Source organism: Halichoerus grypus, chromosome 13, assembly GCF_964656455.1.
Source record: "Halichoerus grypus chromosome 13, mHalGry1.hap1.1, whole genome shotgun sequence".
NCBI classification, from domain to species: Eukaryota; Metazoa; Chordata; class Mammalia; order Carnivora; family Phocidae; genus Halichoerus; species Halichoerus grypus.
In genome coordinates, this window is record NC_135724.1 from 38,940,898 (window position 1) to 39,229,255 (window position 288,358).

At 40.0% G+C, this 288,358-nt stretch overlaps 1 protein-coding gene and 3 long non-coding RNA genes across 5 annotated transcripts; 1 reads left to right on the forward strand and 3 right to left on the reverse strand.

Annotated features, from left to right (window-relative positions):
* Positions 1-34,598: 34,598 nt before the first annotated feature.
* LOC144379778 (uncharacterized) lies at positions 34,599-47,630 on the reverse strand. The gene is made up of 3 exons (XR_013443156.1): positions 47,529-47,630; positions 36,555-36,633; positions 34,599-34,753 (listed from the first exon to the last, which is right to left on the reverse strand). It is a non-coding gene; the product is annotated as an uncharacterized LOC144379778 (long non-coding RNA).
* Positions 47,631-90,499: 42,869 nt separating this feature from the next.
* Positions 90,500-91,834, reverse strand: LOC118552124 (uncharacterized). Its single transcript, XR_004925371.2, has 2 exons — positions 91,675-91,834; positions 90,500-90,626 (listed from the first exon to the last, which is right to left on the reverse strand). It is a non-coding gene; the product is annotated as an uncharacterized LOC118552124 (long non-coding RNA).
* A 1,472-nt stretch (positions 91,835-93,306) lies between these two features.
* On the forward strand, positions 93,307-187,301 carry KLHL14 (kelch like family member 14). 2 transcript variants are annotated; one of them, XR_013443341.1, is made up of 9 exons: positions 93,307-94,288; positions 121,474-121,595; positions 166,355-166,444; positions 173,037-173,115; positions 179,650-179,840; positions 179,922-180,080; positions 182,626-182,783; positions 185,098-185,289; positions 186,899-187,301. XR_013443341.1 is itself a non-coding variant. In XM_078060461.1 (8 exons), exons 1-8 carry the CDS (start codon positions 93,339-93,341, stop codon positions 185,236-185,238), a joined length of 1,890 nt encoding a protein of 629 aa, XP_077916587.1. In that variant the 5' UTR covers positions 93,307-93,338; the 3' UTR covers positions 185,239-185,973. The 2 variants fall into 2 exon arrangements, 1 of the variants encoding a protein (XP_077916587.1); XM_078060461.1 differs by lacking the exon at positions 186,899-187,301 and having other exon boundaries at positions 185,098-185,973.
* On the reverse strand, positions 118,776-160,438 carry LOC144379856 (uncharacterized). The gene is made up of 3 exons (XR_013443342.1): positions 160,291-160,438; positions 122,678-122,784; positions 118,776-120,655 (listed from the first exon to the last, which is right to left on the reverse strand). It is a non-coding gene; the product is annotated as an uncharacterized LOC144379856 (long non-coding RNA).
* Positions 187,302-288,358: the final 101,057 nt, after the last annotated feature.

The window sequence follows — 288,358 nt, forward strand, 5'->3', positions numbered from 1 at the left end:
TCCTCTTTCTCGACTTAAACCTAGTTTCATGAAGGCTCTTTAGGGCTAAAGAGGAAGGCAAAAATTCAAGCCCTCATGTGCTTTAGAGTTTATATTTTCACAGCATTATTAGACAATAACTCACATAATAGGCCCTGACCATGATGAGTTTAAATCCAAATATACTGAGATTTCCATTTACTATCAGGTTTGAAGTCTTGCCTTGATTTCCTAAAACATCACAGTGGAGCAGGCGCTGAATTCTAAATGTCCTTACAATATTAATTCCCCTTTGTATTTGAGGCGGCTTAGCCAGCAGCTTTGGGCAGACCTGCAAGTAGGAAAAAGAAGCAAGAGAAAGGAGAAGGGGTAATCACTGGCGCATGAACTGAGGGAACTCAGCCATTCACAAAAGGATTCCATAGTCATCATATAAAGGGGGTTCTTTGTAAATTCCTCACTCATTTTTATTCTTTTCTTGCTGCAAAGATTTTTTGTTTTAAACAGAAGGGAAACTATGGGAAAGAATCATCAAAACCAAGGAGAAAGTAAATAAGGGGAAAACAATAAGTTTGGTCATTACCTAAAGAATTGGAAGTGAACCATGAGAGACGATGGACTCTGAAAAACAAACTGAGGGTTCTAGAGGGGAGGGGGGTGGGAGGATGGGTTAGCCTGGTGATGGGTATTGAGGAGGGCACGTTCTGCATGGAGCACTGGGTGTTATGCACAAACAATGAATCATGGAACACTACATCAAAAACTAATGATGTAATGTATGGGGATTAACATAACATAATAATAATAAAAAAAAAAGAATTGGAAGTAAGCTATTTGTAATCCCAGTATCCTCTGCTGGAAAATTCATTAATTCATTCATTGTTTTAGTCAACAAATATTTACTAAGCAGACACAAAGCCAGGAAGGGGAGATATAGTATAAACAAAAAAGATGGCATCGTTGGCTTTATGGAGTTCATATTCTACTGATAGAGAAAATCAGTGAACAACTACATGTTCAGATAAACTTATATTCATAAATATTATGAAAGTAACAGAAATACAAATAACAGAAATGGAAATGGTACTTTGGAACTATATTAAAGTGGATAGCTGGAACAGAAAACAGAACAAATGACATAAAAAAAAAATTCCTACTCAATTAAACACTTTTTTTTTCAACAAACATTCAGCACTGTGTTAGGCATGGGTACATTCTTGGTTTTGATTGCAACACAGTCTAAATGGGAAAATAGGAAGAAAGATGGACACATCATTACAATACCCTGAGACAGCTGCTCCAGTGGAGGTATCCATGGTATGGTATGGAAGAGAATGGAAGAGCTAAGTAGAATAATCAGAGAAGCCCCCAAAAAGGAGACTTAAGTTGGGCCTTCAAAGATGAGCAAGAACTCAAGAAACGGTAATGAATCTAGAAAGATACCCAAATGTTATTGGAATATATTATAATGAAGAGATGCATGTCTGCTAAGGAAATTGCACTTTATCCTATGGACAACAGGGAGCTAGAGACTTGTAAGCAAGGAGATTCCATCACATTAATGTTTGAGAAAAATCACCATGATGGAAGTGCAAGGAATAAGTTAGACCAGTCAGAGACAAAGCCAGAAAGACTAGCTAAAAGTAATTAGGTCATAGGAGAGAGGCCCTTCAGCCATGTTCTCTACTACTGGTGGCCCCAGTGAGGATTATGGAAGGACATAGTCTGGAGAAGAAGCCACAGCCCTTGCTCAGAGGTCATCTCTAGAGGCACGTAGACATGCCCTCCCAAGCTGGGAGCTGTGAAAACTGTGCAAAGGAAGGCTAGAGGTGGGGACAGTCCCTTCCCTGAAAGACTGAGCCTACAGCCACAAATCACGATGCATCTCCACCTTGTGCAAATGTAAGCCTAAAGAAGTGCCCTGTCTGTAGCTCTCTATGTGTTTCAGCATTTATTGGATGGAAAAAGAATACAACTTGTCATGTTTCAGAAAGACACCTGTGCCGTTAAGAATCAAATGCGCTAGAGTGTATTATGCTAAGTGAGATAAGTCCATCACAGAAAGACAAATACCATATGATTTCACTCATATGTGGAATTTAAGAAACAAAACAGATGAACGTAGAGGAAAGAAAAGAGAGGGAGGCAAACTATGAGAGTCTTAACTATAGAGAATAAACTGAGGGTGGATGGAGGGAGGTGGGCGGGGGAATAGGTTAAATGGGTGATGGGCATTAAGGAGGGCACTTGTGATGAGCACTGGGTGTTTAATGTAAGTGATGAGTCACTAAATTCTACTCCTGAAACTAATATTACACCATATGTTAACTAACTAGGATTTAAATAAAAAATTGAAACAAAAAAAGAATTAAATGCGGATGGATTCCTCTAGACCCACATCTATATAGACCTCCAAAAATTGATTTCATTGGGAATAAATAAATCTACACTAGTTATGTCTGAGTAGAAAGTAAAAATATCATCAGCATTATAGATTTCATTGATCATCTTCATAATTGTTCAGTAGCCATGGTCCCAATTATAGTATATTTATTTCAAATATATTTATCTTTTTTAAAACTGTATTTGGAAAGAGTGTCGTGTTTAAACTTGCAGCTGTCCTCCGTCTGGGTTTGTGTCATTTCCTATTTGAAAACTTCAGGTGTTGCTTTCAACTCTTGCTGCTCTTGTCCATCACCGATGATTTGTCACACTGACATATCAAACAGGACCTTGCAACTAGAAGCCACGTAGACCAGTAGCCAGGAAGTGCAAGCTACATTTTTAATATGTAAAGGTGACATGGAGAATAAAATAAGGATACCCCAATCCAATGATAAAACAAAATCCACTCCCTTTTTCTTATTCTAATTCTTGACATTTTCATCTTGTCTATAAAGGTATTTCCTACATAGCTCAAGTCCCGTCCCCCTTCATAATGCCCAAGACAAAAACTATCTTGCTTTCGTGATAAGAAGCTTGTTTTGTTATGCAGAGAACAACCAACGCAGTTATCACAGTTCCGGGGGACACAATTCTCCTTCTCTCTTAGGTTTACTCTGAGCTCCTTAAAAGTTTGGGAAATGTTCAGATCATATGAATTGGACGAAAGCTACCTCCTTGAAGAGCCAAAAGCCTGAAATACCTCCCTAGAGCATCCTGAGCTTTGAGACTTTCACACTTACCCTGAAACATGAATTATGATTTTTTTCTCTCATGTAATTATTTTTCTATAATAGTTTTTCTGCTTTCTAGTTCTACGCTTGTCTCCTTCCTCTACCTCAGAGAGGATGTTCCCAGATCGATCACACATGAATGAGAAAGAGTCACCCCAGCCTCCAGACTCCAGTCAGGGAGAGGATGGAGTAAGGGATATAAAATGAGTTTTGTTTCTTGGTTTTAATGGAGAGCTATTGGTGGCACCTGACATGGGATACAGTGACCCAATTCGCCCATCTCATGGAAGGCGCTCCAGTTTACCCATTCTCTGAGGTGATCAACCCAAGGGCAAGGAAGAACAAGTAATAAGGTGTTCTTGTCATGCAGCTCAAGATTTTTAAAACACATTAACTGTAATTTTTAGATAGTCAGAATTTAGTGAACCATTAAAAGTGACCCAGTTCACTGAACCAAACTGAACTGAACAGATGGAATTCCACCCTTACTATGCTTGAGTGAGTCCAAGAACAATGCCGAGTCCTCTTTTAAATCCCTCCTCTAGCTGCTTACCTCATTTATGCAAACATGTGGGGGATGCTTTGGTCATTTTTATATTTGTCTGTTCTCTTATTACAACTGGAAGCTGGAGGCTGGTGCTCAGGATGTGCCGAGTTGATGGCACTGAATATTGTGCTTTGCAGGCTGTTTATATATGGCCATTTTTTTCTGAATTGTGAGGCTTGACGATGTCCTGATTTTTTTCTGTTTCAGAACCTGTGTCAGATCCAGCCCTCTTAATTTTATGACTCTCTTCTTTACCTCATAGTCTCTCTTTCTTCCCACAAGCATAAAACACATGCTGGAGGTGATATCCTCCTGTGTCCTTCCTCTGCTGTTCACAGCCTTCCAGGCACAACTGTTATGGATACTTTGAAAATCAAACATCTATCCTTCAACCTCTCCTGTTAAAAAGTGGAGCTGATAGAAACTTTCTCCTGAATCAGAGAACAGGCATCCCTGTGTATCAGAACCCTTGGCAACAATGGCAATACATCTTCCGTAATTTAAAAAATCCCAAATATTCTGAAGAACAATGTGATACAACTGTTGGAAAATGAAAACGAAAGGCCTCTCAGAGCCTCTAGGCAGTGAGGAAACAGTGAGAATATCTCACAGAAAGAGATACATAAAAGGTTAAAATTGTGGCAAAATAAGAATAAAACCCAGAGACCAAAACAGAGCCATCTGTATCTACACAGACTTTAGAAAAATAGAGATTAGAGTGGTTTCATTATGCTGGCTCTCACGTGACTGGGGAAGCTGTAAAACAAACTGTGTTAACGGTCTCGGGATGAGGTCTTAGAAGTGGAACCAGAATGGGTGCGCATTTGTTTATTTTTGTCTGTATCAGCTTTAAGTGTTAATTAACATAGTGCACTGCATTATCTCTGTGTCTGTGGAGCAGAGAGAGGACCCACGCTGTCCCCACCCCAGTCCCCACAGAGCTTCTGTGGACCAGGTCCGTCTGGCCTTCTGGCCTTAGTGTAGGAGGCCAGAAGCTGGGCTCTGAATTTGGGAATGACCGGTCACTTAACCTCTGCATGTCAGCTCACTCCCCTGTAGGAAGGAAACGTTAGTACCACTCATTATGACCCTGAGGAAGCTCACTGCTCAATTCTGATTGGAAACTAGGTGAGCAGCTGCCAGAGCAAAGGTTTCCTTACCCCCGGTTTCCTATCCTTTGCAAACCTCAAGCTCCAGTCTCTCCACGCTTCTCCACCACCTGCCCTCACGCAGGCGGATAATAAAGGAAAGTGGCCACCTATGCCTGTGTGCAGTCTGACTCCATCTTCTTCTGTGTGGCCATTCTGGGGACATTCTGGGGCCTGGGGCAATATGACAACATTGTTCTCACTTATCAGTTAGATGTTATATGTATGCAACTAATCTTACTCTTAGTAGCATCCAAGTATTTCATTCATCTATTCATCATCTATCAAGCACCTACTATGTACAGATTCCATGGAGACAGAAAGATGAATAAGGCAATCATTGCCTTAAATGATGTCTAGGGGTGATCAGACACACATGAAAATGACAGTATAATAATGACACGGTGGCCATCTGCAATAGTTTGCAGTGTTTGGTATCAGTGCAATTCAAAACAAAGTAAAAAAAAGAAAGAAAGAAAGAAAGAAAAGAAAGAGGACACCCTACCAAACTACTGAAGTTAAATAATAAACATGTTTTGTGAATCCGTTACCTTTCAAAAAGTGTCATGGACACCCTCAGCAAAAACTTTCCTGAGAGAGAAGAGTGAGGGTGTTCTTTTTTCAATTATCTTTGTGTCCTTGCCTTAAAATGGTCACAACTGCAGCATCACTGATGTCATCTGGAATTTCTTCATCATTCTCAAGCTTCAAGATGAGAGCGAGGAGCCATAGTGTGCATTTTCCTCAGCCGATTTGAAGATTTCAGCAGGGATTCCATCAGCTCCAGATGCCTTGTTGTTTTTCATCTGCTTGATGGCTTTCCTCACCTCATAAAAAGTTGGAGGGATTTTGAGATTGCCACTGATTGGGAGTTGTGGAGTTGAAAACACTCCCACTGATAAAATAATTTCCACCCAAGACCTTGAAATGCTCTTTTCAATGTGTGTTGACATTTTCTCTCTCACTGAGCAGTTTTCAAGCACCCTTATCTTCCTGATAGCTCTTATAGAGCTTCAGTGGCATCAAACTTAATCCATGTGGATGTCGCATCGACTTTACCATGACATCTCACCATCTGCCCTGCATGTTGGAGGGCTCCTTCAATCTCTACCTTGACTTACAGACGTAGCAATGTCTTCTTTTAGGATCAACAGCAATGCCAAATGCCAAAAGATTAAGAGCAAGAGAGTTGTGGCAGACTTAGGTTCAAGATTGTTGTAAGATTTCCAATTTGCATCTACTAAATAATGTTTAGGAGAGTCAAGACCTAAAAAAAGAGAGAGAAAGAGAGAGAGTCAGGTGAGGGTCAGGGGAGGGTTGCTTAGGGAGAAACTAGCATATTGTAGCCCTTGGAATATTTATGTTAGGTCAGAAGTTGTGCATTGATTCACATGGGAATCCATTGTTTTGATTTAAAAGTCTGTTCTCAGTAGCAAATTGAGTTCAGAGTATTCTAATCTTACAAGAAATAGTTCTGAGAAATTGCTTTCCCTTGTTCTCTGAGTAGATGCCCCTGTCCTATTTACAGGAACTTATTTGGATTACAGATTCAATTTTTATCATGAGAGTGTAATTGCCCCAGTATTGCTTTAGGGTTCTTATATTTTACTCTCTAGGTTCAGAGGGCATCATTCAGCATAGTGACTTAATGCAGTTTTCTGCCCCTTTTTTTTTTTTAAAGATTTTATTTATTCATTTGAGACACAGAGATACAGAGAGAGAGAGCATGAGCACTGGGAGAGGCAGAGGGAGAGGAAGAAGCAGACTCCCTGCTGAGTCAGGAGCCCGATGTGGGGCTCGATCCCAGGACCCTGGGATCATGACCTGAGCCGAAGGCAGACGCTTAACCATCTGAGCCACCCAGGCGCCCCTGCCCCTTTTTTTAATACAGAACAAGCATTACATATATTGAGTTACAATTATCTTCATCATAAATTGTTAGAACTGGGAAGGGGCCAGTAATCTAATTTTATTAGTAAGGAAACAGAACAAGAGAAATGAAGCAATAGTTATCCCAAAGTTGCACTGGATGGCGGTAGGAACTGTTCTAGAACTCAGTGCTTCCAGGATAGAGTTCTTCCAACCATGATACCCTTTCTCTCTTGACAGTGTTACATCTAATAAAGAATAAAATCCAAATCCTTTATCCTTTCTAACTTTTCTTGTAAACAATGCCCAGGAAACAAGAGCTCACTATTATTAGTCTTCATATAATTTGTCAGAGCTCTCAATCTGTATCTATTAAACATAATCAAACCACGAATCTTCAGTATATTTAGTCACTCAACAGTGTGAAGCACTACAGTTGCTAAATATTGTAGCCCTGACATTAATAATACTCCTTGAAAATCTCAATGTGTAGGGTACCAGACGTGTGTGTGTGTGTGTGTGTGTGTGTGTGTGTGTGTGTATACAGAGACTATTTCATTTTAAAAGGAAGAGCAATCACAAAGACCATAAATGCTGTATGTGTTTCTAACAATGAGGAAAGGATTGCAGGAATTCTGTAAATATAGACCATAAGATGCATGACCTGCCAGACAATTCGAAGGTACAGAGTAATTTCACATGTAGCAGTCTCAGAGAAACATCAAGATTGAGAAGAGACTAGCAGCTGATGATCTTCCAGAGCACAGGAGTTGGTTTACGGGTCTCTACCAGGCCTTGAACACATCCGTCATGAACCATCATTGTACCTACCCAGTGAGCAAATCACAGTAATACTGCTGTAGACTTTCAAAGACAGCATAAAGCATAAATTCTTGTTCTTGAGTTACTTATTGGTTAAAAGGAAAATAGGACACAGGTGAATCGGAGGCATGCAAATGAGGTTCAAAGTATTACAATGAAGAGTAACCAAATCTTCAACCTTTGAAGGCAAAATCTCAACCTTTGTGCAAAGTATAGAAGAACTTCCTCTAGGAACTTGGTTAGTTCTGGCCTGCTTTCTTCTCACTCTAGTTAGTAAATTAGAGCCCTGTTTCTAACCTGCCATCATAGCTCCCTGCATTTCATAGCCTGGCCTACCTCCATCCATTCATTCATGCATTCATTCTGCAAATATTTAGTAAACATCCCTCATGTAATAGAGCTATGCTTGATACTCTGATGAGAAAGCCACTGTGCCTTTCCTCGGGAGTGTTTAAAGTCTAGTGAGAATGCCTAAAAATAAAAGATGATTAAAATACAGTGTAATGAATCCCTCTATAGAGATGGGCATATACTGCTAAAGAGTATACAAACCAAACTTGGTCATTAGAAAACATGATATCAAATCTGAAACTTTGCACATTTGATAGGTTTCTGAGAACGAAGAGAATACTTGAGAATAACAAGCCGGAGCCAGATAAAAAGGCTCTTGTTATGCTGATCTTACAAGGTTGAATTTTTTATTGGGGGGTGCAATGAAGCAAGCTTCTTCTTAATACTCTCTTAACATCATTAAAGGGAGACGAGATGGGACCTAAACAATCCATCGCCACAATACTTTACTGTTATCAATTGCATGCAGGTTATCAGAGAAATGTTCAAGAAAAAATTCATTTTAAGATCTACATACAGTTCACTTCAGCTTCGGTGTCTCTTTATCTTCCCCATCAGCTTCCCAATTATGCAGGAACTATCCTCCCAGTTAGGTACCTCCTGGTCCTACCCCTACGTGGATACCATTCGCAGGTTCCCTGGTGCTCTTAGGTTCCTTCATCCCTTTCTTCCACTTCACAGATGAAAGAGGGAAAGAAAAGAAAGCAATCCTTTTTTCTGGCCTCAAACATGGTAGAAAGGCCATAGCCTCTCCCTGCGAGTTATCCTGCTACAGAAGATCCTCTGCTCCTTTCTCTGCTGACAGCTGCTTTAGTACCGGCACCATTTTGTTATTGGTATAGGTTGGCCCTAAAAGGGAGTGGAGAGGTCATGCTTTAAGAATATGTTTATGGTATATTAACACATTCACACAAAGGAAACATCCTATGCTGCTGCATTTTGGAAGGTGGCTTGCCCCAGAGCAGGGGTGAAGAGGAGCTAAAAATAACTCAGACATTCCAGCACAGGGAGTCCTGGTGTTCAGAATGGCTGTGATCTGATTTGTGTTCGAGAATCCTTCCTCTGGCGACCTTGCGGGGAACAGCTAGAAGGCAGCATAACTGGAGGGAAGGAAAACACTTGAGGCCTGTGCTGGTTTTCTATCACTGCTGGAACAAATTACCAAAAATTCAGTGACTTAAAACAACACAAATGTATTCTCTTACAATTCTGAAATTCAGAAATCTAAAATGGGTCAGCAGGACTGTATTCCTTCTGGAGGTTCCAGGGAGAGAATCCATTTTTTTGCCTTTTCCAGCTTCTAGAGGCTTGCTGTGTACCGTGGTTCATGACCTCACATCACTCCTGCCTCTGCCTCTATCAGCACGTCTGCATCTCTCTCTGGTCCTTCTGCTTCCCTCTTACAAAGACTCGTGATTATATTGCGTCTACCGACATAACCCAAGATAACCTCTCTATCTCAGAATCCTTAAATACATCTGCAAAGCCCCTTTTGCCACATAAGGTAACACATACATAGATTCTGGAGGTTAGAATGCGGATGTCTTTATGAGTGGGCATTATTTGGCCTGCCATAAGGCCTTTGAAATGTCCAGGCAAAAGAGACTTGGGAGAAGGAGGTAGATTTGAGAGATATTCAAAGAGTAGAATTAGGATTTGGTGATTGTCTGGTTGTGGGCATGGGGTAATAGAGAGGAAAGCCCAACAAAACCCCACACTTCTTAACTTGATCAATTGGAAGGGACAGTGCCATTTTCTGAGATAGGATATGTAAGAAACAGATTTGGGGGAAGTAAGGAGAATAACGAGGTCAATTTTTGTCAGCTAACAAGTGAATATGCAGGTCTGCACCTCAGGAAAAGAACTATAAACTAAAAGATGTATATTTGGAAATCATGAGAGAAAAAAACAAGATAATTGAACAATTTAAAGAAGATGAAATCTGTCAGGAAGTGTATGTAAAATGAGAAGAGGTAAAGCCTAGAGACAGAGGAATACCAATTATTTTAAGTTCTGGCAAATCTTCAAACATTCCAGAGAGACAGAAAAAACATGGCAAACCTATTTCCTCCTACTAGTCCCCATTCTTTATCTCTATTTTCTGGCCTTGTCTCTGCCCAGTGCTTTGGACTTAGTAACTACTCAGTCTTTCTCCGATCTTTAAGGAAGCACCGATTCTATATTACCCCCAATAAATGCTCCCTCCAGCACTCCTGTTGAGAGAGTACCTGACATGGCTAAGGAGATAGAAAGAAGGGAGCAAAACAATAAATGTCCAGAATAATGTGTAACAGACAGGGTGAAGGCAGACTAGGTGGTTAAGAAGCCTTTCCTCCTTTTGCCTCTTACCCTTGCCTCAACACCTTCCTCTCTGGAGCCCCCATCAAAACAACCAAAAACAGAGGAGAGAGGTCAAGTGAAATGTTCTCAAGCTCCCATCAGCAAGAAGGTGAGCCCCTCCGGGAGCCATGCTGGGCCACCTTCTCCCTCCTGCAGGGCTCTGACAGATTAGGCATAGACAAGACATCCGTATGCAGGAGGGCGTTAATGTGACAGATAGAGGTGGCTTCTGCATGTCTGAAATATCAGTTCATCATCCTCTGTGTGGAGTTTCTGAGAGGTTAGCAATGTAAGCTGAAGGATCTTAGGTGTAGGTGATGGAAGGTGCCTGCAAGGACAACATCTCTGAGGCAGCCGGGAGGAAGCCAGAATCGCTCCCATGGTTTCAGTGGACTCTGAAAAAATCTGCAATCAGATTCAGATCTCGCCTTAGACTTACATCTAGTGTATTACTCTGCTGTCCTTATTTTATACCCAGTTACAAATCACATTTCCATCAATAGCAGGCCCCCCAAAGCATCACAGCATGAAAGGGGAAAACAGACTTCGAGGCTTTCCTCCATAGGTGTGTTCTCTCCAGACCCACAGGACTGCTGGGACGAGTGGGAAAGTGTGTGTAGCAGGGCCTGCTCTGTGTAAGCGAAGCTGGGCGCTGTCACAAGGGTTCATCAGCACTAAATTCTCCTCTGACAGTTCTCTTAATTCCCCTGCTAGGTCTCCAGCGTGGTGTCTCAGTGGTCCTCAACCCTGAATTCATATAAGAAACTAGGGAGCTCACAAAAAAAAAAAAAAGCAGGTGCCTGCATCCAGTGCAGATCAATTGTGTTAGGTGGGCTCCCCGGGATTCAGATCCAGGCATTGCTGTTTTTTCTAAAATGCCTCCCTGGTGATTTTAACGTGCAGCCAGTTTTGAGAACCACCGAGAACCTTAAGAACATATCCTGTGGTACAACTGCTGGTGAATGAGGTTCAGCTCAAGAACTGACTGATTACTATTTTGACAGCAACTAGAAATACCAGCTGCCACATCCCTGAGCTGATAGCAAACTGAACTAGCACAGCCAGTGACTCCTCTCAGAATGCCGATAGCTGCTACCTACGCCATCTCTTCCCCCGAAGGAAGCTAAGACAAGGCTTCTGGAGTGCAGAGATATTAAAAGAATGCTCTCACTCTGAAACAAAAGAATGAATGTACTCATGAGAATTCGCTCTGATTTTTTTTTCGTGGTTAAATCAGGAACCAATTACTTAATTCTTATCTGGCATGTTTCTCATCTAAGGAAGGGCTTTGTCATCAGTCAAAATTCAAATCTCTCCTCCACCACTTACCCTGTGCCACAGACAGGAGACAGTGCCTCAGAGTCCATTTCCTGGCTTCTATCTACAGGTATATACCAGGCTTGGCACAAACCTGGGCCCTTCCCCTTCTGCAGTAAGGAAATACAAGATACATAAGGCCAAGCCCTTGTCTCAGGAAAACTCCAGGGTGCCTGGGTGGCTCAGTTGGCTGAGCCGTGGGCTCTTGGTTTCAGCTCAGGTCACGATCTCATTGGTCGTGAGATTGAGCCCCATGTGGAGCCTCATGCGGAGGCCTGAGTCAGGCTCCGCGCTCAGTGGGGAGTCTACTTGAAGATTCTCTCCCTCTGCCCCTCCCCCACTCATGCTTGCACACACACTCTCTCTCTTTCTCTCTCAAAATAAATTAATTAATTAAAAAACCCTCCAATTTAAATAGAAAATGAAGACAAAAATGTATGAACTGTTCAAGCCTACTAAACAATTGTTGACTTTCAAGTCAAGGCAGAAGATGGGTAATTGCCAAAATGGCCACAAAGACAAAACTTGGCAAGTGAGTTCAGAGGAAAAAGAACACAGCATATCACTCATTTGGGTAATAAGTAACAATGAGGAAACTTTGACGAAGAAGAAGGCTGGATCTGCTCTGATTTTTAAAGGATGGACAGGATTGGGATTAGCTGAGAGGAGGGAGAAGGGCTTTACTGATAAAGGAATCCTGAGAATCAATGCAAAGGGCCATTATTGAGTAAAAGGCCTGTTTCTCTGTTAATTATTTTCTGATACATCCTTTGGAAACAGCCTCCTAGGAGCCACACGTGTTCCCCCCTCAACAAAATCAGAGAGGTTTTGCCATATTCTCTCTCACATCCCTGTTGTTGGGGTTTTTTTCCCACTTGGCCCACCTGGGTCACCTCTGAAGAGAGCCTGGCGGGCCTCCCGTCTGCGGCAGTGGCTTGTGAGGGGAGACCTCAGATCAGGGTGTCCTTTGACCCTGGCGTGTGGTGGAAGGTTCCTGTCTGGAGAGAAGACCCCCCACAGCGCTAGGGTACTCCAGCCCGGCGCCTCCGCGCAGAGCATCTCAGCCCTCGTCCCTCCCTCTGCCGTCTGTGCAGCAGCGTGCTCCCTCACAAAACGGTGATAGTGATCCATTGCTTGAATTTGTAATCCCTCTGTGTTTTGTCACTGATTGTGAAGAGCTTTGTGACGCAAAATACACAATATAAAGTGATTTGGGGATGAATACGGCTTCCGCACTCACCTGAGGGTGTCATTCCTTCCAGCCCTTTCCCCGTGTCCCCATTTGATATAAACGAGAAGTCGAAAAGCTGAGCGAGACCTTCCCTTTTTTGTACTCCATCATGGAAGAATTTGGCCAAGCAAATGAGACTCACCTCTTAGACCAAATGTAGAAACTCCCTTCCCAAGGTCTGGGGGGTAATGAAACCCAAGGTGTGGTTTGCAGAGCCAAGCACTTTTCTCCTTGAGCCGGCAACCCCTGTGCACAGCAAGGGAATTTTAGCCCATTATGTTTCTGATTCATTTGCACTTAACTCATCAAGATATTGTTTTGTATGAGCTGTTTGATGTCCGAAGCACCTTATGAGCCTTTTTACGACCCTTTTATCTGAGAAGCTGGGAATTATGCCTAGCCAAGAATAAACAGAACTCGAAGGTTTGAGCTCAGTTCAAAACGTGGAACCCCTATTTAGGCAAAGGCTAAACAGTCTGTCCTTTCTGAGTTTTGCTGGGTTTAATTAGAAAGAGACTGAGGGGCATATAAGACAAGGGAAAAAAGGGCCCTGATTCGAGACTGCTTTACTTCAGTCCTGGGGAGGGTTGGCATTAATTAGTATGGAAAAATATATCCTCTTTTATATCCAGCCTATTTTTGAAGTGAGGTATAGTGATAAGCAGATTTCATTTTGTTGTTGTTTCCTAAGCAGAGGTTCTTAATCAGATGAATGAACTTGTTTGTACTAGTTAACTTTGCTGGAGTTTAGGAGTTGTATTTAAAACAGATTTTATCCTACAGTGATATTAATTTGATAGGATCCATGATCTGTAAACCATTGGTTATCTTGGTCTCTCCTGATAAGGAAAAAAAGTGCCGAGGATTTCCAGTTGGTGAGCACATTTGGGCAGAATCTTTCACACGTCACAAATTGCAGATGGGAGGCAGTGATCTCGAACATGCAGTCACATTGCGTGACCATCTGACACCTTCCATTTAGAAAAATAATACTTTCCTCCCAGCATACGCTCCCTGCTGCAACCAGCACCAAAAATTATGCCTGGGAGAGCCGTTCCTCCTAGACCAGGGTCTTAAATATTTCTTAGGCGGCTTTTAAAAGATTCATACTGCAGCAGCACCTAGCTCACACCCTAGTCACCCTTAGAAAAATCCTGAAAAGGCGACTTCTGAAAGATGCAGCTGATAACAAAAACATCCACCAAGAACAAAAGGGGTGGGGGTGGGGAAACTAGAAGGAGGAGGAGAAAATGACACCAGACACATTTGTAAGGTGATTTATTCTTGTCTTCTGTGTGATTCAAGCATATTCACGTTAAAGTCAATGGACTTCTTTGTCGGCTCATTTCTAAGCCGCTTCACAGTGGCAGAGAATTCGCAGTCCCCAGGAGGGGGGACCGGAGTCTCTGGGATTGTATATAACTTGCTCATCCGCCAGTGTTCTGCACTAACCCTTGCTCATTTAAGACAAGGCAGAGCGTCTCTGCCTGGCCTCCTTCCCTGTACATTTAATGACCCCTGGCAACAGCAACAGCAGTGATTTCGGACAGACATGTTCAAGCAGAGAGATTTTAACCAGAAATTCAGAATTCTGATAGAATGTCCAAATGGGCACAGTTTATTTGCTGATAAACAAAGGCCATGGCAAATTCCGTATCCAATCTCTGTACACACACACACACATACCCCACAGAGGTTGCATGACTCTCTGCACACACACACATACACAGAGCATGCGTGACTGTCCCCTCTCCTTTCCCAGAGTGAAAGCAAACATGCTTTTACAGCCTGCTAGGTCGCCAATACCAATTTTGTAAGAACGAAGAGGGCCTGAGTAGCTGCCGGCCCATGAGAACTGGCCCTAACCTGTTTTCTTAGAATCCTGTGGGGAGATGGGGTGGTGAGAAGGGGTATTCTCTCCATGATCACAGAACAAAGGTGGCCAAAACAACCACCTGCTTTAAAAAAATACTACCTTCTTCCCATTTTCACACTGCCCTAGGTTTCGGGGGATTTCCCAGCAGCAGCAAATGAATGGTTTTAAGGTAGTACATCTCAGGATTTCGCCAAAACGTTTAAAAAGAGAGAAACTTTTTTTTATTATTATTAAAACCAAATGGTACTTGCAAGATGAATACCTTACTTTCTTTTCTTATAGAAAAGGGGAGCAGATAGCCCGATAATTCTGTGTAATTATAACACCATCTTTTACTTTTATAATGAGGGGAAAGTGCTTGAAAGTTTGCTTCATCAGAGAGGTAGACAGGTGGGTTTGTTCTCAGGAAGGCCTTCGTGTCAACTGCAGAGGATTTGACTTATTTTCCTGCTGCTCTTAAAAAACATAGAAGCAACACTCATTTGTAAAATCAGCTCCACTTCTGTATCCAAGGGACAAGAACAGCAAGTAGAAGACTTTAAAAAGAAAAAAATAATGAACAAGAGAATGCTGTTTTGATCAGGACTGCCTCTAAAAAATCCATCGTTCCATAGGTTCTGCACAAATATTTTAGCCTGCTGTAGTTCTTGCCAGATCTTTAACTTTTAGAGTCTGTAATCACAATACTCTTCGTCTTACAATCTACCTCTCATTATCTCTTTCCTTGTTTCTACTTGTCTGTGGATATTCAAACATACATGCATATTTGTGTACATGCAAGAAATCTAATCAGGTATACTGTGAAATACGAAATGAAATAAAACTCTCTCCTCAGACACTCTGTCCAAAGGATCTACACATGCCTAGCTTGGTAGTAGGGTTGAACGGTGTTTACTGCCTGATGGTTTCATTAGGTACCAGTTATAGACATAACCCCCATCCATTTGTCTACCAGATACCTATTAGTCCTTATACCATAACTTTAACCTCCTCACTAACTCAGTGACAAGGTATATTGTATTACTCAGATAAATTAAACAAACGAAATACCTAATTCCTAAAAGCTCCAGATAATCAAAGAAGTAATGATTTGGGCCTGAACTCTTGTCTATATTGTCTAGATAACAGCCATTTCTTGATTTGATGTTGAACTTGGGAGATCTATCATAACTGGGAGATAATAATGAGAGCTCCCATTCATTGAGCACTTACCATATGACACACAGTTTTAAACACTTCCCATGTATTTGAACAAGGTCCTCTTACCTTTCTTTATACAAATAAGGAAACTTTGACACAGACAAGTTAATTACTCAAGATAACATGGCTAATGAGTAGGTAGATCCAGGTCCAGTATTTGAACACTGGCAGCCTAAATCTACCACACATGCTCTCCACCTCTCTGTAAGCTGCCTCTTGGTGAATTCCGCTCTGGGGATGCTCACTTACTTGGAAGGGCTGCTTGTCCAGGTACAACTCTAATTAGGAGGAAACTACATGGGACAGAAGAAATTTCTTACACTAGTTCAAAGGAAGTGGTATTAGGATACTTTGCAGGTTTGAATCTATTATCTTAATGAGAAAAGCATTTTATGCTGAGAATGGTAGAGCAGAAAGATGGAAGAAATCTTGGTTCTGATGATATCACTGATCCAACCCCAAGGTTGGATCAAGATCGTCTCAATCTTTGGACTTCCAGATATGGAACGTAAGTGTCTTTATTTTTGTTATGTTGCATTATTGAACTATTGAATTTAAGGCTGTGTAGCCCATTGAGTATAGAAAAACTATATTAGCATCCTTGATTCAACAGTTGTTAATTCGAAAAGGGGTGTCACTATTTTTGTCTAATATTTATTTAACCATCATATATATTAACTGGTAAAAGAAATTACACATCAGAGATTAAAACCATAACCAGAAAAAATGAAACACTGAAAGAATGTTAATGGAGACATTTTTTTTTTTAATTAGAAAGGTTAGTGCTATGGTTACATTCAGTATTTTGTGTGTGTCTTAAAATATTGGTTTACATGTATCAGAATACATCTAAAATTATCAGCAATAAAGAAGAGTCACATTTGTATAATGATTACTGTTGGAAGCATTTGCCAAAACTGAACTAAAGTGTCCTACCCAGTTTGTAATGTCATTCTCAAAACTGAAAAAAGAAATGTGATGTAAACTAAAAAAGCAAAAACAAAAACAAAAAACATAATGTAGACTAATCACTTGTCAACTTTATTTTTAATTAAAGCCATTTTGTGGTAGCTTTTATAAGGATAGATTCATGCAACATTCTATATCTTTCCCTTCAATTTCTTCAGATGAGTAAACAGAAATTTCTTAATATTAAATTGAGTAGATGCCAAACAAACTTTGGGTGGATACTTTACTGTCTCTTCTTGATAAAAAGGGGGCAGGGGGACTCACCATCATTCATTCAACAAATATGTACAGAGTGCCTATTATGTAGCAGACACTATAGTAGGAACATAACACTAAATAAAACAGACAAATATGGCAAGTGCAAAGGCCCTGAGGCAGTAGCAGGCGTGGTGCTTTTGAGAATCAGCAAGGAGGTCACTGGAGCAGAGTAAGCAAGGGAGAGGGATTATAGCCGAATATAAGATCCTTGAGGTAACAGGGACAGCCTGGGGAGGGAAGCCCTTGAAAGTTTTTGAGATGATCTTGGCTTAAAATACTGTCATAGAACTAGGGCTTGAAAAAAACAACAACAACAACAACAAAAAAAAAAAAAAACCCTATGGCCATCCTTTGGTTATTATGGATCTTTTTCCTCTGTTTCTTATGTGGCCAGGGTCTGTTAAGTACAGCCAGGAAAATAAGACTGCTCACATATGTATCAGATTAAAAGGCCATGGTCAGCTTGAAAAGAAATTGGTCTGATCTGTTATCTTTTCTTCACCACAATTCTATGTAGCCTTGCAAATTAAATTTTTCTTCATGACTGTTTTTAGACTTTGTATGAGCTTTTATTTTTGTATTGTCCCAAAATCCTTAGGGATTATTATAAATTTTGATCCAATAATAATACTAAATGAGGTTTAATGAAGACTTGCTCCCCCCCCCCCACTTCTCCTTAAAACTAGTTATGTATTTTTTTCAAATGCTCAAACATAACTGAAACTCTAGCAATCCCTTTTTCACCTGCCCCACTTTTTTTTCTGGGAATTTTCTTCCTAGAAACTTCAGTTTTTCTTCTTCATGCCAAGACTGATTTCTCTTTAGGCCTATGACAAAGAAAGCATCCTGGGATTTCCCTTCCCAGCCTTCATTAAATGTACATTTTTTTATGTGTGTCCCTAGACCCTCATCTTCCCTTTCTTCGTTTCTTGATTCTGCCACAGCATATCCTCTAGTAATATGTGTTTCTTTAAAACTAATTAATTAATTAATTTTTAAACAAGGTACACAGGAGATGCACAAGAAACAGCTTTATTCCATGTTCAAGCTCTGGATTGATGATATGATTAAGTAGAGAATTCTTGATTGAAAATGATGCTATGCAAATAATTTGAAGTCTTTCTACCCCCAGGGGTCTGCCATTCCCAGTGCTTTGTCATTTCATTTCAGTTCATTGTGCTGAGTGCTTTGAATCTCGAATCTCATGCTCTTCAGGAGGGAGAAATTGTCTTTTCATTAATCAATTACTTCATTCTCTTTTGTCTGCCATCTTTTTTAGAAGTCCTATAGATAGGGTGTTTTAGATCTTTTGGATTGATCCTTTATATAGAGAGATGTTTTTCTCATCTTTTCCCATTCTTGATTTTTTTTTTTAAAGATTTTATTTATTTATTTATTTATTTATTTGAAAGAGAGAGCACACACAAGCAGGGGGGAGAAGCCGAGGGAGAGGGACAAGCAGACTGTGTGAGGAGCATGGAGCCCAACGTGGGGCTCCATCCTATGACCCTGAAATCATGACCTGAGCTGAAATAAAAAGTCAGACGCCTAACCAACTGAGCCACCCAGGCACTCCCCATTCTTGATCTTTTTATCCTGCCTTTGAAGATAATTTTATCTTTAACTCGTCTTCTGAATATGTTACCTCTTCTTATCCTCCTTTTTATGTCTGAGGATATTTATTGGATAGTTTTGTTTTTTATTTTTTTGGTGGTGATGGTGAGGGTGGTGGTGGTGGAGTTTAATTGGTTGGTTGGTTGATTTTTAGTATTTTCTTCTGTTCCCAGCATTATCTCTACTGCTTGTTTCAAGTTTACTTTTTTGTTTTATTTGTCAAATTTATCTTTTGGACTTTCACCAAAAATAGGGTTACACTTATCTCACTTTCTGTTTACACTTAAGATTCATGTTAGTAAAGTGTGTTTGAACATTCTGTGTCATTAGACAAAGTTGTTGATTGGCAAGCAAAGTTTTTGAATCCTGAAGCTTCCTGCCAGTTTATTCAAGGATTAGCTCAAAGTCTTCCACCTGGCCAAAGGGAAGATGAAGGAAGTTGACTCTACTGGGTAAGAAGGGACTCCTGGCATCTGACATTGTTAATGTATTTCATGCGTGTGTATTAATGTACTTCTTTTTTTTTTTTTTAAACTTTTTTTTTTTTTTTTTAAGATTTTTTATTTATTTGACAGAGAGAGCACAAGCAGAGGGAGAGAGAGGGAGAAGCAGGCTCCCTGCTGAGCAAGGAGCCCGATGTGGGACTCGATCCCAGAACCCTGGGATCATGACCTGGGCCGAAGGCAGCCGCTTAACCGACTGAGCCACCCAGGCGTCCCTATGTACTTCTAACCATCCCTGATTTTCAGTACTATCTTCAACCCTGCCCTGCATTAGACTGAGAACTCCAAATGCCAAGTAATTAGAGGTTCACAGGTGCAAACCAGCTCACTTTTTGTTACTATTCACCATTGCAAGACCTTTAGATTTTAGCTTTCTCCATACTTATGACCCCATCAAATGTCATTTTCCAAAATATATTAAAATCCCTCCCTCATCTGCTACTATCTTCTGTCCTTTTATCTTTGCTCTAACAAGTCTATTTTATCCTTTTATTCTTTTTAGAAGTGACCTAGAGGGAGAGGAAATGGTAGGATCACACAACCTTTTCTGATTTATACCTGTAATTTTTATTTTTAACCATTTTAAAATTTTTTTCTAAGACTTTCTTGCTGACAAATTACAAATCTGAGAATATCCTGTTTTGATTTGGTTTTTGGATTAAATAATGAATAACGGAGCAGTTACTTATAAACATTTATTTGCATGTAGTGAGTATAATGAAAGTATTCTTTAACAATGATTACGGTATAAGTTATTGATCCATCAATTACTGAATTAGAGCTAATTCGTAGTATCAGGGAGATAGTTTACCTGATCTATATGAAGAACTCTCCTCTTCGTTCTATAAAATAATAGAGCTTTTTTCTTGTGGGGTAGTGCTTTTAGTTAATGTTTTAGCCTCATTAGTATGAATCTCCTTAGTTCTAAAAAGGCATGTTAAAGTAAGTTAAATAAACATTCTGATAGGAAACTGCTTTGAGTTTTCTAGCTGAAAAACCCTGAATGGATTCAGGACTAGTTACCACCAGATTATACCATACTATATATAATATAGGGGCCCCCATGAATCCTATTTCCTGCTTTGGTCAGCCTAGCCTATGTTTCCTGAAGTTCAACGTACTGAGTGTCCATGCTAAGAACTTACCATCAAAAGAAAGATTTCCTCCTGGATTTTTTTTCTCTGACCACAGATTGTTTTAAAAAACAAAAACACTAATATGGTAAATCTCAGCATGCCCTTAGATCTGTGATTAAGCAGGATAAGCAATAACACTGACAGGTTGCCTTGATAAATTTCAGAAGCCAAATGAAACTGTTGGCTCTTGGGAATGAATTCACTGGAGGATGTTACACTACTCTTAAGGAGTAGTCACTGGAGATTTCCCCAGGATTCTGCAGGCTGAACAAAAACTCTTGGAAAAAATAAAATAGAAGGACAAAGGCAAAAAAAAAAAAGGAAAGCTTATGATCTTTCTTTAAATTTTATAACAGCTTATTGAGATATAATTCACATAAAATTGACCCTATTAAAGTATACAATTTAGGGGTTTTTAGTATATTCAGAGTCCTAATTTTAGGACATTTTTATCATCTCAAAAAGAAACCTCATACCCCATAGCAGTCACTCTCGTTTCTCCCTTCCCATGGCTGCTGGCAACCACTAATCTACTTCCTGTCTCTATGGATTTGCCTATTCCGGACATTTCATATAAATGGAATCACACAATATTTGGTCTTTTGTGTCTGACTTCTCTCACTTAGTATAATGTTTTCAAGGTTTATCCATGTTGTAGTGTGGATCAATATCTCATTCCTTTCTGTCACCAGCAATATTCCACTGTATGGCTATATTAAACAAATATATCTCTTTTTCTTTATTCATCAGTTGAAGAACATTTGGATTCCTTCTATTGTGGGCTATTATAAATGCTTTTATGAACATTCATGTACAGGTATTTTTGTAGATATAAGTTTTCATTTCTCTGGGGTATACTCCAAAGAGTGAAATAGCAAGTCAGAATTTTAAACTATTGAGAAAATGCCAAACAGTTTTTTGAAATGGCTGCACCATTTTACAATACCATCAGTGTATTGGGGCTCCAGTTTCTCCATATCCTCACCAACACTTTTTATTATCTTGTTTTTAAGCTATCCTAGTGGATGTGAAGTGGCATCTTATGATTTTTATTTGCATTTCCCTAATGAATAATTATGTTGAGCATCTCTTCATGTGCTTATTGGCCATTTGTGTATCTTTTTTGAAGAAATGTCTACACGGACCTTTTTATAAATCCAGGTATTTCTTGGATTCTGTTCCATTAATCTATATGTCTATCCTTTTTTTTTTTTTTTTTTTGAAGATTTTATTTATTTATTTATTTGACAGAGAGAGAGCTAGCAAGAGCAGGAACATAAGCAGGGGGAGTGGGAGAGGGAGAAGCAGGCTTCCCACCAAACAGGGAGCCCGATGTGGGACTCCACCCCAGGACCCTGGGATCATGACTTGAGCCAAAGGCAGATGCTTAATGACTGAGCCACCCAGGGGCCCTGTATGTCTATCCTTATGCCAGTACCACACTGTCTTCGTTACTGCAGCTTTGTATTAACTTTTGAAATGAGGAAGTGTGAGTCCTCTAACTTTGTTTTTGATTTTCAAGATTGCTTTTTTTCTATTTTGAATCCCTTGTGTTGTCACATGAATTTTAAGATCCACTTGTCAAATGCTGCCAAAAAAGGCAGCTTGGATTTTGATTTTGTTGAGTATGTAGATCAGCTTGGGGAGTATTGCCATTTTAACAATATTGTCTTCTAATCCATGAATATGGAATGTCTTTTCATTTATTTAGGTCTGCTCTTATTTATCTTAATAATATTTTTCAGTTTTCAGGGTACAAGTTTTGCACTTCTTTTTTAAAAATTTTCCTAAGTATTTTATTATTTATGATATCAGTATAAGTGGAATTATTTTCTTAACTTCACTTTCAGATAGTTATACAATTGATTTTTGCAGAGTGATCTTTTGTCCTGCAACTTTGCTGAACTCATTTATTCTAATATTTTTGATGTGGATTCCTTGGGATTTTCTCTATGAGATTATGTCATCTATGAACAAAAATAGTTTTACTTCTTTCTTTAAAACAAAAAACAAAAAATCTCTGTGCCTTTTAATTCTTGTTTTTGCCTAATTGCCCTATCTAGTACATCCAGGTACAATGTTGAAGTGGTAAGAGTAGATATTGTGGTCTTGTTCTGGATTTTAAGGGAAAGCATACTATCAGTCACCGGAAGTGTAACAATAGCAGTGGGTTTTTCCTAGGTTTTCCTAGGTTCCTTTTTATCAGGTTAAGGAAGGTTCTTTACACTGTTAGGTAGTTCAGTGTTTGTATCATGAAAGGGTGTTGGATTTTGTCAAATGCTTTTCCTGCATCTATTGAGATAATCATGTAGGTTTTGTTCTGTATTCTACCACTAAGATGTATTACACTGATCGGTTTTCAGGTGGTAAGCCAACCTTGCATTGCCGGGATAAACCTCATTTGGCCATAGCCTATAAACCTCTCTATATGTTGCTGGCTGCCAGTTTGGATTTTAGCTGTGATCAAATATTTTGCCCACTATTGTGAATGTGGTGACTTAATGTGAAACACTAAGTATAACAACAATAATATCATACCTGTCTGGCTCTGTGCTAGACATTTTTACATCCACTGGCTCATTTAGTCCTTATACTGACCCAATGAATTAGATCCTAATATTATCCTAATTCTACAAATTATAAACCTGATTCTCAGAGAAGTTATGTAACTTGTCCAAGGTTATAGTATTAGTGAATGGAGATGGCTGGTTTTCTAAACCAGACAGTCTGACTCCCTAACTGAGTTTTTAACTACCACATTCTAGGAGTATATATTGTGGTATGGATTCTCTTTTCTAAATAAGAACTGTATCTTCTCTTTATATTTTTGCTTCCATCTGTCTGTCATTTTCAGGGTTTGGGCCATAAAGATGAATAAATAGTGCTGACTGACAGAGTTGTTTTTTGGACAGAGGTGTATAAATTTATTCAGTTTAGATTTTTTTGGCACTCATACACCATAATCTATAAAAATAACAGCATTTAGGATGACTGAAAATAGATCACAAATACACCCTGGATTTAACTAGAAAATGTACAAATTCATTTCAGTAAAATGCAGACTTATGGTATCTAATTCACTGTCTTTAGCATTTGTAGGATTATTTGTTCCAGATATTTAGAAAGACTTCCCTAAGGTTGTCTTACCAGATCTGTTTGGGTCCCTCAAGTAATGGCTATATTAAGGATAAGGGGTTCATAGAGGAACAAAGTCTTAAAGAGAATATGCAAGACTTGAATAGTCTTAAAAAGAAATGGAAATAACATGTTGGATTCATGGAATATTGCTTCCTTTTTCCAAAAATACTCTTTAGTATGATCATATTGTTTTACAGTTCAAAGGGGGAGAAATATTAGGTGAGTAAATAAGACTATTTTGAAGAAAAAAGAGACTAAGATTATAACTTTATATTCTAATATCATTTTGAATCTTTTTTCCTATTTTTTCCTATTTTCTAATTTCTGTTTCCCATGCCCTTTAAATTTCTTGTAATTAATAATCTCCTGGGGTTTTTCCAGGAAGTACTCAGAAATCTCAGATCTACACCCCAAAATAATGTTCTACAGAAAATTACATTCAAATTAAATGTGAGCTAAAATGAATTAAAATTTGCCATTTTTTTTCCTGATGAAAAAGTCTCAGTCCTTACCAGGAGCTAATAGATCATGTCTCAGAGCATTTAGGCATTCAGAATCCACCGTCCCCAAAAGTACCTCCAACTCCAAATCTGAAGCTCAGGGGCTAATATTTAAGTAGCAATTCATCAATTCTACTCATACGAATAGAATTTCAGAGGAGCCCTTACTTTTATCGTTAAGAAAAGGTGGAGGAAGTGAGCCCAGCTCAACTACCCGTGCCCTAAATTCTTGTGATTCTGGGCTCTGCCTTTTCACAAAGCAACCCTGCATGAAGTGTCAGCTCTGCGCTCTCCCCCACTGCCCGTCTGCAGCACTGCATGGCTTTGCATTGCTTAAGGATAAACAGGTTGGAGTTGCATATGGTTAACATTTTTTGTTTGAGCTGGTGCAGGGAGAGATTGTTTAGCATCTGCAGGTCTCACATGGTGTCACGGGCAGTAAAGGAATGACTGAAGTAGTTGCAGACAGCATGGAGTCTACATTCCTCTCTTTGCCTAAGAAATCATGATAATTAAATTAACATGGATCGAATACAAAGCATGAGAGCAAAGACATTAGAACAGAAACCCCCGTCTCAATGTGTGATCACCATATTTACCTGTATTATATGAGGCAATAAAAACCAGAGGAGAAAAGTAATAAAAACAAAACAGTAATAAAAACTTATATTTACATAATTTCTTTCAAGCCCCAGGATTCCAAAGCATTTAATGAAAATCATATAGGAAAACCTGTCATGGGACATGGGACTTTTAACTGGCAGAAGAACTCATTAACAATTACAGGGTGGCCAAAGGAACTAAAGACAAGATGCATTTTTGAAAGAGAACCTTGTTTTAGGTCTTCTGATTCATCCTGTTACTTTTAGGACTATAAATCAGAGTAATCAATTTCAAACATACTCCCGTTTAACAATTTGAAAGTGGTGAGAATCATTAAAAGGGCAGAAATCTGCCAAATTATATCAACCCGGAATGGTGAAATTCATGCTTACTTAGGGAATTGTCAAGTGCACACTTTATTTCTTTTTAGGCTCTTTTCATCAGAGCTTCCCAACATGGAGTTAAACGACCAGGCCTTCGTCTTATGTGCTTGGCATTGTTGAGTTTCCCAGGCATCTTTCCTATATACGAGTTGAAATTCATACTGTGGTATGAAATCAGGCTGGTTTTGTTATGACTTTGAAAGATTTGTAAGGCACAGATGTTAGCTCCAGCTGTTTTTATCTGTGATCTGCAGGCTAAGGTAGTCCTTTGTAAGTTGTGCTCTTACGAATGCCATTAGAGTGTGTTCTACTAACACTCATATTGAGAATCCCCACATAAAAATAGATTCAAGGGATTAATTGTGCTTGAAGTCAAGAGGATTTTTTTTTTAAAGATTAGACAGTAATAAAATGGCTACTTTCACAGAACATGAGGACTTTCATGGCAAATCTATTGCTTTTCAACTCAACAAAATCTCTTGTATGTGTCAGGCAGATGCCAGTAATGATACTCATAATACTACTACTCATAATACTAATAGTGAATGCACATGTGTAAATTCTGTAATGCTTCAAACATGTTATCTCATGGAAGCTTCAACAACACAACATGGTAGGTCCTACACTTATCCCCATGTAAGGTTAGCAAAACCAAAGTTTGGAGGGGTTAAATTACCTGCTAATGTCACATAGCCATTTGCAAAGTGCCATTGATTCTCAAATGAAGTCACAATGAAATTATTCTTTAGTCTTACTTTTCTCTCAGATTCTTACCACTAGGTAGGTCCAAGAAATAGAAGAAAGTAAACACTCTGCTATAGGTTTAATTGAAAGAAAAGTAAGGAGTAAAATCTCATAAAGTCAGAGATGAAACAAATACAAAATCAATCTTATATCCTATATTGATATCATATCATTATTTTTTATCATTTACCTAACAAAGACTATCTATACTTTTCATTGTTATAGTCGAGATTGCAGCTAAACTGTTAAAATGCCAATTACATTAGAAAAATAAAGCATAGCACTATCTCTTGCAAAGGATTTTTATGTTCTACTTGATATGACTTCATGAGACAAGATGTAATAAATGCTATTATTCACTTATTCACTCTATACAATCCAAATCTCAGTTTCCCCTTTAAAATCCTTCCAGCTCTAAAATTCAATGATTCTACCATTCTAAATCCCACTGGTTTTTTCAAAGTATGCTTTCTTCTTTATTCGTTACTCTTTTGATGTCTTTCACGATGTAAGACAGTTAATATTAGCCAAGTATTCTCAAATAATCTCACACTTTGGATATTCATTATAGCAAATTGGACTCCAACAAACTTTCATGAATCAACCTTTTCTCAAACAGAGCATGCCAGTAAGGCAGATAAATACTATCACCTGCTACAACTTTCCAAAACGTTCTTCATAGATGATGTTTTATGCTATGTGATTAGAAAGCAGTGCCATCTTCCTTAAGATTAAACCTGTGATAACTAGGTAGGTAAGAAATAAAAACCTCTGCATAACATTGTACTCATATCATTTATGAAGCAGAAGTAAAGAATTACAGAATGAAACATTTTCATAAGAGCAAAGAATCATGGCTAATATCTCTGGAGCATTTGCTCTGTCCAACACTTTGTAGACATTACCTCATTTAAATTAAATGTATTCATAATAAATAACAATCGTGGCTAGGATTTCTTGAGCATTCCCTCATTTAACACTCCATGATAACCCTATGAAGTAACGAAATAAATAATTAAAATTCTACGAAACGTATTATTATTTAGAATCTTCATATTTTATTTGAATTGTGATTCTCAAATTTCTCCCCATTAATAGCAGAGATCGTTATTTGCCCATCCAATATCTAGTCTCCCCTTCTTCCTTTACTAAGACAGCCCTCATTGCGTGGAGGGTGCTCATGTGCCCACCTAAAAACTTACATTCCCAGCCTGTCCTGTAGTGAGAGGTGTTCCCTTACACACTCTTGGCCAGTAATATTTGAACAGAATTTTCTGGGTAGGGATTCTGGGTAAGCCTTTTTAAATAGGACAGTCTTAGCTGAATTGTTCCCTTTGCGATTTTTCCCTTTATCCTTCCCTTTCTTCCTGTCTCAAGCATTTGTGAACCAGCCGCTTTTTTTCAAGTATTGAAATAAAGACACCCCATGAGGATGGTATTTTTGGCCCCTGATGATATGTGGGGGCCCCCTCACCAGCACTGGACTGCCACCTCTGGAATTCTCATTATCTGAGGGAAAATAAACTCCATAACTTATTTAAACCACTCTTTACTGTTTTTTTTCCATTATATGAAGCAAAATTCAATCTCTAGCTAAAGTGTAGTATCAAACTTTAGACATCTTTGCAGAAATAAAGAAAGAGGGTACTTGTTCATTTAAAATCAGTCATGACAGTTTAGAACAATAATCTCCCTCCAACTTCCTAAGAGTAAACATGATGAGGGCTTCATTCAACTTCTGTCTGCTATTCAAATATCTAAAATCCCACAAGGGCCCTAAAGACCCAGCCTTCCCTTAAACATTTCCCCAAATTAAAGCCAACATTGACCTCATTTTTGCCTGATGGCCGAGAACATTTAATGTTGGTACAGTACCTTTTGCTTATCACATTACTAATTTTCCTGTACCATTCCATTGATTTGAGTTTGTTTGTTTGAATTTTTACTAAACAGTAACTGGCGCTCTTTGCAAGAAGAAACTCTGTGTGTGTGTGTGTGTGTGTGTGTGTGTGTGTTTTACGTGCTTGCCACAAATAGATTGTAAACTCCTATATACAATTTCTTGTTGATTATGGGAATAAACACTTGTCCTGCATTAACTTTTGATTATCAAATGATGGTATAGGACAATGGTTCTCTTTGAAATCATGGCATAAGTCCCTCTGTAGAGTGGCCTAATCGTGGCTCATGTTCACTACAAAGCACAGTTCTAGCCACATAGCAGATAATAAATACTTGAGTACAAAGTGTAATTGAATAGAATTATACCACTTACTTTGATTTCTATGTCCAGATGGCCTCCTATTACTTTTATAAAGCACAAATTCTGATTCACTCCCTTCTTTTATTTTATAATGCCTCTCTGAACTTTTTTTACTCCAATTTCCCTATCTGCAAACTGGTAGTTCTAATAGTGAACCAAAATAATAGTAGTAAAGAAAAATGACATATTAATCATAAAGCATATAAAATAATATTTGGTATAGTAAATATCCAATAATTATTTGATATTTTTATTACTATTATTTTCCTCTGGCCTTTTCCATTTGGTTTAAGGTAATATGCTCATCTTTGCTCATTATGAGGTTGAGCTGATGCACTGAAATTATATCACTGTCTCAATTATAATGTTATACTTATTTTTTTAAAAATAAGTAAATAGCATACTATTTTAATAGCCACTGATTTCCATCATGATTATCTAAGAGACATCAAAGATTAATTAATAACACATAGCTACAGGTATTAAAGCAACACAATTCCTTAATGCACCATTTTTTATATGTTTCATTGAAAACAGAGTGCCTACCACATTTCAGGCATTGAAGACACAATCAGGTTCTTGCCTGAGAAGATGTTTAAGGAGGACACACACTGCAAATAAATGGTCCAGGGTGGATTTTACCCTGACACAGAGACATCTTGTTTTTCTTTCCATACCACTCTGCACCTCTAGGTATGAGGCACCTTCCTCTTTTCCAAGAGGAAAAGAATGCCTTTGAAAAGTGTAGTCTTCACACTCAGTTTGGATGCAACTCAGCAAAATCTGGAGCATGTGAGATGATCCTAAAAGGAATGTTGTTGATGGACAACATACATGCACTGAACCTCAGTCAGGGAAACAGGCAAAGCAGTGCTCTCCCCACCCTAGCTTGGCACTTCCTCTCTGAGTGTTGATGACATTTCTCTCCATCTGACTCCACAAGGGGAGTCTCTAACCTTGACCTTCTCTAAAGCCATGTCTCTCCACCATCAAATCCTACCTACCAGCCTTGATCCTCTTATGAGATGGAGGGTGGTAAGGGGGATTCCTTTGTCTCTTCCTCTGTTACCTTCCTAATCTATTGTTAGTTCCTGCACTCTTTTAAGTAATGCAAATCTAAATTTTAAAAAAAATCAAAAAATACTAGAAACTGTACAATAGCTGAAGATGTATATGATATTAAGGTTGAAATGTGTTGACAACTGTGACATCAAAGACACTTCAAAAGACAATATGAACTCCACACACTTTTTGAACTGTTTAAAACAAAATAATTGAAAGACTTTTTTAGAAAAGGCTGGAAAAAGTATTTATAACATATAAGACATTAAATTTTTACTATCTTCAATATATAATGGGTTCTTACAAATTACTTTTTTAAAAAGAACATGTATTCCAATAAACAAATGAGCAAAAAACATGAACAGGCAATAAAATACATGCACACACACATGCACACACACAGAGACACACACACACATACAGCTAAAGATAGACAAGGAAAAATTTTTTGTTCTGTTTTTTCAGCTAGTGAAATAAATGTTGATTCAATCAATGAATCAATGAGTTTTTACTTAGCAAATTTATGGGTATGATGAAGCAATAGTAATACAGGAACCATCAACACTCTTAATGAGTATAAATTGGTACGACTATGCTGGACAAAACTTTGGAAAAATATACCCATTCTTGTAATCTTAAAACTGTGTACAAGCTATGACCCAATAATCCTTCCTTTAAGAAGTCACCCTAAGAAAATGATCATAGATATGGCAAAGATTTATTTACGAAGGTTGTTTATCATAGGCTTGTTTAAAATAGCCAAAAACATGGAAATATCCTCAAGCCCCACAAGAGGGAAATGGTTGAATAGACTATGTATATCCATATAATGGGAAATTATAAAACCATTACGAATGAGATTAAAAAATAATATCTAGGATGATAGAAATATATTCATGTTATATTGTGGGGAAAGGTTACAAAATAGTTTATACAGCATGATTCATTATTGTAATATTTGTAAATAAGAGTATCCATGGAAATAAAGAAAAACTACACACCACAACAGTGGTTATTTCTGGTTGGTGATATTGCAGTGTTTCTTATTTTCTGTTTTTCCCTTATCTAATCGTATAAATCTTCTACAACGAACACCAATTGTTGTCATAAGAGATTATTATTTCAAAATATTAAAGTTAATGGCAAATAATCAGGTAATCAAGTAGTCAAGTAATGAATTTTGATGCCATATGAAAGTTGTCTTGAAATATGTAAGAGAGGAGTATCAGAGCATTTAAATCCCAATGTGGGAATGAGGAAAGCGATTGTGTAATGGAAAGAATGAAATCAAATAAAACAAGTGTAGAAAGGAAGACAAGCTGAGATTTGAAACTGATAAAGAGGAAAAAATATGATATCTGACTATTAGGTCAGGTTAGAAAGTAAAGGAGCAAGCTTCTAGTGGATGTAAGTATTAAAAATGAACTTCCCAGCATACCAAATAATAATGTGTTTTTATTTGGTGCAAATGTGGTAATGGCCAAATTACTTACTCTAAAATGCAAACATCTTAAAGGGGAGCTAGTAGAGCACTAGAAGCCGTTAATTGATCTCCAGCATGACTGGGATTTTCAGGCTGGTGTTAAGTTTAACAATCTTGAAAGGTGTTTTGGAGTTCAAATGCAAAATAAGTCCCTCCCTTGGAGGGAATTCTGTGAATTAGTTGGAGACACAGGCATTCACAGCTCACAGCTTTCCTCATTTGCTGGAGGGTATCGTTATCTTTATAGTTCTATATATAAAATAGGCAAGTGTCCTAGGTCATGCCTCTTCCCATGAAAAATTGATCATGCTCTGTGGGGTGAAGGGAAGGCCGGAAGTGTCTGCCAATGGACAGAAATACAGAATACATGAATGAACAGAAAGGCACATCAGTTTAGAAAACGGATGTCTGTCCCCAACCATAAAATAAATTGTCTTCTTAGGGGGAAAATTATTCTTTCTGAGGACCACTCATGAACACTCCCAGAATTTTCCTATTCTCCAGAAAAACCACTACGTAGAAATTTCTACCACCCTAGTACTCACATTTCCTAGCACATAGATGTTTCTACATCTAGAACTAGGCTAGGTTACAGCAATAGGCTACAAACTGGATCAAAGGCTTTGTAGATAAAGAAACCCACCTGTCTTGAGAAGCAGGTAGACTTGGATTTACTACTGAGCTTGTTTTCCTTATATGCAAAAATGAGATAACAATACCTCAGTTGCAAGTTTTTAAGAAGACAAAAGTAAATAATACACATAAACTCCTGATCCATAATAAACAATAGCTATCCCTAAGACACGGATTTTTTTAGGGCAAAGTTGGGGAGGGCTTGTGTAACTATATAAGAAAAAAACGTATGGAACTTAAGCAGAAATACATCATTACAGTAGCAATGTTTTAACTGACAACTTATCTGAAATGCCGCAAAAATCAAAACCAAAATTCAAATGTTTGTATTTATGATAGAGTTTGAAATTTATTTCAAATTCATACATTCATGAGGGGTGACCAGCATTTTAACAATTATTTTGATTTTTTAGCTCCATTCACATTCTCAGTGGCAAGTACACACATATGTACCATTTTTAGGCAATTCTATAAATTTAGCATATGTGAGCAAATGTGCTTATATTAATATCAAAAGACTGGTGAGATTGTTTTCCTCCTCACAATAAAACATTTCTGTGGTTCTTAAAGAATAAGAAAGTTATTAAGACATTCTTAGGCTAATCTCCGTTTTTTCTTTTTTTTCTTCTTACCGCAAAAAAATAGGCTGTTTTGCCTTATTCATATAAGATAGGGAAAACCCTCTTCAGATATAATAGTTTTCAAAGGAAATATCTTATGCAAGCTTATTTTAGCTTGTTCTTAAAAAGCAAACTTTCTGAGCCATTGATTGCCTCCTATAACCATTACAATATGGTTACATAAATGACAATGACATGGTCAATCAATCAGCAATGCATTAATTTTAGTTTAACAAAATTTGAGTCAAGTGCATTAGATCTAGAAAAAGACTTCAGTCCCCTCCTTTCAGAGAGGGCAAGCTCGGGGGTATAGCTCAGTGGTAGAGCATTTGACTGCAGAGAGGGCAAGCTATTTGGCTAAGGATTCAAAGCCAGTCAACAACAAAACCTGGTTTAAACCTCATGAACAAACAAACAAAACAGAAACAGACTCATAAATACTGAGAACAAACTCCTGGTTGCCAGAGCAGGGAGGGAATGGGCGAAAGAGGGAAAGGGGATTAAGACCTACAAACTTCCATTAATAAGTCACAGGGATGACAAGTACCACATAGGGAATAGACTCAATAGTAACCGTAACCATATCCATGTTGTAGGGGGACTGGTGTGGACTACACTTACCATGGTGAGCATGGCAGAATATATGCAATTGTCGAATCACTGGGTTGTACACCTGAAACTAATATAACATTGTATGTTGATTATACTTCACTAGTAAAAATAAAAATAAAAAAGCTCAGGCATCCAGCTCCAAGGGTCAGGAACGGATTTAATAATAATTTAATAATCGGCTTTTCAACATAATATTGCAATGCACACCATATATGTGATGTTTCCTAATTGGATGGTTTTTCTTGTAATTTCCAAGGTTGTGAGTAGAATGGCATTTTAGAGTAGGACGATAACTGTTTGAATCTCTGCTCTGACATTTAATATGCCCATAACTCCTTAACATGAACTTCTCCAACTACGAAATGGGAATAATAGCACCTACCTCACAGGGTGTTAAGAAAACAGAATGAGAGAGATCACAAAAGTAAAATCAATTTGTAAACTATAAAAAAAATGTAAAAATGCAAGGGAGAGATATTATCATTATCAATCAGCTTACAAAAATCCTGGCTCCTTTATTGTGGATGAACTTGGTTGCAGGGCTCTCATGTTTCATTTTAGCAACATAGCTCTTGGATTTAAGATCTAGAGGGTTTTTTTACCAGTGGGATTTTTGCTATGCAATAAGAAAATATGAGTAATTATCTAAAATAAGGCCATCTAATTATATCAGGGGGTTCTGATAACAGCATAAACCATGAAAGTGGAACCTAAGTGCTTTATTATCAGAATCATAAAACAGAAATATAGTCTGTTATTGCGTTATTGCAAATTCTTTATTTTTATAATACAAATTTGAGAGTGCTTCCCAAATTATCATTTTTATACTCAATATGTTCCTGTTAATTTTTCATATTGTTATTAATATTATTTCATAATATCATGCCATTTTACTAATGGATTTTTTTTGTAAATATACTATAGTTTATACATAAAAACTATGATGGAGTTGAGGTCTCTGTTATTGTCATTAATTCTCCCATGTTATGCACCAATTAGACCTGTTTCTTATCTGCAAAAATATACATCGGGCCATTTGCGCATAATTCATGCCCATACCTAATGATAACCTCATAAACTATTTTCCCACCATTGAAGCACACATATGTTTAACTTTGAAATGCATTGCCAGAAGAATGCCTTTGAAAAAAATCCACTGCTGATGAAGTCTCATCAATTGCAGCTTTTTTTCTACTGTATACTTTATGAATTGCCTCATCATAATTAACTCCAACCACTGGAATTAATTACTCCAGATGATTTGGAATTGGTCTCGATCCTTCTAAATTTGTTGAGATCATCCCACAAAGCAGGGGAAGGGTTTTGAATACGGCAAACAAATGTCTAAAAAAACAAAGACGTTTTAGTGTTTTGCTTTTTAGAGAAGACATTGTGCAGGAGGATGAATTTAGGTGGATTTTATTCCTTTTAAATTGGTAAGTTCTAGGCATTAAGAGCTGAAAGTGGTCATAAGTGAGTTGTGGTTTCAGCCCCTCAATTCTATGCATATGGAAAGGGAGCCTCTAAAAAACATGAAAAGTTGACTTGGCCCAGGTCACAGATGGAGTTATGGCTGAACCAGAGTAAGAAACCAGGCTTTAGCCCCACAGTGCAGTGTTCTTCTTACTTGGCCTGTCTCCGTTGAAGTCATGGGCTCATGATCCAAAACCCACGGCAGGGTTCTGTTCAACAGTAAAATAAGAAAGAAAAATAATTGATCTTACAGGCTTTCCCATACAGAAATCATACAAGGCATTAAGGGGTTAAGGATGGTAAGGATGCCTTGAAAACAAGCTCTCTACTCAAAAAACCCTGGGATGCTCATTTGAGGTCAATCCATCCCAACTTTGTTTCAGTTGTTTTCACATTTGCCAGCACGGCCTTTCCTCCCTAAATCTGTTATAGTTAGAGAATAAGCATTTATATTTGATAGGAACGAATTCTGTGTCAGAGAACTCCAAAGAAGAGTGGAAAATAGTTGGTAACAGTTTACAATTGCTTAGTTGTCAGGGGAAAGTTTATCTTTTAAATAATGTACATTTTTTAATGTCTATTTTCCCATAATGTTAGTGTTCTTTCAAGAAATGCTAAATTCTCTCACAGAAAGAGTCCATGTGGCCTAACCAGAGCAGAAACTTGAAAACCAGGGATTGGAGGCAAGGAATGTCTCAGAGTATGTCAAATATTGGCATAAATGGGGAAAATATGAGTAAAGGCAAAGTTATAAAAGTAGGTTTATTTCTTGTTTTTCCATGTCTTCTCTGTGAGCTTCCCAGTACAACAAAGTGAAGGTTAATGCAGTGTGTCCATTGAGTCTTCCCAGAAGCAGATGCCCAGACAGAGCTAGGAATGCAAGATATCAACTGGGGATCATACCTGTGAAAGAGAAAAGAGAAAAGGAAGAAGAGCAGTTAGGGGAGGCTTTCAGACTCTGATATAGGGCTGACACTGTGAAAGTACTAAGGAAGGAAGGAATTAGGCAGGAAAGGCTCCGTCAGCCAATGAGGAGCTGGTGCATAGGGAGCTCCCACAGAGCAGTCTCCCACTGTCCAGAATTACAGGCCCTTGTACAGCAGCTTTGCTTAGTTGTCCACTGGGCAGATCCTCAAGCCACCTGCAGCCAGAAGCTGTTGGCTCCATGCACTCCTTGTAGCAAGTTTTCCCTTGAATGGATGGCGGAGTGGTGCACCATCATGGTTTCTTTCCACTTGTAGGCACTGATTCCCTTCCAGTGTGGCTGCATCGGCCGAAATTTATGACAGCCAACCAGGTCATTACAGCAATGCTGCCAAGTTAAGTTTGCACGAATACTCTTTCCAAATGACTGACCCAATTACTTTCATAAGGAAATTCCTTTGTGAAAAATGTCCACATCTTATCAAGTCAAAAACGTATCAGAAACACTTTTGGAACTCTCTCAGGTCGTGGACTGTTTATCCTTAGATATGCCCCATGCCCCAGACCCCGTTTAAAGCACTAAATGAAAGCGACTTTGTGTTTTAGGAAACAACTAATTCTGAAGAACTCCCTTCTTATTCTGGAAAACTTATCCTCTCCCCGGAGCATCCATAGGACATTTACTCAACCTTGATTCTTCTCACTAATTTTGTCTCCCCACAGAAAAGCAACTTCATTTTTTGTCCTGCTGATTTGTTTTAATCAAATTGCTCAGTGATATAAAACACAAAATAAAGGAAGATGAGTTTTGCTTGTTTACTCTGGGTGTGTTCTGGAACAGTTTGGATGTCTGCCTCCCTCTTCCCCGGTTGGGTTTCCAGGTGCAACACCCATTGTTGTTGGCTCACCAGGGCCCTCACTGGATGGCCCCACACAGGCCAACGCTCTGAGCTGGCCTTGCTCCTAGGCAGTGCAGGGTACGTGATGGTGGTTAAGGCAAACTGACTCAGAACAAAACTCATTTCTCTGGTCAAAACTAAAATCCATGTTATTACATAGTTCTGAGCTAGGAGTGCGATGTTTTCATCTAACAGTTGGAGGATACTGCATTTCCAAATTTAATCTTGAGCCCTAACCTCTTCTCTGAATTCCAAAATCATGTATTCAAACTATTTGCTTGACATTTCCCTTTGATGAATGACTTATAGGAAAAGCCATCTCAGACTTAACATGTCCCAAGCAGAACTCTTGATTTTCTCTCCCCAAATATGCTCTTCCTTCAGTCTTCCCCCACTTGGCAAATACCCCACCCTCTGGTTGCTCTGGCCAAAAACTCTGGACTCACCCTTAACTCCTCTTCTTCCCACCTTGACATCTTATCCAGGAATGGATTGGCTCTCCTCTCCCTAGAGCATTTCTAACCACTCCCCCTATTACAAGCCTAGCCTAGGCCACCATCAGGTCTCACCTGGATTATTTCAGTAGCCACCTAAGTGGTCTCCCTGCAACTTTTGTCTCTTAAGTCTATTTTGCTTTTTACTGTCAGAGTGGTTCTTATTAAGCATAAGAGATATCATCTCATCCCTTTACCAAAACTCTTCAAAGACGTGTCATCTCATTCAGGATAAAATCTAAGGTCCTTACCATGGCCTATGGGCTTTACATGATCTGTCCTCTGACTATTTCTCTGACCACACCTCCTGTCATGGTCTCTTTATCCCCTCTGCTCTGGCCCTAGGACCTCCTTGATCTTCTTTGATTCAGTCAAGCAGACTCTTACCTTGGGGTCTTTGCATGTACTATCCATTCTGTCTGGACTAATGTTCACGTGGCTGTTCTGAGAAGGACAATGGCAGCTTCTGGAAGAGAAGGAAAGGCACAAAGGAGAGTTAGGGGAAGCTTGGGGGGCTTAGAGACGGGAGTGACCTAGAGATTGCACAGACACCCCAGAAAGTGCATTTGGGGCTTGAGTTAATTTTCCCTAAACCTCAAAGCACAGGGGAGCTCTAGCTGGCTGCTGTGCTATCCTAAAAAAGTGGTGAACAAACCTCCCACTCTCTGCCCCTCAAAGGAAATATTTACTGGTAGCTATCATAAAGCAGGTGCTTTACATATGTTATTCCCGTAAATCCCCACAACAATACTATGGGATATATGTGATTATTAGCATCACTGTTGCACATTTAAATGAGGTTAATATGGCTCACATATGGTGAGGTTTCATGTCACACAGCCAGAGAATAAAGATCCAAGATTCAATCACAGGTCGAGCTGACTCTAAAGCTCGTATTTTTTTCTTTATGTCATGTAGGCTCTCGATGAAACAAGATAGATGCTTAATGTGCAACAGACCATTTGCTATAATCCCCACAACTCCCCACATTCCTGCTTCTGATATTCCTTTGGAATATCCTCTCACACTCCCAATTACGTTTTAAATTCTGATTTATATTTCCAGGACTAGCTCAAAGGATCACCTGGCTTTCCTTCACCACCCTTCTTCCCACCTCAAGTAAGAATCAGAGACTCTGTCCTTCTCTCACCCTCACGGTGTGTAGACGTGATTTGTGCCTCTGTCCTGGCATTTCTGTACCCTTATTGTTGTTAGGTGTCTGCAAGTCTAATGCCACCCCATCAATTCTAAGCATCTTCAGGGCAAAGCCATATTTTCATCTTATTTTTACTCTTCGACACATAAGATAGTGCTTTGCTCATGTTAGATGCTCAGATGTTAGTGCAGATGAAGAGAATTGAATGGAAATAATGCTACAAAGTCCTAGTTCGTTAGCCATCAGTAATAATAATGGCTTTCACTGATCACTTACCAGGTGCCAGGAGCTTGCTAATCCTTTACATGATATATCTCAATTCATTCCTCACAATAACCCTATGACCTGGGTAATGTTATTATTCACATTTAACATGGGACAAAATTGAATAACGGAGAAATTAACCAACTTTACTGGTGGCTTCAGAGCTAGGAAATGGCAAGATTTGAACCCGGGCATTGAGATACCCCATGACTAAACTGCAATGCTATCCAAACTTGAATTCTGTGACTTTAGCAACCACCGTGACGATTGCCTCTTTTATTCCAATCTTGTCCACAACCGGCCACATCATACTGTATTGCCTGTGCAGGTACCCATTTGAAGCTGTGTTCCCGGGCAGGATCCAGAAGCCAGAGATTCAGCCTTTTTTTTTTTTTTTAAAGATTTTATTTATCTATCTGACAGAGAGAGACACAGCGAGAGAGGGAACACAAGCAGGGGGAGTGGGAGAGGGAGAAGCAGGCTTCCCGCGGGGTAGGGAGCCCGATGCGGGGCTCGGTCCCAGGACCCTGGGATCATGACCTGAGCCGAAGGCAGACGCTTAACGACTGAGCCACCCAGGCGTCCCCCAGAGATTCATTCTTGTCAGGAGATGAATGTCGTCTGTGTGCAGAGTGGCTGGATGTGCTGCATCCCAAACACATCTCAGAATTTGGAATTCCTACTTGACGTCTTCCCTGCATCCAAGAAATAACTACTGCCAACTAGGAATCAGTCTACCCAAACTTACTCAGTTTGTAAAAGTAAAGAATCATATTTTTTTAATGCTGAAGATGGTAGAGACTCAGGAGACCAGTTAATGTCTTGTAGTGATCATGGCTTGGGCCTGCAATGACCATCAACCCTGACAAAACTGATGGACACAGTGATTAAACCACGGGCATGGAAGCAACCCCGAGGTATGCACTGGCCATGACCTCCCAGCCTTCAAATCACCTACCAGACAATGGACTTTACTGCTGAGACCATGGGGACCCTGACTGAGCTCTTTAAAACTCTGACTTGCAGAGAAAATGAAAATCTTAAAGATCTTCTAAGATAATTGCTAAGAAGTTGACTAAAATTTGAGACTGATTTGAACATTTAAAACTAGCTTTTTTCCACTTGAATATCTATTTTTCCTATGTCTTAAAAAGGAAGGTTACCTTTCTCTTAATAATAAATAATCAGATTTTTAAAACTGTGCAAGATGGATAACTGCTTAACTTGCAAGTGAACATTGATTTCTTCAACTGAATGGATTTCAGTATTGATTCCAGAACATCTTACAAAATTCCTCATAACTTCATCAGTGATGGAGGGGCTGGGGTATTTACTCTCACAATCTTCAAGTTGGTGACAGTGTTGAGCATTTGTCCTTAACAGAGGGAACTAAGTTCCCTCTACTTGGAAGGAATGGATTGGATTTACAAACAGTAGCCTCTACATACACACACTTAAAGGAGAAAATGGGAGGGGGGAAGCCAATGATTTGTTTGTCGTTTGAGATGAAGCAAAAGGGAGGATTGGTATTGTTTAATTTGAGCCAAGTAGCAGAAAGTCTGAATTTAAACGCAGCTCATTTGATTTTATTACCAAGTACACTTGGAAATTATTAGATCTGTCTCTTTTTGCCCAGGCCTGCTGCCCTCTTTTTGGTCATTAGATTATTTGATTTGATACCCACCGCACAAAAAGGTTGTTCCTTCTGCTCTATCAGGGCTGATATGAGGAATGGAGGAGGAAGAAAAAATTGCACAGCTGGTAGTACAGTGAACCCAAAAATATACAGAAATGTACCAGAGGGAATAGTCATCAGCACGAAGTGAACAAGCACCCAGACTATTGATTACATGCTGCTCACAGGACACCAGGCGTTTCTGCCAACTCCTTTCTACTCATACACTGAACTGCAGACAGCATGTTGTACCTTGCATCATCAGTTTTGATGAATAATGCACTGATAAGCACTGCAGCCAGTATTCTGGGGGAGCTGGGAAGCCAGATGTCATCTGGACTGCCAATAGTCTGAACCCCGGGTCTCTGACAGACACGGATAAAAATACGAGGCGCACACTGCAGAGTGGGCCAGGCCACCCTGCAAGACGCTGGTGAATATTACGGCGTTCTGGAAGACGACTGAGAACCAACTTTGTCAGCAGCAGGAGTGAGGGGCCGATGCTGAAATAGCCTTTGTCACTAAGCTGTAATGTTGGCCAGGTGAACTTTGATCTGAGATGGGAAATCTCACACAAGCACACACAAAGAAAGGGCTTTTGAGGGGAAATCATTTTTAAAAGGGGCTTACAGCCACAAGGCTGCAAATGGGCCATTGTGACAAACAGATGGAACGAACTCCCTCCATGATGGCATTCAGAGGGTGGTTATGACAGATTTGAGTGTCACCTTAGTGGGAGGGTGCACACGATCCGACTGGCCCCCCGCGCACTGTATGCTTGAAGCATTCCGGCAGGAGTGCTGCGCAGATCAGATTTTAATTCCATCATTGCAGGTAAATGTTCAAAAGGATCAATTAGACACAAGGTTTCCTCCACTCGGTAACTGCAGACCTACCCCACGTTGTTTTATGAGTGAAACCTGGAGTTGGAGCAACAATTGTCTTTGCTCTATTTAATTCTTCATCGAGACAACAGATTTTTCTGACCCTAAATTCAACAATGGTCTCTGGCTCCATCCTCCACTGCAATCGCCCTTCCTTCTCTGCTCCCATCCAGCCCTTGATCTCTGCCATGCGGGTCTCCTCACTGCAGGCTCCCCCTCTCCCTCTGTCACACTTATCTGGCAGGCTTGCCTCTTCCACGGGTATTCTCAGCCTCTCCAGCCCAAACTGTCAGTGTCAAACACTGATATCCGGCAAATCGACTCTCATAGCTGGAAGGAGGCAACATGAAATCCTCAACGTGGGAGATTTAAGCTAAGAGCACTGCAAAGCTCAAGCTACTATTTGAAACTGTCTCATTTGGGGAAAGATGACTCGTGATAAATAATCACACAACTTGGAGGTTGCCCTCATTCACACACTCTAACCCACAGCACCAGATGGAACCATTTGGGCCGAGAACCAGAGGGAACCCGGGGTTGCCCACTGTCTGGAATGTATAGACAAAAACATACCAGCTCCAGGTGCCATTCCTAAACACCCTTACTAAAACAGACACAACCGTCTCAGTTCTAACAACAGCACAGCAGGCAGAAGTCAGATGACGTCAAAGTCGTTTTTCCCAAAATACTAAAATAGCTGATGGAGTGTAATATAAACAATTTTGTCTATGCAAACATGTAATAGTTAATGAACAAGTATTCCCATATATATAGAACACCATTCTGTGATAGAGTTTCTCTCGATGTGGCACGAAGCTCACCCTATGGAAAGCCCACACTCTCACCTTCTCCTCATTCTTTGCCTGTGCTCTGAGTGGAGGTAGACTCACCTGCACTGGGTTGTTTTGTTTTTTCTTTTTTAACTTGTTATAAAAAAAATTCAAACACAGGGGCACCTGGGTGGCTCAGTTGGTTAAGCAACTGCCTTCGGCTCAGGTCATGATCCCGGAGTCCTGGGATCGAGTCCCACATCGGGCTCCCGGCTCAGCGGGGAGCCTGCTTCTCCCTCTGACCCTCTCCCCTCTCATGCTGTTTCTCTGTCTCTCTCCCTTTCTCTCAAATAAATAAATAAATAAAATCTTTAAAAAAAAAAAAAAAAAAATTCAAACACAGAAGGAGTACAAAGAATTGTGGACTGAACATTCATATACATTTACTAAGTTGTGAAAATGTTAACGTAGGCATATTTGTTTTACCTTTTGGGGGGAGGATTGAAATTATAAAATAAATAGACGTAGTATATCTCACCTGAAAAACTTAGATAAGTACCACTTTCAAAAGAAGACATTTTCTTTCATGGCCCAATAGCATGATCACCTAACAGAATTTGTAACTTCTTAATATCATCTAATGACCAGTCCACATTCAAATTTCCTGTAGTATTCTTCAAAATATCTTTTGTAGCTAGTTGAGTCAACTTGAATCCAATTAAGTAGCATGCACTGTGCTTTCCTTCCCTGCACTATTTAAATAGGTATTCTTTCTCTCTCTCATATTAACTGCATTTAAGTAAATAAACTTCATTAAGTTAAAATGTGCAGATGTAATTTGTTTTAATTAATGACAGTTTTTTAAAACATGATATATTTCTTAATAAAACATAGTCTAAAAAAACTTTGTAGGATAATAATGACTAAAACAAATAGACTTTTGGTGGTTCAGAAAATATGTACACAAATTCTTTGATTCATCTCCTTTCAGGAGGTGAAGGTTAATTCCCTGCCTCTTGAAGTGTGGGTTGGATTTAGTGACACATTTCTAATGAATAGAATCTGGCAAATGGGCTGGGGTGAGCTATTGACAGATCACAGCTTCTATCTTGAACACAGTCTCTCTCTCTCTTTCTCTTTCTCTCACTCCTTCTCTCTCTCTCCTGCCATTTCTTTTTCAGAAACCATGTCCTGTGAACAGCTCTATGGAAATCGCATCATGTATGCCTCAACTCCAGACTTAGACCCTTCTTTGCTGTCATATCATGACTTAGACTCGCCCAAATCCTACAAACTATTCTAACCAATAGAAAGAGAATACTTAGTTTCATAATTTCAAAGGTCAGCTACTGTTACTTCTCTGCTCTCATATCATGGTTCTAGTTGAGAAACAAAAAAGCAGCCCCTGATATTCAGGAACTGGTCTGACACAGCTAAGACTCAGTGTTGTTTGGAGCTGGCCTGGTGTGCACAGCTAGGCCATGTACATTCTTCTGTTACACGCACCAACATCAGACAAAATCACTTAGATGAAAAAAGGCCACTTCATAGTTTCATCTAAACAGACAAAAACAAGGTCACTCTGCCACCCACCAAAAACCAAACACCCCCCTCTATAGGCTAAAGTGAGTGAGTGCTACTTCTTTACCATTATGCTTTGTCCTGGTTTACCTTTCCTGTAGATAATATTAACTGAGATACCCAATTAAAATTATTCCTGCTTTCTGTCCAATCCAGAGGAAACCCCCACTTCCTTAGGCCCCTCCCCTAATCACTCAACCAAACCCCAAATCTTTTAACAGGTTCTTTCTAACACCCTCTGAGATGCTACATCTTTCCACATGGTATGCATTCTCCCTCCCAGCAATGAGTAAACCTAAAATCCAACCACAGGTGTGTTCCTGGCGGTCTCTGGCTGGAAAGCATTGGCACGGCAATAATTATGTTTTTTTCCTTTTCCAGTAGGGACATAGACCTAGGTTATAATTCGAGTTCTACATTAGTTGTATGACTTTGGCTAAGAAACAAATTCTCAGTGCCTCACTTTCTTCATCTTTAAGATGGGACAATATCATAACTAGTCAGGCAGTTATAGGAATTAAAAGGGATAATATCTAGCAATCACTGATTATACCGCCTTGCACATAGAAGATGCTCAATATATGGTTTTCCTTCTTACTTCAGTGAGGATAAAAAAAAATATTTTTACAAAAACCAGGAAATTATTTCAAGCTTTGCTTAAATTTAAAATATCCCAAAGTATCTTATATTTGACACTCATCTAAATAAGTGAAACTAATCTTGAATATAAACACTTATTTACCTTCCCAGGATGAGAAATTATTTCTGCTTGGTGAACTCTGATACCATTTTTTAAAGCTTTGACTTCTGCAAAGGATGGTATATTGGTTAAAATTATTTTAGACTTGAAAGCTTCTTGGGGTTGTTTTAAGGCTGACCTGTGACAACGGATTCATTAAATGAGTCTAATTTTACCAGTGTTTGGGTGTCAGATCAATGTTTTCTCTAGTTAGGCAGTGTCCACACTACGGAGGTTCAAATGAAAGCAGCCTCCCCAGGGAAGTGTATCTTTGCCTCTAAGACCCCCTTCAGGCGCATTTACTGGTGTGTTGACCACAGCCCAGGGGCTGCCACCAGCCTTGCCTACTCCAGAATTCCACCTCATATTTGTGCTGGAGACCATCTAACTTAGGAATGCTAAACTATGCTATCAACGCTTACAACAGACTTACTTGTAAATTCAGAATTTTAATTTTTATTTTATAAGGAGAAGTTTAACTGCTGTTTAAGAAAATAAGCATATATTTTCCTGAGAGACAAACTTCTAGAACATCAAATCATGAAAGGATCAGATTGAAATCAGAATAAGGAAGTTACATGATTCTGATGTTTAACAGCATTGGTTCTGATAGGGGGTTGCAGCTGGCTGTTCGATCGAGAGACAAAAGAACTACTTAGCTGAAGAGTACATCTCGCCTGGGGTGCCCTCGTTAAAGTCGCCCTTCTAACTATCCTCTCTCTGTCCTTCCGTTGCTGGAAAAGCATTACTTCTCTTTGCCACATTTCTTCCTTGTGTAATATAGAAATTTGGAAACAAATGACTAACCAAGAAATTTGGAAGTCTAGCAACATTACACTGTGTTACATTTGTCTTGTTGAATGGTGAGGCTAACCCACAAACCAATATGTCGGAACGAGGTTGCCACGTGAAAGGACTGGATGTCTCTTTTTTATTCATCCTAAGAGGAGTCCAATATGTCACCATAGAAATGAGCACTCAGAAGGAGAGCTCTTGAATGGAGGCTAGAGAATAACTGTGTAAAGCAGGGTTGCTTGGGCCCAGACTACAAGGCCTGGAAAGGCTTGGAGCAACTCTTAGGGGTGGTGGAGGGGACGGAATAAACTTCTTTCTGTGAATGGCTATGAGACAACAGGAAAAAATATATATTGGCCTCTGCCCCCAATAGAGCTCCTGAAACCCTTGTAATTTCCTAAGTGATAAGAACACTAGGAGCATCTTTTGTTCTAATGAGGTGACTCTGGTGGGCTCCTGGATGATGGCTGGTCACCAGAAAGACCAAGCCATGATCAGCACCCCCTCCATCCTCCAGGGAGGGGAGAGATGCTGGAATTGAGCTAATAATTGATCATGCCTTCATAACATACCAATATAGTATGAGGCCCAGAGAGCTTTCAGGTCAGTAAGCACAACCTCGTACTGGGAGGGTGGCATACGCCAACTTCACTGGGAAAGAAGCTTCTGTTCTTGGGACCCTCCCAAACCTTGCCTTATGTATGTCTTCATCTGGCTCTTCATCTATATTCTTTATCATACCCTCTTATAAACTGGTAAATATAAGAAGTGTTACCCTGAGTTCTGTGAGCTGCTCCAGCAAATTAACCAAACCCGAGGAGGCAATCTCTGATGTATAGTCAAGGACGGAAGTTGTGCGTGACCTGGGGACCTACGACTTGAGATTAGCACCTGAAGTCAGATGGGAGCAAAACTATGGGACTGAGCTCTTAACCTCTGGGATCTGACATTATCTCCGGTAGACAGTGTCAGAACTGAGTTAAATTGTAGGATGCCCAGCTGGTGTGGAAATTGCTTCGTGGGGGAAAAAACCCTACACATTTGGTGACCAGAAGTGAAGTATTCTCTGTGAGAGTAAAGGAGATGCACAGGAAGAAACACACAGCAGAGAAGAACTGGGTTTGCCCCTACACACTCAAGAGAAAGATCAGGAGGAAAAACAGGTTTTCTAACACAATGGCACATGCCGTCCAGAAGACGGGGTGGGAGTGAAGCACAGGGCAACCAGCCACAAGACACTAGGGTTGGTCTAAGTTTAGGAGACACAGCCTATTCTCCATGTTGATCTTCTGTTTGACTTATCTCTAAGACGTCGGTGAAGACTCGTTTTAAAAAGTATAGCCTGGGGGCGCCTGGGTGGCTGGCTCGTTGAGCGTCTGCCTTTGGCTCAGGTCATGATCCCAGGGTCCTGGGATCGAGCCCCGCATTGGGCTCCCTGCTCCACGGGAAGCCTGCTTCTCCCTCTCCCACTCCCCTTGCTTGTGTTCCCTCTCTCGCTGTGTCTCTCTCTGTCAAATAAATAAATAAAATCTTAAAAATATATATATATATAGCCTGGGGATATGGGGAAAAATGTTAGAGCAAAGGCACCCATCAAAAACCACTAAGTAATTCAAAGAGAGAAATTAATCTTCATTGAAACAAGGAAATAGTCACAGTGCCAAAACCCAAAATAGGAAATGTCCCTGCCACATACTGTGTCAAAATACAATTTCATTTAAGTAATTAATGACTTAATATAATCACATCCCCAAACGCTATTTGAAAAGAGAGCTATGATCTAGGAGAACCAGGGTACACCCCATAGATGTGTCATGGAACAACAGGAATACCATACTGAAGGAAGAATTATCTTAGCCATCATTTTTATTGTCTACAACCTGGACCCCCATCCACAGGATAGGGTGAGTTAAAACATCATGAGCCAATGTCATGAATGCTCAAAATCAGAGGAGAGACCCGCCACCAGGAAAAGGATATAACTGATTCCCTGAATGGTTATGTGTATGAGAAAATTCAGGCAGAAGTGGTGAATCTCACCTCTTGCTCCCCTGCCCCCTTACCTTTATCCCATCCCAAATCTCTGCCCTCTTTTGAATATTGTATAGCAAATATTAGGCTCCATTAAAATATAAGTCAATTATCAGACAGGAGACACAATGGAACATATGCATAGAAACTGCAAAAAAGAAGGAAGGAACAGAATATAAGCAAAAGGCACACACACACAAAATAACCTCAAACAACAAATCAATCAAGGAGAAGGAAGAGCTAAAATGCCACAGTCTAAATAAAATTAGAGATAGTATTATATCTCTTAATAAAAAAGAAAAAAATAGAGTCAAAGAAAAGCTGTAAGTGTTCAAATAAGAGATTATAAACTAAGAGGAAGAGGGGCGCCTGGGTAACTCAGTCAGTTAAGCGTCCGACCTTGATCTCAGATCAGGTCTTGATCTCAGGGTCGTGCGTGAGTTCAAGCCTGGTGTTGGGCTCCACGCTGAGCTTACTTTAGAAGTAAATAAACAAACTAACTAAGAGAAAGAGATAAACTAAAACTGAGCTGGCAGACAAATAAAAAATAGAAGTGAAAATTAAAAATATACAGAGATGAAAGCTCACTAAAGCAGCAAACATAAAATAAACAGGACTGGAAACTGACAGGAGCAAAATAGACACATTTGTGAAAATAGTGTTACAATGTATTGAAAATGCTACCCTGCAACCTTCCAGGAAGTATCTAGAAAGAAAGGTGTGTTTTTAAGCCCTGTCTTTTAAACTTGGAGTTTCTCAAAAATGCAGAAGAAACGATAGAGCTGGAAGTGTCCGAGTGTTGGATGTCAGGGTAGGTTTGAGATCAGGACACTGACTGAGCCAGCCAGTAGGGAGACTGGTCAGCCTAGAGTGGAAGTCATAAAGTTCCAGAAGGTGAGAGTGTTCTCTGGGAAATCTTTAGCACAAAAAGAAGAGGCATTTGAGCTCTGGCCAGGGAAATACCACGGGGAAGCTAAAGACCAGCAGCTCCACAAACAGAACAGGCCACCAGGTAATACAAACTCTTAGACAGCAAACGTTTTGTCATTTACATCCTCAACACCGATGATAATCATTTAGTTATAATGACAAACATCTGAGGCCCTTAAGAAACATTTTACTGAGTTCAAAATACAGCAGCTACCCAAGAAAAATATTTTTCCATAATTACACCACTAATCTAAACAAAAATTGTTTGCCCACATACATGAGCATGTTCAAACTGTATATATTTTCAAGAAAATTATGAGTAAAATTTTATATTTTCCATTCAGATTATACCATATGGAGTCCTCCACTTAACTATATGAACAATTTTATATCTCTCCTTCCACTGTGACTTTTCCACACTAAACTCTTGGTGTAGGCAAGGTTATTACCTGGCATTTAGACGTGGGGCATTTTGAAGTTGCCTCTAGAGATAAGAATTTCCAGAAACTTGAGACTCTGGAAGCCAGATAACTTACCATCTAGCAGAGAGCAGCAGGAGAAATGGTCTCAAGCCTGCCCTGGAATCTGGAAACCTGTTAAGGAAGGTAATAGAAAGAGGAGCCCACTAGGCAGAGGAAGGCCACTGCTACCCCACAGGGGACATTTCAGTCAAAGTTGCAGCTGCCACTTCAAAAATAACCTTCTAGGCTCTTTTAATTATTCTAATACAAAAAGGGGAACTGAGGAAGTCAGGGCTCAATCAGCAGAAGGAATCTAGAATATCTGAGATAACCACAGAGAGCAAAAGTCCAAAACATAAGAATGTAACACCAAATAATGGCCCTGAGTATTGGTGGAGAAAGGGGATTAAAAAGGGAATTTACCGGGGCCCCTGGGTGGCTCAGTCGTTAAGCGTCTGCCTTCAGCTCAGGTCATGGTCCCAGGGTCCTGGGATCGAGCCCCGCATCGGGCTCCCTGCTCCGCGGGAAGCCTGCTTCTCCCTCTCCCACTCCCCCTGCTTGTGTTGCCTCTCTCGCTGTCTCTCTCTGTCAAATAATAAATAAATAAAAATCTTCAAAAAAAAAAAAAAAGGACATTTACCCACCGAAGTAATATAGCTGATGTGAGGTGATGCATACATGCACACTCACGCTCACACTCACACACACCACATTACAGAGGGTTCACGTGAGCACAAAGACTGTTGCGAGAAGGAAGCCCATTGGTAACATTCCTGAGGTTAAAGCTGGACCAGGAGCTTACACTATCCTGAACACATAACCTCTAACCTTTGTTGCCTGAGGCTTGGCATGGCAATCCTAATGAAATGGATTGTACTCAGGGTCTGGGTGCAGGGTAAAAAGTGGCCTGAATTTTAAAGTTATTCTACAGTCGAAAACTAAGCCATTTGCCATTTTCTTAATAAGATTTTAATGAGCTACAGTTGTAATGTTTGGGTGCAGAAAACTACATTTATCTTAGAAAAGTGATTCTAAAGCGGGAATTTTCTTAAAGGCCGAAAAGGTTCAAGAGGAGATGGATATCGTGGTGGTTCCCTGGTGCCTGGCAGAGGGTAGGCATAAACTGGCTGGACTGATGGCGATAAACTCCAGTCTCTTTAGAAGAATTAGCTGGTGCTGCAGACATAATGTCCAGATGATCTTCCTCCCATGTCTTGCGTGTAGAAGTTTACCAGAAGATAGAGACAGGCAAGAAGCAGATGTTTCACTATATCCCCTTCTAGTCTCTTCGCTCAGATCTGAATAGAAGAGAAACATAAGAGGAAAACCCAAAGCAAGAGAACTTTCTCTTCCTTAAAACAAGAGAGGCAAGAACCATGACCCCTGGGAATGCTTCTCGAACTTTAATACGCATATGAATCTCCTGCAGAACCTATTAGAATGTAGGTTCTGATTCCGGAAGTTGTAGGTAGAGCCTGAGATTCTGCATTTCAAACTCCCTGGGATCAAAATTCACTCAACAGCTTACTTAATTAAGAAGACAGAAGTTTCAAGGCTGAATTTGGAGAATGTGTGTTATTAAATTCCTAATCCAAAAGAAGACAAAGAAATTATAGCTGTCATCTGATCTATAAATTATGTCAGTTGGACAGTATGTCCTCAAAGATCTTCGGGGGTCCCGCTAACTTAACAATGGGTTATCTGGAAATGCTAGCTAATTTGGATGATACAATCATACTTGTCCAGTCTCCACAGGACAGTAAACAATGGCTCAGTGTCCTTTTTTTTTTTAATTCACACAATATTTATTGAAAACCCTCTATGTCTTAAGCCAAAGATGCAACTGGAATCAAGACACATTTCTTTTCTTTTTTTTTTTTAAGATTTATTTATTTATTTGAGAGAGAGAGGGAGAGAGTGAGCACTCGCACGTGTGAATGCTGGGAGGAGGGGCAGAGAATCTCAAGCAGGCTCCACGCTCAGTACAGAGTCTGAGTCAGGGCTCAATCCCATGACCCTGAGATCATGACCCGAGCCGAAATCAAGAGTCGGATGCTTAACTGACTGACCCACCCAGGCCCTCCAAGACAGACACATTTCTTTATGCAGAGGGCCTTAGAAGGAATGGGAGAAAACAGCAGTCTCTCTCTGAAGCCAGAGACAGGCTCCGTGGCCTCAGGGGCATGGAGAAGTCTCAAAGTGAGGGTAGGTGGGCATGAGCCGTCCCTGGCCACCCGGCAGGAGCCTGGGAGAGAAAAAGGGGCCAGACCTAAACTTTCCCCGAGAGTCTGGGTTTAGGAACAGATTATGACTTCTCCATATTTCACACCCACTACTTTATCCCCAAACTGTAAGTAAAACCTTGTTAAATGTACAGCATGATATCTGTAAATGCTATACTGTGCATACGTGGGGTAGGGCCTGTGCAAACATGGTGGAGAAAAAACAGCGGTCCTCCCCTGAGGATGCGCTAAGGATGGCAAGTGTAGCTGCCACCAATAAATTGAAGAGTCGTTCATGTATCCACGGTCTCATGAAGGAACACCGAGTAAGAGGTACCTGCGTGGCAGTGCGGAGAAGGGTGGGGTACAAGCATCTGGAATCCGCTCTCAGAGAACATGTCAAGCAGCATCTAGGACACTCCTTTGCACCTGACAGCCGGTCTCGTTCAGATTACTGCATGCGCCTCATGCCCGGGGCATGGATTCTCCAGCTTGACCCTCACAGCTGATCCGATTTCCCTTATTCCCGAGCTCTTCCGTGGATTCAGAGTATATACTTAAATAATATCTTTTGAGTCCTTCAGCAATTAAAGTTCACACATCAGGAGATCTAGGATTTACCGAAAGGGTGCGTTGTCGTTTCCCTTTATTCGTCCGTCCGTCTCTGTCCTGTTGCCCCCGCAGCATTCCCATCTGCATCTGCAGTGCAGAGTGGGAGCACTATGTCATCCTCGGGGACAGTCCTTCTCGGCCATGTGCACCGGGGCAGCAATCACCCCGCCAGGACTTGTTGGAAACAGCAGGATGTCATGGCCTGGGTGGCTCAGTTGGTTAAGCCTTCGGCTCAGGTCATGATCCTGGAGTCCCAGGATCGAGTCCCGCATCGGGCTCCCTGCTCAGCAGGGAGTCTGCTTCTCCCTCTGACCCTCCCCCCTTTCATGTGCTCTCTCTCTCTCTGTCTCATTCTTGCTCTCTCAAATAAATAAATAAATAAATAAAACCTTTAAAAAAAAATAAAATAAATAAAAATTTTTTAAAAAAGGAGTTTTTCAAAAGGCTCTTTCAGGGCGTGAAGGCTCCTTCCATGCCCTCCTTTCTATTTTTCTCTCCAGAATTACTTCTATCAATAAACTATAGTGTCTCCAAAAGGTGCCATGCATTCCAGAAGTAGAATTTTCAAGTGAGAATACTGTTTATAGAATAGTTTTGAAAACTGAATTTGAGTCTATGGATAACTGCAATGGGCCCTATCGACTCCGAATTTTGCTGTCCAACAGTTTAGGAAAAGGCATGGAATTTAATGTGAGCGTATTATAGAGATCAGTTAGAAGCTTCGTTAATTTCGAAATATTAGATCCTCTTAAATAATGAGCTCCCTTAGTGAAGATGAAACATTATGCTTAAGCATATCTTGAAATAATATAACTATTGTATAGAAGAAGGAAACCAAATATAAAACAATTTTCAATGAACAGGTTACAGATTTCACAGCAAATGTACTTTGTGGAGGTCCCATACATGTGCATTGATTTTTAAAAAAATTATCAACATAACCAATCAGCAAAAACAGCATATATTAGAAATCATCTATTGTTAGGCTCTCTGAAGTTACTAACAGGTCCCAAATTGTACTCCTGAAAAATGGGGAAGTGACTTTCCCCGGCCACTCATGTGTGGAGTCCCCAAGAGCAGTGGCCCCTGCTTCACTAGCAGCTCTTTCAGGAGGAAAATATTGGTCAAGACAAGAGAGACCCCTCAAGACTATGTTTCAACAGCTATAGTTCAGCCCTGAGGGCAGCATGGAATAAGTTTGAGGGAGGGAAAGGAGAAAGTTTGTCTAATTCAGTCCTATACTACTAATAAAAAACAAACACAAAAGCAGAATTAGGGAGACAGCTAGCAGTTTGTGCCAACTTATTTTATAAGGGTATTTGAGAAAACTTGTTATATAATTCTCTAATATTTTGTACAGGATAGGATGTCATGGCCTGGGTGGCTCAGTTGGTTAAGCCTTCGGCTCAGGTCATGATCCTGGGACTCCACAGGACAGTAAACAATGGGACTCCAGGATCATGACCTGAGCCTATCTCTATCTTCTTCCCCAAAGGTAACATTCTCCTGACTTGTAATACCATAGATTAGTTGTGCCTAATTTTTAACTTTATGTAAATGAAATGATATAGTATGTAACTTTTTGTGTCTGACTTCTTTCATTCATTATTTATGAGATTTATTCATGGCATTGCATATAGCAATAGTTTATTAATTTTCATTGCTGTGAGGAATTCCATTCTGTGAAGATACTAGAATGTATCCATTCCACTGATGATAGACAATTGAGTTGTTACCGGTTTTGAATGGTTATGAACTGTTATGAATAAAACTGCTATGAACATTCATACATATATACTTATGTACATACACACACACACACATCTTTTGGTGAGTATATGTATGTATTTCTGATGGAGTGGAATTGCTAAGTCACAGAGGTATGTTCTAAAGATTTTTCCTGTAATTGTTTGGAAGAATTTACTGATAAAACCATCTTGTCCTTATATTTTTGTGTGTGTGTGAAAAAATGTTTTTTGTATTTTTTATAGCTTTAATAGGTATAGGACTTTTTGGCTTTTCTATTTCTTCTTATATAAAGTGTATTGAGTTGTATTTCTCAAAAGGATTTGTCCATATTACCTGAATCTTAAAATTCATAGGTTTAAATTGTTCTTAATATATTTTTATTATCTTTTTAATGTCTGAAGGATCTGGAGTAATATCTGCATTGTCAATGTGATATTCTGTGTTTATCCTCCTTTTTTTTTTCCTTTTGATTAGTCTTACTAATCAAACTCCCTAATTCAGGGCATGAAGTATGAATTTATTAGTCTTTCAAGCACCCAACTTTTTGCTTCTTTGATTTTCTCTGTATATTTGTTTTCTGTCTGTCACCTTTATCCTCTCTGTATTATTTTTTGTGCTTTATTTGCCAATCTTTTCTAAACTTCTTGAGATAAGTGCTCAGATCATTAATATGTAATCTTTTCTTCTTTCTATAACATGCATTTGAGACTAAAAATTTCTCTCATCTGTAGCTTTAGCTATAATCCACAGTTTTAAAATATCATATTTTTATTATCAAGTTAAAAATATTTTTAATTTCCACTTTAAGCACTTCCTTATGAATTATACAAGAGACTTTCTTAATTTCCAAACAATTGGAAATGTTATTGTTGAAGCAACTTTATTGAGTTATACTTGATATACAAAAGAAATGGTCATACTTAATGTAAACAATTTAATTTGTTGGATATATGCATCCACCTGTAACATCATCACCACAGTCAAGGTTATAAACACATCCATCACCTCCAGAAGTTTCCTCCTGCCCTTTGTTTTTTGTTTTTATGGTAGAACACTTAACATAAGATCTACGCTCTTACCGAGTATTTGTGTACAACACTGAATTGTTAACTCTGGAATTTATTCTGTATGTTTTCAAACCTTTCAACTGAATTGCAGTTTGCTTTATGGCCCAACATATGTTTCATTTTGGGATATGTCCTACATGCACTTAAAAGAATGTATATTCTGGGGTTGCTTTGAGCAATGTTCTATGTAAGTCAATCAGGTTAAAAGCATTATTGTGTTATGTTATGCAAACTCTCTACATCCTCACTAAGTTTTCTTTATGCTTACTCTCAGTTATTAAAAGAAATGTGTTTGAATCTATCGCTATGACTATGGACATGTCAGTTTCTCCATTTAATTCTGTCAGATGGGCTTTGCATAGTTTGAGGCTTTGCTATCTGGTGCATACAGATTTGCAACTCTCATTTCTTCATGGTGAATTAACCCTCTGAGCATGAAGTTGCCCTCGGACTTTTAGCTTAAAGTCCACTTTGTCTCATATGAGTAGAGCCACTCCGGCTTTTTATTCTTTGTGGTTAACACTGGCACATTGTTACAAGCCCAGTTATTTTAAAGTCCATGTCCTGTGTTTCCATTATCTGACTCACCTATCAGTCTCTACTTTGCTTGTTGTTTTGGCTTTCTGCAACTGGGTGTTTTCTCCTGGTATTTTCCTCCCTGGTAATTTGTTGTTGTTGTTGAATACCAGACACTGTGCATGAGAGTTTAGAGCTCTGAATGATGTTGTCCTCCTGGAGAGATAATTTATTTTTGCTTCTGGCAAGCAGTAAGAATAAGGGTCGTCTACACTAACCCAAGTTTGGATGGAATTGAATTGAAGCTGAATTTCCATTTTTGTGACAGCTGGTATTTGTCCATCTCTACTGATCGAGTGTAGACTTCAGGGGTCTCAACTGAAAAACAGGCATGTTTCCTAGGTCCTGCTTTCTTGATGGACCCTGAATTTTAATTTGTTTCTCCAGGACCACAAGACCATTCAGAATTAACTGGGCTTCCCCATCCTCTTAGAAGACGGCTTCTTCTTGCCTTTTCTACCTCTTAGTGGATGCTTATAAATTAGCAAATTTATAGGACTTTGACTCCTGAAATTTTGGCTGCCCTCGTAACCCTAAACTCCAATATTCACCTCTCCACATTGTAAAACTGCCAAAAACTCTGTTCCATTTCTCAGCTTTCAAGCCTATCCACCTATGGATTAATATATGCATTGAGGGGAAATGTGGCACAAGATATTGGGATAATGTCGATGCGCTTCCTTCTCCCTGAATTCCTGGCTTCTTGAGTATTCACTGTCTGAGTAGCTTGCCCTAATGCTAACATTAACTCCAATCCTCCATTTCAGAGGCATATGGTCTCTAACCAGGGATTCCTACAGCTTCTTCCAGCTTTCCTCCTTGTACTCAGGAGGAGAGTTATTTTAACACAAGTAGTCTGTCATAACCAGAGGTAGAAATGTCACTCACATGCTTCTGAAATAACATTCCCTTAGAAAATTCCAATCTCTCTTAACTGTGCTAAGGTGAATGGAAAATACAAAAGGATTGTTTTGGGGGTTTTTTTCCCCAAAAGTATTGCAGAATATTCCCAAGTCTGACCAAGGTGATGAAAAATTTGTTTCAAGTGAGAAAACCCTGAAAGGAAAGAAGCTCTTACGGGAAACTTGAGTGTGAATGTTACAGCCATCCCTTTCCATCTAGAGATTGTCCTTCTAGAACATAATGAGAATTATAGAACATATGCTAGCACGAAATGCTTCTAACTGTACAAGTATCACTGCTGAGGACTGAAAAAGGTGATGCTGTGATAATCCACTCCAGGAGGACCTCACACATTAGATCGGACGTGATTGGGAGGTAGGCAGATTTGGCATTGTGAAGGTGCTAGACAATAATACTTTGCACCAAAGAAAAAACTTTCGTGATCTCAAGGTTGGTTCTTCAATTTACCCTCGTCCAGGATTTGCCTCTACCTGGAATACTCTTTTCACATCAACATGACTGTGGAATCTATCTGCCCTGTTGCAAGTTCCCACTCAAATATAAATGCTCAAGATTCTTGGCTCCTCCGAACACCTAATTCACATGTCCTATAGTGCTTCTATGGAATTTCCATCTCTCTTGCTAACATTGTATTTATGAATACAATGAATGTCTTCTCCCACTCAGAATTAAATCTCATTCCCGGCAGAGACTGAAATGTTTTCATTGTTTCCCCTGAAGTACTTTGTATTTGTAAATAGTTGTTGGCAAAATAATTACATTTAGAAGCTTAGCTTTAATGAAGAGCTATATAGCATTCAATGTAAATCAAAGTGCAAGAAAATTCTTTCCACTTGTAGTTGTAGATAGTGCAATATACCAAAATCTGAAAGATATATAATAATAATTAAGGTAAAGTATAATCACACTACAATAGTGGTGTGTGTGTGCACATGTGTGTATGGGTCTGTATGTATGTGTGTGTGTTTGTGTGTGTTGGTGGAAATGTTATCTTTTCCAGCTAACAATGGACAGCCAATTGTTGATCATTAATTCCAACAAATTCATGCTTCACTTGTAATTAGTTATGTTTATTTGGGTAACAACAATTCAAATAAAATCAACAAACATCTTGCTTGAGTTCCTACAATGCAAAACACTGTGTTGTGCATTCTGAGAACCACAAAGAAGTATAATATGTTAACCCTGCCCTCTATAGGGAACATTCTGAGAAGTTAAGACAGTAATACACTAAAAATGAAAAATATCGATAAAAGAATTTAAAAAATCAAATTGAAGGGATGTCACCGAGCAATACATGATTAATTGCCTAATGAATTATAGAGGCAATCATTGCACTAGGAATTGGATGCAGTGTGAGTGCTTCCCAGGGTGGCGGTGGACAGGGCTGCCACTGGCAGAAGAACGTATGTGTTCTGCACAAAAAGCCCTGGGGCTGGGGGCAGGGGGTGGGAGTGGGGCAGCTGAAATGCAACCCCACTTCCACTCCAGCCCTCTCCCCAGATAAAGCCTCTCAGATAAGCTAGGACGGACCTTTTTATAATTCACATAGAGATACCATATATGCCAGGAGAGTGAGGAATTTTATGAAAGATGTAAGATTTGAACAAGGTCTTGGAGAACTAGTGCCATTTGCTATAATTACAGCAGGTGAAAAGTAAGTTAAGGAGCCACTAGTGCGGGGAGAGTAAAGTGTTTGCAGGGGGGTCGTATTTGCAGATAAGGAAACATGTGGGGAAGATATTATGTGAATGTATGTATACATGAATAACCTTGTACTTTAGGCTAAAGAGTACAGGATTTATTTTCTAGATATTTAGAGCCAGTAAATGTTTTGAACAGGTTATAAGTGGTTGCTTTTTTAGTAATGTTTGTCTAATGCAATATATTAAATGACAGACAAGAGCCAGGGCATCTCCTTGGGACGCCATTGTAATTGTCCAGGCATGATGTGATGAGGGTCTGGTCTAAGGTGATGGCCAATGTCATCGAAAGAAAAATGTAAAAGAAATGCACAAATAAAAGCAAGATAATTGAAATACTAAGAGAATTGGGGAACTCTGGAAGAGAAGGAGTTTTATTTTATAATAAAGATATTTTAGTTATTAAAAGCAATATTTCTTTTTAAAATAAGTTTAATATTCCTTTTCCAATCTTGCGTTAATGTATTCAGTGGTTTTTCTTAACAGAATTTCACCAGCCTCAAAAAGTTCTTCAAAAGATCATCTTTAAGATTTTACTTAAATCTTGAGATGAAAGTAATGAGGTTGTACAGTGTTGTAAGATGGCTAGAAGCATGTCCTCTGGGACTAGTCTTCCTGAGTTCCTTCAGCATTCAGGAGTTCTATCACCTTGGGCATGTTACCCAGTTTCTCAGTACCTCAATTTCATCATCTGCAAAATGGGAGCAGGAGTAGGATCACGTGGCAGTGTCATGAGGAATGAGACAGCACCTGGCACGCAGTGTTGGCTGTTGTTCAGGTCATTCTTTTCCTTATTATTTCTTGTGTTTCCTGGGCCATGTCAGTCTGGGGCTAAGAAAAGGGTCCTAACGGCCACAAAACAGCATTTCTCTGACTTCATCACCAACCTGCTTTGCAGGAATTTCAAGCTGCCTTCTTACGCTGCCAAATGATTCTGGAAATCACGGAGGAATGTCTCATTGGGCTATCAGGATGTCTGGTCTTGTCCCTTTTTTAAAGGCTAATAATGGCAGCATCTCCACAGTCTTCACCACCGCCCACCAGAAGCTTTGTCATCCTTGCTGCCTAATGTACACAGCAATGCTTCCAATAGCCGATTTTGAGGGCTCCAAAAACACCCCATGGACATACATACCATGATCAGTGCCCCCACTGCCTACCCCACCTGGACTACTATCTCCAGCACGGCCACTTCCAGGGCAGCATGAAGCCATCCACCCCTGGCCCCTGATATCAATGCCGCTTACACCTTGTGTTCTTACTATCCCTCAGAGCTAGAGAAATTGCTCATTTTATTTTTACTTGGTCTGCTTTTTTCAGGTGCCTCACCCTAAGGACTCAAGTTTAAGTCCTATAATTAGCCTACTAGACGCTCCACTTGACAAGCACCGTGCCATACTTAGAATCTCCCCTCCAACTTGAAGTTTACCTTTTGCCCTTGAACCTCCTTCGGAGGGGTCTTTCCGAAGAGGTTACTTGATCCCAGAGGGTAATAGCCTGACTTCTAAAGCCTCTACCTCCAGGGGCATGTCAAAATCTTGGTAAATGCAACATGGGCTCAAACTGGGACTCCTTATCTACTTGGCTTAAAAAAAAAAAAAAAAGCCAAGCCACATAGAAAGACCACTTTTCTGAAAAGGATCAAATTCATAAAAATAAATATTAATGTGAAGAGGTATGTTTTTCTATAACAGAAAGCTAAGCAATGAACAGAAAAAAAAAAAAATGTGAAAGCATTAGAGAAATAAAAGTAGTCAACGTGATGCAATTTCAATCCCCTGACAATGACTGATAGATCACAGCAATGGAGTCAGATGGATGTTTGTCTCTGAGTGCATTACAAAAATGTTCCCTCACACAGCTTGTGGAGCAATCAACAGGACCAGGGGCTATTCTGGACTTAGTCCAAGGAAATGAAAGTAGGTGAAATGAATACTGTAACATGGAAGCTAATAAACCCCTAGGGGAAAGTTATAATATCACCAGATTGGAACACACTTCTGAGAATATTTGTGAATGGTAATAGAAGTATAAAAATATTGGAAATGTGGAATGAGTTAAAAAAAAGTTGATTGGAATCAACTGTTGTGCACTATAATGGAAAGGTATACAGTGCTAAGAACGTATGACATTTGCTATCCTGAAATTCAATTCTAATAACAGAAGTCAATGTAGTCTCATAAAAATGTAGTAATGGAAATCAAAAACAATTTCCTTATTTAAAAATACTATCAGCTTTGATATGGGATTAGATTCTGGAGATTAAAAAGAATGAAAGAAGTCGCAAGCAAGCTTCAAAATGTATTTAAAACATAGTTTCAAAGGAAGCTGTACAGAATTGCAGAAAGAGCAGTGATTTGGGAACCTGACTGGCCCGAATTCATGATGCTCGGCAAGTCACTTCTCTCTTTCCCTCTTCTACACAAAGGGTGTAGGAATACCGACTTTAAAGGAGCTCTTGTTCATGGAGGAAAGTCAGAGCAGTCATGTGAAAGCACCCCTGGGGGGGCGGTTGGATTGCTCAGATGGTTAAGCATCTGCCTTAGGCTCAGGTCATGATCTCCAGGTCCTGGGATTGAGCCCCACGTCCGGCTCCCAGCTCAGCAGGGAGTCTGCTTCTCCCTCTCCCTCTGCCTCTCCCCCTGCTTGTTCTGTCTCTCTCTCTCTCTTAAATAATCTTAAAAAAAAAAAAAAAGGAAGAAAGAAAGAAAGAAAAAGAAAACATCCCCAGGGTGTGTGGCATTGGATAGTTGCTCAGTAAACATCACCTCCACTCCCTTCATCCCCCTTCATCCCCCTTCATTTCCAAGGCAACAGTGTACCAGTCATTAGCTCTCCTTTCTCATTTTTTTCTTTCTTCTACCAAGATAGTCGTATCCTCATTTCCAGGCCAACTCTTTTAAGTCTGATGGGCCAGTGGGAAAGATGTAAGAGTAGAAATGGCCTTGAGAGATCTTGAGAGATAAAACATGTGGATGAACCACGTTGTAGGAAGTGCTTTTCACCAGCTGGTGAACACTGACCCAGATGAGGGTAGCTCTGAAATATGAAATAACGTTGGCAGATCAGCAGAGAATTGACTTTTTTCTTCAGTGCATAATGGAGACAATGCAGACATTAGATGGGTAAAACCAAATAATTTTAAGTCTCTTTCAAGCTCTTTCTTCTGATTCTAGCCAGACTGACATGTTTGTACTAAACTGCCTTCCAAGGAACAAGGTTGGCGATGCATGGTCTCCTCAGATCTGTACCCCCTAAAAGTAGGCAGTGCACCCTTGAGTACACAGAGGTGCCAAACAGAACTTGTTCTCAAAAGTGACCAAAATGTGCACTTTTAATATGAGAGCTGTGTCCAAGTTTACAAAAGAATGTACACTCTGAAATCAAGAGAAATATATCTGCTATTTTGGCCAAGCTCGGTTTATGAGATGTACTCAAAATGTAATTTTATTTTGGTGTCCCCTCCTCCTTTAAAATGTACTCAGTGGGAAGGTTTTCCCTTGCCATTAAGAAACCCCTTCATCAGGCTCCTTTAATTCTGTGTTTATTGTTTACTAATAAATGGTTCCAAATTCACTTTAGGTTCATACAGTGCCACATCAGTAGTCAAATGCCCATTGCCAGCAATTATGAGAATTTTGAACTTGGTTTAGAGTTAAATCCTCTCCTGTCCACTGGCTGGGCCAGTTTCAGGAGAGCTGCCTGTCACCTGGAAGGCAAGACACTCATCTTCTCTGTCCTAATTCTTCTACTTTTTCTGCCCCACTCATTAGCTATGGTCTTTAACCCCTCCTGGGTTGAAACACAGGGAGCTCTCTAGAAGCAGAAAGGCAGGCAGGGAATTTTCTTGTATAAATTGCTATTGTTCTAAGCTGACTCTATGCTACCTGGGCAGAGAAGATTGTTCAAGCTGACTCTTTCTCTCGTGGAGGTTTTGGTAGCTAAATTTGGAATGCCCTTGCTGGTCCCCTCCAACTACACCTCTAGCTCATGCTTGTCCTTCCGCTGCCCCACCTCCCCCTTCAGCCTCTGGCTCTTAGATAGCCCATTCTATGGAGATTTTTCTCTGCTGGAGTCCTATTGCCTCTTCTAGGCCAGCTTCTCTGCTGGGACAGAAAGTAGCTTCAGGCCATTCCTACATTGGATCCCTCTCCGGTACCTGGGGTTTTGCTTCTCTGAAACTGGCAAGAGAGAGGAGTTACTTTCTGGATGCAGCGGTGACTCATCTCCCAGTAGCTGTCAAACCAGCTCTCCAACACATCTCCTCTGCTCTTCGATTACTGAGCTGAAGTCAGACTCCTTCACTCTGGGCTCAAACCCAGAGGAGGAATCACAAGCTCTCTGAACAATTGTTGAAGTTCTCCCTCCTTCTGTTTGACAGAAGGCCGGGGTGTCTCCAGCCCTCCTCCCTTAGGGAAAAAGGAAGCTCTCGATGCAGCTTTCCCTGTGCAATGGTCCTCAAATGCTTTCCCCTTTTCTTTCTTAACATTTTTACATCCTCCATTTGGGTCGGTGTTCCCCTAGTGTCAAGCTCCAAATTTGTGAAACCAGCTCTTAACCTTCTGCTTTAAAATATGTGCATTTTGATCCAGCACCTTACTTCGGTGTGCAATATCTATCGTATGGTGAAATCTTTCTTGAAACATAAATTTTAGCATGCTAATACATACACACATACACATTTCTAAAACATTAGATAAGGGAAGAGTTCCAGCATTTTTGTACAAGGGAAACATTGCACCTAAGTGTGGGGGCTATTCAATGACACCTAAAACTCCGAGGCCTCCACGGACTCGTTCATTCATTCATTCAATATTAATTGAAAAAACATAATATGTAGGCACTGTGCTTGGCTCTGAAAGCACAATAGTGAACCAAAAAAGACACGGTCCCTGCTAATGGACGATACCATCTACAAGGAAGGCATCTGTCCCCATTTTTATGTGCCCTTTTTATTTTTCAAATAGAGACTTTATTAAACTCTTGTACTCTTGGTTCAACATTGTAAGTGCACCCCTTTCGTCAATGTCAGCTTGTACAAGGCAATTAAGTCAACATATATATGAGACAGCTGGTTCTTGCCAAAAAGTGGCTGGAGTATATGATATGAGGTTGTTACCTAAAGTCCTTGCCAAGGTTTTGTGTTATTGAAACCTGAATGTTCACTTAATCAGAAGTACTTCTTGGTAGAGCACCATGGGTCAGTAGGTGAAGCAATGGCACGGAAAGGACTCTGGGAACATGAATTTTAATTTGGTTCTGCCACTGACTGCGACCTTGATCAAGTCCCCAGACTTGTATCTCAGTTTCCCTGCAGTAAGAGCAGGATGGGGCTTGTAATAAAATTGGTTGAGTGTTGTTGTGCTCTATTTTCTTTACATCTGGAGAAGGCAAGTTAGCACTACAATATCTGTTTTGTGGATATTGCAACTGAGCTCCAAAAAAAAAAAATATATCCAAAGATATTTCTATATTCACATAGCAAATGAGAAGTGATATAAAAGTTGGAACTAGGGATCTGTAACTCCCCAATCTTTTATCTTGGCAGTAGTCTTCACAATGTTAAATCTGAACTCAAGTTTTAGTGGTTCAGCTTCTGTTTCCTCTCTACCATCTTTCAAGGAAAGGCTCTATCCTGATTCCTTTCTACCCTGTAGTGAAAGAAATGTATAAGCTGCCTCTTGAAGCCATATTTTTTTTTTTACCTTGGGGTTTAATGATGACATGAGCTAAATGAAACAAAACAGGTACAGACCGAGGCCCCACTCTGAGCCAGACAGTGATAGGCACTAAGCAGACTAAACAATGCGATCAATCAGAGCTCATAGTTGTTGAGGGCTTACTTCATGCCAAGTGCTTTCTGTGGATTTTTCTTTTAGTTATCAAAGCAAACCCTCTGGGGCAACAAACAGCCATTTTACAGATGATAAAACTAAGGCTCAGAGCAGTCAAACATCTTTTCCAAGATCACACAGCTAGTAAGTGGAGGAAACAATAGTTTGACCCAAACCTTCTAACTCCAGAGTCCACATTCTTAACCACTAACTTACTCTGCCTTCCAAAGATGAATAAGATTAGACAGAACCTCTTATGAAGAAGGTCACGGATGAATGGAGGAGAAAGATTCATAAATAACTGCTATGGAAGTACAGAAAAATGTGCAGTGACATCTGTTTGGGGCTGGAGCAAATGAGTGTGTGAGGAAGTGCTGCAAAGGAGACAACATATGAACTTGAAGGAAGCAAATGAGGGATTGGAGATAGGCATTCCAGAGCAGGAGCATGGGGCTAAGGCACTGGAAATCTACAAGATGTATGGGGGAAGGAACTCTGAGTAGCTGAGTATGGCTTGAGCATAAGATAGTTGGCTCCTTCCTTTCTAGATGCCAATCCTCTCTCAGGCCTTTCAATGACTTCACAGAATCTGAGTGTAGACATGAGAAGTCTCACTATTCTGTCCTCTGGCTCAAAGCTCATGGGGTAGGGAGAATCTACAACTGCAAAGATATTGTCAACATTTTATCAAACACTGAGAAAAAGTTCAAGTGACTAGTTTGTTCCCCAAGGGAAAACATGAAATTCTGAGATACCCTTAATCTATGGATGAGTGAGTTTTGTCTGATTGTAAAGCCAGCCACACACTGATGGTAGCTTTTAGGACAATGGCCTCCTTGTCCCCAGCATCCAGGTTGATCCCACCCTCCATGCGACACCAACATTCAGGCAACACAAATAAGTTAAGGTTCAGAAATGGATGTGAATAATACTATTGAAAATAAGGCGATGGGAGGGAGTGAGTAGCAAGAATGGGAATACAAGCAGGCATCATGAAGAAAGAGAAAATTCCATTCAAAAACATTTCTCAAGAGCCTATGGTAATCCAGGCTCAGATCTAGCCTAGAAAGCAAGGATCCTGCCCTTTATTTGATGTTACTTTAATATTTTAAATAAAGTGCTATGGAAGCTCAATGTGAAGAAGGGAAGAAAAGATTTTTTTCTTTGTAATGGCATCCATCAGTTTCTGCCTGAGGAGTCTTCCACTTATGGCTGGTTTTTGTTGTTGTTGTTTTGTTTTGTTTTTTCCCATAGCAATTCACTGGGAGTAGTTAAAATAGGATTTAAATTAAAACACATTCTGAACTACTCCACAGTTAAGTTATCAATGGATACTTAAGTACTCGTTTAAGTACTGACCACACACACAACAGAAAGCCTTATTAACTAGATTTCTATGTAGGAAATCCAAAGAATCACATGGGAACTCATTTTTGTGTGGTTTTTGGGTAGTGACCATGTAAAATATTTGCCTTGTGAGAACAAGATAAAGAAGGATTTATACTTGCTCTTCTCAGGCTTTCAGTCCTTCTGGTATTTCAATCCATACTACTAGATGGGCACTCTGGATGGAAGCTTGGAAACTATTTTGGAGGGGGCTGTTGAACTATATTTCCTCATAAGCTTATGTTATTGCTGCTTATCAGGACTAATAACAAAAATAAACAAAGACTTTTTGAAAGAAGATTGAGTCACTGAGTTAAAAAAAATCAATGAGAATTGCCATTTTATAGAATACAATACTTGTATTCTGAAAGGGAAAAGGATAAAATTCCTGAATAAAAAAATTCAGGTTTGTAATAATAGGGCTATAGTAATAATCATGTCTACAACTAATAGTTTTACATCTATTATTTTTATATGGTGAGAATATTTTGCACTCTTGGATAGGTGTCATTTTCATTTTACACTTGAAGAAACCCTGTCTTTGAGAGGTTAAGTACCTTATGCAAGTTCATATAGCTAATAAGTAGGGTGACATGGACTTGAACTCCTATCTACAATGTTAAAGACTGAACTTCAGTGCTATGTTTTACTGCCTAAAAATTAAATGGCAGATTTAATCCTTAAGGAATATGTAAACTCAGAAATCCAGGTTCACAGACAGCTTCCAAATATTTTATTTTAATGCTCTCACAAAACGCTTAATTCTTTGCCCTGTCCTTCTTCTGATCAAAAAAACTGCCTGCTTGTGGACTCAGATGGACATGCCTTCCCCTGTAACCAGCTCCGGCCTGAGTTCAAGAGCCACATCCAAGTGCTGAGAACCGCAGGATCACTCAACATCCAATTCATGATTTCTGTTTACATCCTATGCCTCTTATTCAGACCTTTTGAACAGCTCCTAATCTCTTGTTGTTGAGGGGTTTTGACCTGGACTCATGACCCCATGTTGCCAAAAACTTCTTTTTCACCACCTGACCTTGTGTGTTCCGGAATCCTAACCTCAATATCTGATCCCTAATGCGGGTCTCCCTGGATTCTCGTCCTCTTCCTTGCTAATCTCTCCCTCAGCTGACCTCTCTGGAATTAATCAATGGTCCACCTGCCAGTACCTTTTGTGCCTAAACAAACTCCCAGTCCTGGCCCTCTGGCCTTCTCTCTGGTCCATTGTCTCCCAGACCCTGTTAGAATATGCTTTGAAGGAATAGTCTGATTTTCAAAGAAGCTTTATAAAACATGAGCCTTGAAAATAAACATGTCGGGCGCCTGGGTGGCTCAGTTGGTTAAGCGACTGCCTTCGGCTCAGGTCATGATCCTGGAGTCCCGGGATCGAGTCCCACATCGGGCTCCCTGCTCAGCAGGGAGTCTGCTTCTCCCTCTGACCCTCCTCCCTCTCATGCTCTCTGTCTCTCATTCTCTCTCTTGCAAATAAATAAAAAAAAAAAAAAAAAAAAGAAAATAAACATGTCTACAAAACCCCCAAACGGAAGATATGGACATGTGGATCATATGTCAACAGAGCATTGCACCAGTCAGGAGTCAAAAGAGGAAGGAGAGGAGGGAATATAGAAATCAATGAACCACTTGAATGGTATGAATTTTCAAATCCACAGTTGTTTATGTCTAACTTATCTCTTCTAAATTAGAGTCTCTTTGAAAGCAGAGATCTGAATTTCATTTCATTGTAGATCTCACCCAGTGTTCAGTATAATGCCTGGGCCTAGTTAGCCCTCATAAAGATATATTGAATTAATGAATTGATTGACTAATGCTTAATGAATTAACTAAAAACAGCCTTTTGATCCCTTGGTCCTCTAAGACTATCTTTAGCACCTCAATACACAAGTAAATAATGCATGTCTATAACTCTGTTTATCAGTTCACTTTTTCTACATCGTGAGGATTTCACGAGTCAAGAAAGGCCCCAAATTGTCTGTGTTGTGGTCTGGCGTTCATCTGCATTTCCTGAAAGAAAGAAAAGTTAAATAATAAACCAAAGCCAGACAAAAAGAATAACAGAAGTCCGTGTTGTTCAGGCTCATTTACAAGAAAATAAAAATATTTCAAGAAATATTTCAAGGTACATCTATATCTGGACAGATTAGAGAAAGTTACAACCCAGGGCAAAATGAAAAGAGAACCAAACGTCCTACTACTAACATACATTTGGGGGGAAATGGAAAATAACACTGGGACTTTGAAAATATGGGGGATGGCCTGAGGATTTCAACTGAACTGCCTTCCCTTCTGCTTGAACAACCGAACAAAGAACTGAGGGGCCATGTTCTCGCCTGAGAGCTCCCCACGTGTTTGCATTAGTGAGGTAAGCAACTGCAAGGAGGGGACTTAAAAGAAGACTTTGTATTGTTCATGGAGTCTTTCAAGCATAGCAAGGGTGGAATTCCATCTGTTCAGTTCAGTTCGGTTCAGTGAGCTGGTTCACTTTTAATGGTTCACTGAGTCGTGACACCTAGTAGAAATTACAACCAATGTTTTAACAAAAAAAAAAAAAAAAACCTTTACATGATCATTTTTGAAACCATGTGGCATTTATGAAAGTTTACTTTAAAGTTTTCAGCTCCTTGTGTGTTTCTGATCTGTTTCCACGACGTCTTTCCCCGGTGGGGAGAAAAAAATAGCATGAAAAATTGCCACTAAAAAAGAGGAATACATTTGTTGAGCTGTTTTGCACACTGGCTTAATTTGTGCCTGATTTCAGACAAACACAGGAAGTTACAGAGTTCTCACTCAAGGTTTGCATTCACCTAACCATGAGCTCTTTATACGTAGAAAGAGCTATAAATGCCTAACAGTCTCTGCAACAGCTTACCAGATACTCTACCTTGAGGAACAGGTAGAATTCCACTCTCCTTGCTTGAATGACTCACTGAACAATACCAAGTTATTAAGTTTTTCAGTAGCGAGAAGGTGATGGGGGAGGGTGCTCCATCTGATATCTGCTCAGTGGCGTCTCACAAAAAGCCTGTGTGCTTGCATGGACCTTTGCAGGAGGCCAGGTACTGTTCAGCAATGATTGTGATCTCAGTTAAATCATCATTTTCACTTACCTAGAGGAGAAGAAATCAAGTGGCGCAGTGCTACGATGATGTAAAGTGATGAATGGTTATTTGCCGTGTACTTTGCAAATAGCACATTGGGCATGATGAAGGAGAACCCTTGTAAGAAGTTCAACAAATAACACAAGGCATTCCCACTACACTTTAAGAAACCCGCCTCAAAGCTGCCAGACCTATTTCTCACAGGGTGAAGGAAGCATGCAATATATCGGGAGAAAAAAACAAAATAGAGAGAGGAATGCTTAAGGAGGATTTCCACTGCATGCACTGGAGATCTGCAAAGAATGAAAGCAAATCTCTAAAACAGAAATGTAAGGTAGAAGGAAATGCAAGGAGGCAGACCACGTCAGGCACCAAGTCCGGTTGATTATGCCTTCATCACTGAATGCCACTGATGGTTTTGGCTTATCACACATCATACGCTTCAGTTGACTCCAAAAAGTAGCTCCAACATTTTCATCTGATCACTGCTCAGTACAGGAGGGGTCTGTAACACAAAACGGACAGGCTATCCCTGGGTGTCGACACTAAATAGAGTTTCCTGTTGGCAGTAACTCTTCATCAAGTAAAAGGATCCCGATTTGTTTGTCATCAATGAAAAGGACGCCATTTAAAAGTAGCTCCTTTAAATGATGCTTTTGCCATTTTTTGCTTCCTATACATCTCTGACATTACTGCATTTTTTTCAAGTTCAGCTTACCATTTTACTCATTCCAAGACTGTCCCTTTGAACTGTGCTCTTGCGTTTCTTCACGATCACCTCGGGGGTCGTCATTGCCAAGTCAAAGCAGGTAGGGCAGAGGAATGTTTGCTGCAAAGAAAGCATTTGATGCGAGTTTTGCTTCTCTGAGATCTACTCATATCTCTGATGAGATTCTTCCCTCTAGACTTTCGGGCTGTTAGTTGTTGGATGTTTGCGTCTTGGTTATGTCCCTTTGCATTTGTCTCAGACTCTAACTTCTGAACTGTTCTCATCATCTTCCATCAGAGTGATTGGATGTCTCATTTCCGGCCTGTATAAGACAGGTCGACAGCATGCTATTAATATATAGAGTACTTGCTATTCTTGGTTCAAACCCCTTTTAGCCTATTTTCTCTGTACTAATCTTCCTTTCCAAAGCTTCTCATTTTGAACAGTAAATTCTATCTATCAAATTAGCTTTTATCACTTAAAAACGAGGTGGCCTGGGAAGCAGCTAATAGAGCAACTTTGTCCACTTTACAGATCCACTTTTCTTTTTAAAAGAAAAAATGCTATAAAGTGTTTTTCATGTTTACCACCCCAACGAAAAGTAAGCACACATACACACACAAAACTGTAATTGGGCTTGAATTTTTACTAAAATTTATAACAAAATTAAATGCTTCTCTCTAGAAATGAATATGAAAATAAAGGGAGAAAACTGACAAATAGACAACAGAAAAAAAAAAAAGATGTTTCTGAGTACTCTCTGGAAAGTGCAAATCAGCTACTTGGTGTCTGTGTGTTAAATCTTTCTTTGAAACTATTTCAGGAGCTAACCTGGGTGGCATTTAGAAAATCACAGCATGATTAAAGATTGCTGGCATGCTTTACAAAAAGAAAAAAAGAAAAAGAGGAAGGTCGGGCCTCACTAACTTCTTGGAATTTCTGGAAGACACACTGACTATGGAGACTGAGAGAATAGAATGAACACCCTATTCTTTGCATTTTTTTGAAGAAAGCTTTTGATACTGGTCTGTGTGGGATACTATGGAAAGTTTTAAAACAGGTGAACTCATTAGGACATGGGGAAGAAGTGAAAATACGTATAGTTGTTCCCCAAAAAATGGGTCTGTCTGTCCATTCAAAAGGTAACAAATATCAAAATGTGTGTGAAAACTTCTAAAACAGAAACAGAAAATAGACATTTATTGGACACCTACTGTGTCCGAAGCACGTCACACACTTGCTCTCAGTGAACCTTTGCTCAGCCCTGCAAGGTAGATACGGCTGTCCTCATTTACCACATGAGGAGGCTGATGCTCCATGAGATTAAATAGATAGTCTCAAGTCACCTGGCTGGTCACTGAGTTGGGGGAACAGGGATTCAAACTCAGGTCTAGCTGGCACCAACCCTCATGGTCTTGTCACTACGCTACATGGCCTCCTGGGGAAACTGATGTTGGTGTCTCTGGTGCCCACACGCTTCAGCCTTCCTTTCCCACAGGAGGGCTCTCTGCTAGCCTCTTCTTCCAGATCCCCACTGAACAGATTCTAGATTTCTCCATTCACAGTAAGGTACAGCAATGGAGGTATTTGGATTTCCCCCATGTTTTCAGCCTTAAACTAAAGGGGTTTTGTTCTAAGAGGAAATTCTGGCATGGAGGGAATGGCACGAGGGGAGGCTTCCCATCTCCCCGTGACCTGCTCCTGGCTCTGCAGAATGCCTCCCCCGCTCATGTATACCTTTAAATATGAGTGTGTGCAGTGCACCGTGCAGAGTTCAGCAACATCTTTTGGCTAACTAGCTGACATTTTGGTGCTTAATAAAAATGGACAGAGCCTGGGGGAGTCAATTACAATGAGGGTACTGAGCTAGAACCTCGCTGGAAAGAAGAAGAAAAACAAAAGAATAAAGTGGCTAGAGTTGAAGGAAAAGTTTAACAGGTGAACTTCAGTAATGGTTATATTAGTTCATATCACAAACATTGTCCCCATAGCCATAGGATGCCTTTTAATGTTTTAGTGTCCATATCCCTCAGCTAGTAAATATTAGACACCATGTATAGTACATATACACACTACACACATACATATATACACATACATATACTCACACAGACACATATATGTACACATGCATACACATATCTTGACAAAACAATCCTAAGTTCAATATTTATAAGGCTTTTGAAAATTAAAGCAAATTATAATTATTGGACACAGTTTTTTTTTTTTATAATCATCCCTTGAGATTATTTTTTACATCCTGGGGTATCACAAAATCAAAGTACCTTATGCTCCAGTGCTAGAAGTATTTTGGCCTTCAGAGAATAAATGCCCCGAGGAGCTTACCAGAGGGACTTGCTTGAAAGGGAGAGTCACTTCCTGTGGTTCTTCTGGAAGTCCATTAATGACCCCCACCCCCCACAGGGATCCCCCCATGACATGCAACACAGCAATATTAACTTTGTCCTTTCATGCTCACATGTGGCATTTGGCCAAGATTGTTGAGATCCTCCAAAGAGAGTATGATTAAGAAATCAAAACCTTACCAATAGTTTTTTTTTTTTTTTAATAATCCACACTACTGATCTCACACCCTTTGTTTCAGGAATCCTTTACACTCTTAAAAAAAATTTAGTACTCAAAAAAGATTTTAATTACATGGATCATACCTATTGATATTTACCTTCCTGGAAATGAAAAAGCAGACATTTCAAATATATATTTATTAATTCATTTGAAAATGACAAACCTGTTACATGTTACTATAAATCACAATTTTATGAACAGTAACTATATTGTCCAAAACAACCAAAAATTAGGGAGCCGTCTGGCATTTTAAAAATATATTTACAAATCATTTCAATGTCTGGCTTAATAGATGACAATTGGATTCTTATGTCTGCTTCTGCATTTAATTTGTTATAACATGTTGCTCTGGGAGAAGCATATGAAGAAAATCCAGACTCACACAGACCTATAGTTAGAAAAGGGAGGGCATTTGGTGATATGGGTAAATGGTGATATGAAAATTATCTAAGAATGAAAGGCAGGATCCTTTTTGGATACTGTCACTCACTTTGTCAGGTAATTTTGGATATTCTTTTTTGATATTACATCAATACTTGACAGGTGATAGTTTCCTTTGGATCAGTGGCAATGTGGAATATGAGATTATAATAATTAACTTTTTGTACTCTCTTCATTGAATCCATTGGTTTATCTTGTATTTTTTCTTTTTTTTTAAGATTTATTTATTTATTTGACAGAGAGAGACACAGTGAAAGAAGGAACACAAGCAGGGGGAGCGGGAGAGGGAGAAGCAGGCTTCCCGCTGAGCAGGGAGCCCAATCTGGGGCTCCATCCCAGGACCCTGGGATCATGACCTGAGCCAAAGGCAGATGCTTAATGACTGAGCCACCCAGGCACCCCTATCCTGTATTTTTTCATTAATCCTTTACCCATGTATGATTTTGTATATCAAGCATCAATATTTGGAAAATATATTTCCATCAAATTATGCAAAGCTTCTAAGTGTTGACACATATCATTGCACAATATTTCAAAAAATCATCTCTTAATTGTAATACCACCAGTTTCATAAGATAAATATCTAAATCAAGTTCATGGTGGTGATATAGTTTTCCAAAATTGTATTTTTCACTAGAAAGCTCAAATTTTATCCTTGGCGATAAGTATTGTCAATTGTTTTTCTTGAAATGACAGGTTCACTTTGTTCATTGTCAAGAGAATTTCAGCCATATATCCATGTCTGAAAATATTTCCCAGTCATTCTTTCAAGTCATGTTACATGAAAAAAAAAAAAAAGGTTAGTTTAGCTTGCAACTCAAACAGTTGCACAAGAAGTTTTCCTTAAGACAACCATTACACTTTGGTGGTATGCAGGAGAACTTCCCATTTTGTCACACAGAACATTAAAAAATATATATTCAAAACTAAGACATAATAAAGTTAATATTTTATTTCTTTATCAAAGACATTCTTAAGTGAAATTGACAATTTTTTAAAACCAAAAGTGCATAGCATTTAAGAATAAAATGATGCTTGTTTTGTTTGGTGCTGCTGCCTTGATTCTTCCTAAGACACCAGCAGTTTTACCCCCATTGTTTTTCCACTCTCAGTAAAATGTCAACATGGTAAAAAGTTCAGATAATGTCTTTATTTATTATTAAGATAGTTTTAGCTTCCTTCACCCTCTGAAAGGATTTCAGGCACCACCAGAAATCTATGGACCACATTTTAAGAACTATTGCTCTATATAAATAATCTCTTGTGCTTATAACTACAAAAACCTGAGCATCCTAGAGCTATTAGAAGCTCTGCATCCTTGCCTTTAGGTTTTTTCTGACTGGTTTATCTGGGTATTGTGTATAAGATGTGCATAACTGTGTATGTGTTATCATGAAAGTTCCTTAAGGTGAGTGTGTTTTAGTTAGTGCTTTGTCTGCTGGCTATTTTCACTTGCCTGATTTTAGCCCCCTATTCAACAATTACTCAGGTTCTTTTAGATATCTGTCCTTTATTTCATGTTCTGCAGAGCTGAATGGCTAAACTCTTCCAGAGCAGATATTGTATCTCTTTCATTTTCGAATTTGTACCACATGATACTTCGTAAGTGCTTCGGAAAGGTTGGAGTTCAGTGAATTAGAAGATGACAGGGTAGTTATCTTCCTGGGGGATGCTGTTCATCCTTATTTTATTACTGTTCATTTAGGGTAAGTGGTAAATGGTGATATGAAAATTATCTAAGAATGTAAGGCAGGATCCTTTTCGGATACTGTCACTCACTTTGTCATCTTTGTTTTTGTCTTTAAAAATTCAGTGCCACAGGGGCGCCTGGGTGGCTCAGTCGTTAAGCGTCTGCCTTCGGCTCAGGTCATGATCCCGGGGTCCTGGGATCGAGCCCCGCATCGGGCTCCCTGCTCAGCAGGAAGCCTGCTTCTCCCTCTCCCACTCCCCCTGCTTGTGTTCCCTCTCTCACTGTGTCTCTCTCTGTCAAATAAATAAAATCTTCAAAAAATAAAAAAATAAATAAATAAATAAATAAAATAAAAATTCAGTGCCACATTCACATTACTAAAAAAGTTTGCAGACTATCTGAATGTGCCTATCTAGTTCCTTGTCTTTCAACATACCAGAATTCCAGAGCAGCTTGCTTTTGAATTACTAGGGAATTGTGCATGATTTTTCCTCATACAAATTGATAGAAGACTTTGCTAGTTCCTCAGATTTTGTGTGTCTTTGGTGCACTAACTGAAGAAAGTCATGAAATCAAACAGGCTTGAATTTTCCAAGTGTGGGCTTAGAAACAGTGATTCCCCAACTCTAATTGTTTCACTTTGTTTCTGCAAAAACTAATATATCAAACCAACATGTATGCATCCTTTGACATTTTACGAATTATTTCATGTACATTCACATTGTTTTTTCACATAACAAGAGCTATTGTACATTGAGGACTCTCTATTTGTCAATCTCTGGCTGGAAAATCAACACACACAGTTCTGGTTGATATTCACAAAAATTCTATGAGGCAGGTATTATTATCAGTCCCAATTTATAGATGAGGAAACTGAGGCTCAGTGGGATAACTAACTTGGACTTAGATCTAGTAAGTTACAGAGGTGGAAATCGAGCCCAGTTCTCTAACTCCAAAGCTTGAATCTTTTCCACTAAAGCACACTCCTGGAAATTTAATTTTGTTATTCTTATTGAAAATACTCCAAATTCTTTATCAGAAGTTTGCTTCAAAACACTGTGGCTTGGGATTTGCTGTTTTTGGAAAGCACACGGAAAGATTAAGAGTCTTAGGATTGATATTATTTTTAAGAATCTCAGAGCTAAGAAAGAATATTATCAAACCCTGAAATATTTGGTTGGGATGACAATCTGGAATATTAGTAAAAGTACTTCGTTAATGCCTTTAATAAACTTAGCACTTAGCTAGATGCTGGGCTTTTTTTTTTTTTTAAGAAGTTCTTTGCTTTATTTTACCCCATTTTCAAAGACAATTCTTAATTTTTATCTTTAATATAATTTTTAAAAATACTATTTAAACATATTTAGTAAACTAATGGAGCACAATAGTCCAATTTAGATTACAGGTATAATAAAAAATGGATTTAAGAACCATTTTAATCGTTTCCTAAATATTATATTTATGTTCTTAAAAAATTATATTCTCCCATCTAAAAGTATTTAACAATAACACAGAAAGAATATTGGCTTCATGAGTGTGACCCAAGAGCTATCTTTTTTTTTTTTTAAAGATTTTATTTATTTATTTGAGAGAGAGAATGAGAGAGAGAGCACATGAGAGGGGGAGGGTCAGAGGGAGAAGCAGACTCCTTGATGAGCAGGGAGCCCGATGCGGAACTCGATCCCTGGACTCCAGGAACATGACCTGAGCCGAAGGCAGTTGCTTAACCAACTGAGCCACCCAGGCGCCCCCAAGAGCTATCTTGAGCTTGTGTTTTCCACTGAAATGAAGACAATAAGTTAATCTCTACAGTGTTTTTATAAGTCAACGAGTATTAACCTTTGTCAAATGTCTTAGTGTCAAATATATGGTTACAAAATTGAAATGCTTTTCATAAAGTTCTCTCTCTTTCCAAATGGACTTGACCTAAAACTCCATAGATTTTCCCCCTAATCCATTAGCAAATATTATTCAAATGGTACTATTAAACACTATTCATTTAGGTGATCATTCATTTAATAATATTTATTTTACCAAGGACAATTTCTAATGCCAGAAAACCAGTAATACAGGGACAAAGAAAAAAATAAAACATGACCCTGCAATGGTTTGTTTTTATTATTTTTTCCTACAATTAAATTGCATTGCATTATTTGAATCCGCTGCATAATCAAATGAAATTTTAAATGTGTCAGCACCTTGAAGATTGAAAAAATACTATACATTTTTTAACTGCTTTATTATTTGTGCTATTTTAGCACAAATTGAATCATCTCATGGCCTGGTCCAGTTATCTGTAGACTGAAGATAGATGAGATAAAAAGTTACATAATTAAATGTTTGATACCAACTTATAGGAGTCTAAGATTTCACTTGTGTAGAAATATTAAAGAATAGACCTTTAAGCATTCTTGGTGGGTTGGTTTGAAGACATGACTGGGCTCACTCAGGAACACTAGTTCTCAAACTTAAACAGGCATCAGAATCCTCTAGAAGGCTTGTAAAAACACAAATTTCTGGGCCCTACCTCCAGAGTTTCTGATTCAGTGGATCTAGGGCGGGGTTCAAGTATTTGCATTTCTAACAACTTCTCGGGTAAGGCTCTTGTGGCTGGTCCAGGGATTACACTTTGTTCCAAATAACCAGAGTCATACTCATACTAGATGTCCAAAAGTGATACTTAATAACGAATTATTTGTGTGAGTGAATCTGTAGTCATTCCATTAATCAATGTATCAATAAAGGTAATCATGTTAAAGGTTGTAACTGCATTTGTGGCGAAATGAGAGAGAAAAGAAAAGGGAAAAAGCCTCTAATAAATGACTTCAGTAACTGAGCCAACATCAGTGAAGGAAATAGAGAATCTTAACTTGCTTGCTGTATTTGCAACATTATCTTAAAAGTCATGACGGTAAGGGTTGGAAGTGCTATCCCTACACAAAGATAATGACCTGATAGCATCAGATTTGGGAACAGAAGAAATAAAAATATTAATGGGAGAAAAGAAATACAATCTTTTCTTCCTCAAGGTAAAAGGAACACTTTAAGTAAGCTTCGAATGTCTTTAAGACACTGCATTTCATCCATATGTAACAGGCCTAGCCTTAAGTCTGATAAAGGTTAACTTCATGGAGCATGGAGGGCACCACTAAGTGATCAATTGCTTTAACAGGCAATCTAGATTCCTGCATGCACATCTGTCCTTGGGGCTGCCGCCCTCCCTAGAACCCCCATGGCCACCTAGCCACTGCAAACCTATCACCTTTCTGTGGACAACAGCCAGAAGCACACACCTTTCTGAAATTCTAAGCAAGACCAGGAGTACCTCCCTGACTCCTGAGCCCACAGAAACGTAACAAAGTGACTATTAATATTCAGATACACTCTCACTGTCACAGGCAATAATAATGCTTGGGAAACGTTGGGGCCATCCCAAGTGGGAGGATGTTGCCTGAAGTGAACCCACAATCCTGAAGGGATCTGTACCAATAACTCATCTCATTCAGCTCTGAACTATAGCGAATCCCTCCCCCCAGGAAAGGATTAAACACACAGGTTTTTTTGTGTCATGGGAAAGCGATCTAGTGATAGGTAGTCCAGGACCAGTGGGGTGGTTTCATGAAATCATCAGGGACCCAAGCCCCTTCAAGTTCTCCCAGGTGTCAGCCGTGTCCTCGTGGTCCAGGATAAGCTGCTGAGGTTCCAGTTACTATAAGCCAAGCATACTAAAGAAAAGGAAGGAAAGGGCATGCCCCAACCCTTTAAGGGAGACATTTTATAAATCCCACACAAAAGCCCCTCTCATATCTGTCAGGAAGGTTGGAAAATAATAACTGGACAACAAGGAGTTCAGGTGAATATTAAGATTGCATTATTAAAAAGAAAGAAAAATATGGATACTGAATAACCAAATAGTAATTTCTGCCACCAGGTCCAAGAAAATCAAAATTCTTACTTTCTACCATAGAAAATGGTAAAGGGGGAAACACACTATCATTATGACTGTGTGTCCCGCACTCTGGGCGACATAAGAGCTCCTTGCAGTGCTTGCTGAAGTTCAGAATGCTGGTGCCCAGGAGATACTAAGTTGACATTCTCATTCAGTGATTGTGATCCAGAAGGTACCCAGGGCCACGCTTTGAGAGACACTGCTTTGCAGCTTCATTACCATTTGTCAGCCTTTCACCCGGCTGCGTGGAAAGTTCTTGGTCATCCCTTGATAACAAACTCTGTTTTGTTCCTTTTTAACTCTTTTTTTTTTTTTAATTTATTTATTTATTTTTTTTTTTTTTTTGCGAGAGAGAGAATGAGAGAGAGCACGAGAGGGAGGAGAGTCAGAGGGAGAAGCAGACTCCCTGCCGAGCAGGGAGCCCGATGTGGGACTCGATCCCGGGACTCCAGGATCATGACCTGAGCCGAAGGCAGTCGCTTAACCAACTGAGCCACCCAGGCGCCCCCTTTTTAACTCTTTTATTCTCTATAATTAGATCATATAAATGGGTTGGACATACTCCCCAGAATATTAGTTCCATCAACACAGCAAAGTTGGAAGGGTAATGACAGATGGGTTTGGGCATTGCAAGAAGCCCCTCCTTACAGGCAGGCAGTAAAAGTCTTCCCAGGAGGAGTTAACCCTGGTCCCAGATTGGAGAGGCAGGGCCAGGCCTTTCGGTGACTCTGATGGCCGGAAGCAGCCAGATCAAACACGGCAGTCAATCTAACCATGAGTGATTAATAGCCAAGCAGAATCTCTGGAGCTTTATTCCCCAGTCCCTGCTCTGCTTCCTCTTTAACACTCAGGTAAATGTCAAAAGTGGACCTAGGGATTATAGCTGACAAGGGGTAAATGCCTTCATGTTGTCCTCCAAAGGTTAAGGTTTCCCAGACTCAGTTGGAAGCCCCAAATTCCAATAACCATTAATCCACTCTACACTGGTAGGAGTGAGCATATTTATGACTGCAGTCACTAAAGGGTGAAATAAAGATTAGTTTTTAGTTAGGAACGCAAAGCTTTTGAGATCAATAGAAACTCACTGCTGAAATCAATCTAAAGTTTGGAATTTTTAAGTAAAGATTTACTGGGCTTCCTTGTACAGTTAATTTTCCAAAGGGAAAATAAGCTCAGAAATGTAACATAGTAATCAAATTGAGTGAACACTAGTCAGTTTGTAAACTGACCTTGGTTATGTGCATATCAAATAAGTGTGTAAAGCAATAAAAATGCCCATAATGTGGACTGTAAATTTGCCAATAAACAGGTAAAACCAAAATACACATATAGATTTACATGATAAAAATACTAGCAGCACATTAGCCTATTTGAAAACATAAATAATCAATAGACATTAATAATGAAGTTATTCGTGCATTTCCCCATTACTGTGCATATTAAGTGTCTCAATTATTTATACTTAGTTTGATAGATAAATGTATAGCCATATTTTGTAAAAAGCCTTCAGAAAGGATATAGAATTGTTCTTGAAAACAAAAGCTACTGTTTGGTTGCGAGAACAAGCGGACTGGAAATACATAGCTTGTTATACTCCTCTGCTGTTCATGTTTGATGCATGTATACAATTTATTATGCAATTTCTTGAGATTTGACAAAGTAATTGTCTGGCAAACCATAGGTTTAATGATTTTTTTTCGGTTTCATATGAAAAGACTGTAGATATTTTAGGAAAATGGTTTAATAGATCAGTGTCTATAAGCACTCCTTTGCTTGTTATGTATCTGTAGGTTGTGAAGACCCAGAGGTATTTTAAGAGAAGTGTGATTCCATGTAGTAAATTCATTTTCTTCAGCACAGTAAGTGCATGAAAGCTTACAGAAGCTATAACTTCAGAAATTATTTAAGCTACCCCTGGGCCCTCATAGTGGAACTGCGTATCTTCTCCATTGGTATGGAGGGGAGCAAACAGGAGAGTGTCTCCAATGCGAAGGGGGTCCTGGAAGACAGGCACAGCCTCCAGTTAATTTCTGACAAGGATATTGTGATAACAGGTTGGTGTTTCCTGTGGATGGTTGAGGGTAAAATGACCAACTACACTCTAAATGATCTATAGCTCAGACTCATTTGCCACCATTTGCTGCCTGGATGCCAGAAATGGACTCAGAAAGCCCTTCACCTAAAGCATATTCCTTCCATTCACTCCATGCTGCGGGGCAGAGCTGTAGAAAAATTTAGATTCCGGGTACTGATGTTGTACTCCTTGAAATATTTAGAGGGTAGAGTGAAGTTTTTTTAGTTGCCTAATGTTGGCATCTGCCACCTGGTGCCCCACTCTTGGGAAATATACAAAGCCACTGAGCAAACGTGTATATGTGGGTCATAGGAGACAGGTAATATTTTTTACTACACTAAAGCTATTACATTGGTCCTAAAACAATATCTTAATAGATCATACCCTCTAAGGATGGGTAAAGCAATTCTTCAGCTTTACAAAGTGCACATATACAGTAATTATATACACTATGTATATCTATGTATGTGTGTGTAGATGTGTATGTATGGAAAAATATAATTCACGTGTGCACATACATACATGTATGTGTGCATACGTGTATATATACATGAATGCATTTAAACACACATGCAAAATCATCATATCTACCCTGAGAGAGAGAACTTGACTACTTAAATTGTTATTCAGATGTTTTGATCAACAATACATTATTTTCCCAAATGATTTGGTTGTTTTTAAATCACTTTAATCAATTATATTTTTATAAAGAAATTTATTTAGCACAAACATGCCCTCAGATTCTGACACATGGCCATTAGAATAAAGCAATTTGGGGTAAAGTTTGCTGAACTGCCATCATGTTATTTGTATGAGTTCAAGAAAAGCCAGATTAGGAGTTATGATACCAGAAGAGTTTTTAGGTTTCTATAGATTTCAGAACCATATTGATAAGTGACAGGGTGCTTACATGATCTTACAGCACCAATTCTTCTGTTGCACAAACCTTAAGACATTTGTTCTAAGAAACAACATGTGAGGACAAAAGTCATCTCACACATAGCATTAAATATTTTGTTGAATGAATGAATCCATGCATACAGACATACATAGTGAGACCCATCTGCATACCAGCACAAGTGAAACAAACAAGTCCAATTCTTCTAACCCCCGTGGTGACCAGTTAACTGCCTAAGTGGCTCCAGGTAGCAAGTTGGGCCCTTGGGAGCCACAGGATTCTTCCAAGCCAGCAGGGAAGGAGGCCATATAAACAGAAGGAAGCTCTAAGAGCCTCAGCTCTTCATTTTACAGGAATTCCTGAAATACAAAGGATCTAAAAGGAAATCTATATTCAGCCCTGTATCTTTGTGCATCACAGAAATCCATCTACCTTCATATCTACTTGTTACAGTCTTAGCAGAATCCTTAAAGAAACAAACATGGGGTAGATACACATTCTCTGGTGTCTAAAATTACAAATTTTAAAAAGCTAGCAATACCACAAACTTTGCAAAGTCCACAAAATAACATAATTTTAACTAATTAACTGTCTAACATATGCCTCTATAATGCTCTTCTCCATGAAATTTTGATTTCGTAGTCTTCAGCTGCACGATGGCAAAAAAAAAATTTGTAATACAATTTTCTAGAGGACAAAAGATCAGTATTTCTAGTCTTTCTTCTACCATGATTGATCAAAATTTGTTTTTTTAATTATTGATAGTTTAGAAAATTTCTTTCAGCTTCCCAACGTGTATGATAAGTCTCTTTCATACACTAACTATATGATTTTAATTTTCTTGTGCAGGGAATCATCTTAAATACCCCATATTTTTCAAGGACTCTTTCAAGAGTACATATTCATATCACAATAGAACTTCCAGTCCTACACTTTTTTTTTTTTTTCTTGTTGGTGTGTGAGTCAGCACAGTGGAAAGCCAGAATATTCCTACTAGTCGTTCTTTCATTGGGGCAGCTAATAATAATCTAACTCTATGTGAAAGTAATTGTGAACACATAAATTACATCCTAATACATCCTACTCCATTCACACTACATTCTCTGTTCAACCTCCCTTTCACCAATGTCTCAAAAATGTTTATGTCTCCTTCTCCAACACCATCTAACATGAGGAAAAGTCCAAGTGGAAATAGAGAGAAATTTTAGTTGGTTGCAATTAAAATGTCTTATTTCTGAAATTTTTACACAATGCTAGAGCCCCTCCCAGAGCCTTGGAAGGGGCCCTTGCAAGTGAAGGAGCTTCCCAGAGTATAGCCTCCTCTGATCACTGAATTCAGGCATAATTTATGTGAGACCCCCTCATAGCTTGCTTGGGAGGCCCAATCCTCCTGCTTCCCAAATTCAAGAGAATTTACCCAGGCTCTGCATTATGAGCTGGGAGCCCATATCCAATGCCTCAGTCAACATTTCAAGGAAATAGAGATTCAGACCTTGAGATTTAGAACTAAAAAGGATATTAGCAACCACATAATGCTTCTCTCTACTCCATAGATAATTAAACTGAAATCCAAATGAATCCCATTCTACCTATAAAAAAACAGATTCTTTGAGAAATTAGGTTTCTTGCCTAATTTTACACAATTGGTAAATTGTGTAGTTGAGATTTTAATCCAAACAATCTCTTTTTTCCAAAGTCAACATTCTTGATCACCATGCATATCACTTTCAACATGCCTATCACTTTCAACTACCTACATGGTTATGATCTCCTCCCATAATATTTTTTGCATTGTTTTTATCAGTTCAAAAATTATTTTCACATTTATTTGCTTTCTTGACTGTTGTATTGCCCTTAAAAATAAATGTTATAACAAATTATTATTATCCCCTTTTACAAATGAGAAAATTGAAGGTTGGAGGCATTAAGATATTTATGTTACCAATAAATGATAGAGGTGATCTTCGAATCCATTTCTTCCAATCCTGATTTCTGTGTTCTTTTCTCCTATTCCCCCTGGGCTTTTGAACTATTAGATCAACTGTAGCTACAACCATCCTATTATGGAATTTCCAGTGATCATCAGGATCAATAGAAGCAAGATCAGGCTAGGTCTGAGATGTGTTTTTCTTATAGCCTTTTCTCAATAGGCCTGTGTTTGAGTTCTTCCTCTGCAGTTATAGAATTCTGACATCTACTGAAAAGATATTGAAAAAATATTGGACTTTTAAAAGTTCAATTAAAAAATTTTTGGACTTCAGTTGCAAAGTATTCATTTTCTGTGTGTTACACATTTGAAGTATAACCCTATTAAATAATAAATCTGAAGACTATTACTCAATGGTTTATTCCTCCATAAGAGCACTTGTTTACATCCTGTGAGAGCTCAGTATACTCTGTGGTCTCATCAATCCCAAAGTAGGGACACTGTTTTGCCTGTTCTTCCTTCTTTTGTGTTTTTCCCATGTAAACCATTTAAGTTAAAATCAAGTTGGTCGGTAATGGATTAAAGTTGGAGACATCAATATGAACTCATGGTTAGCTTAATATAGATACAGATAGTTCCGTATAGAAACATGTATAGATATGCTTACATACAGGATTACTATACATACATATTTCTCCTCGTCCTGTCCACTGTCAGGTCTAAAGGAAGCATACCAAGAGCAACTAGCACACTTAATGCTCACATCTTCATTTCTAATAGCATCTCCCATAAAAGGAAGCAAGATTCCTTGGAGAAATGATTGATCTTAGGACTAAGGCATGAAATATACAAGGTAAGCATGCTATATCTTGCCATGCCATGAAGGAAGGAGAGAAGGAAGGAAGGAAGGAAAGGAGGGAGGGAGGGAGGAAGGAAGGGAGGAAAAGAGGGGAGGGGGTCAAGAGGGGAGGGAGGAAGGAAAAAAGGACTGTAATGATAGGAGTATATCAAGGGATGCAGGAGCCAATTGAAAGACCTCCCAATGGCTGAAGCTGAAACAGTTCAAGCAACAGAATAAAGTAGTACTGGATTATAACCCGAAGAACAAAAATAAATATCCATGGGTCCATACTGATAAAAAGAAATGATTAAATAAATAAATAAATAAATGAGGAAGAATAGATCAAATCTCCTTTGCAGACAAGTTCCAAATACTTACGTACATACTTCAGCCTCAAGGAGTTGGAGCATAACTCTTCCACTCCTTAAGTGTGAGCTGTGAATAATAACTTCTTTCCAAGGAGTACAATTTAAGGGGAAAAGTGTGGGGAGGGCTACCCTCAATGTGCAGAAAACTGGTAAATATTACTTCAGCTGGGTGATCAATTTTAACATCAACAATGATAAGTCATGTTGATCACATGTACCCTTTGATATTATGACATTAAAATGGCACTCTGTCTACCTTTGTGGTCTTCCTCCTAAAAATCCATAAACCCAGTATCATCATGAGAAAAACATCAGACAACTCCCAACTGGGAAACATTTTACAAATTATCAAATCAGTATCCCTAAAAACTCAAGGTCATCAAAAACAAGGGAAGTGTGAGAAACTGGACAGCCAAAAGGAGCCTAAGGAAATATGACAACCAAATGTAATGTGAAATCCTGGATGAGATCCTGGAAAAAGAAATTAGGTAAAAATCAAGTAAATTTTAATAAACTATGGACGTTAGTTAATAATAGTAATTCATAATATTGTTTATTAGTTGTAACAAATGCACCATACTTAACATAAGATGTTAATAATAGGGGACACTGGGTGCTAAGTAAATGGGAACTCTACTATCTTTTCAATTTTTCTGTAAATCTAAATCTATTCTAAAATAAAAAATTTATTTTAAAAGTACCTCTGTAGCTTAGGAAAAAATCTAAATAAAATATTATATTAATAATAGTTTCAAAAGAAAATACATTTGGCAAGTACTGACAGCTACCCATGCTGCAGAATACTAACTTTGGAGAACAATAGGAAATATACACGCGCATTTAAAATTTTACCTTCAAAATTAAATACTGTACATATTACCTAAAATCATTATACTTGAGTTTTTCCCAAGCACATATTCATTAAATGGGCAAATAAGCATTTACATATGAGATTCAACTGACAACTTTTACCCCTTCAGAGATGCTATAGAATTTTGTGTCAAGAGTATATACATTTTAGAATTATGAAAGCAGTTACAATTGAAAGCCTTTCTTGAAGATGAGAACTGCAAAGAGCTCCATCTTATACTCACAAAGGAGTGTTCTTGACATTTTCTTTTGAAGCATTTGGTTTCTTTTGACTATTGTTAGAAAGCCAAGGAAATTAATATACATAAAACAACATAAAACTGGACAAAATGTTCTTGCAGACGAGATTCAAGTCCCCACAGGGAACTTAAATCAATCGTTATCTTGACCCGTGTTACTTTAATGTTGAGCTCAATAATATGTAAAGACAAAATGAAAAGTTTCCAATCCAGATTTATCAAGTTGTCTTAGCAGTGGCTGTATGTTCCCACCAGATTTTGAGAAAATATATCCTTTAGTTAGTTGGCTGTCTTTTAAAAAATAAAATAAAATGAAATACCCAACAGAATTCTTTAATTGTATGTCACCTCAGCCAACCAACTCCCAAAATGTATCCAAACTGTCAAACAAAACTTCAACAATATAACGATACCAAGTCATAGAATTTGAGCAATTTAAACTTTTCTGAAATACTGTGAAATATTATATTTTAAACAAACATAATAGAAGTAGAAATAGGATTGGGTGTACTGGGGTGGGATGGAGGAGTGGGAAGGGTATGGTGAAAAAGATAAGAGCAACAAAGAAAGATTATTCTGAAAATGGACAACTGGACAAATTTGCACTAATACCAAAGAAGCTGAGAGCAGAAATAAATAGATATTTAAAGGTATAAACAACTCATCTGTAAAGGAAACTGGACCTTACTCAAGATGGTATGTCCTTGTAATGATACAATAATATTTATTGATTAAGCATATAGGTATTTGACTAAAAAACTTACATCATTCTCTCTTGATTATGAAAAATTTCAATGGGCTGGTGAATATTCCAACACAGCAATACATATTTTCATTTTTAAGAATTAGTAAGAGAAAGAAAAAAAATTGCCACAAACAAAAGGAAAACTTGAGGGGCCCCTGGGTGGCTTAGTCTGATAAGGATCCAACTCTTGATTTCCATTCAGGTCATGATCTCAGGGCCTGGGATCCATCCCTGTGGACTCCACACTCAGCAGGGAGTCTGCTTGAGATTCTCTCTCTCCTTCTCCCTCTGCTTCTCCCCCGATCTTTCTCTCTCTCTAAAAAATAAATTGTTTAAAAAAAAAAAAAGGAAAGGAAAAAAAATTTGAGGTTGGGGAAGGTGACTAGGATAATTTGCAAATTCAGGTAATAATTCTTTGTGATAAAGATGCATTGATTTGCTCATAGGGAAACATTTCCATGCCTTCCTTTACTCAACATTCAGAATATGGCATTTCTACAGTAAAACAAATACTTTCCCATAACCCCAACTCTTCAAAAACTTTGATGCATATAAAATAATTTATTTGTGAGTGCACGTAATTTCTGTTAATACGCTCAAAATACTTCCAATTGTTTATTTGTTCGTATCTGACTATTTGCACAAAGAGGGCACAGTAAATACTCTGGCCTCAAGCCTCTGGGCAGTTTTCAGGGGGAGGATTGTTTTCTTCTTATGGTATTGCTTAAACCTTCATCTTATTCCACAAGTCATGAGGAAAGTTCCCAACTGTTCTTTGAGGAGCATTCACTTTAGTTTTATCTCAATGCAACCCCATACTAGTTAAATGAAGAAAATGTTCTCTCCAAATACGGGAAAACTGAGACCTGGAAAATAAAAGTGATTTGTCCAGGGTCACAGGTAATGTCAAAGACAGAAGTTGAAACCCAACAACCTCCTCTCTCATCTCAGTCATTGGCATGAAGGCCTATTGCCAAAAAGCCACTTTTCAGAGTCAGGCATATATTCAACCACCTATCATTAAACTATTATTAATAATAAATGTCCCTACATTTTTAGAATCTCAATTACCCAAGACATGTACATAAAACACCAGATGTTCCCAAAGATAAAAGAATGGTGGTTTTTAAAACTATAGGAAAACAAACTGAAACATAAAACCTCTAAAGAACAAAGTCAAAAGTAGTGGTTCTTTTGTTAAAGTAACCGGTTGTTTTTTTGAATAGTTTTATAAATTATTACAAACCTGAGAAAAGCGGATGTCTTTATTCCTTCTATCCCATATTTGTTGAGTTCTGGGCATAATGTGCAGAAAAGAAAGAATAAAAGGAAAACTAAAAAGGCTTTAGCTACATATGTGTATTTTTTATTTAACAAACATTCACATGGCACTCACTATGTGTCTGGAACTGTTCTAAGCACTTTTACAAATACTTACAAAATTTAAGCATTATAAAACCCTAGGAGGCAGGTACTATAATTATCCCCATTCTTGGATGCGGAACTGGACAGAGAAATGTTATTTACCCAAAGTTGCAAAGATGGAAAGTGGCAAAGCTAAGATTCAAATGTAAGTGGTCTGCTTCCAGAATGCAGGCTTAGCTACCTTGGTTTCGTAGTTTAATCAATATTTCCATAAAAGTACCTACTCCCTTCAAATTTTTAGAGCACTTTGCTGAGTGATGGCTGCCATAGGTGAAGGATTTGAGGGAAACACTCATAAGGTCCTATCAGACTCTTATCAATGTGGTATGAACAATAAATGTTTATTTCACCATGTTAAAAAGATTTTTTTTTAATTTTTAGCCAGTAGATCAGTAAAATCAAGAGACTGAGTAACGCCACATTAGTTAAATGCCCAACACAGTCCCTGATTATGAAATACCCCCTGTTCATTCTGATGTTACCCTGAAAAATTTGAAAATTCATCTTTCGTCGCCCATCAATATATTTATTGAATAACTATTATGGGCAAGGTACAGAGCTGTGGACCATGGGAGATTTTATCAGATACAAGGCCTTTTCTCCTCTCAAAGCTGATAATCTAGCTGAGATCACAAAATATATTTACCTAAATAAGCAACTAACAATACAAAGCGGTAAATAATAAATGTCAAAAGAGTATTACAGGTAATAAGTACTATAAGGAAGTTAAGAGACTGTTCTTTCTGCTCCAGTACTTCCTTACACATACCCTTATTAGAGCAATTATCACATTGTAATTATTCACATGCTGTGTCTAATTTACCTGCCTGTCTCCTCCATTAGAATGTTAGCCCCTTGAGGGCAAGGTTGCAGTTTTACTCATCATCATATCTTCCATGTTTAGCCTGTTGTCTGGGATATGATAAATACTTACCATATGCTTGATGAATAAATGAATGAAGTTCACAGAAAGCAGGCACTTCTTTTGTGGCTAGTGTAGCAGAATGGTTAATTTCTGGAGTCAGGTTGTATTGATTTGGATCTTAGCTCTCCCTTTGAAAAGCTGTGTGGCCCTGAAAATTTTACCTGATTTCTCTGCACTTCATTTTGCACATTGGTAAGGTTAGAATAATGGTACCTTTCTTTATTGGCTAATTTTACTAAGGAACAAGTCACCCCAAAAATGAATGGCTCAAAACAGCAACCATTTTTATTTCGTTCAGAGTTCTGTGCGTTAGTAAATCTGAGCTACGTTGGTTCTTCTGTTGCAGCCGGGCTCATTCATACATCCCAGGTCAGCTGGGACCATGTGGTATCTCCTCTGCCACCAGGCTAACCTGGACTTTTTCACATGCCCACTGGCAGGATTCAAAGAGGGGAAGGTGAAGCATACAAGGCCTTTTGAGGCTCAGACTTGGGATTGGCACAAAGTCACTTCTGCTACATTCTATCGATCAAACAAGCGACAAAGCCAGCTCACTTTCAAGGGGTGGGGAAGTAGACTCCACTCTTATAAGAAGAACAGCAAAGCCACTTCATAATGGGGTATTTATACCAGGAAGGATAGAGAGTTGGCGCCATTTTTACAACCTACCATACTCTCTCACAGGATTAATGAAAGGATTAAGCAAACAAAACATCTAAAGGATTTAGGCTAGTGTCCACCTAACAAGTAATGAATTCGATAAGAATGAGCTATGATTATTCTGTTCGAAGTTGCCAGGAAGAGTTTCAAAATGGAAAGAAATCTGAATTTAATCTGAGAAATAAGTGGGATTTCTCTATGTGGAGAACGAAGGCCTCTCATAAGGATACAACCTAAAGATGTGCTGTGAAAGTGGGATGTGTTTCAGAAAGCAGCCAACAACAGACTCCCCAGAAGAGCTACAACAAGAGCCTAGGAACCTGGAGAACTGGCCAAGGACTTGGACTTGACCCTGGGGCAAGAGTAAACCATTGGCTTTGACTAAATACTAGCCAATTGTACCGTTTCTTATCTTCTACTGTTATTTTAGATGTTTTGTTCTTCCAGAAGCTTCCTGATGCTGCTGGTTTTGTGATATTTCTGGCCATGTCTACCCAAGATTTCAAATAGAAACCTACCGTTTTTCTCTGGGTTTTGCCACTCTGTGGCTTTGGGGATCTAGGAGGTCCTTCTTTGTTCAATTTTATTGTAAAATGGAATAATTCCTCCTTTCATCCATTTTACAATTGGTGGCCATCATGAAGGTCAGGCCACAGGAAGTAGTATTTACTAATCAAAAGCAGCACAGGAGAAACCAGGCTTTGGTGTTTATACAATTTGGTGATCACTCATAAATCTTAAGCAGAAAAGTCAAGAAAATAAAGTTTCAGTGTGGCTGCCCCTTCATGTGAAGCAGCAAAAACCCTTCTGGAACTGTTCTGAAGATAATCTTAAGTACATCCAGTCCAGTGAGATGGTCCTGAGAAACCAGAGCCACTGATCTGCCTGGGTCCCTGCCACCCGGAAGGCTGACCAGACAGCTTAGAGCTAGAGCTCTAGTAGATTGCTCAGTGGAAGCAGTTCCAGAATCTCTCCACTGTACATAGTTTAAATGCAGATTCACCAATGAATAATTCTGATAATTCTGTCGAAGTATGAAGACTGCTTGAATTAGATGAACTACATGATCATATTTAGTTTTTTTATAAGACAATTCTGGCTTCTCTTATGCCATGTGAAATCCATCCTGCTGAGTGCTCTTCACTAGTCACGTCCTTCCTGCCATTTTAAAAACAATAGTGGCAGAGATGCAAGCTGCTGATAGTGCTCAGCAGGACAGATCAAACACACAGATGCAATTTCTGTACGTTGAACAGTGAAGTAGGATAAAATTCAAATACTTACAATCGCTTAGTAGCTAGCATCTGATTGCTGCAAATTGAATCTTTCATAACGGGATTTATTGTAAATAGTGTCATATCATTTGTGAGTTCTGCAATAATTTCAGTCAAAGCCAGTGCAAGATATTGGAGGTGTGAGACTTACATGATATATATGCCAGTTTACACCTAGATTATGAAGGGATTTTTAATTATCAATATTATTTTTAATTGCTTACAAAACAGCCGCAATTGTAATTTTTTCTCTGGAATCTTAAACATTCTCAAATAGTGTAACTTTAAAACCCAGAAGAAAAAGCCTAGCCACTTCCCTTCAACAGCCGTTTTAGAATTGCAAGACCCCAACCCTTCTCTTGCTCTTCCACTCTCGTTGTTAAAAAAGCATCAAAACTATAGATAGTTAAAATTTTTGAAATGTGCCTTTCATATTGTTTGGGAGCAACAGAGATCCTTGTAATCATAATTAGTGATCAATGTATCCTATTAGTAAAAAAAAAATAGAAATTCAAAATCAAGATATTTTGAGATCTCAAAACACATCTTACTTCCTTTATGAGAATATGGAGAGATGACAATAGTTTAAGTGATCAATACTCTTATTCCGCTTTGGATTTAGTTCCAAATGCTTCATTGGAAGCTCATAAGAGGTAAGCATCAAAAGCATACTATACAAATTATACTTTCAATGTATGAGAATTTGGTGATACTGCACCTACTTGATAGATTTAATTGCTAATGCACAGAACCCCCCAAAAGACACTATATCACAATTACACAATCTTCTTGTTCAAGACCTAAATAAGGGAAATTCAAAAAAGGAAAAATTCAAAACAAATAGTAGAGCCAGAAGATTTGGATAATCTGTTCCCTTTCTTTTCCCTGCTCCAAACAAACAAAAAAATCTTTTTCTATTATTTTACCATGTATTTGAGCTTTTTATTATAAATATGAAATGTGAAATACAGTATTTCAACAAGATCTGAATAAAGTATCTTACTCTCAGATAACCTAGGACCTTGATAGAGAAGGGCCTTTGTAAGGAGTAAATGCTTCAGTTCGATCCTTCTTCATTTATTTAAGAGCAAATATCCCACATGCATGTTAATGTTTATTATTCTAAATGGGGAATTCCCTCTTTCTAAACCAAAGAATTTTCAGTTTTCTCTCCCTCTCTTAAGCAGGTGTCTTTCTGTATCTCACAAATCAAAAGGGAAGGTGGGAAGACAGGCTTTCAGTGGTGCCCTGATGTGTATTTTAATAACTTTACTAATCAGAGCACATATAAATTAGAATGAATCATATTCGTATCTTTAATAGCAAGGAAAACTCAATTTAACTCATGTCCAGCTTTCTTTCATGTTCATTTTATTCAAGGGCATGCCTTCTTTTTTTTTTTTTTGCTTTTTTTTTTTTCTTTCTTTCTTGGACACCTCCAACCCCCATTGACAACTGAAATGCAGAGCTATAAATGTAAGGGTGCAATACATCATGAGATAAGTCTAGAGAACATGTCCTCTACCAAAATGCACATGAATCTCTGGTACAGTGAAAATTCTGGAATCATTTGGGGGTTCATTTTGCATGCTAAGCAGGGTCAAAAATGTGAGCTGTAGGTGGTCATCCTTATATATCAGATAAGGTCCAAAGTTTAAAGGTTACATTTGTGAAATTGCAGCTGGGTTTCCTAGCACTTGATTCTAGCTCCTGCAAATCAAAGACTCTTAATTGAAAGACAAATCTGACAATATGATAATCTTTCAATTAAAAAAAATATTACTTCTGAACCCTTATCTGTTGAAGAGCTGACACAGAAGTTCAGAGATGTTTGTTTAACCAGACAAAATGATAGAGAAAAATATGTTTTCCAACAAGATCATAAAGCTTGAATAGTGCAGGGAAACAAATGTAAAGCGAAGAGCTGTCCTCTATTCCGTCTACCAGCTCTAATTCCCCCACCCCCAGTTTGTACACTCCAGCCACTCACCTTTTAGGCAAGGGCTAGTGTCTTCCAAATTAGACTCAACCCCCAAATACCAAGATACTAGAAAGTGGCATCTTAGCATACTTTGAGATCAGACGTTTTCTGCATTTCATGGGGGGGGGGGAAGCAGCATACCAATGTAGTGAAATCTGGAAACAACAGCATATATACAGACACAAAAAAAAGTTTGCATATTGCACAGAGCGCTTGAAGATCATAAATCTATGCATGAGAAAGATGTAGTGGAAATTTTGGGGGGGATTAGAGTTTATTTTTGTCATCTCTGTGAGACAGCTACTCATTCATCCAGATCACAGCTAAGAAAAAAGCTGGTCACAGAAATTAGCAGTTTCAGCTCAGCAGCGAAGTCGCCAGCCTGTGAAGGCAGAGAGAAATTGACTAATTAGCAATGCGCACTAAAACTTGACGGTTCTTTATAGAGAGAGAGAAGAGAGAGGGAGAGAGAGGGAGAGGGAGGGAGGGGGGGCTCGCTTTTTCCCCTTCTTTCTTCCAAAGATGTTTGAAATCGCAGTCATTTACGCTCGACAATTTTTACAATAGCCTTGAGCCATAATTTTGCGAGTCTCTCCAGCATCCATCCCCCTGTATGGTCTCTCTCTACTGGCCAAGCACGACCGTTTCTCTCCCCAACCGTGGATTTCCTATTACTCTCGTTACGACTCACTGAGCCCCAGGCCCAAGGATAATGATGTGTTGTTTCTTGGTAGCATAATTTGTCACACGTACATTTTTTCTTCTTCTTCTCTTGCAGAAAGCTCTGCTCCCTCTCTCTCTCTCCCTCTCTCTCCCTCTCTCTCCCTCTCTCTTTCTCTCTTTTCTCCCTCTCCTACATTTTCTTGCTGTTGCTAATTCATGGTGATCAAATGATGTACGACAAAATAAATTGTAAAGAGTGACTGCCTGGAGTTGGGAACCAGAAGGTGTTTTCCCCCTCCCAAGGAGAGAGCAAACCTTTAAAAAGGAAGGACAATTGATTTTTGGGGGGGAGCTTAAGTGAGCCTTGACTTTGCAGCTGGTTGAAAGCAGGTAAGTTTCTGGCCTTGTGTCTGCCTTGTGTGTATTTTGTTCTGTCTTTTGGGTTCTTGGCGGGGGAAGGGACGGGGAGGGAGTCTTTTGGGGTGGGGGGTTAGTTGTGTGGCAAACGCTCATAAAGAATAAAACTCCTATTGCAAGAAATAAGCAGATGGGGGGGAAGGCAAAGGAGGAGAACAAGAAGGAAGGGGAGCAGGAAAAGATGGGGTGGGGGGGAGCGAGACAACGAAGCGGGGAGAGCGAGAGAGGTATGACCGGGTCCACTTAAAGGGAGAGACTCTGGGAGATGTTTCAGGAAAGCCAGAGCTTTGGGGGCCGGTGGGGGAGGGGGTCCTGCCCGGGGAGGGAGCTCGAGGGAGGTTAGGGTCCACCTGGAACGGGATGGTAAAGTGAGTCGAGAGGAGCCCAGTGTGGTATAAATAGGAAGCCGGCGATCCAGGACTGGCGCCAGGCAGGGCAGAGTGAGCCGCAGTGGAAGGGGCAGGTCCGGCGGGATCCCTCGGAGCCGGGCGGCGGCGGCGGCGGCGGCGGCGGCGGCTCTCCCGGGCGGGCGGGCGCGCGGGCGGGATGTGGGCAGAGGGTCCCTTTCTGCTCGGCCCTGGAAGGTGTAATTACAGGTTAAGGACCTGGCGTATCGATTTCGCCTCGCCTCCCCCATCCTGCCGTCCTCCGCCTAGATGCGGGCGGTTCAGACTTTTTTTTTACAGAAGTAGTTCCAGGGCCAGGAGAGTGGGGGTGCCCGAGTGGGGGCCGCTGGGGGTTGTATCGAGGGGCTCGTAGGGAAGCTGAGGCTTCGCGCGGAGATGCTGGGTGGGATGCAGAGACCCCCCCCACGAAACCTACCCCCCCTCATTGGACAGGCCCCACCCCCTCCCCCAACACCTGCCAGTTAACTTGAACTTCTCACAGTTACTGGAGTTAAAGCCACTGTTCCTGGTGCCTTGGAGACAGAACCTTTCACGTGAATCCCTCCGGGCCTCCCGGCTCCTGCTCTAAATCCACCCCAGTGGCCCCACTTCCTCCCTCCCAATCTTCCCCGGTGCCGCCCCGCGAGAGAAGGGGAGATACATGTCTGAACTTCCGCGCTTTGAAATGCGGGGGGCGGGAGAGAGGGGGCCGGGGGTGGGGGGGCTGAAAGGATTCTCCTGCCAGGTTTAAAGGCGTCTCTGGAAAATTAGCAAAACTGAGTGGTGACGGGGAAGCCAACAGTTTGCGAAGCAGGCAAGCAGGCAGGGCCGGGGTGAGGGAAATGAGCTAGAATTGATAAGGACAGCTCCCGCCTCTGCCGAGTCCACTGAGCTGGTCCTCACCGCGCTCCACTGCACTTTCCCGGGAGAAGAAAGGGCTTTATCTGCTACCTCAGACTATTAGCCTAGGAGTTTCTCGGGGCAGCACGGATAATCGAAGGGGTTCCCAGCTTTTGGAGGGCTAAGAATCGCCCACCCGCACGCTTGTCGGGTCCCCTTTCCTACCCCCCAAACTGGACCAACTGCGAAAAGCAAAGCTGCAGGCACAAGTTGACCTGGAACCTCCGCCGACGGTCGCCTCTGCGCTCTCCGGGAACCCCCGGCTCCCCACTCCCCGGCCTTTCCCTTCCTCAGGCCCGGCATGGACACGAGCCCACGAGGTGTCTCGGCCTCCGCCGCCACTTTGCCGTCGCTGCTGCCACCTCTGTCGCTGCCAAGAGCCGAGCCAGGGTGGTTTTAGGAAAGTGAGGGACGAAGTGTGTGGGCGGTGGCGAGAGGAGTAGCAGGGAGCTGAACCGGCGCCCCGACCCCAGACAGGGCCCTTTTGGTGGCGCTCACGGATTCAGTGCCTTCAGACCTTACTCCTAGGGTCGGGGTCCTGGGGCGCGCCGGGCAGGAGCCAAGCTGTGCACTGATTGTTGTTCTTCGCCCTCCCCTCCCCTCCACACCCTTCCCCACCCCGACCACACCCCACCCCCTCCACTACCCTCTCCCCTCCCTCCCATCCCCCACCCCTGTCTGCCAGGTTGGAGGAGGGTTTAAAGCCAGGTGCGCCGAGTCAGCTCGCCATGTCCAGATCCGGGGACAGGACCTCCACCTTCGACCCCAGCCACAGCGACAACCTGCTGCACGGCCTCAACCTGCTGTGGAGGAAGCAGCTGTTTTGCGACGTGACCCTGACGGCCCAGGGCCAGCAGTTCCACTGCCACAAGGCCGTGCTGGCCTCCTGCTCGCAGTACTTCCGATCGCTCTTCTCCAGCCACCCCCCTCTCGGGGGAGGGGTCGGCGGCCAGGACGGCCTGGGGGCCCCCAAGGACCAGCAGCAGCAGCCGCCGCCGCAGCAGCCGCCGCAGCAGCAGCCGCCGCCGCCGCAGGAGGAGCCCGGGACTCCTTCCTCCTCCCCCGACGACAAGCTGCTGACCAGTCCCCGGGCCATCAACAACCTGGTGCTGCAGGGCTGCTCGTCCATCGGGCTGCGCCTGGTGCTCGAGTACCTCTACACGGCCAACGTGACCCTCTCCCTGGACACGGTGGAGGAGGTGCTGTCGGTCAGCAAGATCTTGCACATCCCCCAGGTCACCAAGCTCTGCGTGCAGTTCCTCAACGACCAGATCTCGGTACAGAACTACAAGCAGGTGTGCAAGATCGCCGCGCTGCACGGCCTGGAGGAGACCAAGAAGCTGGCCAACAAGTACCTGGTGGAGGATGTGCTGCTGCTCAACTTCGAGGAGATGCGCGCCCTGCTGGACTCGCTGCCGCCCCCCGTGGAGTCGGAGCTGGCGCTCTTCCAGATGTCCGTGCTGTGGCTGGAGCACGACCGCGAGACCCGCATGCAGTACGCGCCCGACCTCATGAAGCGCCTCCGCTTCGCCCTCATCCCGGCCCCGGAGCTGGTGGAGCGGGTCCAGTCAGTGGATTTCATGCGCACCGACCCGGTCTGCCAGAAGCTGCTGCTGGACGCCATGAACTACCACCTGATGCCCTTCAGGCAGCACTGCAGGCAGAGCCTGGCCAGCAGGTAGGAGACAACAAAGAGGAGGGCGGGGGGTTGGGGGGTGTTGGAAGCAGGAAAGGCCGGAGGGAGAGGAGGGGGCAGAGAGGAAGGGGGAGAGGGGTGGGCTGCGCGGGAGGCCCTGGCAAGCTTAAAACAAACGCAAACAAACAATTCAGACTGTGTGGGGAAACTTGATTTCGGAGTCCGCGACGAGTCAACGGGGAAGTGGCCTAACAGCATCCCGGAGCGCTAGAAAGCCCACGTTCTCAACATCCCCAGAGCAAGGAATGTGGGACTTGTGGGCTGAAATTGACAGGCAGGTGGGGCCAAAGGCCGGGGCAGTTACAAGTGCCGCTCTGGAACCCTCTCTAACCAGTCCTCCCTCCAAATCTCAAAAAGAGCTGGCTTAAGGGAAAGGATTCTGCAATGACAAGTCCCACCCCACTCCACCTCTTTCCTGCCTTGGGTGAGCAGGAGCGCCCTGGCATTCTCCTCCTCAGGGAGGAGAGCTTTCATTCTTTCTGTCAGACACTCAAGGTTTGTTGTTGTTGTTGTTGTTGTTGTTGTTGTTGTTGTTGTTGTTGAGTGACTGAGGTCTGCTCCCTTTGGAAGTTAGAGCTCCCAAACGTTTGGTCTATTCGGGTCACTATTGGAAATTCCGGCATCACAGACCCAGGCAAACTTTTCTGTCTTGTGGAAAGCCTTTCTTTTTCACTTTTAAAGGAGAGCAGAGCAAGAGGTTTCAGGATGTCAGAGTGAATCATGCCTAGCAGCTCCCATCTCTAAGGGGAGCACAGCTGAAAACTGGGAGGAGGCGAGTCATTTGGCTCCAGTTAGGTCCCTGTGCTTGTTCTGAAGTCACAAAGAAGTTGGGGACTTGTTGTTGCTCTTTGGAATATGTCTGTGTGTGCTGCAAATAGGTTTTAATGTCAAAGGGGAGAGAGGAATGATGCCTTTTTAAAATGTTGCTGAGTTTTAACTGTAGGGATTGACAGTCATATTTTATTGGCTCCAATTTTAAAACCCTTTTAATGAGCCCTAGCAGAGCATTTCTTTCTCTTTTTAAAAAAGAGAAACAGTATCTTCTCAGTTTCTCATGATAAAACATCATGATTTCAGATGCCAGGCTATCCCAGCCTAATCCACCAGAGTGTTACATGGTTTAAAAATCCATCATGCCATTTTCCCATTCAGAAGGATGTCTAACGTGGGGGGAGGGGGGTCCATTTTGTGCAGCTTTCTGGAATTAAACATTTATTTTTTAGTCATGATGCTTCTAGAAGACGCAGGTAGAAATATTTTAAGAAAAGGAAGATATTCTCTACAGCACTGGTGTTCAGGTGAGGCCCACAGGGGTATGGGAAATCTTGGACTTAGAAACCTTCTAAGTTGATTTTCTACTATTTGTGAGAGATGAGTTAATGAATCGTGTCAATAAATGACAGTAAGACAATAGCACAAGCAAGAATTCAAACCCTTGTGTGCTTGAATAGTGAGCACAGGAGTCCAAGTGTAAATAAGAACATGGAATGTACTTTTATTTTTGTAAGAGTTTTTCATTTGTCTAAAGATCAAAACTTAGTGCGATGGGCACATGTCACCACACCACACCACACCACACCGTTATCTTAACTTTTATCACTTTTAAATGACCTACAGGTATACTTAATTTAGCATATATTATACATATTCAGGAATTCAGACAACACAGTCATAGTCCTGAACATAGATTTATTCGTATTTTTAAAAACATGTAAAATCTAGTAGAAACTCAGAAATCCAGAGGGATAATAAGATTAAGGCTTAACTTGTTTTAAGAGTGACTTTGGGATATGAGCATTACAAATTTGATCTTTCAAAGAATTTCCGAAGCCCTCCATGCACTCTTACCTGATAAGTATGTTCTAGGGCTCAGTGTTAGAACAGTTGACTTTCAAAATGCAAAATGCATTTTCTACCCTCGTCTGGATTCAGCATACCAGCTGGGGCCTGCTGGTTCTGTCCTGGTGGATGGCTGAGATACCAGGCTGCCCGGCTCCGTGACGACACCGTCCAGCTTCACTGGGCCATATCATCTGAAGGACGTGTAGTGGTGTCTGACCACTAAGTGCTTACAAGTGTCATGGATGCTGCAAGAATCTGATACTTCTGCGGTAGGAAGAAAACTGTGTTTTTCTTTAAAAGCGAAAGATACAGAGAAGAAAACAGTTCATGTGAACCTGTTGTTGATCTCAAAAGAATATAATTTAGCTTTTGTTCCATTATGGATAACTGTAGCATTTTAATTTGGGGGGGACTAATTACATTATTCCAATTTTAATTTGCAGAAAGAATGAACGACTAACCATCAAGATCTTAACTTTAATGTAGACAAAAATGCTGTAAGTTGTAACCAATAGTATTATATTGGCCCATTTATTATAGCATCAGCAGAATATAAAAATGTTCTCTCAGACTTACATGTAGTTTAACAGAAGGATAAATGTGCTAAACAATTGCTTCTGCAAATACATCACTTTTATTGAAGACAATTGAATGGAAGTGCATTGTATATATTACTTTTTATCCACCTATAGTTTTTAAAGTCTAAACATGAAAGAATTCCTCAAATTTAGGCAAGGAGTTGAAAAATTAAAATTGACTAATCTGTTGGAAAAAGTACAAAATATAAGGAAATAGAATCACTTCAAAAAGAATTTATTTTTTTAAGAATACATGTTATCTATTGAAAGTAGGGCTATTAATGTAATAACAGTATTTTAAATATTTTTAAAGATTATTAAGTAATTTTGAATTTTTATTACATCTAGAAAAATAAAGCAACCCAAGCCTGAAGACTTTATAAATACCCAAATTAATATTTAATTTTGCTCTAGTTTAGTCTTTCTAAGTATGCCATTATGCTCAGATTCATGTTTTATTTTAGCAAATTAAGCATAAGAATAATAAATTAAAAATAAAAGACTTATTATCTTATATTCAAACATATGCATAACTAATTTAAGAGGAAAGGACTTCGGGAGACAAAAATTAAGACATTTGAAATCTTACTTCTTGTTTTCTTTTGGTTTTATTGCAAGAAATATGAAACTTAAGAAGTAAGTTCTTGAAAAAGTTTCTGGAGAAGTCATTTTTAAAGACTTCTAAAGCATGAAAATTTAATTTAATTAGTGACATAACATGCAGTGTTTAGTACATTAATAAGTAAATATCAGAAGACATACAGTCCAAGTTTAGCTTAAGCAATCCCAAAAGTTTCTTTTTTATTTGTATTTTTAAAATTTTAGTGCATAATTTAGTAGTTATTCAAATAAGTCAATTTGGACTGGATTCATTAACTTCTTTTTTACATTTTCATTGCATCTCACACAATGTAGCAGTTAAATAAATGCTTACTGAAAGTTGAAAGAATTAAGATTATAAAATAAGAAAGCTCAGTGTTGACTTCACCAATATGTTCCTCAATCTACATTACTATTACACATAACAAAAGGCCATTGAACCTTCTACAGGAAAACACCTGTAATAGAAAAGCATTGTTGAAAATAATCATATTTTTTAAAACATTTAACCACCAGATATTACAGTCCCATTTACAGCCCTATACTGAAGTGTAGTTTTCCAGAGATGATATTTTGTAGAAGACAGAAAGCTACCTTATAAAGATTTCACTCTCTAAAAAAGTTTATTTAAAGATTTCATATAGGGCGCCTGGGTGGCTCAGTTGGTTAAGCGACTGCCTTCGGCTCAGGTCATGATCCTGGAGTCTCAGGATCGAGTCCCGCATCGGGCTCCCTGCTCAGCAGGGAGTCTGCTTCTCCCTCTGACCCTCCCCCCTCTCATGCTCTCTCTCTATCTCATTCTCTCTCTCAAATAAATAAATAAAATCTTTAAAAAAAAAAAAAAAAAAAAATAAAGATTTCATATAAATTAATTTAAAAATCTACTTAAATATCAGGAGCACAATTACCTATTGGCTAAAATGATTTGTAATGATTAAAAAGCCATTAGATTTCCTAATACGCAGCTTTGATTCCTGCCTTTGTTGCTTAGAAAGTGTTTCTTTAAATGTAGGACTATATTTTCTATTGGTTCTCTTCCTAAGGCCTGAGTAACAACCTTAGCAAAGCAAACTAATCTTGTATCCATGTATTCTCTAAGTTGTTACTTCCCTTTATATCAATTTGATAGCCTCAGATTAGAAGTTGTTAGGTAGTTAGATTTTTGTATCAGAAGTTACCCAACCATTCAGAATACAATTTGTTTATTATGTGAAACAGGACCATTGATTACAAAATTATATCACAGGTATGGGAGCCAAACAGTTATATCCTACAATCAAAAGGCAATTAGAGTAGATATTAATATGTTGTATTGGCTTAGAGGATTTACTGACAAAAGTGGACATGTTCAAATTTTAATTCATATCTTGTATTTTTTCCATATTTATGAACATGTTGAGGTTCACTCATTACCTTAGCCAATTTCCAAGTATCTCTATTTTCTTAACTTAAAAACGCAGTAAAAAATATATCACTTTATTTACAACAACTACTTTATACCAGAGGATCTTCTAAGCATTTTACAAACATTAACTTATTTAATGCTCAAAACAGCCCTAAGGGATGAGTACCAGCATTAGCCTCATTCAATAGATGGAAAAACTGGTACACAGAGAAGTTAAGCATGTTGTCCATGGTTGCACAGCTGCTAAGTGGTAGAACCAAAGTCTGAGCTGGGGGAAGTGTGGCTCTGGAGTCTGTGTTCTCACCCACAGTGTTCCGCTTCTTGCTATGAGCCTCTCTATGCTAGGATATGATCTAGTGATCGTCCTTAGAGTATATATAGACTTAAGACTTTCCTTTCGGAATGAAACTTGTGAGGGTTAAATATTAATGTGTCTGACTTTAAAAGAAGTTAAGGAAAGGTATTGTTCTAGGCCTGGGGTCAGAATTTTTTCTCCTGTAAAATACCAAATAGTAATTATTTTTGGCTTTGGGAGTCACACAATCCTTGTTAAAACTACTCTGGTCTTCCCTTGTGGTACGAAAACAGGACAATACGTAAATAAATGGGCATGGCTGTGTTATAATAGAACATCACTGTGGGCACTGAAATTCTGTCTAATTTTCACATGTTATGAAATATTCTTCTTCTTTTGATTTTTTTTTTTCCTCCACCATTTAAAAATGTAAAAACCATTCAGGAAGGAGGGCATATATAAAAACAGGAGGCAGGCCAGATTTGTTCTGAGTCATAGTTTGCCAACCCCTGTCCTAGGCACTTGGGATATATCAATGAACAAAATGGACACAAAATTTTGTCCTTATTCTAGTGTCATTATTCTAGACCGGCCAGATCTCAGGGGGTTTGTCCTTATTCTAGTGGAAAGAATCCCATTGATCTTTCTCCCTCTGCTTGGAAAGAATGCAAGTCTCAATAATCCTACCAATGCCAAATTAGAATTTCAAGTTTCCATAATAAAGCTTAAGAATTTAAGTGGCAATCTCAGGAAAGTAAAGAGTAATTAATTTAAAAAGTGAACGAGCTGCTCATTTTTTTCAAGCTTACTATATAGAGAACCAACTAACATAGGTTGGTCATTATTCGGAAGAGGTTTAAATATCATTTGTATGAAATTTTAATGATTTCCAATAGGAAAGTAGTCAGGCACATTTAACACATTGCTAAGATTGACGTGCACATGTCCAGCAGACTAATCAAAGCACATAAATGAACACATGAACAATTATTTTTCTAAATGCCATCCTATATCTCCAGCTGCTTTGATCTAAGGGTATGTGTTGTCAGGACTCCGACTTCCAAGTGAGTTAGCTGGATTGGGTACATCTATGGTACCTCCCTGCCTTCTCCAAAATGAGTAACCTCTGGAGGAGCCCTCCTGCTGTTGTAGGTTTGGTTTATGTGTCTATCTCCCTCAGTAGATCAAGTGCCTGACCTTGATCTAAAAATGTGAGTTCAATTTGAATTGATATTGGTCTTAAGTATAATTGAGGTGGACACTTAGGATTTGGTCAATTAAGTGTGAATTGAAAAAGCCAATGTTGAAATAAAAATGGAGGTTATTTTAAAGATGATTGACACACACACAATGTTGTTTACCAACCACAATAGTAACTGTCACTGTTGAGTACCTACCATGAGCTTGACATATTACTTACTTACATATTCTAGTCCTTGTAACATTCTTCTCATCTTTTTAAATATTAGAAAATTGAGGCTCAGAGAAGATAAATAATTTGTCTAATTATCTGGATAGGATTGAGTTGGGAGTCAGTCGTCGTCATCTGAAGAATACTCCCTTTTTGTGAGTATATTTTATAGATATGGCTTATACAGAAAGCAAACTCTAATCTACAACTTCCGTATCTTTGTTTTACCACATCACAGAAGAGATTAAAAGTTACAACTTTCTAATGCTTCTTCAAACCCACCCAAACAAAAGGAGTGAGAGGAATATTTTGGAAAGCCAAAATTCTTTCCCATGGGTCTAACATACTTAATTATTAGTTCTGAGATTAAGGAGCTAGATAATGGGGTTGCTGAGATTTTTCACTACGAAATTAACTTACTAAAAATACAATGAGCCAATATATTTTAAATAAATCAATAAAAATAAGAACTTTCAATTTAACTATGAAAAATAATTGTGAAAATAAAAAACAAAACAAAGCCTAAGAGCTTGAATTTAAACCAAGAGGTTTTTTTTCCCCTAGATTTCTGTGCACTGGTGGAATACTAGAGTGGTATCAGCTTTGTTTCTGTGAGGACAATAGAAAAGCTATTCATGTTGGTGATACTTACAGGTGATAAATACAACAGGTAGAAGCCAGAATTATAAAAACGCCTGTATACTCTAATAACATAAAATAAGATTACTGTAATTGGAAATTTATTTTGTTTATATTTTGTTTCAAGAAAATCATTTTAACAATTGTTATGCCATAAATGTTTATACCTTCTGTCATTCACTTAGAATTTCAGAAAATATATTCATTGTTATGTCCTTTCCATTAACTTCCAAGATAATTCATGATGCGTGAATTACTAATGATGATTTCTTTAAAACACACACACACACACACACACACACACACACACACAACACTATTATGATATGGGCAGGAGAATGAGTTAACCAGAGGAAGGACTCTCAGTTGTAACATAGATGAAACAGTGAATATATCTATTTCCTTGTGAATATTAAAACGGCCTATTTAGTCACAAATAATATTAATGAAAATAGGGTTAGAACTATTTGCAACATTAGAATTAAAGCAGAAAGATACTAGAGAAAGCCTACAATTGTGAGAAAATAAAAATAGTGAATGTTTATGATGCAAAGAGAGAAAATAAATCATAGGGAAATGAAAAAAGAAGAAAAAACAGCAGTAAGGGAAATACAAGGAAATATGGGAAATCAAAGAAATTATTAAAAGATAAAACCATCTGAAAAAGAAAGAAAAAGAGGACTAGCAGTGCAGGAAGATGAGCAAGGAAATTCTAGAGCCTGGAGAGTAGGTGTTCAATATTTGTTGGACAAAGAAGTACAAATTCAGAAGCATTGAAGTCTCTACATACCCAACTAATACAGTTTACAAGGTAATTGGTGGTGTTCCATTGAAAAGAGAAAAGTCAGTCCTTAAAAGAAACAAAAAAGACTGTTTCCCCAAGGAAAAGAAAAAGGTCAATCATGGTATCTTCACTCCTATAATTCAATTCAGTTCAGCAATTACATATTTGTAATCTGAGTTAATTAAGATGTTTTATTAAAAACTCTGTGTCCTTGTGCTAGATAATGTAGTAGTTCCAGAAGTATCAGAGTTCAAAGGGGACAGTCTGCTATTCCAGTAGGAGGAGATGAAAATATAGCTGCATTCCTTGTAAAATCATCTTAATTTTCAGTATAATTGGAACTGGCTGCAGACCTGAGAAGCAAGGGGGCCTTCACAACCTTGGGTGGCTTTTCTAAATCCATGCCTATGACCTCATGACCCCCACAGTGGGAACTTGGGACGATGCGTTGCAATATACCACTAACAGGAAGTTCTGCTGTGAAATATCCCCCACGTTTGTACTGAACATAAATATATCATCCACCAAGCCCTGAGCTAAGTCCTGAGATGCAGAGTTAAACAAGACAGATACATTGCTGACTTTGTGCAGTTTACAGTGTAAGGAAAAAGAATAAAGAATTACACAAATTAATCAGACTGGTAATACATGCTGCAGGTTAGCAAACTTCCATGGGATAACATGTAACAGAGTCCTATAACCTCACTGGGGAGACCAAAGAAGACTTTCTCTACAAAGTAGTTGAAGATGAGCTATCCAGAGTGACGAGTCTGGAGGAAGGCAGGGAGAGCGCCCAGGGAAAGCACAAGCTGGGAGAAGAACCATGCGCATGAGTACCAGGCAGAGAAAAGTTTGGTACCTTCCAGGAACTGAAAGAAGGTGTGAGTGGCTAGGGGTTATGCAGATTTGGGAAGGGTTGTCGAAATTAAACAGGAAGTGGTAGGCCCCGCTAAGGATTATCCACTACATGGCCAAATTCCATAGTGGAAAAATCAGCTTTTTTTTTTTTTTTAATTTGAACTGAGAAAATAAGCCATAGTATGGTAGAAACACTGTCTCTGCAATCATAAACCTAAATAGGTGTCCTAGGTCCACTTTAGCTGAGCCCCCCATCAGTAAAATGGGTTAATAATTATAGTTCTACTTGCCAGGATAGCCTGGCACTAGCCTGAGACAATGAAAAAACCATATACACAGAAAATGCTATTTAAAATCGACTTATTAATTTTCAAAGATACAATAAGCAAAATTTACTTGAATACATTTTTGCCTAACAAGAAAACTCTCGAATATATCTGTGATTTCACTGGAGCACAGAATTAGTCAGAGACTTTTCAGACCAGATGAATGAAGTTGAAGGAACCCGAAGGTGAACATGAGGACATCAGAAGGAAATGGGAAAATTAGACTTTCTGGTTGCTCTCAGTAATTTATACATAATTCTTCAAAGGGAAAATGATGGCCTTTTTAGATGTAAAAGCCTTCCGTCTCTTCCATTCATAGAGGAGAGTCCCTCTTCTTTTTAATCTCATAAATTCAAGCTTAGAGGCTTCGCCCGTTTCCTGCTGTCCCCTGAGTCCCTCACGTACGTATGTCAGGTCCTGGGCTCCCAGGGCGCCTGTGAGCGGGTTGGTAAATTGCACCTGCGCAGGGACTCCGAACTTCCTCAGAGCTCAGCTGGGCCACCGTATGGAGACTGGCTCACTGGAGGCTGCAGAGAAGTGAACTGAAGAATTACAGTCGGTTTCACTTCCCTGCCTTATGTGCCTTCAGGTGCCTCTGAAGACAGGCGAGGCCAGTGAAATGGAGAGGAGGAGGAGGAAGAGAGACAGCACCAATATTAGAGAAGAAAGAGTCCTTGCAAATGTAGGGGCAACGTAGAAGAACACGGATAGGTGGATGTGTGTACGTGTCTGTGTGTGTATCCACAGAAAAAGTGCATATTGCCGGGTGCTGGCTTTAAGTTTTCTGTGCAATGATTTCTGAGATGTGTTTTTAGCAGCCGAAGGTCTGTTTTGTACATGGCAATGGGAGCGGGACAGTCAACAATTCAGTCTGGCACTGAGTGAGGAATTACTGGGTTGGGAGGGTCAGTTTTTCACCAGAAAGAAAGTAATCACATTTGTAAATCCCGCTTAGAACAAAGCGGCAGACCACTCTCTGGCCCTGATTTTTAGCCCCCTCAGAACCAGAACATCCTGGGCAAATGGGAAGGATTAGAAGAGAGAATGTAAAATCGGTAAGTCTGAGACAGAAAGTTTGAAGGAAAAACTTTAATGCTTTAATACGCAGACCAGGACCTCAGCACTTTCTACGTCATATGCATTAACAGGGGTTCACTGATGCTGTGCCGGACCCCCGACAATATTGGTGTATTCTGTAGAGGCAGAAGTGTGTGCCCGTAGCAGAGACCAAGTGGGTGGATTGGTTACCATGACAACTGTACCACCACTGTCAGTGGCAATCCCTGTAATCTCCCTGTTTTAAGGTTTTCACAAGTGTTCCCTCCAAAATGACATTTGTAGATAGGGACTGCGGAGTAGAGCTAGGAAATACACATGAGGGGTTATGTTATAATGCAAATATCTTAAACAGTTCTTTAGCATAGTAATTAAGACCCGAACGTCACACAGATGTGGGTCAAATCCCACCTTGACCACTTACAAGCTGGCTTTCTTTGGGTGATTTACTTAACTTGTTTTCAGATTGCTTATCTATAAGCTGTACATAATAATACCCACTTCATTTGGGCAGTTCTGAACGTTGGAAGAATGTATGTACAACACTTCACATAGTGCCTGGCTATGAATACTTTTATTTTTATGAGAATAGTTCTATTTATATCTAATTTGCTTTTCTGTTCACTTGTTAGGACTCCTAATTCCATACAATGTGTTCTTTCTAGAGCTGGGTTATCCCAAGTACAGCTCTGATAGAGATAATGTTTCTGCTGAAAGTTTCCATTTTATACATCTCTGAATGAACGACAGAGCCTAGGCCAGTCTTGGAGTCTGTTCCATCCTCTTGATCTATCCATGTCAGCAATTGGAAAAATTAGAAAAATCATGGTGGATTCACGTTGAATGGCTTTATTAAGCTATAATTTACGTAATACACAATTCCTTTTAAAGTGTAAAATCCAGTAGTTTTAGTATATTCAGAGTTGTGCAGCCATCAGCACAATTAATTTTAAAACATTTAGCAATCAGACCCCATCTCCTTCCTGCCGCAGCACCACCCCCCACCCCAGCCCTAGGCAACCACTAATCTATTTTCTGTCTCTAGAGACCCATAGTATTGTTTGTTCTGGGCACTTCAGATAAGTGGAATCACACAATATGTGGTCTTTTTTCTGGCTTCTTTCATGTAGTGTAAGGATTTCAAAGTTCATCCATGTTGAAATATGTAATAGTACTTCATTCCTTTTTATAGCTCAATAGTTTTCCATTGTATGGATATGCCACATTTTATTTATCCACCAATTGATGGACATTTGGGTTGTTTCCACTTTTTGCTGTTACAAATAATGCTGCTATGAGCAATTTATGTGCAAGTTTGGGTATGGACTTATGTTTCTAGTTCTTTGGGGGATATACCTGGGAGTGGAATTGCTGGGTCATGCGGTAATCAGTGAACAATGAACAAATGTTTCACCTTTTGAGGAACTGTCAGATTGTTTTCCAAAGCAGCTGCCCCGCTTTGCATTCTCACCAGCAGTGTATAAAGGTTCCACTTTCTCCACATCCCCGCCAACGCTTGTTGTCTGTCTTTTTGACCACATCATGGCTGTGCAGTGCCAGCTCACTGTGGTTTGCATTTCCTTAAGAGCTAACGATGTCGAGCATCTTTTCACGTGGTTATTGGCCACTTGTTTCGTTTGTTTGTTTTGTTTGGAAAAATATCTAGTCCAATTCTTTGGCCATTTCTTAGTTGGGTTATTTGTCTTTTTCTTATTGAGTTCTGAGCCTTTTAAGGATCTTTAGTATGGCTCCTAGATCATAGCCAGGGCCCATCTTCTGCAGGAACTCGCTGCTGTAGCTGACAAAAATGAAAAGAAAATGCATGCAGATTGTACAGTGAAAAACTCTCAAGATACTTTTGTATGATACATATGTCTATTACTAAAACTCTTGGTGTTGGGTATGACAGAGACAGTATCTATGGTCAATTTTGTTGTTGTTTGTTTTCTTCTCTGTATGATTATTCTGGCCTTATGTTGACTTAGGCATTATATTTCTCAGCTGATAATTTGGACTCGGTTTAGCAAAGCTTTCATTCAAAAAAAAAATCCATTAATTAATTTATTTAAATTTTCTTAGAGGTACATAAGACATTTCTATTCAAACTGTGTTTATACAATAACTATTTTAGGGAAATGAGGTGAAATTCTTTGGTTGCCAAGACAATGGAATGAGGTAAAATTTTTTGGTTGCCAAGGCAATGATAACTCATAATAGCCACTGCAGAAGAAGAAATATGTAAAAAGAAAACAAAACTGCAAAACAGATGCTCTCAATTGGAAGGGGCTGCAAAAGTGTTCCTTATGGGGATCAGCAGGAAACAGTACAGCCCAGGATTTTCAGTCATGGCTGGGTTTCAACTAAAGTCTTCACGACATGTATCGCCAAGGCGGTTTCTGCCATGGAAAAGCTAAATTTGACATGAGAATAACTTGCCCACTTTCATCTTCCTTTGCTACAGTCTCCTTGCAGTTTTCCTCAGGGATAAAAAAATACCTACTACTCTTGACAAGAAATTACACTTACAACTCTTAGTAGATTAGGTATTATTACTTCACTAACTGTTGCTTTGAGTGTATGGATATGGAAGAATGTTCAGCAAATCGCTTCCTAAACTTAATGTTTATGCTTCTGGATGGACAATTTCTATTTTGATTATGAATCTGTTTGAACATCAAGTGTTTGCTTTCTGTTAAGGTTTACAATCTCCATTACATAACAAAGAAGACTCCAGATCTACAACTCCATCATAGATCTGGGTGCAAAGTGGTAGGAATTTTAATGTGGATTTCTTTATCTAGATACAAAGTGTTATCAAAGGTATATGATAATTTTATAGTTTCTAGTATGCACTGCCAACAGATCCCAAGAAAGCAGGTAACCTCTCTAAATTAGTCATGTGTGTATGTGTTTAAAAGGCAGGCATCTTCTTCCGCCTGTGGAAGTCGTACTCACATAGAGAAGGTACTAATTCCAGCTGTCACTTCAGTATTTCTGGAAGCTAACAAACTTTCAACTGTCCCTCAGACATTCTTATATTGAAAATTTGGAAAAAGAGAAAGCAGATGAAGCAAAACTGAAATACGTAAACATCACTGTAATGTGCTCAAAGAAATTCAAGGTTTGTGATTTCTCCAGACGCAGAAAGCAGCAAACTAAACTGGCAGCAAGTAGTCTAAGTAAAAAACTCTATTCTGAGGAAGGGGCACTCCCTGTACAGAAAGGAGCCCCTCAAGCCTTCCATCAGCCTAGTCAAACTGAGAGCCCAAGTTCCAGAAAACGATAGTCTTTTTGACCTAGAAAGAATAATTCTCAACTCAGAAAGCTGTGTCTGGAAAATGTTGCACTTTTTTTATGGCAAGGAAACTGTAGAGTCTCAGAGCATAAGAAACACTTAAAATTTGTGAAAGCACAAAGAAATTCATGTCTATGGCTTTATAGACACTAATTAGAGTCTGCCACAAAAGCGGATGTGAATCACTTCTCTCCATTAGCTTGTATCTGTTATTATCCCTCCTAGTTGCCCTTCCTCCACTGGAACATTGTTACCCGTTACATTTACTACATATGTACGGGACTTGAGCACCAAACAGAGGAGTACACAAGGAGCCTACCTCCCCACATTCCAAATTCTCCCTATAGAGTATAGATGGCAGGCTGCTATAGAGTTATTTTGTGCTAAGATTAGGAAAACCCTTTCTCAAGGTAGTTACGCACGTTTCACCATAGAAGGCTCCTTCTCAAGTGTCCGTTCCCGAAAGTGAGTGTGAGATTCATTGGTCTCTTTCTGCCCTGCATTCGTGTTGACTGGACAGTTCTGAGGAAAGCTGTATTAGTCAGCTTGAGCTGCCATAGTAGAATAACATAGACTGGATGGCTTAAGTAACAGGAATTTGTTTCCTCATAGTTCTGTGAGGCTGGAAGTCCAAGGTCAAGTTGCCAGCAGGGTTGGTTTCTGGTGATGTCTCTCTTCCTGGCTTACAGAGAGCAGCCTTCTCTATGTCCTCACATGGCCCTTCCTTGGTGTGCAGAGGCAGAGATTCCTGAGGACACCAGTCCTATCAGATTAGTACCCCACCCTGATGACCTCATTTCACCTTAATTATCTCCTTAAGACCCTATCTTCAAGTACAGTCACATTGGGGGTTAAGGCTTCAACATATGAATTTGGGGGATATACGATTCAGTTTATAACAAGAGCCAATAATAGGATCCAGGAACTAGAAAACAGGTTAGGGAAGCTAACTGAATTGTTACTTCTCAACTAGGTCTATAGGGCAAAGTTATATAGGCAACTGAGCAATGATCCAAGTCAGCAATACATTAATCGCTATTCCAGTAATACAAAGCTGGAAGAGAAAAATATCCTCTTTCCTCGGCCTCATAAGGTCTTGTCTAAATCAGTAGTTCTCTTAAGAATCAACAATAGAGATTTTTAATAAAATATATCTTCCCTAGCCCTACCTCAGAGATTCTAAATAAATTGATCTGGAATGTGGACCCAAGAACCTGCATATTTTGCTACTGGTGGTTTTGGACCACACTTTGAAAATCATGAGACTAAAACAAAAAATTGCTTCTGCTTTCCAATTTGCAACGTGTCTGTTGTAGAAGATGGGAGAACATGCTAACAGTAATTTACTGAAAGATAAGTTTGAAGGAAATACGTTGCAAAATTAAAAGAAATCTGATAAACTGACATGAGAATGGGGGAAATGAGACACAGGGAAAGTTATTGGAATTACCAGACTCTAAGGGATTTATTTCCTGATGATGGAATTGGGGTACCTACCGCACTAGAGAATTTTCAGAATAATGCAAGCCACATAGTTAGAGTGTCCACAATTCAGCCCCAGAGAATGTGGTCAGTTTCCCCAGGATAATTTGTTCCTGCCTGGCAAAGATCTGATGATTGAAACGGACATTGTCATGGATTGGTTGATTGGGAGGGTCGGGGAGGCTTCCATGCAAACAGACACCCTTTCCAGGGGGAACACTGGGGGAGCCTCTTAGCCTCGCAAAGCCCTGGAGTTAGGGTTTACTTCAGCATTAGCCCCTCCAGGGCTGGTGAAGCAGCAAAGAACAGAAAGAACTGGCTCCCCACAGGGAAGGAGAAGAAAAGAGGAGGAGGATAAGAGATTCCTATTTCACCCACAGCAGCAGGGTGTCCCTAAGCTGGATCCCACAAGCCACATCTCATTGTCTTCACAGCACACACACCCCGGGCCTGCCTCAGTCCCTTGCTGCTTATCTACCCAAAAGTAAGGGTAACCTTCTTCATTTATCTTAACCCCAGGATGATTTCATAAGATTATTCTTCCCCTCAAATCAAATTCTGAGGCCATTTAGAAGGTATCAGCTGAAACTCCCTTTGCTTGAATTGAAGATGGACACCTATTAATTGCCATGAATATTCCAAGAGAAGCCTGGAGTAATATATTCGGTTACTAACTAACTTTCCTCACTGTCTTCCCGCATGGCCACTCCTGCCGTGACTCTCCAACTGGAAACAGCCAGCTTGGCAGGAGGCTGGCTCCAGCTCCTCAGAACGAGCTTCCTAGTTTCCCCATGAGAAATCTCTCCCTGGAGTTAAGAGTAATGGGTAAAATCAGGCTCTAGATCATGAGGTAGGATCTGGCCACGCTCCCCCGCAGCATCATCCAGAATGGCTGGACTTTCTTTGTAATGCTGATTCTGTTAATGTATTCATTTTGACTGTTACATCCTAGACCCTCAGAGACAAGTAATTGTAGCCGGGTATGTGATAGACTGAACTTGAATTTTCAACATTATTCTGCGATCTTGTGTCTTTCTGCACTTTTTCTTGTGCAGCAGGTACCCGTTTCCCCAGGTCAGGAAGTCACTCTGTCTCTTCGAAAAGCTGGCCAGATGGGCAGGAGAGAGAAAGGGAGAGAGAGAAAAGTCTCCATAATGAGATTAGTTCTCAGGGGGCAGCAGAGCCTCATAATTGAGCTTTATTAGGAGTTTAAATGCAGGCATTACTTATGAGTCCATCACTAGCATGAGAGTGACGCTTTATCTCCTCCTGTCACCAAGCCACCCAGAGCTTGAATGGCTCCTTTGTGACAGGCTGCATTGAACAAGGAGAAGAGCTTTCTCCCATCGCACAAACGTTGGTTGTCCCTGCCAGCCCGTTCGGTAGCAAGCATCTGTGCTGGTGAGCAGTGAGATCCTGTGTCCCACTTGCAGGCATGAGGATTAGTCTAGGAGGTAATACTTGCCACTCAACTTCCTCACAGGGATGCAGGGAGGATTAATGAGATGCTATTTCCATTGCAATTTATGCTCTTCAGAAGAAAGGCACTAAGTACTAGGTATTAGAATTAGGGATTATATAGGTAATCAAGCAAAGAAGATATTCAACTGCTTCTAGTTACTAAAGGAAGCTTTAATCTGGGAGGTGTGGAAGGAGGGGGGAAATGCAGTGAATATAAACTTGACTGGGAGCCATGGTCCCTCATGAAGCAAAGGACCAAGGATGGAATGTGAAGTGCTATGTACAGTATAAACATGGACCTGTTCTGGCCCTGAAGGCTTATGATCTAAGGGAAGAGGCCTACATTTCGTGGATTCAGATGAAGGCTTTCTTGTCACATCTACCTCTCCCATCATTAGCCAGTCTACCAGTTTGGTCCCAGAGGAAAGTGGCAAAAGCAGAAGCAAACTACCCCATCCACATACAGGAAGACATGGTCACATTTCCTAAACCTGGAATTCGCACATGCCAGGGAGGAATTGTGGAAGACCCCGGAATGCTACAGGGGCTCAAGCGAGGAGTGAGGGGGCAGGAAGATGCTTACTTACAATTGCGATGTGCAAAGCTATGGTCCATAAAGAGGTGGATCTTCTCACGGCCAAACATAAGCGATGGCAGAGTTGGAATGTAACATGGCTTCCAGAGGTTCAGATCTTAAAGTCGCTGCTTCTTCCACTTATTATAGTGTGTCCTCAAACTATGTTTGCCTTCCTCTGGTAGGATGTGAGACAATTTCAGATGGCACACGAAAAACCATTTTTAAATGTATTGTAATAATTAGGTTAGGTATTACTACATTTGAGCCTGTATTAGAAATAAACAATTAACCCGTGAAGTCCATAAGTCATAAATATGATTGCTTAGAGCAATAATTTGCAATATTGCCTGCACATTAGAATCACACGGAAAGCTTACAATGAAACAAACAAAACAAAAGAGCAAAAAACCAATGCTGGGTCCCACCCTCAGTCATTAAACCAGAATCTCTGAGAACTTGCCCCCATCCTAGAGATTTCGTAAAAGCTTTCCCAAGTGATTCTACAGAGTGAGCAGCACTAGGAACCACTAAGATAGAATGGGATTAAATATTTTTTTAAGTGAGCAGTTTTAAATAAAATATTAAATAATATCATAATGTGTGGATATGGCAAATATCACAAAGTTTTTACCTTGTGCTAATAACTGAAATGTGGTAAACTTTCTATCATGGGTAGCTCCCATTCTATGAGACAATAATAATCCTAAAGAACGAAGAGAAAAACAGGGATATCCAATAAAAATCATGAATATAGTGGTATGACAACAGCAAGGCTGATTATTTGGACATGCTTAAGTGGGCATTAAGGACAAAAGGGTTTGGGTCGGTGCAGAGGAAAGGTGCAGGTTAGATCTGGGTGTTTGTCAATAAGACTGTTGCCCAAAGTATTACCCTCTGACTCTTCCACCTTATAGTTCAGAAACATGGCTTTTCCTCTTCCCTTTTTGCCTTCTGATGTCCTCACCAACCATACTCACTGACTGGACCTTAAAACAGATGAGAGGAAAAAAAAAAGGATGACAACGAATCAGTAATGATGTGTTTCTTGAAGGTGGGATTACCAGTGACTCTTTTCACCCATTCGTTCTTTTGTTTATCATTTCTTCATTCATACAAGAAGCATTTACTGACCACCTACTATATACTAAGTCCTTTTTGCTTGTAAGTGTAAGTCAGAATTTCAGGAGCATGAGTTGTCTTTATGATATGATCAAACAAATCTTAAAGTTACTTCCATCTTAGAAAAACTGAACCCTGTATATGACTGGCCATTCTCCAGTCACCATGCAGCCAGGCTCGTGGTGGTAGGAAGAGGGGCAGCTCCAATGTCAGAAGCTGGGAAGCTAAGGCATTTCCAATTATTCCTGACCCTGAGAATCACCGAAGGGGGGGGAGGGGGAAGGAGGTGTGTGAGAAAACCCTAGAGACATTTCCTCTGTGAGGTAGAGGAAATAAAACCCATCCTGAGGCACTAGAAAAGATTCCCAAGCCCTTTTTCCTCTATTCTTTCATCTGTTAAATGGGGATAATGATACTTTGTGTTTACCTACCTCAGAGAGGCATTATCAGGTCTATTTAAAGGCTCTTCCGATGAAAGCTGCTGTGTAATTACCAAGAACAGCTATGATACAGAAACCTAAATACAACAGCAAATCAGCTGGAACAAATTCTCAAGGGAGTTTACTTCTCTGGAAAATTTTAAGAAAAGGGTAGCAGCTCTCCTCTGGGGACTTTTGGGTACCATTCTAGCTGGAAGTTTAGGGAAGGCTAGCTGATTTTCAAAGTTTCCTCCTGGCCAATCACTCAGGATCTTCCTCTGCTTACTTTTCCCCATGGTCTAAGCAGTTTCCATCTGAAATTCCTCTTTCAAGTTTTTTCAGACCTTAACTCAGAAACTCTTTTATCCCTGAAAAGAATTGCAAGCAAGGCATTTACCTGTGAGAGAGAAAGAGAGAGGAAAGGGAAGTTATAATGTGGGGAGAATGTGCACCTTATAGATGATAGGTAATAGGGGGATTTCTTTGATAGTTTTTAAAAAGAGAACTGAAGTAGATGATCATTAACGTCAGGCTTTGCTGAAATTCATTTGACAAAGTTATGGAGGGTAGATCCAATGGGAGCAGGAGCACAGAAAACAGGAACACCACTCCTCCATCAGCTCAAGAGAGAGCCAACCCACTTGATTCAGGCTAATAGCAGTTTGACTGGAATATAGAGATAGGTTGAAGAAACATTATGGGTCTAGAATAGGACTTGGCAAAACATCAAAGATAGGAAAAAAAAGGAAGAAGTATCAGGATTATCATAAAACTTGGTGACTTGGTTAAGGTTTAGTGACATCCTTAACAGAGAGAGAGAGAGAGAGAGCAGACCAGAGAATGAGCAGGTTGAATTTATTAATGAGATCTGGATCCACACCACTGTAGAAAACCCAATGGTTTTATATTTTTGTGAAACTTACTTGTGCAGTGAAGATTCTGGCTATTTATAAAAGGCACAACCTAGGGCTTCTGAAAGACTTCTAAGCAATATAAGAAAAAGCCACATTGCAATGATTGATTTTCACATGAGTGATTGATAAGGTTAATAATTATGCAGAATAATAATAGTTATCATTTATCGATTGATAACCATGGGAACTACATAAGTATTTTCCATATGCAACCCAAATGTCAGCTGGTGTCTTCCCGGATCTGGTAAAACTGTTCCAAACCCCACCAATGTCATGGCCTAGGGAAATCCAAAACCCATCCTCAGGTCTGTGAATCCCTGGGGGGTTGCATCTCCCTGGCTTTTCCGCCTCCCAGACCAGATGTGAAATTGCCCATTCACTCACTGCTTGTGTAAAATGCCAAGCCATCAGAGGCTTAGTGAAGTCCATTGAAATTGGAGAGGAATGGGAATGAGTCATAACTTCTTCCAATCTTCTCCAGCCTCTCTCTACTGGATTATGTCAGAGGTACCAGTTGTTCTCTCCCTTCACTAGGCAGAGACATGCATTTCCAAGGCATCAGCAGCATAAAGTACTCTTCATTTGTTAAAGGGACTGGCTCTGGAAGGTGGTTTCATTCGTAAGTAGCAACCAATTATTTTCCCATTACACTTAACCCTCATGACATTCCCACTTTACAGATGAAGCAACTAAGGCTTAAAGAGCCCAAGGATATAAACCTATGAAGTGGCAGAAAGAGAATTTAAATTCGGGTCTGGCTGACTCTTACATTAAAATTAATGTGGCCTTTAGAGGATGGGAAAATGATTATCTACTCCAGTTTACTTTGCCACTTCAAAACTGCATAGTTTTTCCGTCAAATCTCTATGTTTCAAAAAAAAAAAAAAAAAGGCTATGTACTCCTAAAGACCGTATATGAGGAACTCTAGAGTAAAAACCCCAGTGAGTTAGCATTGTTACAGAGAGAACAAGTTAGGATAATTAAAATATCTGAACAATGGAAATACAGCACTGTTATTTTTAAGTAATAAAACTGGGATGGGACATAGGCCACTAGCTTATCAAACCTGCAAATTACACAAAGAAATAGCTAACACTGATGATAGTGATGAGGAGGAGAATGGTAATGATAGCACTTATCTAGCGCTACTATACATGCTTGGCAGATACTTAATTTAATGAAAAAAACCCTATGCCTTATAAGTCTGTTGTTATCCCTATTTTATAAATAAGGTTAAAAAAGGAAAAGCGGCTGGCCCAAGGTCATTCATCTCAAAACAGCTAAAGCCAGGGGCACCTGAGTGGCTCAGTCCGTTGAGCGTTTAACTTTTGGTTTCAGCTCAGGTCGTGACCTCAGGGTTGTGGGATTGAGCCCCACGTTGGCTCTGCGCTGAACTGAGAGCCTGCTTGGGGTTTTCTCTCTCTCTCCTTCAGCCCCTCCCCCTGCTCGCTCTCACTCTCTCTCTTAAAAAAAAAAATAAGCCTGTGGTCTTGCCCAAGTTGTAGGACTTATACCCTTAACAACTTAACAACCAGGCTCCCTGTTTCGAGAATCATGATGTTTTCAATAGATGTCCCCTCTAGGATGGAAGTAAGTGCCATGAGGGACAAGGAATTTATACTTCATGTTCCCACCAACAACTCTAGTGTTTAGAACAGTACCTGGAACATAGTAGGAACTCAATTAATAACTGCTAAATAATAAGTGAATTGAAACAAGATATCTAAATCAGTAGAGGATATAAAAACCTTTAAAAATAGTCACACAAGGGGCGCCTGGGTGGCTCAGTCGTTAAGCGGCTGCCTTCGGCTCAGGTCATGATCCCTGAGTCCTGGGATCGAGTCCCACATCGGGCTCCCTGCTCAGCAGGAAGCCTGCTTCTCCCTCTCCCACTCCCCCTGCTTGTGTTCCTGCTCTCGCTGTCTCTGTCTCTGTCAAATAAATAAATAAAATCTTTAAAAAAAAAAAAAATAAAAAAAAAAATAAAAATAGTCACACAAATAATGAATCATGGAACACTACATCAAAAACTAATGATGTAATATATGGTGATTAACATAACATAATAAAAAAAAATTTTAAAAAATAGTCACACGTTGATGTTTAAAATATTTAACCAGAAGAAATATAAGATAGGAAAAACCTGGCTGAAAACATTTGGTTTAAAAAAAAAATCTGTATTCATAGTCCTCTGGAAGCTGAACAGGAACCCAACACTGCACTATGACCGCTAAAAGACTACTGTAACTTTATAAAGCCTTAAAAGATATATATACTTATATAATATATATCATATCACATATCATATTTGTTATTTTGTGCACAATTCTGATCACATCTTAAAAAGGGGCAGCGATAGTCTAGAAATACTCAAAGGAGGTGAGTATGACAGTAGGGAAAATGGAAACTTTCTCAGAAAGAAATGAGGATTTTCGACACTCAGTAGAGAAGACATATGGCAACTATCTTGCAATATTTGAAGCGCTGCTATGACAAAGAGATAGGCACTTGTGCTTTTTTTTCCTAGAAAACTCAGGTAGATTTTCAGGTCAGCATAAGGAGAAAAAATATATTTAACACAACTGTCCAACATCTTTTAACAATTAGGTGCATTTGAAAAACCAAGGTCCATTTTGTTATAAATTGTCAAATTGATAAAAATAATTACCCATGGAAAAAACTATTAAAAAGATTTCTACGTTATGGAGAGAGGGGGACCAAGTCAGTGACCTCAAGCCTGGCTATATGCTAGTTAGAATCAACTGGAAGACTATGAAACATTATTGATTTTTAAGGCGTCATCCCAACTGAATCATAATCTCTGGGAATGAGGACCCGAGAATCTGTATCAAGGATCTAAATTTTGTGGGGCGCCTAGGTGGCTCAGTCGGTTAAGCGTCTGCCTTCGGCTCAGGTCATGATCCCAGGGTCCTGGGATCGAGCCCCGCGTCGGGCTCCCTGCTCAGCAGGGAGCCTGCTTCTCCCTCTCTCTCTGCCTGCCACTCTGCCTACTTGTGTTCTCTCTCTCTGTCAAATAAATAAATAAAATAAAATAAAAAAAGAATCTAAATTTTGTAATCCCCTCAGATGATCCTGGTGACTCGCCAGGCTTGGGGATCACCGAACTAGGTTACTTCAAAGTTATCTTCTAACTCTCTGATTTAATGATTCTTAGAAGATTGCAAAATGTTTTAATAAATAAATGAGAAAAGACTTTACAATCTGTAAAATGAATTTAGTCTAAGTGTACATAGGTCGCTCTAAAGTACCGCAGACCACCCGATTTCTTCAACAGGTTAAAACTCTCCTTGCAATCCAGTTAATGAAAACTTTTTCCATGTATCATGGAAAGGTAAACTTTATCTGGCCTGTTTCCCAATTATTAAAGTTCCAAATCACTGAAATATAAATAAATGAGACTTTATCGTACTTAGAACACCGGTATGATGAAAAATTTGTTTACACCGGGAGGTTTTAGGTCATCCTTCAATCATTCATCCCCGGAACCAAAGTACATATGCGCGTGAGCACACATGCATACACACACACACACACACACACACACACACAAATGTGACACATGGTAAATGTTGGGCAATTACTGAGATGGAACAAAGGAGACCTTCAAATTCCATCGCCTTTTTAACCTTATATTTTTCTAGGCAAGAATCTGAGAAGCCAAATCAAAGGCATCTAAATAATGTTATTAATCATGACATACTAAGCTCTTTGTCTCTAATTCCTTGTCTTTTAAACACATTACTTTGGTCTAGGCGGTGCTAAGTTGAGGAGTAAAAGGGAGTATTTTGAAAATATTAACAAATTTGAAGAGATCATATTCACTTTGGCTAAATTGGTTCCCTATGTAAAGAGCTATCCCAGGTAGCCATTTGAAGGAACTCTAATTACTGCAAAAGGGCTACACCTGTAGATTTTTCCTAATCTAAAATTAAACCTGTAAGGCTCTGCTGGAATCATTTAGAAAAGAATAATTGAAACCCCCTTCAGCAAGTTAATTCAGATTCTCCTAATTTTACTTTTCTGGTTCACAAGGTATCTTTTTTATCATGGTGTTTTCAAACTGAAACTCACACACATCAAATAAATAGCATGATAATCAGAGGTTTCAATATCCAATACACACTCATTATTACCTGTCATTATTGTCAGTGTCACTATTATAATTGCACATTGTAAAAAGAATGGAAGCTTTTCCACAGGAATTATTCACGTGTATTACTTTCTAGGAGTAATTGAATAGTTGACATTGCATTTATATCAAAGTAAAATATGTGATGGCTTTTCTCATTTGTTTTATTTCTTAAGAAACAAGAAATGTAGAGTGATCTCTGTTAGTCCCCTTTATTTGGATCCAGAAAGGTTCAGTTTTATGTAATGTCCAAATGTATATTTTCTTATAACAAGGCTCAAAAGATATCCAATATGATTAAAGTGATAATTTTCCAAGAACATATAAGGTAACAACTGGGTAGTGAAGTCCTCTTAATTAGCTTATATTTATATACATGAACTCAACAAGAATCTCAGTAAAAAATACTACTTTTCTTTTTTAACTATTTAATCAGGTTTGGTATGTTGAAATGAAGCCCACATTGTATTGCCAACATCTACAGATTAATAATAATTTACCTTAGAGTTTATGTAGAACTTTCACTTCGTCATTTTATGTAATCCTCATGACAATCCCTTGAAGAAGCAAGTCAGACACTATTAATCTATTTAAAGATGAGAAAACAGAGGCTCCAAAAAGCCAAGTAATTCATACAAAATTACTCTGCTGAGTAGAAAATTAGCCCTAGAGGGGCTCCTGTTTGGCTGTCAGCTGAGCGTCTGACTTTGGCTCAGGTCATGATCTTGGGGGTCCTGTGATTGAGCCCCATGTTGGGTTCCGCTCAGTGGGGAGTCTGCTTCTCCCTCTCCCTCTGCCCCTCCTCCTGCTGGTTCTCTCTCTCTCTCAAATAAATAAATAAAATCTTAATAAAAAAAAAAAAGGAAAAGAAAATTAGCCCTAGAATCCCGGTCATCTGGGTCTTAATCAGAAGTTATGGTAAAATAAAAATTAAAAAAATAAACTTGAATTTTAGAAAGATTAAGAGGCCTGGGCCTCGACACTCTTTAGGCCATTTTATTTTACTATGGGAGCCTTCTAACGTCCCTGTAAAATGGAGTTATTTCTGTGCCTTTAAGGCTGTTTTGACAGTCAATGGAGAAAACAGGGAGAAAAACATTCACATGTGTTCTGTGAGTCTATGCGTTCTTTCTTCTGCCCTCTGCTACTTCTCACAGGCTTTATCCTATTTTTGGTTTCTATATGAATCACCTTCACAAGGTAGAGTTTTAACCTTTATTTAGACTTAAATAATATCAATACTGAGTTAGAAAACTGAGTGACAGAGGCTTTAGAAACAAAATAATCCAAGGGTAATGCCATAGTAAGTTGAATGAATGATAATACGAATTAGTAATGCAAGCTTTAAAATGCGTTTTCACTCACTACAAGGCCATACATGATGACCTTAAAACACGGCTCCTTCACAGAAAACACACAACCAGTGAGGGTAGGTAGAATTTCCTTTCCTTCCATGTGATTCTTCATCACATTCCCTGAGGAGGCTGGATGGTTTAGAGATTTATCTTAGTTTACGTGGAGGCTTTCATGGCTGCTACGCTAGCTGGCCCTTTGAATCACGTCACTGTTGGCAGGGGTGAAGGTTGTTACCATTTGCCAACTGCTCAGTGGCTTAGGTATTGGTCGTCTCTGGCCCGTTCTTAGAGGACAGATGGCAGTGCGTGGCTCTTTGGACAGAGAGAACAAAGACTCTAGATCCTCTCCTCATCTGCAGAGATGGTCCATCTAAACTGCTGTTGAAAATCACCCATGTGGATGTGGCCTTATCAATTAATGAAACAACCCTACAAACATCGCTAAGTCATTCATTTCTCTCCATTTGTCATTCATGAAACACATTTTAAAAGCAGTACCTTTATTTAAATATGAAAACAGAGATTGAATTAGATTGCTCCGGTCCCACTACAGCTTCCCTGAGTCCTTTCCCCTTCCGCCCGACCATAGCTATCTGGCAGCCGGTAGATGTGTCCTGTCATGACAGCCACAGAATGGCGCCTTCCAGTTGACCAGGAAACGTCGCCACAGGGTACCCAATAGCAGCAACCTAAAAAAGAGTACTTGCTCTCATCTTGACTTGTCTTAGACTCACAGAGTGGTTGATTATTTGGACTAAAATGACAATAATAGAATAGGCTTCTATTAGTTCTGTAACCATGCATTTAGAAGATTACATAGCACATCAATTACATATGTTCTCATTTCAAAATAACAGAAAGCTACTTACTGCACTGAGTTCCCATCACCCCTCTTAGCAGACCACCCCAATCACTGAAATCCTCAAAGTATGGAGCACTTTGCTACTGGATTCTAGTTTTGTTTCACAACTACTGGTCTATAAGGCATATGGGTACAGTTCCAAAGTACTTTAGATTCAAAGAAGCAAGGGGGCTTTTTGTTTGTGACAAAATTAATATTGCAAGCTGATATTACATTAGGCATCCTTCTGGAAGTACAGCTCCCCCTATCCATGATTGCCTGATAGGAGTTTCTCCAGAAGGCATTTTTTGTACTGAGGCATATACAATGCATTCAATGGCACCAGAGTTTCATTAAAGGAATTCTCCCGTTCCCTTCCTTCACATGGAAATGTCATTAACTCTATTAAGTTAACTCTCCGAATGTTAGGTTCTTAACCAACAAACAGTGCTTCTCCACAAGGGCATACTTTGCCAAGCGTCCTTGAATCAGAACGATGGGCCGACTATGTAATAACAGATTGAGAGCCACCACCGCGGGTTGCGATCATATTTAAGAGGAACCCTTTTGTATTTATTGACTTTTTTCCTTCAGTCATGCTTGTTCCGTTTCTTCCACCACCACCTTCAGCCTTTCAGGTAAATGAAAAGTTCAATTATATGTAAAGCGACCGTTAAATCAGCAGGCCCCTCGCGGGGGTCTGGGCCTCCCCTCCCTGCTCCAATCGCAAGTGCGCTCAATCCATTAGCCTTCCTGAGGATCGCACATCCATCAGGTCGAGTGTGCCGGCCAGGGTGCATCTTACAGCTTTTACTGCATATGAGACGTTGCAGGCCTGTTCTCAGGAACTGCCGGGCAGACTGGGAATCACAGTCACGGTTAATAGCAGCGAATTGCCAGCTCTTGATGGGTGGGTAGTCACTCCTTTCAGTGGTTACCCCCTGGGGGAGAAGGTAGAAAAACAGAGGGAGGGAATTAGAGTGACTTTGCACAGTTGAGCAGGTTCATGCGGCTGGATCAGTGGCAAGCATTGGCAGGGCTCCACTCTGGGGAGGCTCAAAACAGCCTCACAGTCTCATTTTTACCAATTGGTGCTGCTGTGTCACGGGTGGTACCCAGGGATGGGGGGTGGGGGTGGGGGGCTGGGGCAGGGAAGGGAGGGGGCGCTGGGAAGGGGCTGAAGGCGGAAGTCTCAGCTAAATTAAACAAACAGAAAGTCTTCTAGATGCTGGTTAACCTTCCCCAGTGAGCCCTGTGCCACTAATTGTACCAAACTGGTATTCGAAGTTCCCTGGGTGATTAAAGAGTTGGCTCACAAACTCTCTGCATAACCTTAATTTTTTCAAGGTTCTTTGAGTGGAGAATGGCTTATAATAATGATTTTGACTAATACGATTTTTGACATGCAACTTTAATGCTTAACCTTAGTACAACTCCAGAGCATTTCATGTGTACTCAGCTGTAAAGAGTGATGATTTAAAGGGATAATATAAGAAAAAGGTCGTTCTAGAATGAACCTCTAACAAATTGCATAAAGGGAGCTTATTATTCCATGAGTATGGGGATATGCTGCTCTTCTGATCATTTTTCTGCTTGGTTCAAAAAAATTGTTGAGACATGAATGGGAGAAGAAACAGGAAAAAATGAAATAGAAATCTGCAAGCAAGGAACATTCTTTTGATGGTTATGATTTCGCGTCGCCACTCAAAAGGCTCTACAATAATGTGGTTATTCATCTCCTCTTTTGTTTTGGGTGAAGAATTCGCTCTAACAAGAAAATGCTGTTATTGGTCGGAGGCTTGCCTCCTGGGCCGGACCGGCTCCCCAGCAACTTGGTTCAGTACTACGATGATGAAAAGAAGACGTGGAAAATACTCACAAGTGAGTGCCCTTCTTTATTTATTTACCCACCTATTTGTTTCAGCTTAGAGCTGTCTCGATGAATTCGAAAACATGGCTAATCAAATTAGACATTTTGTTGATTTGTTACCCTTTGGAGGTCTGTTTATGTATCACCGGGGATTTAGAGTAAAAGACTAAATTAACATTGCAGAGGTGGCCAATTTGGTAGTCGAATAGGCCTAAATTAAAGTGGCCTAAAAGCACTGCGTGAGTTTGTGTCTCTGTGACAGAGAGGGGGTGGTCACAGAGATGTGCCGAAAGAAATGCCTCCGTTCTTTTTTTTTTTTTTTTTTTTACTTATCGAAAAGTGAAAGGTCGGTTAATAGCCCCAGTAAATTTTCTCACATCATAAGGGGTGTTTCGCTCATTGTCTTTGTAACTAACACTCATTTCGCCTTTTAGACATTTTCTGCTCATTCGTCTTTGGTCTGTAAAACTGGGTCTTAGAGAAATACTCCCCTCAGTAGACCAATAATAATAGCTCCACAGTTCGGATGGACAGATCCCGTGGCCTATCCCAGCTGCCTTCAATTGTGCTTACGAACTTCCACCCAAGATTCCCTTCCTCCCCTCCTTAAAGGGTGATTGTGTTTTACAGCAAACCTCTTGCCTTGGGCACTGAGATTTGGAACTTATTGTTACGTCGGTTATGATTCCCAATCTGACTCGGTCATGGAATCAAAAATCATCATTTCTTGAGTGCAGCGGGCTGTGTGCCCTAGGCCCCTCGTGGGCACAGTGGCTGCACTGGTCAATAAAACTAAATTTTAACTGTCAAAATTGCCCAGAGCTGTATAGATAAAATAATAAATGAGTAATTTTGATCCATAAATCAAAGCCATACATTGAAAACCGACAAAAGAGAAAGTTAGATTTTCTTATAGCATGTGTCTTTTAAGCAGTTATATATTTTATCAGATTTTTTAAAAATCATTTCCTCTCCTCTTACTAAAAGCCCTTTTAAATAATAGAAACAGGACAACAGTTTGCCCATAAGAGCAGAAGAGGCGCAAAGACATGTGAGGTGGTGCTTGAAATAATACATTTCGGAGCTGGCTTACCCCGGCGAGACCGCCAGTAGCATTGTCCAGGATCTGCAACGAGGAAGCTCCCTGGACACCCATACGCTACGGTTGTAGGAAAGAAGTGCGGGGATAGTAGCAGGAAGCTTAAGGAGAAGGAAGGAAGAAAAATCAGTTAGAGATCCTTAAAATGGTTTTCATTCTCTTTTTTTTGACAAAAGGACTGTTAATAGTGATTTGAACATCTGAATGAGTGACCAAGCTGTATTTTTAAAGTAAAACCAAAGAATCAATTATCTGACACTGATCAATAGAGAAAGCCTACACAGAATAAGACACGGATGAGGTCTCACAGAGGAGAGAAGAAAAAGGAAAGACAAAGATTCTCGAAGAGAGATGACAGAGACATAGAGGCAAAAGAAGTGATACTCATTCACAAATCCATCTGCTTTCCCAAATACACCAGGCAAAGCCCAATTTGCTACTGGTTTGAAGCCCTTCATTAAAGGCAAAAAGATTAATTAAAACATCATGAATAATACCCAAGAAAAGTCTTAGGTTCATTTTAAAGCTTGTTCGGAGACAGAGTGATCATCCAGTTTGGTCTCCAAACGGGGACACTTCAGAGCATGACATGGGGACCTATTGATTATGCTGGGACAATCGGTATAGACTGGAACATAGGGTCACCCTCCTCAAATTTTTCACATTGCCTGATTTAACTCTTTACTTAGAAGGATGTGGTAAGAAGACATGAACTTGAATCAGTCAGACCTGGGTTCAAACCCATGTCTATGACCTTGAGCCAGGCATGTCAATGTCCCAAGTCATGGGTTCTTCTTCTTCTTCTTCATTTTGTCAGCATCATTGGAGTATTTTTTAAATAAAATTGTGTTTATAAGTCATCTAGCACATAGCGTGAGCTCAACCAATTCCAGGTGTTGTGGCCATTATTAGAACAACACCACCAGTCTGAGCACAAGGACTGTGTGGACCTTTATACCCTAGAGGCGTCAGTCAACTCAAGCTCTCTATGCAGAGGTGAGACAAATTACACTGCAACAGATACAGCACTTTGACCCACGGTCCCGGAGCCAGGAACCTATTTTCCATAGTTTTCCCATGTTGTGTGTGGTGATCTACAGACTCAGAAGTAGAGATAAATGACTGTCAGTTGACTCCATTCACCAGGTTTGAAATGGAAGGAAATACAGACATGAATGTATACAAAAGTTCTTATAAAGGGAGCATACTCAAAGATCTTGAACCTCTTTCCTATAGTCAGGCATGCTTACAGCTTTGAAATAAATGTCTACTCCACTTATACTCTTCATTTCACTGGGACTTATATTTTCAAAAATAGAGTTTATTACCTGCTGGGCTGTGACTACATGGCCCCAAGTGAAGGCATATTTTTCAGGTTTGTTGGAGAGATATAGACAGTTTATCTGGATGCTTTCTGCTGTTGGTGTGTATTTTTTAATTAAGGCATCTTATTTGACTAATAAATAAGTCAGGTCACTGACAGATTTCCACGCTATTTGGGCCATCTAACAATAAAGGAAGAAATGTTTCTCACTGGAATAGAAAAAAAAAATCCAAATTCTCCCTAAATCCAACAAAGCATCTGGGATCGCAGAGCTTCCCACTGCCATTCTTTTGACCCTGAAGGACAGCTAAACTTATTGACAGGGAGATGAGGATGACAGTTAATGCTAGCAGACAGGGCCCGGCTTGGGTCTGCTTATTTATCAAATGGCTGTCTCCATACCAACTAACAAATAAGCTAACTAGCAAAAACCTAAAACGCGAGGTTAGCTAGAGCCTCTGAATCTTAGAATCCTTTGCCCTCGTGGCTTGAGCAGACATTTCTCAGCCTGTCTCATAAACATGCTCTTTAGAGAAAGATGGCATTCCACAGGCAGGAGCACAGATACCCAGTTAGGGGAGCCACACGGCTTACACGAATTTTATAACAAAGAAGAATGCAAAGGATCTCTTTAGATCTTACCCTGTTAGTTTTAGAATCACAGTTTAAGGGGTACACAAGTAATAATAAATTGAATGGAGGAGGGTGAGTAGAAGGGAGAAAGTGGATCTACATCACATAAAGAAAAGAAATCCAGCCGTCAGCCAGTCAGCGGTCTGGTCTACCCAAACAGCAAAGGGAACAATTACTCTCACAGAAAAGACTGTTTTGGTAACATGCTGACACAGATTGCATTTTTATCCGCTTCTTTGGAAAAATCATTTAATATAACATTAAATAATTAATGTTGAGAATAGTGACAGAGCTCCGTGGTCTCTCATAGAAAAAGTACTGGGAAATAACATGTAAAAATGACTGTAAAGTCCTTTTGTCAGTGTAAAATGTTAAGTAATAACAGTAAAATTGGCATTGTTTTTCTCTCGACTGTTAATAATAGAAGGGAAGTTGAGATGCACTTTCGTTCATTTTTATTTTACAGTACTGCTTCCCCTGCATTTCTCACTCCTGCACGCAGTCTCCCGTTTCATTCTTAACTTATTAGAAAGCAGTACAGGAGACCTGAATACTAAAATGGCCAGCGCAAAAAACATGCCTCTTGCACTTTGCAGGCCCTAAATCCTTGGTGCGAAGATCAAACCAAACAATTCCCATGGCTACTTTAGACTTTTTTACAACACATCAAAGTTCTTATGAAGTCCACGTGTAGAAGGTCCCCCCCCCCCCACCCCCGCAAGGGACAGCACTGAGGGGCCATCTACTTTCTTCGTGCTCCCCATTGGCCGATTCCTTCACTGGTGGAGAAAGGTGTTTCCTGGGGACTGACTTCCTTCTTCCTGCATTTCAGATGAGACATTCTACTTGTTAGGTGCTTGTTACTGCTTTCTGTGAGCAATGAGGGGGAAGAGGACTTCAGAACAAAGATCTGTCCTTCCACATGCCCATGACGACTTCCCTTTAATAACGTTAGGATGAAAATTAGAAGAACTAACTTAGAAAGGCATCTTCCTCCTTCTGGCCACCTCGGTTCTCTTTGCCAGAGGTAGGGGGAAATGCCTTTTTTCCCCTCTTCCTTTCAATTGATTTGTGGCTCTATTCTCTACCTGGTAGTGCAGGGGTTGGGGGCCTTGTGTTTTTCAGTGGCAGAACATAAAGGAAACCACTGTGTGGAGATTTCCTGGGCCATCTCCTCTGATCCCTGGAGGACATTGAATTTGATCCCATCCACACGGGAGGGGTTCTGAGTCTGGGTGTCAGTGATTTCTTTTAGGAGAGTCACAAATATCAGAAGCTGGTGGACTCTCCATTCTTTTTTTTTTTTTTTAAGAGTGGGGAGGGCCTGAGGGCGAGGGAGAGAGAGAATCCCAAGTAGGCTCCATGCCCAGTGCAGAGCCCGACCATGGGGCTCGATCTCACGTCCCTGAGATCATGACCTAAACTGAGATTAAGAATCGGCTGCTCAACCCAGGTGCCCCTTCATTCTTTTTTTAAAATATACTGTCCAGGGATGCCTGGGTGGCTCAGTCCGTTTAAACATCTGCCTTTGGCTCAGGTCGTGATCCCAGGGTCCTGGGATTGAGTCCTGCATCGAGCTCCCTGCTGAGTGGGGAGTCTGCTTCTCTCTCTGTCTGCCGCTCCTCCTGCTTGTGCTCTCTCTCTCTCTTTCTCTTTGACAAATAAATAAATAAAATCTTTAAAAAAATAAAATAATATATACTTTCCATAAATGCTGAAGGACTAGTACCAAGGAAGCAAATCTTATATAAGACAGTGAACTTCAGTTCCAAAAGATACATACAGGTTTGATTATATCTGATACCTAATAATTGCTGATTATTCAGGAAATAATAAGGCTGCACACTGATACTTTCACCTGGACCTCTTTCCTTGACCCCTCTGTTTCTTGACTTCAGTTTATTTCTTTGAGGATATGTTGGAGGGAAAGTCAAGTTAGTCAAAAGCTAATAATCATTTCTTATGATTATTTATTTAGAAAGAAATAAAAAGTAAATTCAATTGAGGGTTTTATACCTGTGGGTTTCCTTTATTTATATTATCTTTAGACCTAAACCCCACAAATTATTTAATTTTAGTTAATTTCATTTCATTTCTAGACAAGGATGCAGAATCCATAGACAGTGCATTTCTCATTGCAGGAAAACCTCAGAAAACAAGTAGGTGCTTCCAGAATAACTCTGAAACTGCCTGGGAAGAATTTAGACTTATTTATAGACTTCATTCCTTCATATAACAAGCAATTATTGAATACCCACTCTGTGCTGGGTGGGAGGGTAGAATGTGGATAGGGCCATCTCTCCTCTCAAGAACCTAAAGAGGCAAATACAGTAGGGAGTGTTAAGGAATAGAGAGGGGAGGCTCAGGGTGCTATGGGGGGAGCAGAGAAAAAAGGCCCCTAATCTAAATATGAAAGGTTAGGGAAGCTTTCCTCAAAGTGACCTTCTGTAAAGTTGACAAGATGGGTAGGAATTATCAAGGCAAAGAAGCAGATGAAAAAGTATTCTAGTAAGAGGGTCTAGTACTGGGAATGCCAAAAGGCAAGACAGAGTTGGTGCCTTCTAAAAACTGAAATGAATTTGTGCATCTATAGGCGAGAGTGAGGCTGGGAAAGTAGGTGGTGGGGCTGGAGGATTAAGCAAGAACCGTATTATATGGGACTATTTCATGGAATTGTTAAGATCGGTTTAAGAAGTAAGAACTGAGTGGGGCGCCTGGGTGGTTCAGTCGGTTAAGTGTCCGACTCTTGATTTTGGATCAGGTCATGATCTCAGGATGATGATCGCAGAATTGTGAGATCAAGCCCCACATCAAGCCCCACATTGGGCTCTGCTGGGTGTGGAGCCTGCTTAAAGTTTTCTTTCTCCCTCTCCCTCTGCCCCTCCCCCCTCCAAAAAAAAAAAGTAAGAACTGAGTGGTGTTAGTGAAAACATAATGATCTAAAGACTTTATACAGTAACATGACAGTTGTCCTTTATTAGCTTGGAACTTTTTATTTCAGTTCATGGAGTGATTGTTTCCATGACTTTGGACAAAGAGGAAGGAGAGAGAATTGTGTTTGGACTTTTTAAATATGTTAGCATCTAATTTTACCTTCAATGAGCTCAATTCTAATTTGAGATACATGGCTGCACATTGCTATATATCTTGAATTATTTGCTACTGTGTATTCATGCACCAGTGCATTAGTGGATTTTTCATAGATTTTTTAAAAAAAATATGTGTGGTGGTCACTTACAAAATACTGTATTTCGAGGAAGTTGGGTGCCTGGAAAAACTAGTTGACTTTATTTCTGGTTTATACCTCCCTTGAATATAGCAATTGCTTTTTCTCCAGAGAACAGCATGTATACAAATAATTCTGATGCTTTCTTTACATACAAGCTGTGGTACTTGCTACTGAGTCTAGTATAAAGGGGGTATGAGTCATATTTGCTGCTTAAATGCACTCTGTGTCATTCCTAGGCAAATTGCAGACTAAGTCTGGCAAGCCAATGAATGTGAATACTAAGAGATTAGATGATCTCCTTTCCCAGCCCTCTCATTTTACCCATTAATTTCATTCATTCAATAAATGTAATTGATATCTTCTATGTAGCAGCCATTGTTCTCAATACAGAGAAAACAAGGCTGAGTCAAAGCAAATATTATCATGCCTTCACCAATCTTAGAGCTGGGGGGGTACCATCATTAATAAATAATCTCAAATAGTGATGTATAATAACAAAATGTGATAGTCATCTGAAGGAAGAGCATAAAGGTGTAAAAGGTATGTAAGATCTTGAACTGGAGAGACCTGATCTAGTTTAGACTTCCTGGAGAGTTGTCACCAAAGAAGAGGCATTTGAGCTGAGAACTGAAGGATGAGACAGAGTTAGCCAAGTAAAGATGTGAAAAGAAGATTGCTTCAGGTTACTTAATAATCAGTACGAAGACCCTGTGGAAAGAAGATGCATGGCTGAAGTCAAAGAGTTGGGGGAAGAAAGATAGGACACGTGGCTAAAGACATTCACAGAAACCGGACCATTGCAGGCTCTTCTATGGCAGGTTCACAAATTTGGCTTTTACTTTAAGTGGCTGAAAGAGAGAAGGTGTCATACCCAGAGTCACCCGATGATTTAGTGGCAGGAGGAGGAATAGAACACTGGTCTTTGTATTTCCATCAAGCAGTGCTGCCTCATGTACCACACCAATCTGTCTCACCAACAAGTGCCATTAGTCAAGAATCCAAGCAGATGAATGGGATTTAATCTGTGCTGACCCATTTCACTCATGAAAATCTAAATGGATCCAATGTACTTGTTACAGTACCACATTCAGAGAATAAAACTGGTATAGGTTAACTGAATGAATATCCTACTCCTAGAGATTAAGAATATTATCTTGGTTTATGGACTAAACTACAGGTTATGATATGTAAGTGATAAAATTTGCATTTAATATTATTGACAAGTCATAATTCAATGCAAATTTCTTGACATTTTTAACTCTGTCTTTGAAGCAGTGTCAAAAATGAAACAACAAAACACACCCACACACACACACACACACACACACACACACATACACACACACAGCGCCATATCTTTCGGGACAGATAGATCTAAATTGAAATACACCCCCAGGCACTTGCTGACTGAGCCCTTAGTATGCTGCTTTCACTCTGATCCTTCTCATCTGCAAAGTGAATATAATTCTACCCGCCTCTTAAGAGTTATTGAGAGAATTAAATCAAATAATACAAATAAGGCTGTAGGCTCAGTATCGGGAAGATAGTTGTTCCTCAAAAAATTTTTATTCTCTTTTAGTCTATTTTGCATATAGCCAAACAGAGGAAAGCAAAAGATTAAATCTTGCCTTCTGCTCTTATCATCAGGAGTTTGAGAAAGAAGACACACCTTTGATTCAGAATGAAATTTCTATCTATTTCTAGCATGAAGCCATGTGTATCAGTCAGGATGGGCTAGATTATGCTGTGGTAAGAAACAATTCCAAAATCTCAGGGGCTCAAGCCAAAAAAAATGTATTTCTCACTCCTGCTACATGTCCAACACAGGTTGGCAGAGAGTACCTGTTCATCAGTCATTTAGGGATCCAGATATATGGGGCTGCATCTTAACATGGACCTCTATCATCAACGCAATGGGGGAAGAATGTGCGGCAGTGTCTTGCACTGGCAATTAAAAGTGACATTTAGCATTTATGCTCAATCACAAGACCACACCCCATTTTAAGGGGACAGGGAAGTGTAATCTTCCCCGGGTTCAGGAAGAAGAGGATTGAAGTATCTGGTGAACAGAGCAATGTGCCTACTATAATCTGTCCTCCTGGACATTAAATATTCCATGTACTCTCCTTGCCATGCTCAAAGTATACTTGCTCCTCCACACAAAAAGGAGATCACCACAAATCATCAAGCTCAGCAATGATCTCTGAGTGATGGACAATCATCCCAGTAGCAGGCTCATTTGTTCTTGATCTTGATCTGGAAACAAACTAAACAATCAAATTACCTAGTTTCCTCCCGCATCATGCACAGTGATGGATTAGGGACCGGATCAGCACAATAAACATTTTCATTTGGAAAGAGCATAGCAATTTCGGAATCCCACCAAACAGACATTTTGAAGGGTGCCTATCCAACGTTGTGTTCCTTGATTAGGGCCCTCCCTAGTTCTGCTCATTGTCCTTTGTTCTCCGTGGCCCCTGGCTCCACCTTTTGGGAGATTTTTCTTTTTCTATTACCTTCTTTGGACATATCTGAAGTAAACCTGAGGCTATGCTCTTCCTGGGAGTAGAAGAGTTTTTAAGTACCTTTCATGTCTGTAGATATTTAAGTCTCTAATTTTCACAGCCTCTTTTAATCCAGGCTGGTGGGTCTTTTGGCAATTAAGTCCCTAGAAAGCATAGCTATCTTCTTATGTTTATATCCCCTCTATGGCCACTGACCACATCCACAGTTCTTTTCCAATATACTTCTTAGATTGCTTTTTCCTTCTTTTTTTTTTTATTCCCCTTTTCTCTCTTTTTCTCACACACACACACACACACACACACACAAGCACATACACACACTCTAATACTCTATATATTTATCAATCTTTAATGAAAAATCTCCCTTTTTACTCTTTTCCCTGAGTTAGAAGAATTTACTGGTATCTCTCCTTTTATTGAAACTTTCTTCTAAGATACTCTAATGTGGTCAAATTACTGTGAAAGCCATATCTTTAATTTTGTCTTTGTCAGCTGAGTTGTAATTTACCTATTTTGCTCAAAATGTGCCTCATTTTGTGTATGATGCACAAAGCCAAAATCTTTTACCAGATGAGATTGAAAAAAATTACTTATTCCAATGCTGCACACTCCTAGATTTCTGGACTCTATTTCCTTTCACTCCTGCTTATAAATGGGCCAACTTTGTTTGTGAGATCATCTCTTTTCTGTAGATCTTGCCAAGTGCTACCAACAGCAACCAATGCACATTGTCAACATTCTGTCTTCCAGCCTTGGAGTGGAAGATTATTAAATAAGCAATCCACTAAGTAAGAGCAAATTGCATTTTTACCAAGTGGTGTTCCATGCCATAACATGCATTTCCATCTTTCCACCCTCCAATCTCAGCTTCCTTGCCATCAGCACTGTGGGCCTTCGTGATAACAAAGCCTGTATCAGTCAGATTAGGGGAGGCTAGGCTAAGGGTCATTTAACAACAATCCCCAAATCTTTTTTTTTTAAGATTTTATATATTTATTTGTCAGAGAGATTGAAAGAGAGAGAGAGAGAGGACAAGCAAAGGGGAGCGGCAGGCAGAGGGAGAAGCAGACTCCCCACAGAGCAGGGAGCCTGATGTGGGATTCAATCCCAGAACCCTGGGATCATGACCTGAGCTGAAGGCAGATGCTTAACCGACTGAGCCACCCAGGCATCCCAAAAATCCCAAATCTTACTGGCTTATTTCTTTTCATGTCACCGGTCTATGGTAGGTTTGCTGGAATCTCTGTTCTACTTCTTCTTATACCAGTCCTCAGGTTCATGACAAATCCACGATTTGACTTGTCACTCTTGCCGTGGCAAGGGAGAGGACAATTTCACTCTGACTCTTTAAGCTTCTGCTCTGAATTTAGCACATTTTATTGGCAAAATAGATCACCTAGTCACACCTAACTTCAAAGTGGGTGGAAAAGTGCAATCCTCCCAAACTCTCAGAAGGATTACCAAAATATTTCTGTAATAGCCGTAATGATTACAAACCATGCACCCTTAGGTTCAACGAATAATTTGATGCACTGTTCTTATCACATGCAAAATATCCTCACTCCTCCTATGAACAGTTATGAGTTAGAAGAGATAGCTCGCTGCTCCATGCATATCTCTATCTGTTCCTGTCTCGGTATGACTTCATCTTCAGGACCGATATTTATTCACAGAAGATTGGATGCCTCTATATTAAAGGAAATATTTAAAAACACATTCCAAATATTATAATGCATTGGGGGTGGAATTTTTAAAATTTTGCCTCCCCTCAAATAGTTTAATTATCTCTTTCTGTGATTTTTACTATTTCTACTGCTTATTATATATATGTAAACTACTACACATCTATAATATAGATATGCAAACATGTATATAGATAAAAATTGCATAGACACACATAATTCCCATAGAACAAAAGGGTTTTTATCATTTAAAGAGAACTCATTAAAAAAAGAATTGAAATGACTTTCAAAATTACAACAAAAAAATGGAAAGATAATTGGGGTGAGTGATTATTGTATGCAAATATCTCCATCAAAATAAAGGAGTAATTAAGGCAAAGTGCAAATAAGCAAACTGCTCCTTTTCAGATCCCTGAGATCACTTTGCACTGGAGTTCAGAAGTAAATCTATATTTCATGACTATCTGGTCAGTTAGAAATTGGTTTTATGTATCATACACAAGATGACCTCCCGACTGGGGAACGATCACTCTGATCACACCTTTGTATTTATTAATTATCCTGTTTTTGATGGAGCAAACAGTTGTATTTCATGGAAGTTACCCTAAAAACCTGGCCACATTCATCTGCTTAACAATGGTTTTGTTGAAAGGGGAGTGCTGAGCAGACACTTTCTTACCTCTGTGTCTGGATGCCAAGGCAAACTACTGCTCCTTACAGTGTGTGCTAATTATTAATCCTACCGGCATGCCTTGTTTGGTCATTAAGTCTTAATTTCTTTTAAAAAAAATTAAGATTGAACTCCAGTTATTTAGCTAGAACAATAATCATTGTGAATTTCAAAGACCAAAATCTTCCCACATTTTTATGTCGAGAACCGCAAAGTGCTTTCAGAAAACCCTACTGCTAAGGCAATGATGTATCGCTTTTGCTTTCATTATATGTTTTTAATCAGAGCATGACTTCACACTAGACAAAGCGATGCTTTATGCATGGTCTCACTTGTTTTTGCTAAAATCTTTTGACATGATTAATTTTACTTTAATGCTTTTGTCTTGTTGTAATGGTAAGGATGATGGGTATAAACCAAGCAAAAATACATGCTTTTCTATTATAATGCCTCTGAGCATTAAAAATATCTTAAATGAAAGGGAAAAAAAAAATCACAGGAGACTGGTCCGACTGGAATTAAATTTCTTGCTACCTGAACACAGAGTACATGAGATTAAAAAAAATGATTCAGTCATTGTTTTTAGTTTTATTTTTGGTATTTTTTATAGCAATTTATTCATCTGTATGATTGGATCTGAAGAGGAGGAAAGAGATTGTGGCTCACAGATTTTTTTTTATCTCATTTGTCGCCTTGTAGCATTTACTTCCCTCTCAAAATTAAGGGACCAAAATATTAACCAATTTTATACGAGGTGTACCTCGGCCAGATGAAGGTAAAGCAGACCATACTTCTCCATGGTGATGCCTGGCATTGGATAGAGGCGAGTTTTCAGCTATGCTAATTTTCGGTCTAAAAGAATTAATACAGTATCCTTTGTCCAAATTACAGAAAAGCAGTGATGTAAATGATTTTATGAAGAAAACAGTAGGCCATTCAGCAAGTGAGATTTGCCTTGTGAGCAGCTGTCCAAGTATAAATTCCACCATAGTCACTTTTCCTTTTTCTTTAATAAATGATGGAGTTGTTTGCCCATATTACAAGAATATGGAACTTTCCTTTTTTCTACACAACCTGTCTGCTCGCTTTACTTGCCTCCCAAACAAATCTTATTAGCAATAATAATATCGTCCAGCGTGGTCCAATAGAATTTTATGCGATGGTGGAAATGTTCTTTCAAACTTCAAAGTCCAATACAGTAGCCACTCACCACATGTCACTACTGAGCACCTTAAATGTGGCTACGACAGAGAAACTGAGTTTTGGATTTCATTTAATTTTAATAAATTTCCACTTACAATCATGTCCTGTGGCAAGTGGCTTCTGTGTCAACAGCACAGCTCCAGATGACAGAAAGGTTTGTGATGCTCACATTTACTCTGGAGAGCTGTCTGCCACCCAGCCTTGCCGGCCCAAACCTGTTCCCCTCTGTGTCAGGAAGAAAACGGGTGACCCTATGAAATAACTGAACTCAAAGAACGCCCAAGGAACCACAGGCAAGCCCTCTTCTAGGTACTGAGTTTCACCTTTTAATGTCTCATTCTCTTCTTCCACAAGTCCCCACTTTCTCATCTAGATTACTGGGGTATTCATTTCCTGGAGCTGCCATAACAATACCAAAAACTAGGTGACTTAAAACAACAAAATGTATCGTCTTTCGGTGCTAGAGGCTAGAAGTCTAAAGTCAAAGTGTCAGCAAAGCTACGGGCCCTTCCAAAGACAGGAGGGGAGAATGCTTCCTCTCTTCTTCCTGGCTTCTGACGGCTCCTGGCAATGCTCAGGATTCCTTGGTTTGTAGCTTCATTCCTCTCTGCCTTGTCTTCACAGACTCCTGCCCTGTGACCCTCTCCTGTTTCCAAATCTTTTCTCCTTTCTTTCGTAAAAACATCTGTCATTGGCTAATCCAGTCTGACCTCCTCTTAACTTGATTACATTTGCCAAGACCCTACTTCCAAAGAACTTTATGTTCACAGATCCTGGGGGTTAGGACTTAAACCTATGTTTTTGGATAACACAGTTGATCTCACTACCCCTAGCAAATGACACAGATAAGGAAAAACACAACAAAACAGACACTTACTATGTGGAAGGCACACAGTCTAGTCACTTCACTAGCGTTTACTCATTTAATTCTTACACCACCACTAGGGTATTAGGCACTATGATTATTTCTGCTTGAGATGAAGAAATGGAAGCACAGAGATATCAAGTCATTTGCTCATCCTCGTTAGTATAGTGGTGAGTATCCCCGCCTGTCAAGTCATTTGCTCAAGGTCACACGGATGGTAAATGGCAGAGCCAAAATGTGTACCCAAATAAAGCTCCAGAGTCTGCACCCTTGTGTTTCTCATTACTGGAGTAATCACAGAGTGCGGATTGTAAAAAGAGTTAAAGGTGAAGCAAGACTGGACAGGCCATTTCAGCACTTTATGCAGAATAAAATGGAATATTCTCTGCACAAATTGAATATATTAATATCATAAATATGCGTATTTGTTTAACTTTCCGCTATCCCCTTTGTTATTAATTAAAGATTAAAGGAAAAATATCGTATTGAGTTATTCCTGGGGAAAATCATTCTAGAATGAGGTGACCTTCCCTTCCAGGGGACTCGCAACTCCTGCCACTGCTCTCTGTGTGTACCTCTCCACTGGCAGAAATCATAATTGTAGGATCTGTGTTTGCTAAAGAGGGAAAAGCTGTGCATGTCCGCTTTCTTGCTTGTCTGTTTCATCTTGTACTAATGACGCGGACGGCCTCCTTTGTCTGAAGCGTGTTGGTAAATCTCAGATCTTCGTTTCCTGTCCGGTCATAAATTTGTTTGAAGTGTTTCATTACTGTAATCACTAAGTTTACCAAATACCAGTAGCTGCTCTTGTGTGTGCATAAGCATTTCCTAGGATTAAATTATTTCTTCCACTTTAAAGCTTTCATTTTTGAAAAAAAAAAAAAAAATAGAGCTTGCTTTTTCGTCTTTATTCTTGTCAAAAACCCAAGTCCTTTTTTCCCACCTGAGTGATAATCAAAAGATCTATGTGCAGATGAATTAAGGAGAATTGTAATGGTTATGTGCTTTCAATCTTATTATTAAATTTGCAAGGTCTGATATCTTACATTGTGTTTGTCACAAATACATGTAAATGGGTTTCTAGATCTAGTTCAGAAAATAACCCAGAATGGTTCTATTTCATGTGCATGTATCTCTGTTGTCCAGTTCGTTTGCTAATCTCTGCATAGGGGTTTCATCGCCATCTGGTCTCCGCCTTGAACTGAAAAGCTTAGTACATGTGAGTCCAGGATGAAGCCAGAAGGGGGCACTACCAAGCACTCTCCCTAGACAGAACAACCTTTCCTGACCTTTGGAAAATTGTTAAGTTTCCCATACCGTCTTTTCAAAAAGAAAACAGAAACATGAAATACATATCTTTTTAAGAAGCAACTTTTGTTCTTTTTTCCAAGTTTAGTCACTTACAAATACGATGGCCAATGCCTGATTGTACCATGATCTGAGGAAAGCCAAAGAAAAGAGTTTAATTCCCTCTACAGCTCCACAGGCTCCATATGGAGGGAATTCTTTTTCCAAGCCAGGGGCTGTGCCCTACAGCTTCATATAGGCATCTGTGACTCTTGGTAAGGCAAGCCCACTGAAAGAGAGGATGGAATGGCACGAATCCATTAACACTGCTGAAAAATAACAGGACATTGATTCTGCTGGAAGTAGGTTAGTAGCATCAGCCTCGTGCATGTTGCTTCCTTAAGCAGAACTGATGGGGGCTTGGAGGGCACAAAGCAGTACCTTCTGAGGTCTTCTGAGTTTCACTTGTTTACGGTGTATAATATGTCACTTGACAGAATGCAAACACATGAATATAAACACATGTCCCAGAATAAATAATTTCTACCACAACTTTTCCCTTTGAGAAAAAAATATGTTAGTAGTAGTTGTCTATCCAAGGGTCAATGAACTTTTTCTGTGTAGGGCCAGATAGTAGATCTTTGGGGTTTTGCAGCCATAAGGCCTCTGTCACCACTACTCGTCTCTGCCGTTGTAGCATCAAAGCAGCCGTAGACGGACACAGAAATGAACAGGCGGGGCTCTGTTCCAGGAAAGCTTTATTTATAAAAATAGGTGGAGAGCTGGATTTGACCTGCAACCTGTAATTTGCCAACCTTTGCACTCTAATCTAAGGACATAACTATTTTATTCATAAATCATGGTAAAACAATACTTAGAGTCTCATAACTCACATTTTTTAGGCTGACTAAGCCCTTTACCTGCATTAGCTCATTCAATCCTCACAACAATCCCACGGCGCAAGATCCACTATTACTCCCATTTTATAGAGGAGGAACCAAAGCATTAAGAGGTAAAATAGGGGAGCCTGGGTGGCTCAGTCAGTTGGGCATCTGCCTTCGGCTCAGGTCATGATCTCGGAGTCCTGGGATCAAGCCCCAAGTCTGGGTCCCTGCTCAGCGGGGAGCCTGCTTCTCCCTCTCCCTCTGCCTGCCGTTCCCCCTACTTGTGTGCTCACACTCTCTGTCAAATAAATAAATACAATCTTAAAAAAAAAAAAAGAGGTAAAATAATTGTCCAATGCCCTGGGTAAGGAGCAAAGCCAAGGGGCCCCTGGGTGGCGCAGTCGGCAAAGTATCTGACTCTGGTTTCAGCTCAGGTCATGATCTCAGGATCTTGAGATCGAGCCCCAAGTTGGGCTCCACGCTTAGGTCGGAGTCTGCTAAAGTTTCTCCCTCTCCTTCTGCCCCTCCCCTTGCTTGCTTGCTTGCTCTCTCTCTCTAAAATAAATAAATCAATCTAAAAAAGAAGAAGAAGAAGAAGCAAAGCCAAGATTCAAACTTAGGTAGTCTCGCTCCAGAGATCTTAAATCACAAACCATACTGACTCCCAGGGAATATTTTGTGACCCTCACCTTTAACTTTGGGGATGGACTTTGCTCTGAACATAAATGAAACACCTCCCCTGCCAGCACCAGGAGAGCAGACACTCTATCTACCTTGTTGACTCACTCCACTCCCCTGCCTGGCTCACAGGACACAGCCCACAGACAGTGGGCAAAGGCTGAACTGGGGGATTACCCCTCACTCTTGCCAGCACCACAAGCCAATCTCTGCAGTGGCTGAACATTGCCTCAACAGCCATGGGGTCCTCCAGGGGGTCATCTACTGCTTGTGCTGAGACAATGTCAGCCTTTCAAAGCTATGTCCAGCCCTTAAATGTATGCAGTGACATTTTTCTGCTTGTCTGAATTCTATCTTTGAACTTGCAAGTGTCTGCTATGTAAAGCAGCCTCTTTGCAGACTATATATGCAAAAGCAGTAAAGGATAAAAAGATAAGGAAGGGAGTTTTAATTTTAGCAACACCAAAATGATCATGAACATTTTAACTAAGCATTTATTACGTGGCCAGCATTGTGTTGAACAGATTGCATACATCTTATTTAGATCCCATTTTAAGGCAGATGTAACTACCCTAAGGATGTAAAAACTAAATAACTTGTCCAAAAATTACAGTTAATATTCCAAGGCATGAATTTTTTTACTCCCAAACCCGGGTGCCTAACCACTGTATGACACTGTCTTCACTGAGATGCTCGCTCTCAACCTTTATGGCTTGAGGCTACATAGATGGAGAACTTCTTCGTGTAAGACGTTGTGCTGGGAGCCTTACATGGGATACTCAGAGTGACTCAGAGTGAGGTTGAGATCATTATTTTCTCCATTTATTAATGAGGAAACCAAGGTCAAGGAGTGTTTCCAAGATAGTTTGGTGGAGCCAGAATATGAAACTAACCAGTTGTCTTCTACCTCTTCAACTCAACCTTGTACTGCTTTTATCTTGTCCGTGTGACTTTAAGGATCAGAGTAGGCATGTACTGAGGGCTCTCCAGGATGATGGAACTTTACAAGTGTATTTACTGGATACATTTTATCCTCATAACAACCCTGGGTAATGTCCCTATCCAGTCCTCACATTTGGAAAGCATGCCCAAGCCTATCATTCATTGAGTCGCCCAGAATAACCCAGTGAGATAAACAGGTCAGGCAATATTATCACTGTCTGATATATGAGGAAACTGAAGTTCAGAGTGGTTAAGTGACTTGTCAAGGTCATGCAATAATTGATGAATTTGTGACTCAAACCTGTGGCTTCTGACCTAATTTAGTTCAGTGTTCTTTCTATTAGGCCATGTTCTATGAAACCTTATTAGGAGTTCTTTGACCTGTAACTGACATTATTTGATATCTTTCTAACACGATATTTTTTTTCCAACTGAATTCTTTAGAAAAGTATATATCAGAAGCTTTTAATTCACTGGAGCCATTTTGAATGGAAAATAGTTAACTCCTTATTGCAAATTATGCAGACATGAGAACTCACAAGGTGCCATATTGAAGCTGATGCATACGTGATGAATAACACAGGATTCCAGCAGGAAGCAGACATAAGAGCTGCTCACCTTATGGAGTGTTACACCCCCCTTTCCTATGCCCTGGTGCCAATACAGTGGGGCACTGTTCCCACCCAGGTCTGAAAGGCAAAGAGGGGGGGAATTAGCAAAACCAGGGACAGAGGGGCTGTGTGGAGGAGATTATCTAACAGGACCTTCATTCAAACTAAAGACGCAGCTCACACTGACCCAGAAGAAGGAAGCCAGGAGAGGATATACCCTGACACTCCTCGCCTCCTCCCCCCAGTCTTCTGAAACCAAATCCAGCCAGACGCCAGAGGAAAGGGAACCCCTAGATGTGGTTAGTACCATTGGTACCTGGAAGAACCAAGCAGGGTCACTGGGGGTGGTGAGGGGATCTGCAGGGGTGATCAGAGGAGGCCCACCATTCACTATTCTTAAGCTGCCTTTTATTATAGACCAAATGGTGATTGAAAATGTCAAAATGCAGATACATTTTCAGTTCTTTGGAACTATAATATCTACTTTAGCTTCCCCCAGCTCCTTAACACTTGAGCTGTTTTGTATTTTCTACTGGGTCTAACTGGCTCAAATTGGGAGTGGAGGCAGGTAACAAAGGGACAGTGACATGATACCACCAAGCCTGTCCACCAGTAACAGTTTGAGCCTGTAGCCAGGATTATCCCAGGCCCATCCCTCACAGTAAGAATAACCAGGAATGTTTGTTTGACTTTTAAAAGATGAATTACTTTTCTTCTTCCCTATGATTCTTCTTATGAATGGAAGACATTCTCCACGGTACAGCATTGTGCTCTGCATACCTTAATGGAACAAAGTAAAAATTAGGGGGCGCCTGGGTGGCTCAGTCAGTTAAGCCTTTGGCTCAGGTCATGATCTCAGGATCCTGGGATCAAGCCCCACGTCGGGCTCCCTGTTCGGCAAGGAGTCTACTTCTCCCTCTCCCTCTCCCTCTGCATCTCCATACCTCATGCTCTCTCTCTCTCAAATAAATTAATAAAATCTTTAAAAGAAAATGAAGTAAAAATTAGTGGTCTGATTCACCTTTACTGGAAAACACTATTGGTATTTGTAGCAAGAACTGAGACCACTGTCTTCAGTAGCATGGCTCCCTGTTGGGCTCTGTGAGTTCCTTATTCACAGAGCACAGCTCTGCTCCTGTATTTGCTCCTCTCCATTTTCCCACGTTCCTCTTGGTTACATTTCCTCTCGCATTTTTTTTTTTAGATTTATTTATTTATTCTTTGACAGAGAGAGAGACAGCTAGAGAGGGAACACAAGCAGGAGGAGTGGGAGAGGGAGAAGCAGGCTTCCTGCTGAGCAGGGAGCCCGGTGCGGGGCTCGATCCCAGGACCCTGGGATCACGACCTGAGCGGAAGGCAGATGCTTAACGACTGAGCCACCCAGGTGCCCCATCCTCTTGCATTTTTGTCCTTGTCGTTCCTATCATGTTAGACTTAAGGCTCTGTTTCTGATAAAGCAAAGGCACTATGTATCCAAGGGATGTCATAGGTTTGAGCTAGAGCCTCCTGATTGTCACTTAATGTAGAAGGAAAAGCCATTACCAGGAGGGTCCTATGGGAGAGTCATCCTGTCTCTTTTTCAAGGTCAGATGGGTAACTGCGGATCGAAATGGGTGAGTCAGGCAAGTGAGTTCACTGTGCTTATGCTCTGAGACAGCGACTATTAGAGAAGGCTTCCCCAAACTTGTGTGAGAATTAAGTGTTCTAATATTCTTCACCACATAAAGATTTTTAGATTGGTAACTGAGGAAGGCCAGCCATGTGAAAAAGAAGAGCTTGATTAATTAGCCATTTAAAACAAATGTGTCAAGGTTGGGGGAGAGGAGGCCTTCCCTCGAGTGAACAAAAAACAGGTAAAAATGTAAATTTTATGGGAATCAAGCCTGAACAAATGCTCAGTGAATGTAGATGTCAATAACGAATCATTCTTAATGAGTATTATTAACTTCAATAAAAATCTAGTTTGAAAGTCATTCTTTTCCTTTCTTTTATCCCTTAAATAGATGGTTCCCATTAGGAGGAGCTTACCTCTTACCTTTTACCTCTGCCTGTTCTTTACCTCTGCTGGCAGATGCCTGCCGCACCCCCATGTCTCTCCAAGACCACCCAGAGGTGTGCACCCCTCTGCAGGCTCCCAAGAAATGCCCAGGTTTTCTGTTGGCAGGATTTTAAATATGGACTTTGCCACTTTTGTTGTCCCCTGTCTACTAATGTCACCTAAGTGTCCAGAGGCATGGAATTGAGGGTATAAGTGTTAGAGTGGCTTAAAATTCGCCAGCCTCAGAGCGCTAGCACACTGCTGGCCAATGTGGGGAAGAGAGCCTTCTCTTTAGAGAACGCACTTTGTTCTCTGCAACTCTACTTTTCACCTTGCTATTGTGTCATCACCATTCTCCCACATTTCCGTTTAATAAAACCAACGTGAAGATCATCTTAAAATACGCGTGTTTCCAAAGGAGAAGAAGAATAACTTGAGGAAGAGGAGAGGAATGACAATTTTTAAATTGTTAATATGTGAGGAAGCCTGGTGGGCCTGGTATTGAAATCATGAAGAATAAGGAGGGTTTCGTTGGGCGATGAGTTCGGTCCAGGGAGTGTCCATTCTGCACGCCTAGCACTTCTAATATATCCTTCATCTCAATCAATGTCATATCTATCTAGTGACGTCATCTTCTTACCTGAAAATGGAGCTTTGGGAAAAATATACTTTATCAGGTACCTTCCTGGATGCTTCTTTTCGAGTTACTCTTCAGGTACTAGTGTTTGGCAAAACATCATGCCAGCCCTCTTCTCATCCTGAACACCCTTCCTGCATTGTGGCATCCATGATAGCTGGTGATGGACCACTAATCTACGTTTCCTTCCCAGGCCTCTCTCTTGAACCGACTACTGTATTTCCAACTGCCTCCTGAACACCTCCACTTGGCCTCAGAATTGTTATCTTGCCTTCAAACACATTGTCTTTGTTCTGTATTGCAGTCAATGACATCTTCATCTCCCCAACCTGAAAACTTAAGTTTCATCCCTGACTTGTCCCTCTCCTCTAACCCTTCTTCATTCTGCCAATAAGTGCTGTCATTATTATCTTCAGTTTTAATCCATTTCTTCAACTCCACTCCCACTGTCAGTCCCTTAAGTATAAAATCTTCGATGAATCCCCATAACACGCAGGATGAAATCCACCTCCTCAGCATGGCTTCTAAAGCCTGCCTCCCCAGATTCAGTTAGGTTATTTCTCCCATCCCACACTTTTTCCTCCAGCTTTTCCAGACCACATGCAGATCCCTGAAAGGTAGTCCTTCTAATACCTAGGCCATTGCTCAATGCCCTTTCTTCTGTGTGGGATGCTCTTCAGTTCTAATTCCACACGTAATTGTGCAACACTTGTTCTATTTCAAGCTTTGTGCTAGGAATTTGGGATACAAATAAGACATGGCCCATATTACTAAGGTCTCCACAATTTTCACAAGTGAATCGGTTCTAAAATAAATAACTAAATAAATAAAATACAAGTGCATCCGTTCGATATAATATGATAGGCCAGGATAAAGGTAGGTATGGGGTGTTAAGGGAGCACAGAGAGTTGCAACTACTCAGCCGTGCACCTCCTTCTGACCGGACGCCAGGGTCACTCCTGCCCCACCTCTAACAAATAGTTGCTGCTTCCTCGGCAATGTCACAGAGCCCTGCCCACACTTACCTTAGAAAGCTTATTGTTTTGTGTGGTAGTCGTTTAAATGTCTGCCTTCCTAGACTGCCAGCAAGGATCTTGTGTCTTATTTATCTTATAGCCACTGTGTCAAGCACATGCAGTAATTATTGAAGAAATGGGTGAGTAGTGTCTGAACCACAACAGCAGCTTAAGCAACCCTGGCAATCAATAAACTCACAGGCACCAAAGCCACTTTACCTTCACTTCTTATTGATATACTGATCAATGTGGATGAGTGTTACATCAAATTGTTTGAGGTATACATACATGTACATATATATACACACTCATACATGCATACATAGGTACATAATGTTATATACATATATATAACGTCATATAGTGAGGCCCAAAGTGCTTATAGTTGTTAATGATGAGAGAAATATCTAATTTATCCAGATCTTTGAATAGTGGACTTAAGGGATATTGACATATTTAGAGTTCAAGTTCAAAAATTGGGGGCAAGCTTTGAAAATGTATTCTTCCCTATGTACTGTGTACTAACTGCCTGCCATAGTTGCACAAAACAGGTACTAGCTAAATATTTGTTGAAATAGTGTGTTTCCATCAAATTGTAGCACAATGTATTATACATTTTGATGAAACTAGCAGGTGCTGTCTTTAACAAAGTGTTCATGAAGCTAAACTGTAGCAGTGCTGTTGAGTGTATCTCTATCCCTGTACAAATACACAAAGATTAAAAATAGAGTGGAGCAGAGGGCGCCTGGGTGGCTCAGTCAGGTAAGCCTCCAGCTCATGATTTCGGCTCAGGTCATGATCTCAGGGTTGTGAGATCGAGCCCTGCATTGGGCTCTGCGCTGGGTGTGGAGCCTGCTTAAAATGATCTCTCTCCCTTTCCCTCTGCCCACCCCCCATGTCTCTAAAAAAAAAAAAAAATAGAGTGGAGCTTATTACAGTGACTATAAAATACTGATTTTTTTAAAACTCTGATTAGTGCAATAAATCCAATTTAAGAATTGGGTTTCTGTGTAAAGGAGCTCTTGCATAAAATATATGACACCAAATACTGATGGGAACCTATATTCCAAGTTCATTTTATTTGGTGAAGATGCTACACCTCAATCTAACCTGTTTTTTGGAGCCAGTGCCCTATTGACATTTAGTATCTGGTCTCTCTTGCTAATCATAAGACCCTCGGTAAACCATTTACTTGTTCCTAGCCTTGGTTCTTTCTGTTTTAAACGGAGAAAATAATCCCTGCCTACCTCACAGAAAATGCATAGGAAAGTCCCTTGTAAACTGGCAAGTGACGTACAAATGTGATGAGTTCTTATTCCGGCCAGAGAGAGAACAACATGAACAAAAGCTGAATGTGACGTTGCATTTTAAATTGAGGAAATCGCAAAGGGTGGGGAACTGCTGAAAGGTGGGTTGAGAATAGGTGTAAAGGGTCAAGTGAAAACCATTTAGATCTTATTCGACAGTCAGTGGGGAGTCACCAAAAAATCTTTGAGCAGGGAAATAACATAATTAAACCTGTATTTTAAAAGCTAATTTGGGGTGAATTGGTAAAGGAGAGATTGGAGACAAGCTAACCTTTTATTGCATAACCCAGGCAGGAGATAATAAGGGCCTGATTTACAGCAATGGCTATGAAAACAATGAAAGAATGGCAAAAATAGAACTCATTTTATAAATAGAGTTAAACATCATGTGGTAATGCTGGGCAGTAGGAGATAAGAGACAGTCTGGCTTGGCCAAATTGAGCTGATGCCTTTCCTCAGAAGAGGAAACCAAGAAGAAGATGCAAGTTTAGAGGAGAATAGATTTAGTCTTAAACATCTGTGTCGCAGTGTCTCTATTCATCACATCCAGACTTGTGCCTGGTACATTGCAGGTGAGCATATGAATGAAGAAAGGAAGAATTAAAGACTGGGAGATATTTAAGGGACAGTATCAGAGAGGACTGGAATTGGTCTGTATGACAGAGGAGAAAATGCTAGAAATACAAATTGTGAAGTCAGCACTAAACAAATAGTATCACTGACATCTGAAAGGGCAAAGAGATGGAGTCAAAAGAGAATTAATGGCTCAACTCTAAGAAAATAGGATTATGTCATAGAGACTTTCTCACTTCCACATGTTTTCTTTCCAGTTACTTAAATCTATCATCAGACTGCAGTTATAACAGATTGTTCTTTCCATTATACAACAATTATACAACAGCAACAGGAACTTTTTGTAACACTTTTTCATGCAAAATGGGCCAAATAGAATCAAAATACTCAGTCCACTCACTTCACTTACTGTGACCCTTTTATGCAACACGATGCAGAAGAGGTTTTACAGTTATTGGTCCAATACCTTGACCACCACTGGGAAGGCCAATTGGAAAGAGAAGACATTTCAATCTCAACCTGAGTTGATTTAGCTCTTATGAGCCCAGCCTAGACAGGCAGATGAGGACAGCAGGACAAATAATATGTAAAAACCAAAGTAAACCTAAAGCCTTCAGGAGTTATAATGTAAAGGGCTCATATCTATGAAAGTAATATTTGAAAAAAATTAAAATCCAAACTAGATCTAAAACGATGTAAAAAACAATTTCTAAATATTAATTATACAAAGTGAAAGACTAAAATTGATTGTTAAAAGTCAAGCAAACTAAAAACTTGACCATTTATAGAATTTAAATAACCTTATCATCCCATTCTTTCACCACACACCCCTACCCAAAAAGCAAAGTTTTTTCATGGCTGATACATGATCAATTTATTCACATTTACCACTGCCCTTTGGCTTTACCCACTCTCTGAAGGATTAAATAACCAAAGGACAGGCTGAAAGGAGGTAACAGAAAAAATAATAATACTGGAATAATATATGAACCAGACCACTGGTCATTGAATAATTATGAGTTGACTATATTCCTAAAATATAGTCATCATTTATCATTACAGTCCAAGAAATCTCATCTCTCAGCTAATAAAAAAATTTTCCTTAAAATTACTTCTAAATGTCAGATGAATGTAATTCAAAAAATGAGAACATAAAATTAGTGTCTGTTTTCAGAAGCACCATTAAGGCCTTTTAGTAATTTCACTGACTTTTTAGATTTTCCAACTGAAGATCCACCTAGAGGTGTTTTTTTCATCTCATTATTGTGTAGAGGAAATGAACTTTGAGCAGTCCTTGTCAGCTCTGAGGCCCTGTTGGTTTGAAGACTATTTTCCCCACAGAGGATGATCCTATCGATTTGCTAGAGTCATCTTTGAATATTAAAGATTCAGAAAGTTAACTGCTACTTGCGATGAGGAGTTAAATTCGTATAGGACCTAGGTTAATATGACAAGAAAGAGTAGAAGATATGTTGAAACTACTTAATCAGAAAAGGATCACCCATGGTTTAAATGCATGTATTATTTGTAAAAGTTGGAGAAAGTACTTTAAGGTAAGGGGGAAGATTATTTTTTATTCTTTTTTTTTTTTTAATGTTTCAAGTTTTTATTTAAACTCCAGTTAGTTAACATATAGTGTAATAGTAGTTTCAGGAGTAGAATTTAGTGATTTGTCACTTACACACAATACCCAGTGCTCATCACAACAAGTGCCCTCCTTAATGCCCATCCCCCATCTTGCAAATCCCCCACCCACCTCCCTTTCAGTACCCCTCAGTTTGTTTTCTTCACTAAAATGTTTGTTTCTTAACTGAAAGCAGGTTACTATTTTTTTAAAAAATTAATTCAATGAAGAGTAAAAGATATGTTGAGGCTACTTAAAAAAAAAAAAAGTCATCCACAGCTCAGTGCCTTTGCATTTGTAAAACCCCAAGAGAGAATTTTAAGGAAAAGATCTTTATTCTTTCAACTTCTCTAAAACGTTTGCTTCTTAAAGCAATTTATTTACCATTTAAAAATGTTGTGTGAATTATTCCCTAAAAAGTGAAGGAAATCAAATCATTTTCCCAATCATATATATTCTATGTAGAGAAATACAATTTTATATTGATACATGGATCAAAGTGGCTTGTAGACAGAAGGGCAGCACTAGATTCTAATTCATTACACCTGTGCCACATAAACACCACAGGACTTATCTGCAGATCTTTCAATTATTGAAAAATCTGGCCTACTTTAAATACCTGTCTTTAATACTATTCGCGTAGGATAGCACTGCTAAGTATTTGTCCATATGAGTTTCTAAAAGAGAAAATAAACGATATTGCCTTCAGCACTGAGGTGTGAAGTTTAAAGATAGGTTACTATGAACAGCTAGAGAATCAAAGCAAGATTTTGGTCCATCTCAAATATTTGGGATTACTTGAGAAAAATGAAGTGAAGAGAATAATATCGATCTTATTCTCCAGCTCGGAGTGATCTGCATCCAAAAAAAAAAAAAAGAACACTAGAGTTTTTTTAAAGATCCTCTTACTGTTGTACTTTTCCTCTTTGTTTTTGCTGGCTTACTTAGAGCCCCATCTCTGAGCATAGTTCTTGAGGCTTTTTTTGGGGGAACAAGCAAAGAACAGTGTACGCCATCTAGTGGCGCAGTTCAAAATTGCAGCAGTGCAGGGAAGGCGAGTTTGAGCAGGAGGCCATAATGGGTGTCTGCAGCCATGGCAATTAACAGACACTTCTTCCTTCAGCCTTTCTCTGACTGCCTGAAGAACACTGAAGTGGTTGCCATGAATTCCAGAGGGAAGCCCTCACTGCACATAAAAAGATTCAATCTAGGAACTTAATTTAAATAGCCCACAGTTAAAATCCTACTTTATTCCGATATATATCTATAATTACTCTGCTTTAATGAGAACTTTTTAGTTGCCTGCTTAGTACTGGAATTAGTATTACTACTGTAACACTTTGTTATATCATGAAGTGAGCAACTGGGATGAAAGAGGAAATAGGTTCCATTTGTGATCATATGCTAAGTGCACTGTGTGTCTAAATCATCATCAACCAAAGCTGTGGTTGGCAGTGTGTGAACTCCTGGAGAACCACGGAGTCATTGCACAGGGTCCTTGAATCCACCCTCGCAAGGGTCGTTCTCTGTAAATGGAATCTGTGATGTCTTCTGCACACATTGGATTCAAAACTGCCATTCAAATGTGATTAGTAAAAGAGCATTCCTAAATTGTCAATAGTTTATTTGTTATGTCATTTTCATCAATAAATATTAGTATATCACTCTCACCTAGGAATCTTGAAAAAATACTTATTTATATTTATGTAATATATTACATAAAAAGATAGATTTTCAAGAAATATAATGGTCCTGGGACGCCTGGGTGGTTCAGTCGGTTAAACCTGTGACTTTTGATTTTGGCTCAGGTCATGATCTCAGGGTCCTGGAATTGAGCCCCTCATTGGGCTCCATGCTCAGTGCAAAGTCTGCTTGTCCCTCTCCTTCCCCCTCTGCTCCTCCCCACCCCCCACTCATGCTCTCTCTCTCTCCCTCTCTCAAATAAATCTTTCTTTTTAAGATTTTATTTATTTATTTGCCAGAGAGATCTCTCTCTGCACAAGCAGGGAGAGCTGTAGGCAGAGCAGGCAGAGGGAGAAGCAGGCTCCCCACTGAGCAAGGAGCCCGATACGGGACTTGATACCAGGACATTGGGATCATGACCTGAGCCAAAGATAGACGCTTAACCGACTGAGCCATCTAGGCGTCCCAATAAAATCTTCTTTTAAAAAAAGATTCTCTCTCTCTCCCTCTCCCTCTGCCCGTCCCCCTCTAAAAAAAAGAAATATAATGGTCCTGATTGCAGCAGCCCTACTTCTAGAAATTTGTTCTAAAGAGATAATCCTATGTTCAAAGACATTCACTTCAGTGTTGTTTATCACAGCAATTAATTGGACTCAAACTTGTGTTTGATAGTTAGGGATTGTTGAATAAATTTTTGTTTATCCATACAAAGAAAATAGCTTATCACTATTAAAACCTATTAATGAAGATCTATAGTCATTGAAATGAAAATATTTTACCATATATTCACAGTGGAAAAGAGCAGATTAGAAAAGCATATATATCATAATCCATTTTTATCTATTTATGAGTAGGCAAAGAAAAAGTCTAAAAGGATATCCTTAATCCCAAGAGGAATAAATACTGTATTTTAGCAAACATAATATGGAGAAAGAAGTCAAAGATGCCCCCTCAATTTTTTGTCCTAAACAAGTGGAAGGACAGGGTTGACACTGACTTGGTTAGAAAGGGGAGTGTTTGAAGGGGAAATCCAAGGGTTGATTTGGAGCATGTTACGTTGGAGAGCCCATCTCATACCCAAATGTAGCTGTGAAGTCATGTGGCTGGAAGATTACCAAGGTAGTGAGTATGGATAGAGGTGAAAAGAGATTTAAAGGGCATGCTCTTGGGGCATGCCAACATTTGCAGACGAGATGAGAAGGAAGCAGTAAGGAGTGGGACCAAGGAACAGCCAGTCGGGTAGAAGGAGGATCCAGAGAGAATGGTCACCCAGAAGGACACAGGTGGAGGAGAGAGTGATCTACTAGGTCAGATGCTACAGATCCTGTGAGACGAACACTGAGAAGTGACATCAGATTCAGGAACGTGGATGTAATGGAACAACAGCTGTTTCAGTGGAATGATGAAGCTAAAAGCCTAACTGGAAAGGGTTTAAGTGGAATTGAAAGGGAAAAAACTGGAAACTTTGAGTAAAGACAACTCTTTCAAGGATTGTTTATGTAAAGAGAAACAGAGAATTGAGATAGGAAGTGGAGGATATTGATCCAAGGAAAATTTTTTAAAGATTTATTTATTTATTTGAGAAAGAAAGAGAGAGAGAGGGAGAGAGGGAGAGAGTTGGGGGAGGGGCAGAGGGAGAGAGAGAATCTCAAGCAGACTCCCTACTAAGTGCGGAGCCCGTAGGTTGGGGCTTGATCTCAGGACCTTGAGATCATGACCTGAGCCAAAATCAAGAGTCAGGCACTTAACTGACTGAGCCACTTAGGCACCCTGATCCAAGGAACTTTTTTAAGGTAGCAATTTAACAGCATTTTTCTCTGCAGATAGGAGAGATCTGATAAAGAGGGAAAAAACTGATGACGAGACATGATAAAATTGCTGGGAAAATATCCTTGAGTAGTTGAGAGAGAATGGGACCTAGTATACGAATGGAGGGCTTGACTTTAGAAAGGAGCAGGGATGGCCCATCCATCCTTAATAAGAAAAGGAAGTAAAAACAAAGGCAGAGTATAGGTATACTGTGCAGGTAATTTTATAGGTATGATGCTGGGAGCCTGTGGGAGTTCTTTTCCAAGTGTTTCTATTTTCTTAGTGAAACAGAAAACAAGGTTATCAGCTAAAAGTAAGCAGATGTTAAAGAGTTGGAGAGAGAAGATGTGAAATTATCATTTAGGACAGAGGTCAGAAAACTTTCTCCATAAAGGGCAAGATAGTAAATACTTTATCATTTGCAGGCCATTAGGGATCTGTCACAACTATTCGACTCTGCCATTGTCACATGAAAGCAGCCATAGACAATATATAAACTGATGGGTGTGGCCGTGTTCCAATAAAACTTTATTTACAATAACAGGTGGTTGGCCAGATTTGGCCCATGGGCCACAGTTTGTTAACCCTTGATCTAAAAGAATGGAATAAGGAGTGGTCTAGGGAAACATGGTAGGAATTTCAGGCAACAATATTATGAATTTAAAATGAGGCCTGTTCTAAACCAGGAGCAAAACCAGCCACTTCCTGTCACACATGGCGCCATCGGCCTGTGCGTCCCAAATCTACAGTCCGGCCGCCCTCCTGCCCCAGTAGGTGTGCACTGCCCGCCACCTGCTCAACACCAAGTCCACACACCTTCACCCCAGATCAACAGGGACTCAAACTGAGACTCTCCCCCTCAAATTCCAGCCCCTGTACTCAAATTTGTGCACAAAAGTGGACATAATTATAACGGCAGAATGAAACAATCCAAATTCTGTGGAATTTGTAATGGATAAAAGGAGTGTGCTGGGTTGGGAACATCTTCAACAAGCACATCAAAGAACAATACATATTGCATGATTCTGGTTACTAAAAGAAACAAACCCAAACCTGGCCTTTTACATATAAGTTTGAAACTGGATGGTAGGAGGGGCTGGTCAGGACACCCGCCTCTAGGGAGGGGTGGGGGGGGAAGGGTGAGGGAGGCTTTTCCTTGTACACTCCCTTCCTGTATATCTTTTTAAGTTTCTAAGACAAAAGGTAAATTATGCAAACAAACAAAAATTAATTAATTAAAAAATAAAATAAGACGAGGCCTGGTCATATGGTGGTATGAATGTCGCCAGCCACATTCAGTTGTATGGGTCCTGACATAGGGTTGGATATAACCACGATTTGGTTTTGCACTGCAAGTATGAAAAACAGAGAAAGGAACAAGAGAGTTTGAGTATGTATGCCAGAAAAATTATTATGAAGATGAGCAATGAAAGCTAAGCTGAGTCAGGGGGGGAAATGAAGACACGAGGGGTAGGGCTCTGAAGGACAGTGAGGAGGAGGCAGGCTTTTAATGGTTGAGGACTTTTGATTAGCCTTTGATGCTCAGATTCTCTTCCTGAGGAAAGAGGACAATTCATTAGCTATTTCATTGAGCTCAATGATGATTCAAACTTTGTCGGCTCACAGCGCATACAGTAGTCATCAATCTGTGGGGTAGATGTAATAGTATTCCCCATTTTATTACTATGAGGGGAAAGAGAATCCAAATCCAATTCGGAAGTCGTGTTTAAATGACAGTTTTGCTTACAATTATATTTAGTTTCTTAGTTATTAGGACAACCTGCTCTTTATTATAAAAAAATTTTCTTGCCTATTCTCTCTCCACAAATAATGCTTATACCTATTGATATAATTTCATTAATGGTCTTTCTTTTTTTCTTTTGATGTCTCACCCTCCCATTTTCTTTGCCTCTTAGCCTTTACATGTGGTTATGTTTTACTTTTTCTAGATGGTCACTTGAAAGTGTTCATACTCTTCATGTTTTTCCCTATAGAACTTTCTCTCTTTTGTTGGATTTACAAGCTTTAAGATGACGGCTCTCTTTATTTTAGCAGAAACGTACCCAGGTGAGGAAAGAATGTCAGCAAGATCTAAGGACAGGATCTATTCCCTGTTCACACACTTTGTGCTTTACTCCCCTCCCTAAACCTTCCATGCCTCTCTACTAAGAGTTGTAGACTCTTTGGTATTCAGGGACCTCCGTGACCTTGTCTCTCGCTACTTTTCCAACTGTACATCCCACTGCTCCTCAAACTTTACACTTCAACCCCACAAAAATGCCTAACGGTTCCCCAGCCACCGTGCATCTGTGCACACAGATGGCATTGACTTATTGACTTAATTCAATAAGCTGAAGTCTCATGCTTATTGAATTACTATTTCACCTGAACCAAATTGCTTTACTTTCTCCATCCAAAATGTAGAAGTATTGGTTATGAGTTATAGAAATCCAATTCAGTATAACTTAAACTATTGGGTTATTAACAAATATTTATTAGGTGCCTGCTCTGTGCAAGACATTGTTCTAGGCACTAAAGATTTGGTGATGAGCATGAAAGTCATGCACTATGCAGCTAGTATATTAGTATATTACCTACTTGTTAGTATAGAAATCGTTTATAAACAAACAAAAACCCTATATAATGATAGGCATTATCGAGTGCTGTCAGGAACATTAAAGCAGGGTAAACAAGTGGTGAATGACAGGGGAGGCCTTTTGTAATGGGATTGTCAGAGAAGGTCTCTCTAGCAGACACCTGAATGAAGTGATGGAGTGAGCCATGAGAATACACAAAGGAAGAACATATGAGGCAGAGAGAACAGCAAGTGCAAAGTCCCTCAAACAGGAATATGTTTGTGGTGTTGGGGAGATCCCAGGGAAGCCACTGGTGAGGGGAAAGTGGTAGAAAAGAAGGTTGGGAAGGTGGCCAGCAGCCAGACCATATGGTCCTTGTAGGCCATTCTGAAAACTTGAACGTTTATTCTAAGGGTGATAAGAAGTAAGGAAAAGACTGAGCAGAAGGATCATTGTGAGTGTTCTGTGAAGACTAAGCCAAAAAGGAACAATAGTGAAAGCAGGGAGGCAGGGAGTTATTGGGAAGGTCCAGGGGAGAAAGAGAACTTATGGGACCACGTCAGCAGGAAGGCAGGGCTGCACTGCCCTCACATGTGACTCGAAACAAAATTTTGAAATCCTATCAGGATTCTTTCTCTGTAAGTCTCTTTTCTCCTCATTACACAAGCTCCTTTGTTCAGACCTTCTTCTCCACTGCCATAAGCAGCTCCAGGATCTGTAGTCAGAAAGAAAAGATTTCTTCTTGTCAGCTCCAGTACGAAAACCCCTCTGAAGGGACTGGCTGGGTCATGGGACCGTCTCTAGAGCAACCATTCACTGTGTCCAGTGCTGTGGTTGTGAGCCCAGCTTGGTGGTCCAGGGAGTGGGGTGCTCTAAGGATAGCTGGAAGGGCCAGCAAGATGAAAGAAGTTTGCATTTTCTAGTTTGTTTTAAAGACAAGGCAGGGCACCCTGTGAGGATGCAGAAGGATGTGATGGCTGGCGAGAGACAGAAGGTAGCACACGGCTACCTAAGCCAAGGCCCGGGGACTCCTTCCTTCTTTAGATTTCCTTGGCACAATGCTCCTACACCACTGCATTATCCCTTCCAAGTGGTCTCAAATATGTCTATTTAGTGTTTCAACTAGACTGTAAATTTTCGGAGGAAATTAAAAAGAGCCACAGTGTTAATTTCTTTGACAAATCCTCTGGCACCTCTGACAGGACGGAGTTGGCCACTAGTGGATTCCCAGGAGAGATTTACACGTTGATTCCAACCGGAGGAAATCTGGAACCCATGCCTCTCCAGCTAAAAGGGTTCTTCAGTAGTCCAGAAGCAATCTTGTCATAAGCACATACATCCATAATCAGTTTCTTGAAAGAGCTTCCCCTATATCGGGCCAACTAAAAACAAGTTGATTTTTTCCAACCACTGATTTTTCAAAACCTCTCTGTTGGATGTTGCATCTCTCTGTGGACCTCAGGACATTCTTAAAGCAGCCTCAGTTACACTGGGATGTTAAATCAAAACCTCATTCTCTCAATACACTAGCAGATTCTCTGTCTCCTATTGTATCAGAGATTTCCAAGACCACCCTTAGGTTCAGTGATTCACTAGAAGAACTAACAGGATCAACATATAGTTGTACTCACAGCTGATTTATTACAGTGAAAACATATAAAGCAAAATCAGCAAAGGGAAAAGGTGCATGAGGCAAAGTCTGGAGGAAACCAGGTGCAAGCTTCCAAGAGTCCTCTCCAGTGGAGTCCCACAGGACACAATTATTTCCTCCAGCCTCGAATTACACCAGCACCTGTGAAATGTTGTCGACCAGTGAAGCTCATTAGAGACTCAGTGCCCAAAGGTTTTATTCGAGGCTGGTCAGGTAGACATCCAAAATTCCATATTCCCAGAAGATAGGTGTTCAGCATACCACATTGTTTTTCAATTTGGGCACAACTAGCCACTCTTAGTTAAGGTAGTGGGAACAATCCTGAAATCTACATTCCCAGGCCTTTCTATGAATAACAGTCTCAGGCCTGCTGTGAGCCCTTTCCTGCACTGATGTTTCTGTGAGCGTGAGAAAGGCTGACCCGCCCTGGAGGAAAAGTCAGCCATCCTGGGTCATCTGGCTCCACCAAGGATAGATCTGGAGGGGAAGGCACAGAGAGAAAAGCTCTTATTTACCTAGTGTTTTTAGGACTTGGCTTTCAAGAGACAAATGCTATAAATCTGACTTTGTTTTTGATGAGCTGTCTTTACAGGTTCTATTCTAAACCTCTTTTTAAAGACTTTGCATCATACCATGGGCTATCCACCACATAGCTTCTATTAGGGTCACCTTGACCTGGCAATTCATATTCTTGGGTGGAGGATCCTCTTGTGGCTGTTCTAGCCAAGCAAGCTTCCCAAGCATCAGCTCAGCATGCGGGAAGGTACCAGGTACCATTGCCCCACCAAACCCAGAAATGTGGGCCACTTCTGCCCCAGCTCTCTCCTTCCACATTCCTATCACAGCCGGTTCCAACCAGCTTCTTGCCTTCACACTTCCCCTTGTGCGTGCCAAGCCCCAAGAGACAGAAACATCTGGCCCGAGAATCCTCCACCAGTTTTTGTCTTTGGGGTGTAGGTGGGAGGAGTGTTCTGTTCTCCTGCAGATGGAAAATGCCCAAGGCTCCAACAAATTCCCACAACACTCTCTTAAGGAAAAGTCCCCACTCACTAATAGTCTTCCACGTCATTGTATATACAGGTTAAATAGGGGTGTGCATGTGTGTGTGCGCATACGCATACTACCAGACAGAACAAGTTTAGGGGCCACTTTTAGCTAGTCCTGCACAGATGGCCTGGCATATATCTTTAGATTAGCTTCAGCTTTAGGGTCTCAGCCTAAATTCTAAGACAGGAAAAGTGCCAAATATTCATGCACATTCATAAATATATTTATAAGTAAATATCACTTAGCATTCAATGGCTGTCTAGTTTTGCCAGTAAAAAAAAATGGTGCCAAAAAACAAGAAAAGGCAACTTCAGTATTCATCATATTTCTCTACATGTTTCTCTCTTTAGATCTACACAGCTACAATTCTCCACTTTTTCCCAGCAACACGGATTTCAGAACTTTCTCAAGACGGCTCTAGGTGCCTTTCCATGGCAAATACCACCCAACGTGGGCTCATCTCCAAAGATAGTGGGCTGCACTTTAATTTCTTTTGTGTGTCGTAAGATATTGACTTAGGATAATCGTCACTGCTAGGCTCAACTGCCCTGGTATTTCCCAGATTTGACACACACATGAGTTTGTGTGAGTGGGCCCAGGCACACACCATGAAATGGTCATGGGAGGAATGTACAGCAAATCCTTCTGAATCTTTGCAGTGAAATATCCTTTGAAGTCAAATAAGTACAATAGCCTAATAACACACGGAAGCAACAAGAGCAAATGCGGGGAGGGGTGGCCTGAAAGGAACAGAAGTATTGCTCACGGTTCTGATAATCCTACCAACTGCTTCTAGAAATATCAGGTGACTCCACATGTTGGGAGAGATTTAATTAGAGCAGAGGCCATTACTGCTGGATTGTCTAAGGAGAGAGTGCTCCAGAGGGAGCCTGAGATGGGCAATAGGACAGCTGCCTAAAAAGACGGTATAGATAATGGTCCATCCCTTTTATTCGTTCCCACATTCCCCAAACACATTTCCTCTGGCCTCAACAAAACGATTAATATTGTAGTGTTATGATCATAATATTAAGAACATTTTGGAGATTAATTTTAACAATCAATTTTTATAAAGCAATCTAACAAAAATAATATCACAAGTGCTTAGTCCAAGTTCCGGCACATAGTAGGAGCTCAATAAATATTTGTAGAATCCATGTTCCTTTTGCTGCTGTGACAACCTGGAAAATGCTTTTTAGCCTTATGATTTAGCTTAAGCCTCTCTTTCTCCCTGAAGTTTTAGTCCTTTCCTCCCTGGTGCTTCTATTGCTCTTCTCCTCGAGCACTATGTATACTATTTCATTGTTTATATGTTCTCTTTCACTGTGAGATCTGGAATACAGAAATAGTGTCCCAGAGGGGCACCTGGGTGGCTCAGTCAGTTAAGCGTCTGCCTTCGGCTCAGGTCATGATCCCAGGGTCCTGGGATCAAGCCCTGCATCAGGCTCCCTGCTCAGTGGGAAGCCTGCTTCTCCCTCTCCCGCTCCCCCTGCTTGTGTTCCCTCTCTCGCTGTGTCTCTCTCTGTCAAATGAATAAATAAAATTTCAAAAAAAAATGGCATCCCAGAGTTTAGCACAATAACTACTAGTTCCTCAACACATGTTTTGGAATGAAATGAACAAATGAGTTAATAGACAAGTAATCCTTAAATGTACCTTTTGATATCTCGTGGGTTTTAATGTGAACCACTAGTGTTCACTGTCCAATATTGAGTTAATGGGACCTATATAAAAAAACTCTGTATAAATCCTCATTATATAGACCACACCCATTTCCTTCTTCCTGCCCTCAATAATTTGGGACAACTAGAGGGCCATCATCTAAGAGACTTTAAATTATTTAACGAACATATATGCTCCCTTGTTGCTGGACCATCCACAGTATAAATAGCCCTGGCTCCCTTGACCTTTATCAAGGGTCTTATTTTCACAGCTTTAAATAATATGTGCTGCTCTACTACTTTAATTCATTTAAAGAGTTTACTATTTTTTTTTTTAGTGAGGCTTTTTAGGTGTAGAATGAAAGGTGCAATTTCTCACTGCCCCAGAAAGATAAGGAAGCTAACAAGGAAAGAAGGGGCTTGTAGGAAGGGGCAAACATCAAAGCACCAGCGCGTTTCATCAACCTGTCCCTGAAAACACAATACTTTATAAAACAGAAAAAAACAAACAAACAAAAAATAGAACTAATCATTGCAAGAGACTGTAGTTTTTATTCCCAAAGATGTTTTACTTTCCAAAAGTGAAAATGAAACTATATTTAACTTCAAACTAACATGCCAGGAAGTATCCAAAATTAAGTAGTTAATATTATAATAACATAGTCATAATTTAGGAACATATTAGTAAAAATATTCTAATTAAAATAAAAATAAGACTTTGAAAGTCAGTTTTGTTTAAATAGATAACAGAAGTCCTATTTGAAGTCCCCTTGGCTTTGCTGATTGTGCTTCCCCAAGTAAAGTGCTCAGAGGTAAAACTGTAAATCAACAAGGATTTATTGAAAGCCTTTGACCTTGGCACATTGAGGTCCATAATAGTTCCTGAAGAAATATGTCACAGTTTTTAAGGAACTTTCAAACCTCCTTCGTTTAAAACATATGTATCACTTGCAGGGTGGTATCTCTCCTAGAAGTCATAGAATCTGAACTTCTTCCCTTTCTTCCTTCAATCCCTCCCTCCTTCACATCTAATGGGACCCATTCTATTTTGCACACGTTCCAAAGAAGTAAACTCCACAGTCTCTCTTAGCTATCATCCACTCATTCATGCTACTGATGTTTATTGATTCACTAATATTTCTTTTTTTTTTTAGATTTTATTTATTTATTTGAGAGACAGTGTGTGTGAGCAGGGGGAGGGGCAGAGGGAGAGGGAGAAGCAGACTCTCCGCTGAGCAGAGAGCCCAACGTGGGGCTCGATCCCAGGACCTAGAGATCATGACCTGAACTGAAGGCAGATGCCTAACCGACTGAGCCACCCAGGTGCCCCAATTCACTAATATTTCTAATTAACGTATTAGGAATAAAAGCTCAAGCTAATGCCAGAGTCTGTCCCAGCGCTATGTATTGGGCACCGTGCTAGGCATAAAGCTATAAAGATGACACAGTCCAGCCTAAAGGAGCTCACAGGTCCTTCAGTGGTAACAAACATAAGACAGGCAATTTTAATAAACTGTCATGATTTGGCAAGTGTACAATAAAGCATGAATTTAGTACCATAGTTGCACAAAAGACGAAGTATCAAAGCAATACTCATTGTCAGGAAAACTCTCCCTTAGATACAATTTTGAACCATAAGAGAGAAACAAGCTCTCTCGGTTCATGCACAGTGTCCAAAACCTAATACACATGCACTTTTTTCAGATTTATGTATCATGAATTCACTTCAATAATTTTGTCTTCAGTGGGACTATGGGAACCTGGCTTAATGTATGCAGGACAAGTTGGGGATGAGGGAGAAAGTGTCGGTAACCTTTTGGTTAATTCAGAACTTCAGCCAACTCATCACTGGATTCAGACGATGTAAATTTCTCACGGGGCTTAATTTTCCAGACTAATTGTCCTTAGTGATCAAGTCATCCCCAAATATACAAACTACTATTGGTAGTTTGCAGAGATAGTACAATCCAAATATGACAGGAAAAAAAGGTAATAGAGCCTTTTCTGTGGATTATTTATTCAACAGTATCTATCAAGCCCCTGCTTCATGTAAAATGTTTTATTAATACATCTGTTTCTACCTCCAGGGAATCATTGGCCAAGTTGCTAAGTCTTTGAAGAAAGACTAGAGGGTAGTATTAAACCACATAGTAATTTTTTAATTATTTATGTTTCTCAATTACACTTACTATAAAGTTGAAGAAATTGTTTTTAAAAATTCCTCTATGATCCTATGGCAAGGAATACTCACCAATATTATTAAAGTGGGGCATCTTTCTTTCAGGTTATGTTTGTTTTCAACAACATGTAAATGCTATTTGAATTTGCTTCAATGAGTAAATATTTCACAAATATACATTCTAGCAACATCATGCTTCCAAAATATCGTTTTTATTTTGCCAGTCTAGATAACTCCATAGAAAGAACACTTCAAAAACAGAAATCACATAATTATAGGAAACATAAATTCTGATATCACGAAACTGAAAACCCAACAGAAAAAATATATGAAAGATTTTGGGGCACCTGGCTGGCTCAGTCACTAGAGCATGAGACTCTTGATCTTGGGGTTGTAAGTTCAAGCCCCACATTGGATGTAGAGATTACTTAAAAATAAAATCTTTTTAAAAAAAGAACGATAGATAGACTTGAAATTCATGAAAAGACGCTCAACCTCTAGCATAATTCAATATATGCCCATTTACATTTTAACTTGCTCCCAATTGTTCACCTACCATATTGGCAAAGACAGAAATGTAAAAAGGGGTGCAGTGTAACAATATCCAACAAAATCTAAAATGCAGCCATCCTTTGGCCCAGAAATTTCCCTTGGAGGAATCAGTCCTACAGATGAACCCCCGTGTGTGCGCATTGGGTGCCTCCAGGGACACAACAGAGCACCGTTGGTAGCAACAGCCTTCCACAGATGTCCCTTCTGTCCATCCCTAGCTTTGCTTCCTGATCAGGCGTCCATCATCTCCATCCAGACCACAAGAGGGGTGCTCTACCTAGTCTCCCTCTTTCCCCTCCCTCCCTCCCCCCATCTACAGGAGCCAGAGTAATGTTTTGTTTTGTTTTGTTTTTTAAGATTTTTTATTTATTTATTTGAGAGAGAGAGAATGAAAGAGAGCACATAAGAGGGGGGAGGGTCAGAGGGAGAAGCAGACTCCCTGCCGAGCAGGGAGCCCGATGTGGGACTCGATCCAGGGACTCCAAGATCATGACCTGAGCCGAAGGCAGTCGCCCAACCAACTAAGCCACCCAGGCGCCCCCAGAGTAATGTTTTTAAAACAGAGATCGGATTACATCATTCAGCAGCTTAAAACCCCTCCAATGCCTTCCCATCATGCCAAGCATGAAATCCACTCCACTCACCTTGGCCTGTGAAGACCCATCTACCCAGCCTCAGCCTGCCTCCTGGCTTCATCCCACGACTCTTTGGCCTTACTTACCTTCAGAGTTCCAGACACAGAGACCTCTCTGGGCTTCTCAGGCACACCCGGTTCATTTGTGCTTCAGGGTCTCTTTGCGTGGACTCCTTGCCCTCGTTTTATAACAGTGCCCCCCTCTAGCCCTTCAAGCTCTCTCTTAAATGCCATTCCCTGGCCACCCCAGCTACAGCAATAACCAGGCGCTCACTCTGTAACACATCATCCCATTTTCTTTCTCCTTACATCATGTATTTTCATTTGGCTGTGTTCCTGTTCATTACGTATTTGTTTACATACTTCTCTCCCCTGTAATGTAAGCTCTGTGAGAGCTTAGTTCCCTGCCGCATTGTCAGCAACCAGAAAAGTGTCTGCACATAATGGGTGTTGAATAAATGCTTGTTGAATGAATTAAGAATGGAATACATGATAGGATCCCCATCAAAGAGAACACCGTGCAGCCGTTTAAAAAAAAAAAATGCAGTGGTGGACAATCCAAGTGTTGTCTTCTGACCAAGCCTGCACCCTCACACCTGACCTGCCCGTGGTCGGACCACCTAGACCTCATCTCAGATCTCTCTGTTCTGGTCTTCTTGCCATTCTCGATTCATTCCACGCCTGTGCCTCAAGGTCTTTGTGCTTGTCATTCCCGCACCTTTTCCCCTGCATGGTTCCCTGGCTCACCTCAGTCAGCTTGAGAGGACTCAAAAGTCTGCTCACAAATGCCTTCCCTAACCACTAGCGACATTCCCCCCACCCCCGTCACTCTCTCTCTTCTGACCCTCCTGTACTTTTCTTCATTGCACCTGTCATTTGAAACAAAAGCGCCTACTTACTTGTGCACACGTGTACTATGGGCTTCCCCTGACTGGAACGTTCCTTGATGCTCTTTTCCGCCATGACCTCCCCAGCAGGTAGAACACTGCCCGGCATAGAGTAGCAGCTGAACAAATATTTGACTGGCGGAGAAAGAGTAAATGAATGCATGCTTGAGCGCAAAAAAAACAACAAGGTACTAAACAGTATGCCCATAGTTATGCTGTAGCCATTTGTATTAAAGGAAATGACTCCTATATATAAACTCTCTGAAAGGGAAATCCAAGAACATACTAACAGTGACAGCCTCTATGATAGGAACTAAAAAGCTGAGGCGCAGGGATAGAAGGAAAACTTACTGGTCCTGCATATCCTTACTTTTAATACGATTTCATTTTTACCACGGGCATTAATTTTTTTAAAAAAATTAAGAATTATCTCATATTTGACAGTTTTGCAAGCTTATGTGTTTGAAGCCAATAGAAAATCAAGGCCCTCATAAGCATTACAGCAAAATGATAAGCAGTCAACAACCATTTATTTAGCAATCCTATAAACTTAGCATAGCCCTATTCAATCTCTTTGGATGTTCATGAAAATGTGTGGTTAGGAAAGATACCTATACTTTCTGCTGGAAGAGATATATATTCCTTAGGCATATATGGGAGGAAACAGGGTAATGTGGATCTCTAACAGGATAAGACTTTACATAAATACAACAAGCCCCCTGCACGTTTCATATGTCAGGAAAAGCGCCTCTATACCCAAGATGCTTTGAATCTGCTTACAAGGTCGAAATATGACCTCAGTGTTTTTTTAAAAAAATAAAAACTCTCCACCAATAGACTCTACCCATCCTTAACTGGCTGACTATTCAGTGTTTTTCTGAACACTGGCTTCGTCAAACAACCATACCTTACTTTAAGAAAACTAACTATTTGAATACCTGGATTTATTTAAAAAAAAAATAGAGGAGTGTCCACTTGCTCTAATTAAAGATTCCTTTCAATATGAAAATAATAAACTTTTAAAATATGATTCAATACAAAAAATTACACAGAAATTTCAGGAGCACCATCATTGAACACACAGGTACTCAGTAATTACTTGCTGGTTGGATGAGCATACCTATTGAAAATCAGTAGAGTGAAATGGACAAGAGTGTGGGTTGGGATCCAGTTTTCCCTGTGTTCGGGTTCTCTCTCTGCCGTTCATTAGCTGAGTATGACCTTCAACAAGTGACTTAACCTCTCAAGGCCTCAGTGTGCCTTATCAAGATAAAACAAATGAGTAATGCTTCCCTTGAAGTTCGTTGTATTAAATGAAAGATATAGGTAAATAAAACATTGGTACATTTTATCACGTATTGCATTTTATCATGTATTATAATATCAGATATGATTTCATTTACTAATTTCTGCTTGCCTGAATGGAAGCAAATGAATGGCAAGAATAAAACACAAGTGTTGTTATATTTTCGGAGATACAATATAGAAAACTATACACGGATATAATTACGTATTTAATTTCTCTATCTCTATCTATAGCACCCGAACAGTATCTGGCACATGGTAAATGTTTGGTAAATGGTGGTTAGTAGTATGAAAAGGAACACGAAACACTCTGAAGGTTTGACTCTCCTTTGTCATATCCACGAAGTCCAATTTTGTATGTAACACTCTAGGACACTTTACTGCGCTGGTACAGGGAGGGGGTAAAAGACTTTGTGTAACTGAGATTTTTTTTGTGTGGCCTTAAACTTAGGAGAAAACAATTAACAGGTATATAAGTAAATTGGGCCGCTTATAACAATTGCTAACATCTCTTGAGTGTGTGATGATTAGTCATTCTGCAGAGTAAATACTGTGACTTAATATCCTGTCCAAGTTTATTTTATAGTGTTACTTGCTTCCCACTTTCTTAATTAAAAATACTAAATGTAAATGTTTTATTTAACGTCCTAGACTAGAATAGAGTATCAGGTGTTTGGGGCGGGAAAGGGAAACATGGTACAAATTGCTTCTGATTCAGAGACTACATGAATGTGTTCCCTTAGGTGACCAAAGGTTTCTTCTTTTTCAGTTTTCTGGCTTCCCTGCCCCCCACCCCAGCCTTTCCTTCTGGCACTTCTAGTTTGTTTAGTAAAGTTTAGAATTCTCACAAAGGGCCTTATAAACACGTGTTATGAGATTTTAAATCTGATTTGAAAGTGCCTCTTTCCTACTCCCTCTGAGTAAAGTGACCTTTTTAAATGGAGGGAAGTGGGTTTAGATGACAGTCATGATAAATGCGGTCATGTTCACTCAATAAAATAAGGCCCAGTGCATTTGAGGATAAATCAGTGAAATGTACAGCCCCACCTGTCTGTCTCCATCATTCATTTCCACTGTCACTTTCACAGTGGCTGATGGATCACAGTTGCTGTAAAATTAGACAGCCTTTAATCTCATTTCATCCTGATTAGCTTCTCTTTACCCTTTCCCTCTAACTCACTGACTGACACGCTAAAAACTCGCACTGGGCTATATATGAACACGAGTACAAACTTCTCCTCCAATACCTGCCTGTGAGGGCAAGGCCGGCGTCCACCTCTCAAGAATGCTGGAAAGGGTCAGGCATGTATCCCTTGTTATTTAAAAGGTAATCAATACGTGCAGTACCCAGTGCCATTTTAGACAGATGTGTGCTCTCGCTCACTGCCCTATTTATTTTGCTTTGCTTCAGGTTTAATCAGAAGTCAAATTAGGTCTTTTGCAAAACTCGAACATTGATTTAATATAGATTTTTTCTAATAAATTTGGAACGTTTCACATTCAGAATAATTTCAAAGAGTTATTTGTGTGTATTTATAGCCTCTCGATTCATGGTGATAATTTAGAAAAGACAGTAATTCAGGAATGAGAATACTAGAATACTCAGCCAAGAAATATAGCACAGAAGGTTTAAAAACAAGAGTAAAAAATGGGAATGCCTTCAAGTAGCCTTTATATTAGGACTTCAAAGAGCTTCTCTCTTATTTCGAAGGTTTGGATAGTTTAGGGCAATAGTTTCATTTGTTTGCATAAAGCATAACAATAGGGGTAATCAAATGAAAAAGAGGCTTAAGAATAAATCATGTATTATTTCCTTCACTTAATTTCTGCTTGCCTGAATGGGAGCAAATAAATGGCAAGAACAAAACGCAAGTGTTGTTATATTTTCAGAGATTGCGCTTTATGATCAAACTGGACCTCTAGTTAAAAAGATGCTAATACAGGTTTTCATTACCTATAAGGTTTGGGCACTGAGCTGACCAAAAATTTAAATATCCAAAGAGTGGAAGTCATAACGTAAGTTGGTTACAGCCTCTATTCCTGTGCTCGCACCCCATGTGAGTAGATGCATGCAGATGATAATCAACACTGTGAGCTTACACTGCCCAGACGACATGATGATGAACTGGGTAGCACCAGACTGCTCACAATATACACAATATACATCACGTATGAGTAGCATAGATTTCCGTTTGCTATTTTGGAACTAGGATCATAATCTAAACAATGATAATTAATTTTTTTTTAATGTTCAAAACCTATTCCATCTTAGTTGGTCGGCGAACCCAACATATATTCTGCCCCACTGGATTCTGAGAAGCTGTATGGTATCTCTGCAGAGCCGTGTGGTTAAAAGCATTTTCCAAAGAGATAACCGAGGGTTAAGGGGCAAAAGGACATCCCCAGGATGATTCCCTAAGTCAGTGACCTAATTAATGGACCACACACAAATCCACGGACCACACAAATCCACATCCAATTTCCACATTATCACAGAAATCAGGGATTTCTGTACCAAGGCCTTCTGGCACTATAGATATAAGTTCAAAAACAATGAATATTCATAGTAAAAAATAAATAACTAATAAAATAACCCAAACTCCTAAAATCCTTTAGTAAGAAGCTTAAATGATCTGATTTGCTCTTTCAGAAGCTATGTTATAGATTTCAAAGCTATTCGTTGTATTTACATATCTTAGCCAGCATAAGTGCATTCTGAGAAAAATAAAAGGTAGGAAAAACAAAATGAAATGAGAGATATATATCATCCAAAATAAGTTGGCCATAAGATAGGCTCTCTCTCTTTCGGCATTGGCAAAAGAGCACAAAGAGCTGGCCCTGACTCATATTGATTTCCCACTGCACTGGTTTCTTAAGTGCTCTGTTGATCCGTGTCAAGCAATAAGTTCCCTGCCTGAACATGCACATCACCTCCCCATTTGTCCTCACCTAGATTTAAGGTGCCCATATGATGAGCTGAACAAGGACATCATTTTTCCTACTGGTGTCACTGGGTCCAAACCACCGCATGTGATATGATAACTAATTCTGTGTGAGTTTACATTTGCCATATGATATGATAATAGCAGAGACCAGCACTGCACTGCACTGCACATGGGGTGACAGGGCTGTCCTAGTCTCACACTGTGCGTGTCCCCGAAAGAAAATGTAAATGAGAACAGACAAATACAGAGAAACCTGGCTTTGGTGGGTTTCTAAAGAACACGCCCTCCTCGCAACCACCACACTGGGGCCGGGGGGGGGGGGGACGAGACCAAGGGAATGGATGTTTGTGATGTTCCTGACGGTTTTTATCTTTGTTCCAGAAGAGCTCCTAAGCAGATAGATAGGAAACGTGTGAGTGTGCTGCTAATGATATTGTACAGGAGATTAAGCGTATACATTTGGAGAAGGCATTAAATCAGCAGGACCTTAATTTAAAAACTTAAAACTGTATGGAAATTCAGCTTGCTCATTGCTGTGGAATAGAAAGCTCCCAAGCACCCCGAGTCTGTTTATGGAAAGATTGCCAGCAAACCAAGTTTGGGCAGAGCATCTTCATGGCTCCAAGTGTATGCAGGGTTATTTCTTCCAAGCAGTAACCCCCAGCCCTGACCATTTGGGAGGATCCATCATTGCTTTAGAATGCGATCCCCATCATCAGGCAGGTGAGGAGAACTTAAGAATCGAAAGCAGCATGACAGGTTGTCCTTGACTAATTTGCGGAATAATATTATGTAAAATTAGTCAAAAGGGGTTGGGTTTGAGATTGCTGGGAACACACGGCTGAGCCACTGTGGATGGGTGGGTGCCCCGCTCTGCTGCTTATGCTCTCTTCTTCCTTCCGACTTACTCTCACATGTTATGCCCTTTGGTGGAAGCAAATAACCAGGGAGCCAAAGTATCAAGTCCTAAGGTGAAGAATTTCACGCGTCTTTTTCTTCCCCCCTCAATTCCAGTTATGCCGTACAACAGTGCCCACCACTGCGTTGTGGAGGTAGAAAACTTCTTGTTTGTGCTGGGTGGAGAGGACCAATGGAACCCCAATGGTAACTATTGAACTCAACAAGTATGTGTGTTGTGGAAGGCGCCGCCGGGAGCAGCCCGTTTCGTAATTACTGTGGAAAATGTATGTCTGTGCGCAGGGACAAATGAAACAGTCGGTAAATTGGGCTGACAATTGGAGGCAGGGTCAACCATTGAGCCGGCAGAGGACGCACGCAGCAGAGCATTCGCTCATTGACTGTCTGGGGATTTGGCTTCGCAGTGATGCCCCAGCCCCTCTCCTTATCCATCCCCTGAGGAATGCCACGAGCATAAGCACAGACTCCCTAGAGGCAGGTAGCAAGCTGCAGCTATTAAGAATCCTCACCACCTTCCCCACCACTTTTCTCCCATTTTATCAGTACAATAAGGCAGTTTCCATAAATAAGCTTTATCTGCGGTCACAACTCATATGCCCAGTTGAAGTTCCTTTGCAGCTTTTGTTGAGACCCAGTCGGGGGGCTGCACCTTTTGCAAGGGCTCCTTTCGAAGACTATCCACCACCTTCCCTGTTGATGTGATTACTTCAGAAATTTATCGCAAAGAGAAATTGAACATTTTAACACACTTCCCAAGCCAACACGGGGAGAACACTGTGCCTTGCAGAATACGCAAAATTATCAAGATATTTTTGGAGCGCTTGCACATGAAGGAGGACTTGCGGTTGTAGCCTTCTGTGTAACAGAGATCATTACGACCGAGAAACCATAAAACAGCTTGCAGGTACACATTTTTACTTGAAAACCCCAGAACATCCAAGCGAAATTACATATACTGCATATATTTTATTGTGAATCCTCTCTTTCAGCATCTGCACCAAGGCAAATTATAGAAAATTGTTACATCTGTTCACTCTAGAAAATCTTCCAGGAAAACAACCCAGGCCAACCTCCAAGAACACTTCTTTGAGGAGAGCAGGACGTTCTTTCTCAAAACCTGCAGCTTTGTTGGTTCCAATCCTTGAGCGTTCCAAAGTGGACAGTTCCTGAGCTTTGTGAGAAACAGGTTTAGAACAGGAACAAAAGGGATAGTTAATATGTCTCCTCTAATTTACCTTTGCAGTGACAGACTTGATGTGTCCCCAAAAAATGCTGGCAGATGTACAATCCACTGTAAGCTCCCCATTTACTGCTTAACCTATTCTCCCTCCAAAGTGATCTGAACTGAATAGAGCCTTTGTAAGTGAACAGGGCACAGCCATCAGGTTTATCTAAGCAAAAACTCTGCCGAACAGTCTTTTCGAAGGCCAGATTAGAACTCACACGTGACAAGAGAAGGCTGCAAAGTCCTGTTTCTGGGGACCATACTCTCTTAGCCCGCCTCCCGTCCCAGGTGGAGCAGGCCTCTGTTAAAATGCCAGTCTTGGTGCGACCACTTGGTGTTCACAAAACACCATGAACTTCCCATGCCTCTGAGACAGACCTTTTCAGCGACACAGAAAACCTGCTCCCAGGGTTATGCCCCTCCTCCTCAAAATAACCTACATCTGCTTACTGTTCCCCGAGGTCTTATCAAGCATAGCTGAGAGATTGGGTGGGGGAGGGTGGTTAGGGAAGAGCATAATGGGCGTATTCCTTTGTCTGGTCTAGAGAGTCAAGGTTTTATCTCCGAACTAATTCAGACTCCCATAAAACTGTGCCATTGGACCGCACCGATTTGCCTTCCCCCACCCCTCAGAGGAACAGGAATTCAGTTGAAAGCCCTCAATGAATATGCCGCAACAAAAGACTATAGAAAACAGTGTTGCATTTACTGCAGAGACACCTGTCGCTGTCACTACTCAGCATGCCCCCCATGTGAAGAGCTATGTGACAAATTCTTGCCAGACCGTAGCACTGAGGCATTGTGTGCTTTGGACAATTGCCACTGATACATTTGTGTGATTTAACGTGTCTCTCTTCTTTTGCTTGAGCCACCAGGAGGCTCAGAATTGAATTTTAGTAAAACTTTAATTTTACGTTTACTCTCAATTTGGCCCTGGCAGCTAACTCTTTTTCTGTTAGACCCCCTTTTAGAGCTGTGGGAGTCCTACCCGCAAAGCTGAGTCATTCTGTCCCTGATGTGTTTGGCACATGAAGCCATTTGAATAGATGTGGGCAAATGCTGATGCGCCACTGATTCGGCTCTCCTAAACAGAGGAGAATTGGTCCCATCAGGAGGCAGGCAGGCCAGTCTTCTGTACCTGGGTCAATCACTCAGTCATTGGCTGAGGCGTCCCCCAGGTCAGGGGGAGGGTGGGCAGGGATATGGAGTGTACAGCAGTTCCCCAGAGAGGGAGCCGCTAGGACAGTGAGCAACCTGGGGAGCACAGCACCAGTCTGGTAAAGGTATCTGGGCTAGGGAGCAAACACACCTCTACCACAATCCTTTAGACATTTTCCATGTGGCTTCATCTGGTCAACCATACCTGATTACCCCCCCCCTTTTTTTTAACCATGAACAGTAGTATTTATTGAGTACTAATTATTTCCCAGGAATTCGCTAAGCACTCACCTGCATAATTTTACTTAATCCTCACAACCATCCTGGGAGGCCTGTTGCATGATTGTTCTAGTTTTACTATGAGGAGTCCAAGCCCGAAGAGGCGAAAGAACTTGCCAGGACACGCAGCTTGCACAAAGATGGGCTGATTCCAACCTAGGTCTGTCTGCCTTGGTGTTGAACCATTGTATAACATTTCCCCCTCACGCAGACATATGTATTTTGTTAGATACTAAATAACAATCATGTTTTTGCCTTTGGTCTTGTGAAATTAAGTCAGTATTGTATCACAGTGGAAAGTGGCTCTTATTCCCAAGGAACTCTTCATCACTTCTCATTTAGAAAACCATGCAGGGACTCAATCATCTCAAAAATATGGGATTTTCATATTATAATACAATTATGCAATTAAAAAGTAAGCAGTTAATACCAAAACTTATAAAGAATAGCAATCCTATGATAATGTATAACTTTAATTTCATTGCTACCAGGGAGGAAAAATTAAAAATCCATGAATTCAAATGCTTTGGATATGTCAGTTCCAAAGACGAAATCTTAAGTTAAACTTCAGTTCTTCTGAAAATGATGCCTGAGATGCATGTCTTTGAATGAAATACAAAATTGTAAATTTTAATACATGCTCATAAAACATGTATGTACTCATAAAATACAAATATAATTTCATTTATCTATTATCTTGATTACAAGACCAAAATTTGAAATCATAAAACATATTACTTACTGGAAATTTAAACAGGACACATACATTGCTTTTCTAGTCAGCTATAGATATTAAATCCTATTAACTCCCTTCATGTCATTAGTGATTGGAATGCATTATAATATTCTAATACATATGCATATATTCTGTCAGTGCCCCAGCTTACAGAAAACCGATTTACATTTGTCCTTCCTAATGATTGACTCCCAAAAACACTGCCTGGAGGAAACTTCCTTCCCTTCCCCATTCTTCCCTTTCACCACTGGCTGAAAACTGCCATCCCATGCTCCATTTACCTATCACTTAAGGGATAGTCAACAATGGTGTCAGGTGACAGGACATCATCACACAAAGAGAAGAAATTGGGGAAGAGTTAGGAAAAAATGGAAAAGATGAGAAGAAACTAAAGGAGTGGAGTAATCCAAAATCCCATTGCATATGGCCACCACTCTCAAGCTGCTGGTAAAGTCCCAAAAGAAGCCACAAGGAAGGAACAAATAACTCCTTTTTAGCTCATCTTCCTCTTGCCACCACACTCATTTCTTCTGAGGTTCATTATCCCCTCCACACATCCTTTGCCAACTCCAGAATGCCTTCCTTCTTTTTCTCTCCCCAGTCCTCGGTCCTCACCCCTCTTTCACACCATTGACCCTGCCCCTGGAAAGTCTTTCTTCATCTTCTATCAGTATCACACCAATCCCTGCTTAGCCTTTTCTATGAGTGAAGGCCGCTACCAATACAACCAAAGCAAACATAGCTCATTTCTACCAGAAGGCACTCTGCCCCATTCCTGAAAAGAGGCAGATGTCTTCCTCCAAATGAAAATTCTAAACCAAACTTCATAGAGGAACATTCTTATATATGGCAAGTATGCTCTACATTCCTATTAACAACATTCATCTTCAGGTGCTTTGGGGAATTAACCTTGGAACCTATCAAGAATATTTTTTTTTCTAGAGTGAAATGATTGCAAATTCTACAAAAACTCCCTTATAAACCAACTCTAGATGTAATCCTTCCTTGAGTTGGAGCCTCCCTTTGTGGAATCCAAGTCTTTTGAGTCATTCTCACTCTTGGAACTCTTAACTCTTACTGTATACCCCCAAATAAAATTTAACTTACCACCCAATCATACCATCCAGACCCTTTCACAAGGTCCTTGGAACTCAATGATATCACATCCACAAAACCCCCAGAATCCTTAAACTCTCTTCTGAATGGTCACCTCCATTCTCTTTTAGTGAAAACCTGGCAATCTTATGAGAGTACTGTTTTCCCAGCCAGCCTCTCTAATGGGCACTGGGTTCTGCTCCCCAACCTGACCCAGAACTTCATATTATTGGAGGCAGGTAGATTCCTACTACCTCTTTGTTGTCACTCCCACAACCTTAAAACCCACCACTTTAAAGGATGTCGTCAGGTTTTACCACCCGCTGCCCCTTTATGTGGCAGCTCTCTGCTCATCCTGGACATGCCACTTTCTTCACTCTCCCCTAATACTTTCTCACTGATATCCTTACTTCCCTCCTCACTGGCCTTATGTTGCCCATCCCTGTAATCACATTAGTGCATATACCTGCAGCCCTTGCATCCATCTCTCCTTCCATTATGCCTGCCTGGTAAAGCTCTGGCCCTGGTTAAGCCCAACACTCTTCCTCCTCCTCCCTGTACCTGAGTGACTAAATGTGGATGGAGAATACTGGCTACTAGCCAACCCCACCAAATTTCCTTGGTCAGTGTACTCTCCCACCCTCCAAGTTAGCTATCTCATGCTTTCTCTCTCCTCAAATGCCTCTTTCTCCAAAACCTTCCTCCTCACTCTCAGCTGATGGCCTTGCTTCGTAGTTTGTTGAGAATAGAAGCAATCAGAAGATAAAATCTTCATCTTGCCACAACCGAGTCTAGTGCCACTTATCTCCATTGCTACCCATGTATTTTCTCTTCCCTCCTATTATTTTCTCTTCCCTCCTATTTCTGCTCCAATCTAAGGCCTTTTTCTCATTCTCACTTGCCTGCTCAAGGACTTTCCGGTACTTCTGGACTTAAAAACACAACCAAACTACCAAGCAAAACCTTCTCTTAATGCTGCATCCTCCAGCTATCATCTTCTCCTTTTTGTGACAAAAGTCCTAAGAAGCATTGCCTTCCTCTTACATCTGTTCTCTTAGATCTTAGTCTGTCTTGAGGAGTCCCTATGTGTCTACTGAATCAACACTTATCAAGGCCACCACCAGCCTCCATGTTGCCAAATCCTACGGTCAATTTTCAGTTGTTCACTTGTCTTTTTGAAGCACTCTTTGACATGGTTTCCAAAATATCGTACTTTTCCTCCTCTCTCTGACAATTCCTTTCCTTTGCTGGTTTTTCTTTTTGTATTCTAGGGCTCAATCCCAGGACCCATTATCTTTCATGTCCATACCTTCTGCCTAAAGGGTTTCATTTTGTTCTATGATTTTAAATAATATCTCTGGACCAATGACTGTAAAGTTTGCTTCTGCAGCCTCAGTAAGCCAGTGGCCCACCACATACTTCCACTCTGAGATCCCGTAGGCCTCTCAAGGCTAAGTTCAAAACAGAACTAGTGGTTTCTCTTACCAGTCCCCACACTGCTCTTGCCTGGTCTTCCCTACTTCAGCAAATTTCATGACCTTCCATCTAGTTACTCAGGCTAAAAATCTGGCAGCCATCCTTAATTACTTACTTTTTCTCATACCAACCTTCAATCTATCTGAAAATGTTATCGGCTATGCCCGGACAATAGATCCCAAACTTGGCCGTATCTGAATGTCTCCACCTTCATTCAAACCACCATCAGCTCTTGCCTTGACTGTTATAATGGCTTCCTGACAGCTCCCCTGCTCCCAGAGTGGCCCCTCTATAGTCTGGTCTTCACACAACAGCCAGAGTGACCTCTGTAAGAGAGAAATTAGGCCATGTTCCTCATTTGCTCAAAACCTTCCAGTGGCCTCCTACTGTTCTTGTAACAGAAGGCACCATTATATACCAGTACACAAGGCTCACCGGATTTGGACCTCGTTACGCCTCTGACTTCTGTTCAAGTCACCCCAGCATTTTGCTGGTTTTAAACTCATTGCTTTGTTTTATTCTGACTCCTTCCAAAAAAAAAAGGAAAGAGAGAGAGAGAGAGAGAGAGAAAGAAAGAAAAAAAGAAGGAAAAGGAAAATGGAAGATAAGAGAAGGAAAAAGGAAAAATAGTTGAGGCGGCACATTTATTTTTCCACGGACTTCCTGCTTCTCAGACTGTGTTAGATGGTCCCTCCAACTTAATTCATCTCTGTGTTACACCTGAGAACAGAGACATCTTATAAACACTATTAAATGTTCAAAACAACAAAGGAATCTAAGTTTTAAATGTCTCAAATATATTTTTACAGGAAAACACAGTACAAATTTTGTCAGCCGATATGATCCTCGATTTAATAGCTGGATACAACTTCCACCCATGCAAGAAAGGTAAGTGTTTATTTCGTATGTCTGAAACATTCGTGGCTGCTTTACAGGAAGCGTGGATGCTGAATGGTTTTCTGTGATAAATTATGCTAAACGGAGCCAATGAAAGAATGCAAAATTTGGCCTGGCCAATTTAGAATAACTACTTTGTTAACTCAATGGAGAAAAATAATCAAAAAGTCAATTACTGGTTCTAACAGAGGAAGAAAAAAATTGTAGGACTTGTCTTCCGTTACTACATTGCTTTGGCTTTTTGGCAAGTGGAGCTAAAATCTCACCGCCCCTCCCACTTTTCTCAGTGGTAATATACTTAAATCCTATATATAAATATAAAACACCATTCTTACAGTGGTATCCATTTTGATGCAGAAATTGCAAGTATTAAATTTTCCAGTCTCACTAACTCAAATCCTTGACATTTGCCCTCTCAACTCTCCTCCCATCATACATTCAAGAAGAGGTCCTTTGTTAGCTTTAAAAAAAAAAAAGTTTTGCAAGCTGTCATCTCGGTTTTTTATGTACTTGGTGTTTCTCTCTCCCCTGTCTCCCAGCTGCCAAGGGGTAAGTGGCTACTACATTCACACAGATTTTGCCTCTCCTGCTGTTACCTACAGGAGGCCACATCTTAACATGCACATGCAAATTCCCATGCTAAATTTTGAGCACTCAGGGTGCCTGGGTGGCTCAGTCGGTTAAGCATCTGCCTTCGGCTCAGGTCATGATCCCAGGGTCCTGGGATCAAGCCCCGCATCGGGCTCCCTAAGCAGGGCGCCTGCTTCTCCCTCTCCCTCTGCCATTCCCCTCTGCTTGTGCTCTCTGGCTCTGTCTGTCAAATAAATAAATAAAATCTTTTAAAAAAATAAATTTTGAGCCCTCGATTCTTTTCAAATAATACTTCAGCATCCTCTCGAGCGAAGTATCCAATATAATAACAATAAGCTGCAACTTATTTCTTCTTCTCAACTGAATTATTGAAGAAATAATTTTCTTTCCTGTTTCCCTCATGACTCTTCACCTTAACATCTCTTTTATAAACATTCAGTTAGATCACACTAAGATCAGCTTAGATCCTTATCATAAATTCCAAGTGAACAGGAAGTTCTCAGGTAATATCATTGATTCAAAAATGTGCATTACTGTAGCAATGCTAGGAGAAAACTCTGTATCTAACGCTCTGTTCCCTATAAATATATTAAAACCGCCTTTCGGGAGACTAAAAACTGTACATTGGAAATGATGAGGCACGATATAAGGACCACAGACACTTTTAGGAATGTGTAGTTCAAACGTACCTCGAGGAATAATTCTAAGTCAGCTAATATCCTGACACCCTTCTCCGCCCCCCGTCTTGCACATACCTGTATGCACGATAGCCTCCTGATGTCTTTCTCCAGTGAGCCTTGTTTCTCTCCCTTTGGGGTTATTTCTTGGTTGCTCTTATTGTGGCTGCATCACTTCACCCTTTAATCAAAACCATTCCAAGAAGTTTTACTTAAAAAAAAATATTTTTTTAAAATAAATATCAGCAATATGTTTGAAATGGCAGCATCTCATCACCACGGTCCCCTTTGCTGGGGGCTGCACACCATGATAATTAACCTTCACGCCTTCAGTTTGGGAGGCATAACTCACGTCGCGGTCAATTATCTCACTGTAGAGCCCCTAAGGATGAGAAGTATTGCTGCAAAACCTAATTAGTAATTTTTCTAAATGTGTATTGTTTACTTGATATTCTATAATGACTTCCTCTGAGGCACTATGGCCCATCATGGCGGGGTCCTACTTAGACAATTTTTAGCAGCTCATTGACCTGATAAAAAGACCTGCCATGGTCTGCCGGCGCCCGGCAGCCACCGTTGACAGGATGGACTGTTTAACGTTTCTTTCTAAGTCATTATGGTATATCATGTCAGGTCCCTAGTAAGAGAAGTTTTTTTTTTAGATTTAGAACAATCAACTCGGTAGACCAAATAAAGAGCTCCTTACAGAGCTGAGCGGGAAAAGGCAGATCTCACAAATGCCCAGTCAGTCTTCTAGCTCCAGATCTCCTATGCGCTGGTTGATCCAGGCAGCAATCCATAACTTAAAATGAAATTTTTCTGTCATTGCCAAGCCTCCATTCTAAGTAGCAAGTGTGATCAGTGACTGGCGTGGCTTAATTGGTGATTAAACGAAGAAGAAAAAAAAGAAGAAGAAAATATATGAGACACCCTTCAGATCCAAAAAGAAGTCTCTTGAAACATTTCAATGAGTTAATTCTGCATTGTATAGATCATGAATCAGGCTCACCAGAACTTGCCCCACCTCCCTCCTTCCATTAGTTGCTAAAAAACCGAGGAGAAATGGTTATGCTGAGAAATTACCAAACTGAGAATAATAGAAACATGTTGAAAACCACCTCTGGGGTAACCCACTCTTAGAGCTGGCTGGACAGACTCCTAGGATATCTTACCTAATCAGAGCTTCCTAAGGCGTGCTATAATAAAAGTGCAGAATATGCCCCTCCCACCCAGTCCAACAGGGCAATGGGCACACTGCCTCTAGGTTTACTCAAAACTAACTCGCGAATTGTATCCCTGCTACCTGTGAAATAATTGCAGGAAAATATACATTTAAATGTAATGCTACTGAGTTATTTTGGTCTCAGATGTAGGATTTGATTCTTCAGTGAAAAGAGGTTAAAAGTTGAAACTAGGATCAATAGAAACGCTTTGATGACTTTACATTATTTTCCAGCAAAAATAGACATTTTGGGTATTATTTATATGGAGATCTTACCTCCTAGCTAGTGTAGGAAAAAAAAAAAAGATGAAAAAGAAAAAGCAGTTTGGAGAGCACTAACAACAAAGTTTATATTTCACAGGGTAAGAGAAAAGCTAGAAGGAAATACATAAAAAATTGTTTCCAAATTTAAATATTTTGTTTCTAGAAGCTTTACAAGAAACAACGTGAAATTCTATTTGAAAAATCTGTTGCCATTTGAATCTGATGGTGAAAGTCAAGAATTGAGCTAAGGTTCTAGTAATTCAGTCTCATGCTTTAGTATATAAACTGACCACCCTAAGGGTCAGAACTAGTAAAGACCTGTACAATATGCAGGGTTCAAAGTATGTTTGTAGAAGTTGCTGGTAGTCTCCTGTTAACTGACCACAATGCGTTGAATATTGCCTCTGGCGTTGGGGGAGGAGGGGCTTGAGGAGAGAGATGAATAATTGGAAATACAAATAGTGTAATCCCATTTAAAAATCTTCAGTAATCTGGAATTTACTTTTCCAAAAAAAGCCCCAGAGAGCCTAATCCTGTGTGGTTCTTCATGAGGTGGGGGGTGGGCAGGGAGCACTCCCAAGAGAGACCTGGTATGGTAAAATTTTAGCCTGGAGCAAAGGTTCACAGTTGCTGACAGACCATTAACTATCCAGTGCTCCTATAATGCATTTCATGAATTCTCACTTTGGGCATGCAAGGGGATAAGTCCTAGGCTCAGAGTCTTCACTATTGGAATTTCTACATAAAAATGCCCTTTTAGTCAGGAAGTGAAACCTACTGATTTTTTTTTCCATTTAGATCCTAACAGTGACACTGTGTGGATAAAGCTAGGAGTACACATGAAGCATCCAAATTAAGAAAATCTTGGCTAAAAAGAGAGCAAGTTCTGACAGGCTCACTCAGTGTCACTGAGGAAGGAAGGAACCAGGACAGACAAAGTGAGAGAACTGAAATTTAGACTAGGATGAAAGGAGTTCACACTACCATGAAGAGATCTTGCTCTTATTCTCCATTATCTAAACTTATTTAATGGAGGGTTTTCATACTTGTCATGAGTAACAGGCATTTTCTCCTCTAGACCAGTATATAGCGCATGCAAGAATGCAACACCTTACAGCCCACATAATCCAAATTATTTAAAGATGGCCCATTAGTAAAATTATTTCAGAGGCTCTAAGACTTGTTATAGAATGCTCATATGGAAGAGGGATACTGACTTACTCTTGTGTCCACATTGCAAAAAAATATCTGTGTTCCTTTGGTCTATTCTTGTAGACATGTCTCTTTCCAATGATACATTTTAACTGAGAAGACAAAAGCACTTGTAAGACAACCATGACCCTATCATATTCAATAAGAGAACAACTGAAATCTGGTTAGAGAAATAGAAGGAAGCAATGGACATCTGTGGGCACTTAATTTTGCAACTGTTTTTAACCTAATATTTATAACCTAATATTATATTTAACCTATATTATAACTAGTATTATATTTAAATGGGTTTTTACTTCTCTGTAACAGGAAATCTCAAAATTTTTAAATTAATGATTGCTCTGATAATCCAACTAAAAGCTTCTTCCAAATACCTTTCTCCAAACTTATATGTGGAATCTAAAAAAAAAAAAAAAGTCAAAATTACAGAAGCAGAATGAATGGTGGTTGCTAGGGGCTAGGGGATGAGGGAAATGAGAGCTTGGTCAAAAGGTACATACTTTCAGTTATAAGATGAAAAAGTCCCAAGTATCTAATGTATAACATGATGATTATAGTTAATATTGTAGTGTATACTTAAAATTTGCTAAGAGAGTAGATCTTAAGTGTTCTCACCAAAAAAAAAAAAAGTAGCTATGTGAGGTGATGGATGTGTTAATTCACTTGATTGTGGGACTCCTTCCACAATGTATGCATATATCAAATCACTGCAGTGTAACTTTAAATATATTACAATTTTATTTGTCAATTATCCCTCAATAAAGCTGGAAAAAATTAAAACAAACCAAATACATCACCATCTATACCATTACCGATATAGTAATAAATCACCTAAACAAACAAAGAATTTAACTCTTTTACAATATTACTAGGAAAAGTTTCCTTGCAAACATCTTGATGGCTGATTTTTAAAAACTTTTTTATCTGGGTAATGGTGATTTTTAAAAAACTTTTTTTTTTTTAAAGATTTTATTTATTTATTTGGCAGAGAGAGACACAGCGAGAGAGGGAACACAAGCAGGGGGAGTGGGAGAGGGAGAAGCAGGCTTCCCGCGGAGCAGGGAGCCCGATGCGGGGCTCGATCCCAGGACCCTGGGATCATGACCTGAGCCGAAGGCAGATGCTTAACGACTGAGCCACCCAGGTGCCCCTAAAAACTTTTTTATCTGGGTAATGATGGTTCCAAAGCATGAACAAAATGCTGGACACTATGATAGCACTTTACATATGTATTTGCAAATAACCCTGTAAGGAAGGTACCATTAACATCCCTCTGTTACAGATGAGCAATCCAAGGCCAAGAGGGGTTGAGGCACATGTCAAAGGTCACACATCCAATAAATCATGTAGCCAGGCAATCTCTTCCAGAGACTCAACTGTTAATCAAGATGCTGTATACTGCTTCCCAGAGGTTTTGGCACTTTGTAAACACAACCTGGAAAATCTCCTGATAAAAAATCTCTAGGGACTCTTGATCTTCCTACTCACATTGCCCAAGAGTCTTGGCACTAATTTTTATGAAGACCATACAGTCATCAAACAAATTATATTCTCTGAGGGGCTTGGCACTTAAACACTGTACTTACTCAGTATTGGACCACGTGTTATCCCACATGGGATATATTATTATATTATTCCAGTAGCAGCAACGAGATAAAAGAAGCAAAGGGTCAAGGACTTTCTCAACATATCAACCTAGTCATCCTCCAAATTTTTGAGTCCCCTTTGAACATGTGTTCTCCCTCAGCTCTCATGTCTTACTAGTTCCCAAGTCTTATATCTTCCTTTAAAATATCTTTGGCATCAGCCCTTGTAGGTCTTCCATAAAACTCTAATTCAGGTCCTCAATATCTCACTCCTATCTTATGGTTTACCTCAGAATTGGTCCTTTCAGTACAGCTGGTGTCTTTGGTCCTTGAAGGCATAATGGGAAAATTTAATAAATTGCCTCTCTGGAAAAGAGACTAAAAAATAGCCCGTAGCTTTGTAAAAAGCAACACCAAAAACCATATCACTAAAATTCCTACAATAGGTTATGTAAGAGCAAAATTTCAACACTAAATTCAGTTCACAAAAGTTACTCTATTTGCAGTAGTACTGAGAAGGAAAAAAAATGATAATTGAAGAAAAATATTGATGATGTAGTTCTCTTATAAATTGGGAACAATGACCCTTGAAGGACCATGAAAAAAGTGAATGTCAAGATAATTTATTATTGTTACATTATCTACCTCATTTTTCACTTTGTCTTACTGAGCTGTGATATCCTTACAAGGTACCAAATATCCCAACCATTAGTGAACACTTTAATGGTGTATCAAAAAGCAAGATAAAAGGAGCTGAAACAGAGTTGGTGAATTTCTCCTCTATTGTTACTTTAATACCAAAAATGTTAACCAGAGTGGGCAATGCATATGATTACTGTAAAGGTCTCAGATTTAGAAGGGAGCTGTGTGTGTGATTTCCAAGTTCCTGCAACCATTTCTAAAGCAGGATGTACCTCCTTGGCCTGACTGAGCTCCTTTTGCGATTTACGGCGGGTTGTTGTTTTCATTGTAGAAGAGCCAGTTTCTATGCATGTCGGTTGGACAAGCATTTATACGTTATTGGTGGAAGGAACGAAACCGGCTATTTGTCCAGCGTGGAGTGCTATAACCTAGAAACAAACGAATGGCGTTATGTGTCCTCTTTGCCTCAGCCTCTGGCGGCTCACGCAGGAGCAGTGCACAATGGGAAAATATACATTTCAGGCAAGTCATTCCTCTACTTTCTGTTACAAAGTTCAGTGCCAAGGCCCTTTCATGACTGGTATGTATATGTTTCATTCACAGGGGGTGTACACAATGGAGAATATGTCCCCTGGCTATATTGCTATGACCCTGTGATGGATGTCTGGGCTCGAAAACAAGATATGAACACAAAACGCGCCATCCACACTTTGGCTGTCATGAATGATCGCTTGTATGCAATTGGAGGAAATCATTTGAAAGGTCTTTTTTTTTTTTTTTCTTAAATCACAATATCATTTGCATCTCATGTTTCTTGCTAAGGGATTTTCTCGTTAGATAATCACAGTTAACCAAGTAAAAAACATGTTGACCAAATAAAATCGACTCTGTGTAAATTAGCTGGACCCTTGGGCAGGCATTTATTTTAGCTCTTCCGCAGATAGGATTATTTTTAAGTTACCACACACATTAAAGAAATGAATAATGATGTTAACAGAAAGTAAAAAAACGAGAGCATTAAAGCACGAACAATTTGTTGTAACAATGAGTTCAGTAAAATAAATTATTCCTTATCCCCAAAATTATAGTAATAAATTTTTTCCAGAAAATTGTTTTTTGTAGTAATCATGAAGAACTTCAGTCATAGAGGCACAAAGAAGCTAATACATGATTTTTCTTAACAAGAACATTTCATAGAATTTCATGTCTAAATTTAGAATTATTTCTTTGAAGAGTTGAATACCAGACCTTCTATGACTCTCAAATTCTTTGTTTGCTTTATAATAAAAAATATTTAAAACAGAGTATTTTTAGAGTTTTGTTTGGCTCCTTTCCTTCTCCATATAAGTCTATGACCACAACTTCCTGTAGTTTGTGTGCACGTGTGATTTCATGCTCATGCGCAGCACACTGGGTGCGACAGGGAAACAGAGAGAACTCTGGTGTTGAGAAGAGTCCCGAACTGCTTCGGGCCACAGTCTCTTGTCACCTGAAAATGAAGAAACTGGTCTAGTTGATCTCTAAAATCTCCTCCAGCTCTGGCCGGCCATGATCCTTGAAATTGAACCAAACGAGCAACAGGCCATCCGCGTGTGGTAGCTGAGGCCCATCTGTGCATTTATTTTTCCGTAGTACACCCATCTAAAAACTGGGTTCAAAGTAGACATTCCTTTCCGGATTTCCTAATACATATGTACCCCTCTCGTAATAAAGACCACACAGGCTTAATGTTTATGTAAATATTTCCAAGTTCATATTCAGTCCTAAACGTCAATATCCTGGTCCATGCTGTTCATCTTTGTGCTCTCCTCAGTGGGAGATTATCTTTGTGGCTGTAATTCTTCCTTTTATATTATTTTTCTCTCTCACTGGTGCTCCTTCATTTCAATCCATACACCATTCCTTTACATCAAAATATTTGTATGCAGTATTAACTTTGTAGCTTTCTACATTAAAATGTGATTTCTGCTAATTTCTTTTGCATAATAATGACTAAACATTCTAGGAACTCTTAATGCTTGAGGTTATACCAGAACAGAAAGATTTGGGGAATGACAACCTAAATAACACACACACACACACACACAGACACATCAAACTAGGTTGGCTCAGGGAGGCATTATGGCTTAGAGGGAAAGGTATGGATCTGGGTCCCAGTTATGCATTTGTAGTTGTGTGGTCTTACTCAAGACACTCAACCTCATGTCTATAAAAGTGGGATAATTGTCCTTTCCTTGGTAGTTTTTGTGAGGCTTACAGTCAACATATATATGTACTGGGCGCAGAGAAGGCATACATACCCTCCTGTGATGCCATTAGAATTTCAGAACTGGGAATTTGCCCCAATCCTCATTCACATATATTATCATCAATAATCTTAATGGTAAAGGAAAGGAATATGCCACAGAATTCCAGTAAGCCCTTCGTTCTCCTGTTCCCAAAGCTGTGATTTATTTTACGTATGAAGTTAGTGGCCTGAAAGAATTTGTCCACCTCTTCCAGAATGAAAATTATTCTACTTTTTGGTCAATCTCTCAATTACTTTGGAGAGCCCAGTAGGTTGATTAATTTAGTGTATGCATTGTAACTGTCAGCTAGCAAATAGCCATTGCATGCATTTAGATAGAAGAAAAATATTACTAAGGATTTGGTCTGCTCTGTGACCATGAAGCTCTTCCCAAGGATTTTTTGACTTCCTAAATTAAAAGCAGGGTCCCAGTGGAGTCCAAGAACTTAAGTTATTCTCTGCCACCTGCTTATTGCCCCAGCCACTGAGAAACTTCATCAGAGGTGAGAGGAGAAGCCCTCAGCAGAAGTTAGCCCCCTACTCTACCTTGATCCTTAGTAGATATTGGAAACCACTCACTTCATCATAGTTGTTTATAAACATAAAGAGTTAAAAAGGTAAAAGATGCTGAACACCATGTTTTTAGTTAATTAAAACATTTTGAGAGAGTTAAATATTCATTTAGGAAAAGTGATACCGTTTAGTCTGTAAGAATATGAGCTCCGAAGCCTGCTTGCCTGAGTTTAAACTTCAGCCTGTCTACTTGCTGGCTGCGTCGTGCCTTACTCAAGTCATTACCTCTCTCTGTCCCTCAGTTTTCTCATCTGTAAAATGAACATAATGGCATAACTATCCCTGTAACATGTTTCCCAATTTCACCAGTAAATTTATACTTTTGTCCCTTTAGAGGCAAAATTATCTATTTCTTGGATCTAGAGCTTTTTAAAAAAGAAGGCCTAGCCTTGAATCAGGACCCTGAGAGTTTATTCTTACATGGTTCCATTTTGCTATGTCACTTAGGTTTCTCCCACCTTGATGTAATGCTCGTGGAATGCTATGACCCAAAAGGTGACCAATGGAATATTCTCCAAACTCCCATTTTGGAGGGTCGAAGCGGTCCTGGCTGTGCAGTGCTCGATGACAGCATTTACCTTGTGGGAGGCTACAGCTGGAGTATGGTATGTGTCCACATTTACCTCATCCTCCTCCTTTCTGTTTTGTTCTTACTTTATGTTTCCCTCCATGTGTGTTACCATCCACACAAAAACCTTTTAAGAGTATCATGTTTGGGGGCGCCTGGGTGGCTCAGTCGGTTAAGCACCTGCCTTTAGCTTGGGTCATGATCTCGGGGTCCTGGGATCGAGTCCCACGTCGGGCTCCCTGCTCGGCGGGGAGCCTGCCTCTCCCTCTCCCTCCGCTGCTCCCCCCTGTGCTTGTGCTCTCTCACTCGCTCTCTCAAATAAATAAATTAATTTAATTAAATCTAAAAAAAAAGTTTAAGAGTATCATGCTTGTATGCAAGCAGTAAGTTACTTTAAGTAATAAAAAAGAATCAGCATGGTTGCTGTCGAGCTGGCTTGCTCTCTGATCAACTGTATCCCAAAATGTGGCTGGTCTCCGCTTCTCTCCTATCCCCATGCCTTTGTGATTCTGCCTTTCCAACTAAAAATGAGACTGAGTGGTTTCTAAAATGTTCTTTTGAAATTGTTTGCATAGTTTGTTGAATTGTTTGAATTGTCCGAAAAGTTTCTGACCAGGGAGGCATGAAAACTAGAAATTGTTAAATATCTACAAATTCTCTTTAGGATATATAATTTGCCATTGCTTTTCACTTTGCCCCATCTTTATCACAAAAATTTCCAAGCTCACACAAAAAGCTAGAGTACAGTGGACTCTCGTTAACCCAGCATCCAGCTTTAACATCCATCAAGATTTTGCCATACTTTATCTGTCCTTCCTTTTAAAAATTTTGGCTGAAGAAATCTGAAGCAAATTCTAGACATCATATTATTTCACCCTAAATGCTTCAGTATTTATCTTTAAAAAAATTATTTGCTTATGTAAACATACCATCATCACACCCAACAAAATTAACAATAATTCCTTAATATCTAATCTACATTCAAATGTTTCCTATTGAAATGTATATTTCAAGTTGATATGTTCAAGTCAGGATCCAACAGTCCCACTTGTATTGGGTTATTGTATCTCATCCATCTCTTGCAATCCGGAAAATTACCCCAACTCCACTTCTTCCATACCATTAACTTGTAGAAAAAAAACAAGAAACAAACAAACAAACAAAAAACCAGGGTCAGTTATCATAGAGAATAGCTGGCATTTTGGAATGGGCAAATGATGACCTTGCGATGTCATTTAAAACAGTCTCTGTCTCTGTATTTCCTATAAGACGGAAAATTAGGCATAAGGACTTAATAATTAAGCTCAGCTTTTTTCTCTTTAAAATCTCTTTTGCTTCCTTTTCTTTTCTCTTTTGTCAAGAACACCTGAGGAGGTGGCCATATAGTTGGAATTATATCACATTAGGAGCCACACACGCTGTGTGGTCAACATATTCATTTTTTAAATGATGACTGTCTTTATATTTTCTTAGTTATGGGTTGGTTTTGTAAGACTAATTGGGGTTTATTTGTTTTGCATCAAACAAGGTTGTTACATAGTTTGGGGGGAGTTTTCAATGGATCTTAGTTATATGGAGGCAAATATAGATTGATATATACGTAACTAGATATTCAGACCTGTGCTTGTTCGCTGGTGCACATGACTAGCTGCAAAAGCATACGCATTTGGAACCAGACACGAGCAGTACACTTTCAAAAACTGATGACTAGGTTGGTTGGAATTTTGGGGTTTTGCCTATGATATAAAAGCCAAACAGCTCTGGTTTTAGAAGGGAAATGTTACACAAGCACTACCACTAGATGTTAACAAAGGAAACAAGATTAAAGACATTTTTTATTTCTCATGTGGCCACTTGAAAATCAATCAATCGATCGATCAATCAATCAATGTACAAAGAAGTTGGCAAGCCCACTTTTCCAGTTTACTTTAAGCTAGTTTTGGATGCCAGCTCTGATTCTCTAGGGTAGTAAAATAAGAATGGAAAAGTGAGGCAACAATCTCAAATCCAATTTACTGAAATTATTTGAAAATTGAAGATGAGTTTTTTTAACTTAAACCAGCTGGACAAATTCCAATTTTTGGTCAATTATTTTGAAGGATTTGTTGATCATCTAGGTGTTGTAGGCACTTGACTTTTATTATTAATTACACACACATAGATTTTGAAATCTTGTGACTCTCAAATTTTCCTTTCGAATAAAACATTTTAAAATCCACTGCTTTCATTCGGAACTTTTTAGCAAGAGCAGAGAATTGATGTTTTCTTTCCAATGTAAATGTGATCGATAAGATGGTCATTGCACTTCTCTGAGCATTCTTCCCTAAATGCCCCCTGCTCTGCCATTACAGGGGGCCTACAAGTCATCTACAATATGCTACTGTCCAGAAAAAGGCACCTGGACGGAACTGGAAGGAGATGTAGCGGAACCTCTGGCAGGCCCAGCCTGTGCAACCGTTATCCTGCCCGCCTGCGTCCCTTACAACAAATAACACCAGCAAGCCCTGGAATGAACAGTATCACATTCTTGGAGACAGTGACAGGTGACATCACTATTATGCTAGGAACAGTGCATTCTAATGGTACAACTGCCGAAACCCACCCTTGGTTTCTAACGATATTTCCAAGTAACTATAAAAGAAAAAGACCTGTTCTTGAACAGATACCATGTCTGTAACTCGGATCACACCAAACATGCGGTGGTGACAGACTCTTCCATTTCAGACTGGTTTTAACTTGCCCCAGCTTTACAAAAACCCCTCACGTGGATTTTAACTTTCAAAAGGAGAAAGATAAAATATAGAAGAGTGCCCCCAGAGAGACCTAAGATCAGTATTGTGCATTGTAGTCTACCTGCATGTGATCTATGTTGAAGTTTTGGGGATATTGTGTTCATGAATGATTCAGAATTTGACCCACTAAAATACTTACTGCATCACAGAAATTGCCACTTGACTCTATATTCCTAACCTGTGGCTACTTCACAGACTCCATAGGCAACACAGTTGTAGAAAATCATATAAGATTAAAGAGGAACATGTTTGTTTCTATAGATCTGCATTTCATTTACATTCTGCCCCTTACAGCACCTCATGGGATCAGAGAAGAGAAAGATGTTGGTTCTTGCAGCAATTGCTTTCTGCCCTGTAGGTTCTAGGCCAGCCAGTCATAATCTGTGTCCTCAATTTTATATGAAAGATTAAAACAAAATATATTATGTAACTGTTCATTCCACAGAGGCTCATGTTTTCTCATTTTCTACAGTATATAAAAAAGTAGTGAACACACCTGTCATTTCCTTCAAAAGGTAGGACTGACAAAGTCACTCGTACAATATTGAAGAGATTCTGTTGAATAACACATCTGACCCAAACTTAACCCATAATGAAACTGGGAGATTGCTTTTAGGAATTCAGGGATGAAAAGAAAGAATAATTTCTTTTAAGTACAATCCCAGTTGTCTCTCTGTCCCTAAGACACACAACTTAAAAGAGCCACAGGAGTGAATCATAGGTCTTAACAAATATTTCTCCCTCTTCCTCACCGCTGGCTCTAGAAATGGCTCCAGATTTGGCTCTAGAAAATCACATGACTCACCCTGATTATTCTCCAACTCATCATATTCGTTTGTTATCACCAAAGATGCCTGAGCTCAGCTAGGTGAGCAATTGCTAGTTGTCTTTAGGAGCATGAGGAATTTAGGAGCAGAAGGTCAGGAGAGCATGAGATAGTTTTCGGTGCGGCCAGTCAACAAAGCAAAACGGGAAGGAACATGAATTTGATGTTCAAGCCCTTCAGAGCTGGAACAACAACAGTTAGGAGTAAATACTAGCCTAAAATATTTTTCAATCACCCAGAGGTGTATTGAATCCCTCAACAAAGGTGTCATTCGGAACAACGACGTGGGGAAGCCACAGATTAAAAATGCCTTGGTGATAAGCTTTCACCGTGGAGCATGTCAAGATAGATGAGTGTACTGGAATCTAATGCCGTTTCTACAGTAAAGTGCAATCTTTGTTGTTTTTGTATTTATTTGTATGTTCAGATCCAAAGGATCCGTTGTAAAAATATATATATAAATATACATATATATATATATATATCCAGTGCAATCAACTTTCATTTCTTTTTCCTTGAAAACATACGATATAGAGAAGGAAAGAAAAGTTACAGTACTTTGCGGGGAAGAGCCTAGCTGGCGTCCTGAAGAGAACAAGGTCGGCTTCAGAAACTTTGATCGTCAACTGCTACCATTTCTTCTGAAAGTCACAGTTTATACGAGGATATTCACTTTCCTTAGACTTGTTCTTCATTTATTTTTTATTTCTAGGCAAAATAAATAAGAGCATTTATGAGAACTATAAATAAAGCTTTCTGTATTTCAGAAAGGCACAAACTATTAGAAGTGAAAAGTGAGTACATAAGTCACAGAGATTGTAAATTTTGTACAGTATTAGAATGTGTAAATGAAGCTTGCTTGGAAGGGGAAAACTTTAAATAAAAACTTTATGTACTAATTCAACTGTCTCATATTCCTACCTATAAGGCATACATATAAATCTCTATGGTGAATTGTTTAAAGGTTTACAATATGTAAGTGCCTAAATATTGTTATTCTGTTGATACGCTTTGCAAGTTTATTTAGCTTCCTGGCAATATATAAATGTATATGGTATAGATGATGCAAAAAATTATGGAATGCTTCTGAAAGAAATGTGTGAGTTAAAACTTATGAGTAGAGGGGTGCCTGGCTGGCTCAGTCAGTATAGCATGCGACTATTGATTTTAGGGTAGTGAGTTCAAGCCCCACGTTGGGTGTAGAGCTGACTTAAAAAAATGAATTTTTAAAAAAATCGTGAGTAGAATCTGATTTATCCACTGCAAGAGTGCTGTGATGAGGCATAAGTTATCTAAGATCTAATAATTAAATATTTATGTAGATTATTAGAAGCACCATACGTATTAAACAGTACTTGCATACTTTCTAAAGAATAAGTGAATCACGCACTTAATTAGATCAATTATCTTAAAACATAGTATTTAATTGTATTTTCTTTTTTAAAATCTGAAAAGGAAGTGCAGCAGAAGGAAAGAGGCTGTGGGAGACAGTAGGGGAAACTGAGGCATGTAGCTGAAGGTAGAAGTTGGGCAACCTTCTAGGCAAAGAGCTATGAAGGGTTGGAAGCTATTTCCTGAAGCCTGCAAGCTGGAAAGAATTTATTTATTTTTCCCAGCTAAATGGACCTTTGTTGATGATTAAACCCATAAGTAAAGGATCATTTGATCCCTCCTAGTATTCCATGAAAGAAAGAGTAATGGGGTTTCTGTGTTCTTCTAACTGGATCTCCAGCCTTCCATGCTTGCTCTCTGCGGTAGCCTCTTTAACCATCTTCTCCTGAGCCGATTGACTAGTTGTTGCAGGGCTTCTTCCAAATGCCCTGAATCCCCAAAAGCTCTAGTACTGACCAGATACCATGGGCAGTTAAGCAAAAACTGTCTTTTTCCTAATCCCAAGGAACCGCCTACTTTAAGTTTGTGACTAGACTGACAAAAACTGGGAGAGTGAGCATAGGGACCCAGTTTTTTAGTTAATTAAGCTGTGTTTGTAGGCTTAAAATTAGTACCTGTGTCTGTGCTCCTCTATTAGGGCCAAATTTATGTTTTCCCAGCAGCTTGACATTTATATCACCTAACAAATTGTCATCATTATCGACATTGTATCAAGTATTTATTGAACATATCCCAAAAGGCATCACTATAAATGCCTAAGTTCTTATTAAACTTGGTTCTCTAGGTCAAAGTATTTTTTTTTAAAGATTTTATTTATTTGAAAGAGAGAGACACAGTGAGAGAGGGAACACAAGCAGGGGGAGTGGGAGAGGGAGAAGCAGGCCTCCTGGCTGAGCAGGGAGCCCGACGCGGGGCTCGATCCCAGGACCCTGGGATCATGACCTGAGCCGAAGGCAGACGCTTAACGACTGAGCCACCCAGGTGCCCCAGGTCAAAGTATTTTTTAAATGAAATAGCAAATAAGCTAAAATAAGTTTGGTAAAGCATCCCAAAGCCAATTAAAACACACTGGCAGACACATAGATAGACTGAGTTCCTATAGATGAGGTAGCAGGAAGATCATGACTGATCAAGCCTGACTTCCTAGAAGCACCTGACCTAGAGGATGTTGAAACTCTGATAGAAAATAAAATGGCAGGGCACCTGGGTGGCTCAGTCAGTTAAGCGTCAGGCTCTTAATTTCGGCTCAGGTCATGATCTCAGGGTGGTGAGATTGAGCCCTGTGTAGGGCTCCATGCTCAGTGTGGACTCTGCTTGAGATTCTCTTGCTCTGCCCTTCCCTCCACTTGCACTCACGTGCTCTCTCTCTCTCTCTCTCTAAAATAAATAAATAAATCTTTAAAAAAAAAAAAGAAAGGAGCGATGAGAAGAAGCAGAAAGGTCAATATAAAAAGAAAATATCTAAGTAGTATGTTTTCTTTGTGTGGTTGTACCTGTATAGTTCTGCTCTGGTTAGTATAATAAATATGGGCCAAGTATTGGACGGGGTTCTTAATGGAGATACTCTACATGTGTTGAGTTTACAGGCTTGGCGCAATAACAAAAGGTTCAGTTCAACAATGAGTATGAAAAATACGCTTCAAGAATGCAACACAACAGTATAAGGATAAGAAAAAATCTTCTACAAATTGAAGTTTGAGTGGCTTATTCTTTTCTAGGTTATTGTCTGGCATATATTAAGGACTCAGTAAATGTCATTTCTTAACATTAGCAGGAGTAATATTACCTGAGTGCTTCTAGCTCACTAATGATGCTAAAAACAAGATGATTGGAGTGAGTTAACATGCAGAACTATCTACGCCTCAGGCTAAAAAGAAATATATAACTTCAGGTAAAGTGGTCCTTGATTCTAACCTCCCCTTCTGTTTTTTATTTATTAGGGTGACTCTTCCTCTGTGGCCTTTCAAATCCCCTATGTACAACAAAATGACACATGGAGTTAGGTGGGCTGGGGAGGTAAACATTTGGCTGCGGGATGAAGTCATCCTACATTTAGAGACATGGCAGGCTTCTTGCTTCCAATCAAGTCACTCAAATCCAGGACATTTGAGGGGGGGTGCCTGGGGCTCAGTTGGTTAAGTGTCTGCCTTCGACTCAGGTCATGATCTCATGGGTCCTGGGATGGAGTCCGCTGTAGGGCAACCTGCTTCTCTTTCTCCCTCTGCCCCTCTCCTCCCCCATTCATGGTCCCTTGCATGCTGTCTCTCTCTCAAATAAATAAATAAAATCTTTAAAAAGGAACATTTGAAAACCAAACTAAATTAGGAAAAAAAGAATAAGAGAAATAAGATTTAGTTATTAATTCAAAGTTATTATGTCAACAATATTATAACAACATAACACTTCCGCTGATTTACTGCTTGTAATAAATTAGGTATTATGCTGGCATTTTATACATGTTTTCTCATTTACTCTTCTGAACAGTTCCATGAGATAGATATTATTCAAAAATTAAAGGTCAGGACACTTACGTTCAGAAAGGGTAAACTATTTGATAAGGTTAGACAGCTGATAAGTAATGGAGCTAGGAGTCGAACCAAGGCTTTCAAATTAAGTCATCCTCTGACCAGCATCTTCTTCCAACAAAGAAACTTCTTAAGTCAACCATTTGAAGTCACGTAGGAACTCTTAGTGAATTTGCCCTAGATGAAGAGGATGTGCCGGAGGGGAGAGTGAGCAATTAATGATGATGCATCGTGGCAAATGCTATATTTTGTTGGTGTAGATTAACTACAGGGAAGTGCAAGAGTGGGCAAGAGGAACTCTCTCTGTGACCTTGGGAGGTCACTGAGCTTCTCCAACTTGAGTTTTGTCATCTGTATATGGAGTGATAATCTCTTATTCTAAACATTATCATGAAAATCACATGTAACGAATGTGAAAACCCTTTGCAGCTGGTACACTCCAAAGTGAAATACGCAGATCAGCTATTGGGATGCCATGACACAATCCAACTTTTCCCTTGGCATGCAAGATACCTTAAAACCTGGCCTCAGCCTCACTTCCAGGTCACATTTTTCTTTACTACCGTGTTCACTGAACAATGTGAATCCTTGCTTTTCCACAAACACGGCTATGCTTTTCCATCTTTGCCCTTTTGCTTGTGCATTTTCTCAACAGAGAATGCCATTTCATGCTCAACACTATCTATTAAAATCATGTCCTTCAAGGTCCCGTTCAAACTCCACTGCTTTCATTAAGCCTTCATGATCACAACAGTCTTGTGTGATATTTTTCATCTGACTTACTATGGCTTTCTTTATCTATTCCATATTGTTTGTGAGATTTTATGTCTTACCCTTTTACTAGATTCAGGGTTCCTTGAGGGTAAAGAGAATATACAATGTGCCTTTGAAAAAAAAATGCCATAAAATATTTTTTGACTAAAGATACTATTTTTTTAATTATCAATGTAATATAACCAAATTATGGACACTTGGGGAAATAGAGAGGAAAAAAGAAAATTACCTTTAGTCCACTGTCCAGCACAATAACTTTTATCTTTGGGGTCTGATCTTACCTGTCTTTTTCATTTGACATTTTACATTCTATGCAACTGAATTTATATCTTGACGTCTTAAATTTTTTGCATTTCACAAGCACGTTTCCATGTGACTAGGTGGCCTTTATAGTAATTCTTAATAATTTCATAGTGTGCTGAAGGAACATTCAAGCATTGGCAAATTTTGATTTATGTACTGGTGTCACGAGTCCTCAGATGGCGTTCTTATGTGTCCTTTCTGATTCCCTCCCACTGATTTGTTCTACAGTTCATGTTCCACCCACTGCTAATATTGCTTCAGTATAACAAACACTTTGAAATACATAAAAGCTCTGGCTCTCCAGAGATACTGCTTATTCGGTTCATCTCCAGTCCTTTTCCTCACTTAACATTTCTGATGAGAAATGCTGCAACTCCCCTCACCTCCAGGCTCTTCCAGAATAGCTGTGGTAACTTGTACTTTCCTTGTGAATGGACTTAGACCACCAACATCCCACTTCAGGCCAGATGGCATTCATATAGTTTGGCAGGAAGTTCTTTACTTGTCTTACAAGTTTTCTTAAAAGCAATTCAGACTATTAAAACCAGCTGGGATAGGATGCCATATTAAATGTATTCATTTATTTTCCAACATGATTGGCCATGTTAATTCAACTCACAGGAAAGAAAAAAGAAAGAAAGAAAGGAAAAGAGAGAACTTTAAAACCAAAGGCCTTTGAGGCTACATCTCTGATGAGAAAATATAATTCAAATCTCTGACTAGACCATACCTAGGGTGCTCATCATCTCCTTTAAATCCTTAAAATATTTACTACCTATAATGTTCATATAGCATGAGTCATATATTTTATTATATTGATGGCATTATATGACATACTTATGCCTTGTTTTAACTAATCCCCTTGGTGTAGAATGGATAATGCCTGAAATGTTGTGTTTTCCCACAGTGCCTTGCCCATAGTTGCGCTCAATAAATGGGAAGAGGTTGGATTTTTGAGGTATTAGAATCTGTGAAGTAGCAAAGTCATTTCTGACTCAGAAATTTTATGCTCATAATCTTGAAAATGTAAGCTGTACATGGATTTTCTCAAAGACAATTCTGACTGCTATCAATATGACAAACTCTACAATAGCCTCTGTCTGTAAGTGTGGGCAGGTTAATTGTCTTTGTCATATTAACCATGTTTCCTCTATTTAATGACTGTGAAAGCCAAATTTTAATGCAAAAACCCTTGTTCAGTTATATTAAAACCTTACTATCATGAAAGTCTTTGCCCCAGTACACAAATGAGATAGTACTGGTATAATTCTGGCCTCTAGCTCTGAAAACATTCACAAATATTGCTTCTTAGGGGATCTCTTCACAAATGATGAGGATGAATAGGTAATAACTCTTTTGGTATCCCAGAGAGTATCTCCAGTATTATGCTGTAAGTTTTTTGCTCATTTATTCCTTTCACTATGGACAAAGCTCTATGACATGCCCGATAAAGAATATAAATATAGGTAACTATAATGCAAGGTATATATGCAATAAAGACATATGAATAAGGTGATGTGGGAGTTCCTGGAAAGAAGAGTTTATGTCCAACCAGGGGTATCAGGGAAGGCTAGGGCAGAGGGAGTATATAAAGTCAGTCTTAAAGAACAGGTAGAAAAGAAATAGAATTTTTTTCTCTTCAATTAAGGTAATGTAATTCTTGAAAATACAGTAAATAACAACTAAGTTAGTTTCATATGGAAAACTGCTAGATAAAAGATATTATAATCATCTCCAGAGTAGAGTACTGAATGGTAGCATAAATGATGAAGAAAATGAAGAAGTGTGAAGACAAGAACTTTTCATGTTTAGATAGAATGAAGTAATCCACAGCAGGCCAAGATGTTCACTGTGGCAACTAACAAAAAGCGAATAAGTTAATTTTTAAAAATATTTTGCAAGGCATCAGAGAACACTAAAAGCAATTGTGACTAAATGAACTGAAGTTCCAAAGAAGGGAACAGTGTTCTGAAGTGAGCTGATGATGGCCGGTAATTTTTTTCTCTGGGGACATTTTCAACTCCTGGCCACAAGTTGATCAGCCTGGGCCCAGGCAGAGAATCTGTGCTGTGAGAAAGAAATATATTTTATATATATATATACTTTTTCCTATTCTTTTTTTCTCTCTGTGCTTCATTTGGATATTTTCTATTAATCTTTCTTTCAGTTTACCAATCTTGTGTTCTGCTGTATTTAATTTGCTGTTAACTCCATTCATTGAGTTAATTTACAATACTGTATTTTTTTTTTCTTTTTAGTTTTAGAATAGCTACTTGATTATTTTAAAATTCAGATTCTAATTCTTTGGAGAATTTTCCATCCTTTCATTTATTTTGTCTACTTTTCCTACATTTTATTTAATATATTGATCATAGGTATTTGTTTGTTAACTCAAAAATCTACATCAGTAGTGGGTTTATTTGTTTTCTCTTTTTCCTGTTGATTATAGGTCATATGGTCTTGTATTTTTTCTCCTGTCTAGTAATTTTTGACCGTATGCATGGTTTTGTGTATAAAAGAACTGTAGTGGCTCAATATAATTTTATCTTCCATTAGGGAAAGTTTCCTCCTAACTCTGTTATTCAGATAGAGTGAGGAGGTAATTATCTCAATTCATTAAGGGATTGAGCTTGGCTGGGGCTCATTTCAGGATTTCTTAGTCTACCCTTGATTTGTTCCTATTCCTAGGGCAGTCTAACCCAAGCTCTTTGCTGAAAGTCTGGTCTTTGTATCTTGAGCCTGAAGTCTGAAGAAGATTCAGCTCTTCCCTCCAGTGGCTTTCAGTTTAATTTTTTATCTTCCTAACCTGTATAACTTTAAAATTCACAAATGTCTTAAGGGAATGAGGATTCATATATTTGAAACAGTTCTCTTTACCTGGCAAATATTTAATTCCTAAGCACTGTGAGATTGTGGGAACTTTTTCCTGCCTTCTAGAAGTTTTCAGCCTAGTACCCCATTCTCCTGAACAACACCAGAATTCCAAATGTTTCCCTTCAGGGAAAACTGGTTGTGTGTTTAGGATTCCTCAAGTTTTCATTTTGTCACTCCAGTTCTGTATGACGCTAAAAGTTTGCTGGTTTTTCTTTCCCACAGCACAGATTCTCTGCCTGGGCCCAGGCTGATCAACTTGTGGCCAGGACTTGAAAATGTCCCCAGAGAAAAAAATTACCGGCCATCATCAGCTCACTTCAGAACACTGTTCCCTTCTTTGGAACTTTAGTTCATTTAGTCGCAATTGCTTTTAGTGTTCTCTGATGCCTTGCAAAATATTTTTAAAAATTAACTTATTCACTTTTTGTTAGTTGCCACAGTGAACGTATATATATATATGCTGATCAGCCTTGGCCCAGGCAGAGAATCTGTATATATCTGTGTGTATACATATATATATATATATATATATATTAATATATATATATATAAAAAATATATATATATATGAAAAGTGTATATATATCCATATATATATATATATATATGTGGGTAAATATGTGGTAAACTATAAATGAATATTGACCATACAAAATAATTGCAAATTCTTGTGAAATTTAAAATATATAGATAACTAAATTCTATAACAAGAATAATTCAAAAGACAAGAAGGAGTGGTAAACAGAGTTCAAATGTTCTAAGTTTCTAGCAGTATTAGGGAAGAGGTAAAATAATTTGTAATAAGTCAAGGAGACGTGTTGTGGTCTCTGGGTTAACCATCAAAAGAAAAATAAAAAATGTAAAATTAACAAATGAATAGGAGAAAAATGGTATAATGAAAATAATTCAAGAAAAAACAAGAAAGGAGAGAAAAGAGGATACAAAGCAGACCGAATAAAAAGCAAATAATAAGATGGGAGATATAAAACCAAATATATCAGTAATTTCATTAAAGATAAATGGACTAAATATTCTAAATAAAAGAATAGGATTGTCAGACTGGTTTTTAAAAACTCATTATATGATGCTTACAGGAGACAAAATTTAAATGTAAGAATATGCCAAAAGAAAGCTGATGTAGCTGTAATACCACTAGGTATAATATAAACATAAGCAGAATTGTTAAAGTTCACCAAAATGGGCAAGCTTAGCACCTCTGGGTTGGTGATATTTGGCATATTAGATGCTGTTTTACATATTACATATCAGTTGTAACTAATCAGTGTTTTAAGAAATGATTTTGTACAAAAAAAATATTTAATATGAAAGAAAAAAGGAAAAAAGAAAGAGACAGAAAAAAGATAGATGATCGATAAACAGGGAGAGAGGGCGAGTAAGGTGATCTTGGATATTTATCATAAGCTCTCCCAGAATTTATATCTGTGGCTTAAATTTCTAACATACTCTTAGATCTTTAGACCATCCCCACAGCATTTTTTCTTTAAACGTGGTTCCTAGGCTCCAGGAGGTCTGCACTGCATGTCCCCCAACATGTGCCTACACACAAACACAGCCATCTCAGTAATGTTTAGGACAAAAAAGTTACAATGTCCCCCCAAAAATCCTAAAACTGGGGGTGGAGGCGGAGGGCATAAAATAATGATAAAGGCGGGATGACATATTCTGAGAATAAAAAGAATCTTGTTCTATAGGAAGGAAATATATAAAGAAGTATTATTCATCCCCAAATGGAAACAAAACCAAAAAAAAAAAAAAAAAGCTCTGTTTGGGGGTAAAAAGTCAAGGAATAGGTCTGATATGTATTACCTCGGATATCAGTTAGATTCTCAAATTCAAGTTTGACTCCAAAACACCAGGAGGGGCAGACCAAATGAATTCTGTGAGAAGTGAGTAGTTAATGGGAGAGGCAGATAGTGTTAATAAATTCCAAAGGGCTTGTTCCATCAAGAAAGATTCCATTAATCTGCAGAAGCCTAACTCATAGGACCTCATAAGACACATTCTGTTAGTGTCAGTGTTCCACACCAATTACAGATTTCTGAAGAGCCATCAGAGCAAAACTATGCCCTTAATATGTAAGCCGGCACTGCTGTAACTAAGATTGCAATTGGACTGGGACAAATCTCTATGATCTTGATATATGAAAATCCAAATAGATGGTTTCCACAGAAATGAATAAAAACATTTCCAAATTACTTATTCAGAATTAATCCACTGCAGCTCTGCAAAGCAAATACATTTGATGAGGCTCAGTAAAGCAGCCAATGAAAAATAAACCAAAATCGCCCAATAAGGTAGTGCTGTTTGCTAACACAAAACCCATGCACAGTTAAAATATGAATTTAGACAAAGTGTTATCTTTTAATTTTAAGTGTATAAATCCATAAAGTTAATAATTGGAAACACCTTAAAGATCACTGGACACAGTTTTAACTAGATGAAAAGAACAAAGGTGTAACCACTCACCCTCCTATCCAAATCTTGATTCTGTTTTTTCCTAGCTAGGTTAACTCGGGCAAGTTAAATTCATCTCTCTCAGCCTTAATTTTATCATCTGCAAAATGGGAATAATCATACATTTTCTTGGGTGTAATGAACTAATTTTACATTTTCAGATGAAGGAAGCATAATACAGAGAGATGAAGGGTTGTATTCAAGACTATCATTAGTAAGAGAAAGAGAGAAATTTAGGAGGCACGTAACTGGCCTCAGGGTCCCAAATCAAACCTCTTCTATTTCTGTTCTGTTTCCTTTATGGTTGGGTTTCCATTTATACAAGTAAACTGAGCTAGAAACCTGGGAAATTATCCCAAGAATTTATACTAAAATGATTCTCTTCAAATATTCTGTTGATTCAAATCTACCCCTCCCCCCTCCAAAAAAAGTTTGAGTTTCAGATACCTGACAGTAAATCAAATATTCTAGAATTTGAACCCATGGCGTATGTGGCATGATATTACATGGATTTTTTTTTTCTGTTGTTTCAAATGAAAATTTGGGCTAAGTCCTCAAAACTGAAGACAGTAGGTATTAACTGCAAATACGTGTTAGTTTAGGTTCTCTAAGAAGCAAACACCAAGACAGGTGTAGACGTGAGAGAGATATATTGAGGAAAATGCCCATTAGGGAAAAGGGGAGGGCACCAATGGAGACAGGAACCTTGAGAATGCAATTCGGGTCTGACCCCAGTGAAGGAGAGAGGGAAGAAAGGAAGGTTGGGCAGGGAGATTCTCAGCCTACAGCAATGGTCTAAGGTTTGAAGAAGACCAATGGGAAGTTCTGGAGGCAAAAATCACTCTTCAGAAAAGTTCTCCATTTGGTAGGAACAAGCCTGTCTTAGCATCCCTTACACACTCAGTCATTGGCTGGAAGCAATCTGTGGGAAGTGTGGTCCTGGCAGAAATGCAGTGATAGATTCAGAGCACTGCAGCTGGGACTGTCCGTCAAGTACCCTCCTTACAGCAGAGGATCCGAGTGGCTCATTTTCATGGCTACTGCACCACATTTTCTATATGTGACTGTCATATCTATACGTGTCATATCTATATGTGACTTGCTCAGAAGGAGCCTTACTGATCCAGTGACTATAACCTTCAAGCACTTCTGAAAACAAAGACTGTAAATTAATTAGAGGGAGATCTTCAAAGGGAATTTGTAGGCAAGAGGGTGCTGAGACATTTCATCTCCCCTCAGACATTCATGGAAATTGGAGTCATCTAATTGAGTAGAAGCTGAGATCCTTACCTCCTACCCCAAGCTACCATGCCTGCTATAAAAACACTGCTTCCAGAGCAGAAAGCAAGAGCATTCTGTGGAGAATCTAATGCACACCACCATTGAGTTAGGGACCACAGAGAGTAATCAACACCTTCCCTTAACCTGGGAAGCCTGAAGGTGGGACTCTGGTTGGAGAGCCCCTGGCGTATATGTATTAGACACATTCTCCTCACATCAGATCTCTCTACTATTTGAGAGACAGCTTTATGTAGCCTCAGAAAGGGGCACAGTTCATTGCCTCATCACTTATTTGTGACTTGAAGTACATTATTTTACTCTCTTGAGCCTCAATTTCTTCATCTATAAGTGAGAATAGTAATTTCTACTCCAAAAGTTTGTTTTCAGAATTAAATGAGATAATGTATGTAATAGCCTGAGAAACCTCAACAAATAGCAACTATTCCCAAGTAAAGAAGTAAATATAGTGCTCTGTAATCTTGGCCTATTGTCCAGTTTGAGAAAACACAGATTTTGTCATTTAAATACCACCTTTAAAGAACTTGCTGCCCTCAAAGGAATTTATTGAAGACCTGGGGACTCAGCGGTACTTAGGACAACTAATGAACTTTTTTCAGTACTCTTACTATTTGAGGACAATATTTTCATAAGTCCCAATGTTTTATTATTTAATGGCTGTAAATTACTCTACAGATTGTTTGGAGTTAATGATGTGACAGGGTGACCAACCGTCCCAGTTGCCCTGGGATCTTTACAGTTTTACCACTGCAAGTGTAGCAAGCAAACCAAAACATCAGGTCAGCTACATGTTAAGCTCCTAGAACACTGCCTAGAATATATTAGGCATTCAGTGAAAGTTAACTTTTGTTGTTATTTTTGTTTTTTCAAAATTTGATCTTTATAGCACCTTTATGCATAACCCAGTTCTAGAAATACCCAAAATGCCTCACAGGAGGTAATGTTAAATAAACCGTGGTACATCCATGACATGGAATCAATAAGAAGGAATGAACTATTGATACATGGGACAACCTGGGTAAATCACCACTGGTTTAGGCTGAGGAATAACGCCATCACAAAAGATCACCTACTATGTGAATCTATTTATATAACATTCTTAAAATGACAAAATTAAAGAATAGAGAATAGATGAGTGCTTGTCAGGGGTTAAGGTACAGGTGGGGGCAGGAGAAAAAGCGACACCGTGAGAAGTCCTTGCGGTGAAGAAATGTTCTACATCCTGACTATATCATTGTCAGTATCTTGGTTGTGATTTCCTACCATACTTTTTCCAGATGTTACCATTGGTGGGAAACTGGGTGAAGGGTACACGGGATCTCTCCGCATTATTTCTTACAACTCCAGGTAAGTCTACAATGATCTCACCGTAAAACATCTAATTGACAAAAATCTGAAAGTGTAAGAAAACCAGAGTGAGAAGTCTGCCTGGAGTTGATTAGATTGCATTTTTTACCATTGGATAGAATAAAAAGTGGAAAGTTTTGGATGAGTTGTTGCAAAAGTCAATTGAAGTTTTTTTTGTTTTTTTTTTAAGATTGATTGATTGTTTGATTGATTTGACAGAGAAAGACACAGCGAGAGAGGGAACACAAGTAGGGGGAGTGGGAGAGGGAGAAGCAGGCTTCCCGTGGAGCAGGGAGCCCAATTCGGGGCTGGATCCCAGGACCCTGGGATCATGGCCTGAGCCGAGGCAGACGCCCAACGACTGAGGCACCCAGGTGTCCCTGAAGTTTAAAAAAAAGAAGGAAAAATACAAAAAATACCTTAAAGATTTTATCGTGACTTAAAATATACACCTGTCCATTTGTTTGATAATCTGTGGTCCTAGCGTCACAGTCTGTTCTTTGAGCGTCACGCCCTGGTAGAGATCCAGGTGTGGCTGAATGCACCCAGACTGTGCTGTCCACCATCGCCAGGTCGCTTCTTTAAGGCAAAAAAAGCTTAAAGAACTTGGGACAGGATCCAAGTGCTCCATTTCTGGGTTTTTCATAGTTTTTTGTTTTGTTTTGTTTTGTTTCGTCTTTTAAAGGTATTTTCTAGTTATCTCCCACACAGGTCTAATTCAACACTTTTTCAAAGCAACTTTCTGGTTCTCTCCAAAGGAACCATAAAAATGAAATTACCATACTAACAATCCCCCCACTGGGATAACTACTCTTAATACGTGGTACAAACCCTTCACTGCAGATCTAATTCCAGTGCATTTTTAACTGAGGTGAATTTTTAGATGTGCTTATTTGTATTTCTTTTCTATATGGTATGTGCTACTTTTGTAATAAAAAATAAATTGTTGAAAAATAAGTTAATGTTCCTATAATTAAGAAATCAGATAAATAGGTTCATGTTTTGTAACAAAAAAAAAAATAAGTTATCAATGTTCCCCATAGTCCTCCTTAGTACCTTTCCCACCATCACAAAAAGCGGAAATTTCTGTCCGAGGCAAATTTTGTATCCACTTCATTTTCCCATTAATCCTGGACCACCTTCCTCCAATTTTTTTTTTTATTTTTTAAAGATTTTATTTATTTATTTGACAGAGAGAGAGACACGGCGAGAGAGGGAACACAAACACGGGGAGTGGGAGAGGAGAGGGAGAAGCAAGCTTCCCGTGGAGCAGGGAGCCTGATGCGGGGCTCAATCCCAGGAGCCTGGGACCATGACCTGAGCCGAAGGCAGACGCTTAATGACTGAGCCACCCAGGAGTCCCACCTTCCTCCAATTTTAAGCAGTATTTGTGCTCAGGAAATATAAACTAATTTTCACACCAACAAAAGTAAGGTATAACTAGAATGGGAAATATGCATTATAGGTGTTACAAAATTAGTACCCCTTTATAGTCTGAGAGAATTGTTGGGCTCTGTTATGTTGGTGCATATTAAGCCGATAGAAAGAATTCATTAATGAAATAATTAATCTGCAAATGTGAAAACATATAAGGTATTTTCATTTGGGGAGTTAACCCAATAGTTGAATAATTGCTGTCAATCCTAATTAATAGTAAGTGGGTTGCCCATGTCTTGAAAGTAGTGTTTATGATTACCTGGGACCTTCTGTCCTTCCTTGCCTAATTCAATCAAGCTCCTATACAGGGAAGCCTGGTAAGAGACGTGTGTGTGTGTGTGTGTGTGTGTGTATGAAAAAATCAGAAAGGTAAGCATGTGTGTACCCTGAAGTAATGACTATGTGCATTTGTATATAAAAGATTGTTGTCCATGTGTGGGTGCATACTTGTACCTGTGGCGAAGCCTAAAGTTTTTTATTATATTCCAAACAAAGTATACATTATAGACCACATGATGCACTAGAAAGAACGTAGGAGGAGAATTTGGGAGACCACCCACAAGCCCCATCTTTGACAATCCAATTTCTACACTTGACTTTGACTTCCGGCTTGGAGTGCCAATGGCCCTGCTAGCAAACTACCTGAAGACAGTAATTTCTCAGAGGACGCTGAACAGGAGAGAGGAGAAATTGACTGAAAGAGAAACAAGTGCACTTAGGATGAACCTCACCAGGGAAAACTGAATCTCAATGTTTAGAATTTAATTTTTCTGGTAATGGTGTAATCCTGCTCTCAAGTGAATCACGCTTTTACTCCACTTTATTTTGCACATATTATCTTGAAGTCACAATTTTTAATCTCTAATTATCTTACCATGTAATTTAGACCTTTGTATATAGCAGTAAGATATGTGTTACATAAACTAGTCTGGTGCTAAACTGTTTAGCCAGGGTAGGTCTTATCATACCCATTTTTAAAATATATCTCTTTGGTCAGAACCCAACTTGGTGAAGCAATGCAGTGGTGTAACCTGCATGACAATGGTTGTGAAAAATATTAAAACAAGCCCCCAGTCAGCTGCTAAGTCAAAGCGTGGGAAAGGGTGCTCAGAAAGCATGCTTCTTTCTGCCAAGAGAAGTTTAAAACCTCTCGTCCTACTTCCCCCAAGAAGCTAAGAGGTTGAGAGAGCATGAAAGTGGACGTCAGGCAGAGCTGCAACAGGAGGAAAAAGAAAGGGGGGAAGGGCAGGAGAGAAACAAGAAGGAGTACTAAGTTCAGAAAAGAGACTGAATCTGAAAGAAGAAAGTGTAAGCAGAGTCAGGGCAAAGAGCATTCTTTCAGTCATCATGACTACAAAATAAAACCAATTTCTTCACCATTTTGGTAATCTCAGCATTAACTTCCACTGTTTCCTGTAGAGCATAGCATTGTGCTTACTCATAAGACATGTGAAAGAAAGAACGAAAGAAAGAAAGAAAGAAAGAAAGAAAGAAAGAAAGAAAGAAGGAAAGAAAGAAAGAAAGGAAGGAAAGAAAGAAAACGAAGGAAAGAAAGAAAGAAAACGAAAGAAAGAAAGAAAGTTGTTATATGACCAATCTTTTCTGTGTTTGGTGGGACGGGAGCTCTTCTACAGGAAAAATATTAACAATCTCCCATCCTCCTGCTCTGGGTCTCCAAATAAAAACACCCCAGAAAGAATTCTGCTCCTCTTACTCATTGTAAATTACATAATAAACAGAATCTCATTGGAAATTTTTGCCCTTGTTTTGGGTCAGCCTCTCATCTTAGTCATCCAGTCTACTGATGATATAGTTGAACCTGAATTTTCATTAATCTGCTTTTCCTTAGCATGTGAATTACTTTGGGAAAGTAAACTGACAGTAGATTCTAAGCAATAGACTGATACAAATCTGCAAGTTTTCGTCCAACCTTCTTTTACCATCCAAAAGGGTCTAACATTGAATTTCCAGCTGTAGTGAATTTTATTTATTTATTTGACAGAAAGAGAGACAGCGAGAGCAGGAACACAAGCAGGGGGAGTGGGAGAGGGAGAAGCCAGTTTCCCGCGGAGCAGGGAGCCCGATGCGGGGCTCCATCCCAGGACCCTGGGATCATGACCTGAGCGGAAGGCAGACGCTTAACAACTGAGCCACCCAGGCGCCCCACGTATTTATTTTTAAATTTTATTTATTTATTTGAGAGAGAGAGAGAGAGAGTGAGCATGAGGGGGGAGGAACAGAAGGAGAGGGAGAAGCAGGCTCACAACTGAGCACAGAGCACGACACGGGGCTCCATCCCAGGACACCAAAATCATGACCTGAGCCAAAGGGAGCCGCTTAACCGACTGAGCTACCCAGGCGCCCCTGCAGCGAATTGTATTAATGCATGTTTTACATAATGCAGACTGTGAGGTCTAGCAACGTAATGGAAACATTCCCTTTAAAAAGAAAAATAAGGGGTCGCCTGGGTGGCTTAGCCGGTTAAGCATCTGACTCTTGGTTTCGGCTGGGGTCATGATCTCAGGTCGTGAGATTGAGCCCTGAGTAGGCCTCCCCGCTCAACACGGAATCTGCTGAAGATGCTCTTGCCCTCTCCCTCTGCCCCTCCCACTCATGCTCGCTTTCTCTCTCTCTCTCTCTAAAATAAATAAATAAATCTTTAAAAAAAAAAAGATAAAATGTTTGGTACATGTAATTGCATTGTAAAATATATACGTGACACCTGGTAGATACTCAAAACACATCATCCTTATCATAGCACTTGGCACTTTATATTTATTTAGCAATCTCTTTCACAAGACTTTGACATCCCATCTTCCTGCCCCATTCTTGTTTGAGGACACATCCTACTGCAGGTCACTCTGCTGCCACCCAGCTCCGACCAGCCTTGACCACTGACTTGGACTTGAGTCCCTCATCGCCTCTGCCTCACAGGGGTTCCAGGTGCCCACTCCTTCGCTGACCTCAAACTTTCTGTATATTGACTTTCTACCATAGTTGTGCTTAAACTGTTTCAGTATACGTAAGTACCAAGCCTTCCAGTAACACACACACACACACACACACACACACACACACACACATTAGTAAAAAGTTTCATTTGCAATGAATATCGATACCAGGACATTACAACAGATAAATTCAAGAAGAAAATGTTCAAAAATGGTGGCTCTCAACATCTATGTACATTACTAAAGTGCTTTCTCCTCCCTCTTATTCCAGATCATCTTTTCTCCTACCTCTTGTTCCAGGTAACCTTATCTCCAACACCCCATGTAACTCTCACACAGTGTGGATGGTTCCATTTCAAATTGTATTTGTCCAACAGCTTCACACATTTATTTCCCAATAATTTCACAAAGCTCACTCACTTATTCAGACAACTGAAATGATTCCATCATTAGGAATAATAATTTAGATCTATAGAATAGTTAATATACATACGCTGTCTTCTACATATATAATCTCATTTAATCAGCAATATAGCATTTTAAAGGTCCTCTTTTAAAATCCATATTAAAATCAGTGCATCACATGATAAACAACCAGCACCCACTATAGTTTGATCATAGGATGACATAAATTAGTACATTGTTATTACATACATTTGTATATGCTTATTAACATTCCTTCTGAAAACAGGTTGCACTGAAATACTCTATACATCTGGTTTTCCCAAGAATAAGTCCTGGCTTCTCTGGGTGTCACAGTGTCTTCTCCCTGTAGGGTAAAAACTCTGATCTTCTCATCAGTGTCAGCCATGAATAGTTTTATAACCTCCCAGTAGGTTATGTGCTTTGGAATTTTTCATTGGCCTGTGAAACATTTATTATATTCTGAGAACTTATTAAGCATGGTATAAAACATGGAAAAGATATAGTCCCTATCCAGTACCCTCTTCATCTAAATAGCACAAGCAACCAAATAAAAATAGTGTGTTGCAAAGATTGGTTTCAATTTCCTTCATTTCTTTTTAGGATTATGATGTCATTTTTCAAAGACCATGTCCGGGAGCTTCAGTCTAAGGAGAGCCCGTGGTCATATGAGATTAGAGGCTGGTTCACCAAAGAAATGAGTTTTGAACAAGACCCACTGAAGCAGAATTTGGGCCATACATCAGAAGAAACGCTGAAATGGAGCTTAGCATAAAAGAACTGAAACACCAGCTTTTTTTTTCTTTTGCAGAATCATCTACTAGATAAAATTCTGAATTTGGAGTAAAGAAATGTTTGAATGCCTGGTCCTTGCTCTTAGCAATGATGAAGTCCATGACCTCAGGCAAACGATTTTACCTCTTTCTACTTCTGTTTCCCCAGGTGTGAAAAGGGGATACATTTTTGATCTTGTGCTACTTGCAGAGATGACAGAAGTGCATAGAATACACACACAGTGAGCATTTGAGACCTTGGTTGTAGGGGCCTGAGTACCGGTTTCTCTCCTTCCATTTATAAGGGGCAGATTGAGAGCAGCCAGAATCCTGCATGGGTCCAATCTCGAGCTTGTGTGCAGGACCTGGAGGACAGCAGTTCTCCCATTGCTTCTCATCTAGATCTTCTCCCTAGTGCGGGGAGAGGGCTACCATCCCCACAGTCATTGCACTGCACCTCCCCGGGAGGGGCTGAGGTCCATGGACACCAGCAGACAGGGGATCCGCTCCCTGTCTGGGACCATATGTGCAAGATGGTCATATGCTGGGGGACTTGCTATTTGTCCCGCTCCAAATTATGTTCACTAGCATTTACACAGAGCTTAATCATTTATCAGCACTGTTTTATTTCACTGGGCTATCACAAGAACCCCAAGCGCTATCATCCAAGAGCTGCAGAGCACCAGGGGACCAGGCAGGTAGTCCTAGGTTAGAATTCCGGCTTAGCGGTCCACCGACCACGTGACCTAGTGCAAAATTCTCAGCATCTGTAAACCCCAAATCTCTGTCTACAACATAGGATCACAGAAAGGGATCTAATAGGGCTCTGTGAGTATGAAGTATGAATTCAAGTAAAGCATTTAGTGTAGTGCCTGGTTCATTGTAAGCACTCCATAAATGCTGGCTATGTTTGCTTGTTTGTTTGTTTAAAGTTTTATTTTTTGACAGAGAGAGACACAGCGAGAGAGGGAACACAAGCAGGGGGAGTGGGAGAGGGAGAAGCAGGCTTCCTGCAGAGCAGGGAGCCCAATGTGGGACTCAATCCCAGGACCCTTGGATCATGACCTGAGCCGAAGGCAGACGCTTAACGACTGAGCCACCCAGGCGCCCATACTTGTTTGCTTTTTATTCAAACTTTATTTTTTAGAGCAGTTTTAGATTCGCAGGAAAATTCAGGGGAAGGCACATAAATTTCCCCTATATCCCCTGCTCTCACACTGCCCACCCCCGCCCCGCCAACAAACACACAGAGCCTCTCCCATTATCAACACCCCTCACCAGAGTGGTACATTTGTTACAACTGATGAACCCACATTGACACATCATCATCACTCAAAGTCCATAGCTTACATTATGGTTCCCTCTTAGTGTTGTGTAGTTTGTGCATTTGGACAAATGACATGTACCCATCATGGCATCATACAGAGAATTTTAATTGCCCTAAAAATCCTCTCTGCTCCACCTATTCATTCCTTGCCTCCACCCCAACCTTAATAACCATGGATCTTTTTACTATCTCCATAGTGTGGCCTTTTCCAGAATGTTATTTAGTTGGAATCCTATGATATGTAGTCTTTCCAGATTGGCTTCTTTCACTTAGTAATGTGCGTTTAAGTTTCCTCCATGCTTTTTCATGGATTGATAGCTTGTTTCTTTTTAGTGCTGAATAATATTCCATAGCCTGGATGTGCCACCTGGCTATATTTTTAATGCCCCTGTCAAATAGACACAGAGAGGTAGTAATGTGCCAAATAATAATTACAGCCAGTAAATAATAAGTCAGGACTTAAACCCATGCTTCCCTCATCAGCACTCCTACAGTCCCAGCTCAGATGAGCCCATGTAACTGGCAAACACACTTAGACATGAAAACTGTAGCCCCACTTCCAGGGAATGGTCAGTAGACTGTACATTTCTGTTGTTGGAGAGAAATTCTTATTCTCTTTGCTTAGAGAGACAACCCTTACTGGGTCAAACACAGAGGATGCTCACAGAGGTGCCCACTCTTTCTCTCAGCCAGTCTACTAAAGCAGGGCTGCTCGGATATAGTAGGTCTGTGTTTTCATATTTGAATATAGTAGGTCTGAATTTTCAACAAAATTTTTCCTTCCTAACAAAATTCCAGGTGGTGCCATGCTGCTGGTCCATCGACCAGACTTTGTGAAGGAAGAGGCTAGCCCATCATGCTCTCTGAGAGGGAAAATGTCAATGATTCAATAATTCATCTGACAATTCTTGATGAGTGTCTATTACATGCTAAATACTAGAAATCTAATGAAGAGGGAGCAAAAACCTGACATCTTGGACATTCTATAGGAGAGGAGAAACACATAAAATAGTAACAAATGCTACAGAGGGAAAAAACAAACAAACAGGGCAAACCAAAAAAAAAAAAAAAAAGCAGAGACAGACAGTGAAATGAGGATGTTCTTTAGCGTGGTCAGAGACAACCTCTCTAAGAAGGTGTCATTTAAGCTGAGAGTTGAAGGATAAGAAGCTAGCTCTGCAAAAAGCAGAAGAGGAACCTCCTGGGCTTAAGCACTTGTAATGTCCCTGAAACGGCAAGAGAGAAGAGGAATTCTGAATTTCATTTTAATGCATTCGTTCTATCTGTTGGATGAAGAATGGGCTGTAGGGGAGCAAAAATGGCAGCAAGGAAACTGGCCAGAGGCCACTGCAGGGGTTCAGGAAATAAATGATAGAATTCCAGGCATGTGGTGCTGAAATAAAGCATCAAAGATGGCCTGGCAGAAGGAGAGGGTTAAGCGAGGGCAAACAACCCAGACTCTTCCATCTTTGTGCCCAGCGTCAAGTCAGTCTACCACAAAGACAACAACAAAGGGATGACAAAGAGAAAATATTCACGATACAGAAGGGCTGGCCTCATGGAGAGAAGGAAACATACCACTTTGGCAGGAAGAGTCTCCAGGTAGTAATAACAATGATGAAATTAGGGCAATGCCCCAAAGCTCTAAAGCTGCGCTGTCCAGCTTGGTAGCCACTAGCCACAAGTGGCTATTTAAATTCAAATCAATGAAAATGTAATAAGATTAAAGTTCAGTTTCTCAGGCTCACTAGTCACCTTTCAAGGGCTCCACAGCACATGTGGCTTGTGACTACCATTTTGAACAGTAGAGATTCATAGAACATTTCAATCACCATAGAAAGTTCTAGTGGACCGTGCTGCTCTAGGTGGCTAGGATGTGAGTTAAAATAAAGGAATGATGACAGCTCATAAGATATTCCCTGAAGGAATGTTTGTAATTTTCTGGCATATAGACTGTACTCAGGTAATGTGCCCTCGGGTCTGTTTGCTATACAAGTAAACAGGAAAAAAATGTGTAGTGGGGCTTCCATGGGATGAAGATTGGAAGAACAGGTACCATATAAACACAGGTGGGTAGGGAATTAAGTATGCTGATACGAGAATCATTTCGTTGGCCAATCCAAGGGACCTAGGCCAGGCAGGAACTTAACTAAAGCCATAACGAAAACAAATGGATTTTGAGAACTGAGTGTGTGAAAGGGATGTGAGATCTGGATGTTGGTCAGTAATGAATTCAGTCAGTGAATGGAGCGGGAGAAGGGAAGGTGGAAAGTGAATTCAGATAAGGAAATTTCAGGTCTTGAGGGAGAAATGGTCAGTCCAACACATGGCCTTGCCCATGGTAGCTAAAGTGGAGATAAAGATCATATTCAGGAACTGTAAGACCGCAATTTGCTAAGGGTCATCAACATGGATTATTTTAACTTTTTCTTATGAAAAATCTCAAGCTTATGTGAAAGTAGAAACATGGTATCATAAGCCCCCAAATACCCTCAACCTAGCATCAACAATTAGTTAACTCATGGCCAGTCTGGATGACATGGATTTTAATGTCATCAAGACATTGGGAGATCATAGTGTAGAGAAAGGAAAGTGGGAGCAGGTGGCAAAAACAGATAAACGATGGAAGTCCTCCTCCCCATGGGCAACTACGGCAACTCAACAGAAGAGGTGAAATTCAAAGCAAGAATGGTGCTCATGCAGGAACAATGGGAAGTAGGCAACACAACATCTGGCGCGTCGTAGAGACTCGATAAATAAGAAGGCAGAGAGGAATAGACAAGTGGGGGGGCAAGGGATGTCCTATTCCCATCTCCCTATATCTGTGGGGGATTTACCCAGCAGGAAACGGACACAGGGAAAGAATAAACCCAATGGAAAAGACTTTGAACTTCAGAAAAATCTAGGTTCCAGTAATGGGTACAGCCCCCATAGATTATAGTAATCTGGCCAAGGCACATTAGATCCATAAAATGTTGAGCAAAAACAACACAGTAGAGAATTTTGCTCCCTGCTGCTACTTGAAAAGAAAGCTCAGCTACAAAGATTAGTCTCCATTAATGGGAGACCCAGGTGGCTTTCCTTCGCCCTCTGCTCCATCCTGATGAAGATCAGTGTCACCTCTACAGTTCGTCCTCAATGAGCACAAAAACTCTTCCCGAGCCAGTGAGTTACTCTTTCAGGGTAAGTGTGATGGGCACGGCTGCCCGTGCACGGGCCTGTGGTGGCTCAAAGACCTTGAACGGTTTTCTGTATTTCTCTCAATTTTAACAGAACCTGTGAGTGAATGAAGTCCACAATCGCACCAAAAGCTTCCTCCAAAGTTTGCCTCTTGGAGCATTCAGAGTCCTAAAACTCTAAATGCAGCAAGCAAAAAGCACGGATGTGCGTATTCCTATGTGCTTAAAGCAAGACTCTAAATTTGTCTTCCTTCTCCTGGAGGAAAACACACCACAGTCTCCTGACACCAGAGTTCACTGCTTGGTTTCCTAAGCCACTTTCCCGGTTCAGTTTCGGTCTGGAAGTGTACTGATCGGGGAGGGAGGGTACCGCTACTCCATGTGGTTTACATTAATGCTATTCATGATGTTTATCCGAACTCCGCAGGAAGCAGCTCACCATATGGTATTCATGTTTGTGTGTTGCTAAAATACATCCAGAACCCCCATTTTAAAGAAGAATTCATCAATTGCAACATAAATAAAGCACACGCTTCTGCATTTGTTATTGCAAAGGCCATTTTCAATCAGGGAGAAATACTGCCACATCACACGGAGAATGCCACATCAAAGTCACACGTCTACCCGAGCCTGCATCTCGACGTGGGGATCAGCTGATACCTACAAAACAAAAGAGATGCTTAGAAAGGGGAATTTCAAGTGAGTAAGAGTTTGGTGGCTTCAAGGAGGAGAGCCAGCGATTCAGTGCAAAAAGGGTAAATTTCCTCAGCACCTTCCTAACTGAGGACATTGTGCTCATCTCAGGCGGGTACTAAGTGGTGCAATAAAGCAGCAAATTAGAAGAATGTAAATTCTTTCGTAGGAATTGCACACAGGGGAAAAATGCCTCCTAATGCTCATATTTGTTTTCATGTAAATAATGTACACTCTTCCTAAAATCAGACTGGCACAGGCCTAAGTAAGATGTCAAAATCGCCAAAAGATAATATGCTGGGCTCCAAAATGGCAGAGAAGCAGTTATCTTCCTTCTTGGGTGCAATTCTTGCTGGCAAATGAGGGAGAGCTCGCCAACGTTGAAATCCAGCAGTTTCGGTCTTTTGCTTCCTCTCTTATTCTTGGTAGGCACATGTGTTCTTGCTCTCATTCTCTCTCTTTCTCCCTCTCTCTGATTTCTTATTACACTAAATTGTATGCTAATTGGTTGAGTGATCCCAGCTGATATCATTTCTATTTTAATTGCTGTAACTGCTATTGTCATTCCTCCCTCATCCCTCCGTTTGTCGCCCTTGCGCAGATCTGCTGAGGCCCAGAGCTCTGAGGTCAGTCGGAGCCCCACCATCCCGCAGAGACTGGTCCCCAGGAGCCCAGTGGGTGAATCACAATCTCTTAGGAGCGGGAGACTTAGGACAGGGGCTCGGATCCCCATCTCTAAAATGTCTTTCATTGGCTTTCTATCAGCCTCACCTCCATCATTTTTCTATCCCTAACTGCTCATGGCACTTACAGACTATCTCAGCACAGAGCATCTAACTCTAATGTGCCTTGTGTTGTCCACTGGGGACATTATTCTCTCATAGGTTAACCTTATCGCCCTCCCAAGGAAACTTCTCAAGGTCACACGATGCCAAGCACATGGTGCTGTCTGCTGCCTTCTGCTCTGTCCTGTCATTTAAGAAGGTCCAGCCCCAGCTCTCGGGGAGCTCACGAGCTAGGGGCCCAGACAGAGGCGTTAATGGAAGATTAACAAATACAGCATTCAGAAGGCAGTTAGCCGAGGATGTGAAGAAGCCCTAGGAGGAAACCTGGGCCATCTGGGGAGTCCAGATCTCCCTGTATAGGATGATATCTCAGATAGGATTAGCAGGATGACTAGCAGTTAGCCAGGAAAGGATTGAGACAGAACCATCTCAGGCAGAGAACAAAGGTCAGTGTCTACGGGGAGATGCGGGTGGGGCATTCAAGGATTTCAGCAAAAATGGAGGAAAAAACAAAGCAAGGAGATAGCACAATGTATCAAGGACAAATCATATGAGATTACCAACCTTCAACCAGAAATTTCTGACCTAACAATACATCATTTTCATACATTATGAAATTTGTACTCTCATCTTTCTTTGTATTTCCCAGGCATACTACCTGTGATTTACTTTTACTTTAAAATACTTTCCCATAAACAGGGTTTATTAGGTAGTCTCTATCTAGCTGCAAGGAGGGAGGCCAGTGCCTTAATTGAGAATACTCATTCTGGGGGTGGTCAGAATTTGAAAGACTGTAATGGAAACTTCACCTTCCACATGAGGCTCTAGGCCGATCAGCTCCAGAGACTTTCTTTGTTAGAGTAATGCATATGAGAAATGATTTCTCATTGGTGAAATGAGTGGTGATCAAGATGTGTGTATCGACCGAAATATTGTACAGGCATTCCCACTCATGTGTGAACAGGGCGTGAGAATCCAGCGAGCCCAATAGCCTGTGCAATTAGGAGCAGCGCCTGAGGCTTGATTCAGAAATCGTCCTGGGTCCAGCTGCTGACTCAGAGGATTCTCCTTGTCTGAATCTGGCTGGAATGTTAGCTGAATCCTGCTGCTAAATTACTGCCTCTTTGCCTCTAGTGAACCATCCATGCAGGGAGCTGTTGCCGCACTCAAAGGAACCTAGAGCTGGGACTTTATCAAGCTCATAGTACAGGTTATATGACTCTTTTTGTGTCTCCTGGCTAGAAAACGTTTGTATATGCAGCAGAATTCGATCTGAGCCCTGCAGTCATTAAAACCTGATATCATGGTTGTCCCAATCTGAGATCTTAACCCTCCCAACTTTCTACTATCAGAGGCTGTAATATCTTCCCCCAAAAGGCTTACTATAGATGATTCTATTGGCGTAAGTCAGCTCACAACAGCCCTCCAGCATAGGGCCCAGCACAACAATAGGCATGCAGCGGGTAGACTGTCAAATCGTTGATTAAATTAGGGTTTTGACACAAGGTAAGACAAAGGATTGTAGTTGCATAGGCGAATAAGAGCAAGTTAGAGATTTTTGGAAGAAGGTACTTCCACTCCCTCAAACATGAGACAGAACAGCCACTTTCTGCTCCAAGAGGTTCTTGGAACCATAATGAGAATGAATCCCAGCCCTGCCCAGATGTGGCACAATGGAATTATATCCTGGCCTTCACATCTTCATGAAGGTCTTCATTTCGTAAAGAATGTTTCATTAATATATCAGTGGGTACTCACAACAAAAAAGTTTGCATAAAGAGGATGACACTTCAGAGATGACCTCTTCCAACCCCCTCAGTTAAGAGAGAAGCAGAAGCCCCATGGTCTCACTGATAATCCATGACAGCCTGCACTACATTCCAAGTTGTTTGAGTCTTAGTCAGCTGTCCATGTCACCAGACGGTGGCCCTCCAGCTTATGCACGCATCACAATCCCCTGGATGGCTTATTAAAACACAGATCCTGGGGCATCTGGGTGGCTCAGTCCGTTAAGTGGCTGACTCTTGATTTCGGCTCAGGTCATGATCTCAGGGTTGTGAGTTCAAACCCCACATTAAGCTCCATGTTGGGCATGGAGCCTGCTTGAGAATCTCTCTCTCCCTCTGCCCCCACCCCTGTCTCCCTCTCTCCCTCTCTAAAAACAAACAAACCCCACAGATTGCTAGGTGTACCCCCAGAATGCCTGATTCAGTAGGGCTGGGATCAGGCCTGAGAATTTGCATTTCTAACAACTTTCCGGGTGATGCTGACGTTGTTGGTTCAAGAACCACACTTTGTGAACCCCAGCACTACACCAGACTCCTTTCTTGCTTTTTAACCATCCCACACTCTCCTCCACCTCATCCAAATATACCTGTCTCTGTACAACTTGGGTCAGCTCTGCTTAAATGACCTCCACCTGCAAACGGAGCCAAACACATTCAAAATAGCACCCCATCTTCCCATGCTACTCGGTGGAGGCCCTGCATTCTTATCACAGGTCTAGCAACTGATCCACCTTCAGGGAACTACAAGGACATGCTTTGTTTTCTTTTCTTTTCTGAAACATAAGAATGTCTGAGAGGAAGTAATGCAAATTGAGCTTGGAAAAGCTTCTGGGGACCAGATCACACTGGGTCTGTAATAGCAGGTTAAGGCATAGGGTGACCAGCGCAGCCCAGTTTTAGCACTAACAATTCTGAAGCCTGAGAAACCCCTTTGCTCTGGGCACACCAGGATAGCTGTTCATCTTCTAAAGTATGGAGTTCGATTTGCAATTACAGACAACGGAACGCAGCCATTCCTTCACCATCCCTGTGTCACCAGGCTTCCTTCTTGGCCCTCTGTCAGGCGCAGGGAGACAAAACAGTGCACTACTCCAGTTCTTCACAGTCTATTGAAGGAGAAAGAGGCAGACAACACATTGTCTTATTATACGCTTTGTACTTGAATGGTGTTTCTGCACCAGAGTCAGAGGGATAGGGTTGGGCTTTAGAAGTATTAGGAATCCTTGTGCTCGCTTCGGCAGCACATATACTAAAAAATTAGAAGTATTAGGAATCCAATCCAAGGAAGGGAGACTGAGAGAAAGAGAAACGTGTCAAGTTTCAAGACGATGCTTCGTTACTGTTGTTGTTGTTGTTGTTTATAATAGGGAATGCTAAAGTTGCTCACAGGCAAGAGGGTAGAGAATACATGCAGAGGGTTGAGAATAGTTTGTCGTTGGGGAGGGGAGAATGCAACAGGGACAGTAGAATCACCTAGAGAAGTTTTGGTTTTGCTTTAATCCCATGCTCCTCGCTGACCCTCCATGTTGAGAGTGAGCCGCGTGGAGGACACTATGCAGGAGGAGAGACTGAAGGCATAAAAGAGAGAGGGAATACTTGATAGAGATGGTCCCAGAAGAGGCAGGAGGAAGAAGAATCAGTGGCAAAACCAGAGGGGTTAGCTTTGGATAAGTGCAGTGCTTCCTCCTTCTTGGGGACCCAGCAGGAAGGGTCTCTGGGATGTCCCAATTCCCTCTGTTCAAAGCCCTTTAGCTCCAGGTGCCCATTGTCCTTTCTCTTCGAATCCCAGATACATCCCATCCCTGCGGACTAAACCTTAGGAAATCATCTAACTTCCTGAGTCACAGTTTGCTTATTTATAAAATAGAGATAGTAATGCCTACCTCAGTGAGACTCGCAGGAGTCAAGTGAGAGAAGGTAAGTCAGAGTCTCAAAGACAGTGTCTAATTTACATTATCTGCTCATTAAACATTTCTTTCACTAGTGTCTTTCTCCCCTACCCCATGCAAAATCCTCTTTGTAGATCCTTCTTTCCCTTACCTGTGATTATGTAATAGCCTTTGAGTTGAAAACCCCTCTCCAGAAAGTGCTTATCAATTTTGCATACAACTTCACGGGACTGACTGACCATTTTTGGAACCCATCCGTGGATTTTCCCAGTTTTAGAGCAGGAATCTATGAAGCTGGACTATTTTATTTAAAAGTGTATCATTTATACACATTTATGGTTTCATTGTTATTTGTGCATTAGCATAACATATATAACGTTGGTACTATAGTATATGTATATTTTAAGGTAAAGACATACATATTTTGGGGTCTTCTTCAAATTCACCTAAAGGCACTCTAAAATTACAACCCCCTCAGAGGAAATTCACATTTTAAGTAACTAGGGTTTGAATAATAAAAGAAAGTACTAGAATTTCCCGGTGACCAGTACCTGAGGAACGCTAGCAGACAGGAGGCATTTTAGGCCTTCCTGGAGGTCTTTGTAGTACCCTTGAAATCACCCCCACCGGGCTGCTGTCTGCTTTTTTACAGCCTAGGCAGAGCCCCGAGGGGAAGGAGAAGAGAATGATTAGTGTTATCCTAGCCCACAAAGACAAAGAGAGAGGAGTTATTGCTGCTCAACACTTCAGACCTCCATAGCCTGCCATCATCCATCCCCCCTTAAACAAATGCTGGTTGTCATCGAAATGATGATTATTACTATGCAGGCCAGATCCTCTGATGAATCAAAGCTGATGAAACACTCCTCTCAAGTCAGGAAACTAAACTATTCCCAGGTGGTCTGATTTATTCCCTGGAAGTTGTGGTTTTCCAAGTGGAACCCTGATCGCTGAAAAGCCTTCCCTCACCGCATTAGGATGGAAAGTTAACCCCGAAGAGTACGCAGTCTCCGGAGCCGGAACGCAGGGATGGGTAGGGGCACCCGTGCAGGTGACCAGAGAGGAATGCAGCAGTTCCCCAGGAGCGTCCACAAACTTGAATGTGCCTAAGAACCTCCTGGAGGGCATGTGAGAAGTTTCCTGGACCCCATCCCCAGAGATGCGGATACCACGGATAGGGCAGGGCCCAGGAATGTCTGTGCTGCTGGGGCGGCCCTCACCCTTTGAGTACGGGCAGGAGCGGGGCAGAGACCCCTGACCTATGTGACATTAACTCCCTCCGCGCTGGTCTCTCTCCCCCGGTGCTCCCTGCTGCAGGTTTTTTACTCTGCTAGCTGCTAGAACGATCTTCCTAAAATCAGAGTATATCACTCCCTTATTCAAAATAATGTTGGCTTCAAACCCCGGTGAACTCTACGGCAGAATCCAAATGGCTTACCATGGCACAAGGAAGTACATAATACACCAGCCAAATATGTTCTGTTTTGTTTTTGTTTTATTTTGTTTTGTTTTCAGCCCCCGGTTGGATCCGTGAGGGGGTGTGCGCCTCTTCTCTCCAGGCCTTCGTTTTGCTCCTGTCAGAGGAAACTTGCAGATGCTCCAGGCCACACCAGGTCCATATCAGGAGGCCAGTGAAGTGACACTCACCAACCACACTCTGTCTCCTGGTTCACCTTCCGTAAGACGCCCTCCCACAGCTCACACTGCTGTCTTGCTCTCATCAAAACGAGCATGTCCCTGCTCCATGATTTTTGCTTCTCTTACTTGCTTTTGACAAAATGAAAGCGTTTCCTTTCCCAAGAGGGTGTAGAGATAGGGAGGTCATCCTAAGCAAAAACGTTTGTTTCTCAGTGTTGCTTGTCAGTACAGAGGGAGCACTGAGAACACTCATTCGCTTGGTTTTCCTTTCACAGCTCCACTTTCACAAGTTCTCCTGGGTATCTCTTTTTTCCAGGAAGGAAGCATCAGTGACTCTGCATTGGTGGTCCTGTTAACCCTCCTACCTTGCCGGGAGTAGGAGAAACTGAAACATAGTCCCAACCGTGGAGAACGAACACTACCTCAGGGTTGCGCCCCCGACACCTCCAGAAGGAATTCTAGCTAGATGCCTTTTGTTTGGGTAACTACTGAAGCACCTGAGAAAAGGTGGAGGGACAGCTGTAAAAATGGAATTAGATGTAGTTTGGATTCTCCTGAAGAAATCCTTGCTACGATAACCTTCCCAAGAAAGTGTGGCCAAACCCTAAAATGCCCATATCCGAGACCCGACCCTGCCTCAGAACCCGCTTCCACCATTCTGGCCCCTCTGCTGAAAATCCCAAACCCACAATTTTCAGAAAAAAGTGCTCAACTCTTAAGTTTTAGAATTTCTATTTCAAATAAAAATTGTGAATATGTTTCCCTTAAAGAATAAATTGATCTGATTAAATATCTTTGAAACCTAAGCTTATTGCAAGATTTATCGAAGTGCTTGTTACATATGAAAACTGGCCCCTCCGTATATACGTATATTAATGTATACAGGTAGATAGAGATACACATGCACATGTACAACACTCACGAAACTTAATTCACTTGCTCTGTTAACAGCCTCAATCGTACTCTCTTATCTTTCAAGAATGGTATGGTTGGCTGCCTTTATGGTCTCATTTAGCATCTCAAAATGGGCTCTTCTTTTTTGAGAAGGGTTACAGTATGACTCAGCCACTTAGTTAATCTGACTAATTAGCATTCTGTCACCCATTAACAGCATTAAAAACAACAACTAGGGCTCTAAATACTTCTCAGATTTCCAAACAGGCCTTTTCAGTGTCAAGGACATTTGTTGCTCCCTGACCTTGGTGAACTTTTGGCCTAGTTAATACCCCAGAAGAAGCCCTCCTACTCTCCTTAATAGAGAAGGCATCATTTTAAATGGCCTCCTAAATTGTCAGCCTCCGAAATTGTAGCACCTTTTCAGAAATACAATTCCAAATTAAAATTCTGTGTCAGGAGGAAAACATTAACCAAATTGCAACCGTTCTTATGAGCCTCATTTAACTCAGGTGCATGAAGTTGAGAAAGCAAATTTACATAAAGCTTGTTTTGAGTTTTGATGTGTCTTTTTGGGGGTGGGCATGGGGAGAATTTATATATTCATAACTATGAACGGGCTAAAGCTAAAATTTAGATATAACATCACAAAATTAAAATTCAGCATTTGCTCCAGGGCAGTGGGCAGAAAGAAAGGGAAAGCTAGCTAAATATTGAGGAAGCATAACAGTGTGTGGATTGCGTGCCATGCAAACTTATCAGGTTTTCCCTTACTCAAAGGGGGAAACTTAAAACAGCAACTTCGACGTATAAAAGCAGATTCAAATTACCCAAGATTCAAAGCAGTTTTTAGCCAATAAAACTTCTCAGAAACAGCAGTCTTTGGAATTAAAAACCCAATGGATATCATAAACATCAGATTAGACACGGATAGAGAAAATGTCCATTTTTAATTACATCCTAAATTTTTGCACATTTTTATAAGGAAACGTGCCTAGGATCCATTGCTACACTGTTTGAAATAGTGAAAAACTAGAATCAATAGGAAGTGTATGAACTATAATGATGTATTTTTACAATGGAATACTATTCAGAAGTTAAAATAAATGAGCCAGATTTACATGTATAAATTTGTATGGATGTTTAATACATTATAATAGTGAAAAACGTAAGTTACAAAAAAGATAAAGTATTATGCCATTTATGTAAATTTCTAAAACTCAAAATACGATGCTCAGCGGTTTGTTCATTTACATATATTGAAAATATGTACACATGGATCAGAATGGTATGCACCAGCTGTAGAATGTTCCTTACTCTACGAGAGGAGGGGTAGGGAATGGGAGAGTGAAGAATGGGATTGTAAGAGCTTCAACGGTATCAACAATGTTGTATCTAAAACAATGTTTTAACTGGAGCAAATACAGCACACATACACCAGAGATTACTTTCAGATCTGCAAATGGGTCAGGTTCTTTCTCTCCTTTCCCCTAGCGCATGCCTTTGCATCAGCCAGGGTTCAACCAGAGAAGGAAAACCAATAGAATATATATACTCTATTGACCATATAACCCAGCAATTTCATTCCTAGGTATATACCCAAACGCATTGAAACAGGGAGTCAAGCAGGTAGTTGTATGCCGATGTGCATTGCAGTATTATGCGCAATAGCTAGAAGATGGGGACAACCTGTGTCCGGCCAAAGATGATTAGACAAACAAAACATGCTGCATCCCCATGATGGAATAGTATTCAGCCATGAAAGGGAATGGAGTACTGAAATATACTACAATGTCGATGAACTTTGAAAATTTATGCTAAATGAAATAAGCCAGACACAAATGGACAAATGTTGTATGATTCCACTCGGATGAGGTATCTAGAATAGGCAGACTCATAGACAGAAAGTAGATTAGGTGTTACCAGGAGTTGGAGGAGGGGAGAATGAGAAGTTAATTGCTTAATGGTCAGAGTTTCTGTTGGCAGTGATGAGAAAGCTTCGGAAATAGTGATGATGGTTGCATAGCACTGTGAAAGCAGTTCATGCCACTGAATCGTACACTTAAAAATTATTAAAACAGCAAATTTTGTTATATGTATTTTACACAGTTTTAAAAATTAATAATATAAAAACTGTTGAATTACACACATTTAACATGTAAATTATTTGGCATGTGAAGTAGATCTCAATAAAGCTGGGGGGTTTTAAGAGATTTATTGAAGGCTTTGACGTGTGCACTTGTGGAGGCTGACTGGGCACGTTTGGAATGGGGAGGGCAGGAAGGGCAGGCTCGAGCTCCCCGCCGGACGCTGATGGCGCTATCCACAGGAGAAGTTCCTTCTTTCTCAGGGAAGCCTGTTCTTAAAGCTTTCACTTTACGGGATCAGGCTCACCCAGATTATATAAAATAATCTTCCTTACTTGAAGTAACATGATTACAGATTTTAGTCACATCTACGAAACACTGTTCACACCAACACCAGATTAGTGTTTGAGTTAAATAACTGGCTGTAGCCTAGCCAAGTCAACACATAAAATTGACCATCATATCATGGTTTATGTTATGGGTACATCTTCTTCCTGTCCCTGACACTGACGTGCATTCAAATTGCAAGAAGTTCAATAGGGTTCAACAGAACCTAAAAGTACAATGGAAGGTTTTTGAAAAATATAAATGATTTTTAATGTTGATATGAAAATTATTAGTATAATGACCCAGTGGCTTTTAATATCCCCTGACAAAAGATGTGAATTAATGTGTTTTAAAGTGTCCACCATAAATTCTGCATTTACTCTTAAAAAAAAGGTCTATGGGGGTGCCTGGGTGGCTCAGTCAGTTGAGCATCCAACTCTTGATTTTGGCTCAGATCATGATCTCAGGGTCGTGAGATCAAGCCCCACATCGTGGAGCCTGCTTAAGATTCTCTTCTTCGGGGCACCTGGGTGGCTCAGTCGTTAAGCGTCTGCCTTCGGCTCAGGTCATGATCCCAGGGTCCTGGGATCGAGCCCCGCACTGGGCTCCCTGCTCCGCGGGAAGCCTGCTTCTCCCTCTCCCGCTTCCCCTACTTGTGTTCCCTTTCTCACTGTGTCTCTCTCTGTCAAATAAATAAATAAAATCTTAAAAAAAGAAAAAAAGATTCTCTTCTTCTCCCTTTGCCCCTTCCTGCTCTCATACTCTCTCAAAAAAAAAAAAAGTCTATGTACCAGGTGTTGAGCTTATATTGGGGATATTAAAATCAATAAGGCACAACGCTTGGCCTCAGGGAGTTTACTCCTATTTACATGACAATAAAACACAATATTTTTTAAAATTTATTTTTTTATTTTTTACTTTTTTTCCCCCAGTCACTAGAGGCTGAACTCCACTGATTGGGTCTGCCCTCCAGTCCATCCAGATCCACAGGTCTGTGAAGTAGCCTCTACTCCTTGGCTTCAGAACCTTAGGCATCAGGGTATGCCAGTTGGAAAATTCAACAGTAAGGGATGGAAATACCTCCTACTCTTTCAGAATGATTACAGCCATTTCTTTCTGGTATAATTCTTTTCATGAAAAGCTTCCCAAGGCAGAATGCCTTCAGAGAAGCAGAAGCTAGACATCTGTTTCTCACTGAGATGTAAGAAACCAATGGTCATGGCACCTGAGGTAACTGATGATACCCACCTATTTATATCCTCAGCTGCTTTTCATTCTTTCCCCTATGTGCTTGCTCCTGTGTTTCCTATTCATTCTTCTCTGATGCCTCTCTTTTCCTCTTCTCCTGCCCTTTCACGCCTTGAGGCCCCTCATCTTTCTGTGGTCCCCAGGTCACATTCCTTATTAAAGAGAATGCCACCGTCATTCTCTAACCTGAAGGGTCAAGGAATGGAAAAAAAAAAAAAGCAAAGCAAAGAAAAACTGTTCAGTAAACTGTAAGACATGGGAAGTCCTAAAATTCAGTTTTCCTTCAGTTTGTTTGATGGTGTCAGTTTTTAGTGATGTTCAATAACTTCATGTGGATTGTAATAACAAACCATCGATGTCTTCATTCTTTTAAGAAACTTCATGAAAAGACAACCCCTCCTCTAATGTTGCAGCATATTCTTTTTTAAAGCTTAGTTCTTTTTCTCCATTTTTGCTGCCTTTAATTATTGAATGTCTTTGAAAAAAAATCAATAATTTGCAAACTGAAACTGTATGATCTCCACCCTTATTGAGCATCAGGCAGCATGCAATCATGCGTGTAAACTTAATTGTGAACAAATAATTCAAAATTCTATTAAAATTAATCTAATTACGCTCGCAATGTTCTTCTATTGACGAATGTGCATATAAGTCCTTTAGGATAACAACAGGAGTTATGAAACCTAAGTCAGAGGAGCAGAGAGTTCTTTGTTGTTGTTTAAGTCATTTACTTTTTTATCCGTCAGAAGGCATTTTGTCCAAGTGAGCAGTTTCATTGCCATTTGAGAGGATAAACTGAGGCAAATGGACTATTAGGCCAGGAGCTGTGTACCCAACATGACAACATATTCCCGTATCATTTGCCTTCTATGCATCGAAATATCAGTAAAATTTTGTGCGCTGTTAGGCAATGCTGAATCCCAGCACTGCATATTCTCTGACATTTTAGTTGAACAAATACCCACAGGACCCTCCCAGGTGGATGTAACTTGGCTCTGGGCAATTAGTGTCCAAAGCCACATTAATGTTGTCTTCCTGAGTCTGCAACTTGACAGTCTGATAAACAATAGCACTGAGAGAGGTGTGAACTTCCACTATTTATCTCAATGGGCTGTTAACTTTGAAACCTAATTATGATCACTTAAATGCCAACACTGTTAATCATTTCACTGCTGATCACTGTACCAGAAACATACAGCCACAGTAATGTGCTTCTTCCTGGGGCTGCTAGACTCAATTGCCATGTCCTGATGTGCTTTTTCAGAATGTCCTCTTGTTAGTAGTGTCAACCTTCGACTGTTTAAATGGGTATATTCAGTGCTTGAGCCCTTGGGTAAGGAAAGCACCTATTACTCCATTTAAAACAAAGAGAAGAAATGGCTATCTGCTGTCCTTTCATTTTGTTTGTTGGTTTTTGCACACTGGGAGTGATGAGTTTTCCTGATGGTAATCTCTTAAATCCCATGAGTCCTTATGGAAATCTAAATCCTTTGGAATATGGGTCATCACTGGGGATACTGTAAAATAGGAACAGAGAGGGTGATTTTCCAAAAGTCACTGGGGTGAATTCATAGTGTAATTGAATTTGATGAATTTCCGATGTCATAGACTCCAACCTCCCATCTAAGTGGGAATCATTTGAATACTTTCTGGGTTAGGCAACTCACTGCCTCACACAGAAACCCATTACATTGCTTGCCTAGGTTTGCTTCTTAGAAGGTTCTTCCTTATATTCGGTGTAATTCCCCTTTGTATTTAGCCTTTGGCCCTGATTCACTTATCACACAGAAAATGTTCATCCTCTCATCCATCTTCAAATTTTTTTTTTAAAGATTTTATTTATTTATTTGAGAGAGTGAGAGAGAGAGAGACAGAGCACAAGCAGGGGGAGAAGGAAAGGGAGAAGCAGGCTCCCCGCTGAGCAGGGAGCCCGACGACACGAGGCTCGATCCCAGGACCCCAGGATCACGACCCAAGCTAAAGGCAGACACCCAACCGACTGAGCCACCCAGGTGCCCCCCCAAATATTTTTGACAATGGTTCTTCCAAGTCTCCCATCGTAAATGCCAGCAGTTCATTTATAAGGGCCTCTTCCATTGTGTACCTCTTATGAGCCCGGCTCTTTACATGTATTAACTCATTTAATTATCAAAACCCCATGAAGTAGTCATTTTATTATGATTTTACAGATTAGGAAATTAAAACTCAGCAAGGTTAAGCAGACACAGTCCACTAGTGCGGGACTCACTTGCAGCCATGTTCCCCCACGAGGCCCGACGTAGACTTAACTGAGGAGGGCATTCTTCCCCACCGAGTGCAGGTGCAGTCAGGATTCATCTCAACCTAGGACTCTAGGTAGCCACTGTATACCTAGCAATTGACCAAAAGAATAAACCCAGTTTATCATTCTAGTGACCCACAATGGTCACTAAACTGGTTATATTAACAATATACTGAACTGCATATGACAAATAAATGTGATGAATATAGTTAAATTGGGATGAGTAAACTGACAGGATCTATGAACAAGAAAAATGTGCTACAGCCAAATAAAAGACCATTATTACATAAAAAGCACATTTACTAAAAGGATATATCCACGTGGGGTTGATGCAGGCAAGAGGGGTCCGAGGACCCAGAGGGGGGTCCCAGAGGACCACCAAGTGGGTCCTTGACTTCACGCCAGATGGAAACCAAACGTGCGCTAGTGGGAGGTGAAAGCAGTTTATTGAAGACGTAGGAAGAGATGCAGACGGAGCATCCGGGAGACTTGGAAAGGGTAAGAGGGAGTCTCATCTTTGTTTGGGGTCTGGGGGTTTTTATTGACCATTGTGGTCTGGCGCACATGCCCTCCCCGGCACCCAGGAACTGGTCACAACGAGGACGAGGACAGGGTCCAGGTGTCCATCATCAGTCACTTATTCCCCGACACCAGGGGTCTTGGCGCCCCCACATCTAGCACTGGTGGTCTGGAATACGCCTAGGATATCTTCAACCAGTCATTCTCACCCGGTCCTTCCTTAGATGTTATCTATTCTAGAGAAATCATTAGCTCTCTGTCCCATAAAAGGAGGACATACACTATATGCATTCTGAAGGATATGTAGAGTGGAGTGGGGGTGCAGGTCCTAGCAGAATGGAAGCCAGGTAAGAAGCAAAGAAAAAAAAAACAGCTTTTTCTCTCATGGGGTCCCTCCAGTTTCCCTGTCTCAGGGTCTTGGCCTTAAATGATGTACAACACTCAGAAATTCAAAAGGTAAAATCTAAAAGCAAAAGGAAACTGGTTCCTTCCTACTCCAGAGGAGAGCTGCATAGTATGCATTATTTTGTCCAGAAAAATCACCTAAAAATTAGTGGGTGTTGCTTCACATTTGAAGGAAAAAGAAATGATGCAAGAGAAACGGGGAGGAAGGGCTGTACCTGAGTTCACTACGGGGTAAGGCGGAGCTACATTTTAACTTATGTAAAATAGGAATACAGGAGAAAACAAAAACCAGAAGGAAGTGGAAGGAGGGTCCCCTGGGAAACAAAAGTTCTTATCTTCCCTAAGGCAAATATGGAAAATAGCCTAAATATTTACCTTTCTAACAAGCTCTCCCTCCCAGGCCAGAGGCTCTGTTTAATCCTACAGAACAGGTCTAGGGCAGTGGATCTTGGAAGTCTGGTCGTCAGACCAGCAGTATCAGTGTTATTTGGAAACTTCTTAGAAATGCAGATTCTCAGCTCCACCCCAGACCAAAAGAATCTGACACTCCCCTGGGCGACTGGTGGGACTAAAAGAGCTAGCCCTTCAGGGGATTCAGATGCTCACGAAAGTCTGAGAACCACTGGTCTATGGAAATCTGTAGTAAATGCCCCAGGACTGGCCCAGCTGCAGCCAATATTTTTTTCTCTCTCTCTCTTTTTTTTAAGATTGTATTTATTTATTTGACACACAGAGAGAGAGCACAAGTAGGCAGAGTGGCATGCAGAGGGAGAGGGAGAAGCAGGCTCTCCGCTGAGCAGGGAGCCCGATGTGGGGCTCCATCCCAGGACTCTGGGATCATGACCTGAGCCGAAGGCAGTCCTTAACCAACGGAGCCACCCAGGCGCCCCGCCAGTATTGTTCTTATTTGAAACCAGCTACCTCATTCTCTGCATCCGTTACCATTAATCCAATTGCAAAATTAAAAAGAAGGAAATCCATGCACCCGTATTTGAAATCTGTGCTCTAATGCGCCACTGACCAGACCCTGCCTGGGAGCCTGCATATTTTGGCTACTTTTTCACATAGTGCCCTGAGTAAACCCTGTGCCTGCGCTGCTAAGCAGAAAATTTAGGGAGAGATGAGATATGTGCCTGAAATTTTAAATAGTTTGAATAAAACCTTTGGGTTCAACCTTTTGAGTATATGCTTCTTGCATGCAATTTAGGTAAACGTTCCTAAAATCTCCTTCTGGAAAACCCAAATTCTTTCTCCCCAAACTCTGAAAATGTATAGTAATCCTGAATCATTTGATTTATGTAAAATTATTACCATTTGTACATTCTCTAATCATCACTTTTTCTGAATAAACTAAAAGCATAGTTTCTCCAATAAGCTTCTAAGATTTTCCCAAACAAGGGTCATTTATTCCAGAATAGCGCTTCTTCTAAAATCCTGTACCTCTTGACATTAGGTAGTTTGTGCTGTTGATAGATGCATGTCAAGCTCTAAATTAACGGCAAACCCAGACTGAGTGATCTTCCCTTGTGTTTATTTTATCCATTAAAATGAGTCTACATCCCTTAAGGGCACCAACCAAGCCAACCCAGCAAAGTGCCCTTCTATTTTGCAAACGTAAATTGGAAGCCCTGCTTCAAGATAATCTTAACCAGAACTACGTTTCTAGACTGTCCACGGAGAGTCAAATTCTCATTTATACATTTTATTTGCTATCTAACAGAGATACACCACACCTCCTAAGGCTATTCATTATATAAACTTCTGGGAAAGATACTTCAGAACATGGCAGTCAGTTCCTCTGCTCACAAGATGAACAGAAATGCAAGAGGTCCTTGGAGGAGTCCCTCCCAATCACTACCAGAGCCACCGGCAGTGGAAGAGATCATCTTTCTGGGTTCAAACTACAGCTCATAGGTACCTCACTTAACTTTTTCACCTGTTTCTTAATCCGTAAAATGCAGATAATTATAGGAAGCATTTCAGAGGGTTGTTGTGCAAAATAAGTGAGATAATATCTAATACATGTAAAGCATTTTATACAATGCCTGATTCAGAGCAAGCATTTAAATGTTGTTATTACGGGGCGCCTGGGTGACTCGGTTAAGCGACTGCCTTCGGCTCAGGTCATGATCCTGGAGTGTCTGGATCGAGTCCCGCATCGGGTTCCCTGCTCGGCAGGGAGTCTGCTTCTCCCTCTGACCCTCCCGCCTCTCATGTTCTCTCTCTCTCATTCTCTATCTCTCAAATAAATAAATAAAATCTTAAATAAATAAATAAATAAATATTGTTATTACGTTTCTGTTATTACCACGGCCAGGAGTATTGAAGGGAATATCCTCAGATGTCACAGAATTCCCCATTATAATAGGCCCCTAAATTTTCCAAACCCTAAAAAAAATGCAACTATAGAAAATATTACAGAGCATGCTACATGATACTACATGAATTATGAAAAACCACATTTCTTGGGGTGCCTGGGTGGCTCAGTCCCTTAAGCGACCGACTCTTGATTTCAGCTCAGGTCATGATCTCAGGGTTGTGAAATCGAGTCCTGCATTGGGCTCCATGCTCAGCAGGGAATCTGCTTGGGATCTTCTTTACCTCTCCCTCTGCCCCTCCCCACCTTCAAATAAATAAATAAAATCTTTTTTTAAAAAAACCACATTTCTGTTTATTGTAATGTTTAAGTGTCATATATATTTCTTATCAAAAAGGAACCAACAAAAAATAAGTGCCATCTTGTGAAAAATCAAACCCTATCCTCTTTCTCCTACTCACATAGTGTATTTGAATTTCAGCCAAATATTTAGTAGGGCCTGTCCTGGTGTCCTTAGACAAGATGCAGAAATCTGGTCTAGAAAGAAATCTGGGCCAGATGAAAAGGCAGGTTGGTAGATTTGTAGGAAGCTGACCATTCAAGTAAAGAACTTCAAGTAATTAGAGGCAATTTGGTTACTGGTAGGAGCATGGAGTTAGACAGATGTAGAACCAAAAATCAAGTCCAGCACTCGCTAGCTGTGTTACTATTATTAAAGGTTGAATGTGGTAACACATGCAAAGAATCATTTGTAATGGCAGGTACCTGGTAGATAGACGTTCCTTCTGTTTCCCCCATTAAGTGATCCATGTCAACCCACAGGAAATGCTTTAAGGCTCGAGACCTTTGTCTTCGACCTTGTCTTCTCCATATTTCCAATCAATTATGTGGATGAAGGTGTCAGTGGCACAAAGCTAAGAGAAACAGGTAATACTGGATGGTTAAAATAGTATTCAAGAACCCTGAACAGCTTTGGAAATATGGCCTATTTCAAAATCACAAGATAACATTAAATAGAGATAAATATAAAGTCCTCTACTTGGTTCCAGGTTCCAAAAGCTTAACTCTACAAATTACAGGATAGATAAACTCAGACTTGTGTTCAAAAAAAAGAAAGAAAGAAAAAAGGTAGAATATGACCCAAAGTTGAATATGTTTCAGTGTTTTTGCAAAAAGTAAATTGTGGGGGTCTTTAAGCACCAGGCTATGAGGCTGTGACGGGCCACCAATCTGTTATCCGGATTCCAACTTTACTTAAATCCTAGAATTTTGTATGGTGACTAACGTAACATAATAAAATTTTAAAAATTTAAAAATTAAAAAAAAAATTAAAAAAAAGATGCACATAAAAATTTTTTTTAAAAAACCCTAGAATTTTGGGTGCAGAGGAACCATATCTAATACTATTGGATTGCTGCCTATTTTAATACACTTTACATTTCCCGAGTGGCATTTGGCATGCAATCCCTTTGCATTCAGCTGGGGGAACTTGAAACAGAAGACCTTTCAGAGGGACTCCCCTGGCATCAACCAGTCACCCTGGAGAGATGGAAGGCACCTTCCTTCCCCTCTAAGGCTGAGTGCTCCCCCTTGCCCTCACCACCCTCCCCCTACTACTGTTGCTCAAAAGCTATTCTTATATTGTCCAATTATTAAACAATTTCATTAAAGAAATTAAATTACATTTAAATTATTGACATTTAGAAAGACTTCATGTTAATAATATCAAACAGGAGAGAGGGAAAAGGACATACTTAAAAACCAATTATCTTGACTGAATTCAATCTTACAATTTCCCTGCAATTCATAAAATGATTCCAGCTGTGTTTCTTTTGGTTTTTGCTGCTAGGAGTACTTTGGTGAATAGTCCCAGACCTATACTATGTCTTTCTTGATTCCCCTTAGGAATCTTTATAGCAAAATCTCCAGTTTTTCCTCTCTGAAACTTCAGAGTGATCACATGATAAACTCAAAAGACTGTAGTGCTATTGTTAGAAACACAAGGGCAATGGGCCTGAATCTCCCCTCTGAATCTCCCCTCTGAGTTTAGGAAGTGCTGACTTCAGATTCCAGAGCCTGGAGGCAAGAGGAGCTGCCTCGCATCCCTTACCCAACCATAAATTCTTCCTTCTGGTTATGCTCTTCCTTTTTTTGTTGTTTTGTTTTGTTTTAATTTTATTTATTTATTTGAGAGAGACAGACACAGCGAGAGAGGGAACACAAGCAGGGGGAGTGGGAGAGGGAGAAGTAGGCTTCCCACTGAGCAGGGACCCCGATGCAGGGCTCAATCCCAGGACCCTGGGATCATGATCTGAGCCAAAGGCAGATGCTTAAGGACTGAGCCACCCAGGCACCCCTGGTTATGCTCTTCTTGATTCCCTGATCCCCCACATCTTGCCTGCTCTATCATTGAGCTCTTTTCACCAATAATTGCTGGTTCAGATACGCCCTGGACTCTCGAGACAACCTTATCTTGCCGTGGGGATTTGGGGCATTTTATGGCAATATTGGCATTCTTCAGCATTAATGCAGCCTAATTCCCAGTCTTCCCAGTGCCTGTGTCCCAATAACTCGGCTTCTGATTCCAAAAATCCCAAGCCCTGCTAGAATCTGTTTGGTTCCCCTGTGTCTGAATCCCTTTCCTCACTGCCTGGCCACCTCCTTGGTCCCTCTTGACTGGGACTGTCTTTCATTCAATAGTTCATCTCTCACCCACTCCCCAAAAGCCACTGTTGTTCTACCTTGAACTCATGAACGTCATGAGAAGTATAGGAAGGGCTATAATCTGCTTGTTGCTGCCTTCTGAGTTCACCACACCACCCAATGGTCCTGTCCTTTGTTTTCTCCTAAGGTAACCAGTAACTTCCTAATTACCAAACTCAACAGACAATCCTTAGTTCTCATTTCCCTCCATTTTTTTTTCGGTATATCTAACATTGTTGAACACCCCTCATTCGTGATCCTCTTTCCTGCCAAAGGTAATTCACTGTCTTTCCAGCTCCCAAATATATATTTCATTTTGCAGTTATAGTGACACCATCCTCTTAGGCACCCATTAAAAATCTGAGTCTTCCAAAAATTCTTTCCATCCACTCCAACCCCTTATTAACCTGTCACATATCCTGTTAATTTTACCTCCTAAGGGCCTGCCCCTTCTCTTGATCCTCTCCCCTTGCCTTAGTTCAGTTCTCAATGACTCCTACCAGCCTCTTCCCCTCCATCCCATCCTCCATCTCACTGTCAGAGTCATAAGTCATAGGTCATGACAGGGGAAGATCCAGGTTTTGTGAAGGCTGAAGATTATCCCATTTAGAGTGCCCTCCATAAAATAAAGTATTTCTTTTTCAAACTTGGCAAAAACAAATGGGCTTGGGCACATTGCTCAGGATCTTCCCAGGGTCTTGGAAAGGTCCATGCAGATGTGGAGCTCTGAAAATTTAACATCATTACTTTCATGGTAAATGCATGTCCAGCAAATGCCAATCCTATGATGAAAACATTCAGTGGCTCCCCACCAGCTAAGGGATGGTATTCAAAGTATTTTGTAAACACCTATCTGGTTATCACTACAGTTGTATTATCTTTTCACTTTCCCTGACATAGCCTGCATTCCAATCCCTTAGAAGTGTTACCATTCTCTGAATACAAGATGACTTTTCATCCCTCAATACTGTTTTACAAGCTGTTCCTGTATCTGTAATGCTTTGCCTTCCTCTTAACCTGGCCTTAACCTTTCAAGGAACAGGCAACCTTACCTGCGAAGGCCTCCCAATATGATTTAGTCATTTTTTTTCTGCTGGATTTATAAAACCTTTTCTTTACCTATATTCTAATACAACCCATTGTATTGTAATTGTTTAGATTTTTGCGTCCATCACTGGATTGTGAGGAAGAGGCCATGTTTTAGTCATTAATATTCAATACACATAGTATAGTGTTGTCCCATAGAAGGCACTTAATTAATGCTTAATGAATGAGTAAATAAATGATTCTAGGTCTGATGCCTCCTGTTTCAAAACTCACGGACATCATGCTCTGTTCAGCTTACTTATGACCCCTTTCTGAACCACTCTGACAGATACCAACTCCTAGAACTTGTACCAGCTGCCCATGATATTCCTTGAATAGCTTTATCACCTGCCTGAATGTCCTCCTCTCAACTATTGAATCCATTTTTCCATTCCCTAAGCACAAGCTCGAGCCTGATGAAGACGTCTTTTTAGGTGTGTGTCTCAGACATCGTACTAAGTGCTGTTTTCTATCCATTCGTTATTCACAGCAAATAATGTCACAACATAAAAGAGAGAGATGACTTGAACAACTACCAGAATAATTTGTGGTAGTTATTGTAATGTGACTATAACAGGAACAAGTGTAATGTAATGCGGGAAGTGATTCCATCCTGCCTGGAATATATTCGTTTTTCGCTTTGGAAAAGTTTTCTAGTTAAAAAAAGATGGAAGAGAATCACCTCTACTTTTTGTCTGTGGGCTTTTTCATAAACTTGGTCATTTCACTGGCCTCTTCTCCCATGCTTGGTCAGCGAATTGAGCTAAATGATACATTGATTGAGATCAGGTCTCCCACAGCTTGCTCCTTGGAACCAGCTATCTTTACATTAAAACATTTTTGAGAAACAATTTTCCTTTGAACTGTATAATGGTGATGAGCATGCATAGTAGAGAATGGCCTTTCTAAAGAATATGTCAACTTCACCTGTCCGGGACTCTCAGGGAGCTGTCTGCAGGCATTTGAAATCTCAGTACAGCCTCTTATGAGCTGTGTTAATATGTGTTCAACTTCTTGGACAAGTTATCTCACCTCTCTGAGCCTCCTTGCTCATCTGAGGATAAATCTGTGATTATATAAGATGATTATAAAGCACTTAATGCAGAGTTTAATAAATGTTGATTTTATTATTATTAACCTTTATGCTCTTGGCTAAACACACACACACACACACACACACACACACACACCACTGCTTTATAGGTTGACTTAAATGCTTATCAAATAAACATTTTTATCCTGACTGCAATTGGACAAATTTGTACAACTTAAATGTAGTACTATGGATTTTAGCTACGAAATGTATGCGAAGTCAAACTATACTAGCAAAGTTAAGGATCAAAGTGTAAAATCCTAGAAAAAAAAACATGAAATAAATAGAAGTTTGTATTGACCATCAATATAAAATAACCATTAGCAAAATTGTTCCTGATTATAATTATTAAACTACTACATGTATTTGTTTATGAACATCTACTCAAAGGAAGTTTTCAGCATTGGATTTGGACTACGTAAGCATAATAGAATGCTCATGTTACATAATAGCAAGGTCCTGTGATTGACCAAGTGATGTTCAAGATAGAAAAACATTCCTGATTTTCACTATCTTTTAAAAAGGTTTGTGTTTATCTGCCTAACATTAATTAAAGATGTAATTTTAGAACTTTTGGTACATTTTCTTGTTTTGTACAAGGGTTTTTGAAAGCAACAGTGATCAATTAGTATACTCCTATTGACACATATTTTACATCCAACTGGTAAGATCTGGCTCTTACGCTTTAAAAGCTGAAGTAAAGCAAGCACATCCAAAACAGATTCTATACAAGTTATACCCACGACTTTTTTAACCACCCCAACTGTGAGTGGTATCCAGTTTTCCCAGGAGATCTGCTTTGTAGAGAGGCTTTTGTGAAGCAATTCTGCCTGCAGAGACCCCAGAGTAGGCAAGCCAGCCATAAGAAGTGTTTTGAGATCAGCCTGGAGTTCGCAATGAGAGGGATGATTTCACTGCTCAGGAATAGATAATCCCAAAGATGCAAGTGAAACACAAACCAAAAACTATCTATAACAGGCTGAAAGTTATTTTCAAGAATTTGCCTGAACCTTTTGAAGAAAAGAACCTAGGATCTTTAACAATAATGAAACCCAAATTGTGTAAAACTCATTTGTTAAAATGAAAGCTTTTATCAGCAAAGGATGCTCCATAGCTTAGGAGACACTACCCTTTCCTTAAAATTTATCCCATAGTGTTAACTGCCTAAAAATATTCATGAACTAGAACAGAGAATAAGCAATGTACCTCAGAGTTCCAATGAAAGATGTTTAGATTTCATCCTTCTGTATTATTATTATTATTATGATTGACTTAAGTCCCTGAGTGATAATACTCAATCAGATTTCAGTTATCAAATATTTATTAAGAATGTATCTTCTCAGGGGCCCCTGGGTGGCTCAGTCTGTCAATCGTCCGACTCTTGGTTTCAGCTCAAGTTGTGATCTCAGGATCCTGAGACTGAGCCCCACATCACCCTCCGTGCTCAGCTCCAAGTCTGGTTGGGGTTCTTTCCCTCTTCCTCTCCCTCCCTCTCTGCCCTTCCCACCTCCCACCTCCATACCCCCGCTAGAGTGTGCTCTCTCTGTCTCTCAAATAAATTAAAAAATAAATAAAATATTTTTTAAAAAAGAATATATCTTTTCTCTTTCTTTTTTAAAAGATTTTATTTATTTATTTGAGAGAGACAGTGAGTGAGAGAGACAGAGCACAAGCAGGGGGAGTGGCAGAGGGAGAGGGAGAAGTAGACCCCCGCTGAGCAGGGAGCCTGACACTGGGACTCCATCCCAGGATCCCAGGATCATGACCTGAGCCGAAGGCAGACACTTAACTGAGCCACACAGGTGCCCCAAGAATACATCTTTTCAAAAAAAAGAATATATCTTTTCTATGAGCTGATACAGAGTGATTTTTCAGGATATATTTTTAAATTTAAAAGGCAAGACACAAAAGAATGTATATAGTATGTTACCTTCTATGTGATAAAAAAGAGAAAATAAGAATACGTAATTATTTGCCAAAAAGAAACAAAGAAATTATAAAACAGAAAATAATAAATTTTATGACCTATAATAAGGATGGGGGATAGGATGTGTGAGAGGAAGGGATGGGCATGAGATTTCACTGAGTATGCCTTTTTATATTATTTCGAATTTTCAATTATGTAAATATTTTACATATTCAAAAACTAAAATTAAATTTAAAAGGATGAAAAAGTACATGCTAAATTGGAATACAAGTAAAAACAAAGGAAACTAAATGTTTATCAAATTGATTAAATAATAAAATAAAATAACCTCACAGAGAAAAGAATCAATTCAAATAACTTTTTTTTTAAGATTTTTATTTATTTGAGAGAGAGAGAATGAGAGACAGAGAGGATGAGAGGGGGGAGGGTCAGAGGGAGAAGGAGACTCCCTGCTGAGCAGGTATTTTTTTTTTGCCTACAGATGTGCGGATGAGCAGGAAGCCCCACGTGGGACTCGATCCCGGGACTCCAGGATCATGACCTGAGCCGAAGGCAGTCACTTAACCAACTGAGCCACCCAGGCGCCCTAAATAACTTCTTTTTTAAGATTTTATTTATTTATTGAAGAGAGCACAGAGGGAAAGGGAGAGAGAGAGAGAGAAGCACGCTCCCCACTGAGCAGAGAGCCCGATGCGGGGCTCGATCCCAGGACTCCGAGATCATGACCTGAGCTAAAGTCAGACGCTTAACTGACTGAGCCACCCAGGCGCCCCTCAATATAACTTTTGAACATAGTATTCTGACCATAAATTTTTGTGGGATATATTGTAAAGACAAGGAAGTGCAAAACAACCTTATGCTTTACATGTGGATATGGAGTAGTATTGGTATTATAATTTTCTAATTGTTTTATGTATATTGTAAGATAAAACAAATAATGATGTTGAATATCTTTTCATGTACTTACTTACCATCTGTACATCCTCTTTGGTGAAATGTCTCTTCATGTATTTTCCCCATTTTATGGTATTGGGTTTTTTTAAAAATCATTTTTCACTTAACTGTTGAGTTCTGAGAGTTCTTCAGGCCAAGATTTATTTATTTATTTATTTATTTGCCTGCAGATGTGCAGCGGCATCAGCATCCCGGAATCGCTTTTGCACAACTTTGCCAAAACCCAGATGAGCATATTTGTGTGGTCTATTTCTGGATCCTCTATTCTGTTCCATTGGTCTAAGTGTGTTTCCTTCTACCAATAGTCTTTATTGCTATACCCCTCTAATAAGTCTTGAAATTATATAGAATGATTCCTCCCACTTCATTCTTCTTTTTCAAAATTGTTTTAGCTTTCCATGTAAAAATTAGAGTAATCTTGTTTATACCTACAAAAAAAAATCTTGGCTGGACTTTTAATACAAATTACATCAAACATGCATTAACAATTCGGGAGAATTGACATCTTTACTATGTTGATTCTTCCAATCCATGAACATAATAATCTATTTCTCCATTTGTTTAGATCTACTTTGATATTTTTTATTAGCATTTTGAAGTTTTCAGGAAACAAATCCTGTACATGTTTTAAAAGAGTTACACCAAAGTATTTCATGGGGTTTTTGTGGGGTTTTTTTGAGTGATTGCAAATGGTATTGTATTTTTAAGTGTCCAAATGTCCATTGCTAATATTTAGAAGTCCAGTTGTATTTCTTCTTTTCTGACCTAAATGCCTTTTATTTCCTTTTCTCAAGTTATTGAATTAAATAGAATGTCCAGTGTTATGTTGAGTAAGGGTGGTAAAAGCAAACATCCTTGCTTTGTTCCGAAGTTAAAGAGAAAACATTCAATCTTTCACCATTAAGTTATAATCTTACTTATAGGTTTTTTTGTAGATGCTCTTTACCACATTGAAAAAGATCCCATTATTCCTATTTTTCTGAGAGTTTTTATTATGAATGGGTATTGAATTTTGTCAAGTGCTTTTTTCTGCATCCATGTATGATTGTGTGGTTTTTACTCTCTAGCTTACTAATATAGTGTATTATACTGATTGATTTTTGAATATTAAACCAACCTGGTCTCCCTGAGATAAACCCCATTTGTTCATGGTATACAAACTATTTTACACTGTAGAATTTGCCAATATTTTAAGGATTTTTGTGTCTATATTCATGAGAGATATTGTTCTCTGTTTTTTTTTTTTTGTATTATCTTTAATTGGTGTCAAGTAATACTAGCTTCTTAAAATGAAGAGAAGATTGTGTAGAGAGAGATTGTCCAGAGAGATTGTGTAGAATTGGTGTTAAGTCTTCTTTAAATATTTTATAAAATTCTCCAGTGAAAACATCTGGGCCTATATATTTCTTTTTCAGGAGTTTTTAAATCACAAATTCAATGTATTCAATAGTTATAGGGCTCCTCAAATTACCTATTTCATATTAAGTGAGTTGTGGTAGTTTGTGCTTTCAAGGAACTGGTCCATTTCATTTAAATTGATAAGTTCATGTGTGTTGCGCTGTTTGTAATATCCCCCTATCATCCTTTTGATATCTTCTGGGTCTGTAGTGGTATCCGCTGTTTTCTTCCTGACACTAATATGTGTGTCTTCTCTCTTGGTTGGTTTTGGTTTTATTTTTTGGTCAAACTTGTTACAGATTTTTATTTTATTGATCTTTCAGAAAACCAGAATTTTGTTCCATTGATTCTCTCTAACACTTTCTGTTATCAATTTCATGGATTTTTTTTTAACTCTTATCTCTATTACTTCCTTCTTTCTATTTGCTTTGAGATTATTCTGCTCTCCTTTTCTAAATTCTTAAGCTGGGAGCTAGATTATCGGTTTGAATCTTTTCCTTTTTCCCAAGGCACGCATTCAGTGCATTTAATTCCCATTTTAGCATTCCTTTACCTGTGTTCCACAAATTTTGGTATGTTGTATTTTCATTTTCTTTTCTTTTTTTTTTTTTTGTATTTTCATTTTCATTCAGTTAAATTAATTTTTTATTTCCCTACAGACGTCCTCCTTGACCTATGGATTATTTAGAAGTGAGTCGTTTAGTTTTCAAGTGTTTGGAAAGTTTCTTATCTTTCTGTTAGTGATTTCCAGTTTGATTCCATTATTATTGGAGAATAGATAATTGTATGATTTCAGTTATTTTAAACTTGTTGAGGTTTGTTTTACAGCCCCCCTTTTTTCTCATCCAGTTATTCTTTCCTGCTTTCTGATGCTTCGAGATTCTTTTATTATTTCCTTTTGCTTAGAGAATTCCTTTAAGCCATTCTTTTAAGATAGGTCTGTTGGTGATAAATTCTCCTACTTCCCTTTCATCTAGGTTAACAGCTCTTTTCTTTCAGCACTTGAAAATGCCACTTTTTTTTCTGGCCCCCATAGATTTAGAGGAGAAGGACACTTATTCGAATTATTTCCCTCTACAGAAAAATGCCAATAATAAATGTAAAAGGAATGACTGAATTTTTTTAAATCACCATTTTATAACCACCAATATAATAATCAATTCTAGTAAGAATCATTAATAAATGATAAAAGTAATGCGTGAACAATAGATACACATCTCATAATATTACCCCCAAAATTCCTAACTAATTACAAAAAGACAAAAAGGCGCTTTTACAATGGAGCTATTTAGTGGTCACCACCTTCACCACACTGCCAAAGTTAGCACTGCTAATGAGAGAACACTAACATTAGGTGCCTCCTAACAGAATGTGATGCAATAAGAAGTGTGCAACCTCACCTACGCACTACTGTGACAAAAATCAATCAATCAATCAACCAAATCATGAAAACTGAAAGCAGGGACTCAACCAGATATTCGTAGACCAATGTTCATAGCAGCATATTCAAAATAACCAAAGGGTAGAAACAGCCCAAATGTCCATCAGTGGAAGAAGGGATAAACAGAATGTGGTACATACACACAATGGAATATCATTCCGCCTTTAAAAAGAATGAAATTCTGACACATTGCATCAACATGTATGAATCTTGAAGCCATTGTCTACCTGAAATAAGTCAGACACCAAAGGACAAGCATTGTGTGTTTCCACTTAACACAAAGTGGCTAAAACAATCACATTCATAGAGACACAAAGTAAAATGGTGGTTAGCAGGGCCTGCACTGGGGCAGAATGAGGAGTTACTGTTTAATAAATATACAGTTTCCGTTAAGATGAAGAAAAAGTTCTGGAGGAAGGGGTGATGGTTGCACGACGATACAAACGTGCTTAACGCACTAAAGTCACAATAGTAAACCCACGAATGGTTAAAATGCTAACTTTTATCTTATATACAGATTCAATGATGATTTTAAAAATCTCATCATGAAAAATAATCAGGAAATTTCAGAATGTGGAACATTTTACACCACAGAGGGCCTGGACTGTTCAAAAAGAGCAAGGTCACAAAAAATATAAAAAGATGGAGGGATGATTGTACAGACTTAGCTAGATCAGTGGCATAAAGTGTATTTTAATTGAATCCAAAATTTCCTCTTAAAAAGCTATGAAATATATTTTAGTGATAACTGGGGACATTAGAAGTTGGGCTGTATATAAGAATACACAGAATTGTAGGGCGCCTGGGTGGCTCAGTCGTCAAGCGTCTGCTTTCGGCTCAGGTCATGGTCCCAGGGTCATGGGATCGAGCCCCTCATCAGGCTCCCTGCTTGGCAGGAAGCCTGCTTGTCCCTCTCCCACTCCCCCTGCTTGTGTTCCCTCTCTCACTGTGTCTCTCTCTGTCAAATAAATAAATAAAATCTTTAAAAAAAAAAAAAAAGAATACACAGAATTGTTGTCAAGCTTGTGGTACTGGTATTGTGGTTATGAAGTAGATATATGCTGAAGTATTTATGATGTGCTCTCTACAAACATGAAGTGGTATGTTGTATTTTCATTTTCATTCAGTTAAATTAATATGTCATGGTCCATAAGTTCATGGGATCGAGCCCCGCATCAGCCGGGGCTCGATCCCATGAACTTATGGACCATGACATATTAATTTAACAAATGTGAAGTATTTGTGATGTGCTCTCTACAACTTACTTTCAAACAGTTCAGCAAAATACACATATAGACAGAGAGAGAGAGAAGAAATGTGGCGACATGTTAGTGATTGGCGAATGTAGGTGGAAGGGTAGATGGTAGTCATTCAACCAAATTGTTCAACTATTTCGAAAGTTTGGTATTTTTCAAAATTAACAATTTGGGTTGAGAAATACCATTTGCTGACTTCTGTTCATTATGGCAAATGGAGCAGGAGCAGGGAGCCCTTCCAGTCCCTACTCTAAATATATAAAACTTGTGGATAAATGTCTTTTCCTAAATACATGGCTAGGCTTGAGAGGAAGTAAAAGAAAGCTCAAGTTCCAGAAATGAACAGAAATGAAAAGCAAATTGTTGGATAGAAGCTGAACAGAACAACAGCCCAAGAGCATCCAAAGCAGGACTAGATGCTGGAGGCTGGAGAATGAGCGCCCCCTCCTGTGAAAGGAACAGCTGGACTAACTTTCTGGGAATCCAGGAAGGAGGGAAAGGCATTTCACCTGCCCGGAGTCTACATGGCTACCAGCTAGCTATCTGTCTAGAGATGTGAGTGGGAAAAGAGGGGAAGAAATCTGAAACCCAGCCCAACCCCATGAGTGGATAGGAGCCATGTCCCCACTAGTCCAGAATCTATAAAACCCCAGCAAAAGTGAATGGGAATGAGCCCCACAGGAGAAACTTCACCATCTCATGCAAGAATACAAGCCAGGCCAAGGCAGAAACAAGGGGATTTATTACAACTTTATTTGGCTTTGCTTTAAAAAAACAAAAGCACACAACTCTCAGCTCCCAGTTGAATGTTCTAGAATTTCCCTTGCTTCTTTGCAGGAACTAGCGGGGAGAAGACACGTGAAGGTGGTTGTGGTCTCTCCTCCCTAGCCCAGCCTCTGAAAATACATTTTAACCTCAAGCATCAAATTTTTCTGCATGGCCATAGAGTTCCTGATTATTAAACAATCAGTTTTACTTGGAAGGAGCAATGTCATTTTGTTCTTTATTTATACAAAGCAAAGGGATACAGTTTGCTTCCTATTAACGTAGATCTCGGGATCTTTCAGTCCTTCGTGGAGATTCACCCTCTCTTCCTGCCTGGGTTAGGCATATCTGAAAGTGACTTCTTCCCGAGACCTGTCTTTTATGTTCTGATGATTTACTGAAGAATGTTTTCTTCCAGTTCGATGACCTTTTCTTACCTCTTAGCATTTTCCTCCTCACTGTAATCTACTAAGGGCTGCTTATGGCATCTAACATGTGACAGCTTGCAAGAATAAAAGATACTGATGCACACATCGCCATTTAAAACTGCTTTGCTTTTTTTTTTTTAGAGATTTTATTGGGGCACCTGTGTGGCTCAGTCATTGAGTGTCTGCCTTCAGCTCAGGTCATGATCCCGGGGTCCTGGGATCGAGCCCCGCATCGGGCTCCCTGCTCGGCGGGAAGCCTGCTTCTCCCTCTCCCACTCCCCCTGCTTGTGTTCCCTCTCTCGCTGTGTCTCTATCAAATAAATAAATAAAATAAAATAAAGATTTTATTTATTTATTTGTCAGAGAGAGAGAGAGCGCGAGCACAAGTAGGGGGAGCAGAGGGAAAAGCAGGCTCCATGCTGAGCAAAGAGCCTGATGTGGGCCTCGATCCCAGGACCCTGGGATCATGACCTGAGACAAAGGCAAGATGCTTAACTAACTGAACCACCCAGGCATCCCAAAAACAGCACTGCTTTTTACTTTTCTTTTTTTTTTTTTAAGTAGGCTCCTGGCCCATCGTGGGTCTTGAACTCATGACCCCGAGATCAAGAGTTGCTTTTTACTTTGCCTAAAGCGCTAGATATTGGCCTGATTGAAATTCCATTTTGGGTATGAGAGAATGGAGATTGATTTTAGGGAATGATCAGTAACGATGGTAACTGTATTTGGCATTTTTTTTCTATTTTTTCATCAGTCATTGCTCACCCCAGAGCAGCAACCTCCCCTCAGGACCTGTATTCTTTTCCCAAGTTAGTCTAAATCATGGCCCTTCCTCTAGAACCTTCAATGATAGTTGCTCATTGGCAAGTCTGTTCTCTTGCTGGACAATTATAATTATCAGGAAATCTGTTTTGAAAGTGATCTGAAAACTGTTCTATAATTTCCACCAGTCAATCCTAACTCTGCCCCTAGAGATACAGCAGATCCTTATGATTTGCGGATTCGTATTTGCAAATTTACCTACAAGCTAAAATTTATCTGTATCCCCAAAATCAGTACTCCCAACACTTTTGTGGTCATTTGCGGACATGTGAAGAGGGGTGAAAATCTCGAGGAGCCCCATACACACATTCCCAGCTGAGGTCAAACAAGGGGACACTCTGCCTTCTTGTTTCGGCTGTCACTTTACATACAAGTGTCCTTTTTGCAGTCTATTAATGCCACATTTTGCATTTTTATGTGCTTTTTGTTGGTGGTTTCACGGCTTAAAATGGCCCTGAGCATACTGCTGTCCAGAGTTCCTAAGTGCAAGAAGGCTGTCATATGACTTACAGAGAAAACATGTGTGATGTAGTGAAAAGAAGGGCCATATGCACCCCAATGTTCATAGCAGCAATGTCCGCAATAGCCAAACTGTGGAAAGAGCCGAGATGCCCTTCAACAGATGAATGGATAAAGAAGATGTGGTCCATATATACAATGGAATATTACTCAGCCATCAGAAAGGATGAATACCCAACTTTTGCATCAACATGGGTGGGACTGGAGGAGATTATGCTAAGTGAAATAAGTCAAGCAGAGAAAGTCAACTATCATAAGGTTTCACTTATTTGTGGAACATAAGGAATACCATGGAGGACATTAGGAGAAGGAAGGGAAAAATGAGGGGGAGGGAATTGGAGGGAGAGATGAACCATGAGAGACTATGGACTCTGAGAAACAAACAGGGTTTTAGAGGGGAGGGTAGAGGGGGGATTGGTTAGCCCAGTGATGGGTATTAAGGAGGGCACGTACTGCATGGAGCACTGGGTGTTATACGAAAACAATAGATCGTGGATCACCACATCAAAAACCAATGATGTATTGTATGGTGACTAACATAACATAATAAAATTAAAAAAAAAAATGTGTGTTAGAGAAGCTTTGTTCACGAATGAGTTATAGCACTTTTGGCCATGAGTTCAATGTTAATAAATCAACAAAAACACACGTAAATGAGGTTCTGTGTTGATTGGTTGATAAATACGTTGTGACCAGAAGCTCCTAGAAGCCTAACCCTATATTTCTACCCCCAGCCCAGGAGCAATTGTTCAGTATTCATTAATTCATTGTTCTTGGTAACTTTACAGAACATATCTCTTGTGACTAATGGGAATTAACTGTCCTTCTTCATGCTGGCGCATAGTTCACCTGTTATCAGAGAAAATGGCTCATGTGGGTTTCACTTCTCTAGAAATGGGATAGAAGGGGAAAGGAATAGATACTAGTGAGGAGGAATGGGGGGAAATTATGGTTGTAAATCACCTTCAAATTTTTCCAAGTTCTTTTTTTTTTTTAAGATTTTATTTATTTAACAGAGAGAGACACAGCGAGAGAGGGAACACAAGCAGGGGGAGTGGGAGAGGGAGAAGCAGGCTTCCCGCGGAGCAGGGATCCTGATGCGGGGCCCGATCCCAGGACCCCGGGATCAAGACCTGAGCCGAAGGCAGACACTTAACGACTGAGCCACCCAGGCCCCCATGAATTTTTCCAAGTTCTTCTTAGGAATATAGAGTATTGCTCTCAGGGCACGATGAGAGTCAGGGAAGAATGAAGAGCATTCCAGTAATAATTGTCTTGACAACCACCTCACTTGTGGTGCACTTTACATTTTATGAAGTATTTCCACGGGCATTATTTCATTTGCTTTGCACTTACAGCCACACTATGAGATAAGGAGTGGGATTATCCCTATTCCCCATGAGGAATTGAGAGCCTTCGAGGGGAAGCAGATGGATCAGGATTCTCAGCTTATCCATGGCACAACGGGGAGTTGAACTAGACCCTTCGAAGCAGCTTGGCTCTTGCTAACACACCACGGCCTTCCAGGCAAGCTGTGCTTCTCCTACCTCTTTTTGCTCTTCCCCTTTATTATTGCATCATTCTTGACCCTCAGTTTCATAATCCATTAAGCTGAATCACTGTTAAAAACCAAGCCTTAAACCTAAAATGTGTGTGTCTTGGTTGCACACACAGTAACTTAGAAACATGCTGTTGTTCAATATGCAACTATTAAGGGCAGGTTGTATGCCCAACTCCAGACAATGTGAACAGGAAAGTCAAGAAAATTTTGTTTATTGGGGAAAACAAAATCAACATACATAAAACTGAGTGACATTAGTGACTTTGATGTGCAATCAAACCAGTGCAACTTAAATCATTTCAATTGGGGCATCCTGGTAATGCAATCTGGAGAGAGCAGTGATTTGTTTGTTGGCAAAGGAAAAGTAAGCTTGCAGTTTGGAGTTCATGTGCACATTAATACAAAGCACAGCCAGAGCACCACATAGTGCTGAGATGCGCTCCAGACAATGGAAGGGTTAAGAGAATCGGTGGAGACCTTATGCAGAACTAGTCCCAGTATCATTTCTGTTGCCTGTGACCACAACCTACAATCACTACTCAACCAGGGCTCTGTTGGCTGACATTTAGATATCTCAGGAGACCTCAGAACTGTTCTACTGGGGTACCTCAGTAGGCCAAGGGAGCCAAGGTACTTGGAGTAGACTCAAGACCACATTTACCTGACCAATGTTTGCCTACAGCCAGTCAAACTTGCAGTCCCTACTTTAGCCTTTAAAGCAACCCCATTTTTATTTATCCTTTGTGAAACCATCAAATTGCTTGCTATGAATTAAGAGATGGTAATACCAAAATAGCTATTAATAGCAAACAAGAGCGCCCCTATGGAATAAACAAAGACATGAGCTAGTGTTTATCAAACTGAAGAAGGCAAAGTATGATGGCCTCCACTTGTTAACCACTCCTTTGGCTATTCAGCCCCCAAATGAGGTGGCTCTAAGGAGATAAGGCTTCACTGGACATCAGGATTTAAAAAGCCCCGAGGTCAGCCTGCCCAGTGATTTGCTGCTTGGAATGGCCCTGTAATGCACACACCCCTTCAAAGCAGTACATTTCAAATTCTGCGGAATGCACTGGACACTTTGGAAAAGTATCATTTTTTGCTTGCTGGGGCAGGGGATGCAATGTCTAAGAAATATGTTAAAAAAAAAAAATCCCAAATCTGTCCTCTGTTCACCTGCATAACAGATCACATTGTCCATGTTTTCCTTCTTTAAACTGGGAGCACAGCGGATACAGAAAGTTGGGCAGACAAGTGAAGACCTTTACTACATAATTCCCCATTGAGAGCTGCAGACTCAAGAGGCCATCTCTGTGCAACCACAGCATTTAGATATTTTTATGGCTTAAAAATTCCCATCCGACGGAGCTAGGACTCAGAGGCATGAGAAGAGAAAGTCTTCTAAGCCCTGAAGGGGAAATTTTTAAGAAAAAATTAGGTGCTAGTAAAGTTGGGAAGAAGAGGGCCCAGGCATCAGGCATTTTTACTATGTTTTAATAACTGGGAAATAGTAAGATACGTATTCTATTCAGAATTCAATGCCAGTTTAAAGGGCAGGCCAATAGGGAAGCTCTGCCCCTCTGCTCCTAATCTTACCTGGGCAAATGAGGAGACAACCGATCCCTCTGAACAGAAGATGTTTGCTGCCGCTGCTGCTATATTATTATTATTATGAGCATCTACTTCCTTCACACTGGAAAAATGTATTGACTTACTCACCTGATCAAGGCCATTTTGGATAACTGAAAGAGGGGCGCTGGGTGGCTCAGTTGGTCAGGCGTCTGCCCTCAGCTCAGGTCATGATCCCGGGGTCTTGGAATCAAGCCCTACATCGGGCTCCCTGGTCAATGGGGAGTCTTCTTCCCCCTCTCCCCACTCGTGTATGCTCCTTCTCTCTCTCTCTCTCAAATAAATAAATAAAATCTTTAAAAAAAAAAAACATTTTGGATGTCCGAAAGCCATTAGGAAATAATTAGGGGGAAATGCCCCATTGCATTCACAATGCTTTCCTAAGTGTAACCAAGAGGTTTTAGTTTAGTATGTTAGGTAAGAATGAGACCGGGATTCCAGGTCTGCCCCTCTCGAGGGGAAAAAAAAGAGGCGGGAGGGTGAGCGCCAGGTCACTCGGTTTTGCCTTTCTGACAGAATGTGACATTTATCCTTACCACTCTGTCAGATGCCTGAAATTCTCATGTCTTTACAAAATATTTTTCTATTTAGTTGAATCAGGCAGCACAACTACAATATGTCTTCTCTCTGTGACTGCCTTTCACAGCCTTTGCCTTCACGAGACTTAGATGAGGTCTGGGTGATTCATGGCGCTTAAACTTCTCCAGAGCACTTTTTCAATTGGAAAATTCTCCTAAACTGAATGCATCATCAGCACGGTTGTCCATGCATAAAAGAACTAGAAGCAAAACAATGAGCACCATTTTTTAAAACCTACGCTTAAGCCAAGAAAAACAGTTATATCACAAAATGTTAAAAGACCTTATTTTTCAGTTTCCAGGAATCTTTCATGGAGAACATGGCCTATCTTTGTCTTAGAGCCCTTTATTCTAGGCTTTTGAAATTACAAATAAAAGAAATAGTTTATATTCAGTTTAGCTTATCTTCAGGTTATTAACATGATATATAACAACACAAGTAATGCCACCTGCTATATTTATGGAGAACTGATCGACCCTCAACCACATTAATTTTTTCCTTCATTCCCTGGGAAGAGGCTTAGAAATTGTTTGTATTTTAGTTGATTTTCTCATTATTAGTGTTGTATTATTTATTAAGTAAGAAAATCATTCTTTTAAGTGATGCTAACTCAAATTTTTACCTGGAACTTCCAATTAAAGCACTTGCTTATCTTTTTGATCCATTAGTAAGCACTAGATGATGGAAAGAGTGCCCCAGTAGGAGTCAAGAGTTGTAGGCTCTAGTTCCTCTCCATACTGACTCAGTTTGTCCAAATGAAAAATGGGCATCATAAAAGTTTTCCATCCCAATGTCACAGCTATGTATTCTTTCACTTAACAAGTATTTGCTGAGTACAACTATAAATCAGGAGAAGCAGGGTAGGGCACTGGGTAAGAGACTGTATAGGTTTGAATCCCAACTCCACCACTTATGTGTCATGAACACGAGTACATTTTTCCACCTATAAAATGGTTCCCACCTCCTAAGTTTTTGTGAGGATTAAGTGAGTCAAACATGAATCTGTGCCTGGCACACACAGTAAGCACTCAACAAGTGTTAGGTTCTGTCAATATTGCTTTTACTGGTTCCTAGAAATATGAGATAAAAATATACAGCCCCTGTCCTCAGGAAGCTTACAGTCTAATGTGAGGAGGATATGTGAACAGAGGAAATCAACCACAGAATTCCTACAATAGAAAGCTATACAAGAACGGAGTAGAGAAGAATCTTTCACTTGCCAGGATCAGCTGGAAAAACTGAAGCTATTTTCTTCTTCCAAAGTTATATCTGAATCCACAGCTAAACATATATGCTGTCGCATTGGGTCTTCTTGCAAAACTGAAATATTTTCACACCGGTAGAAAGGGTAAAAATGTTTATAATAGAACTTGAGATCATAATACATGATATATAAGTTAGAACTCTTCTTTTACGTGGAAAAGAAACTCAAATCAAATTCAAATCAAAAAGAGGATCCATTGCCTTATGTAACTGAGAAATCAAAGAGTTCAGCTGCCTTAACAAGGTCAACATCTCTCTCTTTCTCCCTAAGTGGCTCCCTCTTTATTCACAGTCAAACCCATCCTCCTCATGGGCTGGCATCAGGAACCTCCAGGCTTGTGTTCACTCCATTGAGTAGTCCCAGCATAAAGAGAACTCCTCTTCCCCACCAGCTTCAGAAGAAGTCCAAATCTGCCTCTCATTGGTCGTGAGTCTGTTTCTGAACCCACAGGAGAACAAACTACTCTGACTGGCTAGATTCTGGCCACATACCCCCCTTTGGAACACATCAGAGCCACATGAAGTGAGAATGGGAAGTGGGTAGTTCCCACGAGGAAAAAGGATGGTGAGTTCTATAACCAGAAAGAGGGTTCAAGACCCAGCTGTAACTTTAATAGCTATGTAAACTTGGGAAGGTACCAAAACCTTCTGGAATTTTAGCTCCAACATCAAGAAAGGATGAGTACTGAACTACATTGAACTACTTCTATTACCATTGTACCATTAAACTTCTTAAATTCTACTGCCCTACTTTTCTAGGAAAATGGTATATGGAATGTTTAAAGACATCTAATTCTTATAAATAAATTATTCTATAAGAAGCAGTTTTTCTGAATTTCCCAAAATGGAGCTCTGGCATGGAAGATTAAAGATGAAATGGAGTCAGATCGAGTTCTCAGGGCACAACTTCCTCTTGGGGATATCTTAGACACTACTAAAATATGACTCAATTCATTTATATATGACTAATTCATTTACCTCCTTCCTTTCAAAGATCCACCCCAAAACAACACTGTCAGAATAATTATTTGATCAGTTTTCACAGATTTTTCCTGAGGAAGACAGAAGAATCCAGTATAGGTATTTATCAATTCCATTTCACAAAAGGAGAAGCTGAGACAGAGTTTAAGTTGTATACTAAATTGATATAACAGGCTTAAACAGTAAATGGAGCTAAAATTAATCCAAAAACCACCAACTGGTAATTTTGTACCAGCAAAAGCAACAAGGTGAGATAAGACCAAAAAATCAGATTATTAAATCAGACTAACATGTAAGAAATATATCTAACCTGCAATATCAAACTTTCCTAATAATATCAAGGATACAAGTAAGATGGAAGTGAAGCAGGGACAGGTTCAGCACATCAATCAGTTCCCCAGATTATATTTTTTGCCACATTGGATGGCCTCTAGGCCCAGATCTACCAAGTGATGTCTCTAAGCTATGTATATGATCACATCACTTAACCAGAAGGAGTCTTTTTTTTTTTTTTTAACGATTTTTTTTTAAGTAATCTCTACACCTACCGTGGGGCTCGAACTCACAACTCTGAGATCAAGAGTCACATGCTCCACAGACTGAGCCAGCCAGGCGCCCCCTGGAAGGAGTCATTTTGATCATAAAGCATTTCTGTGTAATCCTCAGTTAGTTACATTGTTTTCATGACATTTTCCAAGAACCATGCCCCCAAATCCACAGATTCTAGGTTGGTTTGCCATAAGGAATCCCAGACAACCAGGTTCACCCTGCTAAAAGCATTTCATAGTTTAGGGCTCTCCTGCTAATAAATAGCACTATTTCGTTTGCAGGAAGTCTGCCATTAGACCAAGTCGCCTTATTTCTTCCCAAGGCCATCTCCCCTGCAACTTCGGAGAATGGATTACAGACTTGCTGCTTAACCATTTACTTGCCCACAAGTAAATCCCGGCTCAAAGAGGCTCAATGGTACTGGAATGAAAGGCCTGGGTAGTCCCCCTGTCACACTCAAGCTGATTTGAGGTGCTGGAAGGCTTATCATATTCAACGAGCATTTAAATGATTCTGTCTTGACCGATTTAATCTAAGACCTCCTGAGCCACTATGGAATCAATCTCAATACAGTCAATTCTATGTAGTCCCCAAGTATTCCAGCTTTCAGGAAGCTCTACAGTTTATGACCCACCTTGGCTTAGCCCTGATTTTAGTGAAGTGTTTATATCTCTAGAAAGGGCTTGTCTTATGTATACTCAGGACAGACTGTCACTGACATGGTATAAATTCAAAGGCAACAAAAAGTTTCCTGACCCCAAAACATCATCGCCTGTCAAAGCAAGTGCTTGAAAATCTACTTTCTACTTTTGTGAGATTTATTCCTCTCTGCTAAGCATTGGCCTTTCTATGCAATCATCTTTAAAATACCTCAAAAAGGAAGCCTGGGTGGCTCAGTCAGATGAGCGTCTGCCTTCAGCTCGGGTCATGATCCCGGGGTCCTGGGATCAAGTCCCCCGTTGAGCTCCTTGCTCAGCGGGGAGCCTGCTGTTCCCCCTGCTTGTGTGCTTTCTCTCTGACAAATTATTTGAGAGAGAGAGAGAGCATGAGAGGGGGGAGGGTCAGAGGGAGAAGCAGACTCCCTGCTGAGCAGGGAGCCCGATGCGGGACTCGATCCTGGGACTCCAGGATCATGACCTGAGCCGAAGGCAGTCACTTAACCAACTGAGCCACCCAGGTGCCCCTAAATAAAATCTTTTAAAAGAAACCTCAAAAAATGAAATAGACTGGGTCATTTACACCCACAATAAACAAATAAACCACAGCATCATCCTTAGAAATAGGATGTCCCATAGCTACCTGAGAATATCAATTGTCCATAGTCCTTAGAAAAGGGTTGGGGGATAGTAAAGAATAGCAAAGGGAATATGAAGGAAAAATGGCAAATTCTGAAGACAAATTTTAAATCAGTTTTCTTTATGTAAATTGTCATCATCTATAGATCTACCTCTGGACACAAAATATGGTTAGCTACAGCATGGTCAAATTTCTCTGGTTTAGTGAGCTATATCAAGGGTCTAATATAAGATTGGCTGACTATATATAATTTTTTCTATATTTTTTTGTCTTATTACTATTCAGACCACTTATTTACTTTAGTAGGTGGGTAGTTGCTTTATCTTTCAACATTACTCATACCGGTGGTACACAGATACGGTAATATTCAACTTCTAGCAAAATCTAGCCACCATTTTATTTTATTTGCCCAGGGACTATTTGGTTTAAACAGGCCTCTAGAGATACACTTTCACTTTAGAAGATTTTCGTATCCTTCCTCCTTTGACAGTAGACATAGCTTAAGAGTATTCCCAGGAGAATTAAAATCATAATATGCTTGACATTTTAATCTTTTAATCAGGAAAAGAGGTGACACTTGATTTCTGGAAGATGCCACATTCAAGACAGCCAGATATCCAAAAGCAACCACTTCCTAAATTGCCCATGATAACCATGTACTTCTGAATGAAGCTATAGATAAAAGCCACTATGATAATTTGGCTGAGTCTCTTAACCTATTTGTGCCTAGGTTCCCACTGTGAAACAGGGATAATAACAACACTTAGGCACCAGAGTTTTACTGAGAAACCAGTGTGGTGATATATGTAAATAAAGCCCCATGAAAAATATAACTTGTGCAATTATTATTCAGTCATTAAATATTTATTCAGTGCCTACCGTCTGCTGGGCACTATGCCGTCCCTGGGAGATCAATGGAAATAAGGCACAGTCCCTACTTTAATGAGCTTTCAGTCTAACAAGGGAAAGAAACAAATGGCTTGTGGTGATGCAGTGGATTAAGTGCTATAGTGAAGGAATTGCACGGAGTTCTACTGGGGGGGTTGGGGGGGCTGTGTACATGGAAACTAACCCATCTGGAAAAGATGGGCAGTGTGCAGTAAAAGATCTCTGAGGACTGGGGTGGAGGGGGGAAATGGGTATTATAGACGGAGGGAGTAGATGCAAGGTCCTGAGACAAGAGAGAGCGTGGAATCTTTGGAGCCCCACAAATATGCGGGATGGGAGCATGGAGTAGTGAGACAAAAGTCGGGCGGGGGGAGCATGTCATGATGATTGTTTATGTTCCTCTCCCATGTGGCCACCTGACAGTGTCTCCTTGTAGACTCTGAAGTGCTCTAAAGAAAAATTTTAAAGGATGACACAGAGGCAGTATTTAAGTATTTGAGAAATATTGAAATAGAAAAGACAAGACTTGCTCATTCAACCAAGATTTATTGAACTTTTTTAATTAAAATGATGTAACTTCTTTTAATACACAAATTACATGAATAAAGGAGAAAGAAAGAAAAAAGAAATAATTTTTTTTCAGGCATGTTTGTGAGAAAGTTAATTTTTTTTTTCTTGGTATTCTCAGCAATTAAACTTTTAAATTACAGTTTCTAAATTACCTGTGTTCCCAAAATACCAATATCAGAATCAGTATTCCTCATAACGTGCAATCTTGGGGCATTTGTAATACCACCTTTTCCTCTTACAGCTAGCAACATCTCTAAAGCTTTCAATAGGTAGCCTTAGGACTCAAGGCCATAATAACTCTTTGGAGGCTGCCATTCCAAATTAAATTGAATTGAATTTTCTACTCTTTTCTGTTTGAGCTTAGATATCACTTCTTCCAGGAAGCCTTCCTTGAATGCTCTCCTGCCCCTACCTCGGTTAAGAGACTTTCCGTAGTGTGTGTACAGCATCTGTCCTTCCTCTTTCATAGCTCTCACCTCACCATATGAAAATTATCTACCGCTCATCTGTCTCACCCACCAGAATGTTGATCCCTGAGGGTCATAACTATGTTTGCCATGTTTATTACTACCCCCTAAGCACCTGGTACAACAGCTGTCACATGGTGAGCATGCAATATTCATTGTCTGGATAACCAAATGAACAAATGAAGAAACAGGAGTTGAAAGAATAATCGTTGATCAACTGCCGCTCTACAACTTATAAGTACATATACAGCAACTACTATATGCCAGGAATAATGACAACGTTGAGTTCACTATTTAAAGGACAATGAGGATAATCATGTTTTTGCTGTTTTTCTTCGACCCAAATGAAATGGCATGATAATAAACATGCTTTGACCATTGAAAATGCTATTTTTTAAATAGTTAGTAGATAGTAAGCAGCTTCAGTTCTCCCAAGATGGTCATGTTTGGAATGCTGAAAACAAAGTGATTCGGAAAACATAGATTAAAATAAGGTGCAGTAACCCCATGCCGGCAAGGCTACCCACAGATGCCAGGTGGAGAACAGAGAGGGGTCACAAGTGAGCTCAATTTTTTTTTTTATTCTTGCAAATGATGTCACCATTAAAGCTTTTTGGTTGTTTGTTTAAGACCCTTCATTTCCAGCTTCTGTCATTAACATAGTTCGGATGTGTTACATCTATTATAAGGATATTATGAGGATTACTTAGGCACCAATCTAAATCTCGGATAATTAGAGACAATAAGTATAAAATGATGATTGACTGAAATGAGGCAGTGGCTATAAGGATGACGTGGGAATGAGTGTTTACTGGCCCACAGAAGAAAACAGAGCACTGGCCAGCTAGGAAGGAGGGAGGATATTAAGGATGGGGGGGTGGTATTTTAAATTACTTGATACTTGAGCATATTTAAGGCTACAAAGAAAAATATTGCTGAAAAGGGAATGATGGAAAATCCAGAAGGGTGTAGAATGGCTAGGGGATGTCCCAAGGGTTACGGGACAGGAGGGAGGACACACCCAGATAGCCATCTATACTCAGAACGTCAGTGGAATCAGAGAATGCTGCCTGGTGACACATCCTGGCAATGCTAGGCTGATACTTCTGGCCCACGGTTCACAGAAACCTGGGGTCATTCCAAGGGGTCCAGGAATCCAGAGGTTAGGCAAGCTGACTGAGTAAATACCTTCTCCCACATGTACCATTTTTTTTAAGCCCATAGATGCTGCCGTAAATACTTAAATACAAATTCACTTGAAAGGGTAGTGAAATGATTCTAAAAATACCATGTGGCTGTTCCCTTTTTTATTATTATTACATTAAAAGGAATCTATTAGTCTGAAAGATTGGAAGTTTGGGTCTAGATAACGGCATCCCTGCTGATAGGCAATAATGTGAGGACTGCAGTCGTTTGGGGAAGATTAATCTGCCAGGAGCAGAACAGGCGAATGAAACAGGGAGAGAACAGAGGCAGGAGAGGTTCCTACACATCAACCCTCGAAGCCCTGACCAACTTTTCTCAAGCATCTCACAAGGCCACACATTGTTGAGGCATAGGGGCTTTTCCTGAAATTTCCTCTCTGCTTCTCAAAGAAAACCATGTTCCCAAGTACCCAGCATCATTTAAAATAGCAAATCTGACTATTATCATTGGCTGCAGCACCAGAACAAAGGGATCTGTAGCTCACTATGGTCACAGCCACACTTTGTCTTTTCTCAAGTGTGTGTCAGTCTTAACTTTCTAGAACTGCGGGCCAGCAGCCTACGGCGGCTCAGACTACAGCACTTGTGGCCCTCTAGTGGGGCTGCAGGACTTCCAGGTTGCATTGGCTGAGACCAAAAGCAGACAAAATAATAAACCTTTATGGTTTATTGTTTTTTTTCCATTTCACCTATTCATCTTATAAGTGAAAATAAGAATGCCTTGAGATGCAATGAAATATTTTCTATAAAGAGTCCATCATGCAGAAAACATACAAACAACAACAAAAACTGAAGCTCAGACAATGAGGCTGAATACAGAGAAACTGACCATGGAGACAGTAGGCAGTAAAATGGAATTAAAATTAAATAAAACACAAAATAAAGATTAGAAGAACACCATCAAAGTGGTCATCTGGTCTCAGTATAGCTGACCAGACTGCCATCATTAACGAGGGAATGGAGGGGTCCTTCCCAAAGGGCTGGAGGCAGCCTGTGCTATGGAGGGTCCCAGCTTTGCCAGGTCCTACTGGTCAGCACAACGTTTTCCCTGTAGTGTCACCCCCACAGATGCTCTGTTTGGTCCATTTGGGAATTGGGGGGCGCAGTGGCTGTTTGGTTTTATGAGCCCCCAGATTGACCACTTTGAGAACATTACCATCTTCTAGAACTTTACTATCTTTTCAACCACAATGCTAAAAACTACCTGGAAATTGTGACGCTTAGACTTGTTCTATTCTGTGCGCTAATTAATGCCTTCCCTAACCATCCTGTTGGGCCCGAATGCAAAGCACACTGATAGCTGTAACTCGCTGCTAGCCACCAAGCTTGCGGTACATTCCTAGGTGTATTAACTCCGTGAAACCCGAAACTACAAGTCAGCAAGTTAAACGTAGAGCCTTGGACCGGCGGTAATCTCTTCATCGCTCTCCCCACCCCACACTCCCCAGCGCTCCCTTGCTCCCTGGAAACCTAGTCTTCAGGATCCTACTCCGCCAGAAAGAGATAGAAATCTATCCTGCCAGAACGTCCCATTCTCTCTTGTTAATTCACACCAATAAATAATTCTCACAGTCTGGAAAGTCTTTCTTATCTCTAACCTAAATCAAGAGAAGTTTGTTTGTTTGTTTGTTTTCTTTTTTTTCAGTTTATTTCCTGTAATTCTATCCTCAGGGAAGAGATCCTAAAGCTGGCCATGGTCTTTTGTTTATGAGCCCTCGGTGTCAAAGAAAATTTAAATTTGTTCCTGATCTTAGAGAAGCATCAAATGTATAGCTGGAAGTGATATTAGAAATCATCTCAAGCAACTACCTTCCCATTGTCACACCCCCTCCCCAACACCGCAACTTAAAATAGGAAGGAACTGAATCCCACAGAGTTGAGGTGACTTGCCCAAGGACACACAGTTGAGCTAATCAAGTTTTACCACCACACCGCCTATTTCCTTGGCTCCTCTAATATTTCATCATGTTTTTTTCAACTCTGAAGCCCTCTTCTAAGTAACAAACTTGACCAGGTGATGGCAAACCCTAAGGCACACAGAGGCTGCCAGTCCCGAGCAAAGTGAGCCAATGAGCACGAAGCTGCGGTCATAAGGGCGGCAAGCTGAATCTCAGATGCCGGGTCTAAAAGGGGCAACCCTGCCGGCTGGTAATTACCATCTCCAGTTTTCAAATCAAGAAACTAAGAATCAAAGTGGCTAAAACGGCTTCTCCGTGGACTTTCGGGAGGGGAGCTGCGCAGCCAGATTCTGAATCCAGCTCGGTGTCCAAAGTCTGCACTGCTTGTCATTAAAAACAAGGGAGATATTGAAAGTGCTTTTAAAAGTTAACGGAACATTTTTTTCTAAAGTATTCCAATGCTTTATTTGTAATTAAGCTTCTGCGTTAAATGTTTCAACTCTTTATGTAGAAGCTAATCTGAACATCGTCTCTTCTAGCCTGTAAGACGTTGGAAAGCAGAAATTGTGTTTTTTAGAAGGATGCAACAGGCAAATATGCACTGACTACATTTTATTGGTTTGAATTTGACAATATTAAGTAAAAAAGGAACATTCTCTCCACTGTCAATATGTTCTGTTTGTGTTTAGCACTGAGCAACTGTACTTTGAAACCACCAAGCTACACAGCTGGCCCCGATCCAGGCTTCATTCCATTTCTGCCTCTTCTGCCGTATTTTGCATAGCCTGGCTTTTGCCTTCCAGAAGTTTTTTTGAAAGGTTGTCTTTATTTCCCCTGCGTATCGACACTGCCCTTCATTGTCCACATTTCCAATCTCTCCTCAAAATTAATAGGGTCACTGTGGATTCTGATTCTACTCCCCAAGGATCTAGAATCCTGATGAGTCTCTTCTGCCAAGCTCTGGGAAGTGTCTCTCATTAGTTGACGTATTTTAGTCAAGGCTCTTTGCGTTACATGGGACATAAATTCTCTCATGCTGGATCAAGAAAGCAAGAGAAGCTTATTCAGAGAATGTGAGGAAATCTCACACTCTGTAAGGACAGCAGGTAAAATAGAATATTATTTCTAGCGTATTATTATGCTTTGTCTGTACTTATCCTTGAGCATTTAACGCCTCAGTCTTCCGTATAAGATAGCTCAACTGAGTGCTGTTTCTTTTATCTTATAAGCTTCTAGAGAGCAGAGATTATATTTGTTACTTGAGATGGGTGCCAAAGTCAAATATATGTCTCATGAGGACAGAAGATGGGAAATGAAATGTGAAGCACAAAGGTGAGTTTGGGAAGTCTTTTCTTCTCTCTGGTCTTTTTTCATTTCTGTCTCTTTCTCCCGTGGAATCTCTGCACCTTCTTTCCCATCTCTTAGCACCATTATTGTCTCTTCATCTTTTTTTAGCACCTTCATCTTTCTCCAAGCTGGTTTCCTATCCTTGTGGATGGGTGGACTCAGTCCTTGAGTCTATGTGAACTCCAGGATCCAGAGTTCAGAACCAAGCACCACCACCAGTCTCTTTTTATTAATTCCAGTTCTCAGGAGGGAATCTGAATGGTGACTGGTCAGCCATAGGATTGACTCAACGGGTCTTGGCTGAGAGCCCATCCCTGGTTTAGTTGGACACAATGGGGAATGGATGAGGAAAGTGGCATGTTTTAAGGGGGGTGCTCCAACCAGCAGCTGTGAGCACAGTGGTTTCACTAGAAAGGGCCAAAGCAAGGTCATCAATCACACGTATGTGGCACATTCCCTTGCCCTAGCATATGCAAACCTAAAAGTATGTGTGCATATCTACATGTTCTGAATATCCCTATTAAAGCCATAATCACATTCACCTCCACCCAACAGGAACAATCCAAAGTCATATCTAGCCTGAAGTGATGGAGATTATTTTCTCCAAGTGAAGTCTCTTCCTCTCTAGCTCCATCTCATAATCTTGCAACTTATGGACTAAATGGTAGTCACCACCTCCAAATATATATTAAGAGGAAAGACAGGACATAGAAAAAATTAGAGGGGGAAAATGAAAAACATCTACAAGACGGCACCAGGTTCAAGCATATGTGTCAGGGGAGTAATAGAAACTCTGCCTCATTGTCCTACCCACCCCAGACTTGTATACACATCTTGTAGCATTGGGGCCCCTTACCAACTTTGAAGGTGAGATGATCACATTAAGGTAAGTTATAGGACTGGTTCAGCGAACCCCAACTACATCAACTTATGGATACTTCCTTAGCAAGCTAGTGAGCTACTTTAAGTTTGATATAAGAGAAATGTTGTCCACTAGGAGGATTTCCATTCTCCCGTGTACAAGGAGGACACTGGCAAGGATTCTCACTTCTCCAACACAGTAGCAGTTGTCTTTATAGATCTAATATATTCTGGAGATTTGATTCAGACTTGGACCTCCCTGAAGTCTGAGTCTGAGTTAAGGTCCTTGTCTTAGCTCTTAAGTGAGATTCCCTACAAGCAGAGACTGAAATGGGGAATTCTTGCTCAAGGTATTTATTGGGGGAATGCTCTCAGGAGAAGGGCAGGGGACTAATGTGAAGGAAGTTAGTGTGTAGACCCCAGAAAAGGCAACTCTTATTTATCTGAAGCAATTCTCTGATAGATACCAACAGCATTCACTCAGTGTCCTAGTTCAAACTTTCAAGAAATGAATGCTTGTTGACCAGGACAGTAATCACATGGCACTTAGCCTTGACTTTTCCAGGTGGGGCAAGTTTTCTAGAAGTTCTGGGCAGAGCAAGCAATGAATATGCAACTATATAACATAAATAAATTAATGAATAGTTATTTTGCATCTCTGTGTGTGTGTGTACGTGCATAACATTGTAATGGAAACAAAAAAAGCACAGAGTTTCTGCCTTTTAAGAGGTTTTAATCTAATTGGAAAGCAAGATACCTTCACTAAAAAATAACACATGATAATGAATTAGAAGAGTCATGGGACACCTGGGTGGCTCAGTCAGTTAAGCATCCAAGTCTTGATCTCAGCTCAGGTCCTGATCTCAGGGTCATGAGTTCAAGCCCCACATTAAGCTCCACATTGGGCATGGAGCCTACTTAAAAAAAAAAAAAAAAAAATAGAAGAGTCAGATGAGTGTATTAGAAAAGAAAAAATACCACAGGAGTTTAGAAGAACGATCACTTTAGTCTCAGAGGAAGTAAGATGCATGCTGAACTAAGTGCAGGAGTCAGCAAATGTTTTTCTGTAAAGGGCCAAATAGTAAATACTTCAGGCTCTGTGGGTCATATGGTCTCCATTGCAATTACACAATTTTGCCAGTAGAGTGTGAAATTAGCCAAAATAATACATAAACTAAGGAGCATGGTTGTGTTCTAATAAACCTTTATTTACAAAAACTGACAGTGCCCCAAATCTGAAATATTGGTCAGATCTCTATTCCTGAAAGATGCATAAATCTTGGGTGGCTATACAGTAATTTCTACCAATTAAAAAAATAATCCCTGTATTATTTAAATTGTTCCAAAGCATAGAAAATTATGGGAAGTTTTCCAACCTCACTCCCTGAGGACAGTATAATTTTTTTAAGATTTTATTTATTTATTTGAGAGAGAGACAGTGAGAATGAGTGGGGGTTGGGGGGAGAGGCAGAGGGAGAGGGAGAAGCAGACTCCCCACTGAGCAGGGAGCCCCACTTGGGGCTCGATCCCAGGACCCCGAGATCATGACCCAAGCCGAAGGCAGACGCTTAACCAACTGAGCCACCCAAGCACCCCAAAGATAGCATAATTCTTATGCCAATTCCAGGTGAAGAGAATACTAAAAATCTTGTTGATCAAAACCATTTCTGAAAATCCTAATAAAAACTTTAGCAAATTAACTTTTATAGTATATTAAAGTATGCTATATATGATTCAACTGTGTTTAATTAAAGAATAGAAAAATAATTTTATATTAGGAAATGTATTCATGTAATTCACTATAATAATACATAACAAATGAAATAACATAGAGGCACCTGGGTGACTCAGTCAGTTGGGCATCCAACTCTTGATTTCAGCTCAGGTCATGATCTCAAAGTCATGGGAATGAGCCGGAGACAGGCTCCATGCTTAGCGTGGAGTCTGCTCATCCCCCTCCCCCACCCCCACTTGCATTCTCTCTCTAAAATAAATAAACAAAATCTTTTTAAAAAATGAAATAATATAAAATGACCTTGCTAAATTCCAAAGCACTTTGTAAGTTATTCCTGATTAAAACTTACTTAATGCTGGAAATAGGAGCAACTTAACTAAAATTGACAAAGGAGATAATATAGAGGGGCACCTGGGTGGCTCAGTCGTTAAGCGTCTGCCTTCGGCTCAGGTCATGATCCCAGGGCCCTGTGATCGAGCCCCGCATCGAGCTCCCTGCTCGGCGGGAAGCCTGCTTCTACCTCCCCCTTGTGTTCCCTGTCTCGCTGTGTCTCTCTCTCTCAAATAAATAAATAAAATCTTTGAAAAAAAATAAAAATAAAAATAAATGCTGGAAAGGGGGGAAAAAACTCAGTAAAAAAAGGAGGTAAATAGATATACATCACAAATGTCTTACTTAAAAGTGAAACATTAGAACCATTCACATTAAAATTATGAGCTGAACAATATCAATAAGACGTCTATTCCACACTATTTGCTCTATCTCCATATTCCAACATTTATTCATAAGGAGACAATAGTATCATTATGCAGGTGATACAATTATCTATCTAAAAATATCTAAAATAATTAACTGAGCAACTATCAGAACTAATAAATATAATTTAATAATGTATTAGATTTAAGACATAAATCCATAGCTTTCCTATATGAAGGCAATAATCAGTTAGAAACAGGAACAGAAAAATATTTTCCATTCACAATTGCATACAAAGAAACAACATCCCTAGAAATCATCTTTAAAGCATACAAGAAATATGGACAGGAAATAATACCTTACTGGAGGACATTTTTTAAAGGAACTGAGCAAATAGAGTAGCATGCCATCATCCTGAGTGAAAAATTTTCATATTCTAATGATGCCAATTTCCTTAAAGCAATTAAGTCAGTAAAATCCCAGCTAAAATCCCATTGAGATCTGTTTGTGATATCTGACCAAATTATAAAGTTTATATGGAAAAGAAAATACACAAGGGCCAAAATATTTTGGGAAAGGAATGACATGAAATAAAAAAAGAACAATCAAGTGGAATTTGACCTATTGGTTATCAAAGCTTACTATGAAAACAATAGTATAAAGTTATAGCAATACAAACAGTGTGATAACAGAGCTGGTATAGTAAAAAGATAAATAAGCCAGAATAGAGATTCAGAAACACAGCCACATATATATATATGAATATTTAATATATGATAAAGATGGCATTTCAAAATAATGGGAAAGGATATAATACTCAAGTGATCTTGAGACAAATAGCTACTCATTTGGAAATTGGAATTTATATATTGTATCAGCCATAAAAATATAATTCTAAAAATATTAGAAGCCTAAAATTTTTTTTAATTATGAAATATCTGTGTGGTAAAGAATAAACTTTACCAAGAGAGAGATCTGGTCTTTGCCCCAGCTCCAGGGAGGTAACCTCTAAACTCTTAGAATTTTCCCAGTGATTGGAGTGGCCTTGTTATTCATGGTGGGCCCCTCTGGCCACACTTGATAATTTTTTCAATGAAATATTATTATTCTATCTTCAGAGTGGCAGAAAAAAAATATCCAGTATTGACAAGGATATGATCAAAACAAGAACTTCCTGAACTATTCACAGGAGAATACTTTGATACAATATTTTTACTCTTGCAATTTGACCATATCTCACAAAATTTTGATTTCTAGGAATCTACACCATAAAATCGCTCACACATGTGCACCAAGATGTAGGTCCAAGTATGTTACTGCATACTTGTTCCAACAAAAACTAGAAACAACCTATATGCACATGCCAGGTCCTGTTTAACAAAATAATGAGTTACATCCACTCGTACTGATGAAGAAAGAGCCCTAAGACATATTTTTGGGGGGAAAAAAAAGACAAGTCACAGTACAATATGTTTAAGCAGACTTTTATATATAAATTATATGCTACAATATAATGTGGGGAAAACTGTATGAGGATACCTCTGAAACTGTTAACCACAGTGCGGAAAGGACTGCAGACTGGCCTTCTCAACTGCCCTGCCCGCCTCCTTCTGGTAGGAGAGGTTGGAAAGATAAAAACCACTAGGGTTCTGCATACGAATGAGGCTCAGCCTATTAGAAGGACTTCTATGAGATTTGGGAGTGCAAGCAAAGCAGAGGCCATTTCCCCATCTGTCTTGGCTGTTTCCTTTGGCAAGCGAGGTTGTAGAAACACATTCCCACTTCCTGGCGTTGATATGCAGTTGTGGGGGCAGCTAGCACAGTGGTGGATTCTTGATTCTGGCTTTCTGATCCATGGCTCACAGCTACACATGTCCACTTTCCAGCTTGCTGAAAGTCCTTTACAGCAAGTGACCCTGGTAGCAGCAGTAACTTCTTGAACTTGGGTCACACCTACAGCAACGAGTTGTTGGCTCCTACCTCCCGCGGCAGCCTCAAAGGCCGTAGCTCCCCTAGAGGGTCCATTCTGTAGTGTTCTGGGGTCCCGGCCTATAGCTTATTCGGATTCCTCTTTCAATGATTTGTAAGCACTTAACTCCCTGTATTGAATGTCTTCATGAACAGTGAGATTGGTGAAGGGCCCAGGAGTCTGCACACCAGGAGATGAATGGATGTGTGTTTCCACCAAATTCCATTTTGAGAAGCAATGCTCTAAGGAAGTGAGTGCTTGCCTCTGGTCACCCAGATAGTATCTGTAACAAAATCGGGTTGTCTTTTCCTAAACACCTCAAGACTAAACACCTTCTCCTTAGAAGCTTGCAACAAAGATGCCCCTACTGTGTAACAGGCCTCCAGTTAGCTAGTTAAAGCTCTGAGTTTATGGACAGACGTCAACAGGGAATTGCTTACCATACTTTGTGGAAAAGATTGCAATAAGCTGTCACCTAGACGCTTCATCCAAAATGTGAAGGGACTTGATTTGAGATGATGGACCTAAAGAGCATTTACACAAGAAGGATGGACAAGAAGGACTGAGACAAGAAGGATAAGAGTGGGATGCAGTTAAAATTTCTTTCTCAGGAGGCTGGATGCAAGAGAGGAGCACGTTTGAAAAGGAAAGTAATGAATGATGTTTGGCACGTCATGAATTGGAGGTGTTAGAAATCCAGCAAGTCCAGAAGACAAAGATCAGGAACTAAAGAGAAGATGAATCCATAGCAATCACAGATGCAAGAAATAATTACTGAGATAACATAAAACCCGAGTTAAAAATCTTAATTGCACTACATTTGAATTGTGTAATCAGTCTGAGCTTGATTTTCCTGGTGTGTGAAATGGAAACAGTACCCCCTTCTTAGGTGGTTGAAAGAACAATATGAGGCCACTCATGGACAGGAGCCAGAGTGCATGCCCCCTGGGATGGGCACTAAATCAATGCTCTGTCCTTTGCTTCTTCCTGCTGGCTCTTGTTGCCTGAGATTCTACAACCAACCTCTATGGCCATGGGAGGAAGATAAGGACCCAGTGTTGCTTGACGCACCTACTGTCTGCTGGATCTGGGGGGGAAAGTACAGTGTAGTGATCAAGAGTAAGGCCTACAGCTCAGCTGTTTAATCACAAAGACCACAGCAATCTCATCTATGAGATCTTTACGTTCTCATAAATATACCATATCCTTGACACAGCTATATAGATTCAATTTGTTCTGAAGGAAAAAAGGTAAAGAATTATCGTGTATTCCCATATGTGGGTGTAGAGAAGAACGCTGACTTTACTGGTAAATCACCCTCTCTTCCGGCACCTCAACTAGAGTTTCCGTAGTCCCACACAAGAGCTCTCCACTCCTGTACTTAGCTAATTTAATAAGTATTGTATTGACTGTCTACCGGGAGTAGATTCTTTAGGGAAGAAATATAACAATTGACTGATATTTCAAATTTTCATTATGTTACATAATGTTTGGTTTCGTATTAAGAAACAAGTTGCAGATGTTGGGGTTTTTTTTTAGAATAGTAATCAATGTCAGTTTCTGATGCTTATGGGTATTTTTTTTTGAGATCATGGAAGATTTTATCTGAAATCAGTGAGCTGTCTTGATGTTTCTTGTTTTTTACTTTTTCCTGACCAGTTACGAAAATTGCTTGAAATGTCATATAAAGACAAAGAATTCAGGCATGCAATAGATATTGACTTTGTATATTTTCACTAACATTTGCTGACTTTTTGGGTCAATATGCTTTGAAATTTACTTAACAAGCCACAAATTATTTTAAATTGCCAGAATTTTTCCTTTTTTTATAAATACAAAACTACTGCCACACTAAATTAACATATATGTTAAAAAAAAAAAAAACAGTTTCTTTGGAAATCAGAAGTGTCCCACATATTATGGGTTGTTTTTGTTTTGTTTTTTTAAATAATAGAAGCATATTTAAAATGACCCTTTGTCTTTCCCTCCTTCATCTCATGTGCCCTTATTTCCTTTAAAGAGCTATAATGTCTAGAAAGCTGTACAAACAATTAAGCTAAATCATTTTGTAAGCGGTTCTATGAAATGCAAGAGTGATTTTTTTCTTAAAGTCCAAATGTGTAACTCAGCTTACATGAGCATATAAGCATATTTTGCTTAAATTACATTTCCATCTGACAATATTAATTTCATCAAGGAAGCTTAGTATAAAATTAATTATAGCTATCATTTATGTTATTTCATCTTCCCCTTCCATTGAAGCTTCAATGAGAATTCATCAACTGAAGGGCATGATTCACATTTTAACAACAATAATAAAGAAAATAACCAAAACTACTTTTTTTTTCCCTCCTACTAGAACTCCGTGACTAAAGACTTATCTCTTAATGTCATCCAAAATGTAATAATATATTTTGAGGATCAGAGGAAATGTTTCCAATGGATATAATGAGAGCACATCTAGTTATATTCTCCTGCTGACAAAGAACATTTCAGTTTCATTGACTTTGGTGAATAACCTCCTGTGATTGTTTGAGAAACAAGTTCTAAGAAAGAATCAGAACAAGCATTCAAATGTCATACTGTTGGGCATGAAGACAAGGATGTCTGCTTATCCTCTCACCAATTCCAGAACACAGAAGTTTGTCAAGAAAATAACCTCCACACTTCACAGATCTTCTCTCCAGCCCAGGTCCCCATGAGAGCTCATGCCAGCAATGCAGTAAATCCCTCTAGGTATCGGCCAGAGGATTTTATCCAGGTTACAGGAAGCAACAGCAAAGCGGCAATAACATCACATACCTCAGACATCCACGAAGGTGGGAGAATCCTTGGAAAAGACAGACTTCCTGAGGTGTACACAGATGTGGATAGTGGTAAGGAATTCAATTTCCATATCTTCAACTTCCATTTGTGTTTTTTTCCTAAGTCTGACCTGCCTGAGAACCTGCGGAAGGATTTTCCTGGTTCTCCTTTCCCACTCCCCCGCCTTTCATGGAAACCTGACCGGGATCCCACTTCAGGAATGAAAGACTTATCTCTCACCCACTGTGAACTGAACTATGGTGTAAAGATGTCAAGAATGCCAAAGAACAGGGAAATTTCAAATATCGCTGTAAGCGAGGCCTCCTTTGATTAGAATACTGATACTGTAGGATGGGGAGGCAGAAGTGAAGACAATGTTCTTTTAACAGTCTCACCTCTTCTGCCCCCTACATGAGTGTCAGAGGATGCAGCTCTTCTGAGGGAGGGTCATGGAAAAGCAAAGAAAAGGGTGTGGGTAAAAAGTGAAAGAGTGCCGCCTTATTCCCCCCGGTTGACAACACCAGGGCAAGATTCCCAGGTCTTATATTAGAATTGTGTTTGTAAAACCAAGCCAAGCAAAGCAAAGAGCATGCTGGGAAACCAATCTGCTGCAAATCCAGCCTCCTAGTAATAACAGCATTTGGCGTCGAGGTGTCAGTCAGACACTTCTCGTGCCCCAGCTGCCCTCCTCCAGGCCCACCACACACTCTCGCCCACACAGTGGCCACACTGCTGTCCCCCAGCGGTACCTCTGGTCTCTCACTTTCTACCCCAGCCCCTCCGCTGCTGCCACGAGGGACACCCACACAAACCTAGAAGGGACATAGTTAATATTCCATGAGGTGACCCCTGACCAATAGAACAAGAACCAGAGGGTGACTACTTCCGGGTGGACAATTTTCAGGCATTTCACAAGATACTTCAAAGGGTCCTTAGCAGGACTGAGCTGCAGTTTCCCACGGTGGTGACTCGGCTCAACAACACATCCTTGGATTGGCTTTTCCTCCTTCCCCCTTTCAATCCTCCTATGTCCAATCCTTCTATTCCTTGGGATCACATCTCAAAACAAGCCACCTGCCTGCAAGACCTTGTCTCAGGCTCTGCTGGAGGAGGGAGCCCAGGCCAGAGGGCCTCCGTTGCCTATTTTGCAACCTTTATGATTCCAGAAGAGGTAAAAATTTCCATGATTACTTCTATAGAATACCAGTATATCTTTAAGTGAAAGTATTTATGGGTACTAGGTAAGTTAATGTCTTATATTTTCTTACACTATTCACATAGGTAGAAGAAACATTTTCATTAACCTTTGCTAAAACACTAGATACTGTACAACTCTCTCACATGCTTGCATTTGTCAGCTATTTCCGTGTTCATTTATTCCACATACTTTGGGGCTTACTATTAAAATAGAGAGATCATGTTAGAGCTTTCTACAATAACTCATACACTTAGCAGTAGTATTTAATTCATCTCTTAGCTTGATGCATCTTTTAATACATTGCTTATGCCCTAGAATTAATATTGGCCATAGAGTTTTTAATGTCAATTTTTATAAAAATATAAACCTGCATTCTTAAAAACAGACTGTCCTCCTATATGCAGATGTGAGACAAAACGTTTCTAAAGTATATCCTAGGATCTAATATCTTAAATTCTAGAAAAACCAGTATCACTTAATTAGAATTGGTTCCTCTTTTGCAGATTCAAATCTGTTCCAATTCTGCCAAATATATAGTTATAAAAAATCCTTTTTCATCATGAAATAAAATTATAATCTATTTATATGTAATAATTCTCAAGTATTACAACTTTTAAAGACTTCGAGGTGACTTCCTTGATAACTTAAACTTAGCATTAATATATAGATCTGTGTGTTCAAAATTGATGGGTAAATTCCTAAAGCATGAAAGTCCAACTTTACAGGGTTATTTTTTTACCCCAGTTTTATGTAATTTTAGCTCCACAAACAAGGGACCTTTAAGTTAAAGACTAATAGAATAATAGCTAATAAATGATATTATAGTCTTTTTAATACACTTCACAGATATTGAGAAATTAAATGATTTTAATGGCTGGGTAACAAATCCTTTTGCAAATCAGATGGTTTCCAATTCTTGCCTTTTACCAAATTAAATGGTCATTATGAGGTCATCGACTGCTAAATAATAAAAAAAAAATTTTATTATAGATTATTACGTCCTTTTGGCATACATCTCAAAAGAACTTCAAATAACTAAATGATATTCCTACATCAAAACTCCTTCCATTCCAGCCAACTTTTGCCAGCAAATTTCTTCAGTCCCTACATCTGATTAAGAAAGGAAAGAAATGGGGCACTTGGGTGGTTCAGTTTGTTGAGGGATGGACTCCTGATTTCAGCTTGGATCATGATCTCAGGGTTGTGGGATCCAGCCCCACACTGGGCTCTGCGGCCATCAGGGAGTCTGCTTGAGATTCTCTCTCTTCCCCCTCCCCCGCTCCCACAAGCTCTCTCTCTTTCTCTCTCAAATAAATAAATAAATCTTTTAAAAAAGGAGGGAGGGAAGAGGGTGGAGAAGAAGGAAAGGAAGGAGAGGGGAGATAATCAGAGAAAGAGGAACTTGAAGTTGAACTGTCACCTTCTAGTGACAAATAACATTCATCTGTAGGTTCAAAAAGGGGTAAAAAGCCAGCTCTATCCATCCCAATAGCAGATGCATTTTCAATAGACTTTGCATTTTATATTTAATAATTATCAAATTTTATAATATATTTATATGGCTTTGATCAATTTAAGACTATTAATAATTTTATAGATAACTTAATGCATAAAAAATTGTTAGCATTTACAGACTTATCATCAAGGGTAATGAAAGCACTTCAAATTTATGGGCATACTTTTACAGTCATAGCAGAGTTGCCTCCAGGAAGCGGTTTTAGCGTTCCAGGCACGAGATAATTAGATGTCAGACTGGCGTGGCTTTAGACTTAGAAAAGAAGAGACAAAGCTCAGCTATTTCTGAAAAGAACCTGAAGGCACAACAATTTACAAGACATGAGAGATGAGATCGAGGAAGATATTAAAAAAGACTCTGAAATTTTGAGTCTGGCACCTGGAAGAACAGTGACTTGGATGACATGATTATCGCTAGGCCATTGTTTTTATAAGGCTAATCTCGTAAGGAAGGTCAAGACTAGTGAGCGTTAGCAAGCAACTCTTGATCTCGCGGTTGTGAGTTTGAGGCCCATGTTGGGTGTAGAGATTACTTAAAAATAAAATCTTTAAAAAAGAAAAAAAGACTAATGAGTGTTCCACACAGTCTTAAAGATGCGGAAGATGGGACGGGAGGGAGTTGGCAGTCAGGAGTGAAGGCAGGGCATGGATGAGCTTTATCTTTCTCCAAACACTTAAGCAGTCTTGAACCAGCCTAGCAGCTAGGCTCTGTCTACGCATCATAGCCATCTCTACATTAGGATTATTAATAGCCTTGACGTCATTTTAATTTGAAAGGTCATTATGATTTTATTCTTACCTTTCACAACAGTCATTGACTAAAAGCATCCATGTCAACTGTGCCCAGTTTTCCCAGAAATCCTGCAGCTTTGCTCCTCTAAAGAGAAGGTGCCAATTTTGCTAAATCTGTGTGGCTATTTTGAGTAAAGCCCTTCCCCAAGAGTTAAAATGCTAAGTCACAAGCACTTCCCTGCTTTCAGAAGTGACTCATTCTTCAACTCCAGACCTGAGAGGTTGATGCTTTTTATAAAATGTAATGCTTTTCAAAATGTATTTTTTCATAGGTGTGTACATTTCTCTGGATAATGGTATACTATGTGTCCCAAGTTTGTGACGCATTTTTTTTTCTTCTCCCCAGTGACATCTGCTTATAACCAACTTGGAAACATTGTTTTGTTGTCCTTTGTTTTTCAATTACACAACAGCATTTTGATCGTACTCCAAAAAGATCTGTTAAAGTTAAAACAGTGCTGGTACAATGGGGATACTTGAGCTGCTATAGTTTCGTGCTGCTATTGTGGTTTTGACAAAAACTACATCTCATGAACTTGTAATGGTCCATATTGGCATCTGCTTTTAATAGTCGACTTTTCCACATCCCAAGTTCTGCTTCACAAATCTGCTTGACAGCAGGTAAAGACTCCAGCCACTATTGTTTACTGGCTTTGACTCACTTGATGTTGACCAACAAAACTGTGCTAACCTCTGCCTCTACAAACCCCAAATCCTAAAATTCTTTAAGCACCAGTCACTAGAAAGAAAGTTCATTTTTGCTTTTCTCTGTTAAATTCCTCAAAAAAATCAAATTTTTTTATGCTTTGTTATTATTATCTCAAACATTTTCTTTTCTCTCACCTGCCCTCTGATCATGCTGTGCTTTGACACATTTATTCCATTTAATTCATTTAGTTAATTGAACCTCCACCTACATTTCTTCTAACATCTAGTGTGACTTCATTCCTCTCCAATTACCACATATATTTTCATTTATCAGTTATCCACCTCAAGGAGAGAAGGTGGGAGGGGGAGGAGAGGGAAAAGAGGAGGATATGAAGGAGGGGAAGGTAGACACGGAAGGGAAGAGGGAGAGGGAGAGGAGGACAGAGAGGAAGAGAAGGAGAAAGAGGGAGAGGGAGAAAAGGCGGGGGGGCATCTACAATGAACACTGACAGTTATGAATTCCTCTCCATCCTTGGGCTACTCAAAGGCCTATTCAGATGTATGCCCTTCAAATCAATCGTGCCTTATTTAGCCAAAGGCATTTACTGATGACATCCATCCATACATGTATTTCTCTCTTATTGTTACAGAAGTGAGTTATGCCTTCCTGTGCATTAGACTAGAACTAATAGAAAGGTGATATTAAAAATTATTACTTTTACCCTAAGCAAGTCCATCTTTCATGGGGTTGAGGGTAGGCTGAAGTTCTGTGTGTAAAGAATAAAGCTTTGCGTAGCTTTGCCAATACTACAAAAGGGTTTCTTGAGTTTTCAGAATTATTTTAGGAATGTGGAAGCAGTTATCTGAGCTATCTGAAACTCCATTACTTATATACACAGCTGACTTAAATACTGTTTTTAAAAACCATGACTTCAAAGGTAACTTCCATGGAGATTACTGAAAACAACAATCTGAATTTAGTTTTTGACAAAGAAAAACTTGGGGGTCATTTTATTGTACATTACATTTCTAATATCTTTAAAGTTAATTTTAATAATAAAATTTTAAATTTGCTCCTTGACATGTCATTCTAATATATCATTTTAACGGTCACAGTTTTTGAAAGGACGAAATTTATTCTCTATTCCCATACTATTTTTTACAGTAAGAATCATACCATCTTAAACACTCTTGCTAACTCATTCTGTTTGTTTCTCTTTGGGGACTAGGAGAATTGATTTGTCTAGAAGCCAAGGACATTCAATAGAACTGATGGATTTTCAATGATGCGTACACAAAGGCCAATCCAGTAAAATTATGAAATATTCAAACTTTATCCCTATTGTCTTAGCCTCTTAGTTTTGAACATTTCGTCTAACTTTAAAATGATCCCTCTTTCCCCTGGCAAGTGCCCACTAACTTCATGCTTGCTCCCTGTTATAATTGCCTCTTGGAAGAATATTTGGGACTAATTCATATTAGAGTGTAATGGATTGTTTTCAAGGTGTGGGCATGGGGGCAGGGACTGCTCCAGTTGAACTGGAGTTAATTTTTAAGCTAAAAGACTGGCTTTTCTACATAAGAATTTCATGTGTGCATGTGGAAAAAGATGTTTGGACATAGAGTACTTTCCCATCCTTAAAGTCAACCTACATTTTCTAGGCCATTAGCCATGGTGCAAGCTAGTCAGCCCTGCATAGGATCCTGCCACTTCTCTGGAATAAGATCCCACCTGCAAACTGTAGGTGCCAAAGGCAAGCTGCCTTAAGATGGGTCACTTTTGCATGAAGGTTATTTTGAGTTAAAAAGCTATCAAACCCCAGCAGATTCAGGAGAAGTTCTCTACCTCCCCTACAACTGCCTAAAATGAATTTAGATAGAGAACCTGCTCCAGAAGAGAGCTAACCCCACAGAGAACTACATTATACTATGAACTAGGTATGGTAGATTAAGAAGGAATCTAGCAAGGCCTGTTTGATCAAAGTCCTCTATGTCTCTTTGTTGCCCAGTGACCCAGTAAACATTTGTTTCCCAAACATTTACTCTTTTTCATCTTCCTGTGAATCGCATTCTTTGCCTTTGAAGTACCAGGTCCCTAGCCCCTTCTCCTTAGTTAAATGACAAATATACCTCATTTTGCCTGTCTTTGAACTTTTCATGTCTGTGTGGATTCCCTGTGCATATGAAATTAAATTTGACTTTCTCCTGTTATTCTATTCCATGTCAATTTGATTCTTAGTCCAGCTAGAAGGACCTTGAAGGGGGTATGACATTCTTGCTCCCCAACCAAACCTTGTGCCTTCGGATAAAACTGCTGGCATTTGCCATCACTTGAAGATTTGGACTTGCAAAGGAACTACAAATGAGGTTCTTTTCTTCTTGTCATTTGTTTGTTCACTCCAAAAGAAATTTACTGACCACCCACTCTCTGTCTGGGATGGACACTGAGTGCTATAGATACAGCTGTGAACAAGAAGTAGTCCCTTAAAGAAGATAAATCTAATGTGGAAAGTGGGGAAATGAACAGCTAAATTGCAATATGATAAGATAAAGGCTTTGTCGAGGAGACAACAGTATCCTCTAGAAGCACAGAAGAGCACCTAACGCAGCTTTGGGGGGTCAAGGAGGGCTTCCTGGAGGAGGTTATAGCTCGGCTGAGCCCCCAAAGACCAGTTAGGGTTAGCCAGACAAATAGAAGGAAGAATAATATACTGAGAAGAGTGGGCATGTAAAGGCAATGAGGTCACAAGTGATCATGTTTCACTTAGAAAACTACTTCTACTTCCAAAACAGAGAGTGAATAGTGGAGCAAAAGGAGAAGGGAACTAAGAGTAAAATCAAGGCCCAGGGCTTGGAGGGCTTTGTAACCACTGTAAAGAATGTAGAGGTGCCTGGGTGGCTCAGTGGGTTAAGCATCCAACTCTTGGTTTCAGCTCAGGTCATGATCTCAGGTTCGTGAGATGGATCCCCACATCAGCTCCATGCTCAGCAGGGAGTCTGCTTGAGATTCTTTCCCTCTCTCTCTGCCCCTTCCCCAACTTGCACAAGCATGCGCTTGGGCACTCTCTCTCTCTGTCAAATAAATAAATAAATCTTAAAAAAAAAAATGTAAACTTAAGCTGGAGGCAATGGGAAACAACTGTAAGGGCTTCAAAAGAAAACTGACATGATCAAATCTATATTCTAGAAAGTTCATTCTGGCAACAGTGTGGAGATAAGATTAAAGATGAGCAAAATTGGATTCAGGGAGGTCAGTTAGAAGGCTGTAGCAGAATGCAGGTCATCAGTACCCAAGGTCTGAGCTAAGTTGGGGTGGATAAGCAAATGGTCACAAGCACTATTAGATAGTAGGATCCACAATACTTGGTAATTGAGCAGATGGGCTGGTGGTCAGGAAGAGAAGAGTAAACAATGACAAAGGAAATGTAGGACAACCCCTCTTGATATGAGAATCCGGGAGAACAAGTCGTTTTCAGAGGGGTAATAATGAGTTGAGTTTGGCTCACGTTATTTTTGGGATTCCTAAAGAAAGCCTAGTGCATATTGCTGCGTGTACTACCAAACACCAGGGGGGTGCCAATCACATGGACTACAATGAGAATGACCTTCCATGGAAGGGCAGTGCCCAAACTGTCCAAATGTATATGGTGGCCCTGGCTGGGGCTCAGGAGATAAACTCTCATTGAAAATGAAGACTTTAGGGTCATCGGCATGTAGATAATATTTGAAGCTGAACAGTAGATGAATCCCACCACCACCAAAGAAAGTGTGTATAATAAGAGGGCCAATCACCCAAAGAAATCTTGATATTTACTGAACAGGCAAAAGAAGAGAAACCCATGAAAGAAATCAAGAGGAATCATTAAAAACAGAAACACCAACACCAAGGGAGAAGTACTTGCAGTTTAGGTAAATTGCCACCAGGTGGAGTGTGGTCTCTTCTCAGAATATGAAATTCCTGCAGGTGTATTAAGCGGCAAACATAAAGTAGGGTGTATATAGGACATTTGGTCCACAACTCTTTCCAGACCTGTAGACAGTGGAGGAACAGGAGTTCCACGCTATAATGCAGACAAAAAAGCATTGATAGAGAAGAAAGGAAATTAGTTTCTAGTCCCACTAGTAAAAAGACCTCAGGCAAATCTTTACCTCTTTGTCCTCAGTTTCTACATATGCAATTTAAGGAAGTGAGGCTGGGCGTTTTAAATCCCTTCCAACTGTAACATTATAGTAAAAGACAATAACAATAACAAACATGTATACAGCACACATCTGGGATGGAGATACAAAACAAAACAAAGTCGGTCCCTGTCCTTGCAGGCCTAACACTCTAGGTGTTAGATACACTCGTAAAGTGCTATAAATGGATGTACGCCCTGCTATGGAAGCACAGAGAAGAAGCTAACTGCTTTCCAGTCTTCATGAAGGAGGTGACCCCTGAATAAACTTTACAGCATAAGTAGAAATCTTCAAGAGATCATAGTGAAAGGAATCTTATGCAGATGATATAGAACGTGCAAAGGGCTGGAGGTATACGAGAGCACTGAGTTTTTGGTTCAATCTGGCTGGACTATAAGTGCATGGAGGGAAATAATGCAATGGAAAAGGAACACAGACCAGAGAAGTCACTGCAGGTCTTATACACTATAGTCATATATTTGAACCTTATTTAGTTAACAAACACTCCTTTAGAGATTGATGTGTACCAGGTACTGTTTTAAGTGCATTACGAATATTAACTCCTTTAATCCTTGCACAAAACCCTATGCAATGAATGCTACCATCACCCCCATCTTACAATGAGGAAATTGACACAGAGATTAAATAACTAACCCTTGTATAAGCTTAAGCCTGTCAGGATGGAGCTGGGGTTCCCACTGAGGCACACTGGCTCCCAAGTTCTTACTCTTAACCACACCTTACACCATAAGAGGGGTGAGTCAACTAAACTATTCAAATGGAAATAATGACATCAAATTCGCACTTCGGAAAGGTCCTGTGTGGAGGCAAAAGGCTGAATTGGAGGCGGGGTGGGGGAGGGACATTGGAGGAAGGAGTGCTGTTGTAGTATTCCAGGTAGAAGGTGACATGTGTTCAGATTAAAGAGTGGGAATTTTGAGCAGGGAGAGACGTGAGATCTTTAACAAGTATCCTTTCTAGAACCGGTGACCAGCTCAATGTCAAAGTAAAAGAGCAAGAGAAATCTAAAATGATGCCCAGATTTCTGGCTTAGAAAACAGGGTGGATGATAGTGACTTTAACTGAAATTGAGAAAGGAAGAATTTTGAGCATGCTGAGTAATGAGGCCATTGGAATGTAGGGTGTGGAACTCAAGAAGAAAGTCTGCATATCAGTTTGGGAATTATTACAAAGGATAGTAGTTAAAGCAATGGGAATAAGGAGGGTCAACATGAAAAAATGGGTAGAAAGAGAAAAGAGCTAAAATCAGAACCTGAATGTTGACCAAGAGGAAGAAAAAAATAGGGGGTGAGGGGTCTCTAAGGTAGGAGGAAAGCCAAGTTAAGAGTGGTACCACTTCTTAATTAATACTGTTTTTTGTTTCCAAGAGATTATTTAGAGTTATGTGCTAGAATAAAGGTATAAAATTGTGATGTTACCTGTCTATAACGAGTCCTTTGTAGGCAGGAATCATATCCAATTCATGTGTGTTTCATCATGTCTGGTATAATACAATTAACCTCAGTTAATACTTGGTAAGTTAGTCTTAATTTGTAGACATGTTTTAATAGACTTAACTTTCTCTTATTTCTCTTGTGTACCCAGACAACCTTGGCAAAAGATCTCATCCAGTTTTCCAAAACAAAAGACCAACAATATCGTGATCTGGTTTGTTAAAATACTAATTGTTAAATGTTCCCCCAAATGAACACATTAACTATAGCTCTAAATTCTAGATCACCCCTTTAAAAAAAATCACAAAGCATCTCACTACCCTTTGTTATGTAAAATTCAGACAGAAAGTATTAGAAAAGCATACTCCCTGCAGTCAGGCAAATCTGATTTCAACCCACAGGTCCAGCAGGCCTAGCTCTCTGACCCTGGGCAAGTCACTTAATCTTGCTATGCCTCAGTTTCCTCTCTGAAAAATGGTGATTATGATATTATGCACCATATAGGGGTGCTGGATAGGGTGAGATACCCAGAGCCCCTGCAGTATTTGCTGTCATAAAATAGATGCTCAGGAAATATTAAATCTTTAGCAGTATTGCAACCCTGGCAGTCATTTTCACCATAAGAATTTGCATTTGCAAGAAGTGATCCCCAGAAGTTCAAGGTGATCCCCAGAAGTTCAAGGCTTCCTCTGAGCCTGATGGACCTGCAACGTCACCAAGGGCCACCAGGTGGTGGTGGTGCCTCTTAGGGGACCCTAGGTCAGGGGTTCTTCACATCAGGGAAGATAATTAACTTCTCTGTGCTAAGCATCAAGTTCTGTTTCCTGTATGCTACTTTCCATAGCATTATACCCTTACTAAAATAACAATCTCTACAGATTAAACAGAAATGACTCCATGCATGCATTTAACAATAATATCTATTATATATATATATATATATATATATATATATATATATACATACACACACACACTTATTAAGTCTTATTTCAAATAATATATATTTGAAATATATATTATACTCATATATATAATATGTTACATATTATGTATATAATATATATTATTTGAAACGAGACTTAATGAAAGAGAACTACTTAGGTACACATCACAGAACTTCCTAATTCCCTTAAACTGTTTTTAATCATTTCTTAACTTAATCTAACCTTGGTTTTAATTCTCTCACATTAATTTCTATCTGTTCTTATATTGGCAGAAGGCTAATAGCCTCTGGACTGTGCTTACCCTTAGAATTTGGCAAAACGCTCCATGGAAAAAGCCCTCGGTCCTTTTCACCTGCTGGGGGATTAAATCCCCTAATTAAGAGGCTTAAGCGAGCACTTCAGCCAGTACTTACAAGAAAATCTTGGCCTCTAGATGCCATTTCAGAGCTTGGCCCTATTCCCGCTGCCTGTCTTTGTCCACACCGAACTAGAGAATACTTGCTGGGTTCCCCAAGCCCTGTGACCCTTGACTCCTAATCAAACCCCAGTTACCAGAGTCACCCTGGCTTCTGCACCAGCTCCCTGATTCTACAAGAGCTCTCTGCAGCCTGGTGAGTGCTCACATAGGGTCTGGCTTGGGGTGCTGTGTGTTCCACAGTCCCTGGCATCCAGTGCCCATGTAAGCCTTCTGTTTATAGATGTCAAACATGTTCTTTTTACCTTTAAACAATTTTGAATGCTAAATACAAAAAATGTTTAAAAAAAAAAACCACAAACTTTTTTAACGAGATCATTGTTTTTAGGGCAGTGAAACTACTCTGTATGATACTACAGCGGTACATACATGCCAGACATTTGTCCAACCCACGGAGTGAACCCTAAAGTAAACCATCAACTTTGGGTGATAATGATGTGACAGTGTAGGTGCATCGATCATAAAACTGTAGCACTCTGGTGTAGGATGTTGATAGCGAGAGAGGTTTGCGTGTGTGCAGATGAGGGAGATAGGCGAACACTCTGTACTTCCCACTCAGTTTTGCTCTCAACCTAAACGTGCTTTAAAAAAGTAAAGTCCTTTTTAAAATGTCATTGCTATAACTGTTTCTACTGTATAATGTAGGTCCTTAGGCTTCTGTGAAAAAGGAAATGGGAGGCATGCTCCTTTGCATATGTTTATCAGGTGATTATTAAGCACTTATTTTGTGCCAGTATCTGTGCTAGGGGAACAGGGTGAACCAGACAGACCCACCATCTCCTGCCCTCAGGATTCCTGCAGTTGGAAGGAAAGGAGGAAAACTAAACTAAGTCACCTAACTAAGTACTTAATTTCACCGAGGCAAATGCAAAAAAAAAGGGGCCATGAGAGGGTTTCCCAGTGGCAGCTGGGAAGGGCTATTTCTCTGCCTTTGACATTCATTCTCATTCCTTCTTCAACATCAGCATGCTGAGTAGTTAGTAGTGCAGCTGAGAAGTTGAGGTAGTGGAGTGGTATCAGTCCCTCGCCCCCTCCGCTCACCCCTCTACCATGTTAAAGGTAGGCCTTTAAGCCCCAGGGAGCTGAAGTGTTACTCCTGTGAGCATCTCCAAGCTAACACTTGGGCTGACCTCAGCTGGGCCTCTCTGAGAAAGCGCTGCCATTCAAGAAGCTCCCCAAACCCCTTACACCTGTTAGGATGACTACTATCAAAAAAACAGAAAGTTACAAGTGTTATCAAGGATGCGGAGAAATTAGAACCCTTGGGTACTCTTGGTGGGAATGGAAAAGGGCATAGCCACCGTGGAAAACAATATGGCCATTCCTAAAAAAAAAAAAAAAATAGATTGACCAAACGCTCCAGCAATTCCATTTCTGGGTATACACCTGAAAGAATTGAAAATGGGTCTCAAAGAGATATATTTGTAACCCATGTTCACAGCAGCATTATTCAGATAGCTAAAATGTGGAAGAAATCCAACTGTCCATCAGTAGATGAATGGATAAGCAAAATGTGGTACATACATACAATGGAATATTATTCAACCTTAAAAAGGAGGGAAATGCTGACATATGCTGTCGCATGGATGAGCCTTGAGGACATCATGCTAAGTAAAATAAGCCAGTCACACACACACACATACACCCCCAAATACGGTATGAACCCATTCATATGAGGTATCTAGAATAGTCAATTCATAGAGACAGAAAATGGTAGTTGTCAAGGGTTGGGGGAGGGGGAAATGGGGATTTATTGTGCAATGTGTATTGAGTTTAGTTTTATCAGAACAAAAGTTCTGGAGATGGATGGTGGTGACTGTTTTACAATATTAATGTACTTAATACCTCTGAGCTGTACATTTAAAACTAGTTAAGAGAGTAAATTTTACATTAATGTGTATTTTACCACAATAAAACATTTTTTGAAAAAAAAAAAAAAAGCATCCAGATGGCAAGACATTACAACCTCCTTTAGCTGCCCTCAAGCTTCTAATCTACTTACCCAGTGACGGCAAACTGCAAAACCAAGCAGGTGACCAGACCATTTTTTCATCCTTCTCCTCTATTTGTTCTCTGCCTCTCCCCCAAACAATTTTTTTCACTTGCTGTGTAACAGAGAAAGGGTAAATAGAGATATACCAAATAATAGAAAATTTTGTCTTGACATGGTTTGCATCAGACTCAGCAATCCCCACCTTTTGAGAAGACAGGGGTGTGGGGAAATGCGCAGTCTTGTGCATTGCTAGTGGTAGATACACTGATAGGACCTTTTCAGAGAGTGATCTACCACCTTCCAACAAAATAAAATCACCCATAACTTTTGACCAAGCCACTCTACTTCTGGAATATTTCTTTTAAAAATGTAAATGGGCAAAAATGTCCATAAGGATGTCAATTACAGTGCTATTGAATAACGAAAAGAAATTGATAACCCAAATGTCAATTAATCAGATGATGGGCATGATGAGGGAGCAGAAGGCTAGCTGAACACAAAGCATAAGCTGACACCCTGCAACCTCCCCCCAACCCCAACTCCTGGGTGGGACATGTCTGACATTCTTCCAGGAATCTCCCAACCATCTTAATGTTAATACCTTGCTAGAGGGGGAAAAAAACCTTAACTTGACAATGGCAAGGCCTCCGTATCTTGTAGATATCTTGTAGGTCCGTCCTCATTAGCATATGAAAGTTGTTTTGAAACCTCCCTTTTCCTTACTTCCCACCACTCCTCAAGACCTGGTGCAGCAGCTCCATCTGCCCTTGGGTCCTGTCCCCGTGCTTTAATAAACCACCATTTTGCACCAAAGACGTCTCAAGAATTGTCATCGGCTCTGGACCTCACACCACCAAGCCTCACCTATATTCCAAAACCACCTCATTCATATAAATTATGGCTCATCCATACAATGGAGTACTATGCACTTGTCAAAAGAGCATGAGGTAGAACTATAGAAGCTAAGTGGAAAGAAGTCTTGGACATCCAAAGTAAGAACCGTAAGTTGCAAAGCACTACGTCTAGAATGATTTCATAGTATTTAAGAATAAAATGTTCACATGGGTGTTTTTAAGTGGATTTTAAAAGTCAGGAAGCCTGTGCAGATGACTAAAAGGAGTTGCTCCTAGGGAGTGAATTTTGAAGAAAGAAGCTTTCTTTCTCTATATGACATATTTTCATTTAGATTGACTATTGCCAATAACAAGTATGAATTATTAAGGAGAAAAAATTTAATAAGGTAAATTTTTCTTTTAATTTTAGCTGCTACAGACCAGGCTAGTAATATTAGACTCATCCTTAATATCACTTTGCTTTATGACAGTTTACAGTGTTTGCTTTGAAACAACCCCTTCCTTTTGGAGCTCCTTTTTTCCCCTATATTTGGCATTCTGTAAAGGCAAGTGTCTGGGGATCACAGAGATAGAAACGCAGAGAAGAATGCATGGAAAGAGATAGGGGATACAAGAGAAAATTAAGGACTCATCCAAATAAAAAGCAGTCATCAAGATTATGTTTTGGAGCTGTAATCATCAAGACAGTATGGTACTGGCACAAAAACAGACAGATCAATGGAACAGAATAGAGAGCCCAGAAATGGACCCTCAACTCTATGGTCAACTAATCTTTGACAAAGCAGGACAGAATGTCCAATGGAAAAAAGACAGTCTCTTCAACAAATGGTGTTGGGAAAACTGGACAGCCACATGCAGAAGAATGAAACCGGACCATTTCCTTACACCACACACAAAAATAGACTCAAAATGGATGAAAGACCTAAATGTGAGACAGGAATCCATCAAAATCCTTGAGGAGAACACAGGCAGCAACCTCTTTGACCTCAGTTGCAGCAACTTCTTCCTAGAAACATCGCCAAAGGCAAGGGAAGCAAGGGCAAAAATGAACTATTGGGACTTCATCAAGATAAAAAGCTTTTGCACAGCAAGGGAAACAGTCAACAAAACCAAAAGACAACCAACAGAATGGGAGAAGATATTTGCAAATGACATATCAGATAAAGGACTAGTATCCAAAATCTATAAAGAACTTATCAAACTCAACGTCCAAAGGACAACTAATCCAATCAAGAAATGGGCAGAAGACGTGAACAGATATTTCTGCAAAGAAGACATCCAAATGGCCAACAGACACATGAAAAAGTGCTCAACATCACTCAGCATCAGGGAAATACAAATCAAAACCTCAATGAGATATCACCTCACACCAGTCAGAATAGCTAAAATTAACAAGTCGCCTGGGTGGCTCAGTCAGTTAAATGGCTGCCTTCAGCTCAGGTCATGATCTCAGCATCCTGGGATCAAGTCCCACATCGGGCTACTTGCTCAGTGGGGAGCCTGCTTCTCCCTGTGCCTGCCGTGCTCTCTCTCTGTCAAATAAATAAATAAAATCTTAAAAAAAAAAAAGAAAATTATAAGAAAGAGAAAATACATTTATAATACTGTACTGTATTTACTGAAAAAAAAAAATGTGAATAAATGGACTTATGCAGTTCAGACCAGTGTTCAGGGATTGGCGGTATTCCGAACCTCAGAGTGAGAACCCAGGACACAATGTAGAGGGTCTTTGTTGCTTACGTTTTATTCATAAAGTCAAAATGAGGAACCCTAAGAGTTGAACAGAGTTAATCTCAGCCCCTCCAATCCTTTGCTTTACGGAATTCCTTTTGGCCAGAGGGCACTCACACCCTCTGTTTTCTGGTGAGAATTTATGTTGGCCTGCTCTTCTTGGTTTGCTTTGTTTGCTAACAGTCACCAGCTGTGCAAGCTCCCTCTATAATTTCTTGTAACATTTTTTTCTTAAAAAGAATAAGGCCTCAAGTGCAAGGTTTCACTATAAGGTCTCAAGTTCCACATAAAAATGGAAAATTTTCAGTACCGAGGCATGCCAAGAAAGGGTGGGGCTGCTTGACTCCCTTGGACCATTTATAAGCCTGGAAAGATGTCATTCTGTCCTTGTAAGTCAGGTTTCCCTGAAACTGTCACACACCCAAGAGAAGATGGGCTAGTTGTTTTCTATCTTGAAATCTGCCTGAGTCAAGCCAGCAGCTGTCCCTAGATTCTTCCTCATGGAAAATTGATCAGAATGGGATTTTCAATTCCTAATTGTATCCTTGAATATTCACCCACAGCATTTTATAAACAATCCTCTCTACATACCATAGACTTGAAGACCAACGGGTATATGGTTTGGTTGATGTTCTTATCTGAAATAAGAAGTGCTAGTCCTTATTATTTAAACTTTCCCCTCCTACTATCAGAGTTCCAAATGTTGTTGTTACCGCTGTTTGTTTTGCTTTGCTTTATTTTGTTTAAAGATATCTATTCGAGAGAGAGAGAGCACTCGTGGGGGTGGGGGAGTGCGCAGAAGCAGAGTCCCCACTGAGCAGGAAGTCCCGTAGGGCTTGATCCCAGGACCCTGGGATCATGACCTGAGCCAAAGGCAGATGCTTAACTGACTGAGCCACCCAGGTGTCCTGCTTTGCTTTATTTTTTTTTAAATACTTGACTTCTAGTGGCCCAAAGGATGGAGGAGGGGAGATATTATATTGACTATAAGCCATGAGCTTTCTATAAATAGAGTTTTCTTTTTCATTTACTTTTCATAGTAATCTGATAATGTTATAGATGAGAGACTGAAGTTCAAAAAAAAAAGGGCAATTTGTCCAAGTTGAGGCCATGATGCTGTTAAATTGTAGAGTCAAGTTTCAAGTCAATTTCTAACCAAAGTTCATGCTTTTCAGTCCTACCAGCTTGTTTCCAGCAATTTAATACGAAAGAAAACTTAATATTTATTAAGCACCTATAATATGCCAGATGTATTAATCATATTAACTCATATAACTCTTAAACAAAATCTGTTCCAGGAGGAATAGTTATCCCTACCCTTACGGAAAAAACTGAGGCCCAGAGAGGTTAAATATTTGCCTAACATCACATGGGGTGCTGAAGACCCAGGATTCAACCCCGAGTCTATCTGTCTCCCAAGCTCTTGCTTTTCTATGGCATTAAATGTACTCTTTTACACAGAGTCACTCACACGAACAACTTTATGAGGTGGATACCATGATCATTCCCATTTTACAGATGAGAAAAATCAAGTTCGGAGAAGTTAAGTTACTTGTTCACAAGTCTATTCAGTGTGCAAAAGAAGAAATTAAGACCCAGGCAGCCTGACTATACTCTTAATCACTTGATGAACTGTCTCCCCAGAAACACTTTTATAGAATCTCTGTTCTAACAAAAATGAGGGAGAAATTTTTTTAGGTACACAAGGTAAAAAAAAAAAAAAAAAAGGTACTTTTTTAAAAAGAGAGAGAGAAAGGAAAACAATTATCTGCTAAACTAGGACTGGTTACTAGACTTTCTGGCTCCTCCACAAATACATCGTACACTTTAGTAATTGATACTCGCAGACATGTTTATTAGCACACCCTCTCATCCCTCTTATCTGTTGCACTAGTGAAACCTTGTGGCTTCAGAGGAGAGGGAGGAGGGTTCTGGAATTGTATAAATCAGGAAATTGTGCAATGAACTGTGTGGGTGGTGCTAAGGCTTTTAAGTATCCAGGCCTTCTGAATCTTAGGATGAGCTTACTCATCCTCAGCGTTCTGGGTCAGGGGAGAGCTGTGCCGAATGAAGGAATGAGCCATCCTTCATCCGCGAGGCCGGGGCCATTGACCCACCATCAGGAGGGCATGACATCGGAATTGCCAGTTGAGTAGTGGTGATGGATTTGCACTCATCTCTGTGTGCACTCTCGGGCTCCTCTGGCCCAATGTGAGCCATGACAAGTACCTCTGAGGGCACCTGGATTCAAGGGGCGTCATTGTTGTGATATATGAGATTAGCAACCTTAGCTACCTTGGAGCCTAAGACAAAGAAAAAGAGCAAGTTCCCATGTAAACTTAAACCCTGCGAATGTGTGACCCAATTGCTCTCTGGCTTTGTCTGTGCAGTTAAGGGACGAGATAAGAAACTATTATAAGAAGCTGTGTTTTTAATGTCAGCAACAGCTCTTGTTTCCAGGAATAGGATAAAACAGAGAGCTCAAGCAGAGTGCCCTGAGTCTAGTCTGTGACAAGTTCTTTTTATGGGGATGTGTTAGATTTATATGCCTCCAACTTCTGTGCTTTATAACAAGGCCATCCAGCCTGAATGCCCTTATAGTGAGACAGAGGCAATATTTCCTTCCGGTGGGAGGCGAGGAGGCAGAAGAAGGGAGAGACAGCCTTATTATGCAAAGGAGCTATAATACGGGCTGCTTTTCACCACTGCAAGTGGCCCTTTGAGAAGATGAGTAGTGAAGGGGAGCATGAAAAGGACTAGATGCCTATTTATCTAATACAAGCTGATTACAAGCAACAGGTGCAGCAGCATATAAACTACCTGAGAGTCATCAAGAAATTCTAAAGAAAGCTGCATCAAATTGCAAATGATATGACTTTCATCTAATGATAGATATTAATTATACAGGGAAGATTGCAATAGGCCCATAAAATGGGTGTTTGCATCCTCATTATTCAGTATTTCATGCCATGATGATAAAGCCATAATGACAGAATAATAAACAAGCTTCTTATTTATTTATTTCCCTTGTTGAAAACTAGACTCTGAAAGTCAAATCACAAAGTTTGTAAGAAGTGGGTAAAAGACTCTAAAAACATCTATGAAGGGTGAGCAGAGATGTCATGGTGAGAAGAATAAAGAAGAGATCAACCAATAGAGATATATTTTTTTTAAAAAACTTGTTTTTCTCTATGATTAACACACTCCTAAAATTGTATAAGAATTAAGATGGTTGGGGCCCCTGGATGGCTCAGTCTGTTAAGCCTCCAACTCTTGATTTCAGCACAGGTCATGATCTCAGGATCATGAGAAGGAGCCACATGGCAGGCTCCAACTCAGCGGGGAGTCTGCCTGAAATTCTCTCTCTCCCCTTTCCTCTGCCCCTCCCCCACCTGCACCCACATGCATGCTCTCACTCTCTCCTTCTCTAAAAAAAAAAAAAATTGTAATGGGGGTGGGAGGGATGGGGTGGCTGGGTGATGGACATCGGGGAGGGTATGTGCTATCGTGAGCCCTGTGAATTGTGTCAGACTGATGAATCACAGACCTGTACCCCTGAAACAAATAATACATTATATGTTAATAAACTAAAATAATAATAATAATAATAAATCTTAAAAAAAAGAAAAAAATTAAGATGCAATTTTCCCTTGCTGGCGATAGTAGCATTTTCTCATATGTTTAAAAATGCCCAAACTCTTTGAAAGAACCGTTCCTTTATGTGATGTTGGGGGAAGGGGGGACACACATGAGGTCTGATGTCATGCACACAGCAGCACCTGTCACATCAATGACTACTAAAGGTTCTACTCATTCATGAGGCCATCGTGGAGTGCAGAGCCAGGCTGTGGGAGATGAAAGTGGGTGGGAAGAGAGCTGGAAAGAGGGCGATTTCCAGCCTCGAAGGGAGGGCAGGAAGTGGTGGGCGGGGAAGCAGGAGGGAGTGGTACAGGAGAGCTGCAGAGAGCGAACAAACCCACAAGCCTACATGTGGCAGGAGACAGTGAAGATCCTTATGACAATTTATTAAATGGCACCTCATAAAAATTAAGGGTACTTGGGAAGGAGGACGTGGTGAACTGGAGAGAGAGCAGTAGCAAAGATTGATTTACCTGGAATCCTAAAATAACTCTCTCAGAAGAAACTCTGCCCGAAGTACCCTGTTTAGTTTAACACAACATGTATCTCCATCCTCTTGCTCTCCAGCCAGCCTCCTGCCTGCCTGCCTCTGAGCATTTCTCAGTGCTTTGAACCCTACTCAGTTTAATGTTTTGATAGATGTATTTTTCAAAACATTGGCAAGTCTTGATTGCTATGACTCAACTTTTTTTTTGGTCTTAATGGAGAGGATGAAGTAAATACTCTCTTCTATTTCAAATAAAATAAATAAATGATCTGATTATTGACCCACTCTCAATTTTTCTTTAAATTATTGTCTCTGGAGACAAAGGTGAAGGAGTACTTTTAGGTGTTTATAAATGATATTACTTGTGTCCAGATCCGATCTCATCTAGTTCATCTGGTTAGTGATAGGAGCATATGAAAAAACCAAACTGGAAGAGAAAGAGGGTAGATGAATGTAGAAAACCCTTTAAATTAGATCCCATTAATTCAGAAATTGTGATAAAGCTAACCTTGAGAAAATTTTCCTTTCATTTATTTTTTTAAATGGCAGTCAAATTAATAATGTAAAAAAGGATTGAAGAGACACTGATCTACCAAAGCAAACAATACCTCACCCTGCTAAGATATCACAACTAGACGTGTCTAAGTTTCAAATGGGCAAAATGTAGCTTATTTTTCATGAACACAGTCATGAAATAACCCAATGGTAGACTATTTTTCTTTTTTACAATTTGGACCATCTATCTTTTATTTATATAAAGCAAAACAAAAGTCAGGATCGATAGAATTCTTTGTTATTTCAAAAGCATACTCTCAATTTGTATATGATATGTACGTTGCTATGTTCTGAGATTAAATTTGCATTTAGCTTCTACTTATATACCAAGGAACAAAGTCACTTTATTCAGGAGACTCTCAAATCCCCTGACCTTCAGGTAGATGACTGCAGATCAAAAGACCTAACCAGCCTCTGGAACACTAGTTTTTACATGCACATGAAATACTTTCATAGAAACAGGTGTCAAGATGATTCAGGGTGATTACATCCCCTGAGTAGGAGGAGGAACAGCCAACAGAGGTGTGACACCATGACGTACTTGCTCCATCCCCGCCCCTTAAATATCCAAACAGCAAAAATCCTCCACATCATTGATACAACGTGCCACTCACTCTTCCTTATCTACATTGCCTAGTTACCCACCGACCTATCCAGATTCTGGAAGATATGTGTGCTAGTGAAAAATTCCCCCAAGCTATCCCATATATAAGAAATCAAGAAGCAAAGCTGAGGTCCTATCACTTTCCATAAAGTTATGCCTTGACTCGTTCACCCACATTTACTGATTCGTTTGTTCTATGAGTACTTACTGGATACTATTACAAATGTAATAATTAGAGAATAAAAGCTTGAGACTCCCTTGCCCCTAAGGCATATGTAGTCTGGATGATCTGGGTTTGGGATGGCAATTGAAACAAGATTTGAACAAAGCAAACATAACATGACAGTATATAAGAAAGAGAGAAAAACAGACATGCCTGTTTTTTACTTTTATAGGGAAGTGAAATCGGGGGGAGAAGGAGAAAAATTACTTCTCTCTTGGGATAAGTGAGAAAACCTTTAGAGGATATGGTAGTTGAGATGGATTTGCAGAATTGTTTTTTTTCTTTTTTTTTTTTTTTTTACTAAAGATTTTATTTATTTAGACAGAGAGAGATGCAGGGTGAGAAGGAACACAAGCAAGGGAAGTGAGAGAGGGAGAAGCAGGCTTCCCGCTGAGCAGGGAGCCCAATGTGGGGCTCGACTGGGGGCTCGATGCCGGGCTCGATCCTGCCCTGAGCCGAAGGCAGACAGACGCTTAACGACTGAGCCACCCAGGCGCCCCTGCAGAATTGTTTTTAACTTGAGGTAAAGGTGAGCTATCTCTCCAAGTGAACGAGGAAAATGACATGGGAAACTGGGAATATGGGCTGATGTTCTGCCAGTGCTTTGAGATTTAGGTACATGAAGGAAAATATCAACAGATGAGTTTGGAAAAGTAGACTAGACTATTCATTCAATAGACATTTGTCCAGAATCTGTTATGTACCAGGAACTCTAGTAGGTACTGGGGATAAGATTTTGTATAAGGACTTTTCTACCCAAAGTGGTCCCTCCAGGCTGGCAGCTTTGGCATCACCTGGGTTTTTATTCAGACCCCACTCCACACCTAATAAGTCAAATATGCATGTTAACAAAATCCCCATGTGATTCTTATGCACATTAAATTTGAGAACAACTAGCATAACACATCATCCATATTTAAGGAGCCTACGTTTTATTGGAGGAGACAAACAAGCAAACCAAGAAATGCAGTGCAGTATGAGAAATGCTGTGAGAGAGATAAGGACAGGGGAGCACGCTGAGATAAGCAAATCAGATCAGGGTAGAAATGTCAAGGAAGAGAATGTAGTTGGGCACAAATATGCCATAGGGTAGTCTGACTATTGAAGATATTTACCAATAAATGGAAGGAACATTAATTTTTCTTGATTGCCCTTTTATACCAAGATCTGTTAAATCAAGTACTTTATTTAATCCTTCACCACCACTTCTTCGGTACCAGCTACCCTCATCTCTTGCCTGTACTATGCAGCAGCCTCCCGACTAGCTGTTAAGCCCCATCCATTCTGCCCCACCCCAGGGTATGCTGCAACCAGAACAACCTTTTCAAAACATGAATCTGATTTTGGCATCCACCTGCTTAAAATTCCCTTTTGAACATGGGGACCCAGCTCCTGTGACATCTCCCCGCCGGCACCCACAGAGGCACCCCCTGGTGCTCTCCACTCTAACCAACAGGTCTTTTTTTCAGTCCCTCACACACTTCACAAGTCCTCCTACAATACGCAGTGGACCATGCTGCTCCCCTTTGCACGAACACTCTGCCATTTTTCCCTCAGGCTGATTAATTCCTACACGCCCCTCAGATACCAACTTAAATGACTTTCCACCAGAGCAAACTTACCTGCCCTCCCTGATGATGTCACATCTCCCTCTTGGAGGATTCCTTGGTAGCCCTTTTTCCTCCCCAGTTCAACTTTCACCTCCACCAGGGTAAAGGACCTAATCTGTTTTTGCTCCGGGATGGTGCTGGTCTATAGTAGCCACTCAAATGTTTGTTTAATCAATCAGCTAATTAATATAGAGAGGATTTCTAGGTAGAAATGCTGATTGTTATATTTTGGCAAAAAGCATGAAATGCTTCAAAAAGATTTAGTGGATTGAGGGCTAAGAAATTATAATGTGTTTTGTGACTAGGAGATCACTGATGATTAGTTTCAGCACGGCAATGCCACCAAACTGGACAAGTTAAGTGGTGAAGAAACAGAGGCAGGAATGTAGATGACTTGATTAACGATGAAGGAGAAACAAAAATTAAGAGCAAAGCTTGGGGGTGCCTGGCTGGCTGGCTCAGTCAGTAGACCATGCAACTCTCAATCTCAGGGTTGTGAGTTCAAGCCCCATATTGGGCATGGAGACCACAAAAAGAAAAATTAAGAGCAAAGCTCAAAGGAAGTAACAAGGACAAAGGAAGGGCTAACTGTTGAGTAAGGAAGCCTTGGGCATATTCGTTGGAGGCAGAAGGATCAAGAAGAGAAAGAAGATTGACATGGAAGAAAGAAGCATATGATCAATGGGACAAGAAGACGGGAGAGAACAAGATGACACCACATGTGGAGAAATCGCTCTTGAAAGAGCAGCACATTTTCCTTCGATAAAAGAAGGAAGGAGAGGAAGGGGAATAAAAATAGAGAAATTCTGGTTTTGAGAAGATGGACAGCCTCGAACAGTCTCCCTCATGATCCCTCCATTACCCTCCTTCCAGTGTATGTTCTTAGGGAAGGAAAGATCATCCTGTATTCATATATAAATGTTTTCTCTGCCTCTCTTCTTTTAAAGCCCCTTCTCTCTACTTATTACCTTGGTCACTACCACTAACCAACACACAACCCTGGTTCTGTGGACTTTATCATCTGTAATAATGATCCTTTCATCACTGTAGTCTAAACTCTTAAAACCAAAACCTTACTGAAATTGTTCATCATTCATTTTTGTAAAGTAAACAAATCTTTTTTAAACACCTACTCTGCTCCAGGCTTTGTGCTAGATTTAGAAATACAAAGATGAATAAAATATGGCACTTGTTTTCAATGAGCTTACAGTAGGGCATACAAAGAGAGAGTCATGTTTAAAGTGGTAAAAAGAGATGTACATAATATAAAGGAAGTGTGTAAACCGAGGAGATCTTAGGACACTTCACTAAGAAGCGGCATAAGCTATGATATTTAGTCCCAGGGACTTGAAGGCAGAAGTTGGGGTCACCCCATTTTTCAGTTTAGCCATAAGGAGTCTATGACCTGAGAATAAGTGAGGGCTCCCCAAAAAGGGACAGAATTCATTCATTCAATAAACATTTATTGAGCACTTAGTGTATGGCAGGTGCAGCCTTTGAAATCTACCACCACCAACAAAGGAAGGCAATACATTCACATTTATCTTCCTCAAAAGAGATTCGATTTATAAAAAAAAATAATAATGAAGATAACACAGTAATAAGTGCAGCTAGCACTTACTGAACAATTCACTATGTTCCAAGCTTTGGGATAAGTGTTTCAGATGTTTTATATCTTTTAGTTCACACAATAACTTTATGATATAAGAATAACTAACTGGATTTTACAGAAAAGAAAACTAAGCCTCATACTGTTAGTAAATAGTGCCCCAGACTTTTCTGTTTATGGCTGTCCTTCTTCCAGGCAATCAATCAAGTCAAGTCTGTTTTAACTGAATTTCACATATAAATTATGTTGAAGCAAAGAATTGGCTCAGGCCTTAATTAGAAAGGGCCCCTTCTAGGTGTCTCTCCACTTTAAAGATAAACATGTCTGGGTAAAGAGCTCAATAATGTTGTTATAGAGGTATTTTAGATTAGAGGGGTCTTCCCAGTACCCCTCAAATAATCCCAGCTATGGTTGCCCAGAACTGGGACTGTCCATCCCTTCTATCCACCGAACTGAGCCTTACTCTGCAGTTTTAGTCATCATAAATATAATAGGTCTAAGTATCTATCTCTTTTATTACTGACCACAGAAAATGTTTCATTTCTAATGGATTTTTAATAGGTCTTAAAGACTTCCCTTTTGTCTAGCTCTCTGTAATTGCTGCTTTTTGTTACTCCTCAAGCAATTGCTTTGACATTCTGAAGTCATCATTTTGAAGACATGAGTTGCTTGGTATTTTATTCCACTTCATGAATGTTACGGTAGGTAGAATAATCGTCCCCCAAAGACACACACATTCTAATCCCTGGAACGTGTGAATGTGGTACCTTGCATAGCAAAAGGGACTTTGTAGATGTGATTACGTTAAGGATACCGAGGTGGGGACATGATCCTGGATTTA

Bases quoted from the DNA above. Each gene is read 5' to 3' on its own strand.
- KLHL14 (XM_078060461.1), top strand. From the start codon at position 93,339: ATGTCCAGATCCGGGGACAGGACCTCCACCTTCGACCCCAGCCACAGC. The intron at 180,081-182,625 runs GTCTTTTTTTTT...TATGTCACTTAG, and splicing joins TGGAGGAAATCATTTGAAAG to GTTTCTCCCACCTTGATGTA. The intron at 182,784-185,097 runs GTATGTGTCCAC...CTGCCATTACAG, and splicing joins GAGGCTACAGCTGGAGTATG to GGGGCCTACAAGTCATCTAC.